Consider the following 288,358-nt stretch of genomic DNA (forward strand, 5'->3'; position numbering starts at 1 on the left):
GTGTACTCCGTTGATGGTTTCTTTTGCTGTGCAGAAGCTCTTTAGTTTAATTATACTCTATTTGTCAATTTTTGCTTTTGTTGTGATTGCTTTTGGCATCTTCATAATGAAATCTTCGCCAGTTCCTATGTCCTGAATGGTATTGCCTAGGTTGCCCTCAATATAATAAGAGCCATCTATGGCAAACCACAGCCAGTATCATACTGAATGGGCAAAAGCTGGAAGCATTCCCCTTGAAAACTGGCACTAGGCAAGGATGCCCTCTCTCACCACTCCTATTCACCATACTATTGAAAGTCCTGGCCAGGGCAATCAGACAAGAGAAAGAAATAAAGGGCATCCTAATAGGAGGAAAGGAAGTCAAATTATCTCTGTTTGCAGACAATATGATTCTATATCTAGAAAATCCCACTGTCTCAAACCAAGAGCTCCTTCAGCTGATAAACAACTTCAGCAAAGTTTCAGTATACAAAACCAATGGACAAAAATCAGTAGCATTTCTGTACACCAACAACAGCCAAGCTCAGAGCCAAATCAGGAAGGCAATACCATTCACAACTGCCACAAAAAGAATAAAATACCTAAGAACACAGCCAACCAGGGAGGTGAAAGATCCCTGCAATAAGAATGCAAAGCACTCTTCAAAGAAACTGGGGAGGACACAGACAAATGGAAAAAATGTCCATACTCATGGATAGGGAGATTCAGAAGCTACTGATTAGGAGTTTCAGTGGAAAAGTGGGGTCTGAAGCCATACCACCCTCTTTCCATGCCCATAGGTCCCATTCAATTGACAGGCATTACACGTTTCACGTGGCTCAAAGATCAGTGATGCCCTTATCGAGGGTCATCTTTCCACTGAAGACTAGCCGTGTTCGTTCCCTCAGTCTAAACTGAACTCTGCAGCATCAGGCATGTCTTTTCTTCTTTCTGATGGAACTCATCATGTTCTAAACCCTGTGGGACTCAAAACTTAGTTCTCACATCAAGAGCATCACTTGGAAACTTGTTAGAATACAGATTTTCTTCCACTCCCCAGACTTTATGAATCAGAAACTCTGGGATGGGGCCCAGAAATTGTGTTTTATTGAGCCCTCCAGCAGATTCTAATGCAATCTAACGTTTGAAGCCCACTGCTCTAAATGAGACCCTAAGGAAGGACTCAGCCATGCTACAAAGGCAAGGTACTGGGTAAGGCGGCAGGCACAAGAACACATAGGAAGGCCAAATCCTCATGCTCATGATCTTGCATTCTAGGGAGGGTATTTGTGGGGACATGTAGGAGATGGGCACATGCTAACTTTCAATAAAAAACTGAGAAAGGTTGACCTCAGATCCTTGGATAATCCATGAATGTTTCAGGCATCAGATGGTTCTAATTTAAGGATCTGGATTGAAAGTATGGAGTCCTTGTAGCTCTGAAAATCCCACAGGACAGTGGCTAAAATTCTAATTGTCAGGGTAAGTTCTGTGGTTCTGAACTGACCTGTGGTTTCACAAGAGAAATACCCACAGCTGTAGAGGAAACCACGAAGATCTGGAAACTGCCTGCAGAGGTCAACAGAGCCACAATATATTCTACAAACCATCCTAAGGAACCACAGAAAATCATCAAAAGAAAAATGCATTTTTTGGCTTGGAACTTATTGAATGTTTAAAATCAGGGAATGCACTGGGTAAGAAAGGAAAGACCTCGTTGGCTTTTTTTCCATAGAGAAATGGCAGTCGGATTCTGCGTATTCACTTCCCACGAACGCTGCTTGATAGCAGAATACCAAAGAGGAGTTTCTTTCAGAATACATCATTATTGCATTTTGCATTTTGATTTCATTTTTTCACCTCAAAAGACTTCAGTAACTCATACGCCTCTGCTAAAGCTTAACAATATTCATCTTTTTTGTTTAACAGATGTGCTTTTACAAAAGAAATGTTCAAGTAAGGAGAAAACGTCAGTTGTCTAACTTTAGCTTTCTGATCATTACCCTCAAATTCGCTGCCTAGGAAATAGCAACAAGTAAGTAATCATTGTTATGAAGCAAAACTGTTGACGTTTGGTTTCAGGCCGGCCTCCTGAGGAAAGGGCTCTGGAGCTTCCTTTGCGCGCCTGGAAAGGCCTTTGTGTGCGCCCCCTAGTGGGTGCTTGGAGCTCATAAGCAGAGGGTCATTTCCAAAGTCTGCAGTGGAAATGGACGCTGATTTTCAAACCCAAACGTCGGTCTATTGCTATTCTCCCCAAAAGGGACATTTTTCTCGATCTGCTATAAATATAGTGAAAGGCTGTTACTTTGTGGTAAATTTTTAGCACCATATCTGAATAGTCATTACATTCATTAAATTATTCTTTAAAATTACAATTATAATGTTAGTACTTGCATTATACCTCATGTTTATATAGTACCATCAAAGTCAAACGGCATTTAATATTCATAGCATAAAAGATAAAAGTATCATACGGTGATATTAGGAGGAAAAATCCTCCCGATATCATTAGGAGAACAATTTCTTCTGATGGAGAAAACCTCCATTCTCCGGCTTTAGCTTTTTCAGCACTATCACGTGTGCTCCGTGCCCCACCTCACCCAGCCATGGGACAGCCCAGCTCTCCTGACAGGCCCCATCTCCTGCACCACCAGTTGGAAGGCTTCGTTCCTGGCAGGAGATAAGCGAGTCTTGCTCTAGTTCAGCATAAATAACTCCTTTTTTCACCCCACATCCCTTGGAACTTCCCTACCCCCACGTCTCTACTCTTCTCCACAAAACTTTCCACCTTCCAGCCTCACCTTCTCTCTTGAACATGCTCTGGTGAAAGCAGTTTTCATCTTCACGGCTCAGCGAAAATGGCGCTTTTCAAAAGCACCAACGACTTGCCCCCAGCCAAAGCCAGTGCTCCATCTGGGCCCTTTTCTTACTTCCTAAGTGGTATCTGTGAACGCACTGGCCGATCTCCCTTTCTGTAACATCTAGTGCTAACATCATGTGACACATAACAGAATTTTAGTCAATGATAGACTGCATCTATGATGGGGGGCCTTAAGATAACAAGATACCATATTTTCACTCTGCCTTTCTATGTCAGGATACACAAATACCATTGTGTCGCAATTGCACATGCTGGGCAGGTCCACAGCCCAGGAGCAATAGGCTGCACTAGAATGTTTGATCTTTCGGCTTCCCTGGGCCACACTGGAAGAATTGTCCTGGGTCCCACATAAAATACATGAACACGAATGATAGCTGGTGAGCTAAAAAAAAAATCGAAAAAATATAATGTATTAAGAAAGTTTACAAATGTGTGTTGGGCTTGCATTCAAAACCATCCTGGGCCACGAGTGGCTGCAGTCAGCAGGCTGGGCAAGCTAGGGCTGCGTCAGGTTTGTGAAAGTTCACTCTGATGTTCACACAACAACAAACCCTGGGCATGATGAATTTCCCGGAGTGTGTCCCCATCATGAGGTAACGCACGACTGTATCTGCAACCCATCCAAGCTAAACTGTAGCTCTAAAACGACACACCCAAACCTGCTTCTCTCAGTTCATGGTACCACTGTCCTTGATACTTAAGGCCCCTCTTTCACTCACAAACATCTTCCACCTAACAGCAAATCCCAGCAGCTTAACTGCCCAAATAAACTCTGCGCCTTCCATCCCCTGCCGATTCCTACCGCTGACACCCCAGTGTAGCAGCCACACCTCCACCCTCAGCAGCCAGGACCACCTTAAAATAGAGATAAAATCTCATCATCTCCCAGTTCACAATTCCCCAGAGGCCACCAGTCTAATTAGGATAAAACGCAACTCCCATGGCCAAGAAGATGCTATATCTAGCGCTTCTTAGTCACTACACCTGAAATCCCTCTGACCCTGCCTGTAGGCTCCATCCATCTTATCCACTTTTGCAGGAGCAGTTTCCTCTACATGGGATGTTATTCCCCTGCATGGCCAGCTCCCCCTCATCTTTCGGGAGAGGAGTCCTCATCTGACAGGACAGGAGTCCTGTCACTTCCTCTGTGCACTTATTTGACCATGCTACCAGAAGCACCCCTTCCCACCATCCCACCGCCCTTTTCAGAATCTTCATAGCACCCCTCTCTATCCTAAATCATCTCATTGACTTGTGCCCGTGTTAAGTGTCTCCGCCCACCAGGATAGAAGCTCAACATAGTCAGAGACATATGTGTGCTTATGCAACATTATTGAGCAAATCAATGAATGAATAAATTCCACTCCCTGTGCCAAATGGCCACTGTGGCTGCCGGGGCTCACTCTTCCCAGCCTGTCTCTGGGTTTACAGCTTGTTTCTGTCTTTCAATACTGCTGTGGTGTTTAAGAACCCGCACCCACAGTGAGCATCCTCTTCCAATTTTCTCCAGTTCTCCAACAGGTGAAGTTCCTTAGAGGGAAGCTCTGACTCCAGTTAATCCTATTCCTGGCTCTGGTCCTAAGACAGACGACTTGGAAAGAGTGTAGGGAGTGGGCTGATTGGGGCAGACATGAAACCAGTATGAAGACTTTTGTCACGGTGCAGGAAGAAGGTAGTGAGCGCCTGAATGAGGGCACTAGCAGTGGGGTTGCTGGAGAGGGAAGAAATTAAAGAGGTGTCATGGAGGTCGCATCATTCAAATAGGTATGTGACGTGAAGTGTATTAGTCAGCTCCAGCTGCTGTGACAAAGTACCAAAGACAGGTTGGCTACGACACGTTTTTCAGTTCCAGAGGCTGCAAGTCAGAGATCGAGATCAAGGTAGGCACGCCTAGTTTCTTCTGAGACCTCTCCTTATCTTGCTGATGGCGCCCCTTGCTGTGTCCTCCCATGGCCCTCATGCCTCTCTCTCTTCTTATAACGACATCAGTCCTGTTGGATCAAGGCCATACCCTTCCAACCTCATTTAACCTGGGTTACCTCTTTATAGGTCCCATCTCCACAAAGACTCACTTCAACATGTGAATGTTGGGGAGACATAATTAAGTCCATAAAGGAAGGGATAGTTTAAGAAGCATTAGTGGGCCGAGCATGGTAGCTCACATCTGTAACCCCAGCACTTTGGGAGGCCGAGGCAGGCAGATCACCTGAGGTCAAGAGTTTGAGACCAGCCTGGCCAACATGGTGAAACCCCATCTCTATTAAAAATACAAAAAGTTAGCTGGACACAGTGGCGGGTGCCTGTAGTCCCAGCTACTCAGGAGGCTGAGACAGGACAATTGCTTGAACCCGGGAGGCGGAAGTTGCAGTGAGCTGAGATCATGCCATTACACTCCAGCCTGGGCAACAAGAGTGAAACTCTGTCTCAAACAAAACAAAACAAAACAAAACAAAACAAAACAAAAAAATAAGAAACATTAGTGAGGAGTTCCAAATTACACGATTTGTCTGATTGCTTTTCATTGCTACTGCAGATGTATTTATTGTGCACGTTCATGTTAAACACATAGGATCATTTTAGAGGCGGGAAAACTTTCTATTACCTGGAGGTCACCATCTGTACATTGGTTTTAGGACACAGAATCTCTCCATTTCCAAATCACATCCACAAATCCGTTTGTGCCAACCGTGCACCATTCAGGTGAGTGTGCCAGTCGGTGTCACTAGTTTTAACCAACAGAACCATCACTGCTGACTCTGATTCCTTCCTGAAAGAACAGGGAGGGAACAAGTAAACCACGGGCCTTACCGCAGTGCCAACATGAAAATGAAGGGTTTGGAAAGCTCACGCTTGCACGCATCCAGGCGGAGGCACCCTGGTGGCTGCCTTTCCAATACACCATCTGCACTTTCTCACCTGCCTGCTCTCCACGCCCACTCCGCAAAGGCTTCTGACCATACACCATCTGCACTTCTCACCTGCCTGCTCCCCACGCCCACTCCGCAAAGGCTTCTGACCTCACACAACACCGAACGCCCTCTTGTACAAGTTGCAGCACCCATGGCCAAGCCTCCAAACTTTACTGGACTTTGTGAGTTGACCTTGCCTCTTTCTTGAAGCACTATTTCTCCTAGAAAATGAACACTTTATTCCCTCCAATATTGTTGGCTCTCTCTGTTAACTCCCTTTGCTGACTCTTCCTACTTTCCCCAAGCTCTCAATGTTCCTCTTTCAGGAGTCATGCTTTAAAGATCACATCTATATTTCCAGTTCCTTTTTCCCTGGGACCTTCAGATTCCTATGTCCAGCTCAACACCTCTGTGTATAAGTCTGATAAACATTGTAAACTGAACACTTCCAAAACAGAATTGCTAAGATTTTCCCCAAAATTCTCTCCTCCTCCAGTCTTCTCCATCTCAGTAAATGTCACCAAATTCACCTAATTGCTTAATTCACCAATAATAATAATTACTAATACATATGTTCTTATTGGAGGCCAGATTCTGTTCTAAACATGTGCGCACGTGTGTGTGTGTGTGTGTGTCCCGTGCACACTCACAATCCCCCGTTGAAGGAGATACTATGATCATCCCCATTTGACAGATGAGCACAGGCAGGTTAAATACCTTGCCCAAATTTACACAGCGAGTAAGAAGCAAAGACAGGACTTGAACAACGTAGGCTCTTATCATCTCCTAACGCTAGGGTTAGGGTTAGTCTTTGCTCGTAAGCACTATGCTATAATAGTTTATCTTTTTTCTCACCCTCCCCACATTCACTCCATCAGCAAGGTCCCCAGTTCTACCTGCAAAGCACAGCTCAAATGCACCTGCTCCTCACATCTGCCTCCACTCCTTTCTGAGCCATCACTGTTGCAGGCCTAGGCTAATGCAAACGCCTGTGAATTCTTCTCCCTGTTTCAGACTCTTGCAACCCTATAGCCGATCTCTATATACACAAATCATCATCTTCTCCCCTGCCCACCACAATCCCAGAATTCCATGCAAACTCCTCATGTGCAGCCTGTGGGATCCGGCCTGACCTGCTTCCTGTATAGCTCATCCACCTCCACCCCATTGCTCTTGCCCTCTGTTCCCGTGATTGCCTGGAGGACCACGTTGCTCTTCCCGATCACATTCATGGATGCCTCGGGGCCTTTGCTCTTGCTGGTCCTTTCCACTTAGAACACTTCCCTCCTTCCCTAAATTCTCACGATTTTCTCACTTCATTAGGTCTCTTCCCAAATGTCATCTCCCTCAGATGTTTCCCACGACCTCCATGTGGAGTAGGCCCCCTGCCCTCCGGTGAGCCTTTGTCTCCTCCCCTTGCTCTCTGCTTTCTCAGTGGAATGCTCCCCCATCGGGCATCATATTAACTATGCGTGTGCTCATTATCGCTCTCTCCCTCCGGAACGCCTGTGCTACCTGGGCAGGGAAGAGTGCCGCCTCGTTTCAGGTGCCTCACTAGAGCCTAGACCTGCGTCAAGCACGTAATTAGAGCTCGATCCACATGTATTGAATGAATGAATCTGCTGTTTTCTGGTTTCACGTTTTCTATGTTGGGCTTCCTTTCTGCCTTCGTTTCTAAGGGAAGCGTCTCGTGGGCAGTGGAGGCGCACACTCAGGTGACATGTGCACCGGCTCTCCCCACCCAGACTCCACTCATTCCAGCGCAGACTGCGAGTGCTGCCTGCCCACCTCCTGGCTTCGTCGGCTCCTAAAAACCTTCCCCGCCAGGCAGATGCCATGCTCCCTTTTCTGTGGTGAGAATTACCTAATGATAATAATTATCACGGCTGTTTTACAACTGGCATAAAAAGAATTCATGCAGACGATGTTGCCTTTGAACATTATAACAGGATAAACTATTAAAAGCACAACCACAAGAAAATACTCGAGCCAGAACTGGAGAGCCACAAGGTAACAATAGGACACACAGTGCTTTCCAATACTTCCAACTACTGCTTTGTGTCACCTCCTTTCAGCCATGAGGAGCATGCTCTGAAAGATGCCAGCCCCGTGAGCAGCTGGGGCCTGTGATAGTGACCGGGAACACGCACTCCCTGCCTCAGCTTTTGGTGGCCATCTCTCATTGAAGGGCTCCAGGGCGTGCGGTTCAGTTTCATAAGCAATCCTGGGTCTGGGTAAACATGCTTGACTGATTAATGATAACAGCTCTTAAAACACCACAGACGTTTCCAGTGCCCAGAAATGTTTATTTTTTATACTAAATTAAATTCATTTTCCTTCTCATTCCCTCTAAGGAAAATGGTGACAAATTTAAATTCAGAGTGGACTGCTATATTGAAGATGGCCATGTGCCACAACCTCTAAACAGGCTATGGTTTCATCAGGAGGATGGTGGGAGGGAGGAGATTCAAGGGCTGGGAAGGAAAGAGGGAAAGCCCTGGGTGAGCATCGTGCCAGCGAACATGAGCACGGAGCCGACTGCGCTGCTCGCCGAAGGAACGGTAACTATTTTGTATTTACCAAATACAGTCATGACCAAGGGCAACTGATTATGTAACAACTTAAAATATCGTCAAAAAACAAATAAAAGCCAAGTCAATAAAAAATAATTAACTCATCGTCATGAAGAATAATTTCTTCTAGCACATAATAAATACTTATTTATGATGGAAAAAGGAAAGGAAACCAATATTTAAGGCACCTGCTTGTGCCATGCACCACGTTGCAGACGAGTAGAAAACATTATCTCCATCAAGCACCTTAAAAACTGAAGCTTAGAGTGGCTAATTTTCCCAAGGCAATAGAGGGCAGAACTAGTAGCTAATCCACAGCCCCGTTTTCCATCTGTTTACGCATGTCTACACTGCCTCCAGTGACGACGTCGACAATAGATACTTTTTATATGCAGTATCTATTTATTTTATTTCTATAAATCATTCTGGCCATTTTGTGCTTATAAATTAATTACCTCTTTTTAAAAGCTATATTAGACTATATTAGTCATAGCATCCTGACCGATGTGGGTTTTTCCACCACCGTGGCTCAGGTAATTCCCACCAGCTGTAAGTGGTCCAGTGTGGAGAGATCCTTCCAGAAAAGCATGCTGTCCACGGACAGCTGCCCCTGGTTTCTGAGGTTTAAAGCTCAGCCGTACGATTCAGAAACATGCACAGACCGTAGAAGGAGCTGGGGCAGGAAGACACATTCACATTATTGTGAATATCATTTTAAAACTGAGCTGAAATAAATAAGGGTTTGCAAATCAATTTCAAAGGATAATTACATGTTGCTGCTTCTCATTTTTTTGTGACTAAATTTTTGTGAATTTAGTCACAAATGGATCTGCAAAGGCACCCACAGTCACAAATAAAACAGGAAGATGCACAGCACAGCTGTGAACCCTCTTCCAAAGGAAAACATTTGACTCGCTGTTCAGGGGAGGCCATTACACATTTTGGGTGAATCATGATGATGATTTTGATTTTTCTACATGTTGAAGACAGGCATATAATTCCTTAATTTCGGAAAACGGGCATATTTTCTACATTTTAAGATTGAGGCAGGCTGGCCATATTTATTGATTTATTCCTCAATAAACATTTGTCGCATTCCGGTTTGTGTCAGGAACTGTGCTCAGCTTCAGGATAACAGTTCAGCAAGACCCTCACCCTGCCTTTGAGTAGCTCAGTGTCCAGGACAGAGAACACAGACGAACGTGGATGAGTTATCCTTACACACGATTAGTGCCAACGTATCAGTAAAATGCTACAAGCCATCGAAGACTAGGTAGACACAGGTGTGGTGACCCAGAGCAACCTCCTCTCCTTCATAAAACAAAAACAGAAAACAAAATACCTGGCCTAACCTAGTAAACATAATTAGATAGTTAGCATTAAATTCTTTGGGTTAAGGCTTTTTCTGCTGTTAAGAGGAACACGTTCCTGTAAGAAGTGATAAAAACTGCACTACCAACTTTCTGAAACATCCCAGGCCTTTCTGTTCTAATGTCTCTGATCACAATGAGCTTTTACCACAAACGGCCGTTTCCCGCTATCTCTGAAAGTCAAACTCTTATTCATTCTTCAAAGTCCAGTAGAAAAGCCGCCTCCCCAGATAAGCTCTGCATGCCCTGGGCCTGCTTTCCCGCTTTCTCATAAGTACGTGCCCTTCTGGCCTATGTCATGGCTACGTTTTCTGATTTTTTCTTTAGGAACACATGGCTCAGGTTGAGGCTATCTGAAGTTACCAAAAATAGAAAGAGAGAAAGCACATCTGCATCCTTTTTTTCTGGAGAGTCTCTCCCACCTGGACAGCTAAGTTGGGGCCCTGAATTTCAAATGAAAGCCCCTCAAGGCCAAGGCGTGGGTACACCCGGCCACGGCAGGACAGCAGGGTCCATGGCTTTCCAGGTGTGCCCTTCTCTGTCCGCACCCGGCCTGGGAAAAGACCAGTCCATCCACGGAGCGCTGGAGCACACGGCACACGGGCGTCTTCCGTCCATGAACCCAAACTAGGATCCCAGCGCACATGAGGGTCCTAAGTAAGGTGAAACTGCACAGAACGGAACAATACCTGCTCTGTTTTGGCGACACGACGACGTATCGGTCTGCTGAGGCTGTGTTAGGCTGCAGTTACAAGCAGCTCTGAAATCCCAGGGGCTTCCTGCAACAGAGGCGGCTCTCACTCCTATTACAGGCATCGTAGCTGTGGCTGAAGAGGCAGTCTTTATTCAGATGAACGTGGATGCCCTGGAAGGAAAAAAAAAGGCAGATAGCTTCTGTCGCACCACGGCACAGGTCACTTCTGCTCTCATTCCACTCTCAAAGCAAGTCAGGGCCAAGGCTGACGTTAGCGGGATGAGGGTGTGTCATTCTCTCAGTGGGAGAAGCCTGTCAGAGGGGCAGTGAATATTTTAACAGCAATTTCATCTACCACAACACGTGAGAAAGATTTGGATATTGACGCAATCCAGAAAGAGCACCAGAAAGACCAGCAGATTTCTATGGAGTTTTAGTGGAAATCTGCTCATGTCATTGGCTGGTTCTAGGCCTTAACGTTCTCATCTATGAAATCAGAGGGTTGGTCTGTGTGGTGTCAAGATCCTTTCCAGTTCTGACACCGAGTCCAAAGCCTTGCAGGGTGGTGATTTATTTTGGTATTTTATCAAGTGCCAGCATCATTTCTATATTTCTCAGAGACCTCAACAAGTAGGGTGCTTGGAAACATCTGCACATTTGCTGAATAAATCAGTTAAACCCCATGAATAACTCACATGGGTATGAATTCATTAGATAATTTTCTGGAAGCCGCTGGATGGATGGAAGGTCCTAACAAACGCCAAGAGCTGCAGGTATGGTGGTGAAAAGACAGAAGACAAGAAGAGAAGCAGAGCGCGGCACCTGAGGGCCAGAGGGGCCAGGCTAGAAGGCCACGGCTGCCCACGCTCCACGGGCTGTTCCTCCCAGAGCTGCCCTGGGATTGGTCACAGTTCTTGATTTCTCTGTGGCTGGAAATTCCTTAACTTACAAAATCTCAAGCCATGTGTATTTTGAAACTACTGCAAATGGAAAGAGTTTTTTTTTTTTTTTCTGTTCCTTGCTTTGTATTTGAAACCTAGACAAAAAACACACTCTCAAATCATTAGAATTCAATGATAGGAAATGCTGTAGTATTGTACAAAAATGAAATTCCTGACTTTACTCTGAAAAGGAAACGACAGCCTTTTTAACCTAACAAAATAGTCGATTTGCCAAGAAAATGTGCTCAACTGGAAGAAGCTGGCTAAGAAGAAATATACAGTCAGCGCTTTTGTTCCCATTCATTCTACCTTTGTGAGGTGATAAGAATTTTTTTTAATCTCTCCCATGATTTCCACAGATACACAGCACTGCTAACTGAAAAATTACAAAGGATAATTTGAATTTCATATTTGCTGTTTGGTTGGAGTGATGGCTCTTCATCTTCTCTTCACCCAGGCCATTCTTCCTGCCCACATAATCACAGCTTGGAGAGCTCGCTTGTGAGTTTCTTTCCTTTGCAACTGTGGTCCACACTCGCTACTCAATTAGTTCATTTCTTGGTTCTAAGAATAAATAGAATGTGTATATTTACTTCTTGTTTACCAATGCAACCTGAAGGTTTTAGAAGTAAAAAAGGTTTAGGCTCACAACAGATAAAATGTATCCCAAATAATCATAGTTGTCTGTTTTGTAAGCTGGGACACCACCGTGCTGCCGAAACACCCAACCTCATTGTCCCCTCGTCTTCAGTTCACCCTGATGAGCTGGAAAGCTGCAGACGCTGTCGTGACCATCTGAGAAGTGAAACAGAAAGCAAGTGAGGGGAAGCAGGAGTCTGTATACACGTTCCCTGAAGAATCCTTTGTTTTCATCTTTCCTTTTTCGGCTTTCAAGTGCTGCCATCACACCAGTGACTTGAAGATTGCAGAGAAACACGATGGAGGGAAGGAGCGTGTACGCCCGGCCTTGTCAGCCCCTCGGAAGACCTGGCTTCTTCCCTGACATTCGCTCTGCGGAGGGGGACATCCCTGCGCCCCTCCCCCTTACGGCCAGCGGCTTCCCCGGTCGGCTGGGGCATGTTAGCCAGGCATGTGCCCACCGAGGAGGAAACAGCGCTTCTTAGGCCTAACGCTTTAAATCAAAAGCGTTTGATCCTTTTCACAACGGACCAGCATACTGCTGTTTCAGGAGGCTGACGCTTCCCATGGCAGGGAGGGGGTTATGGAGAACGTTGGTTAAGCTTATCGTGTAAGATGGGAAGTGCCCCTGGAACTCTCGAGTGTCACTTCACCAGGCAGCACCCTGCCCTGAACGAAGCACAGCTGCACCCTCAGTCAGAACGGACAGCCCGGCCGGGCTGATCCAGGACGCCAGCCCAGCCTATTAGCACGCAGTTTTCCTTGGAGACGGGCCATCTTCACACTGCGCCTGTGTCCCCTCCCAGCCTTCGTCCCTGCTCTCTACCCACGACCCGGCCTAGGGTGCCTTGGACGGATCTCTTGCCATTTCCTGCATTCTGCCGGAGCACTAATTGAAAATTTGGGTGGCCTTGCTTATTTATTTTCCTGGAATGCAGTGGGTTATATTTTCATGGTATTTTCTCAGCAGTGCAGCGTTTCCATTTCAAACTACAACAATAAGAAGAAAAGCCAGTCCCCATCAGCACGCAAACACACAACAGAAAAGAAAGAAGTCCCGGGTCTGACTCGCAGTCCTGCCTTTATGAATTGTAACTAAATATAAACCACCAGAGTCGCCTGCTTTTTTCAGGAAGCTAAAAAGGCAAGTTTACTTCTTCAGGGAAAAGGAGAAAGCACAGTGATGTGCTCAGTTGCTGTGAAAAGCAAACAATAAATAAAAGGTGATATGAAAAGTTAGTTGGTACCATTGAACAATTGACACCGAGTGTCTAAAATTATCATAAAATGGACTGGCTCTAAATTTTGGTTGGGTTAATATAAAAAAACTAAAATTAAAAAGGAGCTTGCTTCATCACTGTAGCACTGGGGTTTCACACTAATTTCAAAATGTGCATGTTGTACCAGCATTTTTTGTTAGGAATATGAAGGTCGACGGTGAAATATTTTATTTTCTCAAGGTGCTACACCATGTTGCTCTAATAATCTACCATCACTATAAATTTCATATTGCCTGACATTCACAGGAGGCTCTAGTTCAGTGGATACATGTAAAAACACAACTTTGGCAAAAATTAAATTTATATACCTGGCTTAGATAATTTACACCTTAAAACTGACTTTTGATTTCATCTTGGACGTAAGCATCTTTAATTTCTAAACTAATACAGAGAGAATAAATTGTTAACATCCGATGCATTTTGCACGATATATATTTTTTAAAAGATTTAGAATGGTTGAAAATATGTACACGTTTAGTAGACTTAATTATCAAAGACGATTACTTTAATTCAATACCCTGAAAGTGTGTCCATGAAAGACAAAGACATTTCCATTTTTCTATCTTTAAAATGAGACTGAACCTAGGTCATTTTCTTAATCTCCAGAGCTACTTTCTCTTGGTTGATACGCATTTCTGTTATTGGCGTAATTGATGAGCTTGGTAATTGTACATCAATTTACCTGGAAATGGAAAATGATAAGAACTTTCTGTGGAGCAAAAGGTGGCCGTGTCTGTGAGCTGAAAGTAAAACCTGGAAAAACACATGTGGGCAACCGATTTAAGAAAGAAAAGAAACTTCATCTGTACATATTAATCAAAAAATTAATGGTATAAACTTGCTATTTTTAGTTACTTTTTATAAATTGGTGATAGCACTAAATTGTCAAACAATCAAATTCTATCTTTACATTTAACAAAACATGTAAAGGTATCTGACTTCTTGGCTGAAATAACTTATTAAGGCCTTACTGTAATTCATAAATAGAATTTTTTCCATGCATATTTTGCCCAAAAATTAAAGGTGTCAAAGAGGGGAAAAAAATCTGCTTGGACTTTGTCAATATTGCCAAGCTGAAGCACTTATTTTGAATGTACCCGTGTGAGCTAAATAAGATAATTAGGGTTTTTCACATGATACTGTTCATGCATTTGAAATGCAGAATTATGAGATATGCTGCACATATAATGGCAATACTTTATGTTTTTATAGCTCTTCATAGACGATGAAAGTATTTTTACATATGCAATTGAGATTCACAATGATTCTCTGAAGCTCACTTGTTTAAAAATATATTAAACTAAATAAGAAAAAGATAAAGGAAAATAAGTTTGTTTATTAAAAATATACACACAGTAATAGAACCGAGGATGAAAAATAGGAAATGTGTTGCAGTTTAAATAAAGAAGAGACTTAACCTTGGATGGCCCTGCAGAATATTTAATCCAGTACAGAGGGGGGCTCCTGCAGCAATTCCACTCTTGTGAGCAGTTTAGAAAACAAGCTAGAAAGCATTCATTCCCTTGGTAGATTAAAATATATTTAGCATTTTTTTCTTTTCATTTAGCCTTTCTAAAATGAAAAGTTAAATGCAAATCACACTATTCGTGGCCGTATTATTTTTTTCCCGGTCGTGAACCTCTGGATGTTTCTGTCCTGTTACATTAAATTACATCTTAAGAAAATAAATGACACCTGGGTTGTTACAGTCCCTTTGGCTGCTTGGGCTTTTGTAGATAAGTCTGAACAGATACGGGGAAAGGCATGTTTTACTATTTGTACAAAGTCTCAAAAAGTAAAAATTATACCTCTTTAATATTTTCCACTATCATTTCCACTTTGCTAGGCTTAACAATAAATTTTAGCAAGGCTGATGGTTTTCCTTCTGGGGTTGAAAAACTAAAATGTTTTCAAAGGAATGTACGTCACAGAATAAACAAGAGCAAAATCACTTTTTGTGACTTACCCTTTCCTGGTATGGCAAGGGGCTGCCATTTCCTTTCAACAGAGACGAACGAGGCCAGAGCACGTTTCACAATCTGTGCACAGACTCATTCACAGCTGAATCTAGGCATTGCCCAAAAGAAATTAATTTCTGAAATTTCAAAACCATGCCTCACAAAAATGCGAAGTCTAGGCGGGAGGATTTATATGACAGAGGGTGGGGCCACCACCTGCAGAGCACACCAAGGAGGGACAAGGTTGCTGAATGGTACACACACAAAAAAACAAAACAAAACAGGAAAGCGTAAGTATGAACTACCCTCCCATCTTTGCTTTCCCTTGAAACTTAACGACTTAGACAGAACGTTGGAGTCTATGTACAATGTGGGATAACAGAGTTATTGGATCTATGTATCAGCTTTCTCTGTTTGACATTCAACTGTAAACAACAGACAACTCACCTGATTTGGATTAGTTTATCTAAAGCATCAGGCACAATACACCAGGTTTCTGATTTCTTTTTCTTGGGAAAATACATTGGTTCTTCTGAACACTTTCTAGCAACAGACGCAGAAAGAGGTACTATAAGAAAGCAAGGTACCTCTCAGACCACCAGGCCTGTGGATCGACCAGCGCAGAGACGGTCAACTTACTGCAAGATGGGAGAGAAGATGCCTCGTGGCCAGGAAGCCCAAACCCTCCCAAACACAATTCTCCAGTTACACAATCCACAGATGATCTTAAGGCCTGTTGAAAGCAAAGGACTAGTGAACAATCCTCCTATGATGAGTGGTTCAGCCACAAAAGAGAAATGTGTTAATCAGAGAGAATTTTTTTAAAAATTCGAATGCCGCTGTCAGCATTCTTTTTACATAAAATTCTGTCGAAGACCTCAATTTACAGAAAAGATCAGAGATGTAGAGAAAACAAATATTTAAATTATGATTGATGAGACAGAGTGATGCAAGGTAGGTTAAAACAAGGCTAAGACCAATGGAATCTAAACATCCTAAAGGCCTGGAGCCCCTGCAGCCTCTTCCCCCTAGTTCCTGACACCCACCGTTATGATTTCCGGTGGGACCTGTCCCCAGTTAGCTCACTGCAACTCTTATTGGTAGCTGCTACCTCCAAATTCAGTTTAAGTTTTTGATTTTTTCTTAATAGTGTGTGTGGGTGTGGACGTGGACGTGGATGTGTGCATGTATGTGGGTATGTGTACGCATCTGTGCGTATGTGCCTGTGAGCGTGGGCATGTGGATGTAGGAGTGTTTGCATGTGTATGTGCAGGCATGGGTGTGCATGTCTGTATCTGTGTGTACCTGAGTGTAGGTGTGTGTTTGTGGGGGGTGATGTGTGCATGTGCACATGTGAGCTTGCATACGTGCATGTGCGTATCCATGCCTGTGAATGTAGGTGTGTATGCAGGGGGTGGGGTGTGCATATGTACATGTGTACATGTATGGTATGGATGTGCTAGAAGACAGTGGTGGGCAGTGACCCACAGCCCTCCCTTGGGCTACCTGCCAGGTGGGCCTTGCCCATAGCTGAGGTGGGAGGCCCTCTGAGCAGGGAAAAGTGACTTGTAGTTGCAGGAGGCCTGCCTTCATCTGCCACTGCCTTGAGCTTCACCAAGAGTGAAAGCTAAAATGGCAAAGTCACGGAAGTTACTTGTTACTGCTTCAGAATAAAAAACTTCCAGTTTTCCCAGGAAAATTTGTTCTGTTAAAAAATAATATAATGGTGGGCTAGAAGGAAGAAAGGAAGAAGGGACAGAGGAACTTATAATCAGTTTATTGCCAGTTTTCTTCTCTTGTCCACTTCCACTCTTTTTTTTTTTTTTTTTGATCAGTTAACTAATAGTTCTCACTTGCCTGCTGTCAGCCATTTTTGGTTTTGTAAAATTCTTTCTTCTTAATATTCAAGTGTGACTTTCAGGAAATAAAAAGGCACAGGAGGAATAATCAACCCTTATAAACTGAAGATGAATTTTTCATGCAAAAGGAATTTTGTAATTGACATCAGTTTCCTAATTGATGTCTGTCGCCACCCTCATGTGCAGACTGAAGTGCTCGCTTCAGCCTTGTGGAATGTTCTGGGGGCCATCATCCACTCAGTGCTTGCGGACACGGGCACTCCTGGACTGGCCATTAGGATCTCTGTGCCGTATGCTTACCACGGCCTGAGGAGAACTCGGGGTGTGTCCGTAACCAAAAATACACGGCAATTTTCACATCTGGGACTCCCATAATTTCTATACATGAAAGAAGGCTTTCATCTCTAAGTGCTCCTCAGCAATTGGAAACTATTTTAAATTATAAATATTATTAGCAATGTATTAATAATATATTATAGATACGCCAAAAGGATGTCAGCATAAGTTCACTGATCAAAACTGCTAAATGTTTTTATATTCAGTTATTTGACATTGAAATAAGCAGATTGCTAAGACTTTGTGGAAGTACTTCACTAAATGCTGTTTTCACATCACAAAAAGCTTCTACAATGGGAAATACTCTAATTTCTACTTTAAAATGTAAAGGAGCTTAGGTTTGTAAAAATTAAATTGATACTCCTATTAGTTTGTAAGCTAAGAAAACATGAAATTTCATTGAATAAACTAGAAAGCCTTGATTCCATTAAAAACTACCTGCATTCTATAATTATGTTTTATAAGGTTAGTATTCCAAATTATTTAGGTTCATTAAACGTTGTGAAACAACATTTCTAATAATTTTAAATTTTAATATGTAGTTATTAGATTCCTAATCAGGAGGTACATACAGATTTCAAGCACTTTTGAATAATTAGCTATAATCGTTTTACAAAAATAGTCATCATGATGTGTATTTAATTGTATACTTATCACCTGAAGATTACAAATGCCTACATAGTATTTCTACGTATTTCCAATAGAAGTCTCAATAATGTGTATGTGAATGTACACATATAATGTGAATTATAATATATATTTTTCCAGTATGAATAAGTTTGCATTAAAAGATGGAAAGATTAACAGACTATGGGGCACAACTAAAGTCGTGAGTTTATTCATCCTTGCCGTGTAAAAAGCTTAGTTGTGACAATAGCTTGTGCCTGGGACAATTTCTGCCCTCAAGTACTGCTTACATAACTGTGTTTACGTAAGCCTGACCAACGGGACAGACCTTTTTTCAGTTTCACTAGAAATTTGCTGATTTAAATATGTTAGAGTAAGCTTGAAAAATAAGCAGGAAAGACAGATTCTTCAGAGTTTCAGTAGCTATTTTCTCCAACAGATTTTCTCAGGTAACTGACTTGTATCGGTCCCAACTGTAAACACTGAGCGAACAAGACCTGGCACAAAAAATAAAAAGACAAACCTGGATTTTCCACTGATTGTCCACATCTCCTGCCATTCAAAATATGCTTTCCTTATTTTGTTTTTCGAAAATTAATATTGCAATAATAATTCGTGTTATCGCGTCTCTACTTTAATAGTGGATTAGCCTAACTTGTAGAAAGCAAGAAAGAATGTGAAGAAAAAAGAACAATGCCTGGAGTGTAACAGGCAAATGTCAATATTTGTTGACTTGAAAAACAGTTGAGCTTAAATTACTCCAATGTCCGTACACAGAAGACCTCTCTGAATTAGTAGCCAGACAATTTGTGTGAACATAAACCTTCGTTGTAAGTGCTGTCCAGAATTGCACCGCCTCTAGGATCAGTGAAACACACATTTCTTAGACAGCTTTAAAGAAAAGAATTATTGAATTGTTGTAAACCAAGAAAAGAAAGTAATGCAAAAATTCTGTAAATACAGAAGATGGACCAAATATGAGAAAGACTCCCCTCTGTTTGATGTGGGAAGCTGACTCGTCTCTTTCTGGAAGAGCATCCTAAATTCTTTGAGAATTAATTTATATTTTATTTCTCTTAAAGTATGCCAAAACCCATTTGAGGGGCAAGGGCTGATACAGCCACGCATTTCATTCCCTTTTTTTTTTTTTTTTTTTCTTGGCTGGGGAGTGGGAGCAATATCTTACTTTACATTGTAGAGTTTCTGGCCTGAAAATATGTTTACTAGCAAAATCACTGCCAAAACTTAAGAGTCAGTAGTTACCAGCATATTTATGTAAAGCAAGAGCTTAGAAAGCTACATGGCGTTGAGGACTTTTTTTCTGGATACTAATCAGCATCGTGCCTCGTCACACAGTGCCTAGTCATCGTTCCACTCGGCAGCGAGAGGACCAGTGCTGTGAAGCAATCCAGCATTGTCACCACGGAAAGCATGGTCTATGAATTCTAGTTCAAAACTGATTTTCCTAAAAACTGAAAATTTCCTTCTCAATGTGTTTTAACAAATACATGCTTGCAAACAGGAGGCCACTGAACAGCAGAAACAATTATATTTGAACATATCCAAAACAAAACAATGGGCAGGAACAACCAGCGGTTACTAGCATTTTCTTTCACAAAACGAAGTCTGCAGAAAGGTTTACCAGCCACTGAGGTGCCTTTCTAGGATTTAATTCTAATTATGTAATTGAAGAGAGATTCTCCATTTGTTCTCAAATAAAGCTCTGTTGAGAATCCTCACTAGTCGACAGTCCTGAAAAGCTATTGTTTATCAGAAGGAAAGCAGACACGTGTGCTTAAATCTATCATTCAAGTCTGTGCATTCATTTGAGTGCTAATGAATGTTAGTGGAATGAATATGCATCCTGTCAAACATATACATAAAGCATAACAATACTGCAAATCAACAAACACACATATCCGGCGTCAGAAAAAATGTGGCCAAGCTCAGGGAGAATTACTTAATGGAAAAATAGGAATGCAATAAAAATGCAAAATTGAAAATGCAACCCACATATTTACCATCATATTGTTTTCCTCTTTATCACTACGCTTCACATCTAACCTATTGTGGTTTGGCTTTCTATGTCCATAACCCAGCCAGAGACTAAAAAGCAACGTTATCAGTTCTCGGAGCCAAGAGGTGTGGAAGTGGAAAGGACAGAGGAGCAAAAAGTGATAGAAACAGACAAGTACCAGCAATCTGCTTTAGGATCAGAGAAAGCAACCAAGTTCCCAGTTTAAAATGGATTGCCCTATAGCTAACACATTTAAAGAATGAAGCATCTGGAAGAAAAAAAATCCCTTTAATTGAATAGCAGAACAATTAGTGTGATCCACGACCACTGCTGGCATACAGAGTTATTTGGAAAAGCGCCACCACCGCCACCCACATGTCCTGTTCACACAGATGGCTAGATAGAGTCGCCAGAAGAGAAGGCCACACGGTTCAGCCAAGACTTGCGGCAGAATCGTTGTTTATTGAAAAGTGCAGCCGGGCGCGGTGGCTCCCGCCTGTAATCCCAGCACTCTGGGAGGCCGAAGTGGGCAGATCACGAGGTCAGCAGATCGAGACCCTCCTGGCTAACATGGTGGAACCCATCTCTACTAAAAATACAAAAAACTAGCCGGGCGTGGTGGCGGCGCCTGTAGTCCCAGCTACTCGGGAGGCTGAGGCGGGAGAATAGTTTGAACCCGGGAGGCGGAACTTGCAGTGAGCCGAGATCGCGCCACTGCACTCCAGCCTGGGTGACAAGAGCCAGACTCTCTCACAAACAAAAACAAAAACAAAAACAAAAACAAAAAAGAAAGAAAGAAAAAGAAAAGTGCAGTGATGGGATTTTTGAGCTTACAGGAACTTTTGAGTTTCTCCTATCCAACCATCTTACTTTGCAAATGAGATAACTGGAATTCTCAAGAGGTGAAACAATCAGGGTCAATATCAGACAGGATCCAGAACGTAAGGTTTGAAATTTTTGATGTAATTTTTTTTTAAACCAACAGTCCTATAGTCAACTCTTGATTTTTCAAGGGCTGTGGATGTCTTTGTTTCTTCATTTTTAGTTTCTCACTGCTAAATATTTTTATTATTTTCTTTACCAGGTGTGAAAACGTAAATTTATACTCAAATTAACTGGCTATATTCTATGTTCTCATCTCTGTTACAAGGGCTCAGTCAGGAAGAACAAAGGTTCAGACTGTTGGCTAAAGTATGTCCTGAAATTATCTTCATCCTGCATGTACGCCTCGTCCTTCAGTACCACAGAGAGTACAAAGAGGAGCTCACAGGAGGCAACTAGCTGCAGGGGGCAGGACAGATATCCGGAGACCTCCACTGCAGAGTGGCCAGGACACAACTGGTGGGCACTTGGAGCTGACGTCCTGCACGCCAGTGCATGCCATCACCTTCAGAAATTATAGCGCCTGCCTGCGAGGAGAACGCAGCTCAGGTAACGTCTTAAGGGAAACCTACCAAACACGGAGGGTGAGAAACCTGCTGTTAAGGAGTGAAAAATATTTTATTGGGTTTGTGTGAAACCAAGGTACTCGCTGAGCAATGAAAAACTCAGATAAAATTCGTGTCATGTTAGATGAAAAGAAATGAGGTGTAATGACAGGCTTTGTACCTCGTTTCATATGCCAGGCAACCCTGATGCTCCTGGGCAGTGGGAAGCCTTCATCAATGAGCTCAGATCCTGCAGCAAAGGCCAGAGGCCGGCACCGCGCCTCCCTCCGATGTGCGGCTGTAGCTGGTGCTTCTGCTCCGGGTGGGGTGCTGTGCCTGGGAGGGGCAAGCCAGCGGCTGCCCTAACACGCAGTCTACACGGCACACCACCCATCAGTGGGTGAAATCGGGAAGATGGTGCTTTTCCCATGTCTTTTCTATGACTGCTGGCATCACTGACAAAATGCAGATTGGCCTTGTTCCCACTGAATAAAGACCTTCAAACGGAGAATTCCAAAAGACAAGACCAAACAAACCACTCCCCCCAAAAAATCAACCACCCACTCCCAGCTAGCAATTTAAGTTAAAATGCTATCATGCGGTCCGTTAGAAATCCTTCGTTTAGAACATAAAGAGATCTAAAGTCTTATTCACAGAGAATCACATAATTAGGTTACTCCTGCCCTCTGCAGCTCAGGGCAGGGCTGGCAGGGCCGGGAGAGAACCCCAGTCCTTGCTAAGCGGAGACATTTTCACATTCGGACCGAGTTGTTCCCTCTCTCCAGGTCCTGGCCTCTCGTATCTCTGGCAGCATGTGCCTCTCCTCAATTTCTCCTTTCCTTCTGGACCACCTACAGACACAACCCACTGCCAGAGACGCCCAGATATAAACACAGGTGCAAAACACATCTGCATTACTGTGCTGGATGGCAGCAGGGCCATATGGCTGGAGTAACACTACTGTAACACCATATCCCTGCTGTAGAACCAGCTTTATTTACAATTTTCTTATTAAAATATGCAAATAGCAAGTAAATAGAAAACCACAGAGCTCTGTTTTGCTGTAAAACTGATTGGAGACATTTGACTATTTTGAGGACTTTTGATATACAGAGCTATGAATATAAAAAGCTCTGAAGCCAACATAAAAGAAGATGGTTAAGTCCACTTAAAGGCATTTGCTAGGAGCACGACCATAGTAAGATGAAGGATAAAACAAAAGGATGTAAGGGGCTTCCTTAACCAATAGGTCCAATCCAGGAACTGCTAAAACAGAGTTGAAACTGTTGCAGTCCTGCAGAATTTCAAATTGTCCTGTGATCCTAAAACACAAAAGGCTCCAGCAAAGCGTGGCAATGCTGGGTGGTATGTGGTGAAACATCTCCATCATTCGTTTATTGTCAAGATGTGTACATACCAAATTTTGCTGATAATTTTGTGTCTTTAAGTGGCCACTCAGCATATCTTGAACTACACAACTGGAAACAGGCATCTCCTCCAACTCTGCTACTATCTTAATGTACTGTATTCTTATTTTATTTTTGTTTTTGAGGCAACTCGTATTTATTGAGCATCTATTATGTGTAAGGCATGGATGAGCATTACCGCATCCCTCCTCATTTATATTCTAGTGAGGGGAGAGAAACACTTTTAGAAAACAAACAGATAATACTGTATTTGCAGGTTGTGGCGAGCGCTGTTCCTGCATGGTCAGCCTGATGTACTGAATAACTGGGCTAGGAAGCTCTGTGGTATCTACAACAGTGAATAAGGCAGGAATCTGCAAGCATGGAATTGAGAGCCTGTGAATAACAGAAGGCCAAATAATCATTAGTCTTTGGTAAAAAGGATCTCTAAGATACAGCAAATTATAGTAGTTTTGAGGGTTAGGTTCTGTACTAATTATGGTTTACCACACGCTGATGTGCCATACAGTACAGAACACAAAAGGTGTTGATTTAACAGAAAAAAAAAAAAAAAAATCTAAGAACAGGGAATTGTGTCTCTCCTAGTACTTCTAAAGACTGTTTCCAAAGGGATTTCATGCTTCAAAGTTATTCTTTCTCTCCAGGTCAAACAAAACCCGAGACAGAATTGAAAACACAATGCTATGCAATGATATTCAATTGCTCCAACAGCTACCACTGCAATTTTAGGTTTAATGATTTTATTTGCTGCCAACTTCTGCATATACTGCACTAATGTTTGCTAGCTGGTTTTGGAATTAGGACCAGAAATGTAAGAAAAAAGAAAGAAAACAACACCAGTACTCTTTACATTAACAAAAGAGTCTCTTTCCTCTTCTGAGTGCTTTTGTTTCTGGAATACAGTGTTATTTGTTATTTTTCTAAACCAGGAAAAATCTGTGTGTTCTCAAGGCCCATACATCCTGGCTTAATGGCAGGATCACCTGACCTGGGAAACGGCATCACTGCGACGGACAGGGTTTGGTTTCACTGCGAAGCGGGTGCGCCGCTGCCAGGGATTTCTCACTTTATTTGTTTTCAAATGCTGCTGCCAAGCCTCGGATTCACATTTCCTAGTTTCCCCCTTGCTCTTTATAATTGATGATGCTGGGGACAGTCAAGTGATTGTGTACGGGGGCCGCACTTCAACACATCCTCTGATACAAAGGAGAGAACAATGGAGTCATGCTAGATTCCACATCACTTTTGTGTTCCAGGATGCATTTCCCTAAAAAGCGTGCAATTCAGCACATAGATATTTGAGGCTGGGTGTGGTGGCTCATGCCATGGGAGGAATGCTTGAGCACAGGAGTTAGGGACTAGCCTGGGCAGCACAGCGAGATCCCGTTTCTACAAAGACAGCAGCAAAAATAACCAGGCATGGTGGCACACATCTGTAGTCCTAGTTACCCTGGAGGCTGAGGAAGAGGATCTCTTAAGCCCAGGAGTTCCAGGCTACAGTGAGCTAGGATCTCACAATTGCAACCTAGCCTGGGTGACAGAGTGAGACCCTGTCTCTAATAACAAATATATATATATATTTGAATTGTAATACGTATAGGTTGTTTTTAGACTGTGATAATAACAGCCTTGACTGGATTCCCCCAGAAGCTGACCCAGGGCTAGCATTTCACTTGGGAGGTGACAGCAGGAAAGAGCAGGAGGGGAGTGGGGAGGCCAATAAAGGTGTGCTGCGGGGCACTTCCCCGAGGGAGACTGAGGCAGCCTCCCTGGGACTCTGCCATGCAATGGAGCATGTGCAACCAGCCAAGCTACCCCCGCCAGGGGCAGCCACAACAGGGCATTTGCCCACCAACTGTTTGCCTGCCATTGGCCGAGGCCTTCCTCTGAATTAACTCTCCAGGGCTTCCGGCTTGCCGTGCTCCAGAAAGAAATCCCTCAAGCACAAACAGAGATGCAGGTGTTCCCAGAAAGCAGGCCTTCAGTTGGGGGAATCTGGATGGGCACTGATGGCCTCTGTTGTCCTGCCTTGCAAGGCAGATCCACTGCTACAGATCTGTGTCCTGGCCCTGATTCCTCATCATGGTGTCCAGTCATACTTTACTGGGGGAGAAAACCCACCTCAGGAGGGTCAGCAGGTCGGGCTATACTGCCCACTGCTGCAGTTAGTTCTCAGGCTATAGTGATTGTCATCATCTTCCTTAATCACCCGGCTCGGTTCTCTTCACCTGCAGCCAGCACTTCTGTGGCCCAGGCTGCTTCCTCGACGAAGTGACCCAGACCTTCTTCCCCGTGAGGTCTGGCCTTTGGTTATCATTCCTCGTCAGGCCAGGGTTGCTGCATTGCCCGTCTACTGGCATCACCAGGCAAGGAAAAGATGTCCAGTGAGTCCCCTGCATTCCAGAAATAATCCTCCCTCCCGTGTCCTACTCATAATCAGAACCAAATTTTGTTGCCTGGGATCCATGAGGATCCCAAATAAGGAGAGGCTTTTAGATTTAGTGAACCTTGTGTCACCCAGGAGAGCATCTTCTGCACATCCCAGGGGCCAGGACTCCAGCTACTGGGGATGCAGCACCATACACGGATATCAGGTTCTGAATATAAACGGCATCCCACAGCACAGCTTCCAACCCCACTGCAGTGTTCGCTGTGCCTTTGTGGGGCCATGCTGATGTCCTATCAGGGTGGCAGTTCGGGGTGTGCGATCTATGGTGGAACCAGTGGAACTTGTGGTCACATCCCCTTTGTCTGCCTCTTTCGCTCTTACAGGGTGCTTGGTCCAAGGTGGTCTTATGGGAAATCCTGTGATGATAAGGCAAGACATTCTGTAAGAAACTGGGTAGTCATGCCTGCCAAGGCTCTACCAGCAAGGAAGACAAACCCAAACCCAAAATATGCATCTAGAAATCAACTTGCCACCAACTGGCTGCTCGGTCTTCTTGAGGGACAGCAGCCACCACATCATGGGCTGCCCATTGGCCTCACGGCGGGAGAGGGCAGAGGCACTGTCTAGATTTGCCTTGTTCAGTGGGTCCCTGTAGCCTCCGACCCTGTGAATGGCCATTCCATTTTCACAGGCCCGCTGTGCAGAGACTGCCTGGCCCGCCCTAGCTGAATCATCCCATTTGCTCCATGCCTTGCTGTGGATGCTCTCTGCCGGGCGGGCATTCGTGTAAGACACATGGATGGGCCAAAGACTAAGTCTGTGTGAGGAGCACGTGTGAGTTCTTGAGCTGAGAAGCTGCAATATCCACAGCATGGTTGCGCAGCTGCTTCCCGGCCACCCTCCTCTCCATCCAGCTGTTATGTTTCTCCAGCAAGTCTCCTACCTTAGGGAATTTCTGCACCAAAAGCAGGCACATACTCTTGGTCACATACAGTCCTGAGGGCAACCCAACTCTGCCAAGAACTCCACACTGATGCTCAGCTCCACTCTGACAGCAGCAAGCACAGGCTCATGGGTGCCTAGGGCCAGCAAGTACTAACCCACATTAGAACAGCCGAGTGAATTCCTCATAAGCTCCAAGAGGTGTCTTACCCAATTGCTTGGGGACTGTCTTTCTGTTCTTTCTTTCCTCCCTTCCTGCCTTCTCCTTCCTTCCCCTCCCCTCCCTTTCCCTGTCTTTCTTTCTGGTTTTTTTTTTTTTTTTTTTTTTTTTTTTTTTTTGAGACAGCGTCTCGCTCTGTAGCCTAGGCTGGAGCACAGTGGCGTGATCTTGGCTCACTTCAACCTCCGCCTCCAGGGTTCAAGCAATTCTCCTGCCTCAGCCTCCCAAGTAGCTGGGACTACAGGCAAGCGCCACCACACCTGGCTAATTTTTTGTATTTTTAGTAGAGACAGGGTTTCACCATGTTAGCCAGGATGGTCTCAACCTCCAGACCTCGTGGTCCACCTACCTTAGCCTCCCAGAGTGCTGGGATTACAGGCATGAGCCACCGTGCCCGGCCTGGGGGCTTTCTTTATAGTGCGGGGAGACTTTAGGGTGACCATATAGTGTCTAAAAGGAACGCTTTTGACAGTAAAAAGGGCACTCAATAATTAAGCCATCATAACAGACACAAATCAGAGTCATCCCAGGCAAAGTGGAACATGTGGTCACCTTAGTTATCTGCCTTCTTTCCCAGTGCAAGTGGCCAATTCCAGGATAACCAGAAAAATCCATCTAAATACTCTGTCATACCAGCTCAAACCCCATGATCCTGTCTAATGTCATTTCTCTGCATAGACCCCAAACTCCTCTGCTCCCGGCTCCTTCTTCTGTGTCAAACTCTAATCTCAGCTACAATTAATTTTCTACTAACTCCCTGCCTGCACTAGAGCAGCCAACACACACACAAGCAGGCTGACTGGTTCCATTTGAGACTTAAGACCACACATCCCAAGTGGGCATTCTGCCCTCCCTGGCAATCTGACTACATATGTTCAGTAATTTGCCTTACAATGTCTAAGACAACAGTCTCCCCCCTTCTCAGTTCTCCCTTGCCCCCATTCCCTCCTCACAGATGATCTTGTTGGTTCCTTTGCTAATAAAACAGAAGCAACAAGAAGAGTATTTTCTCACTTTCTCCTCACCATGTCTACCAACCCACCACAACTGTAGCTTCACATTCTGCTCACTCTCCTACTACACAGCTCAACTCTGTTGGCTCCTTTCTAAGAAAAACGTCTGATCCTCGTGCAATAGGCCGTACCCTCTCTTACCTTTCTCAAAGACTTTGCTCTGCAGTTGCTCCCTCTTTACCCGTTTCGTTAACAGCTCCCATCTTAAAACAGACCTTTTCCTCGATGCCATGCCCCTCTAGCAACCACCCGGTATCTCTGTTTCCTTTATCACAAAACTCCTCAGAGTGGTTGTCAAAGTAGCCAGATGAAAATACAGAACATCCAGTTAAATGTGAATTTCAGATAAATAATGAATAAGTAGTATACCTATGTCACGTGCAATATTTGGGCCGTACTTACACTAACAAATACTAAAACAATGTTTTAGTAGAAGTATATCCCATGCAACATTACTTTAGTGATATATCTATACTAAAAATTACTTGTTGTTTATCTGAAATTCAACTCTACTGGGTATTTGTATTTTTATTGCTAAATCTGCCAACCTAGGTTGTCGAAACTTACTTTTTTCCACTTCACTTAATATTCTTTTCACAGTCCACTCTGAAGAGATGTAGGTTCCCCACACTCCTTTGAAACTGCTTTTGTCAAGGATGTCAATGACTGGCATATGCCAAACTCAGCTTTCTCTGGAGTCTTGGCCTCACAGTGCTTCTGAACATTGTCTAACAATTTCTCCTTCCTGAAACTATTTAGCTTCCAGAATCCACTACCCCCACTTTCCTGGTTGTCCTTCCTCCCTGACCACAGTCCTCTGACCCCGAGCATCCCCCCCACCTGGAGCATCCCCTGACCCTGAGCATCCCCCCGACCCCGAGCATCCCCGCAACCTCGAGAACCCCCCGACCCTGAGAACCCCTCGACCCCGAGCATCCCCCCGACCCCGAGCATCCCCCCGACATCGAGAGCCCCCGACCCCGAGCATCCCCCCGACCCCGACCTTCCCCCCGACCCCGAGCATCCCCCCGACCCCGACCTTCCCCCCGACCCCGAGCATCCCCCCGACCCCGAGCATCCCCCTGACCCCGAGCATCCCCCTGACATCGAGAGCCCCCCGACCCTGAGAACCCCTCGACCCCGAGCATCCCCCCGACCCCGACCTTCCCCCCGACCCAGAGCATCCCCCGACCCCGAGCATCACCCCGATCCTGCGCATCCCCTGACCTGGTGCGGCGCCCTGACCTAGTGCAGCCCTTAAACCCCTGCAGCCCCCTGACCCCATGCATCCTCCTGACCCAGGGCTGCCCCTGACTCAGTGTTGCCCCCTGACCCCAGTGCCTCGTCCTGACCTGTTGCAGCCCCTTGACCTGGTACAGTCCCTTGACTCCAGTGCATCCTTCTGACTCAGTGCTGCCTCCTGACCTGGTGCATCCTTACCCAGTGTGGCCCCCCGGGGATGCACACTCCAGGGCCTCCTCCTGACCTGATGCTTCCTCCGGTCTCGGTGCAGCCCCCTGACCCGGTGCAGCCCTGTGATCCCATGCGTTCTCTGGACCTGGTGCATCCCCCTGTCCCGGAGCGGTCCTCCGACCCGGTGCAGGCCCATCGTGGTGAACTGTGGTCCCACAAACGCACTATCATCCCTCAGTCTCTGAGATGACCCGAGGGCACGCGGACGGATGGCGCACCGGCCCGCCCCCTGAGCTTGTACCCTTCTCCTCCCTCACCGCTCCCCGCTTCCCGCCGCCGCAAAGACGCCAGCAAAACCTCTTACGCGTGTCCATTCCGACAGCTGGGTCCCTCGGAACCCAAGACACGCCGGCGTCCACCGCCCACGGCCCCTGCTGACCTCCCGCTCCCGCGCCGGCCTGCTCCCCTCCTCCCAGCCTCCCCTGCGGGCGCCGCCCATCGAAGACTCGGCGCTCGACTGCCCGGCGGATCGACGCGCTCGGCGCTCGCGGCGGGCGGAAGTGAGGAGCCGGCAGCAGGCGGCCGCGGCGTCTTCGGCGAGACCTATCGGGCCGGGTCCGGGCCGGCCGTGGGCGGCGGCAGGCGGCTGGAGGTACGTGTGGGAGGTGGAGGGCCTGGCCGAAGGCCAGCGGGACACGGACGTCAGCTGCGCGAAGGTGGCCGCCGGCGGCGTCCGTCCAGGCCTCAGTTGTGAAGGGACAGCCGCGCCCACCCGCGCCATCGGTCACCTGCGGGTCCCGCGACCCCCCGCGGTTCCCAGCCCGCCGCCGCCATCCCCGCCGCCAGCCGCCTGCTGGGCTCCGCGTCCACCCCGCAGTGCCCATCCCCGCATTTCCCAGCCCCGCATTTCCCACCCCCGCAGTGCCCAGCCCCGCATTTCCCAGCCCCGCATTTCCCAGCCCCGCGGTCCCCACCCCGCAGTGCCCAGCCCCACAGTGCTCACCCCCGCAGTCCCCACCCCCGCAGTGCCCAGCTCCGCAGTCCCCACCCCCGCAGTGCCCAGCTCCGCGGTCCCCACCCCCGCAGTGCCCAGCTCCGCGGTGCCCAGCCCCGCAGTGCCCACCCCCTTGGTCCCCACCCCCGCGGTCCCCAGCCCCGCGGTGCCCACCCCCGCGGTGCCCACCCCCGCGGTCCCCACCTGCGCCGGTGCTGGGCGTGGGCGCCGAGCGCTGACTCCGGACTCCGGGCCCCGCCCCTCGCCCGTGCGCAGTCGCCGCCCTGTGAGATTGGAGAATGTCTCCGGCAAGTGAAGGCGGGGCCGGTTTGGCCTGTGTCTGCCTGGGAGAGCGTCCCGCTCCGGCGTCCTGGGCTCTGGAGAGGGGCCCGCCGCTGTTGCCGGCGTTGCGTGCACGGACTTGGTCCCCGCGCGGGCGGACGCTGCCGTGTGAGCCCATTTTACAGATGGGGAGCGGCGGCGGCTGCGAGTGCTTGGGCGAAGGGCCTCGGTCCGGTGGTGGCCGCCACTGAGGCCTCGCGCGACGGCCCCGGGTCCGCACACCGGCAGCCTGGACGCCTGGTGATGCCTAACCCTGTATCCCAAGATTGTTAAACAAACATTTTAGTAATTCCAAGAAATAGTTCTTGAAAGAACTCGCCATTGAATGGGAGTAAGTCATTTTTAATCTGCCAAAGGTCAACATACTAGTAAGTCTGGGAAATTTTAAGTTTGATGCCTGTATGAGTCAGCAAGTAAACTTACAAGGAACACTTAAAAATATTTTTTTCTAAGTTAGCCACACTTTAATTAAATCATTTGTGTGCACTATGCGATATTGAAAGGTTAGTTCTGAGCTTATGTGGATCTGTCTTCTAATGCATAATAATGTTTTATGAATGTTAGTATGTACTGGCCCATGCTTTGTGTAACTGACTCCTTTAATGACAAATCAACTGAAAGCCAGAATCTTCCCATAGATGATTTTTTTTGTGCTAAAAGTTGGTGATGCTCAGAGTAGTAATAGAAAGAGGGTGATGTGTGCTTAGTACTTTCATGCTCACTTGTTTGCCTAAGTAGAAACTTAATGAAGTTAAGCAGAGAAGCAGAGTTCCCCCAGTGTGACTTGGAACAGCTCTTGGAAGTTTTAGAAAGTGATCTTTTTTTTCTTGTCAAATATTTAATTTCCTGTACTGAATGGCATTTTGAACTACAGTTGACCCATGAACAACCCTGGGGTTGGGGTGCCCACGCTGTCAAAAATTTCCATGTAACTTTTGACTTTCCCAGGACTGAACTACTAATAGCCTACTGTTGACCAGAAGCCTTACTGATACATAAAGTTGACTTAGATGTATTTTGCATATGTATTATATACTGTATTCTTATAATAAAGTAAACTAGAGAGAGGACAATGTTAAGAAAATCACAAGGAAGAGAAATGGAAGTGGAGCATCATGAAGGTTATTATCCCCATAGTCTTCATGAATAGATTGTGGAGGAGGAAGAAGAGGAGGGATTGTCTCAGGAGTGGCAGAGATGGAAGAGATGGAGGAAGTGAAGGGGAAGTGGGAGATGCAGGCACACTCAGTGCAACTTTTGTTGAAAAAATCCGTGTATAAGTGGACCTGCCTCATTCAAACCTATGTTGCTTAAGGGTCAACTGTATTACTTTTCTAAAAGATTATTACTAACTTGCTAAGTTCTTGGGAGGCCATTATGTAAGAATCATGGGAAATGAAGTTGGTAATGAAACAATTTTGCATGGATAGTCTTCTAGCAAAGAACTTCTAATAATTTCTAGTGTCAAGCAGCAGCTGGATTAGGCTGTACAGGAAATGCTAGTTACAGAGGTGCTCTCTCAGTTACTTTTCCACTCATTCTCCAGTTTACCCATCTGAATCTAGCCGGGGTTCCTAGTCCAGCGTCTGCCTTAAGTGTTTAAGTGTTTATCGAATGGATGAATTTTAGGTCACTGTTGAGAGGACTTTGAAACTGGGAAATAACATTCATTGACCACCCTGCTAAGCAGTGTACTAGGATGTTAATTGTTCTCAGATCCTGGGGAATATGTTCTTGAACACTCTGGACTGCCTGCTGAAATCACATGGTGGTAGTGTTGACTTCTAATCATGTGCTTTAGAGTATGTTTATATTAGTTTAAAATTATTATTGATATGAATACACAAACTTAAAAGTAATTGTAGGGAAATTATTATGAATTTTTTTTTTTTTTTTTTGAGACGGAGTCTCACTCTGTTGCCCAGGCTGAAGTGCAGTGGTGTGATATCCACTCACTGCAAGCTCCACCTCCTGGGTTCACGCCATTCTCCTGCCTCAGTCTTAGTCTTTTACTCCTGCCTTAGTAAAAGACTAAGCTCATTCTGGATCGGGATTTGTTTTAATTATTTTTGTATCTTCCACTCTTACTGTATGCCTGACACATATATTAAAAATCAAATAATATTAGCCTGGATTCATAAGGGATATTTTTACCCTCTCAATTAAAGAATAGCTAAGAACTAAACTCTTTAATATTGAGTGTAAGTCTAGCAGAAGCTGAGAGGTGGGAAGGATCCTTTGGGGCTAGAGTAATTGGGAAGCTTTGATGATAAAGGCCTGATGAAGGAAGGTGTGTGACCACCTGGGCTGCACGCCAGGAGCAAAGGCCCAGAGGCTGGTAAGTGAGTGCATTTTGGATTATGGGTGCCTATTATGCCTTGACTGACAGGCAGAAGAGTTTGGAACTGATTTGTTAGACAGTGTTTCTGTTTTTTTTTTTTCCCCTGGAAAATTATATTAGGCCAGCTCAAAAGCTTCCTGAACATCCATTACCTTAATTCCCTTGGTAGCATTTCAGATTAAAAATACAGCATCCAGTTTGCTTTATTTTTGTTTTGGGTTTATCAGTTTTTCTATGTGACATTTTCCACAGTAAATCTTGGTGCCAGTAATGGAAGGAGCACTGGACACACGACTGGGGAAGACTGGATTTCAGTTTATGAGAAGGTGAGCTGCTCAGGCTGGATCCAGAGAGCTTTGAGACTCGTGCCCGGCACATCTTAAGCGCTCAGAGACAAGCGCAGTGTCAAAGGCCGTTTTTCCCTTTGCTGCTTGCTAACAGTGCCTCTTTCCACAAGGCTGCCCCTTAGTTTCATTTGTAAGCATGGATGAATTTTTAAAGGCCTTTTTTTGTTTTAAAGATTTGTGATTTTGGAGGGTATATGATTTAACTTTCATTGTATTATAATTTTAGCAAAAGACAAAATGAGACAAAAGGCCATGTTTGGCTTTGGTTTAATTTTAATGAAAACCCTATGTGAGTGATGTGATGTATGTCTCAGCAGGAATCAGAAGTCATGCCAGATAGGTCAAATGAAGAAAGGCGCAGAGGGGATTAGGGACTATACAAGGAGTGTTGAGGAACAACAGGAGGCTAACAGGAGCTGGAAAGGACAGAAGGAGAAAGTAGAGCTGTCTGGAGGAGGGTCCGACTATTGCCAGAGAAGTAGTGCTGGGGGCTGGGAGGGTAACACCAAAATGTCTCAAAGTTGGAGCTGGTCCATTTCTGAAATCCAAAGTGCAGGCCTCCCACCGTTTGCTTCTGGTCTCTCCGCTTTCTCAGTCTCACTCACCCCCACTACACCTATCAGGAGCTTCTGTGGTCTTCAGTCACTGTCATGCCAGTGCGCTCGGTTGTGTCGTCGTTCTTCTGTAGCATCCGCCCGGTGGGTTCTCAGCCTTGGGCCGTCTCAACTCTCTGCCTCCTGTAATGCTTGACCCGAGTTGCGGGGGCCAGCTGGGGAAATCAGTGTCCAGATCTGTGCCCCTGTAAATCCATGGTCACCAGCTCAGCGGGGCCATCACGGAATCTTCCAGAGTTTTCCTCGTCAGCACCTGCTTCTGACCTCTGCAGAATGTACTTCCAGCATTTTCACGCTTTTCAAACCTTTCATCCTTTCACATCATTTACACACGCTCTTAGCAAGTGGTCTTGCCACCTACATCATAAATAAAAGAGACGTAAATGGAGAATCCCAGGGGCTTCTGCCAAAAACTGTTCTTCTTCCCCTAGTCACAGTGGAAGAGGCTGTATTTATGCTAAGACCAATCCTCCACCCGGACTGTGGATCCCATCTACCCCTGCCTTTGTGAGGACTTCACTCAGGTGTGCATGTCTTACTGAAGGCTTCCTTCTGTTGGCCTTTAAACATGCTTAGAGACAGACAACAATAAAGCAAAACAGGAAAAGTAGAATCCTCCCTTGATTTCACATTGCCCTTTTAAAATTCCTCTGTTTTTCCCTTTCCGGCCACATTTCTTAAACTAGTTGTTTGTAGCCAAGTTCTCACCCATCCCAGTGCTGTCTGGTTTCAGCTACGATCACTCTACTGAAGGCCAAAGTCATTCTTGAGCTCCTGGTCACAAAATCTTGTTCCTGTCATTTCCTCAGGGTAGTGCCTGGGACATAGCAAGTGTATAGTAGACATTTATTTGACTGAATAAATCCAAGGATGTTTCCTCTTCACAGCCCTAGTGGATCTGTTTTTCTGGGGTATAGGAGTCCAACACTGTCATCTTTTGAGGATCTGGGTGACTAGTCATTGCATCACAAATCTTCTTGATGGACTAGGTAAAGATAGAAATAAATGTTATTTGAGGGTAAGTTCAGTAGCTCAATGCCTGTAATCCCAGCACTTTGAGAAGCCGAGGTGGAAGGATAGCTTGAGCCCAGGAGTTTGAGACCAGCCTGGGCAACATAGTGAGACCCGTTTTCTACAAAAATTACAAAAAATTTAGCCGAGTGTGGTGGCACACGTCTGTGGTCCCAGTTACTCAGGAGGCTGAGGTGGAAGGGTCACTTGAGCCTGGATCACCTGAGGCTGCAGTGAGCCATGATTGCACCACTGCACTCCAGCAGCCTGGGTGACTGAGTGAGACCCTGTCTCAACGACAACAAAACAGAATATTATTTGATAATGATTTCTTCAATCTTGTTCAGGCAGTCTGTCTTTCTGGGAAAACAAAACCCTGACATGATTTTTTCTGAAAAACTATACTTCCTAAAATGCTAAGAATTAATGTTTTTATCTATCCATGTAGATCTAATAGACTAGTAGGACATTGGGTACTACTGGCAATAGATTTGTGAATAAATAATGCTATGCTCTCGTGTGAAACTCTTTTGTTTTCCTGTTAAGCAGTGTATCTTCTTTGAAGTTTCTGTCTTCATGTATTTGTTGGGGGCGGGGGGAGAGGGATGAATTTGCACTGACCTGGTCCAGTTCTGACATGCCATCAGTGTCCGGTGGCATCGGTTGGAAGTCCAGCCACCTTTAGACCTGCAGCCTTTCCCTGTGCAACATGGTGACAGCCCTTGTCCTCTAGGAGGAGACTTGGCATGCGAAGGCAGAGGGCTTTGTGGTTCCTGGGGAATAAAGGAGACCTCTGAGTAACTCTTCCAATTAAGACAGAATCCAGTGCTTGTTTTATGAGAATAGCCGAGTAATCCAGTATTTATGTAGCGTGTCTTTTATACGGGGGCTCTGAGAGCGCAGTGGTCAGGCGGTCGCTGTGTGCTTGTCTGGCTTCCACTATTGCTTCCTGGTCATCTCAAGCACATTCTCGTCCCCTTAATCCGTTATCTCCAAACATTGTAGTGGGAGGGAAGGTCTTGATTCCCATTCCCAAAATAAATAAATACAAAGCAAGTGTCATTTATCAGTTATATGGTTTAAATTGTTGGATTATTTTCCCAAAAGAATTAAAATAAAATCAAATACGCTTTCATTTGAAACCGTAGATAGTAGTTCATTTATTTTTGTTTGCAGAGGTAGAGAAGGGAAAAAAGTATAAAAAGAGGTCCAGGAGGCTGGGCGCGGTGGCCCACACCTGTAATCCCAGCTCTTTGGGAGGCCGAGGAGGGTGGATCTCGAGGTTGGGAGTTTGAGACCATCCTGGCCAACATGATGAAACCCCGTCTCTACTAAAAGTACAAAAAAATCAGCCGGGCATGGTGGCGCATGCCTGTAATCCCAGCTACGTGGGAGGCTGAGGCAGGAGAATCGCTTGAACCAAGGAGTCAGAGGTTGCAGTGAGCCCCTCTGCACTTCAGCCTGGCGACAGAGCAAGACTCCACCTCAGAAAAAGAGGTCCAGGAAAGCAGGACACATGACCTCTTACCTGCTTAGTCCTTCTCTTCTGCAGATGGCCCTTCTGAGGCCCAGCGAGTCTTCTGCCTCTTCTCAGGCCCTAACTCTGTACAGTGTGGACCCCGTGGGTTCTCTCAGATCTGTGCACGGTTGTATTTTTGTTAACCATGATTTGGGGATAGAGCAGGAGGAACAAGATGATTAATTTGGAAAACTGGATTGCAGAGTTCATGACCCTGTCTCTGAGACTTGTCCCAGGGTGTGCTGTTATATGGTAGAATTTGTGGCAGTGCTGATGTAACTTGCTCTTGATCTCACTCAGGAAGAGTGGAGTCTGTGTTTATAGAGAACTGGGGAAGAAAATCACCATTTTCCCAAACCCTTTTCTCAGTATCTCTGGGCCATCCCTTTGGGTCCAGCCCAGTCCAGCCCAGCGGGGACGAGTCTGTCTTAGGGGTAGGTTGAGCCTGATTCTAGAACGATTTGGTGAGTTCTCTACTTTGATTATATTTTAGGGTGCCCTGAGAGTCTGGCTGAGTCTAATTTTACTGTTGAAACTCACTGGGCAACTCTGCAACAGGATTCTTCTGGGGTCCTCTGGGCCCAAGATGGTTCCGGACAGTAAAGCTACTGAGATTCTGCTCGGTTTGTTCCCTGGTGATGCCAGTGCTGCCAGGTGGAGTCATATGTGGGGAAGGGTGGACGTTTGGGAGGGTTTTGTTTTTTTTTTTAATGATTGTGGGGAAAATCACCTTTCTATAGTCTGCTCTGTTAGGGAAATAGTGTTTTAACATCATGAGGCCTTCCGTGGCCTGTTGAGTAGAGGTTATCCTGGTCTTCAGTGAGTCAGAACTTCTGTATTTTTCCGGTTCCTGGCCTTCTCTAGCTGAGAAGAGCATCTGGGAGCATGACAAGGTGAGACCGTGATCACTCATTTTGTTCAGATTTCTTGTCTGCTATTGAAATTAGCGAAACTGTTCTTTTCTAAAATAGTAAAAAGTACTGCTTTTATGATTCTAAAACTACTTTCAGTTGTGGTTTCATTTTCTGATTTTTTTTCTTTATATTATTACTGCTTTTTTTCTATGTATTTTTAGTCTGAAGTTCTGTGAAAAATAACAACTTGCTGTCTTTTGTTCTAGTAGTAAATATTTTGGAAAATTAAAAGTGTGCCACAGTTTTAATTTGAGATATTAAATATGGGAACATTACAGAATTAACGTTTTCTGACTTCTATTGCAGAAAACACTTCAAATCCATCTCTGTGTGCTTCATTAAAGGAAAAGAGGCAGATGGTTTAAAATTAATATAGTGCATCTATAAGGAAAATGTATTTACTTAAGTGTACAGTATAAATTATAAGAAAATGTGGCCTCTTGTCTTGATTTTAGTGAAATGCTTTTGTAATAGTAATTTTCTCTTTTGCCCTGTGATGGATAGGAGGTTAATTGATGTTAAATGGATGCTTTGTTAATCCTTCATCAGCTACTAAATTGGTATGGGGGAGTACGGGTCAAGACTACACAAGGCCATGACCAGCTTGTTTTCTCAGGGAGGTTTATGGATTCCACCCGCCCCCTTCTCCAAACCACACATCACTCTCTCCAGCTGCACACAGGGAAGCTCTCCCGTCTCCCTCCCCCCTTCCTGCGGTGCTGTCCCCCCCCCAGCCTCATCCTTCTCCCTCCCTGGGCTGCTGCAGAGTGACAGCTCGTAGACGTTGCGTGCGAGTGAGTTCAGCTGGCGCTGTGTGGTCTGAGTGTGTGGTCTCCCGCTCAGCCGAGAGGCTGCTAACAGGGTGGATGAGAGCGAGAGCAATACTGTTTACTTTAATTTATTTCGGATGCCGGAATTGTGCCCAGAGTTTCTCCTAAGCTTGATTCCGTAGCGAGCAGCTTCAATCCCTCGCAGCTGTGGTGCGTTCTGAACTCTGGGCTGTCCTTTCCTGACAGGCACTTTCCATAGCATCTGCCTGCTTAATCCCTCGCGGCTCAGAAATGTTAACGGCACTGTTGAGTGCTGTGATTATTTTGCTTTCACTATGTCAAGATTTATGGCCTTCGAGAAGTTTCTTTTGAGATAGAGCTGGAGAAGTAAAGCAGAATTTGTAAGATCAGTGACAAAGTTGATGTATTTTTGGAAATTGGAAAAGCTATTATACAAAATTTGGGTCAAATTAATCCAACTTTGCTCATGTGAAAGAACCTGGGAGTTAGTGACATCCTGTCATGTTTAACAATTTTAATGAAATTAGCCAATTTAAGCTGACGGTTGGTTTCTTGACCTTTTCTGGAACTCTGCATTGATTTTGGCATGCCTGTTTACCATCGTTATTATATTTGTCAGCAGTGATATTGGTTTATTTCATCCTAGAGATTTGACAAGTTGAGACAAATGAAACTTTGTTTTTATGTAATAGTATAAATTTAGGAGAATATTTTTTTATCCAGTCCTTTCATTATGAATAGCTTAGTAATATTTTCTTGATTTTGTTCCTCTCTCATTCCTGAACATTCTTGTTGAGATGGTCAAGTATTTTGTTATTTGAGTAAACATATGTAGACTCTTGATATCACTTGGGATTTTGCATTGTTTAGCTTCTTTATTTTCATGTCTTCCTGGCAGTCTTGTTGGAATGGAGTTGGTGGTGGTGATGTTTGTCAAGGATTAGAAAGTCTAGGCCACTCACATCTTCCCACAAGGTCAACCTATTTAGCTTGGAGTTGTTCTGCTGCTTTTTTTTTGCTACTCTTCACCCTGGGTTTCAATACCTGAGCTCTGTTTTCATCACTATGAGGGTAAAGCTTTCTCCTACCCCCCTTGTACCTTTTCACTCCTGGCCCTGGTTTACTTTAGCCTCAACTGATCTGGAATCAGACTTCAGGAATGGAGTCATGTTGGGTACTTTTTTAAAAATGATATCATCTTGTACTTCCTTTTGTGTTACATTTTTTGGGTTCTGTGTTTATGGTGCTGATGATGTTAAACTAATGTTCGGAGGAGTTCTGAAGCACAGTTATTCACAAAGTTGAACAAACATCACCATTATCTAAGTCCAGAACAGTTTCATCACACCCAAGGAAAAGAAAACCCTGAATCCATTATCAATCCTTTCCCACTTTCTGCCTCCATGGATTTACCTATTCCGAACTTTCATATAAGTGGAATCATATATGTGGCTTTTTATGTCAATTATGGCAAAATACATGCATAGTATTATTAGTCATTACCCTATGACTTTTACCTAGGAAGTGAAAATTCTTTGGGGAGAGAGAGAGGAAAAAATACTGATAAATGATGGTTATAGTCAAGTAATCATGTGTGGAAATGAACTTGTAATTTAGAAACTTGGGGCCGGGTGTGGTGGCTCACACCTGTAATCCCAGCACTTTGGGAGGCCGAGGCGGGGGGATCACGAGGTCAGGGGATCTAGACCATGCTGGCTAACATGGAGAAACCCTGTCTCTACTAAAAATACAAAAAAATTAGCTGGGCATGGTAGCGGGCGCCTGTAGTTCCAGCTATTCAGGAGGCTGAGGCAGGAGAATGGCGTGAACCCGGAAGGCAGAGCTTGCAGTGAGCTGAGATTGCGCCACCGCACTCCAGCCCAGGCGACAGAGCGAGACTCCATCACACCCAAGGAAAAGAAAACCCTGAATCCATTATCAATCCTTTCCCACTTTCTGCCTCCATGGATTTACCTATTCCGAACTTTCATATAAGTTTTTTCTAAAAAAAAAAAAAAAAGAAACTCGGAAATATTTACTAGGAACTGTGGAACGCTCAAGGCTTGTGTTGGAGAGAAGTGCCCTGTGTGTGACTGGCTGTTGGTCATCGGCACTTTCCGCAGTGCTCTGTCGTGTAGGTTCCTGTTCCCACCCCTTCTGAAGCTTCACCAGTGCCAGTGCCAATTGGTTGTTTAAAATTCGATGTGGAACTCTCAATGAATAAATCCTGATGGAACAGATTCCCTCCGTTTCTACCTTAGCTTTTACGGGCAGAATCCTCCAGGAGTTAACAGTGAGCGGGAAAAGGACCAGGGTTTTGCTCTCTGGTAACTGAAGTGGGAGCTGGCCTCAAGAGCAGTTGATTCTCTTGCCAACGCCGAGAAGCAGAGCGTCTGGAGAGCCCCAGTGCCTGGACAGCACTTTAAAAATCGTATTTCCGAATGCGTTTCTGTTGAAAACAGGTTTATCTTTAAGAAAAAGATTGCTACCTTTATTTGGGCTTTTCTTTAGAACTGAAAAGTCAGAATTGTTTTATTTGTTGTCAGTACTATCCCATTCTCTTTTATGGCTGGATTTTTTAAATGGAAAAGTCAAGCTTAAATGAGTTTTGGCCTAGTTTTTGTAGGACTAAAGGATAGTTGAAAAACAAGTTTTTCTGGTAACTTTTGTTATGAATATCTTAGTAATATTTTAAAATTTATTAGGGGCAAAATTCATTTTGGTTTAAACATTTAAAATACTTTTTGGTGAGGGCGGAAAGGAGACACAGCATCAAAGGTCTGCACCTACAAATTAGAATCTCTGGATTTCGTGTAGTTCTGTGTGGAAGCAGTAATAGAATATCACACTTTTCACCTCTTGGGCCTTTCAGTTAAAGGTTGGATTTGAACTGGGCCTCTTGTCACCCAAACGTGGCCCATAGGAAAGGAGTTGTTCTGCTCAGATGTTTAGTTAATTTGGATTTATCTCATTGTTTTCCTTGGCGTGAGTTGTACTGAAGATCAAGAGGAACTGTCACGGGTTGATTGTAACCTTTTAGGATGTAGTTAGGGTGCTCAGTTTTTACAGTGGTTTTGGCAGTTGCTCTTGTGACCAGATTTATTGGTTTAAAAGACAGTGCATGGCACACAGTACAGACTCAAGGAATGGCATCTGCCTGTGAAACAAATCTAACTGACACCCCTCTCAGAAGCCACATCTTATAGCTTCTTATGGCAGGAATTTCACACAACCCTTGAGGGCTCTGCTGCCGTTGTTGAGAAGAAAGAAAAGCCCTTCCAGAGAGCCCATGCATCCCCAGGTCTGGGCAGCCCAGCCACCATTTCACTGAGTGTCTGGCACTGGACTAGACACAAGGAGTGAAGAAAGAATATGACGACAAGCCGAGGCAAGCCCACGGGAGATTAGTGTCAGAGAGCTTGGCACAGTAGTTTTTTTTTCTTCCCTTTTTCTTTAATGTAAAGGATACTGTTATTTGTTATAATCACTTTCTTAAGATAGTTAATTTACAGGAGAAATGGGCAACCCTCCAGCCCAGAAAAATGCATATAACTCAGAGCTGCCAGAGGAAGCCTCATGTGGTCAGCGTTCTTAAGGAGGCCCTCGGCTGCCGGGGTCTCTGGCCAGCAGCTGCCCTGCCGTGCTCTGGAAACGGGCTTCTCTGTGTGGTCTGAGGCCTGCCTACATTTCTCAAACATGGATATCCACGCTCATTGCCACAGGGCAGGCAATATAAAAATATTTAAAACAGTTTCCCCGGCCCCTTCACCCTTCTCCAGTCTCATTCTCAGGATAGTTAACCCCTGGTGTGCATCCTTCTAGCCCTTTCTCTGTATTCCTGTAAGCATAGGCCCTTGTTTGTATAAAGGTAGCTTTTCTTCTTTTTTAAAATAGAAACATTGATTGGGTCCTGATTCTAACACATCAACTCCAAAATAACTTTTAGACCATATGGAAAAGTTGAGCTGGGACTGGGCACGATGTCATTTGTAGAGATACAAACTAAATCATTTATGGGTGAAGCGATACAATGCTTGAAAGAGCTCCCTCAACAAACAACATAAACGTATGTTGAGGAGGAGAGGCAGCTAAAACAAGAGATAGAATGTTGAAGCTGGGTGATGGGAACTTGGAGGTTCCTTATGCTAGTCTCTCTTCTTTTATGTATGTTTAAGATTTCCATAATAAATACTAAAAAAAAAAACAAAAAACAAAAAAAAAACAGTCATCCGGAGAATAGCACAGAGCAAGGGCCTGGTTTTGAATGCCACCTCTTTCACTTAATCGCTGTGATTTTTGACAAGCTGTTTAATCTCTAATAATCCTACCCTTGTCAATAAAACCGTTTGGCCTTTTAGAATACTTCCTTCTAGGAACTTTTTCTGTACATCTGTCTGTTCATACCTATCTGCCTGTTTATTTTGACCTATGTCTGTTTTACTAATTTGTTGTAAGCATTCTCTTGGTCTTGCATGTTTTTCGTAATGTTTCGCTGGCTGCGTAATATTTCCTTGACTGAACCTTCACATTTTACTGGATGTTTTGGTGGATGTTTCCATTTTTTCCCCCTCTTGCTGTAATACATTTTTGCAGTTATGGGAATCTTCGTGCCTAATAACAATCCCCATAGTATGAATTATTTTAGTCGTCGTCCACTTTTCAAGAATACGTTTTGAGTCAAAGTGTGGAAGCACATCGAAGGCTTTGACGCACGTGGTCAAATTATTTTTCGGAGTATTGGAACCATTTGTGCTGCTGCCGGCGATGCGTGCGAGCTGTGTGCAGATTCAGCTGAGAACGATGATCCTTTCAGATCATCTTAAATAGCTTGTGTTGTTAATAGGCCGGCAGTGGAACCTCCGTTTCAGTTGGCGTTTCTCTGAGGTTGGGTTTTGTCCGTAAGTTTGTTGGTTGGTTGCATCTCCTCTGTTGTGAACTGTAAGCTTATACCTTCTCTATTTTTTTTTTTTTTTTGAAGCTCTTGGTGTTTTCTGGATTGATTTTTGTGAGCTGTTTATATAATAAAGTTATTTGTATTTTGACATTTTGAATATTTTTGCAGACTTCCTGTTTGGCTTTTAGAGTTGTTGTCTTTTATTTAGTAACTTATAGAAGACGTATGTTTCTTTATGGCCAAGAACTTAGTGTGTTCACCGTTGTGATTTTTCTGTCAAGTCCAAATGTTGTCCTTCCACCCCCACAGCTGTAATATACACTTACTTTATGTTCTTGTAGTTTTTTTAATATACATATAATTAAAATTATATGTATATTTGGCTTTTTAAATCACCAGGAATTCTTTAACTATATAGATGTTTGAAGTTATGTAAGCAAGAACATTATGCTTTTGGACTGTGACTGAAACATTTCTGGGATTGGAGTTAATATGCTAAAAATTAAGAGGCAAGAAAATAAAGAAGTTGTTTGTTTAGAATAAAATTCAGCTTAATCTTTGGCTGTCCTGACTACGGCCCATCTTCAGTGTTTGGAATTTTCCCACCGTGTTACGTACTGCAGTGCTGTGGCTTTAAAGAAGCGCTTTCCCCACTTGCCCTGGAGCCCTGTGCCCTGCTTCTGGGAGATCATCACGGTTGTGTACTGTTCCTATTTTGTGTCAGGCCTCTCTGCCTGCTGCTTTCATCTTTCTTAAGTTATGCAGCACAGATCTTAAACAGTTTTTCTGTTTTCTCTGACTAAAATACTTTCTATCTTCAAACAATTGAAGGCCGTTCTCCTCCTTGCTCCCCCAGTCTCTGGCAGCACAGCTGATGGCCCCCGGCCCACGAATTCACCTAAAGTTAGTTTTTGAAGCGGGAATGGTAGCAACACTATGTTACTTTTATTTTGGGCTTTAAAGTTTGCAGAGATCTTTGGTACACATGATTCCATTTAATCCTTACAGGATTCCTGTGAATTTAGTTATTATTCCTATTTTAAGATGAGAAAACTGATAGAAATTAAAGGGACCTGAATAAATCATATAGTTAGGATTTGAATTTCTGCCGTCTGACTCTTGGTTAAATGTCTTTTCTACCTCTCCATAGCTGAACAATTTGATTTGTCTGGCAAAAGTGTGGTGTTAATGACACCGGCGTTCTTTACCCCATATTGGTCAGGCCACTGGGCACTGATTAAACACTGTTGGTCACGTCTTTCGTGCCAGGTAGCATCTCTCATTACATGCTCATGGTCACACTGAAGAACTGGTCAGGGAGGCAGGCACTTCAGGGAAAACAGTTCTTTTGGGGGGCCCTTTTCATATGTGAAGGACAACGTGAAGAGTGTGTGTGTGTGTGTGTGTTTGTGAGAGAGAGAGAGAGATTATAAGCACAGCTCCTAAGGCAAACTGCCTGGGTGTGATTCCTGCTGTGATAGTTATTGGTTGTGGAGTATTGGACAAAGTATTTAATGAGCCATCCTCATAGGGGAGTTTTGAGGATTAAAAATTATTGCATGGCAAGAACATAGAAAAGTACCTGGATAAGGCCAGGCACAGTGGCTCACGCCTGTAATTCCAGCACTGTGGGAGGCCAAGGCAGGCAGATCACGAGGTCAGGAATTTGAGACCAGCCCGACCAACATGGTGAAACCCTGTCTCTACTAAAAATACAAAAATTAGTCGGGTGTGGTGGTGCACGCCTGTTATTCCAGCTACTCAGGAGGCTGAGGCAGGAGAATAGTCGGGCATGGTGGCACATGCCTGTTATTCCAGCTGCTCAGGAGGCTGAGGCAGGAGAACTGCTTGAATGCGGGAGGCAGACTCTGTCTCAAAAAAAAAAAAAAAAAAAAGGACCTGGATAAGTCATCAATGTTTGCTTAATATCTAAGTTATATTATCTGTTGATGGATGGCTAGTTGTGTCCTCATGTAATTTGTATTGTTTCTGATTTTATATTGAAAAATATTTTAAATAAAGGCAAGAGCCATGTGTATTCCTACATACACCACCTCAAATGCTAACTGTGCACTAAACACAAAAACTTTAACCCACTAATGAAGGGGTCAGAATCCCCATAAAGTATAATATGGGAAACCACAGAGTCACCAGAGGAACCTGTCCTCTCCATGATGTTGAAGAGGTTTAAGGCAGTGGGTTGACGTGGCACCCATTTCTTTTAGAATGGAGAACACGTCTGTTCAAGCACTCCTGAATGTCTGCGCACCTTCACTGACCTTCCGTGATGATTTGAATAAAGGAACAAAAAGAAAAGCAAAGAACAATGCTATTACGACATGACCAGTTCCCCCTAAAGTACTTAAAGGAGTTGAGAATTTCGAAATGTTTTTTGCTTTGTTTCCTCCACCCCCAGCCTGAGAGTCTCGTTTTTTGGTGAAGAGGGAGAATTAGTATTGAGTCACGGTGGCTCAGAAAGGTTGAAAAGGGAAGACTTTTAAAATGTAGGTTTTATTATCATCTGGGTAGGGTGAGGCCAACAGAGTAGGATAAGATTGTTGTGGAAAACTGTGTTACTCACAGTTCCAGGAGGATGGGCAAGCTGTGTCCCACAGGAAGCACTGGGGGTAGGCCAGGAGACAGAGGGAGCGAGGGGAAAGCATGGGCCGAAGGCTTTGTTGTGGTTTTCACAGGAAGGAATGGCTAGGCAGGGTAGGCAAGCTGAGCGAGTTTAGGATTGGATCATTTGAATAATGTTTTGGAGGGCTCTGGGCTGTAGGAATGGTCCCTAGTTGGCTGGCACCCGGGGTATGTAGGGCTGGGGGCAGTGTCCCTGACTGGAGGAGCCTAATTGAAGATGGGTACTCAGTCCAGGCAAGTAGTTTGTGACCTCGGGGAATTAGTCAGTTCTCAGAGGGGCAGTCCCTTCCCTGGTCCACAGGCTCCAAAATGTCAAAGCATCATAATGCACTGAAAACAAACAAACAAACATGGTTAATACAAGGGCCAGGACTTTTTGTACCACAGCTTCAGGATTTAGTAGCAGAGAGGAGAAGAGATCAGTACGGTAGTTTCTCATTGCCAAGGAGAAGAGGCATGAATTTGATCTGGAAAAGAGTATGAGAGAAAAGCCTTTACAGTAGCTTACTCATTTCTCCCAGCAGTTTTTGAAATTATTGTGTTTTGCACATTTTCTTTTTTTCCACTATAGCTTACCCTCATTATTACTGCAAGGCTTTGATAAGTGTTCACAGTTCATATTTAGTACAAGGTAATTTTTTTTTAACCGAGTACATGAACTTTTTTGAGGAAACATGACCCAAAGGCTAGCTAGCTAAAAGAATAAATAAGTCATTTTCAAGGCTCAGCAAATTCTGTCTTTATTATTTTTTTATAGAATTATTGAGGGAAAGGAAGTAATCATGTCAGCAGTCTTTATCATTCATTTGGAACCACTTGTTCTGTAATTATCATGGCAATAAAAAACTCATTTTGGCCTTATCTATTTTGGTATAATGATTCAAATTTGGCTAATTGCATGTGAATTATGATCAATTTGGTATTTTTGCTTAATTTCTAGCTCAGAGTTTGTGCTGTTGTTCTTTGAACCAAGCATAGTAATATAAAATTTGATTAAATGTGTTGGTAGTTCTCAGTTTCTCATTTTTGGATTATGAGGAGTTTGGAGAGTTTGCAGTCATACCTCGCTTGATTGCAGTTTGCTTTATTGTGCCTTGTGGATACTGCATTTCACAGATAATGCTTGTTTTAAAAAAAACAAAATGAAGTTTGTCGTAACCCGGTATTTAAGCAAGTGTCTCAGCATCATTTTTCCAACAGCGTGTGCCCACTTCATGTCTCTGTGTCACATTTTGGTATTTCTTGCAATATTTCATACTTTTTAATTATCATATTTTCAAGTTCAGTTGTGCTTCATATTGGGAAAGCAAATACAGATGAGAACGATCCCTGCCAACATAGTAAAAATTTATATATGTTTTTTGAGTTTTGAAGTGTAAGTCTGATTTGTTTGGAGATTTCCTCGAGGCAGAACCCCTCGTTACTGATGGTGTCTAGTAAATGAGGCCTTGGTGCATTATGCTGTACTTTTGAAAACATATATCTCAAAATATCTGTACTATTAGAAAAGGTTTTGCTCCTCCTCACCCTAAGGAATCTGTTATTCCAAGAAATAGAGATCTTTTCTATTTCCAGATAGTTTAAAAAGTGCACTTTATATTTCTGAATAAATAAAATATGACTGCTGCAGTTTCACAGCTTAACTTTTGAGCCAAATACTGTTGAGGCTTCAGTGGCACTAATTTAATGGAACACTAACCAGTGCAAATAAAAGACAATTGTATTGTTATCTTTTTTCTTTGATAAATGTGAATTTTTTTTGAGACGGAGTCTCACTTTTGTCACCCAGGCTGGAGTGCAGTGATGCAATCTTGCCTCACTGCATGCACTCTGCCTCCCAGATTCAAGTGATTCTCCTACCTCAGCCTCCTGAGTAGCTGGTATCACAGGCGCCCGCCACCATGCCCGGCTAATTTTTTTTGTATTTTTAGTACAGATGGTTTTCACCATGTTGGCCAGGCTGGTCTTAAACTACTGACCTCAAGTGATCTGCCCGCCTTGGCCTCCCAAAGTGCTGGGATTACAGGGGTGAGCCACTGCGCCCTACGTGAATTTTAAAACAGAGTCTACAAACTTAATGAAATTTACCTTATCATTTAAATCACATACACTAAAGCTCTTAGTGAATTGTAAAATGTACTTTAATTTTATAAGAATGCAACTTACTTATATAAATACTGAAAACAAAACTCTTGCAGTTTCTGGTCTGAGACGTAAGGAGCTTGGAGGTCACCACTCTAATCCTCACAATAAGGAAAAAGCTAAACAAACTGAAAATCAGCCACTTTTCTTATATCTATCAGAAAATTGAGGTCACAGGGTAAACTACTGTCCCCCAAATAAGAGAGACAACAGGCAGATACAGAGCATCCCAACTTCTTAGTTGGGATGAAAATTTCTGTGGGAGACCAGTATTGAGTTGCTTTAACCAATACAGCATATCCAGCTTTGAACAAAAAATGACAAGGCAAAAACTAAAGACAACAACCCCATTTGGAAGAAACAGAGCGAGCATTAGAACCAGATTGAGGTGTGGTGAGGACGTTAGGATGATCGAACCGGTAATTTAAAACAGCTGTGATTACGTGCGGAGGGCCCTGATGGGAAAAGTGGGTAACATGCAACAGATCAGTAATGTGAATAGAGAGATGGAGACTTGAAGAAGGAATAGAAAAGAAATGGTAGAAATAACTCACAGAAGAGAAGGTGCCTTTGATGGGCACATCAGTAGACCGGACATGGCTGAGGAAAGAATCAGTGAACTGGAAGAAATGTCAGTAGAGTCTTCAGAAACTATAATAGAGAAAAAAGGTTGAAGAAAATGGAATGGAACATCCAAGAATTGTGGTGCAGTTACACAAAGTATAACATATGTGTAGTGGGAACCAAGAAGGGGAAGGAAGAAAAGAACAGAAGAAATATTTGCCATAATAATGGCTGAGAGTTTTTCGTAATTAATGATATTCCCAGATCTGGAAAATTCAGAGAACAGTAGGCAGGAAAGTACCAAAAAAAAAAAAAAAAAAGAAAAGAAAAGAAAAGAAAAAATCTACACTTAGCATATTGTATTCAAACTGTAGAAAAATAAAAAACAAAATACTGAAGGATACTGTGGGAAGCTGGGGTTAGGGATGAAATGGACACCTTACATGAAGAGAGACAAGAATGGAAATTACATCAGACTTTTTTTCAGCAACCATGCAAGCAAGTAAGGAAAAGAGACCCACCTACATAGAATTCCTCATCCAGTGAAATTATCCTTCAAACATGAAGGGGAAATAAACATTTTTCCAGACAAAATTGAGAGGATTTATTGCCATTAGATTTGCCTTAACTATTAAAAGAAGTTAAAATGTTAAAAGTTGTTCTTTAGAGAGAAGCAAAATGATATAGGTCAAATACTTGAATCTGAAAAATTCAAGGATGAGTTTTAGAGAAGGAATAAATGAAGTGGCTTCTGGTTCCTTCCCCTCAGGTCCTGGCACCTGGCACCGTGCCTAGCACCTACACCCCCCATTGATGCTGAATGATATGGATGTGGAACGTAATGACTTGGTGTCTTAAAAAACAAATACAGTTTGTTGTTGTTGTTGTTGTTGTTTTGAGACAGTCTCACTCTGTCACCCAGACTCGGCTCACTGCAACCTCCACCTCCCAGGTTCAAGTGATCCTCCTGCCTCAGCCTCCCGAGTAGCTGGGACTACAGGAGTGCATCACCATGCCTGGCTAGTTTTTGCACTTTTAGTAGAGACGGGATTTCGCCATGTTGGCCAGACTGGTCTCTAACTCCTGACCTCAAGTGATCTGCCTGTCTTGGCCTCACAACGTGTTGGGATTACAGGCATGAGCCACCGTGCCCAGGCTTAATTTTTTTTTTTTTTTTTTGAGATGGAGTCTCATGATGTTACCTAGGCTGGTCTTGAACTCCTGGGCTCAGGTGGTCCTTCTGCCTCAGCCTCCTAAGTAGCTGGGACTACAGGTGTGCACCACTGTGCCTGGCTGAAAAAGACTTACTTTCTTGACCTACAGTTGCAACTTCTACATTTAAAGATACCCCAATGGACATAGCAAGTTCCCTGGCTCATGGAAAAGAGGAATTTATTCCAGAGACTTGGCAAAACTCTAAATAAGAAATGAAAATGTGTCTTACCCTCAGCTCTATAGATGTTAATAGTTACCTTATTGTGTCTTATGCAACAGAACATTTTCTTATGTGATGCAAGTTGTGGCATCATTTTGAGACCAATCATTCAGAGATTAAAGATAAAGGAATATTTTCAGTGTGGACACTATGAGTTTTTAAAAGTCAAAATTACAGATTTTCAGACTGGAGGGAAGCATTCTATGGATTTAATTTGCCACATTGAAAAGTATTGATCACTGTCACCTGTGTGAACAGAAAGCCCTTTGAAGTCCTCCTCCCTGCCTTTTTTTTTTTTTTTTAATTAAAAAAAAAGTTCTTCAGACCAAAAATGAGAAAACCACAGTGGATTATCCTCAGCTGTGATTGGTCCATTTCTTGCTATGACCTCAGTAGGAGTCATTATTGTAAAATGCCAAGCACCTGTTTGAGTCCCTGGCTCTGCCTAAGTTTTTGGCCCAAGGCAGAATCCAACAGATAGTACTGCCCCCAGACGGGGATCCTGCACAGGGACATACAGCCAAAGAACCTGCTTGTGTGGACGCTGAACCGAACTTCACGTTTACAGACTTTGGCTTTAGCAACGAGCTCACCTTTGGCAACAGGGTAGATAACTTCTGTGTCAGTGCTTCTTACACTGTCCTGAAACTCTTGTAGGCAACATACGCAGAAGTACGATGGCTCTGCGGTGGATGTGGGTGGCCTGGGAGTCACTCTCTATGCAGTGGTCGGTGGTCATCAGGTTTCTGTCTTACAATGGACAGAACTATTGCAGAGCTTCCAAAGCAGGTATATACCACATTCCCTTTACATGTCTGTGGAATATGAACACCTAAAGAAATTCCTGCTCCCAAACCCCAGTAAGAGAGGCACTTCAGAGGAAATCATGAGGGACCCACAGATAAATGTGGGCTATGAAGAGGAACTGAAACTACGTCCAGCCACTCCCTGACTCCAAGGACCCCTGGCACACTGAGTTAATGCTGTCCTTGGGCTACATGTCAGGGAAATTCTGGACTCGTTAATGGGCTACCGGACACGTCAGCTGGAGGGCCACACCATCACGGTGAAGTCCTTTCCTTAGCCGATCCCGCCAGCTGTTGCAGTCCTTCTCCATCCTTCCGGGTAGAGCCTAGGGTCTCTCCAGCCCAAAGCAGCGAGCCTGCTCTTCCTGTAACAGAAAGTCAGTGGCTTGAGGAGGATCAGGAGTCAGGTTGAAAGACCAGCAGAACAGTCAAAGTGCCTGCCAGTCCTCTGCCTCCCCTTGAGATGAAGACTGGCCCAGCACAGCCTCCAGCATGGCCTTGTGGCCTCCCCCTCCACCCACAGCACTAGCAGCAGTGGTGGAACCCCAGACAGAATCAGCTGTTCCTAGGGTGTGTCCTCCAAAGGAGACTCCCTTCATACTGGGCAGCTTTGGTTAGGACCAGCAGAATTTGCCAGAATGTATAACCTCAGCCATTGCCTCTAGCAACGTTCAGGGCTGGCAGGGGACCACAGGAGGTTCCTTATCTTCCTCCACAGACACCTGTGTTTCAGGTTGGCTGGAAAGATCTGGCATGTAGCTGGAGTGTGGGGAGTTCAAGCTGTGCTTGCTGCATTTCACATGGAGCAGGAAGAATCTGAGCTCCATGGAGTTCAAGGACATGGTGCAGGAGATCAGCCAGGTGCGGGATGCAGACAGGTGCGGGAGATCAGCCAGGTGCGGGATGCAGACAGGTGTGGGAGATCAGCCAGGTGCGGGATGCAGACAGGTGCGGGAGATCAGCCAGGTGCGGGATGCAGACAGGTGCAGGAGATCAGCCAGATGCGGGATGCAGACAGGTGCGGGAGATCAGCCAGGTGCGGGATGCAGACAGTTGTAGGTGGTAACACTTGTCCTTGAGGAGCAGACATACCAGTTAGAGGTTCATTCCTAAGCATTTATTCAGCCCCTTCATGTGCCTCGCACCACGTAGGTAATAAAGAAATACAGTCAGCTCTCCATATCCATGGGTTCTGCATGGACAGATTCAACCAACCACAGATGGAAAATATTCAGGAAAAACAATGCAGCAATAAAAAATAACAAAAACAGTACAGTTTGATAACAGTTTACATTGTATTATGTATTATAAGTAATCTAGAGATGATTAGTAATCTAGAGTATGCTGGTGGATGCGCATGGGTTATATGCAAATACTATGCAATTTTATGTAGGGAACCTGAGAATCCCCAGATTTTGGTAACCACAGAATGTCCCAGGACCGATTACTCGTAGATCCCAAGAGACCACTGTTTCTCTACTTTTACTGGTTGAATGGTAGAGATTAGTATAGAGGGGGTGCGATTAATCCAGCCTGGGGCTGAGGGAGGTTAGGTTGGTGGGGAGTGAGGTGAGGGAAGGTGTAGCTTCCTACAGAAAGTGATGACTGAATGAGTGGATGGTGAAAGTTAGTTGGCTAAGGAGCAGATGGGATAGGTGTTGAGAGACCCGATGCTGAGGATGACAGCAGAATGCAGATTTCAGCAGTGAGCACAGGGCTCTGCAGGCAATGAGAAGAGCACTTCTTTCACCTGAAAAGGTAGGGCAGAGGAATTAAGTTCTGGAATGCTGGAGGCCAACAGAGGGAGAAATCATGCGTCACCCAGAAGAGAGCGTGGGAAACAATGAGGGGACTGTAGGGGAGACATGATGGAAGCACAGCATGGCTGAGTCTCTTCCTGGGAATGATTTAAAGCATTAATGCCTGAAAATTTTCCAAAATTATAATAGACAGCTATCCATAGATCCTGGGAGGTCAGAGAACATGGAGCAAGACAAATACCAAAAATCTACACTCAAGCATATCCTGTTCCAATTGCAGAAAATTAAAAACCAATAGAAACTCTTGAAAGAAGCAACTTACTATAGGGGAGCACAGATAAGAGTCATATGAGATGTCCCTTCAGAAACCATGCAAGGAAGAATAGAGTGAAGTGAAATAAAGTGCTGAAAGAAAAAAACCCAGTGTATTAGGGCTTTCCAGAGAAACAGAATCAACAGGATACGGATGGATGGATGGATGGATGCACGGATGGATGGATGGATGGATGGATGGATGGATGGATGGATGGATGCATGCATGGATGGATGGATGGATGGATGGATGGATGGATGGATGGGAATTTATTAGGGGAACTGTCTTACATGACTGTGGAGGCTGAGAAGTCCCATGACAGGTGTTGGCAAGCCTAAGTTTGAAGGCCTCAGAACCAGGGGAGCCTACAGTGTGTCTGTCAGTGTGAGGTCAAAGGCCTCAGAACCTGAGGGGTGGGGGGTCACTGGTATAAGCCTGGGAATCCAAAGCTCAGAAGACCGTGGCATTCTGGTGATTCAAGAGCAGGAAAAGATGGGTGTCCCAGTTCCAGAAAAGAGAGAATTTGCCTTTTCTCTGCCTTTTCGATCAAGACCCTCAACCGGCTTTGGGGTGCCTGCTCACAATGGGTGAGAACAGAGCTTTCTTACTCAGTCCACTGATTCAAATGCCAGTTACTTCCCCAAACACCCTCACAGACACACTGAGAAATAATGCTTTACCAGCTCAGCTGTCTGGGTACGTCTTCTTCCAGTCGTCACACTTATCACCATCAAATTCTGTATACAAATGAAATTATCCTTCAGAAGCAAATGAGAAATACTTTCTCCGATAAACAAAAGTTGAGGAACTTTGTTACCAGTGAACCGTCCTTGTAAGAAACACTAAAAGATATTCATCAAAAAACAACAAAACGATAATGATGTAGATTAGAAACTCAGATCTACACGAAGAAAGGAGGAGCATTGTAGATGAATGAAGGTAAAATAGTTTTTCTTAATTGATCTGACAGACAACAGTTCTGAAGAATAACAGCAACAAAACGTATGGTGATTATAGCTTATAGATAATTAAAATGAATGACACCAGTGTTGTAAGGGATGAGAAGAAGAAAGTGGGGATACTGTTACAAGGTACTTCCACTATCCATGAATGGGGAAAGTGTTATTTGAGAGTGAACTTGGTGTAGTTATAAATGCATATTGCAAACTCTAAGATAGCCACTGAAAAAATGTTTTTTTTTGTTTTTTTTTTTTAACATAATTGCTATGCTAAGAGAAGAGGGAAAATGGGACTTTTAAGGCAGTGAAAGTATTCGGTATGATACTGTAATATTGGATACATGCAATTATAAGTTATACATTTGTCAAAACTCATAAAATGTACAACACAAAGAGCCCCAGTGTGAACTGTGGAACTTAGTTAATGGTGCATCAGTATTGGCTCATCAGTTATATAACAGCAGCCACACTAATGCAAGATGTTAATAACAGAGGAAACAGGAGGGACTGGTAGCAAGGGGGTAGATGGAAACTCTAATTTCAATTTAATTTTTCTGTAAACTTAATAAAACTGCTCAGAAAAAAAAGTTGTAAAGTGCCAAAACAAAACAGCAAAGCACCAAGTTTCCCAATTCTAAATAATAATTTAATAGACCTAAATTTTCTGGAAGTGATGCTGAACAGTTTTTGAAGTTCCTGTTGTAAACATAAGTAACATTTGAATCATTTGCTCAGTTTTGCATCAGTATGACTCCCATGGTGAAGATGGCTTTACGTATTTTCCAGTGGCTTTGACTTTTCCTCCTAGTTTCTGATATATTCCAGTCAATATGAGGAAAATACCAGTGCTGGAAACAAGAGAAGTGTCTTCTACATCTGAAAATTAAGGAGTTACAGCTGAAAATGTTTCATGTGAGAATGTTATTGGGAGAAAGGATGCTGACTTACCATCACCTAACGAATTGGCACACTCTTTTTGTGAAGGGCAATGTAGTAGTTTTTGGCCATGAGGTCTCAGTTGCTATTGCTCAGGTGTACTCTTTTAGTGAGAAAGCAGCCTTAATGACTTGGAATCAAATGAATGTGGCTGTGTTCTGATAAAACTTTATTCACAAGAATAGGTAGCAGACTAGATTTCTCTTGATGACTATAATTTCTTGACTCTTATTTTTATTTGTATTTTCTGTAAGTTATTGGGATATAGGTAGTATTTGGTTACATGAGTAAGTTCTCTAGTGGTGATTTGTGAGATTTTGGTGCACCCATCACCCAAGCAGTATACACTGCACCATATCCTGTAGTCTTTTATCCCTCACCTCCCTCCCCTTCTTCCCCCCAAGTACCCAAAGTCCATTGTATCATTCTTACGCCTTTGCATCCTCATAGCTTAGATCCCACATATCAGTGAGAACATACAATGTTTGGTTTTCCATCCCTGATTTACTTCTCTTAGAATAATAGTCTCCAATCTCATCCACATCACTGCAAATGCTGTTAATTCATTCCTTTTTATGGCTTCATAGTATTCCATCGTATATACATACCACAGTTTCTTTATCAACTCATTGATTGATGGGCATTTGGGTTTTCCACGATTTTGCAATTGTGAATTGTGCTGCTATAAACGTGTGTGCAGGTATCTTTTTTGAGTATTGAGTTATTTTGCTCTGGGTGGATCCCCAGTAGTGGGATTGCTCAATCAAATGGTAGTTCTACTTTTAGTTCTTTAAGGAATCTCCACACTGTTTTCCAGAGCAGCTGTACTAGTTTGCATTCCCACCGGTAGTGTAGAAGTGTTCCCTGTTCACCGCATCCGGACCAACATCTACTGTGTTTTGATTCTTTGATTTTTTGATTATGGCCATTCTTGTAGGAGTAAGATGGTATCGCATTGTGGTTTTGATTTGCATTTCCCTGATCATTAGTGATGTTGAGCATTTTTTCATATGTGTGTTGGCCATTTGTATATCTTCTTTTGAGAGTTGTTTATTCATGTCCTTAGCCCACTTTTTGATGGGAATGTTTTTTTTTCTTACTGATTTGTTTGAGTTCACTGTAGATTCTGGATATTAGTCCTTTGTCAGATGTATAGATTGTGAAGATGTTCTCCCACTCTGTGGGTTGTCTTTTTACTCTGCTGTTTCTTTTGCCACGCAAAAGCTCTTTAGTTTAATTAGGTCCCAGCTATTTACCTTTGTTTCTACTGTCTTTGCTTTTGGATTTTTGGTCATGAAATCCTTGTCTAAGCCAATGTCTAGAAGGGGTTTTCCAACATTATCTTCTAGAATTTTTATGGTTTCAGGTCTTAGGTGTAAGTCCTTAACCCACCTTGAGTTGACTTTTTTATAAGGTGAGAGATGAGGATCCAGTTTCATTCTCCTACATGTGGCTAGCCAGTTATCCTAGCACCATTTGTTGAAATGGGTGTCCTTTCCCCATTTTATGGTTTTGTTTGCTTTGTCGAGGATCAGTTGGCTGTAAGTATTTGACTTTACTTCTGGGTTCTCTATTCTGTTCCACTGGTCTGTGTGTCAGTACCACGCTGTTTTGGTGACTATGGCCTTATAGGATAGTTTGAAATCAGGTAGTGTGGTACCTCCAGATTTGTTGTTTTTGCTTAGTCTTGCTTTGGCTATGTGGGCTCTCTTTTGGTTCCATATGAATTTTAGAATTGTTTTTTCTAATTCTGTATAGAATGATGGTGGTATTAGGCCGGGCGCGGTGGCTCAAGCCTGTAATCCCAGCACTTTGGGAGGCCGAGATGGGCGGATCATGAGGTCAGGAGATCAAGACCATCCTGGCTAACACGGTGAAACCCCGTCTCTACTAAAAAATACAAAAAATTAGGCGGGCGCGGTGGTGGGCACCTGTAGTCCCAGCTACTCGGGAGGCTGAGGCAGGAGAATGGCGTAAACCCGGGAGGCAGAGCTTGCAGTGAGCTGAGATCCGGCCACTGCACTCCAGCCTGGGCGACAGAGCAAGACTCCGTCTCAAAAAAAAAGAAAAAGAAAGAAAAAAAAAGAATGATGGTGGTATTTTGATGGAGAGCGCATGGAATTTGTAGATTGCTTTTGACAGTATGGCCATTTTCACAATATTGATTCTACTCATCCATGAGCATGGGTTGTGTTTTCATTTTTTTTGTGTCATCTGCAATTTCTTTCAGCAGGGTTTTGTAGTTTTCTCTGTAGAGGTCTTCTGAAAGACATACCTTTTTGGTTTGGCATATTCCTAAGTATTTTATTTATTTTTGCAGCTATTGTAAAAGGGGTTGAGTTCTTGATTTGATTCTCCACTTGGTTGCTGTTGGTGAATAGAAGAGCTACTGATTTGTGTACATTAATTTTGTATCTGGAAACTTTGCTGAATTCTTTTATCAGTTTTAGGAGCTTTCTGGTGGAGTCCTTAGAGTTTTCAAGGTAAATGATAATATCTTCAGCAAACAGTGACAGATAGACTTCCTCTTCACTGATTTGGATGCCTTTATTTCTTTCTCTTGTCTGATTGCTCTGGCTAGGACTGCCAGTACTATGTTGAAGAGGAGTGGTGAGAGTGGGCATCCCTGTCTTGTTCCCATTCTCAGAGGGAATGCTTTCAACTTTTCCCCATTCAGTATTATGTTGGCTGTGGGTTTGTCATACATGTCTTTTATTACATTAAATATGTCGTTTGTATGCCAATTTTGCTGAGAGTTTTAATTATAAAGGGATGTTGAATTTTGTCATACGCTTTTTCTGTCTCTATTGAGATGATCATGTGATTTTTGTTTTTAATTCTCTTTATGTGGTGCGTCATATTTATTGACTTGTGTATGTTAAACTACCCCTGCATCCCTGGTATGAAACCCCCTTGATCATGGTGGATTATCTTTTTGATATGTCGTTGGATTCAGTTAGCTTGTATTTTGTTAAGGATTTTAGCATCTATGTTCATCAGGGATATCGGTCTGTAGTTTTCTTTTTTGGTTATGTCCTTTCCTGGTTTTGATATTAGGGTGATGCTGGTTTCATAGAATGAATTAGGGAGGGTTCCTTCTCTGTCTTGTGGAATGGTGTCAAAAGGATGGGTACCAATTCTTTGAATGTTTGGTAGAATTCTGCTGTGAATCCCTCTGGTCCTGGACTTTTATTTGGTGGTAATTTTTAAATTACCATTTCAATCTTGCTGCTTGTTATTTGTCTGTTCAGGGTATCTATTTCTTCCTGATTTAAGCTAGGAGGGTTGTATTTTCCCAGGAATTTATCCGTCTCTTCTAGGTTTCTAGTTTATGTGTGTAAAGGTGTTCATAGTAGCTTTGAGGGATCTTTCATATTTCAGTGGTGTCAGTTGTAATATCTCCTGTTGCATTTCTTAGTGAGATCATTTGGATTTTCTGCCTTCTTTTGTTGGTTAATCATGCTAATGGTCTGTCAATTTTATTTATCTTTTCAAAGAACCAGCTTTTGTTTTTTTTGAAACAAAGTGTTGCTCTGGTGCCCAGGTTGGAGTGCAGTGGCATGATCTCGGCTCACTGCAGCCTCCACCTCCCGGCTTCAAGCGGTTCTCCTGCCTCAGCGTCCTAGAACTGGCTTTTTGTTCCATTTATCTTTTGTATTTTGTTGTTGTTTTTTCAGTTTCATTTAAGTCTGCTCTGATCATGGTTATTTCCTTTCTTCCGCTGGGTTTGGGTTTGGATTGTTCTTGTTTCTCTAGTTCCTCGAGGTGTGGCCTTAGAGCGTCTGTTTGTGCTTTTTCCGACTTTTGATACAGGTGGTTGGAACTGTGAATTTTCCTCATAGCGCCACCTTTGCTGTATCCCAGAGGTTTTGATAGGTTGTTTCATTATTGTCATTAAGTTCGAAGAATTTTTTAATTCCCATCTTGATTTTGTTTTTGACCCAATGCTCATTCAGGAGCAGGTTATTTAATTTCCATGTATTTGCATGGTTTTGAAGATTCCATTTGGAGTTGATTTCCAGTTTTATTCCACTGTGGTCTGAGAGAGTGCTTGATATAATTTCAATTTTCTTAAATTTATTGAGGCTCATTTTATGGCCTATCATATAGTCTGTCATGGAGAAGGTTCCGTGTGCTGCTGAATAGAATACATATTTTGCAGTTGTTGGATGAAGTGTTTTGTATATATCTGTTAAGTCCATTTGTTCCAAGGTATCATTTAAATCCATTGTTTCTGTTGACTTTCTGTCTTGATGACCAGTCTAGTGCTGTCAGTGGAGTATTGAAGTCCCTACTATTAATTGTGTTTCTGTCTGTCTCATTGCTTAGGTCTATTAGTAATTGTTTTATAAATTTGGGAACTCCAGTTTTAGGTGCATATATGTTTAGGATTGTGATATTTTCCTGTTGAATAAGGCCTTTTACCATTACGTAATTTCCCCTTTCTTTTAACTGCTGTTGCTTTAAAGTTTGTTTTGTCTGATATAAGAATAGCTACCCCTGCTGGCTTTTGGTGTCCATTTGCATGAAATGCCTTTTTCCACCCCTTTACTTTATGTGAGTCCTTATGTGTTAGCTGAGTCTCCTGAAGGCAGCAGATCATTGGTTGGTGAGTTCTTATCCATTCTGTGGTTCTGTATCTTTTAAGTGGAGCATTTAGGCCATTTACACTCAATGTTAGTATTGAAATGTGAGGTACTGTTGCATTGATCATGCTGTTGCCTGTGTACTTTGTTTTTTTGTTGTTTTTTGTTTGTTTGTTTTTGCTTTGTAACGTGCATTTTTGTTATAGGTCCTGTGTGATTTATGCTTTAAAGAGGTTCTGTTTTGTTGTGTTTCCAGAATTTGTTTCAAGAGTTAGAGCTCCTTTTAGCAGTTCTTGTAGTACTAGCTTGGTAATGGCAAATTCTCTCAGCATTTGTTTGTCTGAAAGACTGTATCTTTCCCTCATATATGATGCATAGTTTCAGTGGATACAGAATTCTTGGTTGATAATTGTTCTGTTTGAGGGGGCTGAAGATAGGGCCTCAAACCCTTCTAGCTTGTAGGCTTTCTGCTGAGAAATCTGCTGTTACTCTGATAGGTTTTCCTTTGTAGATTACCTGGTGCTTCTGTCTCACAGCTCTTAGTCTTAGCTCTTTCCTTAGTCAGAACTGGGTATAACCCGATGACAGTGTGCCTAGGTGATGATCTTTTTGCAGTGAATTTCCTGGGTGTTCTTTGTGCTTCTTGTATTTGGATGTCTGAGTCTCTAGCAGGACTGAGGAAGTTTTCCATGATTGTTCCCCCAAAATACATTTTCCAAGCTTTTAGAATTGTCATCTTCTTCAGGAATACTGATTATTAGGTTTGGTCATTTAACATCACCCCAGACTCCTTGGAGACTTTATTCATATTTTCTTCTTTTTTCTTTGTCATTGTTCGATTGGTTAATTTGTAGACCTTCGAGCTCTGCATTTCTTCCTTCTACTTGTTCGATTCTGTTGCTGAGACTTTCCAGAGCATTTTACATTTCTAAAAATGTGTCCAAAGTTTCCTGAATTTTTTATTGTTTTTTCTTTAAGCTATTTCCTTGAATATTTCTCCCTTCACTTTTTGTATTTATTTGATTTCCTTGCGTTCGCTCCGCCTTTCCCTGATCCCTCCTTGATTAGCTTAATAACTAACCTCCTGAATTTTTTTTCAGGTAAATCAGGGATTTCTTCATGGTTTGGATCCATTGCTGGTGAACTAGTGCGATTCTGGGGGGATGCTGAAGAGACTTGTTTTGTCGTATTACCAGGGTTGGTTTTCTGATTCCTTGTCATTTGGGTAGGCTCTGTCAGAGGGAAGGTCTAGGGCTGAAGGCTGTTGTTCTGATTCTTTTGTCCCACAAAGTGTTCCCTTGATGTAGTTCTCTCCCCCTTTTCCTGTGGATGTGGCTTCATGTGAGCCGAACTGCATGATTGTTGTCTCTCTTCCAGGTCTAGCCACCTAGCGAGTCTACCCGGCTCTGCACTGGTACTGGGGGTTGCCTGCACAGAGTCCTGTGATGTGAACCATCTATGGTCTCTCAGCCGTGAATATCAGCGCCTGTTCCAGTGGAGGTGGCAGAAGGTGCAGGAGGGTCCTTAGCTTTGGTGGTTTAATGCTCTATTTTTGTGCTGGTTGGCCTTCTGCCAGGTGGTGCTTTCCAGAAAGCATCAGCTGTAGTAGTGTGGAGAGGGACAGGCGGTGGGTGGGGCCCTAGAACTCCCAAGATTGTGTGTTGTGTGTCCTTTGTCTTCGGCTACCAGGTTGGGTAGGGAAGGACAATCAGGTGGCGGCGGGGGGTGGTGGGGGGTGGGGGTGGGGGGGTGGGAGGTGGGAGGGGTGGGGGATTGGGGAATGGGGATGGGTGAGTCTTGGGGGATGGGGGTGGAGTTGTGTACCTGGCATTATGGCTGTCTCTGCTGAGTCATGCAGTTTGTCAGTGAAGTGGGGGAAAGCCTGCAGTCACAGACCTCACCCAGCTCCCACGCATAACTGAAGGGCTGGTCTCACAACCACCGTGCCCCCCACAACAGCCCTGAGTGGCAAGATAGGCTTAAAAATCTGCCCCAGGCTACCTGCCTCCCAGCTGTGAACTAAAAAGGCTGAGTTCTCTCCCTGCCTGTGGAGTCTGCACACCGGATTTGCGTCCTCTCCCAAGTTCTGGCCAGGAGGCTTCTCACTCCCTTCAAATTGTTACAAAGTTCAGTTAGAGATTTCCTTCTCCCTGTGGAGTTGCACCCCCTGCTCCTCAGGCCACCTTCCAGATGAATCCCTGTGGTGCCAGGCAGGAATGACCTGCAAGGGGACACAGTGAGCTCCCAGGGCCTTTCTGCTGCTTCCTCTACCACTGTATTTCACTCGCCTCTCCACATTGACTCAGCTCCAGGTAAAGTCGGAAACTTCTCCTGCAAACAGACCTTCAGCGTCTTCAGTGGGAGTGTGTGTTTGGGAGAGGAAGTTCCCCCTTTCCCACTTCCACAGCTGGGGCAGTCACAGTATTTGGATTGTCTTCTGGGTCCTGCAAGAGCAGTTTACTTCCTTCAGAGGGTCTGAGATTACTGGTATTGTTCTTGCAGTGAATCTGGGGCTAAAATTCACAATGCAAGCCTTCCCATGCTGCTCTGTCTGGGCCTGCGATCTAGTCCTGCCTCCTGTTGACACAATGATCTGTCCCCCTAAATCCGTTTCCTGACTCTTGATCTAAAATGTGCATCAGGGAAGCTCACTAAATAAGTAAATAAAGAGATTCGACAAAAGAAACTTGAGTGCATTCCTCAAGATTTCCTGCAAGGTCAGATATTACAGGTAAACAGTTTAGATTTTGGTTTGTGATTTGGAAACCTAGCATGAGTGACTCCATTTTGAGTTGCTCTGTTGGGTGTAATGCAGCAACTCAGTTCAAATCAGTGGCTTTTCATAATTTTATTTAATAATGCTATATGATCAAAGCTACAGGTAGGAAAAATAGTGGCTCTAAATGTTATTAAGCAAAGAGAATGAAAACAAATGGACTAAGTGTTCAGTCCAGAAAGGTAGGAAGGAAATAGCAAAATGCAAAAAGGAGTTAATACTGAAGTGGAAAGTGATGAATTTGATCATGGTTCTTCTGAAAAAAGAAAATAGAATTGACAACTTACATCAAAGACTATAAAAATTAGTAAAACAGTCATTGATTGGCACATCTAACTCTGAGAAAATAGATTTTTACATATAAAAGCATATTAAATTTGAAAATCAAAATGACATTTCTGACTTTCTCAAAATACAGTAAAATTGTCTTAAGACATACGGACATAGAAGCATGAAAGAAATTCCCAAATACTCATACCCAGCAAGGCACTAGAAATAGATGGTTTTAGAAGCTACTTATAGGAAACCTACAAGGAACAGATTATTCCTATACTATTTAAGCTACTATAAGGTGACAAGTATGGGAAACTTCACATTCTTTCTGTAAGTGAAACATAGCTGCTGTGGATATAGAACAGCCCAATAATATTGAAATGTTGAATATGTCTGGATACCAAAAGCAAATTAATAGTACAAGAGAAGATAATTCTAGACCAATTACAAGTACAATTAAAGATGTAGAACTCCTAAGTAAAATGTTAGTAAATCAAATCCAGGAGTGTTTAAAGGACTGGAACATGGAACCAAGTACTGTTTATTCCTAGATTATACAGTAATTCAGTAATTGGAAATCTATTACTTTAATTTGCTATATTAGGTGAAAAATTATCTTGAAGGATGATGAAAAACTATTTGATAAAATTTAATATCCATTCCTAATTTTAAAAGTAGAACCCCAAGAAATTAAGACTAAATATTTTGTTTGCATAATAAAGTATTAATAGCAAACATCATGTTAATGGTGAAATGTTAAAGCATGGATTATCAACAGAAGGAATAATTCTTGAGGGGACAAAATAAATCTTGACATAAAGTAAAGATATACATATAGTATATAATACAGATATATATTATATTAATGGTATTATTAATAAAATTTCATGAAGGGCAATTAGGGAAAAAACCTAAAAAGACTCTTGGGGGCACTAATGACAATTTGGGAAACACTGCTCTAGAGGATTCCTCATTAGTTACAAATAAGACAGAGATGCTAGTACCACTGTTATTCACCAGTGTTTTGAAAACTACATCAAACACAATGTCAGTTAAATAAATGACATAAACCTTGAAGAGTAAAAACCATAATTATAGTACATGAAGACAGTAAGATTTTCTACATAAGAAACATAAAAGATCAGTTGAAAAATTATTTCAGGAGAGCTCAGTGACTTGACTGACTTCAAGATACTATATATTATGTGAACTCCCCAAGAACAGAACTGAATAATTCATTGACAGTCAAAAAATGGTTTGAATAAGTGGGAGGATTTAATGTAAATATTTTAAATATCCTGGCTAGGCGCGGTGGCTCACATCTGTAATCCCAGCACTTTGAGAGGCCAAGGCGGGCAGATCACTTGAGATCAGGAGTTGGAGACCAGCCTGGCCAGCATGGTAAAACCTCATCTTTACTAAAAATACAAAAATTAGCTGGGCATGGTGGCAGGCACCTGTAATCCCAGCTACTCAGGAGGCCGAGGCGGGAGGCAGAGGTTGCAGTGAGCTGAGATCGCGTCATTGCACTCTAGCCTGGGTGATGAGAGTCAGACTTTGTCTCAAAAAAAAAAATATATATATATATTTTTTTTTTATATATACAAAATATCCTGAAATTACCTTGCAATTTATACATTTCATACATTCATGTAAAAATTTGTGTTGAATACCAGTTGCATGGCAGATACTGTTCTAAATGCTGGCTGTCCAGTGGTATACGGAACAAATAAGAACTCCTCTAAGTTACATTATTGTGGTTAGAGCTAGACAGCAAACAAAGAAGTGTAAGTATGTACTATGTCAGGGTGGTGATAATTCCCAGCAAAATTCCAGGAAGATTATTTTTAGACTCTGACAAAATATTTTAGAGTTCCTCTGGAGCAATATCTGTGAGAGAATGAGAGAAGTTCTGAAAGATTGTCCTATTCGATATTGAAATATAATATGGAAATTAAATCACTGGTACAGGTGCAAGATAGGGCAGTGGGAGAAAATATAGAGAGGGCCAGGAAACATTGAGACAAAAATGAGAATTTTTTGTCTAAAATAAAATTGACATTTCAGATTAGTGGAGAAGTGGATTGTTTAGTGAATTGTGTGTATCAGCTAGGTATTCGGTACTGCAAGATTTCAACTGAGTCAAACAACTAAGTCATAAAAACAGATAACATTAAAGTACCAGAAACAGGACTTTGAAAGCATGACCCTAGAAGTAGTAGAGAAAAGGTCAATAGGTTTGACATAAAAAAAGATTCAATATTTCCCAAGAGCAAAGAGTACCAAAAACAGTGTGAAAAGTCACATGATAAACTGGGGAAGATATTTACAGTACATGTAATGGACAGAGGGTTAATGTTCTTGCTAGATATCTTGAAATCAAGAAAAATAAACTCAATAAAAAGATGCGAAGGCCATAAAATGGAATTCACACACAGTGCAAGTTGAATTTTTTTTTTTTTTTTTTTTTGCCTGCCAGAGTGCCACAGATGAAACAGATTGCTAATACCCAGTGTTGCTGGTGGGCTAGAGTGTTCACGCAGCTTTCTGCAGACCAGTTTGAAAATATTTATTAGGATTTTAAAAGTGCATTCATTGACCAGCACTTCACTTCGGAATTTAACGCAAGGAAATACTTGAGTAAATGGGCAAAACTATTTTGTACAAAAATATTCATTGTGTTCATAATAGCAAAAAATTGGAAATCATCTCAATGCCACTTGTATTCTAACTCTATACATTGGAAAACTGAGCAGCCATGAAAATGATGTAGATTTGTTTCACCAACATGGAGAGATGCCTGTTACATATTTAATGTGTGAAGATGAGGTTGTAAAATGTGTGCCTAGTATGCTATAATTTCGTACGACCCGTGGAACTATATCTTCATGTACGATTGATGAAGATGGTATCAGTGTGTATGCCATAGAGATTAAAAGTGGTTAATTTATCTGAGTGATGACTTTGTCTTCATAGTGGCGAGAATACTGAGGAGTGTCAGCAGTGGAATGCCTGCTCTTCTCATAACCGGAGCGGAAACGGAAGCGTTTTGTGAGAGGGCTGGCGGGCAGGTGAGAACGGCGTTGGCGCGCCCGCCCGGCGTCGGCTCCAGGCCTGGGGCTGCGGAAGCCAGAACAGAGCCCGGAACCCGAGTGCCTGCCCCGCTGGGGCCCGGAGGGAGGGCGGGGAGGGCAGCGCCGGGGACCCCAGCGGACCGGAAGGACTTGTGGCACGCGGCATTCCCCTCAGAGGCCCCGAGTTGCCTTTGCTGTGGCGTCATGAAGTTTCTCGCCAAGATCACCGGCAAGGGCCGTCTAGAGCTGTTCATCCACGTCAGCGGCACCGTCGCCAGGCTGGCGAAGGTCTGCGTGCTCCGCGTGCGCCCTGACAGCCTGTGCTTCGGCCCCGCGGGCTTCCGCGGCCTCCGTGAGGCCGGGCTGTGGTGCGAGGCCGGGCTGTGGTGCGAGGCCGGGCTGTGGTGCGAGGTGCGGCGGGGAGCCTTCCAGCAGTTTCACATGGAAGGTGTCTCGGAAGAGCTCGATGAGATCCACCTGGAGCTGACGGCGGAGCACCTGTCCAGGGCGGCGAGAAGCGCGGCGGGCGCGTCCTCCCTGAAGCTGCAGCTGACCCACAGGCGCCGCCCCTGCCTCACGGTGGCGGTGGCGCTGGCCTCGCCCCTGGGCCGCGCTCGCAGCGTGGTGCACGATCTGCCCGTGCAGGTGCTTCCCCGGAGAGCGTGGCGAGACTGCCCGCCGCCCAGCCTGCGCGCCGCCGACGCGAGCATCCACCTGCCGCGCTGGAGGACGCTGAGGAGCATCGTGGAGAGGATGGCGAACGTGGGCGATCACGTGCTGGTGGAAGCAAACCTCAGGGGCAGTATGACCCTGAGTATGGAGACGGAGGTGGTGTCCATTAAAAGTTACTTTAAAAATCTTGGAAACCCTCCGGAGTCGGCTGGTGTGCCTCCACACAGAGACCTGGAGAGCATGGTGCAAGTGCGGGTAGATAATCGGAAGCTCCTGCAGTTTTTGGAGGGACAGCAAATAAATCCCACGATGGCCTTATGCAATATTTGGGACAATAGTCTTCTTCAGCTTGTTTTGGTTCAAGGAGATGTCTCTCTCCAGTATTTCATTCCTGCTTTGTAAAAATTCAGCCAGCGTAGATTTGTTTTTTTTAAGCTTATGATCTTTTCAAAACTGAAACAGACCCTGAGTTAATTGGGTTGAAAGTTTGCACCTTCTCTGACTTACACAGGTCGTATATTTTGTGGAGCCCTTCCTCCTTTGCAAAATTTGTATTAAAGCATTGATAAAACAGTTGGGTAGTTTATGTTTTTGTTTGTTGGGTTTGTCAGGTTTTTTTTCCTGCTTAACATTCTAACAAGAAAATTATTCTTCAACTCTTTTTTTCGGGGGGAAAAACAGGGTTGTAATGAAATAAATATTTTTGAATCCTGAAACAATTGCATCAGTATTTTATTATAAAATGCTGCTGTGTAAAGCAGGAAAGTTCTCATTTTAAAATATGCATAAATGTTTTCCGAGGGTATTTCTTATGTAGAGAGCTGAATATATCTGCAAGATGAAAGGTATTTAGCGTGTGTGCGCATTACATATTCTTTGTTAAGCTGTGTTTTGTCATAGGATATATCAAAGAATGTATCAGTATACATGGTTTTGAGATTTATTATCTACATAGTTTGAATTGCTTATTTATTAGATTCATTTTTCACAATTTTTCACATGTATCATACTCACATTAGGAATCAAGGAAATATAGGCATATCTCAGAGATATTCCAAGTTTGGTTCCACACCACTGCAAAAAGCAAATATTGCAATAAAGACAGATGAGTTTTTGGATTTTCAGTACATATAAACCTTATGTTTGCATTACACTGTAGTCTGTTGAGAGTACAATAGTACTATGTCTAAAAAAGTACACATCTTAATTTTAAAATACTTCATTGGTAAAAAATGCTACTCATCATCTGAGCCCTCAGCAAGTCATAATCTTTTTGCTGGTGGGAGGTCTTTATCTCCCTCTTGATAGCTGCTGACCGATTCTAGTGGTGGTTGTTGGAAGGCTCAGGTAGCTGTGGCAGTTTCTTAAAATAAGGTAGTGAACTTGCTGGATCGATTGACTTTTGTGAAAGATTTCTCTTTATCATGGGATGCTTTGGGTATTTTGTCCACAGTAGAACTTCTCTCAAAACAGTCAGTCCTCTCAAACCCTGCTACTGGTTTATCAACCAAGTTTATACACTGTACTAAATCTTTAGTTGTTATTTCAACAGTATTCACAGCATCTTCACCAGGAGTAGATTCCATCTCAAAAAAATCACTTTCTTTGCTTATCTATAAGAAGCAACTCTTCATCTGTTTGTTTTATCTTAAGAGTGTAGCAATTCCTTAAGGCTCTACTTTTTTTTTTTTTTTTTAATCAGGGTCTTACTCTGTCACCCAGGCTGGAATGCAGTGGCACAATCATGGCTCACTACAGCTTCAAACTTCTGAGCTCAAACAATCCTCCTTCCACAGTCTCCCCCATAGCTGGGACTATAGGTGCATGCCACCATGCCCAGCTAACTTTTTAATTGTATTTTGTAGAGAGGGAGTCTCACTATGTTGACCAGGCTGGTTTTGAACTTCTGTCCTCAAGAGATCCTCCCACCTTGGCCTTCCATAGTGCTGGGATTATAGGCATGAGCCACCATGCCCAACCTCCACTTCTAATTCTAGTTCTCCCGCTACTTCCACCACACTTGCAGTGACATCCTCCACCAAAGTCTTGAACTCCTTGAAGTCATTCGTGCTGGTTGGAATCATCTTCTTTTAGATTCCTGTTAATGTTGATATTTTGACCTCCTCCCATGAATCATCAGTGTTCTTAATGCCATCTAGAATGATGAATCCTTTCCAGAAGGTTTTCCGTTTACTTTGCCAAGATCCATTAGAGAATCAGTATCCATGGCAGCTATAAATGTACAAAGTTTATTTCTGAAATAATAAGACTTGCAAGATGAAATTACTCCTTGATCCATGGACTGCGGAATGGATATTGTGTTAGCAGTCATGAAAACATTCATCTCCTTTTGTGTCTCCACCAGAACTCTTGAGTGAGCAGGTGCATTGTCCATGAGCAGTAATGTTCTGAAAGAAATCTTTTTTTCTGAGGATCGGGTTTCAACAGTGGTCTTAAATTATTCACTAAACCATGTGCTGTAAACAGATGTGCTGTCATCTAGGCTCTGTTGTTCTATTGATAGAACACAGGCAGAATAGATTTATCATAATTCTTAAGGGCCCTAGGATTTTCAGAATGGTAAGTGAGCATTGGCTTCCACTGAAAATCACCAGCTACATTAGCTCCTAACAACAGAGTCAGCCTGGCCTTGAAGCTTTGAAGCCAGGTATTGACTTCTCCTCTCTAGCTATGAAAGTCCTAGATGGCATCTTCTTCCCAGCTGTTTGTCTTCATTGAAAATGTGTCATTGAGTGTAGCCACTTTCATCAGTGATCTTATAATAGCTAGATCTTCTGGATAATTTGCGGCAGCTTCTGCATAAGTACTTGCTTCACCTTGCATTTTTATGTTCTGGAAATAGCTTCTTTTGTAAACCTTATGAACCGTCCTCTAACTACAGCCTTTTCTTCTGCAGCTTCCTCGCTTCTCTAAGCCTTCATAGCATTGAAGAGAGTTAGGGCTTTACACTGGGTTAGGTTTTGGCTTAAGGGAATGTTGTGGCTGGTTTGTCTTCAGTTTAGATCACTCATACTTTCTCCGTATCAGCAATAAGGCTGTTTCAGTTTGTTATTATTCATGTGTTCACTGGAGTAACTTGATTTCCATCAAGAATTTTTCCTTTGCATTCATAACTGGGCTAATAGTTTGCCACAAGAAGGCCTGACTTTAGGCTGTCAGGTCGTTAGACATGGCTTCCTTACTAAGCTTATTTCTAGCTTTTGATTGGAAGTGAGAGACTTGAAACTCTTGCTTTCACTTGAGCACTTAGAGGCCATTGTAGGGTTATGAATTGGCCTACTTTCAATATTGTTATATCTCAGGGAATAGGGAGAGAGAATGCTGGTTGGTGGAGCAGTCACACACACATTTATCAATTAAGTTCCCTCTGTCATATGAGCCTGGTTTGTGGTGCCCCAAAACAGTTACAGTACTAACATCAGAGAACACTGATCACAGATCACCATGACAGACAGAATGATAATGAATACGTGTGAGATAATGCAGGAGTTACCAAATGTGACACAGAGACATGGAGTGGCACATGCTTTTAGAAAAATGGCACTGATAGGCTTGCTTGATGCAGGGTTGCCACAAACCTTCAATTTATAAAAAGTGCAGTATCTGAGTAGTACAGTAAAGTGAAGCACAATAAAAGGAGGTAAACTGTAGTCAAGTTCATGTTAACTAAAATGTTGCTTTAAGGGTAATTTTTGGATAAATCAGGTTTCCATTCATCCTCTTCCCTTCCCCATCCCCAGCCCCACCAGTATTCCTGTATTTTACTTATAAAATAATTCTTACTGTTTCATTGTTTTGAGAAAAAGGAAGAGAGGGGTTATAAAAGGATGGTATAGTGATGAACAGTCTCAGGGAGAGGAGTAGCTCATATTCTTTTATACTAAATTTTAGTTTAGTTTTTTTGGTGGCTTATGCAGTAAGATAAGCCGTTAACTTGGCAACCTTTATATATGCATAGTTAGTAAATTCCCATGACTACATTTTATCAGTAATGAAAAGTTTCCTACTACTAGATTTGGTGATAAAACACTTAAACGTGTTAATTTATTTTGTTTTGATGATTTCTAAATTCCACCTGTGGTGGTGTGGAAAGAACACACAAACGTTAGACCCAGGCAAGTCACTTGAACCCTCTGGCTTATTAAGATCTGTTTCCTTTGGACTAGATTCTGATTTAATGCTATTAAAGTTACAACATGGGAAGTTTAAACAGTTGTTTTCAAAAGTATTTCTGAAGTAGTCTTTAAAAATTATTAATAACCACTTTGGAGGTATAGCATATGCTCTTTGAAACTATACCTTCTGAGTTACATATAAAAATGTGTGAATATTTTATTTGGTGAGCATTTTCAGAGCTGTTTGCGAAGTTTTGTTTTTTTTTTTTGTTTTGTTTTTTTTTTTTTTTTTCCTGAGATGGAGTCTCACTCTGTCATCCAGGACCGAGTACAGTGGCATGATCTCAGCTCACTGCAACCTCCGCCTCCCGGGTTCACGCCATTCTCCTGCCTCAGCCTCCCGAGTAGCTGGGACTACAGGCGCCGCCACCGCGCCCGGCTAGTTTTTTGTATTTTTTAGTAGAGACGGGATTTCACCGTGTTAGCCAGGATGGTCTCGATCTCCTGGCCTCGTGATCCGCCCGTCTCGGCCTCCCAAAGTGCTGGGATTACAGGCTTGAGCCACCGCGCCCGGCCGAAGATTTTTAATCAAGCCATTTTTTGGTTCATTTAAAAAATGTTCTGCCCTCATGAGCACTTCTGTAGACTTTATATTATTTTTATTTATTTATTTATTTTTTTGAGACAGAGTCTTGCTCTGTTTCCCAGGCTGGAGTGCAGTGGCCAGATCTCAGCTGACCCTAACCTCAGTCTCCTGGGTTCAAGTGATTCTCATGCTTCAGCTTCCCGAGTAGCTGGGATTACAGGCGCCCGCCATCACGCCTGGATAATTTTTGTGTTTTTATTGGAGATGGGGTTTCACCATGTCGGCCAGGCTGGTCTCAAACTCCTGACCTCAAGTTATGTGCCCAACTCAGCCTCTCAAAAGTGTTGGGATTACAGGCGCGAGCCACTGCGCCTGGCCTTTTGTAGACTTTAAATGCAAGAGAAGAATGCAGCACACATGCCTTACTGCAGTGAGGAAGGTACAAGATCTGCAGGTATTGATTGATGTAATGGAAATTCCTTATCGTGTTTGTTTCAGGCATCACTTCCAAATTTTTTCCCTTTTCAGAGCAATTAAATGAAAATTTTCAAGCTCTAATAAAAAATATTTTTTACTGGTTTCATACTCTCTCTTCTTTTTTCCTCCAGTTGTCTGTCTCTAGTTCTGTTGCTTTGTCTTTATATACTTAATAAAACCAAGAGAAATGAAAAATCTTATGGTTTGTTTTAGAACATAAATAATTTTACAGTTTAATCTTTGATGGATTATTATGGTTTACTTTTAGTAATTCATTAACAAGGAGTATCTATCAAAAGTTTTATAGCCCAGTTTTGTAATGTAGCTTTTGAAAATGGAAAAGATAATTTATTATTCTACTTAGGTTATTTCCTAATCTGCAGAGATATGTTGCCTATAATATTAAAAATCAATAGAACATCTAAATATAATGTTTTAACTAATATTGTATAATTATACAATAAAAACATTTTACAATACAGAAATTTAAAAATGAATAGCATGCTATTATTATCATTTTTAGTTTAATTATGAAAAACTAGAGAGTGCCTGTTTCTATAGTCATGCATTAGTTGCTGAATTTAAAAGCTTTGTAAAGGACTCTCATAGGAACAAGAGCTCAGAAATGCCTTAGAGCTGATCTCATCCAATCATCTTGTTGGTAGATGAGAAAAGTTTCGCAGTGCGTAAAAGTCAACAAGCGTTTTTATTTCCTAATGCAGAACTCAGTTTAGAACCCAGTCTCCAGACTCTTCATAAATGTTTCAAGAGACTTACAGCTTGGATATACTTTTGTTCATTACAATAAATCTAGAGTACCATATGAATGTTTTACTTAATTTATAAAGATAAAATTTAAATTTAAAAAACTCGAACGTTTTGGAAGGGCGTTGTCATTTTGTCCTTGTTTGAAGATGTCCTTTGCTCTTGCAGGCAGGCAGGAATTTATTTGCTGCACAAAATGATATTCAGTGAAAATAAAGTCTTACATTAACAAAAGTCAAAGCCTCAAGTTTACAAATTATTTAAGCATCTTCCATTGTTTCTCATAGGGAGACTACTGAGAAGCAAGAAAACACTATGCCTTTTATGTTTCACTGTATCTGTAGAAAATAAGTGATTGGAAAATGTATTAAAGTGCTTTCTTACACCCAGAATTTATTGTCCCACTAGATACCATTTGCTGAAAGCTAAACTGACTTATTCATATGACAGACTTGTACTTTTTAAAAATTTTGCTGCTGAAAACAAATTACTCTTGAGTGTATATTTATTCAGTGAATATATTGCCATTATCAAAATAAATCAGACAAGTGTCTCTTACCCTGGTTAATTTCTATAAGGACCCTCCTGGTTCCGGTTATCCCCATTTGGGTCCAGGCATTTGAGAAATACTTGGTGAATTAACATGAGTCTGGAAACACATCAGCATTATGATTTTTTGTTTTTAAGCAAACCCGTAACTCTCTTTGGTAGTGGATAGTACATAAGTGTGTATTGTGGTTCTTAGGCTAGGAGTCAGTATGTAATAATTTGTACCCCATCTTATATACCTGTGTATATATGTGAAATTCCCAGTAAGTACTCCCATTCTCCCAACCTTTATTATTTTCCCATTTGCATTATTTAGTATTTTGTATATTGTTAGTTTTCTTGTGCCAGAGTCTGACCTAATAAAAGTTCCTGATTCTTATCTGCATTAACTTTCCTTACATGAGTAATAATAGCTGTTTTACCTCTTTATTCCTCTGCTTTCCAAAGATAAAATTAGTTTGTGGCCAGGCACAGTGGTGCGGGCCTGTAGTTCCAGCTACTCTGGAGGCTGAGGAAGGATGATCACTGGAAGCCAGAAGTTGGAGGTAGTAATGCACCCCTATCGCACCTGTGAATTTCCACGGCACTCCAGCATGGGAAACACAATGAGGCTTCATCTCTTAAAAAGAAAAGAGTTAGGGCCTGGTGCAGTGGCTCATGCCTGTAATCCCAACACGTTGGGAGGCTGAAGCGGGCAGATTGCTTGAGCCTAGGAGTTCAAGACCAGCCTGGGCAACAGAGCAAGACCCTATCTCTGTAACAGAAAATATAAAAATTAGACAGGCATGGTGGTGCATGCCTGTGGTCCCAGCTACTTGTAAGTCTGAGGTGGAAGGCTTGCTTGAGCCCAGGAGTTTGAGGCTGCAGTGAGCCGTGGTCACGCCACTGCACTCCAACCCGGTTGACAGAGCCATACCTTGTCTCAAAAAAACAGAAAAGAAGATTTTTCAAAAGTTTGTGGTAGGTGCTTTTGGAATAAGCTTATTCACTTTATTCCTTAGTGCTTTCTTAATTGTCTTAAATGGCTATGAAGTTAAAAGACTGTATATTGCTTTAGTTAAACAAATGAGGTTTATGACAGGCAAAGTCAGACTTTTGTTGACCTCTGTTTAGCGTATTTATATAAGAAAGACCTTATGACAAATGTTTCATGTCATTGTTTTATGATAATTGGAATATTTGTGAGGAAAATTTGTAGACAATGACAGCTGTAGACTAGAGCGTTCCTTTAAACTCAAAGGAGTCTGGCATGGGTTGTCAGACTGAAAATATTCAGAAACTAATTCTGTTTCCTTAAAGCCTTAGACTCTTTCCTGAAAGTGATAATAAATTGTTTCATTCATTTGTGATTTTAAACATAAGAGCATTACCTATTGATAAGAACGTATCAACAAACATAGCATACTATCACGTAGTACGTCTTTAACTGAAGGCAGGTTGAGAGGAGACATCTCTTCCTATAGTTCGTTCACAAATTACTGAGTGTATATTATGTCGCAAGAACTGTTGTATGTGCTATGCATACTGCAGTGTGAAAGGCAGGGATGTTCTTATATTCGTAAATTAAATGACGGGTCTTCCTGGCATAATGGTCTGTTCTGGTTTGGGTATGTGTAGGTAATTCTTCATGGTAAGGAAATAGGATTGTTGCAAATGAACCAGTGTAATGCATGCTGGCTTTTCAGTTGTCTCTGCTTTGTGCGTCTGGAAGACACCTACATGTACTCTTGAGTCATAAGTAAGAAAATAGATCAGACTTTTTGATTCATGACTATCCATGGTGGCCCAGACCTTACTTTTTATTACCAGACATTACTTTTAGTTGGACAGATTTTGAGGGTAACATAGTTAAGATTAAGAGCCCTGTGTAAATGACCTCAAATTGGATTTGAAATAGTGGGAGTAAACTGGAATTGCCCTGCCCTAGTTTTTTAGTTTTGCTTTCTGTGAGACCAGAGGTATTCTAATTGCAGTTATGTTTCACACCAGAGTGAGCCAGAGCCCCAGTCACTGGGGAAACAATGAAGGTTCTTAGAATGTGAGTGGTCACATTCACAAATGACCTCATAGGACACATGGTGGTTATAGAAGGAAGAGGATACTAGACTCTTACGAATCAGGACACCAAGGATCTGGTCTGTTTGACAGCTCGTCAGTTGTGTGCTCTTGAAAAAGACACTCAACATCTCTAGGTTACAGTGTCTTCAGGTGAAGAGACTAGATGCCAGCTGGGTCAGGTCTCCTTTAGCTCTGATTCTGTGAAATACCAGCCCTACTGATAATCAAAACCACCAAGGATCTCTGACAGTCTGATATTTCTACTTATCATCTTTTCAGTAATATTAATGTCAGTGGTAATTATTTTTATTAGGTTTTCATACTACTGTTTTTCTGGAAACAAGGAGAGCAGTGTATTTCTACTGAAAAATTTGGTTCTTTATGTGATCTAGACCAGAATCTGAAAGTACTCTCTTGTAACCACATGCTTATTTAATTTGTGTTGTAATACTTACGACATAGCTTAATCGTGTCAAGAAGATAATTAAATCACCACCCAGTGGCAGCTTCATGTTCCATGCCAATTGAGGAAAGTTATTTTCCTCTCACAAATTGGTTTGTAAGCATTAATTAATGAGGTGGGTTGATTACCCACGTTTTGCTTAATACTTGCTTTCCCTGCAGTGTTTTGGTATCTTGGGGCAACATGATGTCTGTTTATTGAAGCTGTTGTTAAAGAACTTTGTGTTGAAATATGCCTTTGCTCTCGTATAATTTTTTATTAATATGTTACCATACTAAATCTCATGTTTATCAATTTATAATAGTTTTCTAGCACATTGGCAAAACAAGCTTTCCATACTTTTGTCTGTGTTTAGAAGCAAGTTTAAAGAGGTAGCAATAGTGTATTCCAGTAAAATAATACTTCCAAAACATATAATTTTATATAAACTTAACTATTAAATTACCTAGTATGTTTATGTAATATCAGTTTATTTATTGCTTATTAGTGCATTTTGCTGTTGTCAAATGTGAAAATAAATATTTATCTTTCAACTTTCAGGAACAATGAGCCTAACAGGTTGTTTAGCAGGATAATGTTAATGGGATGTGTTTGTGTTTAATTTCAAAATATTACCAAAGCATTATATTTGATAACTTTTTATTTTACTGTAACTTCAAACTTACAGAAAACTTTCCAGAATAGCAAAAGTACCTCCTATAAACCCCTTCCTTCCTTCCTTTTGGTGAACAGCAGCTCCAGTAAGCCCTTTAACCACACCCACCAGTTGTTTCCTTTTCCCCAATGTCTGTATCATTCTGTCCCTCCGTCTGCATGTTTTTGTGAACCACTTGAAAGTGGGATGTGGCATCATTCTTGACTCCTAAATACTTTAGTATGTAGTTATTAAGAATAAAGACATTCTCGGCCGGGCTCGGTGGCTCACACCTGTAACCCCAGCACTTTGGGAGGCCGAGGTGGGCGGATCACGAGGTCAGGAGATCGAGACCATCCTGGCTAACACGGCGAAACCCCGTCTCTACTAAAAAATACAAAAAACTAGCTGGGCGAGGTGGCGGCGCCTGTGGTCCCAGCTACTCGGGAGGCTGAGGCAGGAGAATGGCGGGAACCCGGGAGGCGGAGCTTGCAGTGAGCTGAGATCCGGCCACTGAACTCCAGCCCGGGCGACAGAGCGAGACTCCGTCTCAAAAAAAAAAAAAAAAAGGAAGAAGAATAAAGACATTCTCTTACATTACAGTACAGTTACCAAAATCAGGAAATAAAATACTGGTACCGTACTGTCTAATCCAAAGTTGAAACAGACAGACATGAGGAGCGTTTCTTGATACGAATCACCGAGCAGGATCTGTGAGGTCCCCGCGAAAAATACAGACCCCAGATCACATCGGCAGGGACCTGCAGACAAAGCCGGATTGATTGACAGGCGCTCCGTAAAATCACCTGCACTCTTTGAAAATGTCAAGGTCAAGAAAAGACTAATTTGTAGTGCTCAGATTGTGTGGTTTGGACAGTGGGCGCCGCTTCAGTCGGCTCTGTGGCCTTTTGACACGGATTTCCTTACTGGCCCAGCAGAATCTTTCAGGCTTGTCTTGTCCTTGCCTTGCAGTCAGCCATTTCTCCAAGGTCACTGGTTCCTTTTATTGAAAAATGGTATTTGGGAGTTAGATATGCTAATTGCTACTGTTGTAGTGTTGCTTCTAGCTTCTCTCAGTGTACAAAGCTAGAAAATACACACTTGCACACACACAGAAATCTACCAGTACACCTCTTTGTCACATACCGTGTTAAAAACTGAGTTCATATATCTGCCTTTGTTAAGTCTCCTCAGATCTTTTGCTCAAAAAACAAACAAAAATGGGTTGCTTCCTTCGTTACCAAATTTCAAAAGTTCTTTATGTATTGTTTGTACAAAGTCCTTTGTCATTTCTATCTATTGTGAATATTTCCTTCCAGGCAGTAGTTGCCTATTTATTTTATCTGGATAAGCAGAAGATTTTAATTTGGATGAAGTGAGAAAATTTAGTATTTTTCATTGTACTTGTGTTTGTCATATTGAACACAAGTCTTTTTTTTTTTTTTTTTTTAATTTTTTTTTTAAATTTTTTTTTTTTGAGGCGGAGTCTCGCTCTGTCGCCCAGGCTGGAGTGCGGTGGCCGGATCTCAGCTCACTGCAAGCTCCGCCTCCCGGGTTCACGCCATTCTCCTGCCTCAGCCTCCTGAGTAGCTGGGACTACAGGCGCCCGCCACCTCGCCCGGCTAGTTTTTTTGTATTGTTTTAGTAGAGACGGGGTTTCACCGTGTTAGCCAGGATGGTCTCGATCTCCTGACCTCGTGATCCGCCCGTCTCGGCCTCCCAAAGTGCTGGGATTACAGGCTTGAGCCACCGCGCCCGGCCGGACACAAGTCTTTAGCTACACCCCGGTAATGGAGATACTCTCCTATGTTACCTTCTTTATAGTTTATAATTTTAGTTTTTATGTGTATGAGCCATTTTGAAATAATTTTGTGTAAGTGATGTGAGGTTGCAGTTAACATTCCTTTTTTTTTTTTTCTATGTAGCTATCCAGTTTTTCCAACACCATTTAAAATATTTTTCTTTCCCATTGAATTACTTTGGTGCCTTGTCAAAACTCATATAGTCATATGTCTTTGTTTCTGGATTCTAGTCTATTTCATTCATCCATTAGTTTATCCTAATGGCAACAACACTGCCTTGATTACTGTAGATTTGTTATAAGTCTCGAAGTCATGTACTGTGTTAAAACTTTTTTCCTCCTCCTAAAACTGGTTTGGCTCTTCTAGGTCCTTTGAATATCTACTGGAATTTTAGAACAACCTTGACAGTATCTCTATATAAGCTTGCGTGAGTTTACAAATCAGTTTGGGGCTAATTGATACTTTAACAACATTGAGGCTTCTGATCCATGGTCATGATATAGATCTTCACTTATTTAGGTCTTTATTTTATTTCTGTAGTATATGTAGTTTTTAATGTAGAAGTCTTGTACATTTCATTTGTTAAGTGTATTTTTAGGTATTTGGTTTTATAGTGATATTTTCAAAATGAATTTTAAAAATTTTATTTTCTAATCAAGTCCTACTAAAATATATAAAAACTGATTTTTATATATTGACCATGAATACTAAGACTTTGCTAAATTCAGCTATTAGTGCTATTAGTTGCTTAGTACATTTCTTAGGATTTTCTATATAAGCAATCATGTTATCTGCAAATAGATATCTCCTTCATCATTTGCCATCTTTCTGCTTTTGATTTCTTTAATTCGCCCTATTGCACCACTAGAACTTCTAGAACAGTGTTGAATAGGCAAGGAAAGAGGGATATCTTTTCTATATTACTGTTCAAAAGGGGGAAGGCATTCTGTATTTCACCATTAAGTGGGATGTTAGGTGATCCTCCCCACTCAAATAGTTCTTTATTAGATTGAGGAGATGCTCTCTACTCCTAGTTTGTTGAGAATTTGCAATCATGAATAGTTTTTAATCATGAACTTTGTCAAAGGCTTCTTTGACATCTATTTAGGGTAATATACGGTTTTTCTTTTACTTTTAATATGGTAATTCACAGTGATTGATGTTTGAAAAACTGGCCTTGCTTGGTTGGAATAAACCCTGCTTGATCATGATGTATTCCTCTTTTGCTTTTTGAAATAATTCATATAGGCTTGATATTTCTGCTTCCTTAAATGTTTTATGGAATCCATCTGTGAAGCCATCTAGGTTTGAGTTTTCTTTGTAGGAAAGTTTTGATAATGAATTTAATTTAATCTTTCTGAAGATATTGAGATTTTCTATTTCATCTTGTTTAGTTTTGGTAACTTGTCTTTCAAGGAATTTAGTTCATCTAAGTTGTAAAATGTATCGGCATAAAGCTGTTCATTATCTTTCTTTATTACTATTTAAATGTCTTTAGTATCTGTGGTTATCCCTTCTTTCATTACTGAAATTGATAATTTTTGTTTCATTTCTAGAGAGTTTTTTTGAGATATCAATTCATTAATTATTGGTGAAGAACTTTCGGCTTTAATTTTTTTCAAATTCTTTTTACTTATGTTATTGCTTTCCATTATTTATTTTTTTTCCTATTTCTGTCTTTCTGCTTCCTTTTCCTGCTCTCCCTCCCCTTTACTTTGAGTTTATTTAGCCCTTATTTTTCTAGTTTTTTTTAAAATGTGGAAACATATATTCTTAATTTTAAATATTTTTTCTCTAATGTAAGATTTTAAGTTACTGCTTTGGTGGCATTCCACAAATTTTGATGTATGTTTCTTATTCATTTCAAAATATTCTGTTTCCCTCTTAATTTCTACTTTGAATGTTGGGTTATTTAGAAGTATATTAATTTCCAAATACTTGGATACTTTTCTGGATATTGTATTGCTATTGCTAACTTAATTCCTTTGTAGTCTTTGGAATTTCGATCTTTGGAATTGCCTGTGACTTATTTTATGGTCCAGCATCTGGTCTACCTTGGTGAACATTCCAGGGACACCTGAAAAGGAGTTTTATAAATGTCAGGTCATGATGACCAACGGTGCTGTTCATATCTTCTATGTTTTTTGTTTGTTTTTTTAATCTAGTTGTTATTCATATTGAAAGGGAATATTAAAACCTCAAACTATGATTGTATATTTATCTCTCCCTATCAATCAGTTTTTGTTTAATGTGTTTTGAAGCTCTTGTATTAGATGCATACAGTTTTGATTGTTATGTCTTTCTGATGAATTTGTCCATTCATAATTATAAACTCTCCTACCAAATTGCTTTGTGGTATCACTTCCCCTTCAGACTGAAGAACTTCTTTCAGCATTTCTTGTCGTACAGATTTGTTTGCAATGAACTTTTTTTTTTTTTAACTTGAAAATACCTTTTACAACTTTAATTTTGGACTTTTTTTCTTTCAGTACTTTAAAGAACTGTATATCTTTAGATAAATTGATTTCTATAACTATATTGATCTATAATCATGTTCACTGATTGTTTCTTCAAATGTCTTCTACCTACTGTGCAGCCTAATCAGTGTAGTTTTCATTTCGGATAGTACACCTTTCAGTTCTAGAATTTGCATTGCATTTCTTTTTAAAAAATAATTTTATAATTTTAATTCTTCTGTTTAGAATAGCCATCTGTTTATTCATTATGATTACATATATTTTAATAACATTTGTTATAGACTCTTTTAAGTTCTTATCTACTAATTCTTCTGTCTGGTTCACCTTGGAGTCCGTTTCGGTTATCTGCTTATTTGCTTATAAAGAGATAGGAAAAAATCCCAGTGTTTTTCCTACTTGCTGCTTTCACACAGCCACTGACTCAGTACACAGTCCTGATACCAGGTGTGTGTGAAGTTTCCCCACACACCAAGCAAGCAGCTCTCCAGCAGACACCAGCTAGGGATCCTCTGACTCAGTTCAGTCCTGACATCATCATGTCAGATCCCTCAGCTTGAGGAGCGGGGATATAAAATTGATCAAACATGTGTTTTCAAAGAAGAAACAAACAAAATATCTAAAATTTAACACAGTGGACGTTAAAATTATGTAGTAGAAGTTTAATAGAAGGAGGGATCAGGGAGACTAAACTAACGTTTGAGCATGACTTGAAATATTGGTACAGATTTAATAAACTTGGAGATTTCTCTTTAGTGCAAAGAGGGTGAATGACATGAATACAGGCACATGGCAGGTTCATAAGAAGTGAATGGGCTCATGTGAGGAATGTCAGAGGAGAGGAATGGTGGAGATGAAGTAGGCAATGTTGACGAGTCTAGCTGTGACAGGCTTTGAACAGGATGTGAAGGAGGTTGTGGGCTGTGCAGACCACAGAGCAGTGGATTTCATAGATGATTATTTTAAAGGTAGGGAGGATATTGATTAGCTCCACATTTTAGAGAACTAGCTCTGGCATTTGCTGAGGGTGGAATGCAGTGGAGAGATAATGGGGCAGAGTTACCAGCTATACGTCTGTTGCAGCATTGAGGGGAGAAGACGAAGGTCGTAAGTGGGAGGGCAATAGGAGGGAACAGTAGGATTGAGAGGAATAGTTGATTTTTGATTCAGACAAAAGATTCTGAGTATGTGATTCAGGTGGTGCCAGAGGCCAGGAGAGGAACTCAAGGTAACTTTGAGTTGTCTCATTGGGTTTATTGGATGAATGATAATGTTTTTCTGGACTTCCTTTTTTGTTGTTTCACCATTTTATTTGTATTAAATAAGTTACGTAGGCATGACTGATTAAATCTTGTTGGATTGAACTTAATCTCCAGCCCTGCCTCTCTACAGGAGGTTGGTTTGCTGGTGCTTTGCTCAAAACCCTAACCCTCTAATCCCATGGTCTTTCTGGAATGGCCAGTCCTGCTGTTGATTCATCTTGTTGGCCTGTACTATGGCGTGGTTTGAGAGGATCATGAATAAGAAAGACAATCCTATTGCCGGGAAAACACCAAGGATTTAAGACTCTCGCTCCCAGAAACCAGGGACAAGAGGTCAAATACTGTATTATATAACATACCCCAGACTCATTCCGCTGTCTCCTGCCATCCACGGCAACATTTCCAGATTCTTCTAATCTGCCATTTCTTGCTGGTCGGTTTTAGACATCAGCTGTCAGCCTCCCATTACGTGAGATAAAAGATGGTCACTCCCTGGTTTACCTGTCTTTCCTGCCCCCAAACACACACCCATCTTTTGTGCCTTATTTCAATTTTGTTTAAACTGATGGTCAGTTACTACATTACTATATAAGTCATGTTTCTTTGGACCTTTTTGAAAATTTGAAGAGCTTTTATTCTTGGATTGATTTATTTTCATGGCATCTAGTTCTTTTAGGGGTAAAAAAAATTCTAGATATTAATTTAAGATCAAACTTTAGAATGATTTTGACGTGTTTTTTTTTTTTTTTTTCTGTGTCTGCTGTTGTTAGTTTGCTAGGGCTGTTATAACAAAGTAAGCTAGACCAAGTGGCTTAAACAACGTACATTTATTTTCTCACCCTTTTGGAAGCTAGAAGTCTGAGATGAGGGAGTCAATGGGGTTGTTTTCCTTTGAGGGCCGTGAGGGAGTGATCTGTGTTAGGCCTCTCTCCTTGGCTTGTATATAGCGTCTTCTCCCGAGTCTTCATGTGTCCTTCCCTCTGTGTGTGTGTCTGTTCAAATTCTTCTCATAAGAACACTTCTAATAAGGACACCAGTCACACTGGATTCGGACCCACCCATGGGACCTCATTTCACCTTGATTGCCTCTTTAAAGACCACCTTTTTAAATACAGCCACATTCTGGGGTACTGGGGCTAGGCTTAAAATATGAAATTTGGCTGTGGCGGAGTGAGGTGGGTGGGCATAATTCAGGCCATACAACACCTGCAATATGTTTGTTCTGTGTTTTTTTCTTGTTTGTCTTTCTTCCATCTTTGTCTTACATATCTTTCTTCATTGCCTTTGGCTGCCCAGTGTTGGGGGTCAGAAAACGATACCCTAAAATACGTTGCTTTGACATTCTGCACGAAGGAAGCAGCCTCAAGCCCTCCCCGCAGCCCTCCTGTCTCTCCCAAAGCAGAGCGTGAGGCTGTGCGTCTGAAGTTCCCTTACCTGCAGAGAAACTAGACTGACCGAAGAAGAGCACATTTGCCTTCAGTTTCCTCCCTGAAATTTCATTAATCAGAGAAGATTAAAACTCACATCATAGAAAAAGAGACTGAAAATCAAACACTGCACCTGGAGCCCAGATGGACTTTGTCAGTTCTCAGGTCCTATTGAATTCTCAGAATTATTTATTAACTACCATCTGAGCATTGAACCCATTTATTCCCCCTAAAAATTATTTACTGCCCCTCCAAATGGCCACATTTCGCCCCTCCTCCCTTTCCCTTTGAAGAAGGGTCTGTAAGCATCTGGGCCTCACCGGTTTGAGAGGTGACCATGCTCCTGCGAGTGCCCTGTGCTGACGCACATTAAAGAAACGTGTCTGCCCTTTGCTCCTGTTACCAGCCTCGTTCATCTCCAGCAGCCCTTGAGAGGGCAGAGGGGAGGCTTTTGCTCACGGCCTCTGTAGCTCCCGTGTTTTAGAGTGAGGCTGTTAACAGCCGATTTGATTGAGTTTGTGTGTGGGCAGTTTACAGCGAGTGGCTTTTCCGTCAGGTGGTAGGAGGACAAGCGGCCCTTCCCTTTTTGCAGGGAGGACACTCAGGTGTCAGGATCTTTGGGTCTTACTTTCCTAGGACTCTTCAGTTTCTGCAGAGAATAATGCTTCAGTTGTGTGGACAGGGTGGGATTGGCAGGAGAGGCTTACACACCTCACAGTGGCGAGGGCAGGAGAAGGGAGGCAGCCCGAGGAGTGCCACGGCTTGCTGCACAGGTTCACCCCAAATCCCTGGTCAGCCTGCCCCCAGTTTCCCACACCTGTGCTGTGCTGGGGGTCTCTAAGTCCTGGTGCTCTTGCTTGGTTTCTTAAAAGACTAAACTTCTGTTCTCCTGACTGTGAAGGAGGGAGGCGGGGGCCCGGGAGTCTCACTGTTTAGTCCATAAAGATACAGGTCACCAGCAAGTCTCACTGTTCTGCTCTGAGTCTCACCCCACCTTCTGGGGCATCTGAAACCCTGAGCACTTGAGTTCTCAGGGGTTTATTAGTAAAATATTATTATTATTATTATTATTATTATTTGAGACGGAGTCTCACTCTGTCACCCAGGCTAGAGTGCAGTGGCGTAATCTCGGCTCACTGCAACTTCCGCCTCCCAGGTTCAAGCAGTTCTCCTGCCTCAGCCTCCTGAGTAGCTGGGATTACAGCCATGCACCACCACGCCCGGTTAATTTTTGTATTTTTAGTAAAGACGGGGTTTCACCGCATTGGTCAGGCTAGTCTCGAACTCCCGACCTCGTGATCCGCCCTCCTTGGCCTCCCAAAGTGCTGGGATTACAGGCGTGAGCCACCGCGCCCGGCAAAATTTCATTATTTATTGCTTGCCTCCTGTATGCCAGGTACTGTGCTTTCCAAGGATTATCCTATATTCTTTACAATAACCTTATGAAATGCTTTCTGTTACTAGCTCCATTTTGCATACAAGAAGAGGGAGATTTAGAACAGATTTAGTAAATGGGAGCAACAGTACTTGAACACAAGTCTACCTGGTCTCAGAAACTACACTTTTCCCTCCTCTGTTATACTCACAACAATTAGCAAATTAATGCTTCTGCCTGTATCTACATTCTAGATTTTGTAGAAATGTCAGTATATTGCATTGATTTGAGCATATTAAAAAAGAGTTGCACACCATATAAATACAAAAGTAAAGTGAAATCCAATACACTTTACTAGGTCAGGAGTTCGAGACCAGCGCGGTGGCTCACGCCTGTAATCCCAGCACTTTGGGAGGCCAAGGAAGGCAGATCACGAGGTCAGGAGTTCAAGACCAGCCTGACCAATGCGGTGAAACCCTGTCTTTACTAAAAATACAAAAATTAACCGGGCGTGGTGGGAATGTAAATGTGTTTTTATTTTTATGAGTATAGTTCTCCTTTAAACAGCCCTGGGGATAGAAGAGTAGAACAGTTCCTAGTATCAATTTAGGATTCAGCAGAGGTAGTCATGGAGCTACACAGTGACATTAGTTTCTCTCTGCCCCTGTGCTGGAAGGTTTTAGAACCCAGGGCTTAGCTTTCTGTTATTCTTACGTCTTTCTTGCAATACTAACCAGAGTGTCCTTAGTAACTTAATGTTCAGTAGATGTTGGCTGATTGGCTAAATGACCCCTAAACACTTCAAAACTCTGTGTTTAAGAATATTTTTTATATTTTGGTACTGACTGTCTAGCATTCTTATATTTTTAGTCAGTGCTTATCTCAGTTGGCTCTAATCCCTTTTTCTTTCTCTTTTAACAGATTACTTCTGTAACAGGATCACCAGTTTGCTCCGCAAGGCACGATGTCTCGATCACGACAACCCCCGCTTGTGACCGGCATCTCTCCAAATGAAGGGATCCCATGGACAAAGGTCACAATCAGGGGAGAAAACCTGGGGACGGGCCCCACTGACCTCATAGGTAAGGGCAGCGGCCCTGCGACGCACCGTGCTACTCGGATTCTTGTGTGGACGACGGAGACAAGGGATGTAATTTTCAAATAGTGAAGGTGATAGGACAAACATCTTTGTAGTCTCCACAGAACGCTCCAAAAAGATGAAAGAAGTATCTGGCTTTCTGATTTTTGTGTGAAAATCATTATTTTGTCAAATCTTGCCTTATATTGTCTTTCACATCCTTCAGAAGGTTTCCCAGGGCTGAGATTTGCCTCCGAATTTTCCGCAGCTTTGATGCCTTGATTGCCGAAAGAGCTGCTTTTATATTTTGCTCTCATTAGTTTTCCTTCCCTTGTCTGCCTTGTCTGTTGCTTCTCAGGGGCTCTGTGAGTTACACCTTTTCTGTTCCTTATTGCTCTTCAGAGCAAGTCTCAGCCCCATCTCCCGGTGGCACAGGCAGCAGTTGGCTCTCTTCACTCCACCTGCGGGCGTGTGTCCTCACTGTGGTCTGTGGATCCTGTCTGCAGTCCTCGCTGTGGTCTGTGGATCCTGTCTGCAGCAAGCCAACGTTTAGTTTTTAGGGTTAGTTTATGTTTTCTATCTTTTCTAGCGGAGTTTAAGCTCAAGGTCATGCATGGTTAGAACACCACACATCCGGTTGGTGTGGTGTGAATATTTTTGGATGTTGGCGTGCGTGGCACCCTTCCCCTTTCCATGATGTGGAGGCCTTTACTGATGGCCTGTTCTTGAAGCACTCAGGTCTGTCAGTGCTTCTCAGCCCTGGCTTTTCTGAATCTCCCTAGAACTTTAAAAGTAAATTATTTGGCCTATTAAGTTTCAGTCTCTAAAGATGGAGCCTAAACATTATTTTTTAAAATATACATGGGTATTAGGGACAGCCAGGGTAGAGAGTTTTAAATACAATTTTACGGCCAGTTATGGTTACCGGCCTGTGAACTGCTCAGGTGGGTATACAGATGCGTTCCGAACGAGGAAGGCCAAGACCTGTCTACGTGCTACGGAATGTATCTTCTGGCTTCCCATATAAATTTCTTCTAGATTCAGACATTCTCTCTAATCTTTTCTGCACTGATGACGGACTTGTTGGTAAGATCCTGAAATCATGAGTTGGAACTTGCTTTTCCTGCGTTATGACTGCTGGTTGATAGATTGGTTTTTGGCCATCCAGAAAGCTCTTTAAAAAGAAAAAGTGAACGAGAGGTCAGCACTGTGTGTAGTGACTGAGTTTTGCACTGCCTAGCCAATTCTTTTTGCTGATGTTATGTCTCATTTGATATTGTTTTCTCTTTTTTTTTTTTTTTTTTTTTTTTTTTGAGACGGAGTCTCGCTCTGCCGCCCAGGCTGGAGTGCAGTGGCCAGATCTCGGCTCACTGCAAGCTCCGCCTCCCGGGTTCACGCCATTCTCCTGCCTCAGCCTCCCGAGTAGCTGGGACTACAGGCGCCGCCACCTCACCCGGCTAGTTTTTTGTATTTTTTTTAGTAGAGACGGGGTTTCACCGTGTTAGCCAGGATGGTCTCGATCTCCTGACCTCGTGATCTGCCCGCCTCGGCCTCCCAAAGTGCTGGGATTACAGGCTTGAGCCACCGCGCCGGGCCTGATATAGTTTTCTCTTAACTGTGACGGACATCTCTCCAAATGAAGGGATACCATGGACAAAGGTCACAATCAGGGGAGAAAACCTGGGTAGTTTTTGATTGTTTAGTAAACATCACTTCAATTTATTCCTGCAAAAGTAGTCTTATCTAATCCTATGCCTTGGTTTTTGATAAAGCTCATTCCAGATGTTTCTTTACCTAAGTGGAAAAATCCCCAAAATATATGGAAATCTACTCATGCGGGTGGGGGTTCTGTCCAGGATTTTTGCTGGCAGTCATTGTGAGCTCCAAACATGACAATGGTCTAGGTAAATTTTAATCTTGTTTTAGCTTCAGGCAATGCTGTTCTTATTTGACTAGGCGTGTATTACTTTTCTTTTTGTTGTTTTTCGTTTTGAGATGGAGTCTCGCTCTGTCACCAGGCTAGAGTGCAGTGGTGTGATCTTGGCTGACTGCAACCTCCACCTCCTGGGTTCAAGCGATTCTCCTGCCTCAGCCTCCCGAGTAGCTGGGACTACAGGCGCCTGCCACCACACCCAGCTAATTTTTGTATTTTTAGTAGAGTTGGGGTTTTACCATGTTGACCAGGATGGTCGCCGTCTCTTGACCTAGTGATCTGCCTGCCTTGGCCTCCCAAAATGCTGGGATTACAGGCATGCCTCACCTTGCCTGACCCATGTATTACTTTTCTAAACCATGCTAGTTCAGCTTTCAACCGGCCTTATATATTGCCAAGAAACCATTTTTTAAAAAAGCAAACTTAACCTGCTAAATAATTTAAGCGTTTTTAGCTCAGATGATATCTATACTAGCCAGGCAAAGCACTATAAAAAGTACTTTACTTGGGATTCTATGAGTTACTTTTTTTTTCCTAAAAGGTGCTATTATATTTCATGAAGCAGATTTCTTGCATAACGTAGGAAAAATGTGCTTAATAAATCAAGAAATAGGTCTTGTGATCTTTTTTCATAACATTTAAAATGATCTACTTGGATCTATGTTTAAATTATTTACTGATTATTCATTTTTTTTGGAGTAAAAATGCATAACAGATATTAAATCAGAGGAATCGTGAAAGCAGCTGAGACCCAAAGAATAAACTATTGTTCTAGGGGCACTTCTGTGCCCACGTGTACCTTCATGCATATCATTCAGGTTTGCTAATGTGAACGTTTTTTAATACTTTATATCTGAAGTTTGCTCTTATTCCTCAGTTTTAATCATAAGGTAGTTCTCTAGCAAGGAAATTTCATTAGGGATGACTTTTTTCTTTTAATGAAGATACTATTTGTATTTTTACATTGCTCCCTGACATTAATTGTTGGGTTATTCTTCATTCTGAAGTGAGTTAATGTTTAAAAATCACAAAAATCTGATATTAAAATACTTAAAAATATTAAGTTTTCTGTTGACCTGGAATGATACCAAAATATCTACTGTCGAGAATTAAGCAGGTTACAAATTAAACATTTGTTTAAAAAACATACAGACTGGTTTTTATATGCACAAAATCACTTGAGCAAGTGAACGTTGACATGTTAGCAGTATATTTCTCTTGCGAGGTGGAGTTTGGAGAGGCTTTTAGTCTCTTAAGTTATTTAAGTTTTTCATAACAAAAATTATTAGAAAAAATATCAAAGACATGCCATCCAATTATTTTGAAAACAATAATTTTGAATAATGAATACATTTAAAAATGTGTTATTATAATTAATATATACCAATAGAAACCATAGTCCCAAAGAAACCATTAAATGCCATTATTGGAAAAACAAAGTTGCAGACATTAGTGAATTACAGGTATTTTAGAGAAACCCCTAAAATTCATTATTTCAAGCAATGTATCTTTAAAGCATAGCTGCTTTTATCCCTTTGTGGTTTAACAGCCTTTACTAAATAGTTCTTTACGTCAGAATGAAAGATGGTTTGACTTTGTCCCTCCATTTTAAAAGTCAGATTTGGCATTACTCGAGGTATTTCTGGTATCTGAAAAAAAGCCAAAAGAAAACGTTGCAATTGCTAAACCTTACTGCTGAGCATTATTGAAAATTAGATAATGAGAAAAGAAAGTGTGAAGTGTCTGCGGGGCACGGTGGCTCACGCCTGTAATCCCGGCACTTTGGGAGGCCAAGGCAGGTGGATCACTTGAGGGCAGGAGTTCGAGACCAGCCTGACCAACATGACGAAACCGTGTCTCAAAAAAAATATAAAAACAAAAACACAACAAAACAAAAAACTAGCCAGTCGTGGTGGTGACGCTTACCTGTAGTCCCAGCTCCTTGGGAGGCTGAGGCTGGACAATGGCTTGAGCGTGGGAGGTGGAGGTTGCAATGAGCCAAGATCACGCCACTGCATTCCAGCCTGGGCAACAGAGCAAGACCCTGTCTCAAAAAAAAAAAGAAAACGTCAAGTGTCTGTGTCTGTGTCTGTGTCTGTGTCTGTGTCTGTGCCACATACATTCTGGTTTCTTCCCTCCATAAATATTAATTCCACTGGTCTCTGCTTTGTGGAAACAGAAAATTTAAAGGAAGTAAGTTGGAAGGCCGGCTGGCCCTGTGGTGCCGTGCTGGTACCTGTCCCGGGGTGTGAGTTGGAAGGCTGGCTGGCCCTGTGGTGCCTGTTCCGGGGTGTGAGTTGGAAGGCCGGCTGGCCCTGTGGTGCCGTGCTGGTACCCCCCGGGGTGTGAGTTGGAAGGCCGGCTGGCCCTGTGGTGCTGTGCTGGTACCCCCCGGGGTGTGAGTTGGAAGGCCGGCTGGCCCTGTGGTGCCTTGCTGGTACCTGTCCCGGGGTATAAGTTGGAAGGCCGGCTGGCCCTGTGGTGCCATGCTGGTACCTGTTCCGGGGTGTGAGTTGGAAGGCCGGCTGGCCCTGTGGTGCCGTGCTGGTACCCCCCGGGGTGTGTGCCTTATTCACTCCGTCTTTCGGTGCCTCTCGGTTCGGTTATTACCTAAATTTTGTTTCACGTGGTATGAGGGAGGTGACATCATGAGTTGACGTTTTGGGAGTGGAGGCTCCGTAAGAGCAGAATGTAGTGTAGCGACAGTTTCATTAGAAAAACACTAGGGCAGGAGGAACTAGCTTGCTAGCAGCTATACACTGACGTAAAAGTGAGATAGTAATCCAGTAGTGCCTGAGCACACTTCACTAGATTACCATACTCTTGGTTATGCTTAAATAAAAAACCTACTTGAGTTCATTCTGTAATACTGTGTGTAAGTGAACACTAGAAAAAGTACGTGAAGTTTTTTCAGGAAGATGGGTGAATATAGAATGTTTTTAGAAAATGATACATAAATTTATTCATATACTTTAAAATTCTACGTTAATAACTGAGACTTCAAATAATAGCAATAGTTTCCCTTTTATTACTTCTGAAAGCATTTTAAGATTCTCGTAATCTAAGTAATCTGGAATGCCTAGAACATAGTTACTGTGATTGTTCATTTTCTAATTCTACTGATGTTTGAAGAAACTTAAATGTAGCCTAAAATAAGTCTTAAATATTAGAGAAAAAAACAGATAAGAGGAAAAGTCAATAGAGATAACAGTATCTCTGCAAATAATATTGGGTATATTCAATAATAAATGTAATTATTGAACAAGAAAATTATTGCTAGATTTTAAAAATGTAATCTACATGATTAAGGTCTTATTGTTCTTGTCTTTGGATTTTTTAATGCACATGTGCTTTTTTCAGGCTTGACAATTTGTGGACATAATTGCCTCCTGACGGCAGAATGGATGTCTGCAAGTAAAATAGTATGTCGAGTGGGACAAGCCAAAAATGACAAAGGAGACATTATTGTCACCACTAAGTCAGGTGGCAGAGGAACCTCAACAGTCTCTTTCAAGCTTCTGAAACCTGAGAAAATAGGTAAAGTCTCTCATGGGTTTATTCTAAAGAAGAAAGTAAACCTGAGTTTGTCTTTTAAGATGTAAAACTGGTGGATTCATGTAAAACTTACCTACTTGCATATCTCAACTTAGATTTAGTTTATGTTTATTTTGACAGGAGTGGAATGTTGGTTAATATTTGTATTACTTTCGGGAAGGCAGTGTGCTGAAATAACAGTTAGTGAAGCCTAAGGATGACGATCATATGAGAACTACTTTTCTAAATTCTCAAAATCTGTTCGTTCATTCGATATACCGGTTTTGGTTCCTTGATCTTGAATATAATGACATTGCTTTGAAACTCTTAAACAAGGTTTGAGGTGGAAAATCCTGATTTGGCCAAATTGGTAATAATATATCTAAACAACATTCCCTTTTCCTTCATTTTATCCATCCTTCAAGGCCCAGATGATACATTTCCTGGCTTGGCTGTTTCTAACCCCACGTGAGTGATACTCACTCTTCTTTGAACCACATAGCACTTGATGTTTTCCTTCTTTATGCACTGACCACTTGCTGCCTTCTGTTAGCAGTGTTAGGAACTTGGTCTGAGAAGTTATGCTCTTCGAATTCTAACCTGGGCTGTCTTACCATGACTAAGTATGTAACTTTAATGCCTTGTTTCTCCATGAGCGAAAGTGGAATAATACTGGCTACCTCATAGGATTAGGTGAGTTAGAACACAAATGTGAAGTGCTTAGCCTAGTCCCTTACCCAACAAATTAATAATTTCTAATCATCTTTCTTGTAGCTATTTCTGTGCATGTCTCTTTCCCTTTTTAGAATAAGAGTAATATCAAATTCATCTTTGTGGTCCTGTAATGTCTTGCACATGGTCAGCATTTGATAAATATTTGTATAATGTAGGAATATCTGAGGCATAATTAAACCCAGCCAGTACTTCTCTTTATGAAGAAAATAAATAATTTTGCAAATTTTTTTTTTTTAATTCTTAGAGCATAGAGGCTTTCTGCAGCATTGTTCTCCACAAATTCCTAGATTATTTTTATAAATAAAAATTCAAGGAATTTCAGGGAAAATTCGGAGTGGACTTTATGTATGTACATGTACGTGCATGTGTACATATATACATATATAACATTTCCATTTTGTTTACTTTCTTTAGTGTCTTCCAAAACCTGTGAAACTAAAGCAGGAACTTGTTACACAGTTTTCTAGAGGAACTTAAACATTTTGATAAAAATCTAGTATCTTATAATCTACATAGCAGATAAAGAAAACTTAGGTAAAAGTGGTAATTTTGTTATTCTAGAACACTCAGCTCAGGACCTGGCACATAGTAGGCTTAGTAAAGGTTTCTTTTTTTGTTTTTCTTTTTGTTTTGTGACAGAGTCTTGCTCTGTTGCCCAGGCTGGAGTGCATTGGCAGGATCTTGTTCTCGGCTCACTGCAACTTCCGCCTCCCAGGTTCAAGTGATTCTCCTGCCTCAGCCTCTGTAGTAGCTGGGAACAGGTGTGCGCCACCACGCCCAGCTAATTTTTGTATTTTTAGTAGAGACAGGGTTTCACCGTGTTGGTCAGGCTGGTCTTGAATTCATGACCTTGTGATTTGCCCACCTCGGCCTGCCAAAGTGCTGGGATTACAGGTGTGAGCCACTGCGCCTGGCCAGTAAAGCTTTCTTGAACTGAGCTCAAGAGTGCCTGGACTCGAGCAGAACCTCTGACAAAGCCCCTGTTGCATGCTGGCAGAACCACGAGTGCTGAGAGAATGAGTGGTGGGTTCATAGCCTTGCCGCTACAGGTTGCCTGGTATTCAGACAGCCTTCCCCCATGAAGCTTTCTGACCCTCGCCTGGGGAGGCGGGCACGCTTTGTCTGTGCTCCCTGGCACTCGGCTCTTTTTCTGTTGCCCCCCAGGGCCCTGGAGGCCTAGCTGGTAAGACCTGTGCGAGGTTGAATGATAAGGAGTTCGGTCCTGTAAAGGAAGATGCTGTTTTTAGAGCTTATGTTGTCTTGTTCACAGGGTCTACACCCAGTCAGTTTTCCCTGAGTAGCCTGGTCATTTCCATTATACAAGCCCTGCCTTCCTTGAAAGGTGTTTGATATTTTATTGAATTCGCCAAATTGATTTCAGCCTAAATGGAAAAGAAGACCTGCTGCTTCTGCCATCTAGGATGTTTCCAGCACTGACAACAGTAGAAAGAATGAGAAATAGCAAGCAGTGTAAGCAGCGTAGTATTTTTGCATAACTATTCTTGAAAACATGCCAGTGTTTGTAGAGGAAAAGAAAATAAAAGATGTTTCTTGAGAGCTTTCAAGAACCATTTCAAAAACATTTGGTTTTCATTTGTAGTGAAATGTCCTTAGGTAGCTTATGGAACCCAGAGGCAGAAACTCACAGTATTAAATATAAAATCATATGTGCATAATGGTTTTTTGGCATTTGTCGTAAACCAGAAGCTTTCCACTGAGCTAACATTGAACTCAAATGTTTTGTGCTTGGGTGTCTCCCAGACGTTTTCCAAGAGTTTACATGATTTCAGAATATTCTCTTGAATAAACAGATATTATAGGTCATATTTCATCTTACTAACTTTCTGAATTTTTGTACAGATTTAATCAGCTACATTTAACAATGTTTAATTGTAGAGTTTATTATTTGTAAAATACGTTTGTTATTGCAAAACTTTTTCTAAGCAGCTTAATTTGTCTTCTCTGTTGAGTAATATACAATGAAGCCATAAGCCAAGAGGTGTTATTTTTGCCTTTTTATAGATTTTTTTAGTGCTTATAATTAAACTAGTAGTCATTTTTTTAAAATTTAGCTGTTATGTCCTCAAATCTCTTAAAAATTATCCAACTGGCATTTTGTATTAGGTCTTTAAGAAGCAAGGCAATAGGCCAGACTTAGAAGGTGCCTGGGGCAGCCTTCACTTTATTAAGCACATACTCCTCATTTCTGTAGGCATTTTGGATCAGTCTGCTGTGTGGGTTGATGAAATGAATTACTACGATATGCGTACTGACAGGAACAAAGGAATCCCACCCTTGTCCTTACGTCCTGCTAACCCGCTTGGCATTGAGATTGAAAAGTGAGTACCATCTTGCTTTCAGTCTTCTTTATTTTTCAGTTCCTGAAAAGTTTTATATACTTACAGGAAAGGGACTCAAACTCCAGAAGCATCCCAGGAAGCACAATTGAAGACATCTCAGTTGTTTGGAGACGGGTGTTATTTATGAGGTCTGTTTAGCTTTGCTGCAAGTAAACTTTGCAATTAGTTAAAACTTCTGGCTAAAACTACTTTTACGTCTTTAGTGTTTTGATTTTGCATTTTGTGAAAAAGAAAAGTCTTTAGTATGTTATCTAGAGATGGTTAAGTTTAAATAGGTAGATGGCACCTGAAGTCAAAATAGAATTCGTAATCTACTGTTTTCTTGATTTTTCTAGAAGTATTTTAGAATAGTCAGGTCTAATCTGGTCTTTAATTTTGTCTATAATGTCTACCTCTCATTCTTGCTTAATCCAGACTTATTTAACTTTAATCATCAGAATTCTGCCAGGTAAATGATATCTTTCAAGATTCCTTATAACTGAATCTAGAGTTTTTTTTCCAAATTCCTAGTACAGTGTTTTAGTAACTTTTCTAAGTAGTGCCTTTCTACTTAAACAATTCACCTGACATATTAATCGCGGCTGATTTATCTTCTGGCCTTAGTGATTCTGCTTATGGAATTGTGTACTGAGTATTGCTCTGTAAACGCTCACCAAAAGTGACAGATTAGCACTGTTAATACTTTAACCATGGTTTTAGTTTAGGGTTTTCTAGGAATAGGGAAAATTCTCCAATTGTCTCTGTCTCTATGGTTGAAGATTGTTAGTAATTCGGACAGCACACTTCATTTCCACCGGCTGTTCTCCAATCGTCTCTCTCTATGGTTGAAGATCATTAGTAATTCAGACAGCACGCTTCATTTCCACCGGCTGGGGTTTGCCCCTGGCCGAGGGGAGGCAGCGTGCTTGTTTTGGGAAAGTTGAAAGAGTTGAGAAAGTCTGGGGCTTAGCAGTTTCGGGTGGACTTGGACTGTTCTAGGTAACGTCTTTGAAACATTTTGGCAGTAGGGGCCATTCTAGAGCTGGTTAAGGATTCCATGCCTCCAAAATTAAGAGTTTAAAGATTGGGAAGGTTTAGAAAAGAATGGTAACAGTTGGGTGTTTATTTGAGCGTAGTTTTAAGCATGAATAGACTTGCAGTTGATAGTAAGCCCCTTTATGGGCTGCTTCAAGGCTCTGGAAAGCCAGTCTCTTTCCAACCTGCCGCAGAAGTGTGGAGCCGGAGGCCCTCTGAGCTGTTCGTCATAACCAAGCGCCAGTTTTATACATGGGCAAAAGGAATATGCAGATATACAGAATACATTTTGTATGAGACTTGGACAAAGTTATCAAAGTTAGGATTCATTCAGATGTTTACTATCATAAACATGATTTCTTCCACTTTCGTTTTGGTGTATGCCCCTCACCCCTGTTCTCTCTGCCTCCTCACACCTTCTCAGCTACCCACAAAGTGGTTTGGCCTGAACTGCCTCTAACAGCAGTGTTCTTAATAAGTTTCAGGTTAATTATTTGATAACATTGGTAATGGCAGTGAAGAATAATGGCACTGAAAGTACTTAGCTTTCTTAAAATTTTCTTCTCTGAGAGGTCATTGGGTTTTGTGTGGGGCAAAACTCTCTCAATTTGAACTTGGGCTCTGCCACTTACTAGCAATATGACATTGAGTAGGTTACTTAGCTTCCTTTTGCCTCAGTTTCCTCAGGTGTACAATGCAGTACCTGTTCCTTAGGGTCGATGTGAGGAATCAGGGAGTGAGGAGGTAAACAGCTTCCGAAGAGCATAGCAAGTGCCTGAGAAGTTCCATCCTTACGGGATTCTTTGCTCTTCTTGGATATATACTATTCATTGTTCTGCCACACGGGAAAAGTTTTTTTAATGACTTAGGATTCCAGGGTACTAAAGTGTTTTAAAATTTTAAAATAACGTTATGTACGTTTATTTAATAAGTACTTCAGTGGGAATAAAATTAACAGATTTCATCTGTTACTGTACAGATGGTTACTTAAGTTTCAGAAATATTTGCTCAGCCATGGGATAAAGTAAAATATTAAAGGATAAGTTTTGAAAAAGGGAAAATCATGATTCTTACACAAATATAAAATGAACAGGTGTCAGAGCTTTTATTTAACTCATAATTAAGGAAAGAACCAGTGAGATTTAATGTTAAATCCAGCCCAAAGGAAAGTCCAGAGGTGAGTCATAACGCAACGAGAAATGCCTAAAGATGCACGACCATCACTCCGTCTTGGACAGGCCAGTGGTATCCTCACCTGACGTGCATTTCTGTGGGCAGGAGTCCCTGGCATCGCCATTAGCCCTCCACAAGCCAGCTCTGTTTTTCTAACAGAGACTCAGAATAGCCAATGAACAGGAAGGCGCAGATCCTGTAGCATCAGGGAACACGGGGAGGGACCTGTAGGCCGTGAACAGACACCCAGTCATCCTTCTGTCCATCTGAAAGTGTTTGGCAAAAGACTTTCAAAAGAAAGAGAAGCTAGATATAGAGATTCCAGGAGGCAAGAAAATGAAAGATGAAAGTAAGAATAGGTGTAGAAACAAAGAGAAGAAAATGCTTTTGACCAGAAAAATGCTTTTCCAGGTTCCTTTTTTTCTTTTTAGATACTGTCAAGAAAGTTGTGTTTGTCTTACTGAATTCTTTGACTTCCGTTAGAGAAATCTTATTTTAGAGAAAGATAAAAGGAAGGAAAGGCAGATTGTAAAATATTAATGTGGGTTTTATTTTGCTGATTTCCTTACTATTTTTCAGATGAAGGCTTTGGTCTTTGTAGAGGATGGTGTTGTACTCAGGTCAGGATCCATACTGTCTTTTAGTTCTGTTTATTAATGTCATTTGCAGTTTTTAAAAAAATAATTAAAAACCTAGAGAGCACCTACTTTTTGAAAATGTCAGTATTGAAGGAATAATAGGGTTTTGGTATTATTTGTTTGTGGAAACATATTTAAAAAGGTTTGAGGCTGGGCGTGGGCGTGGTGGCTCACGCCTGTAATCCCAGTGCTTTGGGAGGCCAAGGCGGGTGGATCACTTGAGGTCAGGAGTTCAAGACCAGCCCGGCCAACGTGGTGAAACCCCATCTCTACTAAAACTACAAAATCAGCTGGGCGTGGTGGCAGGCGCCTGTAATCTCAGCTACTTGGGAAGCTGAGGCACGAGAATCGCTTGAACTCAGGAGGTGGAAGTTGCAGTGAGCCGAGATCGCGCCACTGCACTCCAGCCCGGGCAACAGCGTCTGTCTCAAAAAAAAAAAAAAAAAAAAAAGGGTTTGAAGAATTGTGAGTGCTGGCCATTAAATGCTCCCCTGTGGTTCCAGTGAGTTATCAGATTGCGGTGGGGGGGCGGCCTTCAGGAGATAAGTCCGTTTGTGGTGATAAAGTCTCGACAGCTGACGGTCTAGTGTGCAGACTGGGAACCTGAGGGGCCCTGCAGGGTGGTGGCCGGCTCAGCTGAACGTGGCAAAGCCAGTGTAACTGTAACAGTACAGTTGCCTTGTGGCTCTTTGGGGTGAGTCAGAGTTTAATAAATATTTTACCGGTGGACCCAGCGTGCATACTTTTTTCTTTCAGCCTACAAGTTTAATAACTTGGCATTTATTGGCTGTCTTTGGCTGTTAAGACCCTTCATATTCCTAAATTTGTAATTGATGTTTTTGCACACAGGGTGTCATGATACTTATAAAAATGTTACTAATTGCTCAGAAAAAATAACCACTTTGAATTGAGACTAGGATTTGCTTGTAAAAGGTCTATATTTCTGATTTACAATGGCAATTGTCACAAATATATGTGGTCTTTGCATGACTTCAGTTGTAATGATGACAGACTATTTAAACCAAAAAGGAAGGTAAAAACAGGTTCATGTTAAGTAAAAACCTTTGCTAGGCTTTGTTTCTTGAAATCAATACTCAGTTGCCTAACGAGGATATTTATGGGTGATGTGCAGGAGACAGTCTGTATGTGGGAGTGGGGACAGAAAACAGGGGCTTTCTGCTGTTTTATATGATCTCCAACTGTTTTTGTGAATTATTACCTGGGAATGGCTGTCTAGAATAGTCAGTTGTGGCACCACTAGTATCTGTTTTATTTCTACATGGGTTTCATGGGCAATGCAAACCTGATTTTCTTCTAATCGGCTTAGCTTTCAGACAGAAAAGACCAATTTCAATTTTCCCACCAAATTTAGAAGACTACATTTTAAAACAGGAAAACTGACAGCAAATTAATTCTTAATACGAGTGCAGAAGAAAAGAGCCTTAGGTGACTTTACCTTTGGAACTTGTGTAAAAACAGATGGGCAGTGAGAGTGCCTGCAAGTCCAGAAACTGGGTCAGACAAAAAAAAAAAGAATGGAAACAAACTTATGTTACTTAATACAACAGAGTGTAAACTATATTGCTAAAAAGTTAAAGCTACAAAAAATATGTGTAGCATGCACACAAAGAACTAGCAATGCCCACTTTCATTGTCGCCTCCCCCGCCATCTTCCATCCACCAAATCAAGAAAGCGTGTTCTCTTCGATGCACACGCAGAATAAGACCACTGCAGCCAGGCCTCACTGTGGGGGCGGCGAGGGCAGTCTCGGAGCCTGACTGTGGGGGCAGCGAGGGCGGTCAGAAGGAGCCCCGTTGATTTGCATGCTGCATGGTCATTGCTGCAGACAGTCCTCATACTGGAAAGCGAGTGCTGAGGTGTGAAGAACGTGCCGGTTTGTGTCTCTTCGCTCAGTGCACAGGCCTGGGTCTTCCCCTGACTTGGGGCTAGCTGTTTTTTAGAAGGTTTAAATCTGACCTTACACTGCCATCTAATGGAAAATATATCTGTTCAGGGTGGCGGGAATTGTCCATGACTGAAGCTGTGTGTTTTGATTCCTCGATGAAAACATTTTGTGAGTTTACACGTGGGGTCTATGTCACTTTCAGTCTCTAACTCTGTGCTAGTGGATTTAAAATGCAGGCTTGGTTTGAATTACTCAGAGCATATTTTGCTTTTCCTGATGTGTTTGAGGCAGCACTTCACTTAGAAATTGAGAGTCCAAAATCCAGTTATTCTGAACAAACATACGAGTTTTTACCGTGCTTCATGAGCTGTGTTGACATGCTACTTCTCCCTTTCCTATTGCTGTTATTAAGGACATTAGCACTTCTCTCCATTTGAAAGCAGCTCCCCTTTCACTCTCTCCTGCATTGTCGTCTTTACGGATTTGTAGTTAGGATTGTATTTCCTGTCTAAAACCCTCTGGTTCTCTGTTTGACAATAGAAGTACTAGGTTCAAATCTCGACTGTACATGTAACCTCTCAGAGGCCATTTCCTCATCCGGAATATGGAAATATTTAACTCAGTTATTGTCATGAGAATCAAATAATACTTAGGAAATTAGTCTGTAAGATATAAATAAGTATAAATAATAAAAATAATAGCAAATAACATTGTTGAGCATTTATCATGTGTCAGAAACTGCTACGGCTTCCACAAGCATTATCTACTCTGATCTTCAAAACATTCCTCAGAGGAATGTATTGTGATCCGTTAGTAATGGAATAACTTCTGGAGATTATTCAGGCGGATCGAGCAAACACTGAGACGGAACCCAGAGCCTGTGCCCTCAGCCGCTGCTTACGACTGCTGCCTCCCGTTGGGAGTACTGAGATGAGCTGCCTGCACTTTTGCAGCTGTGTTACCCGTGGAGCTTCATGGACTCTGGCATTGGTATTCATTTTTTGTTTTTTCCAAGTCATCTATTTCACATTTTTGAGGTGTTTGTATAAAAGATCAGTATATTTAGGCTTGTATTTTGCAATAGAACATTGAATCAGAATGCCTTCACCTGCAAGTAAGAGAAAATGAAGACATTTGATTTAAACAAAAATGCAATCTACTTTTTCATAATACACAATATTCACTGATGGTAGACTCCAAAGGTTGGTTGAGTCAGTAACTCAGTCATGTCACTGAGATGTGAGGAGCCTGAGTTTGCTGGCTGTTCTGTTGCCTTTAGCATAAAACACGTTTCCTTAGCAATTCCTGTGGTTGAAGCTGGACATAATGATGTTCTCAGGCAGAAAGATGCTCTCTCTTCTTGGTTTCCCTTCTTGAAAGTACGGAGACCTTTCCCAGACGTGCTCCAGCAGACCGTTCCTCAGGCATCACTGTCCAAGAACAAGGTCGCCCAGTCAGGAGCGGGGAAATACGACAAGTGTGGCTTATGGTGGTCCATCTCCCCCAGTTAAGGGGCAGGTGGGGGCTGTGTTCCAGCAGAGAGGGTCCAGGGTGACTGGTGGGTCACAGCCAACGGTGTCCACTATACACGGGCTCTGGGTGTCCGGGCAAGGTTCGTCCTGGCCTTAATTGTGTGATTCGGGGAAGATTATTTGACATCTCTGTGTTAGAATTTCACCATCTTGAAAAGAATGTCTGTCTTGTTCTTGTAAGTCTGATTTCTGCTGTAAGTCTCAATACATGTCTTCCAATTAAGATCAGCGAAAGAGTTTTAGTGTCTTCAGTAAGAACTCTCAGAATCATCAGCTCCGTCTTAGGGGAGGTGGCATTTTGACCAAGAGATGTAGTGCTTTTCAAATTCTACCTGGCCCGCTTTAGGGGCCTTAAGGACTGATGCGTGCGGGGAGTGGCTGGCGGGCGGGCAGGGCTCGAGTCTCAGCGTCCCGCTCCGGGATCGTGGGCCTCCCTGCTCACTCCAGTGCGGAAGCCGAGTCTCAGGCTCTGCCTCCCGTGTCCTCCCAGCAGCCCGTGGTGCACGGGATGTTCGTGGCTGAAGAGCTGGGAGCGCGGGGCCAGTGGGGACCTCGCCAGACCCACTGCTTTCTCGCCAGGGGCCCCACTGCTAGGGACTGACTAGACCCATCCCTGCTCCTTCTGAGGATGAGGGAGATGGGGACTCCTGGGGGCGGGAGAGTTTCTTAAAATCTTAATCCCTCTCCTGGAGCCCTCCGCTAGACGTCAGGCCTTTATATTATGATATAGCTGAGAGCAGTTTAGATTTGTAAAAATAACAATTGAGTAATGCATTGTAAGTGAGGTGTTACCAGAGTTTAAGTGTCAGGGGAATTTTAAAAACGGAGTACTGAATGGAAAGCTCTGAGCTGCTGGTTCACGTTGTGCAGCACCGTCAGTACCACCGGTGTGAGCTGCTGGTTCACGTTGTGCAGCACCGTCAGTACCACCGGTGTGAGCTGCTGGTTCAGGTTGTGCAGCACCGTCAGTACCACCGGTGTGAGCTGCTGGTTCAGGTTGTGCAGCACCGTCAGTACCACCGGTGTGAGCTGCTGGTTCAGGTTGTGCAGCACCGTCAGTACCACCCGTGTGAGCTGCTGGTTCACGTTGTGCAGCACCGTCAGTACCACCGGTGTGAGCTGCTGGTTCAGGTTGTACAGCACCGTCAGTACCACCAGTGTGAGCGTTGTAACTGTTTAGGACAGAGCCCTTTTCTATGTGTGCTGTGTGCATTCTACTTTTTAAAAAAAATTTATTTTGGCTATACACGTGGAGTATGATTTAGCTGCCAGACCCAAGGGGACTCTGTGTTCTTAACTGTTTCTCCAGGGTGTGCAGCTGCTGTATTTTTGAGTTTTGTGTCTGCATTTTATACTTTCTTGGCCTACTTGCTACCATTGTATCTATCACAGATCCTTTCTTCACATTGTCAGCTCTTAACACTAGCAACCTCCGTTCATTCCCTGTTTGCTTTTGGACAGAGAAACACCAAGGCACGGGGAAGTTCCACAGGTGTGGGGAAGGGGCACAGAAGCTGTCTGACTTCTCAGCCTTCTTTCGTTTCTTTTTTCTCAGCTGTGTCCTTATGTTACTTGGAATTCATTCCTGCTAGATGAGGCTTTCTTGTACTAAAATTATGTGTGAAGACTGTTGTTAGTAGGAATTTAGTTGATATCAGTAGTGCATTTTGATTCTGTTCAGACCATTTAACTCTCTGACCAAGTGAAGCATGAGACACCACGTTGAATGGCCGTGTCTAGAAGGAAGGTTGACAGAAACATGGTCTGCAGCCACCGTGACTTCTCCTGCCCACGATGACACGCCCTACTGATTGGTCATGTCGTTCTTTGTAGCCGAGTGGAGACGAAGCCGTGATCCCGCACGCCGTCTTCCAGGCAGATGCTGCTGCCGGTTAGAGCAGGACTGCAGAAGGAGGCACTTCTGGGTCACCGAGCCGGGGTTCCGCATGTCACAGCTTAGCCTAAGCCTCCACTCAGTCGCTACATTCCCCCAAAGCTCTAACTTGGAGGCATGGGGTACAAATAAATAAAGTGAGAAAAACTTCCAAAGGTGAAAGGATTTTCTTACTAAGTAAAGTATGAGAACCAGCATGAAGAATCCAAACCAAAATAAACTTCTAAAAACTCAAAGTTCTCCACCTCCCTCCCAGAGACTGCTGACTGGTGAAAACGACCAGCAAGCTAATGAATGCCACACGCATGTATCAGGAGGATTCAGGCTGTAAATCTTTTAACTTGTGAAGCTGGTGAGGAAAGATGCAAGGTCCACTCAGTCTAAGTGGAAGTGGTGCCACCTCCTAAAATCTCATCTGTCTTCTCTTCTGTTATCGTAATTCTAAGCAAGGCATCCCCCACCCAATCAAAAAAGGAACATAGTGAAGCAGGGCAGTGTTACAGAATGTGAACGGTTTGTCCTGTCCTGGCTGAGATGCTCGTGCAGTAGGCATTTGACTTTAGAGTGAGGGGCGTCTTGCGGTGTAGGGTTGATAGAGGAACTCCTTGAGATCTGGTTTTGCAGCTCACATCCCCTGTTCTTCTAGGGACCACAGAGGGAGAGGATGTGTAGACAGGCGAGGAGGATTTGTGCAGAGGTACCTATGGGGAGCGCCGGGCTAGGCCGTGAAGTGGGAGGATGCAGAGTGTGTGACCGTCTTCACTTAGGCCTGGTGAGTGGGACCTCCAGGTGCCAGTGTTCCCTGCAGCTGTGAGACACGGAGCCTGCATGGACAGTAGAGGTGGCTGCATTTTAGGGGTGTTCTCCATGCCCAGGTGAGCAAGCAGCGTGCTAGAGAGAGTGGGCTCCAGGCTGTTGGAAGTTGTGCCTGTGGGCACTGGTCACCTGAATGTGGAGGGACTCCAGCAGGGAGTGTCTGCGGTAAGACTGAGAGACCCCTGGAGGCTGCGGGGTGGCAGGAGGAAGCAGATGCATCCGTGAGTCATGGCTGGAGGGGTCCAGAGCCCTTTAGGGAACCTGTGAAAATGCCACAAGACTCAAGTGGGTTTGAATACCTGGCAGGCAGAGAGCACAGGCCCCAAAGGACATTCCATTCTTACTTCTTTATCCATCCCACCCTTAACCTGTACGACAGAGCTGCCATGTTTCCCCCAAACGAGCAAGCAGCCTGTTAACTATTGACTTTGGCCGGGAAGAGGGAAGAAAAACGTGTTACCTTTGGGTGAAGTTGGAGTGTTGACCACGGGCTAAGCTGCCTCATTTCTGAATTGAGGCTGTGTTTGTAATGATGAGACAGCAGGACTCTCCCAGAGAAGAGTAAGTACCACAGTCACCGGACTAATTTCTGAATTGAGGCTGTGTTTGTGATGAGACAGCAGGACTCTCCCAGAGAAGAGTAAGTACCACAGCACCGGACCTACCCACATTAAAAATTCTTTTGGGGCCAGAGTCATTTCTCCGCTGCGTAAGTGTTAAAAGAGATGCTGCCCTATCAAATAATTTGTGTCTGGTTTATACCTTATGAGTTGGGCTTGTCCAGTGTTTCGGGGTGGGGGACAGCAAGTCAGACGAGCAAAGTACATACCCACGTGGTGGAAACCAGCATGCGGACCGTGTAGTCCCTTTGAGGCTGCTGAAGCGTCAGGTTTCAGGCCTCGAGCGGCAGAGATGAGCCCTGAGAGACAAGCGGGTTCGGTTCCTGGACGTGCTTGGATTTCATCCTGCAAACGGGCGGCGGGGGCAGCAAAGGCCGCCAGCTTGTGGGCCTTGGTGGGCACATCTGGCATCCCAGCATGGAACGTGACCTATAGCAGATACTTGATGAGTGTTCGAATGAATATGTAAATGAATTGATCCAGAAGTCAGTCTTAAGCATGTCGGCAAGATGAGGGAGCAGCAGATGATGTGGATACCCTGTTGTTACCACAAGCTTTTCTTCAAGTCATGCTAGACATGGATGCAAATGTGGCTGCTTTGTGATTAGATGTGGTTTTATTAGTACTTTGATGATTTCTTAGGCAGTACGTCTTAAAACAACTTTCATATAGATTTTAACAAAAATCATTTTAACAAAGTGATTTAATATTTTAAAATTACTGTATTCAAATTTTGATTTTTATACATTGAGTGGGGATTGATGTCATATTTCGATAGGTTTAATAAAACCGACAACTCAACCTGATGTCTTAATCCTCTTTAAACCTTATATTCTTTTATTGATGTAATTTCTGTATTTCAACTAGTTTCCTATCTTTTCTATATATAATCAAAGTTTACATGTTAGAAAAATCAGCCATGATGGGGGAAATGTATTTTGTACATATATACAAACATATTCTGGGTAATGTATGATTAATATGTATTGTTGTAATGGTTTGTATTCGTATGTGTTACACTGGATACATAATAACCACTGAAATCTATTTGAAACCTTTTTTCCCCTCAGAAGTAAATTTTCCCAGAAGGACTTAGAAATGCTGTTCCATGGGATGAGTGCCGATTTCACAAGTGAGAATTTTTCAGCTGCCTGGTATCTTATAGAGAATCACTCAAACACCAGGTTAGTGGATATGGGACTGTCAGCTGTAAAGGGTTTCACTCAGGTGCTAAAACTGGAATTACTCGGTAACTTGAGTTTTAGGTCTGGCTCTGCCTACAGTTGCATAGTTTTAGGTCTACGAGCTCTTTGACTTTGGGTTTGCCCGTGAACATCCCAGGGTGTCTGTTTCCTTATTTGTACAATGAGATGATTCTTTAGAGGCCTTTCATTTCCCACTGTCATTTTATGTTCAATATATTTCATTATTGGCACAGGTTATTAAAAATTTATGGAGCCTTAGCTGGGGACTTAAACTGACACGTGTGAGTGTAATGTCTCCCTACTCAATAACATGTAGATTTTAAGTTTTGGTGTGGAACGTGGAACGCGCTGCCCTCTCTGACCACACGTGTGAGTGTGATGTCTCCCTACTCAACAACATACAGATTTTAAGTTCTGGTGTAGAACGTGGAACGCGCTGCCTTCTCTGACCATAGGGCAAAGGAAGATGAGTTGGTTTATCATCATGTAAGGACCTGCCTTAAAATTAGCAAAAAAGTAGACAAAGTCATATATCAAATTTCAAGGTTCCCTTTTGTCTTCTAATTACATTTTACTCTCTGCAAGAGCAGGTTTGTAGCTTATTTGCAAGATTGATTTAAAATAATTATGTTCCACAAAAACGTTTGGATAAATCAATGGTTTATTGCTTAAAACTTAAATTATTGATAAATCAGTGTGCTAAAATATACCTTAATATAAATGTTTCATTCACTTATTAGGATGAAAAGCATTACTAGAAAACATGAAGAAAAGTTGGCATTTTAATACGTAGGGTAAATTTAACCTGATTGCTTTTTAAAGCAAATGTCCAAGGTGAATTTTTTCATTGTAGAAGATGATTCTAATTTTATATTACAGATGTAAAATTTCTATTGTTATAAGTCAAAATTGAGCTCCGTTTCTTGTGTAGGTCTATCAAGAATACATTTAAAGTTTTATAGCCAGATTTTCTTAGCTCAAATGGACATACAACTTCAGAAATACAGAGGCCTGCCTTCACTTTTCTCTGCTTTAGATATTGAGATAAGATACTGTGGTCTTCCTAGTTATTTAAGTTGTGAATTGACCCACAGGATTTACATAATTTTATTATTAAGGACAGAGGACTGAGTATTGATGAGTAGAACATTATGCTCAGTGTTCCACAATGCTTCAGTGAATGTACAAAGCAGTTACACTTTGGAAATATTGTCTATCACTGGATGATCTGTGTCTTCTTATCTGGTACAGGATGTTCAAAACTCTTTATCTGGTAAGTTGTATATATTATATATAGGTTATAAAAACATTACACGTTTACTTCTTAGGGGTCTAATGTATTTGGAATTACCATTGAGGGCCCCAACACCCGTATAGCTGTTGTAATTTAGGCATTCGTAATAAAAGGTTTAGGTCTACGTAACAATTTGAAAGCGTTTAGTTTTCGTCTGGCTTCATGTGATTTTAATCTGTATGCTGCTTAGCATCGGTTTTAGCATGTGAAGTGTTTTCCACCGAAGGAATTCTGTTTTCTTTTTTGCGTGTTTGGAGTGTCAAACGTTTGATTTCTTTATTTCCTTTCAGTTTTGAGCAGCTCAAAATGGCAGTCGCCAACCTCAAGAGACAGGCGAACAAGAAGAGCGAGGGCAGCCTGGCCTACGTGAAAGGCGGTCTCAGTACCTTCTTTGAGGCACAGGATGCCCTCTCAGGTAAGGCGATCCTCAGAGCCATCTGCCGGCGGCTTCCGCCGTGGAAACCTGACACTGCCTGCAGAGTGTTTACAGGGTGTGACATTCGGTCTGTTTTTATCAAAGTAGAGATCTAAAATGTGCTATAAATACTTGTTGCAGAGTAGGCTGGCATCTCTTTGAAGACTTGGTACTTTAAAAATTTATCTCTGAGGCTTTTGTTAACCCATCTTACATGTGTGAAATGGGAGACTACTTTAACTCTCTGTGATGCCCACTCTCCAGGGCTGATAAGAAATTAAATCCCAATGCATAAAATTTGAGGATTTAAAAAAATCCTCTCACAACCATCAATATCTTACAGATGTGACTAATTCTGTCAATGCCACCCACTGTGTGTTCACTTTGGAAAGGCGGATGACAGGATACCAGTCTCCAGCCCTTCCCACCCAGGCCCCTTCCAGCCCAGGCCCCCACACGTGCACGCGGGGCGGATGACAGGATACCAGTCTCTTCAGCCCTTCCCGCCCAGGCCCCTTCCCGCCCAGGCCCCCACACGTGCACGCAGGGCGGATGACAGGATACCAGTCTCTCGCCCAGGCCCCCACACGAGCACGCAGGGCGGATGACAGGATACCAGTCTCCCGCCCAGGCCCCCACACGTGCACGCAGGTAGCTGTCACTGTGCCATCATCTGTGTGTGGGAGGGACGTTGTGTGGAGTACAGATGTCATAGCTTTAGACATGTTAATGCAAGATGTTGGTAGGGTTTTTTTTTTTAAATAAAATTGCCTTTAATTAATAAAAGTTTAATTATTGCTATTTAGTAAAAAGCGATCTTTATTAATAAAAGTTAACTCAGTTCTTTTTAATAGCTAAGATACTTAAACCTAAGTACCTGTATAGCTTAAGCATCCATCACTCTACCCGTACATTGAGGCCACATCTTCAATTCGGAAAGGTAAATTTTAAAAAATTATTTTGTGTTCCTAGACCATAGACATTCTTTTATTGTTTTAAAAGTCCCCCTCCCCCATCTCTACAAAAAATACAAAAAATTAGCCAGGCATAGTGGGCGCCTGTAGTCCTAACTCCTCGGGAGGTTGAAGCCGGAGAATTGCTTGAACGTGGGAGGCGGAGGTTGCAGTGAGCTGAGATCGCGCCACTGCACTCCAGCCTGGGCGACAGAGCGAGACTCCGTCTCTAAATAAATAAATAAATAAGTCCCCCTCTTCCTGTGCCATATGTGCTTAATTGATCTCCGACACATTAAATGTGTATGTGATGCAGCTTCTTCCTTGCAGGAAGGGGTAAAATGTGAATGTCTAGGGGGGAACAGAGAAGGTCAGTGCTCTTCCTTGATAAATACATGTGCCTTATGTTTCTTGATGGTGTGCCATTCTTAATTTGTGCTTATTGCTGTTCTCTCTAAGTCACCAATAGTGAATCTTAGCATGTCAGGAAGAAAACCTGAGCATGTATGAACAGAGTTTGGTATTAATCAGATAAAGTGGTTATTCATATGCTCAGTAGCTGCACAAATGTTTCCCACAAATTACTGTAATTAAAAGGGTTTATCTTAGCAACAAGACAAGTTTGGCGTTTCCACCCTTTTTAAAAAACGTATTTACATCTGCATATATATTTGTATTTATGCTTTTTGCTTCTGTAAATGACTTCACTCTTGGCAGATCTTAAGAAGTTTTATTTGGTACACCAGATTTATGTAGTCACATTTATTAGTCATTCACCCTAGACGTATGTTAGCAACTTTAAGTTTAATAAAGATAATGCTGACCAGCTACTAATGAACACATGAACTTATAGCATATAGGAAGTGATTATAATAGTAAATTTGTACTTTAGACACGTGTATTTAGCTTTTATGTTTTTTGAAATAAAGGAAATGCACATTATAGAAAATACGAAATAGATAATTAGCAAGAGTGTCTATTGTAGATATAATCACATTAACATTTTAATGTATTTCCTTTTATCTTCTTTTCTTAGCTTATATGAGTATCTATTACAAAGTTGGGTTTATATTGTAGAATTGTGTGTGCTAGAAACCTTTTATTCTTTAGGTAAAACCTGTTGCACGCCTCTAAGTGATTATGTTAATTTACTATAGGATTCATACCTTTTTTTTTTTTTTTTGAGAAGGAGTCTTGCTCTGTCGCCAGGCTTGAGTGCAGTGGCGCAACCTCGGCTCACTGCAAACTGTGCCTCCCAGTTTCAAGCAATTCCCCTGCCTCAGCCTCTGGAGTAGCTGGGACTACAGGTGCACACCACCATACCCGGCTGTTTTTTTGTATTTTAGTAGAGACAGAGTTTCACCACATTGGACAGGATGGTTTTGATCTCCTGACCTCGTGATCTGCCCGCCTCGGCCTCCCAAAGTGCTGGGATTACAGGCGACAGCCACTGCACCCGGCCTATTAGCTTTTTATGACTTTTTCTAACTGTAGTCTTAAATGAAATTGATGTGTAGTTTTGTAAAAGGCTTTTTTGGTCAAGTTTGAGTGTTACTGTTACGTGGTAACGTGGGGATCTCCATGTGTTGCTCTGTGTGCTGTCAGTGGCCATGTAGACTAGGAGTTACGTGGTTCAAATTTGACAGAGCTGATATGTAGTTGCTCAGGTAATTTGGTTTTACTTTTCTATTATGAATATTTTCGAACATGTGAAAAGCGGAGATGAAAGTATAATTAACTTCTGTGTACCTGTCACCTAGATTTAACAATTATTGCTCTTTTTTTATACTCACTTTTGAGGTTGGTTTGTTTGCATCTTGCTGATGTATTTTAAAGCAAACCTCAAGCAGCATGGTTTCCTCCTAAATACCTGAATGTCAGTCTCTCAAGTAAGGGTAAGGACATTTATGTGCATAATCACAATGATATTATCATAGTTAACCAAATTAGCAGTAATTTTTAAATATCATCTCATTCCCAGTTCAGATTTCTCAAATTATCCCCAAACTTGTTTTTTTATAGTTGATATGTCCAGATCAAGATTCAAATAAAATTCAGGCATTTCACTTAATTTTTAAATCTCTTAATCCTCTTTTGAACTAAAACCATCCCCTCACCTTTCTTACCCTGTTTCTGGTTTTTCGTTGTTTTTTTGTTTTGTTTTGTTTTGTTTTGTTTTTGTTTGTTTGTTTGTTTTTAAATGGAGTCTCACTCTGTTGCCCAGGCTGGAGTGCAGTGGCGCGATCTCGGCTCACTGCAACCTCTGCCTCCTGGGTTCAAGCGATTCTCCTGCCTCAGCCTCTCGAGTAGCTGGGATTACAGGCGCCGCCACCGCGCCCAGCTGATTTCCACACCCAGCCTGTTTCTGGTTTTTCATGCCACTGATTTGTTGAAGAAACAAGGTCATTTGTCCTGGAAGGTATCCCCCACTCTGAATTTGACCGATGACTTCCTCATGGTATCATTTAACTTATTTTTCTTGCCATTAAATTGCTTGGACTTACCTAATTGGATGTTAGATAGATTCACTTTCAGCATTTTCAGGCACGGATAGTGCTGTGCTTCCTGGTTCATCACACCAGGCAGGAGTGCGTTGGCGTCTGGGGCCCCTCCTGAGGACTGAATCAGTAGCTTCAAGGGGGGATTGGGAGCCAGCAGGTGAGACAGATAAGTGTGTGTACACACACACACGCACACGCACACACACGTATGCTTTTCAACCCTCTACTATCTCTGCTTTATTTTGATTTTGTTTTCCCTGAAATTCTCTATTTTATCAAGATTTTCATGTTTTATTAGCATTGCATTCTAATTTTTAAATTATTTAAAATTCATGTTATAGGCCCTTTCATTATCTGTTTTATTTGTATGTTCTATGTGATTTTTTTTTAACATTGATTTTTTAGGGATATCTTTTTTGTGTTTTTAAAATGTGTAATTTTAATTTTCCTCCTTGACTTAGTAGTTTTTAGTAAATTTTTCTTTTCGTAGTCTGTTCTTACAGTACTGTGAACAGAGAAAATGTTTCTTAATATATATTAAGTTTTTTTAAGTATGCCAAAAATTAAAAAGGATGGACAGACATGTTTTCTTCAGGGTCCACTATCTGATATAATATCAATGCCTGATTAATTATATTATTTAAATCTAGCTTCTTTATATTAAACATGACAGACAAATCTCCGTCTTTAATTTTGATTCTGTCAGCTTTTCTTTGTGTGTAACCCATGTGTTTGCTTCATAACTTCTGGTTCTTAGATTCTCTTGATGAGAACGTATTCTTAAGTAGTCCCCGAGATTTCCCTCGGTTTGATGTTTTGCTAGATGGACTCACAGAACTCAGGGAAAGCCGTTGTACTGAGTTACGGTTCATTACCGGGAAATTACAGATTACAGTCAGCCAGGGAGAGAGATTCATGGAGCAGATCTAGGTGATTTTCATCCATGGAGCTTCCAGTAGTCTCCCAGTGGAACTCCAGGCAGCACTGACTTTCCTGGTAACAGTGCGGACAACGCACGTGGAGTATTTCCATCCAAGGAAGCTACCCGAACCCTGTTGTCCAGATCCAGAGTCTCTAGTAGGGCCCCGTCACACGGACGTGGTCAAGGCTGACTTCAGTCTTCTCCCTCAGATCAGGCGGATATTGAGTGACCCTAAGTCCTCACTGTCAGTTCCACTGTTAGATTATCTAGTGCGGCCGGTGGTCCACAGGCAAACAAAGACACTCTTACCAGGCAGAACATTTCAAGAGTTTAGAGATTACCTCCCAGGACCTGAGGGCAAAGGCCAGACCTTTTGGGGGGCAAGATTAGATTATTTGATGCACAATAACGTAATGTTAGCGTTTTATACCTTTCTTTTTGTATGCGTTTGCTTGGTATATTATTTGTAATATTCTTTGTAACCTTTTAGAGATTTTTCTTTTGACATGTGTCTTGTGTTGCTACATGTGGCAGGATTTTGATTTTTTAAATACTATTCTGAGAGCCTTTGCTTTTAAATAGAAGAATGGAAGCCATTTACATTTATCATAATTGAAATGTTTGTCCTGATATCTTTTTCTTTTGTCTTGTTTTGTTACCTTTTGTGCTTCCTTTTTTCTTCTTGGCAGTGTAGACCATATTATTTGCAGATTTGAGAGAAATGTTTTAAGATTTTATTATAGGTTGTCTCGACTTCTGTTACATTGACAACAGTTTAGCATGTCTTTATTTCCCATACCTTTCCCTTTTTTTTTTTTTTGCCTCAATTTAATTTGAAATTATGGACCCAGCTTATTTTACCTTTTCCAGTTTTACATTTATTTTTTGTCTCTTACATTTAATTTTATATTTACCACAGTTATACAGTAAACATGTATATATTGTGTGTACATATCTATGTGTGTCTGTGTGAATATATGTGTGTGTGTATATATACACAGAAACATATACAGTACATATACACGTAAACTTAATTGGCTTTGATGTTTATTGCCTATGTTTTATATTTCATCTTTCCTATCCTTATCTTTGAAATTTTTTGTCTTGAACAATGTGTTACATCTTTTATGCTATACCTTTTGAATTCTGGTGTGTCTGGAAGTACCTCTTGCCTGTATGCATGAACACACTTGACTGTAAGAGAATTATTTTCTGAAGACATTGATCCAATGACTTTTAGTGTTGCAGAGACAAAATCCTGAGCCAACATAATTCTTCATTACTTGTAAATTGTTTGTTTTTCTCCCTATCTAAATGTTTAAAAGATGTATTTGTTTAGCCTTTGATTTTTTTAGAAACGAAAAAACACCTTTGCAGGATATACTGGAATACAGGTTCTGTTTTCATTCATTTTAGCCAACACTTGATAAGCCTTCTGAACCTAGAGACTCCCATCTTCAATTCTCGGAGCTCTTCTTGTTTTTACATTAGATAGAACTCACGGTTTTCCTCTGAATGTCTTGGATTAACACGTCGCTCTCTCGCTTCTGCCCCTGCGCGCTGCCCAGCAGTGGATGCCGCCTCCCGATTTCCGCCTGTTTTCCTGCCATTCTGGGATGTGGGGAAGTTGTTCTCTAAATGGTTATCAAAGGAAAGGAGCTGTGTGGTTAAGAAAAATGGGGGAACAGAACTGTAGTCCTGAAGATAGGTACGGAAACACTGGAAGATGTTTCTGGTCTGTACCATCCTTGTGTTCCAGAGTTGGGCATAGGGGATAGGTACGAATCAGAGCTTTTCTCTGCTTTTTTTTTTTTTTTTTTTTTCATCATCTGCATGCTTCAGTTCCATCCAGTGAACTATTTCATACCCAGTCCAAGTCTGCTTTTTTTCAGTCCACCCAACCCGGTATACCGTTAATAGCCTTTACTCATCCTTAAGTTTTTATGCCATTGTCAGTTTTGTTTCTTCCTGTGGGTCCCCGCAGGTATTTTAATTAGAACTTGAGAAGAAATGTGTCTGGCATAACACCTGCCAGTAGCAACCTTTGTATCTTTAGTACGGTTTTTTCTTTATTCTGCAAAAATGTTTCTAGCACCAGACTTCATTTTGCCATGGCCTTCCCTCTGTCATTCCCTTGTGTTCCCTTGAAGTGGGAGTGACCTGTGGGTCGTTAGCAGATGCTGCTCACACTGGCCCTCCGGGGTGGGGGCGAGGTTGGTGGAGCTGTTGGTAGAGGGAAAAGGCCTTCCCGAGCTCCTCAGTGCCTCTGAGCACCACCTTTGTTTTGCTAGCGATTTCCCTGAATGCCCCGAGCTTGTGCATTTAATGACCTGTATAATCTCTTGTTTTTAGTGACAAATCCACCATTATCACTTGCTCCTTTCAAGAACACCTGCGGGTCAAAACTATATGAATGAATTTTGGTTACGGTTACTAGTGTGAAAAGCCTGAGCAGAGCAAATGACACATGTTGCTCCCAGCACTATTTGTCTTACTTGTCTTCCTTCCCCTGTTCCTTTTATTGCTGCTGCTTAACTCTGGGTGGCTTGAGACATAATTGATTTTTTGACACGTTCTGTTGTTAGTGTCTGTTGATGTATGAAGATAATTCAGGTAAGTATCATTTTCAAGGACTCAGTTATCTCAGTGAGAATCATTCCTGTTAGTCTTCTAGTTGCAATTATTTTATTATTTATTGATTTTCTTCAGTATAATTTGGGAAGAGAAGGAACCAGAGAATACTTAACCAGTTTAAATATAATTTATATATGATTTGTCTACTCTGATAAAAGTTTGGTAAAATAAGAAATAGAAACTAAATGTTTGAAGGGCTCTTTGTCAATTTAAAATATTAATGCATCTTACACTAACCCTTCCTCTTCTCCTACTTCAGTAAGTATAGTCCTCCTCAGAGGTCAGCGTGTGAGCCAAATTAGGCCGCAGCCTTTGTACAGGCCGGGAGCTAAGCATGGCTGTGTTTTCCCATGCTAAAAACAAAACAAGAAGAATATGTGATAGAGGCCGTATGTGGCCCACGAAGCCTGAAGTGTTTACTGTTTGGTTCTTCATAGCAATAGTTTGCTCATCTGTGATCTGGCTTGAATATTCCTGTCTCACACGGGCTAGCATTAACGTAGAATGCTTAGAGCATGTACATGCTTCTGTGCCCAACCCTGGATCCTTTAGATACTACCCTACACAGACATTATTCCTTAGTGCCTCGTTTAACAACGGCATTTACATAAATGCATGGATGGGTATTATGAATTTTTTATTTCAATTGCAAATTTGACATCTACATCTTATTTGAGCGTTAAAATGATCAAATAATCGTAGTGAACTAATAGTCTTTCTATAACCTTGATTTTTCTTTAAGAAGTGCTGTTATACATACTTTTTTTGTTTTCTCAAGTACAAACTTATAATGTTCAACTGCTTCACATATTTAAGTTTTAATAGATTAGAAACAATAACAAACCTATGATCATGTACCAAGTTGCTTATTGAGTTATTCTACTTAAAACTGTTTTCAGAGAAAATAAAAGGTCAAGTGAACCAGACATTGGGTTATTTGGTTTAATTTTCTGGAAAATAGGATTGCCTTTATCAGATGCCAGTGTCTCTCAGTCCTCATGCTTGGCTGACAGTTTGACAGTGACTCTGCTGTGGGGGAGACGGGTGGAGGAGGTTAGCCTGTCAGCAAAAAGGGCTGTAAACTGAGCCAGGGGTCCGGGGTCACCTCACCTTGACCTGCTCATCAGTGATGGGTTTTGTCAGCATCAGAAAATGTGGCTACATGATTCCCTTTAATGCTGATTTTGACTCAGACAGCAACCCGTGGAGCTGCTGTGGGGTGTGACATCTCAGCACGGCGCCTGCTCAGTGGGTCCTGGTGTCCTTCTCGCCAGGACTGGCAGAGCATCACAGCAGCCTTTAAACCAAGAGGGAGAGCGGATCTGCACACACACAGAGGGAGAGCGGACCCGCACACACACAGGAGGGAGAGCGGATCTGCACACACACAGAGGGAGAGCGGATCCGCACACACACACAGAGGGAGAGCGGATCCGCACACACACAGGAGGGAGAGCGGATCCGCACACACACAGGAGGGAGAGCGGATCCGCACACACACAGAGGGAGAGCGGATCCGCACACACACAGGAGGGAGAGCGGATCCGCACACACACAGGAGGGAGAGCGGATCCGCGCACACACAGGAGGGAGAGTGGATCTGCACACACACAGGAGGGAGAGTGGATCCGCACACACACAGGAGGGAGAGCGGATCCGCACACGCACAGGAGAGCAGATCTGCACACGCACAGGAGGGAGAGCAGATCTGCACACGCACAGGAGGGAGAGCGGATCCGCACACACAGGAGGGAGAGCGGATCTGCACACACACAGGAGGGAGAGCGGATCTGCACACACACAGGAGGGAGAGCGGATCTGCACACACACAGGAGGGAGAGCGGACCCGCACACACAGGAGGGAGAGTGGATCTGCACACACAGGAGGGAGAGCGGATCTGCACACACACAGGAGGGAGAGCGGATCTGCACACACACAGGAGGGAGAGCGGATCTGCACACACACGGGGGAGAGCGGATCTGCACACACACGGGGGAGAGCGGATCTGCACACACACGGGGGAGCGGATCCGCACACACACAGGAGGGAGAGTGGATCCGCACACACACAGGAGGGAGAGCGGATCCGCACACACACAGGAGGGAGAGCGGATCTGCACACACACAGGAGGGAGAGCGGATCTGCACACACACAGGAGGGAGAGCGGATCTGCACACACACACACAGGAGGGAGAGCGGATCTGCACACACAGAAGGGAGAGCGGATCTGCACACACACAGGAGGGAGAGCGGATCTGCACACACACACACAGGAGGGAGAGCGGATCTGCACACACAGGAGGGAGAGCGGATCTGCACACACAGGAGGGAGAGCGGATCTGCACACACACAGGAGGGAGAGCGGATCTGCACACACAGGAGGGAGAGCGGATCTGCACACACACAGGAGGGAGAGCGGATCTGCACACACACAGGAGGGAGAGCGGATCTGCACACACACACACAGGAGGGAGAGCGGATCTGCACACACAGGAGGGAGAGCGGATCTGCACACACAGAAGGGAGAGCGGATCTGCACACACACAGGAGGGAGAGCGGATCTGCACACACACACACAGGAGGGAGAGCGGATCTGCACACACAGGAGGGAGAGCGGATCTGCACACACAGGAGGGAGAGCGGATCTGCACACACACAGGAGGGAGAGCGGATCTGCACACACACACACAGGAGGGAGAGCGGATCTGCACACACAGGAGGGAGAGTGGATCTGCACACACAGGAGGGAGAGCGGATCTGCACACACACAGGAGGGAGAGCGGATCTGCACACACACAGGAGGGAGAGCGGACCCGCACACACAGGAGGGAGAGTGGATCTGCACACACAGGAGGGAGAGCGGATCTGCACACACACAGGAGGGAGAGCGGACCTGCACACACACAGGAGGGAGAGCGGATCTGCACACACACAGGAGGGAGAGCGGATCTGCACACACACGGGGGAGAGCGGATCTGCACACACACGGGGGAGAGCGGATCTGCACACACACGGGGGAGCGGATCCGCACACACACAGGAGGGAGAGTGGATCCGCACACACACAGGAGGGAGAGCGGATCCGCACACACACAGGAGGGAGAGCGGATCTGCACACACACAGGAGGGAGAGCGGATCTGCACACACACAGGAGGGAGAGCGGATCTGCACACACACACACAGGAGGGAGAGCGGATCTGCACACACAGAAGGGAGAGCGGATCTGCACACACACAGGAGGGAGAGCGGATCTGCACACACACACACAGGAGGGAGAGCGGATCTGCACACACAGGAGGGAGAGCGGATCTGCACACACAGGAGGGAGAGCGGATCTGCACACACACAGGAGGGAGAGCGGATCTGCACACACAGGAGGGAGAGCGGATCTGCACACACACAGGAGGGAGAGCGGATCTGCACACACACAGGAGGGAGAGCGGATCTGCACACACACACACAGGAGGGAGAGCGGATCTGCACACACACACACAGGAGGGAGAGCGGATCTGCACACACAGAAGGGAGAGCGGATCTGCACACACACAGGAGGGAGAGCGGATCTGCACACACACACACAGGAGGGAGAGCGGATCTGCACACACAGGAGGGAGAGCGGATCTGCACACACAGGAGGGAGAGCGGATCTGCACACACACAGGAGGGAGAGCGGATCTGCACACACACACACAGGAGGGAGAGCGGATCTGCACACACAGGAGGGAGAGTGGATCTGCACACACAGGAGGGAGAGCGGATCTGCACACACACAGGAGGGAGAGTGGATCTGCACACACAGGAGGGAGAGCGGATCTGCACACACAGGAGGGAGAGCGGATCTGCACACACACGGGGGAGCGGATCCGCACACACACAGGAGGGAGAGTGGATCCGCACACACACAGGAGGGAGAGCGGATCCGCACACACACAGGAGGGAGAGCGGATCTGCACACACACAGGAGGGAGAGCGGATCTGCACACACAGGAGGGAGAGTGGATCTGCACACACAGGAGGGAGAGCGGATCTGCACACACACAGGAGGGAGAGCGGATCTGCGCACACACAGGAGGGAGAGCAGATCCGCACACACACGGGGGAGAGCGGATCTGCACACACACAGCATGGAAGTCTTTCTGGTTTCGCTTTCTAGTACTTAGGCATAGCCTGACTCCTTTCCTTACAGATCGGGAAGGAAGTTCCTTTCCGTTTCACTTAGTGAGTTGAACCCCAGTTTCCGCTTTGGTATGTAGGAACATTTTATGTCACTGTTACCACACAGTTCAAATTCTGAAACATGACAGAAATTACTTTCTCCTCCCTCTGAGTCAGCCCAACTAATTCAACTACAGTAGCTGGGTTTTCCCCAAATGTATTCCTTTTTTCTCTGAATGTGTTTCTTTGATAGAGGAGCAGTCTGTTTATTTTAGAATTTCAAAGAAAACTTGAGGTGGCTTACTGAAAGAAAAAAAAGATGAAAAATAACAGGATCATAATTAAAAACTAATTAAAAGGAGCAGAGAGAGAGATGTTAGCAGACATTGAGTGTGTGTTCGTAGTGCATTTGAGTACTCAGAGTTTTCTGACCAATTATCTGAAATGCCTGGGACTCAGCAGTGTTTCAGATTTTTAAATATTCGCATGACATAGTTATTGGTTGGACATCCCAAATCTGAACATCTGAAATGGGAAGTGCTCCAATGAACATTTCCTTTGACTGTCATGTGAGTGCTTCAAGTTTCAGATTTTGGAGCATTTTGGATTTTCAGATTGGAGATATTCAACCTGTAGTAGTGAGACCCAGGATGCCTCAAGTCTCCCTTTTCTTTTTCAGTTCAGCTGTTTTTACCGCTTGGTCTCGAAGACAGATGATTGTGTTAGGTACTATTTTAATGGTGGTAAACTGTGAATAACGTAGACTGGTGTCTGCTGGGTGCCTTGTACAGGGCAGCATGGTTTTACTCCTTTTCAGCAGTGAAAATACTGTGACCATTTTAAAAAGCTGTTTAAAAATATCATTTTGATTTAATGTATCTCCCCCCATTAAAATGGCCTACATTTTAACTAGATTTTTTTTTTCCTAGCCATCCATCAAAAGCTAGAAGCAGATGGAACGGAAAAAGTAGAAGGATCCATGACGCAGAAACTGGAGAATGTTCTGAACAGTAAGTTTTGTACTACTACCCATAACTATTTACGGACTTTACAACATGCTTTAAAATTAGTTCTTGGACCTGATATCACGGGATAAGGCAGTAAGTTGCATTTTAGTATTTATTTCTAAATGGTAATGATTTAATGAACACAAAGGGGAATAGAAACATTGAAAATGAATGTTCTGTTTCTGCTTGCATTTTATTTATGAGAAATCTTAATTTGAAAACAATCCACTTCTTGAGGAATAAAGTTTCCTACCATAAAACCGACCAGCATATAAACAGCATCTTCAAAGCTAGGAAAGCACTGAAGCAGTAGCCAGGATTGTCACTGACCAGCAACCTGGAGGAGCCGCCATCAGGTGTCTCCCAGCGTTAATGCAAATAACCTCAGCCGTGAGAGTAACAGATTCTTAGGGGCCATTTATTTGTGTATACCTTGCCTTTTTCCAAAAAAGAATTTAAGGCCGCTGGCTATTTAAGAATGTGTCTAAATCTGAGATATTTTGTAAAAATTATAGGCCCAGGGAAAATGGCTATGTGCAAACTTTTGAGTTCTGTCCACCTCCCTGGTCTATCCGTTTTCTGACATCCTAGGTCCCAGCCCAGAAGAAACTGATCAGATGAATTAATCCTTACTATGACATTACTGGCTTAAAAATAAATCACTTAAAATAAATCTTTTCACACCTATAGTTTACATTTGATAGGAATGCCCATAGGAATCTCCTTATTTTTAAATACAACATGTGATTTCATCATGAAGTAGAGTTAAGATTAACTGGAAAAATGAAGAAGACTCACACCAGATCTTTAAAGATTCTATGAATGTAAGGCTGTGATGTGAAGCTAGTTTTGCGCTTCCAGCTTAAGTTAGTCCTATGGGTGAAACGTTGTGAGCCTTTACGTGAATATCTTTTCACAAACCTGAGTGATCCCTAAGAGAAAGCATTTTCTAGAAAGAAGTGTTCTCTTGGTAGTAGCGTTTGAGTACTTGGATATCATTCTAAATTTAGGAATTTAACAGCACTTAATTTTTTTTCCTCTGATTATTATTACTTAATTGCCTTGAGATTTTCCCTTGTTTTTATCTTTGAGAACTAAGTCACCAATTTTGTTAAAATGAAGATATTCTGAATTCAACTCGAAAGCTCATTGAAGCTGTTTCTGTGTTAGCATAATTAGAGATTTTAAGGTCTTGAAAGGATCTTTTCTACTCAAGGATGTTGTTTGCCCTGGAGAAGTTATCACACTACTATATCTGTATAAAAAACACGTTTACTTCAGTAATTTTTAAAAGGTGGCTTATAGGGCCAGTTGACATAGTAAGTATATCATGGTATCAGAGGAGACCCTTGTCAGGTTTGGGAAATTCTAGGGTCTGTTTCATGTGTTAGGCTTAGCGTAGTGTGGTAATGCAATTTTTTTTTTCTTTAAAGGAGTAGTTTGAGAAATCGTCCCTTGGGACTTGGGGTATTAAAAATTACCTTTTTCCATATATTCCTTTATAGCCATGCATTTTTTTTTCCAGAAAAGCGTCATGTTAACTTTCTATTGAAGTTTGCTCTTTTTGGATAAAGTTCAGCTTAATATAAATGGTCACTTCTTTATGAGACCATTCGTCAGGACTTTTTGGTATTAAAATTTCCCTAAAATACCTTTCTTTATAACAATTCCCCCTTTTCCAGAAACATTTTTTAACAACATGATGTTGATGTTTGCTGTCCTAGGATATGTTTTTCCTAGTTGAGGCCAACTTGACAAACGTTTATTTAACTCTGGTTGTGTCAGGTTCCGTGCTAAGCCAGCCTGGGAGCAGAGCCGGAGGGGACGCAGCTCTGGCCCCTAGAGAGTCCTGCCCAGGCGGGTCTGTCGTTATCCGGGACTTCAGTGCTGCAGAACTGGTGAAAACACAGAATTAAAGTCACAAAAATTCAGTCAGTTCTGTTGAACCGAATTTATTTTATTTTAGAAAGGAAGGAAAGAATAAATGAGTACGAGCGTAACTTAGTTCGCTTAAATTATTACTAATGCTTTTCACCTTACGTATAATTATATACTAATGTATATGGATACTACTTTACTTTTTTTAAAAGTTTTTTTTTTTTTTGTAAATTGGGCAATCTTTCTGACTTTTAAGATAAGTTTCTAAAGGATACTGTTGGCTGCAAGAAACTTAGTTCATTTATTCAGAGTTTATCGGTTTTGACACTTTTTTTGAAATTGTTAAAAAAACAGAAATTGTTTTTTGTTTTCATGGTGTGTGTTTCTCATGTTTGTGTTTGAACTTAATAACTTTTTCTTGATTTCAAGCCAGTGAGGACTATCAGTTTATTTACGTCACATTCACATATTCAACTCTGTGTTCTTACCTGTTTCGAGTATATAGAACAGCATATTGTTCAGTAGAATTTCTGCAGTGATGAACATGTGGCTGCTGAGCTTCCAGTGCGACTGGTACAACTGAGGAACTGAATTTTAAATTCTTATTTAATTTTAATTAATTCAGCTTTAAATTGAAATAGTCCCGTGTGGCTGGTAGTTCCTGTGTTAGACAGTGCAGGTGTAGACATGCTGTGTAAGTCTTTGTACTAGTAGCTGTGGCAGTCATGGCTCACACTTGTGGAGGGCTTACTGCAAGGCAGGTGTTGCTCGAAACTATCTACGTATATTTAGTCCTCACAACAACCCTTTGAGGTTTGTGCTATTATCTTCACCTTATTGATGACAAAACTAAAGCCCAGAAGATTAATTGAGCCACGTAAGGTTATATAAATAGGAAGCAGCAGAGCTGCAATTTATAGCCAGAACTCTGGCTCCAGACTTGTGCTTTGAACTGCAGGCAGGCCGTGCTGTGTGTGTGGTTTTGATAGGCACAGGTTTCAGTCATCGCGGTTCAGTTCATAACAGCCATTCCCCAGCAACACCATGCAGAACTGCAGTTCCCACAGGGCAGTCACCATAGCTGCATAAAGTACGGTTCCCTCCAGCTCTTTAATTCACAGGTTGCTGTGTAATGACAGGTGCTGTAGATGATCGGCCACACTGCCTCCTTCCAGGCCACTGGAGATGGCCACTGTACGTCTGTTACCAGTTCTCAGCAGACAGCAAAGTGCGCAGTTGTGCTGCCTCCTTATCTCCCAGTGACAAACCCTACTGACATTTTACAACAAATGGTTGATCGGGAAGGGATTGGTCGATAAAAATGAAAGTGTGTCCAAAACCAGAAAGCTCTAACACTGGAAGTGAAATGCAAATCCAACAAATGGAGAGTGACAGAAGCTGGCTGTGGGGATGTAGGCCCTGCTGCTGTTTGAGACTCAAGAGTAACTTGGTGGAGGGGAGCTTACCAACATAGGTGAGAAAGTGTGAAGAAAAGCAAGAGATGTCTCAAAGAAGTAATGCTCAGAGAACCTCAGAGATGTTTCATGATGTGGACGGTGCAAAGGAAAAAACATCAGACGTTGATTCACAGTTAGAAAGGAGCAGGATAATCTGTCAGAGCACAGAAAAGAGGCTTGATTCATATTGTAAATTTTACAACAAAAAAGAAGGCAAACACTCTTGATCAGTTTTTCTACAAAGAAATATAGCATTTTAATTTTAAATGTTTCTGATGTTTTAAATTGTATATTAAATATTATTTGTACTTTAAAAATTTTTGTTATTCGTTCATAAGCAACAATAGTGAGTTTTTAATGTTTGAACAAAAATTTCTGGATATCACAGAACAAGTGCGATCTTCCCATTGATGATCAGATGCTCTTGCTGTGTTTTAGCTCGCACAGCTGCTGTCACAGTCCTGCACGCTGTGCAACACAAGGCCTGCCCGTGGGGTGTTGTCCCGCCTCTCTGAGTAGTAAGACACTGGTCATCGATTCATGCAGCAACTTTTAGTCCTTCTTCTGTAAGCATTTATCGAGCACGTTTGCTTTATCCTAGGGATATAAAAATAAAACGTGTGCTTTATGTCTGGAGATTATGGCTGAATGGAAGATACACACACATATTCAGGTGATCAGATGATGGTGTGATAATACTGCTCTGGTGGGAGTCCTCAGCTGTGGCTAAAGCCCACAAAAGGGGAAGCCAGCCAAAAAGTTGAGTGCAGAGAATACCAGGGGAGGTTACAGGAACCTTAAGAGAGGAGCAGGAAGTAGCCGGACAAGCAGAGGCTGGCGGTGGGCAGCTGAGTGGAGGGGGGCAGGAATGTCCCAGCAGGGCCAGCGCGTGAGTTCAGAGCGGAGATAGGCCGTAGCCCAGGAAGCAGGGTCCAGTGTGGCTATGTGCAGATAGGAGAGGTGTGGCCTCAGGGTAGACGGGGTCTGCCCCTGACCAACTTGCTGTGCAGTGGTGTGGAATCTGTCTTTATTCTCAAGACAAATAGTGAGCCATCGAAGGAGTTTCAATAACGGAACGATAGGAGATTTTTAAAGAGCAGTCTGCCATCTGTGTAGGGAATGGATGAGAAGGGAGGTACATCAGAGGCAAGAAGGGAGCAGCCAGAAGTGGACGGTAGGCATGTTACGCCGTGTCAGCAGTCATGTGTGTAGTAGTGGAATAAAGTAATGTAAGGGTGACGTGGCTGCTAATGAAGGTAGAGCAAGTGGCAGGTGAGAAAGGGGAAGGGACAGGGAAGGTTTGATATGTTACACAGGGAAAAGGAAGTAGTCGTTGGTGACTTACAGATGTCCGGCCTCAGATGGATGAAGGAGCATGTTTGGGGCATAAGGAGAGGCATGGAGATGAGAACATTCAGTTCAACTTACAGCATGTTGAATTTGAGATTCCTGAGGGGCGTGCCGATGCGTTCTTGCTGGCTCTTCCTGTGTCCCGCTGCGTCACGCTGGGCAAGTTGAAGAACCCCTGTGCCTCGGTTGCCTCCAACATAAAACGGGGGTAAAAACAGTGCCTGTCTTACAGCGACATAGCCATGTGCAGGTCAACTAATACACAGGAGGGCTTTAGAATCGCACCTGGCATAGCATCAGCGCTTCATGTCCTTATCGGCTGTCATTATTGTACGTCTAGTGAAAATATTTTTAAGGATTGCTCTTACGCTCGCAGACACATCTTGAAACACAGATTTGGGAGTCACCAGCATGAAGATGGTCGTTGAACAAACAGGATTGAATGATTTATCCCAAGTACTACGTGCAAAATGAAAGAAGAAAGCTAAGGATTTGGAACACTAGGGAATATCCAGAAGGGCCAGGATGTGGAAAAGAAACTGACATTTACTCAGTGGCTGGCCGGCAAATATTTCACAACGGGCATTCCAAAAAAAAAAAGAAGAAGAAGAGGAAGAGGAGGCGGAAGTGGAGAGAGAGAGAGAGAGATAGAGAGAGACAGAGAGCGCGAGAGAAAGAAAGAAAGGAAAGAAAGGAAGAAAATTAGCCCTAATATTAGCATTTCCCAATTTCTAAGGTGTAAATACTCCCATTGGAGTTGGTTTCAAGCTGCCAACTCAACTTGGAGATGAAGAGATGCTGGCAGCTGCTTTTGAGAAGGGCCCGTGCTGACGTCAGCTCTTCCTCATCGCCCAGGTTCCAGTTCCGGATACTCCACATAGAGGGTCGGGCGTGGTGCTGGGAACAGGCTTTCAGTGCTGTTAATGATCTTGTCCGTGTAGCATCATTATGGTAGAGCCAACAGCCTATCTAGTCATTTTCTAGTCTGTTGAAATTGAGGTGGTTAAGTCTCTTTGTGAATTTGTACATTTTAGAGTTACCCTAATTTTCCAGGCGCCCTGATGTTTCGCTTCCTAATCTCATTCAGCTTGCTTATTCCTGGGATACGTTGTGCTGTCGTGGGTGGGGCAGCAGGTGAGGGGCGTTCCTTCTATCCTGCCTCTGACCTCTCCATTCCCATCAAGCAGAGAGCAGATTAGAAATCACTTCCGTGGTCTGTCTCCAGTGTCAGTACCAAGGAAAGGACCAAATGGTCACTTTGAAATAAGAGAAAGCATAATATTTACTTTAAATAAACATGCTTGAAATTGTAAGACACCATTAGAATTACAGGACTAGGTCTTCTAGACGACAGGAGTTCCTGGCACATGTAAAAATGCTTGTTCCCTTGTTAAGGATGTAAGATCACTGGGCAGGTATGAGTTCCACTGATTGGGGTGTAATGCTGGCTGGACTTGACTTCCCATCTTGCACCGCAGGAAAATTTTTCTGCTCCACAGACCTGACTACACAGGTGGCAGCCACGTTGCGTTCACAACAGCATTGCTGTTAGTTCTTGCAGTTCCTGTGTGACTGAGACAGTGAGAGGCATTGTCCAAATTCACTGGTGTTGGAGACCATCTTTGGGTGAGGAGAAAGGACCAAGTTCCAGACCTTAGTTTGCCCAAGGCTGCCAAATGTAGATCAGGATTTGTTCTGCAGCCTCTGAGGCCAGAGTCATGCCCATCCACTCCAGTTAGACTTATTCTGTGGCTGGACACTGATGTTCAAACCCCTACCAGCTGCCTTAAAATTGGGTGTTCTTGGTGTGAGAATGTGTGTGGATTAGCACACGGGGGTTTTTATGGGATGACCTTTGTTGATGCCTTCCTGGTGGCATTATCTGTGACATCAGCCTCACGTGTGAAGAGCACCCCTTTTCTTTCATAATTTTGTTGTCTTATTAGTAGCCCTAGAGAAGAAAGACGTAAAATGCATTTTGTGAGCTACTGGTGATTTTTCTCTATTTGCACAAATCTTGGTTTCACTGCCCTCATGTATTTTATTACTGAATATATTATCTAAATGTATTTTATTACTGAATATATTATCTAATATCAGAGTTAGGAACTTCAGTTTTATTGTGAATACAATAAAATTTACAACAGAACAATAATTTATAGACAGAAGTTATCTCTAAATTAAATATTATAATCTCATAACTTATAATTTCTCAGTAACTTATTTCTCAGTATAAATTAAAATTCTCAACATATAAGCACATAAATTTTGGCATAAATAAACTTATAATTTTATAGTTTATAATTTTTCACGTATAAATTTTTCTCTCTGTTTTATTTAATTATAAGTGGGTTTTCTTTCTGTACCTGTTTTCATACTTTTTAGAGGAGTTAAAATTATTAGTTGATAATATTTTACAACTTTAAAAATAAGATGAGAAAAATCTAATTTTGAACTCATACTTTTAGCCTCAAATTTCATTATACTAAAAACTAATAAAAAATGTAAAAACACAGTGCTTGGTGATTTAACATCCAAATCTAACATATAAGTAATTAACCTTTTAAAAAGATTCAGGCTCCTGTACATGCCTATTCATTTATGAGCCTCAATTCATGAAATTTGTATTTTTTAAATGATAAATACTTTAAAATAATTTTCTTTGACCGCAGAAAGTTTTAGCCCGACCAGATTTGAAATCCTAATTCAGCCTCCAGTATGTGGTTTGCTGGCAAGAAGGAAATATATTTTTTCTCATCTTATAATAGAAATGTAGTATTCTGCATTAAATAGCATGTGGTGACAACAGTTATCCTGACAAAACAAAGGTTTTATATCAGGCCTTTAAAATTTCAACAGAATTTAAACATTATTTAGATAAAACAATCATGTTACAAAGATGACTTTTAACAGGATGAGGCCACCCACGGTGTGCACTAGAGAATATTGCATGCGAGCCACCCAGTGAGACTGAGGCAAGTTTTTCATCTTTGCTTAAAGTATAGTCACTAGACCAGATAATGCAGAAACTTTTTACAAGCAGCGATCAAACAACCGAAAGCAGTTTATCTTTTTTCTCTCCTTTCGTTGTGGTTAATTAAAACTAATTCACAAGTTGCAAAATTTAAACTATTTTTGTACACAGCAAATTTTGCTTTAGATAAAGCAACTCTTTCATTACAGCAATTCATATAGTTTGAGGTCTTTTAGGTAAAAAGAAAAAAAAAAACCTAGGAAATGTGCAGCTCATGTATACTTTTATAAGAATTACTGATTTAAGAAATATTCATGGTGCTGCCTTCACGTTTGTCATTTGTAAATTACTTATGTAATTTTCTTTGACTGTACGTAGAGATAATTCTGCCAAGAAATAGAATTCGTTTTAAATATTTCTTTTGAGCAACTTTTCTGAAAATGATTTCCTTGTTTTGTTTATTATCCCATGTGTAGATATTGAGTCCACAGAGTTTAGCTAATGTACATGTGTGCGCACACACATGCATATGTATGTGTTTTACCCTATTGTATGAAGTTCTGAAATAACCTCAGGGCCCATAATGGCTACAAAATTTAGAAGAGTAACGAAAATAAATGTAGGTTCACAGTAGAGAATTTATTTGGGCATGGTAAATATGGTTGTTTTTATATTGGATACCATTCTTAACATATGAAAAGACTTAGGCAAAATGGAAATTTTATTTTAGCAAACCATAAAAGAGACCCTAACCTTAAAACAGTCTGTTGAGTTTTCATGTAAAACTACAATAGCAGTCTTCACATTTTGTTTCTAGTGCCCAGTTACACATTTTCTGATGAAAATCAGCTTTCATCTCAGTTTCCTTTCCTCCCTTTAAAACAGGAGCAAGTAATACTGCGGACACATTGTTTCAAGAAGTACTAGGTCGGAAAGACAAGGCAGATTCCACTAGAAATGCACTCAATGTGCTTCAGCGATTTAAGTTTCTTTTCAACCTTCCTCTAAATATTGAAAGGAATATTCAAAAGGTAGAGTACATATTTATTTATGTACATATGGTTATAGATGTCATACATTTTTAAGATTTTTTAAGATGTTTTTTATATTAACAAAATGTCTTCATTTTGCTTTAATGACAGTTTTCAAAATGTTTCTTTATTTTAAAGGGTGATTATGATGTGGTTATTAATGATTATGAAAAGGCCAAGTCACTTTTTGGGAAAACGGAGGTGCAAGTTTTCAAGAAATGTAAGATTCATTTATTACTTTTAGATCTTCTACTTTCCTTTTATAGGAAGAATGTGGAATGTGTTCTGCAAAGAATGTTATATGAGTTTTAGTTTTTGTTTATATGAGGCTCTCTTTAAAATGTAAAACAATTACTTCAAAAATAACAGGATGACTTTTCTTATTTGACACATAGTGAAAATGAGCAACCGTGACTAGGTTGTTAGCCTGAGACATTCTTTGCCATTTGTTAACCGCAATGCTATTAAGGAGTCTTAGTTTACTGGAAAGAATCAATGACAAGTATTTTATAGAGATGGAAACCTACATTTTAATCTTCCCATCTTCAGAGAGACCAATAGACTTATGAATTCTTAACTCATTTAAAGGAAACTCAACATCTTTTGAAATTATTTCCAATGCCAGAGTTACAGAAAAATATAAAAGTTTAAAATGCTTTTTGGTTAAAGCCTTATCCACCAGGAGAAATATCACAGGGCTTTATTAAATTTAAAAATGAAATCTGTAGGGACTCAGAAAACTGAATTTAGTTTTTTATTGTGGTAAAATATGCATGCAGTGAAGTGTGCAGACCTTACATGTTAGAGGTCAGTGAGTTTTGACGAATACAATCACCCTTGTAACCTACACCTGAGGCAGTGTCCTGATGACTGTAGACAGGGCCCTGGTGCCTCTGTGTTAGTCGGCCCTCACCCCACGAAAGCAACTACTATTCTGCTTTCTGAAATTTGATTTTAAATTTTCATTCTGTAAATCTTGTGTATTCTTTTCTTTTTAAATAGATTATGCTGAAGTAGAAACAAGGATTGAAGCTTTAAGAGAGTTACTTCTGGATAAATTGCTTGAGACACCATCAACCTTACATGACCAGAAGCGTTACATAAGGTAAATCTTCTGCAAACATTTTGCTGAATCATGTGTATCTGTTTGGTACTGGATGTATCATGTAACCTTAAGGCTAACTTGAGGGACTTTAGGAGATTATGAAACGGTGAAGGGGAAGACAAATAGCAGAAATTTAGAGGTGTCTGGTGTAGGACATCAGAATTCTTTTGAATACTAATAGATTTGGGAGTAGTTATGGAGTTACTTTTTAAGACAACTCTGCCATTTTTGGGAAAGGAAAAGTAGTCTCAACCTCTTCCTCCTGCTGAGCAAGGGGTGCCTCGCCTGGGGGATGGTGTGGGTGCCCGTATGCTGTGAAGAGGGGCTCCCTGCGTGGCTGAAAGCAGAACACTGCCACACACTGGGTGGGAAGTGCGTTACGCCACAAGATGTGCTGCTGCTTAACAGTAGAGTAAGTTCTGGAAGGTTTTAGCCTGGAATAGCTTTCTGATTTCCAAGCCTTTAGTGGTCAGTGAGAGAGAAATAAAGTCACCAAGTGAGCATACTTTTTAAAAAATTGTAGTAATATTGGGCCAGGCGCGGTGGCTCATGCCTGTAATCCCAGCACAGCACTTTGGGAGGTCGAGGCGGGCGAATCACTAGGTCAGGAGTTCGAGACCAGCCTGACCAACGTGGTGAAACCCCATCTCTACTAAAAATACAAAAACCAGCTGGGCATGGTGCTGTGTGCCTGTAATCCCAGCTACTCAGGGGGCTGAGGCAGGAGAATCCCTTGAACCTGGGAGGCGGAGGTTGCAGTGAGCCGAGATCTCATGCCACTGCACTCCCAGCCTGGGCAACAGAGTGAGACTCCGTCTCAAAAAAAAAATTGCAGTAATATTAAGAGAGGTGAATTTCACAGGATATGAAGAGAAGGCCTTAGAGCGAAACAGTATCACATAATGGGAACTAGCTGTTAACTTTGGGCAACTGACTTGAGTTCTGTTTTTCAGTTTCTTCATCTGTGAAATGGACATGGTAATCAAATCTGCATCTCAGGGTAGTTGCAGAGATAATCAGAAATACATTTAAGGATTTAATACCTCCCCCGGCACATACAAAGTAGTCTGTAAATTTTATATGCATGTAGTTTATGTCAGGATTTGGAGATAAAGCGTATAAATTTTAAGGTTTTTATATCTGTGATTAAAAATACTAACCTCATTTTCTGCTAGGAGTTTTTGAGTTTGGCCTTTGTTCTCAGAATCACTTATTTTCCAAACTTAATGGTTTTTCCCCTTGAATTAGTGACATTGACTGAGTATCCAGTGGCTGTAAAATGACAGTAGACTCTGTATTTATGAATTTAGCTGTGGTCCCGTGTGATTTTTGAAAATAATGTCTCAGGAATAGGCACGGTGGCCCAGACCTGTGATCCCAGCACTTTGGGAGGCCAAAGTAGAAGGATTGCTTGAGTCTAAGAGTTCAAGACTAGCCTGGGCAACATAGCAGCACCTGGTCTCTGCAAAAAATCAACAGTGAGCCAGATGTGGGGATGCGCATCTGTCGTCCCAGCTACTCAGGAGGCTGAGGCAGTAGGATCTCTTGAGGAGCCCAGGAGTTTGATGCTGCAGTGAGATGTAATTGTACCACTGCACTCGAGCCTGGGTGACAGCAAGATCCTGTCTCTGAAAAGAAAAGACTGTCTCGGAAAGAGGGTCTGGCCTGAAAGCTGCTGTGTCTGCAGTTGTGAACTGGGAAAGGATCCGCACCTGGACCTGTGTCCTAGTGACGAGGCGTACGGCGGGTGTATGAGCTGTCGTCCCTGGCAGCATACTAGTATTGCCCAGGAGGAAGCCAGCAGAGGCACTGGCGGTGGGATAGAGAGGGCACTGTGATTGCAGGCTGCCACCCCTGCACGTGTGTGGCGTGCTCAGGCACCGTGTGGGATGTGTTTTACGTGTCCTCTCTAATCCTGATCACCACCACGAAAGGACGCTTGTGTGGTGCCCACTGGACAGGTGAAAACACCGAAGCTTGCCCAGCACACACAGTGACTGGGGGGACGGGATGCCTGTTTGGCTTCAGAGCCCACCCTTGCTTCTCTCTAAGCTGCCTTCATAAGAACGAATGTATGTGGGGTTTTTCCTGGTTTGTGGAATCCTCGAAGTTTAAAGCTGGAAATAAACCACACGTTAGTTATCCCACTGCTCTATTTTCTACCTAGAAAGCTACAGAGTTCCAGGGAGGCTGAGCGTCGCGTCCAGGACACGCAGCTGGGTAGCGTCAGACGCCCTGAGGCTGCTGCTTCCTGCTCTGCTCCTTCGCTGTGTGTGCTTTGTGTATTTCTGGCCTGTTTACACTTGTTATTTTAAACTTGCCTATAGTAATGTGTTAAATCTTACTGAGTGTACAGATTCTTTATGTTGTGAGTTACCATCTGAATGGATAACTCGTGCAGTTCTTATGACTATGTAACTTACTGGATATCCTTTAAAAGGTGGTGGTGCCAAAAAAGATTCTTTTAAGTAGCCTTTTAACTACCATTTTTCCTGTCATCTTAAAGGCAAAAGAGCAAAAATATAAACAAGTCAACAATAATTTATGTATTTTTTAATGATTATTTTATTTATGATGCTTTGAGAAAATACTGAGCAATCGTTACCTTTTTAAATTAAATGTTTAGTCACTAAGAAATAGAAAAATAAGATCAGAACCAGGTCAAATACCTGTTGGACTTTGAAATTTGTGAACATCAAGTAGGAATAGAGATAGCTTTATCGTGAACAACAATGTATTCATTTTCTTACATAGTTCAAATTATGCACAGTAGAAGGGAAAATCAGATTACCGCTATATTGTCTTACTATTGTTCACAATTTTTTCCAATATCGTTCACTATTTTATCTAATTTAAACCTTCCCAGTTCTTCTCCCTCTCCTTATTTCTGCCTTGATGCTGGCAGGAAACAAAGCTCTGCATATCACTTTCCACAGCAGTGTAGCTGTGAGAAGATCACGTCAAATATGACTAAAAACTTTCTTAATTCTTAAATTTTAAAATACTGAGCCTGTGTTCATCATAATTAACATTCTTTACATTGCTTTTTAATCTAAAAAGCCTTTTTAAAAAGTGTTCTTAATATGCAGTTTTAAAAGAAATGGCAGTAACATGTATCGTTCTAAACAAAGAGCTTTGAAATGGAACTTATTTTTAGCTGCATCCTAAAAGTAAACAAGAAACTTATTTGAAGAGCCCAGCACAAGTTGTCATACTTTTGAACTGAGTCTAGAATTTCTAAGAGAACAACTTTATCTTGCTTTGTAAAACTCTTATAAACTCCTTTACCTTAGTGCCCGTTAATAAGATGATAGAAAAAGTCTTTTGTTACTAAGTTTTGCAAGGACACAGTCAACATTTTAAAGAGACGTCTAATGTAAAAAGTTACTAAGCAAAGCTTATTGGTTCCTCTAGCTGTACTCCTGGAAAAGGAACCCTTGTACTGAACTGTCTACATTCCTGTTCAGTAATTTAACATTAAAAGGAACACCGTCCCTAAAAGAATATCTCTGTATTTTACTGCTAATACCGAATCTGAGGGCTACGTGAGTGAAAGTGTTGGGAGAAAGCATTGCAGAGGTGTTTGGAGGCGAAACAAGCCTATTTAGGGAGAACTGAAATGCATTATCCCCAGCAGGAAAGCATAGAATCACTTCTTTGGGGAGAAGAGACACAATGTACTATTTGTTGTATTTACCGTTCAGGTAATAAAAGAAGAAAGCCTGTGTGAGAGAAAGAATCAGATTGGATTTTGGAATCTGAAATGAATCGCCTGTGCCAAGCTAAATGTAGCTGGTTAGATTGTAGTTTTTTCCTCAGAATGCTCTTCTTATTTATGAGGAGCAGCCCTGGTGACTTCTTAATCTGGGCAAAGCTCTTCCTTCTAATTGAGCTGCCACTTTCTCCGCACAGAAACACATCCTGTTTGCAGCTGCCGGTGGTCACAGGGAGGAGATGGCACTTCTTGGCCACCTCTGGGCAGCCTGAGTGCGGCCCCTCTGCAGATGCCTGGATATCCAGCTCCCCACAGCACCCAGGCCCTCCCCGTCAGCTGGGAATGTCAGTGTTCTCAGCATTTTATTTGTTGCTAACATATTACAAAGTGGATTTGTTTCTCCTCTGATTGGCTGCTGATTGAGATACCTGAGTAACACATGCTCACCACTGGAGGAATGGGCTGGAAGCATGGGCACACTCCTGAGGGACTGAGGTCTGGCCCCAGGTCAGCCTGGAGCCATTGATGACATTTGCCACTGAACAGAAACCTCTAGACCAGAGACAAAGGACGGCATATGGCTTAACAACAGTTGTAAGACAATAAATTCATTTGGACATGCTCTTGGAGTTGATTTAATTGGATTTAGCTTGCTATATTTTATATTTTGTGAGGGCTGAGGGCCAAATCTTAAATAATATTTGACAGAAGTTTTTCTGTTGAAATATATTTAAATGGTCTCTATGGGTTTGGGTGTTTTATATACAAAGACTTGAAATATTTTAAGAATATTTAGGAACTAAGAAAAGCATCGAACTATACTGTATTTTCTAGGGAAATATTTTCTCAGTCATGAGTGTGGACTTTAGAGGTGAGTTGACTCCAAATCTCCTCACAGTTGGGTTGGCCCTCATGTCGCTAGAAGCAGTGCCATACTGCCATCTCGTGGCCGTGTTTCGTATCAGAAAGGAATTAAAAAGCTACGATTTAAAAACTATTTGCCCAGTGTCTGCTGGCTCCCACCTGTGTCCAATGTAATGACTCTGAACTCAGTAGAAAAACTCTGTGAGCTAAATGTAAATATAAAGAGAAATGCTCATCGAGTAGATGGATCACTGCAAATCGTCCTTGTCTTTTTACAGAGAGCTGTTCTTAATAGTTTTTTCATTTATGATATGAAAAAAAATTTTAAGCTCTGCTATTTATTTATTTTTTGTTTGTTTGTTTGCTTGTTTGTTTGTTTGTTTGTTTGTTTGTTTTGAGATGGCGTCTCGCTCTGTCGCCCAGGCTGCGGTACAGTGGTGAGATCTCCGCTCACTGCAACCTCTGCCTCTTGGGTTCAAGCGATTCTCCCGCCTCAGCCGCCCGAGTAGCTGGGATTACAGGCGCACACCAACACCCTTTGCTAATTTTTGTATTTTTAGTAGTGACGGGATTTCAGCACATTGGCCAGGCTGGTCTCAAACTCCTGACCTCAGGTGATCACCCACCTCAGCCTCCCAAAGTGCTGGGATTACAAGCAGGAGCCATCTCACTTAGCTAAGAAATTTGAATATATTTCATTGAGAACTAAATATTAAAGACTAATCTTTGACAGGGGACAAGACTAATTGATATAATTGTAGCCTTTAAAAAGTAATGATTTTAAAATATGCCAGCATTTCCCTTTGGCCTCAACCTTGGACTTGCTTTTTCAGGTACCTGTCTGACCTTCATACCCCTGGTGACCCTGCGTGGCAATGCATCGGAGCCCAGCACAAGTGGATCCTTCAGCTCATGCACAGCTGCAAAGAGGGCTACGTGAAAGATCTGAAAGGCAAGGATTTCTCTTCCAGTGTATTATGTGATTCCTTCATGTCATTTAAATACATTTTGGAAATGTTTTAATGATGAAGGCAATGACTACCGATCATCTTTTGTTTCTTTTGTGGGTTTTTTGGCCACTGGTTAGCATTGTACTGATGAAAAGGGACAGCTCTTGTATCGTGTCTGTTTTGTGGTTGATGGGCAGTGTTGGCGTTTCGGGGCAGGCAGTGTGATGCTGAGGAAGTGACATCGGTCTTTGGTAACTGCCAGTCTGTACATCGTTTCGTCACGTGTATGTTGAGTCCTGCTGTGTGCCGTGCACTGCACCCAGTGCTAGCAAGACAGAGCCACTGCCTCCCGGAGTTACTGCTGGAGGAAGGGAAAGCCACGAGGCATGTAACTAACCGAACAAATGCTGGGACAGGTGAGGAAAAGAAAAAAGAAAATCAGGATGTTCCAAAAGGGAGTGACTGAGGAGAATGCTTTAGATGGCTGGTGTGGGACTGTCTCAGAAAAGCCTCCATATTAGAACTGGAAGGATGAAAAGTGCCTACTAGCCACCTCCGCCTGAGAAAGGGGCCACCTGTGTGGCGGCCCCGAGGGAAGCTGGGGGAGAGAAGTCAAAGGCCTGTTTGCATGCAGGTTTATTGGCTTTGTTTGTGTGCTGTCATTTGAAGAATATTGAGTGTACTGAACGCCTGCTATGCTGCAGACGCTGTTGGGTGCTAAAGTCACAGTAGTCAGGACAACAGACAAGGGCCTGGCTCATGCAAGCTCACAAAGTAGTAGGGGAAACAGGGAACTAGCCAGCTGTTAGAATATGATGTGCTGTTTCCTATGACTGGGGAAGTTCCCAGTGACATTGGAGTGCCTAGGAGGAGCCTCTGATCCCGGGTTTTGAGGTCAGGGGAGTGACGTTCTGAGAGCTGAAGGAAGTGACATCTTTTGAGATCGGAAGGCGCTCTGCATTGGCCAGTTGAAATAGAGGAGGAAGGTGTTTAAGACTGTTCCAGGAAGGGAGAATGTACACAGGTTACAAGCACGAAAAGCCCTCTGAATCCTGTGTGCCTGGAGCTTAGAGTGTGGAGGTGGAGTGAGGAGACGAGCTTTCTTGGCCCCGTGACAAGTTCAGACTTCACCCGGAGCGCGTTGGGGAGTCGGTGACGGATTTTAAGCGGCGGCCAGTGGATTGGGGGAAGACCAGCTCAGACTTACTTTTGAAAAGATGACGACTCTGGCCGTCCGTGGTAGGTGGATGAGAGGGAGCAAGTCCAGAGCAGCGAAGCTGGTGAGGAGACAGGCACCCCACCTAGTGTGGAGGTGGTGGGCATGTGAGGAAGAGCACGGACTCTAGGGCCGTTCAGGAATAGAATTGATAGGGCTGGATGATGGACGAGTGAAGAGGAGGAGGGATGAGCAGTGATACCCAGATGGCTGACTGGCAGCCAGTTAGGGTGGTGGTGCCATTGAGTTAGGGAACATGGGGGAGAAAAGCGATTCTGCCCCTTTGTTTGGACAGCTTGACTTGGGGTTATCTGACATGGAAGTAGAGATGAAAGTAGTTGGATTTAGAGCCTGAGAAATTTGAGCATGGTGGGCGTACAGGTGGTGCCTTGGAACTCACGCATTTACCCAGGAAGATGAAAAAAGAAGCAAACCCAGGAAAGAGTCCTGACAAGTAACGTTTAAGGGACTGGTAGAGGAAGAGAAGCCTGTGAGGGGAACGAAGGAGGGTGGTCATGGCAGGAGGGAAACACGGAAGGGAGTGGTCAGCAAAATCCCTGAGACGAAGCAGAAGGTGAAAGAGAAACGTCCTTGTGATTGCTCTTAGGCTGTTGGTGGTGACTCTGGCAAACGCAGGGTCAGTGGCCTGAGCCCCTAACTGGATGACGTAAGAAGGGTAGTGGTCCTCATCAGGTCCCTGGGAGGATTCGGAGCTGTAACAGGAGAGCAGTCTTGGCAGAGAAGGAAGGACAATGGAGAGGTCGCCATTGTTTATTTCTAGCATAGTTTTGTCATGAATTAGTTGGCTTGGGTTTGAGGACTTTCCAGCTCTGATTCCATTTTTTCTAGGCTTGATATTTAAGAAAACCCAAATATCTCTGCTGAAGCCATGTCAACATCCCCATTAATGTTATTAATTATTTTAGATTTTTTAGCAAGTGAAAATGACAGCAAATGTTACACATAGTCTGTAGTCTTTGGGAATATTTAGAGAAGCTTACATATTTATTTCTCTGTTGATTCCACTAATAATTTTTGAGTCTACTCTGTTCGGCAGAGCTCTCAACCTTAAGGACCCGTCAGAGTCCACTGGGGCTTTTTAACAACTAATTCTCAGTTCTTGGCCTTACCCCTTCCCTCCGTGCCAAGCACATTCTAGTCCCTGTGGCTGGAACCCAGGCATAGGCATTTTCAAGCTCCCGGGTGGTTCAGGTGCAGCCAGGGCTGATCACCAGGACGCTGGGTGCCGTGCCTGGAGCAGGAAGTGCAGTGCGAGCTGGCCTCTTGGAGCTTGTCATCTAGTGAGAAACACATCACCTAAAAAATCACGTAGGCATGTATTCGGTCGGGATAGTGAAAAGTGTGAGGAAGTGGGGAGTACAGAATTTATGAAAATGTGTGACAGGAGGGTGCAGTCTGGTTGAGGGGAGTCCAGGGACGTCTCCTAGAGGAGGTGAAATCTCAGTTGAACCTGAACGACGACAGTCACTTTCCTAGATAGGCACTGAGAAGCGTTCCAGACACTTTCAGGTGCCCAACAAATGTCACTGCTCTCCAGCAAAGGCGGTGATGAATGCAGTCACAATATTCACCGGGTACAAGTAGGATGTGTGGTCTGACCGAGGATTTTCCTACTTAATCTGAATACATAATTTGGTATGAAAATATTTGAATTTCTGGAATATGTGTGTAATTTATGAAGACAACATAATTGGAAAAATTCCAGAAAATTTCATCTATCTTGTCATTTCTTTACCTAAATATCCGTCACCAAAGGTCTGAATCTTTCTCAGAGATAGAGGGAAACATGCCTTCATCTTCCCTTCCCTGACATCTTAATGTACTGCTATATGTATTCATTCTAAATTGCTTGAAGTCAGCATTTTGGAAAAAGAAAAGGTGGCAGAAGCTTTTGTGTAACTCACTTACTCTGAGCAAGCTTGTTGTGTACCTTGTTCATCACTTGGGAAATAATCGAAAGAATGTGCATGAAATGGGAGCAGTGCCTCAGGTTACTTGCTTTACTTCATCTTTTCATTAGAAAGTGGAGGGCCAGTGCGGTGGCTCACGCCTGTAATCCCAACACTTTGGTAGGCCGAGGCAGGTGGATCATAAGGTCAGGAGTTTGAGACCAGCCTGGCCAACGTAGGGAAACCCCATCTCTACTGAAAATACAAAAATTAGCCAGGCATGGTGGCACGTGCCTATAGGCCCAGCTACTCAGGAGGCTGAGGCAGGAGAATCACTTGAACCCAGGAGGCAGAGGTTATGGTGAGCCAAGATCATACCACTACACTCCAGCCTGGGCAACAGAGCAAGACTCCCATCTCAAAAAAAAAAAGAAAAGGAGAAACAATTCCTTACTACTCTTTGAACTTTACAATTTTAATGTCAGTACAATATAAATGTCTTAAATTCACATTTTATTTTTTCTTTTGACATTCAGACCATGCTTAACTGTTCCCTCTGTCATTGTCAGTAAACACTGCTAATCTAAATGTAGGTAATTCTAGCACATGAGAGCCTTTTAACTGGAAAATTGGGGTGGTTTTTTGAACTTAGGTCAGAAGTGATTTTCACTATTAAATTTTGGAAAATCCCACATATATTTAAAAGCAGAAAGGATAATGTAACAACACCCCATATACTCACCCTGACTTCAACAGTTACCAACTCATAGCCAGTCTCATTTTACCAACTCATAGCCAGTCTCATTTTATCAACTCATAGCCAGTCTCATTTTACCAACTCATAGCCAGTCTCATTTTATCATCACCTCATAGCCAGTCTCATTTTACCAACTCATAGCCAGTCTCATTTTATCAACTCATAGCCAGTCTCATTTTACCAACTCATAGCCAGTCTCATTTTATCATCAACTCATAGCCAGTCTCATTTTACCAACTCATAGCCAGTCTCATTTTATCATCAACTCATAGCCAGTCTCATTTTATCAACTCATAGCCAGTCTCATTTTACCAACTCATAGCCAGTCTCATTTTACCATCAACTCATAGCCAGTCTCATTTTATCACCAACTCATAGCCAGTCTCATTTTACCAACTCATAGCCAGTCTCATTTTACCAACTCATAGCCAGTCTCATTTTACCAACTCATAGCCAGTCTCATTTTACCATCAACTCATAGCCAGTCTCATTTTATCACCAACTCATAGCCAGTCTCATTTTACCAACTCATAGCCAGTCTCATTTTACCAACTCATAGCCAGTCTCATTTTATCAACTCATAGCCAGTCTCATTTTACCATCAACTCATAGCCAGTCTCATTTTATCACCAACTCATAGCCAGTCTCATTTTACCAACTCATAGCCAGTCTCATTTTACCAACTCATAGCCAGTCTCATTTTACCAACTCATAGCCAGTCTCATTTTACCATCAACTCATAGCCAGTCTCATTTTATCACCAACTCATAGCCAGTCTCATTTTACCAACTCATAGCCAGTCTCATTTTACCAACTCATAGCCAGTCTCATTTTATCAACTCATAGCCAGTCTCATTTTACCAACTCATAGCCAGTCTCATTTTATCAACTCATAGCCAGTCTCATTTTACCAACTCATAGCCAGTCTCATTTTACCAACTCATAGCCAGTCTCATTTTATCAACTCATAGCCAGTCTCATTTTATCAACTCATAGCCAGTCTCATTTTACCAACTCATAGCCAGTCTCATTTTACCACCTCATAGCCAGTCTCATTTTACCACCTCATAGCCAGTCTCATTTTACCAACTCATAGCCAGTCTCATTTTACCAACTCATAGCCAGTCTCATTTTACCAACTCATAGCCAGTCTTATTTCATCAACTCATAGCCAGTCTCATTTTATCATCAACTCATAGCCAGTCTCATTTTACCAACTCATAGCCAGTCTCATTTTATCAACTCATAGCCAGTCTCATTTTATCATCAACTCATAGCCAGTCTCATTTTACCAACTCATAGCCAGTCTCATTTTATCATCAACTCATAGCCAGTCTCATTTTATCAACTCATAGCCAGTCTCATTTTACCAACTCATAGCCAGTCTCATTTTACCAACTCATAGCCAGTCTCATTTTACCAACTCATAGCCAGTCTCATTTTATCAACTCATAGCCAGTCTCATTTTACCAACTCATAGCCAGTCTCATTTTATCAACTCATAGCCAGTCTCATTTTACCAACTCATAGCCAGTCTCATTTTATCATCAACTCATAGCCAGTCTCATTTTACCAACTCATAGCCAGTCTCATTTTACCAACTCATAGCCAGTCTCATTTTATCAACTCATAGCCAGTCTCATTTTACCAACTCATAGCCAGTCTCATTTTATCAACTCATAGCCAGTCTCATTTTATCAACTCATAGCCAGTCTCATTTTACCAACTCATAGCCAGTCTCATTTTATCATCAACTCATAGCCAGTCTCATTTTACCAACTCATAGCCAGTCTCATTTTACCAACTCATAGCCAGTCTCATTTTATCAACTCATAGCCAGTCTCATTTTATCATCAACTCATAGCCAGTCTCATTTTATCACCAACTCATAGCCAGTCTCATTTTACCAACTCATAGCCAGTCTCATTTTACCAACTCATAGCCAGTCTCATTTTATCAACTCATAGCCAGTCTCATTTTATCAACTCATAGCCAGTCTCATTTTACCAACTCATAGCCAGTCTCATTTTACCACCTCATAGCCAGTCTCATTTTACCACCTCATAGCCAGTCTCATTTTACCAACTCATAGCCAGTCTCATTTTACCAACTCATAGCCAGTCTCATTTTACCAACTCATAGCCAGTCTTATTTCATCAACTCATAGCCAGTCTCATTTTATCATCAACTCATAGCCAGTCTCATTTTACCAACTCATAGCCAGTCTCATTTTATCAACTCATAGCCAGTCTCATTTTATCATCAACTCATAGCCAGTCTCATTTTACCAACTCATAGCCAGTCTCATTTTATCATCAACTCATAGCCAGTCTCATTTTATCAACTCATAGCCAGTCTCATTTTACCAACTCATAGCCAGTCTCATTTTACCAACTCATAGCCAGTCTCATTTTACCAACTCATAGCCAGTCTCATTTTATCAACTCATAGCCAGTCTCATTTTACCAACTCATAGCCAGTCTCATTTTATCAACTCATAGCCAGTCTCATTTTACCAACTCATAGCCAGTCTCATTTTATCATCAACTCATAGCCAGTCTCATTTTACCAACTCATAGCCAGTCTCATTTTACCAACTCATAGCCAGTCTCATTTTATCAACTCATAGCCAGTCTCATTTTATCAACTCATAGCCAGTCTCATTTTATCAACTCATAGCCAGTCTCATTTTATCAACTCATAGCCAGTCTCATTTTACCAACTCATAGCCAGTCTCATTTTATCATCAACTCATAGCCAGTCTCATTTTACCAACTCATAGCCAGTCTCATTTTACCAACTCATAGCCAGTCTCATTTTATCAACTCATAGCCAGTCTCATTTTATCAACTCATAGCCAGTCTCATTTTATCAACTCATAGCCAGTCTCATTTTACCAACTCATAGCCAGTCTCATTTTACCAACTCATAGCCAGTCTCATTTTACCAACTCATAGCCAGTCTCATTTTACCAACTCATAGCCAGTCTCATTTTACCAACTCATAGCCAGTCTCATTTTACCAACTCATAGCCAGTCTCATTTTACCAACTCATAGCCAGTCTCATTTTACCAACTCATAGCCAGTCTCATTTTACCAACTCATAGCCAGTCTCATTTTATCAACTCATAGCCAGTCTCATTTTATCAACTCATAGCCAGTCTCATTTTATCAACTCATAGCCAGTCTCATTTTATCAACTCATAGCCAGTCTCATTTTATCAACTCATAGCCAGTCTCATTTTATCAACTCATAGCCAGTCTCATTTTATCATCAACTCATAGCCAGTCTCATTTTATCATCAACTCATAGCCAGTCTCATTTTACCAACTCATAGCCAGTCTCATTTTACCAACTCATAGCCAGTCTCATTTTATCAACTCATAGCCAGTCTCATTTTATCAACTCATAGCCAGTCTCATTTTATCAACTCATAGCCAGTCTCATTTTATCAACTCATAGCCAGTCTCATTTTACCAACTCATAGCCAGTCTCATTTTACCAACTCATAGCCAGTCTCATTTTACCAACTCATAGCCAGTCTCATTTTACCAACTCATAGCCAGTCTCATTTTACCAACTCATAGCCAGTCTCATTTTACCAACTCATAGCCAGTCTCATTTTACCAACTCATAGCCAGTCTCATTTTACCAACTCATAGCCAGTCTCATTTTACCAACTCATAGCCAGTCTCATTTTATCAACTCATAGCCAGTCTCATTTTATCAACTCATAGCCAGTCTCATTTTATCAACTCATAGCCAGTCTCATTTTATCAACTCATAGCCAGTCTCATTTTATCAACTCATAGCCAGTCTCATTTTACCAACTCATAGCCAGTCTTACCTGCTTCTCTCCCCTTCCTCACTCTGGATTATTCTAAAACAGATCACATCATTTTATCCATAATTAATTCAGTATATAATTCTTAGAAATAAGGATTCTTTTGAAAAACTGTAGCCAAAATACCATGACCATTACTTAAAATATGAATACTTTTAAAATATGAAATACTCCAATTTCAAATTCAGAAAGTTTAATTTCTTCAGTATCTTTCTGAGTGCATCGATACCATTGCCTTTGAGCTGATACTCAGTGCATAGGCAAATGGTAAGTGAGATGTGGCATAGATGCAGACAGAACGTTTCCTCGAATGGAAGGAGAATTCGCCATTAGTGAAATAGAGTGTGCTTTGGCCAGTTTGCTCTTCGGTATTTTTCTGTTTGTTATCATTTTTATATGCGTATGTCATTGCACACGTTAACTTTAATATACACATATCTACAGCCGGGCGTGGTGGCTCACGCCTGTAATCCCAGCACTTTGGGAGGCTGAGGCAGGCGGATCACAAGGTGAGGAGATCGAGGCCATCCTGGCTAACACGGTGAAACCCCGTCTCTACTAAAAATAGAAAAAATTAGCCGGGCGTGGTGGTGGCGCCTGTAGTCCCAGCTACTCAGGAGGCTGAGGCAGGAGAATGGCGTGAACCCGGGAGGCAGAGCTTGCAGTGAGCCGAGATCGTGCCGCTGCACTCCAGCCTGGGCAACAGAGCGAGACTCTGTCTCAAAAAAAAAAAAAACATATCTACATTTACATCTACAGGTAATGTCATTGTATCTATGTATGTATATGTGTGCATGTGTTTATATAAAATATTTGCCTGAATTATACATTTGCTGGGAATACACACAAATTTTCTTTTATGTCATCTACAACTGTTGTTGACGAGGGACCCTTGGTGGATATTTTATCATTGTCCTAATTATATGTAACATAAATGTAAGTTAATAGGGGGGAAGGCCTACTAAATATTATTTGGAATTTCTTTTGAGCATCCTCTCATAATTGTGACATTTTAGATGGGGAAGAAATCTGGGAAACTGTCGTTTTGTGGGTGACTTTAGATCTATTTCGCGTGTGACAAAGGTATCTCATAGAAGCCAGGGGACAGACCCTCGTCCTCTGTATCCTGAGTAGGGATGGGACTAGTGAGTGTCCAGATCTCCCCCTCTCACCTGATCACACTCCCTCCAGACCGTTGAGTTTTAGGGAAATAGGTGACTGAACACCTCCCTCTGTTTCGTTGTTGGAGCAAATACTGCCTCGAGCAGGATTTCTCACTGGAGTCAGAGCCGATGAGCATTCCCCTGGTAAGGGAAGGCTGGCTGGTACTTGCGGATTTGTGAAGAGCTGCGCCTGAAACTAGCCAAGCTAAATGAAGTGCTTCTGGTCTTTATTACTTTTATGCTATTTTGCTATACATAGGTGAATTCTATTAAGGAAATTTTACGTAGACCTCATCACTCACTCCTAAAATTATATATGCAGTGTAAATAAATGCTCTGAGAATGAGCAAGTTAAGAAAATGGAGATGAGTAAGAGAGCATCCAGTACCCCAGGAGGGATCCTGGGAAATGCGAGGCTGTCCCGGGAAGGCCCACCGTGCCCCCATTAGAGCCAGAGGAACTCATGGCAAGTAAGTTGGATGTAAAGTTGCAGAGCCAGCAGCCTGCAGCGGATGCCACCTCTCTCTTGATTGGAGTGTGTCTGGTTCTTTTCTGATGCCCAGTGCTTGGTAACAGAGTACTTGTTTGCGTGGCACCTGCTGTTTCCTTGAATTGATTATAGCTGTCCACTGAAGGCTGGAGCATTTGAAAAGGCAATTACTAAAGTAAGAAATAGCTTAGAAATGATTTGCCATAAAAGGACTGCCTACATTTTATCTGGTACTTTGTTGTAAAACTACATTGTTTTTATGCGGGTTTTCTCAGGAGCCAGCTTTTAAAATGAAAGCTTACTACATTCCAATATAAAGAAAGCAAGTTTTAAGTAGTTCCTTTATTATAATGTCAGTACTTAGACTACTAACACTGTAAACTTGTTTAAGTAAATCCACCAGCAGAACAATGGATAAGAACAAGAATAGCTTTGTGAAATGAAATGCAGTTTTAAATGGGTAGACTATAAATATTTTAAACAGAAAAATAATTGTTGATGTCTTTTTAAAGTAAATGTGGTCTTTGTGCATGAATCTAAGAAATCTAACATATAAATTTTTTTTAAGTCTGCTTTTTTAAAGCAAAGACTTTTACTTTTCACTTTGGTGGTTTGGGGAAAAAAAAAAAGTTAATTGTATGTAGCCCTGTGGTATTCGGAGAAAATTTTATGAGCAAAGATGGTGATAGATTTTCAGAGACAGCAGTCCTACATACAAAGCTACCTTTTTCCAAGAAAGATCCTTTTGTAGATGAAGCATTTGGCAGCAGAGTTTGCCGTACGGTTGATATTCCTATGAGTCCTGCATTAGATCGTTCTCTGGACTCGTTTTTGTAGTAATAATATACACTGGTGCTAGCAGACGGTGCCCTTCGGAGCATAGCACGAAGACAGGACGGGAGCTTACCCTTGCACCTTACACACCCCTGGGCCTTGACCTCCAGACGCTCCACATGCCTCTGCCCATCATATCTGGGCAACTCTGTAGCCCAAATATGATCTTTTAGGTTTTTCTAAGGGTGAAAAAAGATGGGAGAAACAAGAGCAAACTAAGGTTAATATGTTAAAAACTCATCTTGAAACCTTTGAAATACTGATGGAAGAGTTTATTGTGTTTTTCCGGGCTGAACAGGTTAATCATGTTGCTTCTCTTCCCCTGTGTTCAAAGCAGCCTTGTGTTCTGAATTGTTGTACATGTTAAACTTTTACTACCTTATAAGAGTGTCACCCGTCTCTTAAAATTCCTGTGAAATATGTCCAAAATTAGACTGAGTCTTCAGAGGTTTCCTGCCAGGAAAAGCCTTTGGTTAACCCCCTACTGACATTCACAAACAGGATTTTTAAAGGTGGTCTTCAAAGGTGTTTTTTTCTTTGTTCTGAATGTGAGTTAAAATATATGCTGGCTATGTCTGATAACTTAAGGGAAAAGGCATCAGGCAACTCAGAGTAAGCATTCCCTTCTTTCAGAGAGGTACTTAATTAGAACTTCTCAAAAGGACATAATTAGAATTAGGGTTCAATAGGCAACATTTAGAATATGAGCCAGAGTGTTAGGTAAGCAGTAAGTTCTCCAGAACAGCCACAGAGCAGAGGAAAAGACATTTGTACCTGGCTCAGGTTCTCTCTGAAAATGTAGACACGATATGTCCCATCTTGAGCGGTTTGAGTTATCACAGTGGTGGGGCTGTGATACTACAGAAAGAAAACTGAAGAATAGGCTGTGCTAAGTATCTACCCTCTTAGTAACTTCTAACACTCACTGGAGTATTAATTACTTGCTGTAAGAAATAAAAGCATTTATGTTACTCCAAGAACCTTAAGGTACACAAAGTCCGTATTTTCAACACAAGCTCATAACATACGTGCATAAATCATATTATTACAATTTATGATTTTGAATTTACATAGTATAATTAAACTTTTCGCATATTCCTGTATGTGACATTAAATTAGAACCTCCGTTAGGAAACCATTAGCAGATTCATTGAATTTTCTATGGAACCATACAAATATGTTCATAGTTAAAAAGTCAGTATAAGTGTATTGTTGTATATATGCTAAATCTTCTAACAAAATTATAATTTTAATTTTAAAGTTACAATGAAGTTATACGTTAGGAAGCTTCTTTTTTTATGGAGTCAGTTTTCTAGAGATCTAAAAAATTGTTTCTCTCCTGAATATTTATCACAGCATGAACCCAGGATGAGAGAGGTTGGTTTAAAAAAAGGAAAGGCACAACTGCAGCAAGTACAGATACGAGATGCTGGTTTATGTCCATCTTCCCTCCCTGCAGCTCAGCGCTTGGGTGGTGTCTTTGTGAGCTGTGTGCAGCTGCCAATGGGCTGACCTCCAGGGGAGACTTCTGCTGTGCACTTGTTCGTTTGCATGCTGCGATGACAGAGTTTTTCAAAATTGTCTTTAGAAGATGAAATGCTTAGTGGGGTTTTATTTACCTGCTTTAAGATGTATAAGCTATACTCTGTCTACCGTGTATATGCACACACTGAGAAAGTAGATTCAGGAGAGGGAAGTGGAAGAAGAGTACCGGTTTATGATTGCAATCAAAATGATCTTCCCTCCAGCAAGCCAGTGCTCTGATTTTCCTTTTCCTTTTGTCACTGTTTCAGAGAAAGAAAAAAACCCAGGTAATGTTTAACATGCCACAACTTAGACTTGAAATGCATATCATTAGAAACTGTTACTGTTATTTGTGAATAGACGCATATCATTAGACACTGTTATTGTTATTTGTGAATAGCATAAGTTTGTGTAAACAGTTGTAATGACCAGAGTGCAGATCAGCAAGTGTTTACATAATCATTTTACATAATGATTTGATTTAAACTCTAATTTGAAAGCAATTTATCTTCCAAATTAAAATTAAGACTAATAATTAATACTTGTAATAATTAAGCAGTTTTTTTTTCAGTCAGTAACCTGGGATTTGAGAATTTGATTTCTTTTGGAATAGCACACCACTCATTTGTAGATCCCCGTGTAGTAAAGTAACAGCTGTTGAATATCACAGGAAAAAGTTGGATTAAGGTCTCTTTTTTCTGTTTCTCCTGTTTTATAATAGATTCTATTCACCTTACAATGAATAATCTATCTTTTTTAGATCAGACAGGCCAAAAAGGCCATGTGAAAAGGCCCTTTTCAATATGTGATTGTAGCAGCTGGTTCTTTTCTACTGCCCTGGCTTACTGTGCATCTGGAAGAAGACTTCTGGTAGCCGGAAGTCATTTCACGTCTAAACTTGTCCCCGTCCTTCACAGAAAAAAATGTTTGATGATGAATGTCAAACACACATTGAATACTAACTTTACTTGGTAATTTAAAAATACTGATTATGATGAGTATTTTTGTTCTGTATTCTGTCAGTTTTGTAATTCCTTTATTTATATATTCTAAGCATTTTTCTGCATGTAAATCTATATGAAACTACTAAAAGACATAGGACTTCAACAAAAGCATACATTTCGTTTTGATTATTCAGTTATCCAGCTTACTTATTACAAATACATGATTCTTGCGTAACTAGCCAATGGTAGCTAATAAATGCTTCTTCAAAGTTTATACCTGTAGTTTTGCTTTTAATTTACATTTCCTTTTTTGAACTCTTGCTTTGAATGATATGGAAATGCACATCCGAAATGCTGCCCTGGAGCCTGTGAAGGACAGTCCTGAGTGAGTGAGTTAACACGGGCTTCTTAACTATGCCTCCCTTTGTTTAATTTGGATTAAATGATACTCTTTAAATTAAGGAAATGCCCCTGTCAGAACTTTAAAAATGTTATATATATACATATATATGTATACATGTATAATCAGAAGATCAAAAAGCATTTTTATCTGTTGACACAGGTCTAATTCGTGAGGAATTTGTAATCTGCCTTGATACGCCCTCCCCACCCCCACCCCCAGCTTTGGCATTGAAATTCCTGTGTGTGGTGTGCTTGAAAGGAATCCCATCCTGCCTGTGTCTGTGGAGGCTCCCGGCCCGTGTTTGGTCAACAAGCAACAGTGGGTGGTCGGGCCGCTGTGCAGGACAAGGGCCCGCTGTGCGCAGGAAAATGTGTTCAAAGGTGTTTAAGGGCCGTGAGGAAGTCAGCCACCCTTCTGAGAGTCTGAGGCTGCAAATCAGTGGTCCCCACACTGTTGTAGACTGTGAGAAAACTTGCTGTAGTATGCATGAAGGATGAGAAAATACAGTAATCTTATTCACCTGGCTCTGCCTCTGCAGGCTTCCCTTAAGAAGGGTCTCTTCTGCCCTTTATGTGGTATAGAGTGTGTTTTTAAAAAATACTATTTAAAATCAGAAAGACTTGCACAGCTTTGAGTGGAAAGGATTTGACTGATAAGGTTTCCTGGAAGTCCTACAGAATTCTAGGTATAATAAGCATTTTCCATAGAGTCCTCTTAAAGTCCTTATCAGGTTTTTGCAGTGTTGTAGGATTTTTAGAGTTTTAATATAAACCTTTAAGTTTCTGAGCTTTCTGGAAGATTTTTTCAGATCTATAGTTTAAGATAAAACTGAAGTCTTACTATGGTAGAAATTTCACAGTTGTTGGAAAAAATAGCAGATGTTTCAACTTGTTTACGGCAAATTGTCAAAGATTGTTTACTTTCTTTTAGAAAAATAATAAATTTTAAATTTTTGATTATTTTTACACTTCTAGTGAAGTGACTAGGATTGTTTCATTAGTGTTCTGAAGAAAATTATTTCTGCAACTTCTGAAAACAAATTTTCCAAGTATTTTTCTCTTGTTAAAATTTCCAGAGGTATTTTTTTCTAATTTTATGTTAGTTTATAATTTGTTAAATGTATCTGCATACTTAAAATTAGAAAAAGAATTTTGAGGATGTCACAAGCATATGTTATAGAAGCATTATTTAACTGGAAAAATAAAATACTAACTTTTGACTTCCAGTAGTTAAAAACTTCGTTGTGTCTTTTTTTAATGTTAAGTGGTTAAAGGATTTTATTTTTTCCTTCCAAGATACTAATTTCAGACATTTGTCATAACGTGTGTATCTTTTCTTTGATATATTGACAAAATAATAACTCAAATACTAGTGTGGGGAAGTTAAAAGATATAGCTAGATCCTAAGAATATTTATTTCCAGAATTTTGTTTTGTATAATTTTTCCTGCAAACATCACATACAATTTTGTAATTAGAAATACTACAGTGATGGTTTCCCATGCTACAGGGTGATGTGCCTGTTTGCAATTTTGTATTCAGAGTAAGCTGTAGTTACTCCTCATTGAGAGATTACAACCACATGTTTTTGATCTTACAAGTACTTACTCATTTGAGTGCGTTTATTACTGTGCTCACTATCTTTAAAATAGCCAGACTGAAGCCTGTAACAAATATTATAAAATTCTGTTACAGTTTTCACTGTTCTTTTTTTTTTTTTTTTTGAGACAGAGTCTCACAGGCTGGAGTGCAGTGAGGTGATCTTGGCACACTGCAGTCTCTGTCTCCCAGGTTCAAGCAATGCTCCTGCCTCAGCCTCCCGAGTAGCTGGGACTACAGGCATGTGCCACCACGCCGGCCAATCTTTTTGTATTTTTAGTAGAGACGGAGTTTCACCATGTTGGTCAGGCTGGTCTCGAACTCCTGACCTCAAGTGATCCGCCCGCCTTGGCCTCCCAAAGTGCTGGGATTATAGGCATGAGTCACCGCGCCCGGCCACACTGTTACTTTTTTATTGCTTTTAGTATTTTTGGGATGTAATTTCCATTTTAAGACATAATTTTCACACTTGCTCTATGTGTAGAGGCAAACTTTTTATACATTTAAAATGACACCACCACTGATCAGGGTCCTAAATTGTACCAATAGTGATCAGAATCATTGTCTTGTCTGTGTTGTTTTCGGTGGCGATTTAAGGTTTCTGATTTAAATGAGTCATAGAGTCAGAATTTTATAGCTAAAAAGACTTTTAAAATTGCATAGTATGAAGCCCTAATCTTTACAGGTATATTTTACAGGATAGGTCAGCGGCTCCGTGAGCTGCTACAGAACCTGATACCAACTGCATGACCATGAAAATTCTCAATACAGTTAGTCCCTGCCTCAATTTCAAACTTGGGGAACAATTTGGTAGTATTGGCCCAAATGAAAACATAGTTATCACCTTTTCAGCAGGGCCAAAGGTAATAATTTCCTACTTGAAAAAAGGCTTTTTAAAATTTTTCATCCAGAAAAAAAAATTCTAGCAACAGTTAATTTCTAGAGAAAATTTACTGCCAAGAAAACAAGTAACCTCTCAAAACTCCTATCAATGCAGCATTAGTTTGAAAAGGGCAGAGTCAAGCGCAATTTTATGTTGTTATGGGATGTTAAAAACTGCACCCGGGGCCAGGCACGGTGGCTCACACCTGTAATCCCAGCACTTGGGGAGGCTGACGTGGGCAGATCACAAGGTCAGGAGTTCAAGACCAGCCTGGCCAACATAGTGAAACCCTGTCTCTACTAAAAATACAAAAATGAGCCGGGCATTGTGGCGCATGCCTGTAATCCCAGCTACTTGGGAGGCTGAGGCAGGAGAATCACTTGTACCTGGGAGTTGGAGGTTGCAGTGAGCCAAGATCATGCCACTACACTCCAGCTTGGGCAACAGAGTGACACTTCATCTCAAAAAAAAAACCAAAAAAAAACTGCACCTGACCACCATATGCTTTAGGTAGTGTGTATAGTTTTTATTAATGAGATATTGCTATCATATTGTAAGGTGAAACAAGACATAATAGACTGATACGTGAAATATTTAAAGCCTTTTGCTGATTTTATATTTTATAGAAACTATGTTTTTTTCTGTTTTTAATAGAAATGCTTACCATGAAACCAGTTCATATTTGTAATAATTTTGTGAGTTAGAAATATTAAGTCATGTAATTTAAGACGAGTGTCAGAATTATCGAGCTGTTTTTTTTGGACACTTGGTCATAAATAATTTGTGACAGCTGATATTTAAAACGTTTGTATTACTTTTCAAAACATAAGCTTTTTAATTCTCTATAAAATAACTCTTTCTGAGATCATTTTTTGACAGTAAGAAAAATGCCAGTGTTAGGGAGAGATATACATTTCTAAGCTGGTACCCACTGTTTAGTTGACAGGGCATATTATGCATTTGTGTGCAGCTGTGAAGCGCTACCTTCTGGACACTCAGCAAAAATACATCTTCCAAATGTATTCCAGATGCTGGTTAGTCCTGAGGGGCATGTGCTGTTCCAGCTGCCTGCTGCTGTATTGTACTTATGGTAGTGCCAGGGCACCAACTGGAAAATTCCTTCTTGGTTACCTTTCTTTTCCTGATACAGAAAACTGATGATGTGCTTTCTAATAGAACAAAAGCATAGTAATACAGTTTCTGTTATTAAAGGAAAAAATATATCAATCTTTTAACCATTGCAAAACTCAAGATGTATTTAAACTATACAAATGGTTTAATATTAAACAATTTAAAGTTACACAAATACCAGTTATGAGGAGAAAACTTTTTCTGAAATAATTGTATTTTTGCAGAAATGGTATATGTGTACTTTTAGGAAACTAGGAAGTGTTTTCCTTCTTAATCACAAATTCATAGTCCTGAAACCTTCAAGAATAAGTGAAATGTAACATTTTAAAGTGTTTTTTATACTTTAAAAATGTACATTTTAATATAAATTATAAGTTTTTATATGTATTTTTAATGTGATGCTAAGTTTGGGCCCCTTTATTTTTCTCTTTAAAGTATGTTAGAAAATTCATATTTTGATATTCATTTCCTGAATCCCACAATTGATAGAAGTGATACCTGTATAAACTTCAAAGGAAAATATCATAAATCACTAAAACGTCCACACACAAATGTATTTCTGTATGAAAAAAGTCAATTAGAAAAATAATACTTTCTTCACTGTATTTTTTTACTCTGTATCACATTTTTTTTTGTAACATAATGGGTTATATAAGTCTTCTTATCTTGGCTGTAATATTTTCCAAAATACAAATGTATGCACAGCATTTATTTAGCACAGTGGCCAAAACATAATAAGTCTTCAAAAAAATTTCTGTTGCACTAAAAAAATTTGTTCAAATGATTTAATTTCTTTTGAAGACCCACCAGCGAGACTCGGTGAGGATCCAGACAGAGGCGATAGCGCCGGGTCCAGCGGCCTCTCAGGGATCGGGCCTTTTCTGTGAGGATCCGGACGAGGCGATAGCGCCGCGTCCAGCGGCCTCTCCGGGATCAGGCCTTTTCTGTGAAGAGCCGGAGAGGCGATAGCGTTTCACGTCCAGCGGCCTCTCCGGGATCGGGCCTTTTCTGTGAGGAGCCGGAGAGAGGCGATAGCGCCGCGTCCAGCGGCCTCTCCGGGATCAGGCCTTTTCTGTGAGGATCCTGAGAGGCGATAGCATTTCACGTCCAGCGGCCTCTCAGGGATCGGGCCTTTTCTGTGAGGATCCGGAGAGGCGATAGCATTTCACGTCCAGCGGCCTCTCAGGGATCGGGCCTTTTCTGTGAGGAGCCGGAGAGAGGCGATAGCGCCGCGTGCAGCGGCCTCTCAGGGATCAGGCCTTTTCTGTGAAGAGCCGGAGAGGCGATAGCGTTTCACGTCCAGCGGCCTCTCAGGGATCAGGCCTTTTCTGTGAGGATCCGGAGAGGCGATAGCGCCGCGTCCAGCGGCCTCTCAGGGATCGGGCCTTTTCTGTGAGGATCCGGAGAGGCGATAGCGTTTCTCGTCCAGCGGCCTCTCCGGGATCGGGCCTTTTCTGTGAAGAGCCGGAGAGGCGATAGCGTTTCACGTCCAGCGGCCTCTCAGGGATCGGGCCTTTTCTGTGAGGAGCCGGAGAGAGGCGATAGCGCCGCGTCCAGCGGCCTCTCAGGGATCGGGCCTTTTCTGTGAGGATCCGGAGAGGCGATAGCGCCGCGTCCAGCGGCCTCTCAGGGATCGGGCCTTTTCTGTGAGGATCCGGAGAGGCGATAGCGTTTCTCGTCCAGCGGCCTCTCCGGGATCGGGCCTTTTCTGTGAGGATCCGGAGAGGCGATAGCGCCGCGTCCAGCGGCCTCTCAGGGATCGGGCCTTTTCTGTGAGGATCCGGAGAGGCGATAGCGTTTCTCGTCCAGCGGCCTCTCAGGGATCGGGCCTTTTCTGTGAGGATCCGGAGAGGCGATAGCGTTTCTCGTCCAGCGGCCTCACCGGGATCAGGCCTTTTCTCACCGCACAGTCACTATTTACCTCCACTGCTCAGCGGTTTTTTGCTATAGTTTTGTTGTTTATTATCTGCTGGTTTATTTTCTGCCTCTACCACCAGAATGTAAACATCTTGAGAGCAGGGCCTTAGATATTATTCATCACTTTATCCCCGGGCCTGCAGTTCCTCGCATGTGGGAGGGTGCTCAGTAAATACCTGTTAAATGTTACTGAATAGTTCGCATTATCAGAGGCACAAAAATACTACTTTAATTTGTAAATATGTTTTATATTAGCACCTGAAAACAAATCCATACGCTTTTAATATTCTATTCAGTTATAAAATAAAAAATATATTTTTTAGTGTCAGTCACTTACTACATGTGGCGGGAGTTATTTGTGGAAGGTCCAGTGACTGTGGGGAACATGGAGATACATTTACTTCTCATCCCTGAGAAAACAGCAGTCTTTGGTGGAGACAGGCAATACGTAGCTGTTAATGAACTGCAGACGGTAGAATGTGAAGTCAATTAAATTATATACATTCTCCCTGCTGTCACAGGGCAGAAAATATAGGTAGCACTTTAGGTAGATGAGTAAGAGGTGACCTTGACCTTGTGTAATAGCTGTATTTCAAGTGGTGTCTTTCAGGATGTGGGTTTAAATGGATGAAGAGGAAAAAAATGAGTGAGGCCCTTCCAATAGAGAGGATAGCAAATAAGGCAGGAAAATGTAAGGTGCATTTTTGTAGGGAGAATATTTAAGTATTTAAGTGTCCTGTGCACACTACTGTAAATACTCTGTGAATGCACATTGAATTCAATTTATTTTAAAGCTCTTTGAATACTCAGCTAAAGAGCTTAGAGTGGTGTTGTAGACTAACAAGGTAAATTTTACCACTTCAAGCCAATGTCCTTACTAACTGGTTTGGCAACATGGAATTCTATTCCTAATGGCTTTTGTGATCCATTTTAGAAAAATTGTTTCCTAATTCTCAGCCTAATTTGGATTGGAAAACATTGGGGTAGACTTTATCCTGCGGTTTTCTGGAAGACCTCTGAGAAGAGAATCAAAAAAGCAGTATTTGAGTGTGAGACAATAAAGACAATTTCTTGATAGCAGTAGAATGTTCTGGCTTCTGGAATACGAAGTGTGAGGTGAAGAGGATCCACACTAGATGACTGGCGTCAAGAATAGCAATAGGGAGTGAAATCACATGTGTCCAAGAAACAAATAGTGGGATTTGGGGATTTAAATGTAAAGTGTGGCATTAAGGGAGAAGTCAGGGGAGATTTATGCTACAAAAATGTGTAAGTCAGCTACATTTAAAGGAACAGAAGAGTCCGAACTCCATTACTTTCTTTCCTAGTGCCAAAAGTTGTTTTGCAAAATATGATTTTTTCCTGCTACTTTTTGTGTTTATAGCTTTATCCTCCCACCACCACCCAGTTTTGCCGAACCGAGAATTATTTTTTAAATCTATTTAGAGAAAATAGTTTTTAATTTTATTTAATAACTGCTTTATTTAAGAGTGGAGCAATTGAGCAAGAAATAGCCTCAGAGAAGCAGTCCATTAAATCAACTAAGCAAGAATACATAGAACCTACAGAAATCTCTGCTTTCTTCCCCAGCTAACCCAGGCCTGCACAGCCCCATGCTGGATCTCGATAATGACACACGTCCCTCAATGTTGGGCCATCTCAGTCAGACAGCGTCCCTGAAGAGAGGCAGCAGCTTTCAGTCTGGTCGAGACGACAGTAAGTATCTCCCTCTACTGCCACTGGGTCCTTTAAATTTGTACTCATGTAATTTCAAACATTCATCTCTTGGAGAATTCCCCAATTTGTGTTGTTACCAGTGCTAAGTATTATCAGCCATCATCTCTTTTGCTTGTTATAGTAACTACCAGTAATTTAATAATTAAAGTATATACTGCATTTAAAGAAATGCTACTTGATTTTTAAGTCATTGGGTGCAGGTCAGTGTTTATTAAACATATTTAGTTCAAGTCTAATTTTACTCTTTCTGTGGTTGAATTTTTTTAAAATGCCACAGAAGAAAATTCTGTGAGAACTGCATTAAGATGGAATTTGCAACAAAAGTAGTATCAGCATACCGTTTTTGATGAAATTTAAACTTTGGTTTGGAAAGAGGGATTGGCTGTTAATTAACCATAAAATAATTGTTAATAATTTTTCCTAAGATGAAGCATCTAGAATTTTAAGTATGTTTCATTTCTGAACTTTCTGGAGTGGATATTTACCGTTTCCCTATTTGAGATACAACATGATTGACTTTCAGGCATTCATGCACCCAATCAGAGCCACTAGTCAGGAGCCGGTTGTGATCTCAATAACAGATACAAGAAACCTAAATACACTAACAGAAATATCTTACATTATATTAAATTCAGATACCTCTAAAGTTGTTTAAAATGTCTTATTCTTACAAGCATTGCAGTAGGGAATTTTTCTAAGGTTTTATTAATATAAATGAATGTTCATCATAAGAGCACCTTAAAGTTGGATGATTTATTTGTACTAAATGAAAGGCTTCCATAACTGTTGGTATTCCTTCTTCTTGTCTGATTCTCGTTCCTCTCCCAGCTCACCGAACGTTAGAATAAACAATGTTAGATCAGAACTGTTTGCTCCTACATTCTGTGGGACAGTGGCTAACGTTACATAATGTTCAATGTAATTGCACAGAGGAGCTGAGATCTTTTGAAACGTTATTCTTGGGAAAGATACCATATAAGAATCCATTTGCTGCAATATTAAGTTGTGTTAGCCTGTTTGTGTTGCTGTAAAGGAACACTGAGGCTGGGTAGGAACACTGAGGCTGGGTAGTTGTAAAGAAAAGAGGGTTATTGGCTCACAGTTCTGCAGGCTGTATAAGAAGCATTGCACCGGCATCTGCTATGGGAGGCCTCAGGAAGCTTCCAGTCATGGCAGAAGGCGAAAGGGGAGCCAGCTTGTCACATGGCAGGAGAGGGAGCGAGGGAGAGGATGGAGACACCAGGCCCTTTTAACCCGTTTCCTATTTAGGGAAAAAGGTGCAGCTCACTGCTGATGCTCACTTAATTTCACATAAACACACTCTGTGAGGCTGAAGCAAATCTCGCTGATTTTCAATGTGAAAACAAAATATAAAAACTGTTCTTGGAATTATTTCTCAACAGAACGCGTCTCTAATCCTGATGTAACAGAAATCTATATGGCATTCCATTAGGATTAGAGACAAGAGTGTTCTCAGGGCACACGGGAAATGGGTGAAACAACTAGATCTCCTGTGAACTAACAGAGCGAGAACTCACTCATTATTGCAAGGATAGCAAGCTATTCATGAGGGACCTGCCCCCATGACCCTCCTCCAACATTGGGGATCACATTTCAACATGAGATTTGGTGGAGACAAACATCCAAATCAGTCAAAGGCAAATCTTTCAGTGCTTCCATTTTTAGATTTTCTTGTCCTATTTTTCACCTTGTCATTGGACCCTTGACACAGCCGGCCATGGCCTCGCCCTGTGTCTTGCCACCTGCCATCTGGAAAACAGGCGTTACCAAGTACTGTTGGGAAGAAGAGACTGTAACTGCTGTCTCCAGATGAAACTCGTTCACCTCAGATTACCATCGTGCTGTATTCAATTGGTTAATTGACTGTTCTGTTGGATCCTGAGCTGTGAAGGCAGAGCCTGCCTAGTTCAGCATTCAGGAGCCTGCCTTGTTCAGAGTGAGTTTTGATCTTGAGTGGAGCCACATGATAAGCACACGGTTCATCCTCAGTAAATATTGTCTGAATAAACAAATAAAAGTTTACAGTGTGCCCTTAAGTAAAGAACCATTACTTTCACACCTGTGAAAATGAATTTAAAACTTTTTCCTGCAACTCTTAGCATAGACAAAGGGCTAATATGCCTAATAAATAAATAAGAGGCTCTAGAGCCTACACAGAGGAAGTGTTATCGGTCCTTACACGTGTGAACAGACACTCCACCTCACAATAGTAAGAAGAAAGGGAGTGTAACACTGCAATGAGATATGAGGTTGGCAAAAACTCTGAGTGCTTATCATTTTGTTTTGGGTTTTCTATGTTGTTTGTTCATTGATGAGGCCCCTACTTGCACACGTCACACTGGTGGAAGTATACATAACCCCTTTAGGGGGCAGTTCAGTAATATCTATCAAAATTACAACTCCAGGTGCTCTTCGTCCCAGCAGTTCTTGTTCTGGAAGTTTTCTACGCTTACACTTGAGCATGTGCTAAATGATGTAGGTATACAGTTATTGGTTGAAACATTAATTTTAATTGCAAAAGACCAAAGACAGTCTTGTCCATTGGAAGGGAACTTGTTAAATTACGATACCTCCAAAATGTGAAAGGCAGTGTAACTGTGGGGAGAAAAAGAGGAAGCCTTTGCCTTATGTTTGAATACAGAAGAACTCCAGGATCCATCTCGCTAAATGGAAAAAGCCAAGCTTCAAAAGAGTGTGTTTGGCATGCTTTCATTTGTGTAAAAACCAAAAACGTGTAAAGAACAGTTGGGAGGGGGAATAACACATTTATACTTGCTTGTGTAGATAAAAAGCATTTCAGAAAGAGTCATAAGTAACTAGTGACAGTGGTTTCTTCTGGCTGGGAACTAGGCATGTGGGAGTGGTGGGGCAGGAGGTAGACTTTTCACTGTGTACCTTTCAAGTGTTATTTTCTAACCATTATTACCTGATCAAATAACTATTTAAATTATTAAATCATTAATAAAATAATTACATAAATTAATAAATATATTAATAATTTATAAGTATATAAAGTAATAAATATACATAAATTTTATTAAGATAGTTTATAAAATTTGCCCCTCCTTCACTGGACTAACAACAGCAAATCCTTTTGCTTGAGGGTATTTGGAAAGGAAGCTAGCAGTTAGCCTGGCCAAGGGAATAAAAGTTCTCGAGGGAGTCCACCTGCCCCTGAAGCTGCTGAGTAGGAGTTAGAGCCAGATCCGCGGCATTGCTGTGCAGTGGACTGGACAGGGTGGACTCTGCAGTGCCCCTGCCGTGGCCACCGAGTAGAGTGCGGGGCAGGAGGCAGCTGGGAGGGAGCAGGGCGAAGGCATGGCCCTGGGGGTAAAAAGAAAGAGGGGAGACAGAGGAGATGGGTAGTGGGTCCTGAATTTCTACACTTGCTTTATTCCCATGAACCTATTCTTCCCAAGAAGTCTAAGCCCTCATTTCCCAGTTACAACAATAGCTGTGTTAAATGATGTGTAGCCAAAGAGGTTTCAACGTTTCTAGTTTTTCTTAAATTTCTTGATTATAGGCGGGGTTATTTAGTGTGTGATTGCACTTGAATGTTTCTTTGTGACGACTGGATGCCTCCCTGCATTCTCACTTCTAGGGTGTATGATGGCATTTCTCACAGGCTGATATTAGCTGGAATTTCACAATTGACTGCAGAGCAGCCCCTGCCTTTGCCGTTGGAAGGCATGACTTTTTGAAGAGACATATACTATCCAGAGGACAAGGCTGACAAGTCAAAGCCACCTCCTCTCGGTAGCCCTCCCAGTCCTGAGGCTATGGCCACCTGGTCCCTCGCCCTGGCCTGCTGGTCAACCGTGATGGGGAGGGGCTCTTCCTTGCCAGAGGGCAAGGAGGAAAGCAGGAGTGTCTGGTGACGAGCGTATCGCTGCCAGTGTCAGCCAAGTGGGCTGCGAGCTTCCACGCAGACTCAGGCTATTCCTAGTGCATGTTTGAGTTTTGGCGGGGGGTGGAGGGGGTGCACCAATATGCTCAAAGATGTTTTCTTGATTCAAAAGTATAATCATAGTATTTTATTCTTTTCCTCCTTAGCGTGGAGATACAAAACTCCCCACAGGGTGGCCTTTGTTGAAAAATTGACCAAACTCGTCTTGAGCCAGCTGCCTAACTTCTGGAAGCTCTGGATCTCCTACGTTAACGGAAGCCTCTTCAGTGAGGTGTGTATACGGACCCGATTAGAGGTGGAGCTGAGTCACTGTGCATTTCTGGTCTTAAAAATGTTAGATTTAAGTGATTTTTTAAAATGTAGAGGCCCAACATCTCTAGCCATCGTCATAGTTTAAGATTAAAGTGTTATAAAGCCCTGTCACTTAGTAGCTATATGACCTTGAACAAGTCACTTTTCCTCATGTGCAAAAAGAGAATAGTCTGGGCATCTGTCTCAAAAGGTGGTTGTAGGGATTAAATGAGATAGGCAATTACAGAAAAAAGAAAGCTTGAACTCTTCAGGGACTCTGAATTGAGATAATGCCAGTCAGGCCCCATTCTGGGTGATGTGCGGTAGACTGTGAACAAATGATGAAACGAGGATAACACCTTGGCAGCCTGCACCCAGAACAAAGTAATCCATAGAATGTGTAATTTCCTTTGGAAAGAATGTGAAGATTCTGCAATCTAGCCCCGCTGTTACCAGCTTACAGAAGTTTTTATAAGCCCGTCCATCTTCTGCAGTCACACATTTATTAATGCTTTAGTATCTTCATATGACTGGTAGCAGAGAAGGACATAAAGGAATGTCTCTGAGTGTTATGTGTGGCACGTGCAAGTCAGTCACTTTCTAACCTCACCTCAAGTGCGCCCTGAAAGGCCTCCAGCTCCTGGACGTAGATTCTAGCGCCCTTTGCCCCAGGCTGCCAAGGGCACCGCACCTGGGGGACTGAGAAGATAGGTGTTTCGTGTCTGTGGGAGAACTCTGCACGCCAGGAGCTCTGGGGGAGATGGGGCTTCTGAGGGTAACGGCTACTTTCTGCTTCTTTTTGACTTGGCAGCACACAAAGTGGACATGGACAAAGGCTAAAACTGTTCTTGTTTTTTTGCATAAAGGCACAGGCTTTGTGGTTTAAGACCTCTCCTCCTTGGCGGAAAGTGGCTAAGTGTTGGAGCACCTCAGGTGTCTCTGGAGTCTCATTTGACCATGAACATAAATTCATGCTGTTAAGAAAATAGAGATGTGCTCTGGAACTTTTTTCTTTGTATATTTGAACTCCAAGTGCCTACTACCCCTGTTGTAAACCCACTGTATTCCTGCCGCCTTCTTTATATGAGTGGTTGGTTTGCCAACCTATAAAATTTACTATGTGCGTAAAAAGAGAAATGTGTAATGCGTGAATACACACTCCTTAGTGCAGAAAAACCAATCTGGTAAGCACAACTTATCAATGCATTTTTTTCTTTAGTTTCAGTAACCGGTTACTTTATAAGTGAACATTCAAATATTAAAGCAGTACACAACTTTCTTTTTTTTGTTAGTTATGCATGAACTCTATTGAAAAGTTAACTATGCAGAGGAAGTTCTTCCATGAAACAAATGTCAGGTTTCACAGGTCTACATACATGAGAGTTGCTTATTGCTGGCTTAGGAAGATAATACTTTAATTTCAGTTTTGTCCTGATACGTTTTTCCAGTACTCTGCTTTTGTGTGTGCCACCATCAGTTTGTGCCTCTGTGAATGTCCGCTGGGTGAGCTGTGGGGCTTACCGTGCCGAGGTCGAGCATCGGGTCCCTTGCCATCTGCACAGTGGCAGTAGTGGCACCGCAGGCACCGGCTTCCTCTCCTTGTCTGCTCTGTTCCTAAACCAAATTGTTCATATGGGCAGGAAAGATTAGATGCTTCCCTGTCATGCCTTTGGACAGATGGCATTCATAGGTTTTCGCATAGAACACTAGGAGCATAATGGAAGCATCCAATGTCTATCACCTTAGGCAAATTACTTCTCTGCACCTACTTCCATAGGGCTGGTTTGAGAATTCAGTGAGTTAGCATAAGTGAAGTGCTTATAATAATGTCTGGCAGATAAGTAAGAGTTTGCTCTTATTATTTGGAATAAAATTTTTTCCAGTATTTCCACTATTTGAGATCTCATTGGCCTGGCACACAATAGGTGTTCAGTGAACAGAATTTTGTAACATTAGAAAATAGTAGACTGATGAACTGCTGGAGTAGAATTGAATAATGTCAAGATGAATCAACTCATCTAAAGAATTAGTCTTTTAGGGCTGGGCGCTGTGACTCACGCCTGTAATCCCAACACTTTGGGAGGCCGAGGTGGGCAGATCACAAGATCAGGAGATTGAAACCATCCTGGCTAACACGGTGAAACCCCGTCTCTACTAAAAATACAAAAAACTAGCCGGGCGAGGTGGCGGGCGCCTGTAGTCCCAGCTACTCGGGAGGCTGAGGCAGGAGAATGGCGTGAACCCGGGAGGTGGAGCTTGCAGTGAGCTGAGATCGCGCCACTGCGCTCCAGCCTGGGCGACAGAGCGAGACTCCGTCTCAAAAAAAAAAAAAAACCAAAAAAAAAGGATCAGTCTTTTAGGACATGGATTTTAAACCCTAGTGTTTATTTCCAGCAGTGTTTTTCCCTCGTTCGCATCAGTTCCTGCAGGTGGCCCACCACACATGGACAGTAGTTGCCTTCCCTGCAGTTTTTTTGAGTCATAAGATTCCTAAGAATTTTTGATCTAGGATATTTTAGTGAAAAGGGAGTATGTTTTGCTTTCTTACAGATGATACCTAATTATATAGCAAACATATGAATGAAATATTTGGTTGTAGATGAAAAATAAATGATCTGCTTCAGAACTCATGCACAACATTAATGTTGACATGAAAAAATGACTCTTGGTTGGTTGTGCTGAATTGGATATGCCTATGATATTTCTACCTATGTTTATAAACGTAAAGCGTATAGCAGTAATTATTAATTACACGTAATGTGCTCTGCAGATGTGGGCATGTCTGAAACCGTGTGCTCTCTTCTGAAGAGCTGGAGGAAAGAGCAGAGGAGCTGGGGACACTTGCTCCCCTTGCCAGTCTACAAGTGAAACCCAGATGCTGGGTTAAATTCTGGGAAGAGTTCTGGGGCTTTTGATAGCTATTTAATCTCACACAAGAAAGCATGATAGTTTTTAAACACAGTTTACTTGAATTTTCTTATTTTTCTTGTGATAAAATTATCGTGTTGTATTAAGAGCCCATCCGTTAAAAATTCAGATGAAGTTTCCAACAGTTTAAAAAATAGTCAGTTCTTCAAGCCAGTGAAGGCCATGTGAAGTAACAAATGTGAATCAAAACAGTGAAATCCATCCGTTGCTCTCACCACAAAGTAGTTTTGGTCTGTGTGTGCAGGAAAGAGTTAAGGTTTCTAGTTAACGAAATGGTTAATAGTAGGTTAAGATCTCACCTTTAGATATATTTTAAATATAGTGTATTTTTAGATAAAAATCTTTAAAAACAGCCAAATAATTGTTAAATATTAAGAGTCAACATTTTAAAAAGTTACATAACTCAATAATATGCAAATTAAAATGCCTACATATTCCAAAATTAGATTTTCTTTTAAAAATAGGGCAAACTTTACATAATCCATTGTGTTGGAGATATTCAACTCTTTATTAAATTAAAACAGTAAGTAACAACTGAAAGGGGTCTGCCACACAACTAGCCCCCCCCCCACTTTTCATATATTTGGAGACAAGTCCTTGAATTTTACAGAATTACTGTCCAGTAGATTTCATCATGAACACTTGTTTGTTGGGCACAATTGTTGTGGCAAAATTTAGCCTTAATTTTTATATATTTTTTAACAACAGATTTTCACTCTTTTCTTTGATTTAAAAGTGTGTAATAGAACAAATGACTATGAAATAATCTTCCCATTGCACAGTCTTACTATATACAAAGTTTGGTATCAGGTGCTGTGGAGGATACAAGCAGAGGAAATGCCCTTTGACAGACACTCGCAGTTTTATACTGGCCTGTGCCTCCCTCCGCAGCACCGTGGAGCCGGTCCGCGTGAGTCAGGGGCCCCAGGGCCACAGAACCAATAGGGTGCGTATGCTGTACCTGCACTCACACACACACATACGCGAAGAGGTCTATTGTAAGGGGTTGGCACATGTCATTACAAAGACTGACAAGCCCCAAGGGTCTGCAGGATGCACTGCCCAGCTGGATGGCCAATGCTGTCAGTTCCAGTTTGAATGCCAGCTGGCTCAAGACCTAAGGAGAGCGCATGTTTCAGTTCAGCTGTGAAGGCACGTAAAGCCCAGTGTCTCAGCTTGAAGGCAGTCAGACAGGAGGAGTGCCTCTGACTCGTGGGAGGATCAGCTCTTTTGTGCTGTTCAGGCCTTCAACTGATTGAGTGAGGCCCACCCACATCCAGGAGAGGTTCTGCTGTGCACAGTGCATTGATGTGCGTGTTAATCTATCCAGAAACAACTCACAGACACACCCAGAGTAATGTGTCACCAAACGTCTAGCACCCTGTGGCCCAGCCAAGATGACACAAAATTAATCTTCACAAGGTCCTTGACAAAGATTTAGCTCCTGACATTCCAGCAGGTGCTGGGCTCCACAGCAGTGTCTGAATTCAACAAGCAAAGCAGTCCTCCTAACCCCCGACCTCCACACAAAGCTCACCAGTCTCTGCTCATCCAATTTCCCAACATCTTCACCTCCGGGAGAAGAACTGGGCGTGTTAGGTTTTTCAGGAGCATGTCATAGGGTCACTCCTGGCACATCTGCCTCCCAGGGCCACTCTCATGTGGAGACCCAGTGTATTCAGGGCATTTACACTTTCTTAAGTGTATTCAAGTAGGTCTTGGAGAACCTTAACCCTAGGCGATCATTTATTCACCAGGGACCAGGTACTGAGACACACATGCATGCATGCATCCACACATTATATACACATGCACACACATGCATGCACACACACAACAGACACAACGCGTCATGTACACATGTTTACATGTATGTAAACGTAATATAACACGTATGTAAACGTAATATAACACGTGTGTAAATGCATGCATGTACACTCAATATGTAGACATACACATACATTTACACACATACGTATCTACAATATGAATAAAACAGTCACCAAAATAAGCATGACCTTTCCTCTTCTAGCGACAGAACCCAAATAATTTTTTTAAATTATTATTTTAAAAATTCTGGTAACAGTTATAAAAGAAACAAATAGGGTTGTAAGACAGAATATCAGCAATGGAATGGAGGTCAGGGAAGGCCCCTCCCTGGAGGTGATATTGAAACTGACATGTGGCACAAGAGAAGGACACAACCACACAGAGGACGGCAGGGCAGCAGGTCCCAGGCAGCGAGAAGGATGCCTGCAGCACCAGGAGGGCAGCTCAGCATATCAGAAAAGGAAGGAAGCCCCGACGGACAGAAGCATCCTGAGCAGCGGGAGGGCTGGCAGGGACGGGCCTAGCTGGCGGCGGCTTCATCCCAGGCCATGGGGCGGAGAACAGACCAGCTTTCCAGTTTTAAAAAACCCACTTTGGTTGTGTGTTCACAGTGAATTGGTGGGGACAAATGTGGGGGAAACCACTGAGGTCATCCGGGCAGGAAACAGTGGTGGTTTTGATGAAGGTTTTGTCAGTGGAGGTGGAGAGGAGTTGGTAGGTTTGGTTGCTTTTGGGAAGTAGTGGTCAGATGAGGGAGAGGAGAGCACAGATTCTGACATTGCTCCCAGTGGGCTTGAGTGAGCAGGAGTGCCGTTTGCCAAGCCAGAAAGACCTAAGGAAGAGCATGCTTGGAGGAAGCTTCAGATTTCCATTGGTAATGTGGTCGACTGAGATTCCTGGGAGTTACTCAGTATTCACATCTGGGTCACACAGGAGATATTTGGGCTGGAGACAGGCGTTTGGAAGGCATTCGGTAGAAATGATATTTGAAGCCATGGGAACAAACTAGACAGTCTAGACAGAAAAGATAAAAAGCACCCACGCCTAAGACCTAAGAAGCTGCAACGTGCAGAAGAGAAGCCAGGTGTCCCCTCAGCGAACAGGGTGTTCATTCGCTCTGTGTCCACACCCTGTACCACCCGCCATGTTCTGACTCCGGTCGTCACACTGGGCATACAGAAACCAGCTGAACAGACGTTCAGAGCCACTGGTGTTAGCCCGGCGGGTGCGCGTTGGGTGGGAGTCCCTCTGGGCATACCTCCTTCCTCACTGCAGCACCCAGGGCAGGAGGTTCTCCCTCAGGCAGCCTGTCTCAGCCACCAGGGCCCACCTGCTGCGCTCTCAGCGTGGCTCTGCTCACCTGGGCCACCGCAACCTCCTGCTGGCTGGTCATGCTCCACACTGGCCCTTCATTCCTTCTTCTTAATGTGGGCCTCACAGCACTCCCCTGCTTAAAACACCTCAGCTCCTTCTGATTTGTCTTAAAAATAAAGAAAAATCAATGTATAAGTTAAGCCCTGGGGTACAAAGAATTGTGTTATTGACCAATGAACTCAGGAGTTAGCTTTTTGAATGATTATTGAGATGAATTGCAGGTTTAGTTTTTATACATACCTTTAATTCTTTCAAGACAAAAATGTATTTCTACAAAGAAAAAAATGATAAAAGCTGCATAGTTTAATATAAAATTTAAAAATGGAAACTAGAGTTTGAAGGATGTTTGCCTGTGTCTGTGCTGCCCAGTTTTTTGTCAGGTGTGTCTGATAGTTCTGTTGAAAACGCCCAACAGTCCTAACCCATATTTTACTTACATCGAGATGTTCATTATATAAACTAACCGTACATGCAGTTTTTATAGAAATAAATATATATACAGAAATAAATATATATACAATGCACATAACATTGCTTGCATTTTAAAATTAAAGTCAATATCATGATAATTTATAAAGCAAGTGTTCTTGACTTCAAAGGTCTCTTGACTCGTTGTGCATTAACCAATAATGGATGAGCGTTTTAACCTTAAAGATTAACTTTTGCATTATGTCAGTGAAGTGTCAGAATTTTATTTTACATTGTGTAATTGTATTAATGCTTCTTTATTTAGAAAGCTTCCTAGGCTTATCCTTCTAGGGTATTTTATATAATAATATTTAGTTAGAAAATTTGTGAATAAAAAGTTCACTGAAATCCAATTGAACAGGTTTCTCTTTTAGTCCATATAAAGTAGTTTTCCATAGATTAAGGAGAAAGAGACATTGGAAAAAAACATGAGTTATATCAGTAAGCCAACAAAAATTAATTCTAGAATGATAGAATGTATTTTATCCTAAAATACACTGAAAATCTCTGAAGGAAGAGCCGTAGTTTATAGTATTTAAAAATAAAATGACAGATTTCAGAGTTTAGGCTTCCTTTGGTTTCTTTACTAGCTAATGAGAAATGATGTTGACAGTGTTATCATGGCTATGATACTTGATGGTTTAACCATACGACATTGTTGATGAAAATGGTAGATGAAATTCACCTATAAAATTGGTAGTTTCAACTTAACTCTTAGATTAATTTATGGGAATTGTACTTAAAGGTTTTAGAAAGATAAATAACTTCTCATTGGGATAAGAAAGGTTTTCTAATTAATCGTTCTTTAATCAGAAACATAGATTATGTCTTAAGCATTTCTTTTAATCAAGTTATAACCATATTTAATGTTCTCTTTATGTACAAGTGCTAAAGCATTTCTTATTCTTATAAATTATTTCTAATGCGTTTTATTTTGTTTTTTAATTTTTAAGACTGCTGAGAAGTCAGGTCAGATTGAAAGATCAAAGAATGTGAGGCAAAGACAAAATGATTTTAAGGTGAGTAAGGGATAATAACTGTGTCAGCTTCTTCAAAGGTTAGGGTTTTTCCTTTCTCACTTTGTATTCAAGACATCCGTTATTGCCCAGGAAGCATCTTTTAGTTAATGTAACCCAATTAATTACATTAGAATGCAGTTATGCTTGTTCCTGGTTTTCTAGAAAATGATTCAGGAAGTCATGCACTCGCTGGTGAAGCTGGCCCGTGGAGCCCTGCTGCCCCTCAGCATCCGGGATGGGGAAGCCAAGCAGTACGGAGGCTGGGAGGTGAAGTGCGAGCTCTCCGGACAGTGGCTCGCTCACGCCATCCAGACCGTAAGGTGAATACGGACACATTCTCAGAGAAAGGGGAACTTTTTCTTTTTTAACTTTTTGGAAAGAAAATACTCAGTATGGAATATTTTTAATACGTTCAGTAAAGAAGAAATTCTTCTTTTCCTTCTCTGTGTCCTTTTGCCTCCACTGTTTCCTGTTCGTCATCTGACAGCTAAGTTCCTCACTGTTCCTGGTTTTTATGTTGGACGAGAATGTTCTTCTGTTTATGCATCTTCTCTGTTGTTTAACTCAGGATTATTCTTATAGTGCAGTCCCTGCTGTGGTCTGTTTCTGTTTTCAGCCTCATGCTGTAGCTTGTAAGCTCCATGAGGCATGATTATACAGTGAACGTGATGCTAGGAATTGCTTTGCAATCCCACTCTGCTCACTTTTGTTTGGATGTGTTTGTTCGCAGACTTACTCATGAATCGTTGACTGCCCTTGAAATTCCTAATGACCTGTTACAAACCATCCAGGATCTCATTTTGGATCTCCGAGTACGTTGTGTCATGGTCACGTTGCAGCACACGGCGGAAGGTGTGTTTAGATAAATTGGTGATGTTTACTGTACAACAGTTACCTGCATGTGCCACCTCCTTTCGGTTTCCAAATCCTTGAAAACTAGGGAAAATTACTCTTCTGGAAATTTGAATATATTAATTCATCTTATTTCTAGCTGCTGAATGGGGTGTTTTTCTTTTTGTGATGTGTTTTCAAATCAGTTTAGTTGAGAATTAAGAGCGTGCAGAAACCAAGATGGATACACTTGAAAACGTTTAAAGATATAACAGCATCCTGATGATAAATGTTAAGTAGAAAACATAGGGTCTAAAATGTACATAAAGTCTGATATAAGTTTTGAAAATATATGGATGTATATTTTAAAATTTTAATTTGTAGAAATCAATGTCCAGTCAAAGGAAACCCTGTTAGTATTGGTTCTCTGGATTCTAGAAATTATAGATGAGTCTTGTTTTCTTTATACTTTTTAAATTTTTCAGGCTTTTCTACCTTAAAATCATAAAAAACATAAAGGTTTTCTTTACAAAGCAACCTTTTGGTTATTAAATATTTTCAAAAATAGTCAAGAATATTGCTAAAATGGCACAGGCCATTACTGTCTACTACCAGGCTTTTTAGGTAGGAAGCTTACACCCCTGCAAAATTGGTGGGTGATACTGTGTAAACGGGAAGGGAATGGAACCCAGGTGAGAAGCTGGATGTTCCCCTCTTAGTTTATTCCCTCCTCCTCACCTAGGAACCTGAGCCTGCCCAACGCTGAAGGTTTGAGCAGGTGGCATTCCCTTAGCCAACTGAGAATCATATTGCCCCTGTCAAGAATGTGTAGGATTCAAAAAACATCCAAATTATTCATCAGAAAGTTTAGGAAAAAAAGTACTGTATGACTTATTTTGTACATGTCTAGTGTTGTGAAGAATCCTGAATAAGTAGTAAATCATTGTCTCAAGTTGTCATTAAATCTAACCTAGAATTCCCCAAATTGGGCTATGCAGTACAAACTTTTATTTACATTAATATCTTATTAGAATAATCCAGTGAACAATAAGTACTTAAATCCTCAAGTCTACCAAAATTATATTCTTTGTCTACTTTCATCAAGTTTTTACAAACCTATTATATAAAACAATTAAAAACCATAACCTGTATAAATTTTTAATCTGTATAAAATGTACTGAGATTATTCTAATAAAACGTATTTGTGTGCTTCTTTTCATATAGAAATAAAGAGATTAGCTGAAAAAGAAGACTGGATTGTTGATAATGAAGGACTGACTTCTCTAGTAAGTTCAAATTCTTTTCAGTTATTAGTCATTAGTGTGTATTTAGAATAAATGGTTTATCATATTAACAGGGAGCATGTGCTCCATATGTTGCAGCTCTAAATAGAAATAAATATAAGCTTCTTAAAGTTTTTCTTCTCAGAGACATTTTTGCTTAACACTAACCGTAAATATTAAAAAGTTAATGAAAACAGTGGGGTTTCTTTTAAAGTTGACCTTTTTCATCCTGTATAACTTACTATTTTTGTTTGAATTACTTTTTTAAAAACAGAGTATGCTTAATTCTGAATTACTTAGCAACTTGAGCTTTTCAGAAAAGCAGGATAGAAGAGATGATGCTGCTGGCTCCAAAGCCAAAACAAACCAAACAAACAAAAACAACCACCACAGACCACTGCAGATACATTCTCAGGCCAGGCAGCCACTGTCACCTGTTTCTAGAATCTTCTTCTTTTCAGCTGGGACTTTTAGGTTTGAAAGTCATCTTCATGATTTCACAGGTTTTCACACTTGTCTCACGGGTGCTCCTCGCGGTCCTGTGGGTACCTGTGCCCTTGACGATGGCCAGGCAGCGGCCGAAACATCCCAGTGGCTTTCACCAGGGAGGGACTTCTGTCCTTCACAGCAGCCTGGCAGCGTGGTCATGCAGTCAGTGTCTGGGGCTGCCTCTGTCCTTCCCCATGACCCTTCACACTGCCTCCTGCTCAGGCTGGCCTCGTGGCCACTCGTGGCCTGGCTGCTGTCAGGAAGGAAGTCCAGTCCCCTCCCAGGAGCCGTAGCTCGCAACGCCTCTCCATTTAATTGGTCGGAACACATTCCATGCCTGTCCCTGTCAGCAGCAGAGGCTGGGAGAGCACGTGGCTGCTCCTGTTTTCTGTCTTACCTTATTAAGAAAAAAGGATAGGTCAGGTGTGGTGGCTCACACCTGTAATTCCAGCACTTTGGGAGGCCGAGGCAGGCAGATCATGAGGTCAAGAGATCGAGACCATCCTGGCCAACATGCTGAAACCCCGTCTCTACTAAAAATAGAAAATTTTGCTGGGCATGGTGGCGCACGCCCACAGTCTTAGCTACTCGGGAGGCTGAGGCAGGAGAATCGCTTGAACCCAGGACGTGGAGGGTACAGTGAGCGGAGATCACGCCACTGCACTCCAGCCTGGTGACAGAGCGAGACTCTGTGTCGAGAAGGAGAAGGAGAAAAGAAGAAAAGAAGAAGAAGAAATAGCAATTCTAGGAGGCAACTAGCAGTTTCTGCCTCAGATAAGGAAACTAGAATGAAATGGTCTTGACTCTTGCCCAGATTTACAAACCAGTGATGAGTCAGGTTGTCAAGAAACAATGATCCTGCATAGTATTTTTAAATTCCCTTGAATTTCTGTATAGTCGTCCCTTGGTATCCTCAGCACAGGCTGGTTCCAGACCCCTTCATGATACCAAGATCTGAGGATTCTTAAGCCCCTAGAAGTTGGCTTTCAATATCCTTGGACTCCCTATCCAGTCAGTTCCACCACTGGTGAAATTCACAGATGCAGAACCTGGGGCATGAAGGGCCGACTGTACTTCTCATGACTGTCTTCTGGGGGCTGGGGAATTTTTGACTTATTCTATTCCTCCAAAGTTCAAGGTCTTATCTTAAGTTAATATGAACATATCATTGTACCTTACTTTATATATGACAAGGTGATTTAGAAAAGCAATGCTTACTAACAATTTTTTGCAAATTAAATCATGCTTAAAATGAGTTAGGGAAGTTTATTATTTCTAATAAGTCAATTATCATTCTATTTTAAATGCTTTATATTTTATAAAAATATTTTAATTAGGCCAGGCTCTGTGGCTCATGCCTAATCCCAGCACTTTGGGAAGCTCAGGCAGGTGGATCACCTGAGGTCAGGAGTTCGAGACCAGCCTGACCAACATGGTGAAACCCTGTCTCTACTAAAAATACAAAAATTAGCCAGGCATGGTGGTACATGCCTGTAGTCCCAGCTACTCGGGAGGCTAAGGCAGGAGAATCACTTGAACCCGGGAGGCGGAGGTTGCAGTGAGCCGAGACTGTACCCTTGTACTCCAGCCTGGGTGACAAGAGCAAAACTTCCATCTCAAAATATAAAAGAAAGAAAATTTTAATCGGTTGGGTTTCTACTTGTCACAATTATTTGTATTTAAAGAGCAACTAGTCTGTAGTTAATTCTCCCTCACACTAAATCTCTAGAGAAAGGTATGGACCTGCACCACCTGCACAAAAAGACAGAATGTAAACCATCTCCACTTTTTATATTGACTACGTGGGAAATAGTAATATTTGGATAGGTTGCATTAAATAGATTATATGAAAATTGACTTTATGAGTTTATTTTTTAAAAGCTTTTAAAAATGTAATTACTGGAAAATCTAAAATTTCTTACATGGCTTATGTTTGTGGCTCACATTCTACACCTATTGGGCAGCACTGGTATGAAGAGGAAATTTATTGCACTTGATTTGGAATCGAACCTAGTTCAATCCTAAAGAAGCCATGTGGTCTGTCTGACCCTAGAGTCTCAGTTTGTAAACAAGGAGCAGAGCCCGTCTTCACAGTGCTGTGGGCTGGGATACGGTGATGTCCTGTGGACCAAAGCACCTGGTAAACTGCAAAGCTCTGGACAAACATAAAGGATTTTTATTTGTTAAATTAATACTTGTGATCACTGGGGCTACTGTGATAATAATACATTCAGTTTACTATTTTCAGAGCTCTTTTATATAAACCTATCCTAATTATCATAGCAAGCTTGAAAACAGGCCAAAAGGGATCATTGGACCACTGTCCACTGAATCACTTGCCCAAGAGGAAACAGGTGCAGGCAGGTTAGACACACCTGCCTCAAGTCAGTTATGCACAAATGGAAAAAGATTGTGTGTTCAGTTTGAGAAAGCAGAGTCTGCTGTCAAGGTCCTATGCCTCATTCTTAAAATCTGCCATAAATTCAGTAACTTTGAGCCATAAAACAGAGATTGGCTTCAGGTCCTTCTTCAGGGCAGTGCATGTGGTCCGCTAGTGTGTGCTTCCCTGGACCTCGGGACCTCGTTTGCCTGGTTGTAGTACATCAGCTTCTGTGAAGATGCTCTGAAATAGTTACTGTAGAAGCTTCTTTGTAGTTGATTTTTAAACTTTATCCTAGTGCAACTGCAACCATAAAATAACTAATTTCACATTTGATCTCTCACACAAGCCATGTAACTATCTGCAGGGACGAAAGAACTGACCCCCAGTGCACCTTGCGAATGAGTGAGCCCTAGGAAATAGCACGTCCAGAGTCAGCCAAGACATGGTCTAGCCAGAGGTCCTTGAAGAAGTGTCCTACCACGACAGACCTGATAACACTGAGTCTGTTTTAGCTATTCTGCATGGACCTCTTAAGAGAAAAGGTGAATCAATGCTTAGAGCACAAGTCTAGATTCCAGCTTGGAGTATTAGTATTTTAACCCGGCTTGTATATAAAATTCTTAGACTTTGAACAGTGACTTAAGTTGTATAACCCTAACCTCTTATCACATACCAATCTAAGAAAATGTATATTTTCTTAAGATTTCCATAGTGCCAGTCCTATTTGTTTGAGACAGGAAAACTTTTTTTCTTTCCTTGTGCCTGGGATAGGAAAATGCTGCTTATCCCATTAAGTACACCAGGGTCAAGCACTGCCTCACTATGACTGTCCCTCGGCTGAGGCACTCTCTGAACAGAGCTTCAGAGCTCTGAAACAGCTCACTCGAAAGCATCCTGTTTTCTTCTCATGTTGAAAATGGTTTCTGCCTTTTTTCAATTTGGATAATTCTGAGATTCTGAGAATTTTCTTCTTTCAGAACAACTGGAATGATTTGTGATAACTTTTGACAGTCATCTAAATTGGATGACTCACTGACAATACACAGAGATAGGACTACCTCTTTCTTTTGAGAAAAAAGAAATAGTGAACGTGTAGGTGATATCACCTACTCCCAGTTCAACCGAAAGCACTCATTGAACTTTCTAGTATTCTGTTTCTACTTATTATATTAGTATGGGTATAAAAATAAAATTAATAAGAAAGTTGAGTCCAAATTATAATAGAAGATATCTAAACAACCACACATGAACATCAACATACTTTTTTTAAAATTTTTAATTTTTTTGAGCCGGAGTCTCGCTCTGTTGCCCAGGCTGGAGTGCAGTGGCATGATCTCGGCTCACTGCAACATCCACCTCCCTGGTTCAAGCAATTCTCCTGCCTCAGCCTCCTGAGTACCTAGGACCACAGGCACGTACCACCACACCCAGCTAATTTTTTGTATTTTTAGTAAGAGGGGGCTTCATCATGTTGGCCAGGCTGGTCTTGAACTTCTGACCTCAAGCAATCCACCCATCTCAGCCTCCCAAAGTGCTGGGATTACAGGTGTGAGCCACCACACCTGGCCAAACATCAACATGTAATGGCCTGTGGTTGAATCTCAGATTTGATTGTCAATATTATAGCAATATTTATCATTATAACATCTTAAGTTACCTTCTGAGGTGGGCAGGTTAGATGAGTAAGGTCAGTAACCTAACAAACATTTTACCTCTTTAAATGCTTTCTGTGCAGTTGGTATTTCATCCTCTACTTCTTATTTTATTACTGTTTTTGTACTTTCACTTTTAAGTATTCTTTATAATGCCCTCTGGTGGTTTCCAAGTGCAGTCATAACATGACATTAAAGCTGAGGCACATTGTTTTAGCTTTCATGAAGTCTGGATTCCTTTCCATAAGAAAATAAACTTGTCTTTTAAAAGATGTATGTAGATGTCATTTCCTTTCTTCTCTTCAGTTTTCTTCCCAAACTCTTTTAAAAATTAATGCATGTGTTGAAGAGAGGTTCTCACTCCCAGTGCTTTGCACACAGCTGCTTGGTTGAGCCTTGTGCCTTCCGTGTCTCGCTCCGGATGAAACCCAGCCCCACCCATCTCTCGAGACCTGTGCTCAGGTTCGGTGGTTGTGACACACAACCTTCCTGCGGTCCTGCTTTGCCGGTGGTTTCTTGCCCACTCTGCAGGCTGTGTACACTGTCCTCCTCTGAGAACTTGCTCCTCTCCTTCCCTGTTCCCCCAAAGGGCTGGTTCCCCTTGCTCTTCCCGTCTCAGCGTCAATGTTTTCACAGTCTTGGGGGCCTTCTATGACCATCCTATTTAAAGCAGATCCCCCATCATGATTGTTCTCTGAGTCTCTGAGTTCTACTTCTTTTCTTTTCTTTTTTTTTTGAGACGGTCTCACTCTGTCACCCAAGCTGGAGTGCAGTGGCGCAATCTCAGTTCACTGCAGCCTCCGCCTCCTGGGTTCAGGCGATTCTCCTGCCTCAGCCTCCTGAGTAGCTGGGACTACAGGCGCCCGCCACCACACCCAGCTAATGTTTGTATTTTTAGTAGAGATGGGGTTTCACCTGTTGGCCAGGATGGTCTCGATCTCTTGACCTCGTGATCCGCCTGCCTCACCTCCCAAAATGCTGGGATTACAGGCGTGAGCCACCACGCCTGGCCAAGTTCTACTTCTTTTATTCATGACACTTATTATTTTAAATTATGTTATTTCTATACTTTTTTAAACCATTTTGTCAACTTTGACTTTCATAGTCGTGTCTCCTGCCTGAAATGTACACATAATGAGAATTCTGTCTTTCTTACTCCTGTATCTTCCTTACCTAGAGTAGTTCCTGGCACAAAGTGAAAACAAACACCCTTAGGATCTAAGATTCATTCTAGCTTATCTTGAGATGCCATTGGTTGGGCATATTTTCAAGTTTCATTTTCTGACTTAATGTAGCTAGAAAATGACTGTTTACAGTCTATCTGATATAAAGATCCTCTATATCCTCTAGGTCATTATTATTAACATTAAATTTTGTTGAACAGTTCCAGAGATGTGGAAGATCTGGGAGACTGAGCTCGTCCCAGAACATACCTCAGAATCCGCATTCAGTATATAAACCCCTGTATCTGCTCCTCATCGTGTACTGCCCTCTTAGAAGGGTAGAATTTTGAAGAAAATTTTTAGTCGAATCAGTTTTATTTTAATTGAATTAGATATACTTTGGAGTCTCAAGATTGATTCATTCTAAAATACGAAGTACAAAACATATGCCATACCTAAAACTCAATGACTAGGAGTTTACTTTTCACATTGTGTTTCTGTTCCATTCCATTAATCTGGAAAATGTGGACCTTGGGGCCATATTCACTTGTGTTAAATATGTTTTCATAGCCAGTGCTTGTTTTTGAATTTTATGATATGCTGTTTTCCCTTCAGCCATGTCAGTTTGAACAGTGCATCGTGTGCTCTCTGCAGTCGCTGAAGGGGGTCCTGGAATGTAAGCCAGGAGAGGCCAGTGTAAGTATTCCAGCTCCGCTTGGACTCCACAGTTTCCCAGGAGCCCTCGGGAATCACAGTTGTAAAGTTCTGACTCATCGTATTGCAAGATCTTTTCTCCCTCTTTGCTCGCTTGTTCCATTTAGTTTAACTACGTAGGTGTGCTGATGTCTGATTCCAAGACAGGCTGATGCAGGTTAAAGTGTGAGTGCAGGTATTGTAGGTAGAGCAGTTACAGTGACAGCACTTTGTGGACAGCGATTGATGGGCCTGGCTCTTGACCATCAGCCCAGGACTGCATTGTCGTCTCCAGCCCGAGTCACTACAGTGAGGAAACCCACCCAGGAGGCCCACTCTGCACGCGTGTCCTTCTTTTAGAGGAAGGACACCACTCCTGAAGCAGTGTTCCACGTTTTAACTGTTTATATCTAACTTCATACACAAAAAGCCTTGTTTTCTTAGCAAAGTCCAGAAAGTTTAATCAAAATTCTTCCTTGCAGGTCTTCCAACAACCTAAAACACAGGAGGAGGTTTGCCAACTGAGCATTAATATAATGCAGGTAATAATTGAAAGCAGTAATGCCCAAAGCCTCAAATAATACTAAGTATCAGTCAACCCTTCTCCTATTCATAATCTGCAGACGATGTTCACTAAATATGTATTCTTTTTTCATCTTGTCTGTGGACATAATAGTTTAGGGTAAGTGGGTAACAAAGTTTAACGTAAGATTAATTCCAACTTGTTTTAGCGATACCCAAATGTTTCATTTATGTTATGCTTCCCTTTTTTTGTCTTCTCTTGGTACCTCACATGTATTCTGTTAGAGCACAATGTAAATTAAGTGATAATTAGTTGCTCATGTCCTGTCTGGGGTGTAAAGTATTGTTCTTGGAGCCAGTGCTTTGCAGGCACAGAAAGTTGAGAATGTGGGTGAGTGAATGAGGGAAAGTCTTTTTCCGAAAATATCTTCACAAGCTTAATAATTGATCAAAACATAGGCACTTCTAATCTTCCATTACTTACGTGATAGATATGGATGGGATATATATTTCATCACTAATGGGGCATATACAGTATATACACATATGCACGCACACAACACCACACCACTAATGGGATCTATAATTCTACTTCATGTAAAGTTGTCTTTAATGTCCAAATAGATTAATATCTAGGAGTTCATTCCTCTGAGAGTTCTGAAACTTATTTTTTCACTTAGGTTTTTATATACTGTCTGGAACAGTTGAGCACCAAGCCTGATGCAGATATAGATACTACACAGTAAGTAAAAATTAAACTAATCTCATTAGTGCATTTAGGAGAATTAAAAATACAGGCTCAAATTTTATACTTGGTCTTATATCCTAAGACTTCTAGTAAGAAAGAAAGATTATTCATATTAAAGTAATTTTTTTTAAATATTTGACCTATATTCTTTCTGTAGTTTATCTTTTCAACTCATCTTTGCCTTATTAGAGATGTATCAAGCAAATTGAAGACATGATTAGCTTATTATCCAATGAACAGGTTTTATAAACAAAGTATTAAATGTAAATATATAACTCCTAGTTGATTATTTTTACGAGTCTGGTGTTAGGGGAAGGCACCATTACTCTTGTTAGAGACTAAGCATGTTGGTAGAATTATGTCTGGGTCAAGCTTAGTTATTGGAGCTCCAGTGGACACGTGTTAACTCTTGATGTTTACAAATCCATGTAGTAATTCTTTCATGATGCTGTTGTATAGGACAGCATTGTAAAGTGCTGTGTGTGTGTGTGTTTTTTTTTAAGAAATCTGTTCTTTCTGAATTATACTTGGCATGTGTAACTTCTGTGTACTTTATGCTCTGACACAGATAATACTGAAATAAATGCCTCTTACATCTTCAGTTGACAATTTGGGAATTTATCCATGTTTGTCTGTTTACTGGTTTTGGCTTTTGCTTCTCAGTATATAAAACTATCACCTCCCTAGAGACCCCATAAGTTTTTAATTCTTCTAGGTTTTCTTTTATTTGATTTCATATTTTTAGCTCATTATTTCACCAGGAATTTGCTGTCAGTCAGATCCCTAATATTATGGATTAAATTTCACGTTGCCCGTGTTCACAGATTATCCATAGTACCTTCTTTGAGCTGTTAACTGTTAAGTCTAAAACACTTATTAAAAGTTTCTGGCCAGACGCGGTGGCTCACGCCTGTAATTCCAGCACTTTGGGAGGCCAAGGCGGGCAGATCACGAGGCCAGGAGTTTGAGACCAGCCTGGCCAACATGGTGAAAACCTGTCTCTACTAGAAATACAAAAATTAGCCAGGCATGCCTGTAATCCCAGCTGCTCAGGAGGCTGAGGCAGAAGAATCGGTTGAACCTGGGAGGAGGAGGTTGCAGTGAGCCGAGAACGCGCCATTGCACTCCAGCCTGGAGGACAAGAGCAAGACTTCATCTCAAAAAAAAAAAAAAAAAAAAAAAAAAAAAAAAAAAAAGTTATGTGACTTTCACCAAATGTTTTCCATATAGTTCACTGCATTTTTAAATTTGCATGTAGTTCATTGCGTTTTTGAATTTGGGTGGTTTATTTGTAACTGTTTCTACTTGCTTCTATGTTCAGTCTCTCTGTGGATGTTTCTTCCCCTGATTTGTTTGGAAGTATCCATGAGGACTTCAGCTTGACCTCTGTAAGTCAGACGACAACTAGAAAGTAACCGTTTTAAACTGTGTGACAACAGTTTCACAAATCTCATTACTTTGTTCCTGCCTCGATGCTGTAGCATGCGGTACAGGACATTGTGCTGTGCTTTGGAGCTCTGTTATGTGAAATGTTCGGGAAAGGGTAATTTACGTGAATTTCACACTTCACATTTTCAGCTGAAGTTGCCATTTCAGGCATTCCACATACTGTCTGCGTCTGTGTGGTTTCCGGGTATTAAATGGGTGCCTTGTAGTTCCTGGTGCTTGAGAGTTGCCATGATGGATTGGGGAGGGGGCAGAGGACATGGGTGCCTCCCCCTCACAGCTCTTGCCTCTTCAGCCAGAGAAGTTCTGCTTTTCTCTGTTTTATTTCTGTAAGTTCCCTCATAGCCTTTAATTTGAGCACAGCCTCAACTCTACACACACACACACTTACATACAAACAGGTATATGCATGCACTGCTTATATACATATGTATATATACACACATACTTTTTAAAATGTATACATGTATTCAAGAAGATTCACAAACATATATTATCACGTGTATAAATTCATCTGTTGAAACTCAAACTCTAGCTGTCATAAATAAAATAACCCTTTCTGGCCAGGCATGGTGGTCACGCCTATAAGCCCAGCACTGTAGGAGGCCAAGGCAGGTGGATCACTTAAGGGCAGGAATTCGAGACCAGCCTGGCCAACATGGCAAAACCTCGTCTCTACTAAAAGTACAAAAATTAGTTTGGTGTGGTGTCAGGCGCCTGTAATCCCAGCTACTCAGGAGGCCGAGGCAGGAGAGTCGCTTCAGCCCAAGAGGAGGAGCTTGCACTGAGCCAAGATGGCTCCACTGTACTACAGCCTGGGTGACAGAGTGAGACGCCATCTCAAAAAAATAATAATAAATAACCCTCCCTGGTTTGTGATGAGTTTGAAGGGTGTGTGTGTGTGTGTGTGTGTGTGTGTGTGTGTGTGTGTGTGTTGTGTGTGTCTGTCTCACGGGAAAACGGTTTGACCCAAATTTTCTGCTATGTATTGAAGTATGAATACCTAAAGAAGGAATTTGGTATATTAGAAGAAATATGGTTTGATCCAAGTAATTTAAAAAATTATTCTAGATTCATTTCCTTGGATGACTAGGTAGAGAATGATACCATTCACTGAGATAGAGAATTCAGGGAAAAAACAGGTTCAAGAGAACCCTTTTTTGTTTTTGTTGTTGAATGGGTGACATACAGGTAGAGATATCCAGTGGGTGATTGAATGTCCTTGTTTAGATCCCAGGAGAAAAAAATATAGATACAGATTTGTGAATCAGCAGTACATAAGCAATATATAAGGCCTGGGAGTAGATAAGAACACTAAGAATTCTGGCTGAACAAAAAAGAAAATGCCGGTTCTTCTGTTGAGCCAGAATTGCAGGTGGAGTCACCCCAGGAGTGGTGGCAGCCATCCCGAGCCGTCCCAAAGCGAGGTCAGCTGGCGTTCCAAAGAAAGAAGTGTGAAGTGCAGGGTGATCGGTGCAGAGCATTAGGGGACGACACGCAGGGGACGGCCCTGAGTCCTCACAAGCAAGAGCAGGGAGAGATGTCCTGCCCCGGTGTGTTGGCAGTGAGGGGCCTGGGTATGGACTTGACAGGAGGGTTTAAAACATTGCCTCAGGGCGGGGCTGGTTTATGCTGTTGAGCGACATGGTTGATCCTTCAGTGTTTTCCAGCTGTAACCTAAAGAGCGTCATCAGTGCCTGGGAGGTCGGGGTCCCCACTTGGGGGAAAGCCTGTAGGGAAAGCAGCCAGCTGGTCCAGTCTGAGCCGCCAAGGCACTCTGTGCTCCTCCAACAGGGCGCCGAGAGAAGGTGAGGGAAGCTGGGGAACCCCACCCTCGTTGGAGGAGAGAAGGGCCAAATATATAAAAATAATGTTGAGGGTGCCAGTATTTATGGGCTCACCAGTAGCAGAGGGCCTCAGTTTGCCCTGAAAAGGGTTCATCAGAGAGATAGAAGGAAATCCGGATAGAGCAGCACAGCACTCCTGAGAGGGATGGAAAATCACATTTAAACCAAGGAATGCTTGGCAGCCTCAAGGGCTGAGGGGCTTGTGGAGGACAGAAATGCAGCGGGCTAGGGGAGTCCTTTGGAGACAGGGCTGCAGGAGAGGGCCTCCCTAATGAACAGAGACTGCTGGAGTCTTCCCCTTGCTGGCACTCTGAATCCTCAGGCACTCCCTCCTGGTGTGCTGTGTCCCTGCACTTGGGGTGGTCCTGCTCTTGTGCCTCTTCCAGTGGGTGGAGCACAGGAGTCACTGCAGCTCTCTGCTGACTCGCACTGAGACTATTCTTAACGACCCCCAGGCCCCTCACGTGTGTCTCTGCAGGTTGCAGGGCCTCCTCTCTCCCGCCTTACTCTCCAGGGTTTTTTTGTGACCAAATTCAATTCCTCTGTATTCTCCATTGAAAGCTATCTCATTAGATTTGGTGCGATCTTCTCAGGGTCTTGTTCTGTTATCCAGAAGGGAAGCAGCTATGGTAAGAAGGATATCTAGATTCGGAGTCAGAAGACACTGGATCACATCCTGTGTGACCTCGGGCACATCGCTGAGCGGGCACAGGCCCCGTGTTCTCCTGAACAAAACTGTGGTGGTGACGCCTGCGTCATAGAGATGCTGTGGGGAATCACTGAAGTAACATGAGACCGTATTCGTCACCTGCACGTGCTGCGTTTGATAGGTGGAGCTGCTGTTTTCAAATACACGTCTCCATCGTAGCTGTTAATAAGCTTCTGATTAGTCATCCAGGGTTGAGAGTCTACGCTGTTCAGTTTTTCTTTCCACTTTTACTGCGTCTGAATGATTAGATTTGAGCAACAGTGTGCTTGTAGGAGTCAGACTTTAAATCACTCAAATAGCTTTTCTGTGTTTCAAGAGCCGTGCAAATTACAATGGGAAAAACAAAGAGAATTAACAGGGCGGAGATGTGGCAGGCTCAGGTCTGCAAGATAAGGAGGCTTGACTCTGGAAGGAAAAAGTAATTAAGGATTGATTTTCAAAACTGAGCAACCAGCTGAGGTTTTTGAGGCAAACAGCGTGTTGAGGGCAGCTGATGAAATGTCACGTTTAGTTATTCCTTGTCCTTGCAGGGACTGTGTCATGGTAATTCCAGGCCCAGGGACTGGAGGGGATGCTGCATCCTCGTCCCTACCTCACCTGGACGGGTTTCCAGTGCTTATTCACTGTTTTCCTTCTGGCCGTTTATTCACGAAATGTGGAGGAGTATTATACATAATACAACCCTATTTACCCTGTCTTATACCCCATTTCCTATCTATAGGGTAATTCAAGGCCATTCACTTGTTTGACAATCCTTTAATAATCCCTAGGCCTTTTATTTACATTTGCTGACCAAAAGCAGGTAGTGAATAGGCTGTACACTCTGCCAGAAATAAAGATGGGAACATTTGAAATAAAAGAATCTAGAAAGTTTTTGGAAACTGTTGAGCTAAATGAAAGTATTGGGAGATATAAAATATGCTTGGCAATTAAATTCAAGGATGTTATCTTTTTTTCACATATCCACATTTACTATATCGAATTATTTTACTATAAGTTGTTCTGGTTATGCACAGAAAGAGCATGCAGAGTATGTGATGGAAAGGGTTTTTTTTGCCAAAGGTTTAGTCAAAGGATCTAAGTCAAGGCTCTAGATTAGTCAAAGTTGTTCCAGAAAAGGCCACCGCCTGCGGGAGCATGGGTCAGGCGCCCTGGTGAACCGCACCAGCAGCATTAGGGCAGTTCCTGGAATTTTATTTACCAAGTGGTTTTGAACTGTGAAAGGATACTGTGTTTATTAGCATTTGTGTCTGGTAATTTTTGTAAGAAATTACTTTAGGTGGACAGAACCCTGGAGAATGTAGAAGTAACTCGCTTGTACCCTTTCCTGTTGGCTACACTGACCACAGCCTAAGCTGGAGTCCTCCACCCTCAGTGACCCTCACTGCCCATTAGAGGGAGATTGTTCCTTGTTTTCTTCCGCAAACACAAACAATTCTTAATGGCCTAAGGTGTTTGAAGGAGCCCATCATACAGATGTATGGCAGTATAATTCTCTTCCAAGTTATAAAAAATTTATGAACTATTTTATAATAGTTTCTACATTTTAAATGTAATTAATTATTTAAAATATTTATTCCCGTAGCCTTTTCTTGTATACAAAGTATTCAGTAAACAATATAGTAGAACACTTTTCATAAGAAACACTGATCCCAGTTCCCAACTGATCCTAGTTAATGGGATTTTATCAATCTGTTTTTCCATACGAGCTGTTAAGTTTTAAAGGAAATACTTGATTCTTTAGTATATTGCATGTAACTCTAAGCAAATAGTGAAGTTGCAGGATTTTATTGTGTTTCTCTTTATGTTATGATATTGGGAAAGAAGCAGCCAAGAAAAGCAAAGCATTGAATATTGACGTTAAAGAGCAGAGATTATAATTAAACTTGGCCAGTGTTAATCAGCTCTTCTCTCTAGCACTATAAATGTGATTTTCTAAAACTGTGTTTGCTTTTAGGAACAGCGCCTTTTGATAGTCCTAAGTAATTGCTGCTTCCTAGAACGTCACACCTTCCTAAATATCGCAGAACACTTTGAAAAGCACAACTTCCAGGGAATAGAAAAAATAACACAGGTAAGCGAGTTCAATGCACACGTCGGTGGTTTTACCAGCTCAGTTTTCAGGTTGTTTCCTCACCTGTGTTCTTCTGCTGTCAGTGCCCATTCGCTCTGCGTGCCGCCCACGCCCACACTGCTTCCCCGCTTCCCCCGCTCCACCTTTGGACGGTTCCCTTCCTTCCCGTGGTTCACCTTGAACGGCTAATATGATACTCTTTTCTTTTCTCTAGAGCAAAACTCCCTCAAGGTTAGAGCTGGTTCACTCCTCACCTGAGCTGTGGAAAAGTGAGGGAAGAAAATGAGGAGGGAAAGGCAGCAAACCCAGATCTTTCAGAATCACCTCATGTTTGACTCGTTTTAGGTGAACGCTTTAGATACAGCCAGAGCAAAAAACTCCCTGAGGCTGCAGAAAACATCTTCCTGCTTCTTCACACCGCTCCTGCCTCTCTCCCTTTCTGTGTGACCTCAGGGATGCTTTTGCTTTGTTGCTCTGCGCATGCGCGCGTGCGCATCCCCCCCCCCGCTGGCTCAGAACGGCTGCGGGACGCTCTGCGTCCTACCTGAAAACTGTGGCCTCCCCACTCTCCAGTCACGGCATACAGAAAGGCTGGGCAAAAGGGACACTGGTAGAAATTAATGGAGTGAGTTTTCTTAGTGTTACACTTTGTTGTTTATATATTTTTCAACTAAGCAGAAAAGGAAAAAATGAAGTAACCTTGTTATTAAGGTTGATTGGTTCCTGGGCAAAGGTTTATCAGATTTCTCAGTAAAACTATGCTAGTACCACTTTTTAATGTCAGTACAGTTTTCTCAATGCAAAGAATGAGAACGATAATGATCTGGTTAATCTTACAATCGACATGCACTCAGGATTACCTACTTTTTATAAATGGTGGTTCCAGTTCATGAACTACATTGGGATTTTTTTGTCAAAGAATGAAAATGTCAAAGTGGGCGGCCCTGTCTTGTTTTCCTGCCTTTTCGTAAAGATTAATCATCCTGATGAGAAATGTTGTGACTTAAGCCTTTGGGGTCAAATGTCTAGTTTATTTCCAGAAATTTTTGTGTTAAGAATTGCAAAGTGCTATCTTGCAGTAAAAAAGTGGCTATTTGTAGAAGGTGGCTGCTTTGTTTTTGTGTAACAACAGTAATGACATGAATGTATTTATTGGAGGAATTTTATTTATTTTAAAATATGTGAGATGATTAGGAATTGCATGTAAAAGAAGCAACAAGTTTGGTTTTCTCTAGGTTTTTTGCAGTACTAAGTAGGAACTGTTGCTTCACTTTATATCATTAAGAAGTATAATTAAATTAATTTTTTAAAATATTTTTTCATATCCTTCCTTGTCTTTGTCCAGATCATTTTGAGACCAAGGTAGTACAGATGGTCTGGAGATGTAGCAGTATAAATGGTAGGCTCTTTCCCACTCAGAATTTGGATTTTTTTTTTAATCGACCATCTTGAATATTTTGAAATTCAGTTGTGTTTAAAATGAATAGATAGTAAACTCGATTTAGAAGATAACGTATGCACTGATTTTATTAATTTGTGAATCTGTTACTTTCATGATTCCAACCAAGTAAAATCTATTTCTGGCATCAAAGGGAAAGGTCTGCTGACTGCCACTGTTTTTTATAGTTTTCCCTCCAAATGACAAATAATTCTAGAGGCATCGATCCCGGAAAAGTCAGAGGTCAGAGGTCACAGTGGATGGCTTGTTCATTCTCTCTCTCTTTCTGCACTTGAAGATGAGGGTCTCTCATAGGGGGACCTCGTGTCACTGGCATCCTCATGTCACTGGGTGTCGGACCTTCTCTCAGACTCCTCTGGTGTGAGCCAGGGTTGGCCAAGTGTGTCTTCTGGGTATATTTCCTCCTGCTTTCTTAAGGTACTTATGCCAGGAGAAGCACGAAACGGCCAGTTTTTCATTCCCTTCACCTGTTCCTCACCTTGGACCATGGAGATAAATTCGCCTTAATATAGGAACAGGAGACAAATGCATGTTTTTAGGGGATTATTAAAATGTAATGGTCAGTGACGCTCGAGGCTAGAATGATTTTATACGTACGCTTTTATTTGGTGCACATAGTCCTGGGACGAAATCGGGGATGGTATCATCAGCTCCATAATCTTCCTAGGGAAACATACCCAGAGAGGCCAAGGACTTGACCTGTCAGCAGCACAGCAAGGCAGGACTCAAAATTACATTTCCTCGTTCTCAATCCGGGATGCTTTCTGGTCCAGCACCACGCATCTTCAAGAACAAAACTGGTCTCTTGAGAATGCAGTTAACCCTTAAATAACTCAGAGGTTGGGGTGCCAACCCCCTGTGCAGTCGAAAATCTGAGTATAACTTCTTGACTACCCCAAAACCTAGCTACTAGTAGCCTCCTGTTGGCTGGAAGCCTTATGAATAAAACAGCGCATCAACATGCATTTTGTGTATCTGTTACATACTGTATTCTTGTAATACAAGCTGGAGAACAGAGAATGTTAAGACAGTTATTAGGAAGAGAAAGTGTAGTAACACTATTCATGAAGTGGAGTGAATCATCTTATGAAGGTCTCCATCCTCCTCATCCTCACGTGGAATGGGCTGAGGAAGAGCAAGAGGAGGGTCGGTCTTGCTGTGTCAGGGTGGCAGAGGTGGAAGAAAATGGGTGTACAAGTGGACCCATGTGGTTCAGACCCGTGTTGGCCAAGGGTCCACTGCACACCAAAGAAATGAAAACAGGACATGAAGCTGGCTGGTTAGTGAGCATTGTTTCCGCCTTTATGAAACCACATTGAATGGTAATTCTTGAGATCAGGGTATCCAAATCATCGTGTTCCACAAGGTTCCTCCTTAAAAATAAGCCCCATTATAAACCTTTGGTGGACTCGGTGCTGTTTTAATCCAGACGGTACGTGCCAACAGGGAGCGTCCTGCCACGTGCATGCATTTTCATTAGTATTGCCCGTACCGTTTAGCTTTTGCTCAAGTCCTGGAGATGTCTTTTTCCAGTCATGCATTTTTTTTTCAACTTATAAAAGTAAGACCCAACTGTTATTTTTAAAAAGAAAAAGTATTGGGAAGTCTAAAAAATAAAATAAAATAAAATAATCTATAATGCACTAACCCGCCTCAGTCAGCAGCCACTGTGAACCACTAAGCCACAACTTGGGAATGCCCCCTTTTTTCTGTTTTGTTTATTCATTTTAATTGACAATAATTGTGCGTATTTGTGGTGCACAATGTGATGTTTGATCTATGTATGCGTTGTAGAAAGAGTCGGTCATCACCTCACCAGCTTACATTTTGTAGAGGACATTAAAAATCTTTTAGCAATTTCGAAATATGCATTATTATTAACTGTGGTTACCATGCCATGCCCTTTGATCAACACCTCCCCTTTCCCGGCCCCACTCTCCCCTCAGCCCCGGTAACTACCATTCTACTCTCTGTTTCTGTGATAATGACTTTTGTAGATTCCACATATAAGTGAGATCACAGTATCTGTCTTTCCATGCCTGGTTTATTTCACTTAGCATAAGGTCCTCCAGCACCATCCATGTTGCAGGTGGCAGAATTTCCTCCTTTAAGGCTGTCTAGTATTCTCTTGTGTATATGTACCACATATTTAAAATCAGTTCATCCATTACTGGGAATTATTCTTGACGTCATTCCTCATGATGGTTTTTGCCAGTCTTTCTTCTCAACTCAACCCCTGAACCATCTTCCAAATCCCTCTCTACCTCTCTAATTTGCTGTTCCCGTCCCGGCTCAGCCCTTCTGCATCATCTGACAGCCGTGAAGTGGTAGGGACCTTCCTCGCGGGTGCTTTGCTTAATGTCTAAATGTTTCCCCTCTCCAACTTACCATCCAGAGTGTCCAGGACGGGCTTTCAAAAACCCAGAGCTGCTCTTGGTGTTCTTCCTCCTCTTGTGTTTCAGGCTCCTTATGCCTGAAGAGCTAAGCTCCGTAGGCTGGCGTTTGTGTAGGATTTTCATCTGGCTCCCTTGCCTCTTTCTCTCATGGCTTTTTGTCCCCTACTCCAACACCTCATCATTTAGCCTGCTCACCTGCTTATCTTTCCTTGAACATTTCATGTAGTTTGTCTGTTGATTCACTCATTCAGTGAATAAACATTCAATGCCAGCTTACTGTGGAGCCCTATTGTGGGAACATTGATCTGTAGCTTGTGTTGTACTCTTTAAGCCCAGCATTTTCTTTATGAGATGACTGTTAATGACTGGTCCAATTTCTTTAATGGTTATATAACCATTCAGCTTTTTTATTGCTTCCTGTTAGTTGTAGTCATCTAGGACTACAACTTTTTCTAGGACTTTGCCCATTTTGCTTAAATTTTCAAATCTGTTGGCGTAAAATTGTTTTATAATAGTTTTATTTTATTACTTCAACCTCAGCTGCTATGTGGCCCTTTTTTGTACTTACTATTGCTTGTTTGTATTTTTATTCTTTTTTTCTTGCCAGAGTCTTTTTCAGAGAATCAACTTTTGACTTTAGTAGTGCTCATTATATCCTTGCTTTCTCTTGCAGTAATTTGGACTCTAAACTTGTTTTATTTACATAGTTCATTGATTCTAAACCTTTCTGTCTTCTAATATGAACACTTAAGGCTGCGAATTTCCCTCTGAGTGTCTTTTTAGCTGTGTTGCCCATATTTTAACAAATGGTATTTTAGTTATTCTTCAGTTTTCTATTTTTGAATTTTAATTCTATTTTAATCTTGGCTAGAAGTATTATTTTAAATTTCCAAGCTAAGGGAGCAGAGCAGCAGTTAGAATTAGTTTTCTCTTTGTTAGAGATTTTTAACATAATTGTTCTGAGGTCAGAGAATATCATGTTTTTAGGTTTGCTGAGACTTACTTTGTAAGCTGATATGTGGACAGTTTTCTGAAACCCTGCCTCAGTTGAAAAGATCGTGTCCTTCCGTTTTGGATACCACATTCCACAGATGTCTGTTAGATCAGGTTTGTGGATTATGTTGTTCAGTCTTATAGTGGGTTGTGTTGTTCAGTCTTGTAGTGGGTTATGTTCAGTCTTGTAGTGGGTTGTATTGTTCAGTCTTGTATATCCATTCCTTTTGTTTGGTTGGTTTGGACTTTGATCTCTTGATTACTGAGAAGAACATAGTAAAGTCTTTCCTTGGCTCCTTTTTATATATTTTATTTGCCTCTTCTATTCTGTATTTTTGTTATGTGTCTTGGTATTATTATGTTTTTTGGCCTTTTTGTTCCTTTGGCTCTAATTGATGTCTTTAATCAATTCTGGAAATTTCTAAGCCATTATCTCTTCAAATATTTTTTCTTCTCTATTCACACTTTTCTGTCCTTCAAGATCTCCTATTGGACGTATGTTAGACCTTCTCACTCTGTTCCTCACATCTCTTAATTTTTTTCTTTTTTTTTTTTTCTCCTCATCTTTAATTCTCTGAACTGATTGGGGTAATTTCCTCAGCTGTCTCTTTTTGTTCCTTGTTTCTTCAGCTGTGTCTAATCTGGCTGAAATTTACTGTGTATCGAAATGTTATTTCAGTTGTGTTTCTTCTCCAGAAACTCTTTGTTTTTTGTTACTAAGTAAGGGGAAATTATTAACTTACTGTGGAATGGTATAATTTCAAAAATCAGGGAAGGAGATAGTAGTAGCAGTAAAGTTCTTTCCAATGTCTCTCTGATAATTCTATGTAGATAGAAAATCAAATACAAGCTATGGTCAAGTATAAGATTATCCTACTGAGAATAGTGGAGCAAACAAGTGAAGCTGAATATACAGGATGTGAGGTGACTAACGTGATTATTAAAAATTCATGGCTGGGTGCGGTGGCTCCTGCCTGTAATTCCTGCACTCTGGGAGGCTGAGGTGAGTGGATCACCTAAGGTCAGGAGTTCGAGATGAGCCTGGCCAACATGGTGAAACCCCATCTTTACTAAAAATAAAAAAAATTAGCCGGGCATGGTGTGCACATGTGTAATCCTAGCTACTTGGGAGGCTGAGGCAGAAGAAAGAATCGCTTGAACCTGGGAAGCAGAGGTTGCAGTGAGCTGAGAACGCACCATTGCACTCCAGCTGGGTGACGGAGTGAGACTCCATCTCAAAAAAAAAAATTCCACAGAAAAAGACACCACTCACATTTTGGATGCACTGAAGATTAGTAAGACACTGGGTGAGAGCAACAGCAGGAGGGTGAAAGAAGTGAGGCTTGGAAGCCCTCACTGACAAGTCCTGGAGACCTGGCTGTCCTTCTGTTTCACATGACAGTATATCCTGTTTCATCTCTAGTTCTCTTTTTTGTGTTAATACCTCTCCTAGGAGTTAAGGGGTTTTTTTTTTTAATTAGTTATTTACTTGGCATTTATTTTGCCCACATTTGACAAATTGTGGTTCAGTAATATAAAGGAATGTCAGTTTGCCACCTGTCCTGCCATCCGTTTGAAAAGAGCTAAAAAAAATTAATTTGTCTGAACCTCGTTATCCAGATTCACTTGGATAGATGTTCTGATGATAGTTTGACAACCTTATTTCTATACAGATGGCGAAGTTAAAGGCAGTCTTTCTGTCATGTTTGGAATGAAAATAATTGTTTGTTGTTTATTTTCTTTCTGGGAAGCACACTTTTTAGAAAGCATTATTACCAAAAATTTTTGAAGTCACAAATTGGAAATTTTAAATTGGAAACATTAAAATACATCAAAATAATGATTTTACCTTTTAAACCATTTTGCCTGTGTTGAAGACAACAGTAAAGAAATTAGAGAAATATGACATCGACTCAGGCGTCTCTTCTCCAGGACTGTCCATTGGGAGCCCTGGGCGGAGTCAGCGCCTGGTGGGTGAGGGGAATATGTTGTTGAATGTACATGATTGCTGCTAAGAAAGGCAGGACAGTGGCTTACCTGGGAGTATCGACTGCTACACCCACATTCTGCCTCCAGCATTGCTGCTAAGAAAGGCAGGACAGTGGCTTACCTGGGAGTATCAACTGCTACACCCACAGTCTGCCTCCAGCATGTGCCTTACCTCTGAAGGTTATTCCCAACAGTTTTTAATGCTTCAAAAGACCCTCCTCAGTGCTCATAAGTACGAATTCAGCGAGTCAGTCTATTTCCAAATATAGAGATTCCTGAACTTACGATGATGAGGCTACCTCCAGATAAACCCTTCCAAAGTTGAAAATATTGTAAGTGCATTTTCTACTTATGATACTTTCTTTCTTTTTTTTTTTTTTTTTTGAGGCAGAGTCTCGCTGTGTCACCCAGGCTAGAGTGCAGTGGTAAGATCTTGGCTCACTGCAGCCTCCGCCTCCCGGGTTCAAGCAGTTCCCTGCCTCAACCTCCTTAGTAGCTGGGATTACAGGCACCCGTCATCACACCTGGCTGATTTTTGTATTTTTAGTAGAGACACGGTTTCACCATCTTGGCCAGGCTGGTCTTGAACTCCTGACCTCGTGATCCACCCGCCTTGGCCTCCCAATGTGCTAGGATTACAGGCGTGAGCCACCGTGCCTGACCAGATATTTTCTACTTACAGGGGGTTTAACCTGATGTAGCACATCATGAGCCAGGGAGCATACTGAATGCGTATTGCTTTCACACCATGGTAAGGTGGGACAATCATGAGTTGAACTATCATAAGTTGGGACTGTCTCTACACAATTAAATTGTTACCATTTTTAAAGAAGGCACCCTGTTTTTGTTAGAGACACCTGCCCTAAAAGGCCACTGTACTCTCGCACCTCCGCTCTGCCCTTTCTCACCCGCCAGTGACCTGTAAGCTTCTCTGTTTAACCACTGCATTCCTTAAACATATTGGTTTATAAATGCTTTCTTTTCTTCCTTTCCTATTAGACTGATTTCCTTAGTGTCAGGATGTTTTTAAATTTAATCTTTCTTCCCCACTCTCGGGTAGTGATGAATGGTAGATGGAGCTCACCCTTGCTTTTTGAGCAGGAATCAAGCAGACCAGTCAACATCTATGTTCAGCAGCCGGTGTGAACAGGGCGTTAGTGAAAATGAAGCCGTTGAGATCATAGAAATAGCTGCTAGCATTTATTGTGTATTCACTTCCAGTGTGCTATGCAAGTTTCCTGAATATCTGTTTAAATCCTCACAACAAAAGTTATGAGCTATGTACTCCTGACATTGGTCCTGCCTTATCACACATTAATACTGCCATTCTACTCTCTTTTTGTAGCATCTGCCTATTAACTATTTGCACATCCATTTATTTTCAACTTGTCTTTTCCCTTCTCTTTTTAAAAAATGAGGTATTTACCTGCAGTAAAAGGTACAAATCTTAAGCTTACGGATTGATGCTTAAGCATCACGTGGTCCAGCATATGCACGCGTTCCAGCATCCACCACCAGATGAAAATACAAAGCCTTACCTTGTGCCCTGTTTCAATAGGCTCCGTTTTCAACAGCGATCCAACTGCCACCGGCAGAGAATCATTTTGCCTGTCCCAGAAATTTATGTGGAGTTCCATGAAGTCTGTAGTCTTTTGTATCTGGCTTCTTTTGCGCCAAATTAATTTTCTGAGATTCATCCAAGTTGTGTGTACCAGTGATTCATTTTCTTTTATTGCTGAGTTTGGATAACCAGATTTTGTTTAATCATTCTCATGGTGATGGACATTGGGTTGTCTCCAGTTTTAGGCCTTTATGGATAAAGTTACGGCGAATATTCTTGTCAGTCTCTTTGTGGGCGTTTGTACTCACTGATCTTCGATACATACCTTGAAGTGCAATTGCTGGTAGTGGCACAAGCCAGTTAGGAACTCTGAGTCGTTTTCCAGAGTGTACACTCCATCGGTGATAAACTCGGTTGTAAACTGCATCCTAGCCAACACTTAATACTACCAGTCTTGTTTATTTTAGCCAGTCTTATTGTGGTTTTAATTGGCTTTCCCTGATACTGATGCCAAGCACCTTCTCTGGTATATTCAGACACTCACATTCAGGCAGCTTCTTTCTTGAAGTGCTTGTTTAGCCCCAGCTCATTTTGTAAATTGGATCAGTCATCTTTCTACTGACGATTTTTAGAAGGTTCTGTATAAGTCCTCTGTCACACGTACATATTTTTTCAGTTCATGGCTTGCTGTTTTGTTTTTATAATATCTTTTGAGCAGAACTGTTTAATTTTGATGAGATCCACTGTATCAAGCTTTTAAAATGTTTAATGCCTTTCATATGTTGTCAGAATCTTTACCTGCTTCAATGTCCTGAATATTTTTTCCCAGAAGTTTTGTAACGTTAACTTTTATGTTTAGGTCTACAATGTCCATCCTTATGCCAATATTGCATTGTGTTATTTATTACAGGTTTATAGTCAGTGTTGATATCATGTAGTGTGAGTCTTCCAACTTTGTTCTTTTTAAATTGTTTGGGCTATTTTGGGTCCTTTCCATTTATATATAAATTTTAGCCTGTGAATTTTTACCAAGAAAAGGCCTTTTAGGAGTTCATCGAATTTGGAGAAAATTACCAATATTGATCATCCTATTTATTTGTTTAGGCCATCTGTAATTTCTTTCAGCAATGTTTCATAGTTTTCAGTAGAGATTTTCCATGTCTTTTGTTAAGTTTATTCCTAGGTATTTTATTTTTTATGGTATTGTATTATAATTCTTGTGTGTCTATTATATAGAAATATAATTGATTTTTGTTATTGACTCTGCTACTTCAGTAAATTTGCTTATTCCATTAGTTTGTCAACCTGCTTATAATTTCTAAATACATGATCATGTCTTCTGTTAATAAAGACAGTTTTGCTTCTTCTTTTTTTGGTATTATTTCTTGCTGGATTTCATGGACTAGGACCTCGGGTATAATCTTGAAATAAGTGGTGAAAGGGGACAACCTTGCATTATTCCTGATCTTCTGGAGAAGGCATTCTCTATTTGTACCGTTTTGCAGATGCCGTTTACACAGCGGATTTTCTTTCTGGTCTTAGTTTACTGAGAATTTTTATCATGAAAGTTTTCTCAAGTGCTTTTTCTTCATCTGTTGAAAAAATATGGCTTCTGCGTGATATATTTTTAAAATTTATTTATTTTATTCGCAAATAGTTTGTTTGGATTTTTATGTCTTTGTTCATGAAGGCTATTGGTGTGAATTTTTTTCTCATAATATCTTGCTCAGTTTGGATATTACGGTTATACTGGCTTCTTTAAACAAAATAGGAAATGCTTTCAGCCTCTATTCTATGAAAATGTTTGTGTGTGCTGTAACTTCTTCCTTACACCCTTGGTAGCATCTCCAGTGAAACCACCTGGACCTGGAGGTTTTCACTGTCAAGCCCTTGCCTATAATGGATTCAATTAGTTTAATAAATATAGGACTAGTTGTGCCAGTTTTTGAAGGTTGTGTTTTTCAGGAGATTAGCAGTTTCCTTTCTGTTGTCAAGACTTGATGGTATAAAACTATAATGTCCTTTTACTATCATTTTAATATCTTCAGGATCTATAGGAATTTTTTTTTTCATTTCTGTTCTTGGCGACATACGAGTTTTTGTCTTTATTTCTTCTTCAGTATTGCCCAGGAGCTTATCATTTTTGTTATTATTCCTTTTTAATTTTAAAAAATTTTCAAAATTTTTAAGAGGCAGGGTCTTTCTGTGTTACCCAGACTGGAGTGCAGTAGTTCAATCATAACACACTGCAGCCTCGATCCCCTGGGCTAGAGTGATTCTCTCCCCAGGTAGCTGGGGCCACAGATGTGCACCACCATGCCTGGCTAATCATTTTGATTTTTATCTTCAAAGAACCTATTTTTAGCATTGGTAGTTTTCTTTAATATTTGCCTTTTAAAAAATTTATTTCTGTTCTTTATCTTTTCCTTCTATTTTCTTTGGGTTTAATTTTCTCTTTTTTTAGATACTTGGGGCAGAAAATTAGAGCAGTGGTTTAAGTTTTTCTCCTTTTAAACCTTTCTTTGAAGACGTTTTCAGCTATAAATGTCTAGCCACGGGTTCCCTCTCACAAATTTCGATATGGTGTCCCTTCGCTGGGTGTTACTAGTCTTTCCCTTTTGGATGCCTCCTCCCTTTGAAGAAATCTTACTTAGCACTTGTATTTCACATGCTTGGGGAGCGTCTAATTGTCTATTTCTGTTTGTGTTTACAGACGCTAGAGAGAGAGATGAAGAAGGGCAGAGTTACAGACGCTAGAGAGAGAGAGAGATGAAGAAGGGCAGAGTTACTGCCGGTCACTGTTTCCTCAGTAGTGCGTCTTCTGCGTTCGGATTTATTTGATTTTAGGTTGGAGCCCTTGCTCATTACATGGGTGAAATACTCTTTGAACCTTTGCATATCCAAAAATATCTTTCTTGGACTCTGTTAAGAGAATGACATGCTGGCTAACAGGATTCTTGGGTTCTGTTCTTTCGTTCCTGTAGATTTTAATCCAGTGATTTCAGCTCTAAGTATTGCATGTGAGAAATCTTATGTCAGACCAGTTCTTTCTTCTTTGTAAGTAAATTATTCTTTTGATCTAGAAGTTTGAAAGTCAGTCTCTCGCACTCTCTCTCTCTCTCTATTTAGAATAAATGTATTAGAAACTAGAAACTTTAACAGCCTAGATGTGTGGGCTGTCTTACCAGTCTAGCCTGGCACTCTGCAAGCCTACTCAAGTTGCAAACTTGGGTCTGTCTTTAGATCCAGTTAAATTTTCTCCTATTGCTTGTTTAATTAATACCTTTTCTCTAGCTGCTTATATTTCTTTACTTAAATTTCTATTTTTTGCATGTTAGAACTCTTGAATTTGAATCTATAAATTACCTTGGGCAGTATGGCCATTTTCACGATATTGATTCTTCCTATCCATGAGCATGGTATGTTCTTCCATTTGTTTGTGTCCTCTTTTATTTCACTGAGCAGTGGTTTGTAGTTCTCCTTGAAGAGGTCCTTTACATCCCTTGTAAGTTGGATTCCTAGGTATTTTATTCTCTTTGAAGCAATTGTGAATGGAAGTTCATTCCTGATTTGGCTCTCTGTTTGTCTGTTACTGGTGTATAAGAATGCTTGTGATTTTTGCACATTAATTTTGTATCCTGAGACTTTGCTGAAGTTGCTTATCAGCTTAAGGAATGCCATCCCCATCAAGCTACCAATGAGTTTCTTCACAGAATTGGAAAAAACTGCTTTAAAGTTCATATGGAACCAAAAAAGAGCCCGCATCTCCAAGACAATCCTAAGTCAAAAGAACAAAGCTGGAGGCATCATGCTACCTGACTTCAAACTATACTACAAGGCTACAGTAACCAAAACAGCATGGTACTGGTACCAAAACAGAGATATAGACCAATGGAACAGAACAGAGTCCTCAGAAATAATACACATCTACAGCCATCTGATCTTTGACAAACCTGAGAGAAACAAGAAATGGGGAAAGGATTCCCTATTTAATAAATGGTGCTGGGAAAATTGGCTAGCCATAAGTAGAAAGCTGAAACTGGATCCTTTCCTTACTCCTTATACGAAAATTAGTTCAAGATGGATTAGAGACTTAAATGTTAGACCTAATACCATAAAAATCCTAGAGGAAAACCTAGGTAGTACCATTCAGGACATAGGCATGGGCAAAGACTTCATGTCTAAAACACCAAAAGCAACAGCAGCAAAAGCCAAAATTGACAAATGGGATCTCATTAAACTAAAGAGCTTCTGCACAGCAAAAGAAACTACCATCAGAGTGAACAGGCAACCTACAGAATGGGAGAAAATTTTTGCAATCTACTCATCTGACAAAGGGCTAATATCCAGAACCTACAAAGAACTCAAACAAATTTACAAGAAAAAAACAAACAACCCCATCAAAAAGTGGGCAAAGGATATGAACAGACATTTCTCAAAAGAAGACATTCATACAGCCAACAGACACATGAAAAAATGCTCATCATCACTGGCCATCAGAGAAATGCAAATCAAAACCACAATGAGATACCATCTCACACCAGTTAGAATGGCGATCATTAAAAAGTCAGGAAACAACAGGTGCTGGAGAGGATGTGGAGAAATAGGAACACTTTTACACTGTTGGTGGGATTGTAAACTAGTTCAACCATTATGGAAAACAGTATGGCGATTCCTCAAGGATCTAGAACTAGATGTACCATATGACCCAGCCATCCCATTACTGGGTATATACCCAAAGGATTATAAATCATGCTGCTATAAAGACACATGCACACGTATGTTTATTGCGGCACTATTCACAATAGCAAAGACTTGGAATCAACCCAAATGTCCATCAGTGACAGATTGGATTAAGAAAATGTGGCACATATACACCATGGAATACTATGCAGCCATTAAAAAAAGGATGAGTTTGTGTCCTTTGTAGGGACATGGATGCAGCTGGAAACCATCATTCTTAGCAAACTATCACAAGAACAGAAAACCAAACACTGCATGTTCTCACTCATAGGTGGGAACTGAACAATGAGATCACTTGGACTCAGGAAGGGGAACATCACACACCGGGGCCTATCATGGGGAGGGGGGAGGGGGGAGGGATTGCATTGGGAGTTCTACCTGATGTAAATGACGAGTTGATGGGTGCGGCACACCAACATGGCACAAGTATACATATGTAACAAACCTGCACGTTATGCACATGTACCCTACAACTTAAAGTATAATAATAATAAATAAATTTAAAAAAAAAAAAAGAACTCCTGAATTTATCTTCTAGTCTTGTTCTTCATAATTTTCATCTCTTTACATTTTTATTCTATGCTTTGAAGTAGTTCTTGTACTTCAGATCAGTCTCAACAGTGACCAGTAGTTCCTTCTGTTAATCTACTCATTTGCTACCTTTGGAAGTCATATGTTTCACCTCTAGAAATCTTGTTTTGTATTATACTTTAATCTCCATAAGGGTTTTCTTTATTTTTTCTGTTCAAGTTGTTGCTTGTCTCTTCTGCCGCTGAATTTCACTGCTCGATGGGTGTTCCTGTGCATAGCAGCTGACTCCTTAGATGTGTGTTTATTTTTCATTGTCAGTTTATTGCAGCTCAGGCCTGGCATTGGAGAGAAGCCTGTCCCTCTTGGGCTAGTGCTGCAGAAGCAGAACAGCCACCAGCCCCCTGCAGAGTGACCTGGGCCCACACATTCTCCACACCCCAGACGTCCCAATCCTCCATGCTTGGGTCTCTGCCTCCCGTGTCTTCCACTCCTGGCCTCCTGGCTGCTGGTGAGACCAGGCACACTCATATAGGGCCGATGCCAGCTCCTTACCCTCTTCTGCTCCCACTCCCATCAGGAGCCCACAGCGCATGCAGCTGAACCGTGCCAAGGACAGGACTTTCTAATGGGGTCCTTCCTGTTTCTTTTTTCCCATGACAGCGAGCCCTGTATCTGGCCTGGAGTTGCCTTAGAATCTAAGGCCTGACCTGCAGGCCACACAGGCAGAGCTGTAACTGGAGGGAGAAGCCAGGGGAGCTGCACTGGGGTTGCTAGAGTGTCAGAGCAGGATTATTTTCTATTGGTAACGCCTTTCAAATAAATTAGTTAATATGAAGAAACGTAGCTTAATTTTAAATGGTTCCTTTTTAATTGTAGTTTACTGGCTATTACAATTTAGTATCTATAATGCCTCTTGCTCTGCTTACAGAAATGAGAGGTTAGTATTTTCAAAAATGACTGATAGGGTTAGGCTTTCTGTCCTACCTAAATCTCATCTTGATCTGTAATCTCCATAATCCCCACGTGTCAAGGGAGAGACCAGCTGGAGGTAATTGAATCATAGTGGCAGTTTCCCGCGTGCTGTTCTCGTGATAGTAAGTTCTAGCGGGATCTCACAGTTTTATAAGGGGCTCTTCCCCTTCCGCTGGGCCCTTCTCCTTCTGGCTGCCTTCTCCTTCCTCTTGGGATGAAGGTGCCTTGCTTCCACTTTGCCTTTCACCAGGACTGTGAGTTTCCTGAGGGCTCCCCGGCCTGGCCATGCATAACATCATTGAGTCAGTTAAACGTCTTTCCTTTATAAATTACCTCGTCTCGGGCAGTTCTTTCTAGCAGTGTGAAAACAAGACTAATACAATGACCTATAGTCCATCTATGGAGATTATTTTTTCTTTTGCAAAATAGCTATGCTAAAAGAGATCTTTGTTACTGAAAATATGTAAAATAAATTCACGATTTTTTGTAGGAAGATTGATAAGTGCTTTTATTATAGTCTGAAGTATTTATTGTTAACATTATTTTACTTTTTCCATCACCCTCAAATAGGCAACTCATACTCGTCATTACGTGTTTCTAGGTTAGCATGGCCTCACTGAAAGAACTAGATCAAAGACTCTTTGAAAATTACATCGAGTTGAAAGCAGATCCCATCGTTGGCTCCTTAGAACCTGGAATTTATGCGGGATATTTTGATTGGAAAGACTGCCTACCTCCAACAGGTAAGTAAACAAAGTTTCTTGCGTAATATGTGGATATGCTTTTATCAATTGATACCTGCTTGAATTCTTTTCATTTTATTCTCATTTTTCTCATATCTACTGAGAGTGAGAGATTAATTTGATTTTAACTTTTTGTTCACTTAAACCCATTTCTTGGATAGTTTGGAAATTAGGACACTTTGTATTATTACTCAGTGGCTTAAAGCTGTTCTGAAATTCTAGAGAATAATTAATTATACTGTATAACAATTGATCGTTTCAGTCATGCATTCCTGCTTCCTACGGTCTTTCACATAGATACAATAGAGTGGTTGTGAGTGACAGTTTCATGCAATGACCTTGTGTACCTCATCAAAAAAACGTATTGAAGAAATCTGGTCACTTCTATGTAAGACTTGATTAGTGAGGCTGTAAAGGCGAAGGATAGGAGAAAAGTGTGTAGGAGTAAGATTATTATAGGAATTTGTCAAAGGGAACGGAGCCCAGAAGGATGAATGACACTTTTCAAGTATCATCTTTGTATCTCAAATGAAAGTCACTTGAATCACTTAAAATATATATTTTTAAAATAACTATTGCTTTCCAAATCAAACTTTTGATTGATCAAGTAGTTGTTTCTTTGTATGAAAAAATGCGGAAAACCTAAAACCAAGATGCCTGTTGGCGCTTTTGTAGAGTAGTTTATGTAGAAGGGGTCGTGCTGGTGTCGGACACGGGTTGGCACTTTTGTAGAGGAGTGGTTTGTGTAGAAGGGATCGTGCTGGTATCAGACACGGGTTGGCACTTTTGTAGATGAGTGGTTTATGTAGAAGGGGTCACATGGTATCGGACACGGGTTGGCACTTTTGTAGAGGAGTGGTTTGTGTAGAAGGGGTCATGCTGGTATCGGACACGGGTTCTTCGTGGATGCACAGATGCAGATGCACCAGTGAGTTGCTAACAGGTTTGGTAACTTCATTGTTTTAACTCATCACTTTAACCTCCTTTTGTTTGTATTGTATAGTGCTTACACTAAACGATGAAAAATTGTTTACTGTTTAAACACCTTTGGTTTTTATTGTATAGTGTTCACATATAGTGATGCCAAAAGTCTAAAAACCGGGATCATTAAATTAGCCACAGTTACTTAATGTGACCACAGTTACTGAATTTGCTGAGCTCACAGTCATGGCAGTCATTCAAGCCTTTATTCCTCCTGTGCTTTTCCGTACACACACTTTTCTGTGCCCAAACCACATTCAGTTCATACCCTCAAAGTACATCCTTTTAAAGTCTAAGGCAGATTCTATCAGTATCTTACTTAAAATGCTTACAGTATCTTCTCATAACAGTAAAACCTGGGAAGCTGTGCTGTGCCAACCTCTGCCCTGGCAGCCTGCCCACTGCCCCAGTGCTCCGCCCCACAGCCCCTCTCCAGCTGGACTCAACCTCTGCCTTTTTGAAAAGCTCATCCTTCTAAAATATAAATTGAACCCTTTCCATCCCCTGCTGAAAACCCTTCAGGGAGGCTCATTCTCCCGGAAGCTAACCCCAGACTTCTCGACAAGGTGGCATCCCCACAGCTACCAGATTCCACAGAAGCTCAAGTTCCTGGTGTGAAATGGTGTCATATTTGCATGTAACCTACGCGCATCTTCCTGTATGCTTTAAATCATTTCTAGATTGCTTCTAACACCTAATGCAATGCCAGTGTGTTGTGAATCGTTGTTATACTGTATTGTTTAGGGAATGATGACAAGGAAAAAAGTTCGTACATGTTCAGTACAGATGCAACCACTGGTTTTTCCCTCGGAATATTTTCTATTCATGGTTGGTTGGCTCCACAGATGCAGAAGCCACCATTGGGGAGGCCACAAATGCAGAGGCCACAGATGCAGAGGCCACAAATGCAGAGGCCACAGATGCAGAGGCCACAGATGCAGAGGGCCAGCAGTACTCCCTGTGCTTGCTCTGAGTTACCTCCCTCTCCACGAGCTCCCCCAGGCAGCCGGCAGGCTGGGTGCTTCGTGCACTGTGAACCCTGTGCCTAGTCCCTCTCACCTCTGCCCCCTCTCCTAACCTCTCCTGCCCTTCCAGGCCCTGTGTCCTCTGGAAGCTCACCCAGCCCATCCCCTGCATGTCTCCAGGTCGTGTTGGCCTACCTCTATCCATGGTGCTCCCAGAGCAGTTCCTACAACTCTCTGTGCCCACAGGACACGTGTTGTCGTTATCTCCCTCCTTGCCGGACAGCCTCAGCCCTCAGCACAGGGCCATCGTTCCCAGAGCAGTTCCTACAACTCCCTGTGCCCACAGGACATGTGTTGTCGTTATCTCCCTCCTTGCCGGACAGCCTCAGCCCTCAGCACAGGCCATCGTTTGGGTCTCTTGCTCTCAGAGATTTTAGCACAGTGCAGTTTCTGGCACTCAGCTGATGCTGTGTGTGTGTTTGTGGAGTGAATGAAGACTGGCAGTTTTCTGTAATAATCTACCATCTTTCTAAATGTGCTGGCTGCTCCTTCTCTTCCAAGTGTTTGCCGTATGCTTTTGCCTGATTTTTCTCAAAATTTTTTTCGGTAGGAAAGTGCGTCATACGGTGTGCTAGTTTCCACTGTTCTTCTGATTCACTTTTTAATAAACAGTCCACAGTGGACATTCATATTTGCCGAATTAAAATGAGTTAGAGTACTCATTTTCTTGTCCTTTGTGAATTCTCATATGGTAGTTGTGTGCACTTTCTAAATTTCAGCAAGTGCGTTTCAATTAAAATGCAACTGTCAGGCACATCTAACACATCATCAGTTCCATCTGTTCAACTCTTCAAACTCTTACTGAACAACATGCATCACCGTGCAAAAAGTAATACATTGTTCGGTAATAGTTCAGATGAATTTGTTAAAGTTCATATCTTCCCCTATGATTAGCGTGTAAGTACATTAACTGTTTACACATCTAACACATCAGCAATTCTATCTGTCTAATTATTTAAACTATTACTGAATTATTGTTGGGTAATAGTTTAAATGAATTTTGTTAAAGTTCATACCTTTTCCTGTGATTCGCATGTAAGGACATTAACTGTTCACTCTGAAATCATTCTTATCTTATTTGGTTGTGTTCAAGGCTATTAAATCATTTGTGGTATTTCTTTGAGAATATTAAATCATTTGTGGTATTTATTTGAGAATATTAAATCATTTGTGGTATTTCTCTGAGAATAGAGAAAAAACGATGGCACAGCCACTCTGAGTTTCCTGCGCTTCAGTGATTACTATAAAAATGGAGAACAGGCCGCCAGTTTCAGTCTCAACAAAGTGGTTCTCCTCTGTCGTCACTGAAATCTTGGAATGTTACTGAGAAAGAGGATTCATTTGCCCCGATGCAGAGGAAGACTTTTCTTTGCCAGCCCTGTCTCAGACCTGCTGCTTTTTAGCGTCTGCCGAACACCGGCCGGGGCCGTCGAGAGTGTCTGCAGGTGGAGGGCAGGCCTTTCCCATCCACCCGCCCCAAGGTGTCTTGGGAAAATAGACATCTCTGAAGGCCCGTTCCCTGAAGGGCGGCGTTAGGTCACAGTACTTCAGTGCAGGGGCTGCTGGCCATCGTCACGTGGCTGTGGATCCTGTGGCACTTCAGCGAGCAGTAACCAGGGCGCGGGGGGGCGGTCAGCGGCAGGCAGTGCCAGACTCCCGGGGATCTTCGGTTTCTGCTGCATCCAGTGAATTTCCAAGTCCTCACTGGATTTATTTAAGGTACCCAGAGTCCTTTCTCTATGACCTTCATGTTTTCCAGCCATTAACATTGAACTAGTGCAAGCCTCTGTTGTGAATTAGGATCAGAGCCTAAATGTAATCCTGAGATTGATCTTAATAAGAGTCTGTAACCTCAGATAATCTTCAATACAAAATTAAGATTCTTCTGGCTGTGTGACATTGAGTGGTGAGGCTTTTTTTTTTTTAAACATAACTTCGTTTTTTGGTTTTGTTTTTTTCTTAAGATAAACTTTCATAAGCAAATGACACATAACACCATACTGTCAGCAATTTATTGACTCTTTCTCAGATGCCAAAAACACGTAGAAGTTGTCGGTGCTCGTTTCACTTTTATAAGCTCTATTTAGTTCTGTTCTTTATGTAGTTTTGACTTCATGATTACTAACTGAACCTCAGCCTTGCATAGTCATATAGTGATTTTTAGTTTGTTTAAAGCTGACTTAAGTTGAGACCTGGTGTAAAGTGAACAACCAAAATAGTTTGACTATTAATCTTCCAAAATAATTTCAATTAACAACTTTAGTATTATCTTCAGAGTTTTCTTCTTCAGAAACTGAATTTTGCAAATCATATGGGTAACTGATTACTTATTGCTATAGTTACCAATAAATTTAGTTCCGATACTGTATGTAGTGATTAAAAAAAAAATCCAGTTGATTAATTTCATGATTCAAGAAGAGATACCGTTAAAGCCATAGCTATGTTTTTTAAAATCTTACCGTTGGATATTTAAATTGGTGTCACCTCTTTATTTGTGTATATGTCAGTAAAGATTATTCTGGTTAGTTCTGAGTCACAGAACTGCTGTTAAGATTTTAATTGTTCTGTTATCCACAATTATTAAGAGTTCTTAGTATTTGAATTTTATAAATGTTAAATAAATTAAGAATACTGTTGGTCTTTATTTACAAATACACATTGAAGTTCATGTCTTTGAAACATTAAATAAGAAAAAAGTATTTCTTTAAGTTTCTCTTAAATACTGGTTTTAACTATTTTTTCTGTCAAATAGTCATAAAAATTTAAATTAATATATATTATTTAAAGGTGTTTACTAAGTGAATTTAAACTTAATCATTTTCTATAGGTAAATAGTGAACTGATTTTTAATTCAAGTGCTCTTATATTAATTATAGTAATTGAAATTGGGAAAGGGAAAACTTTACATAATTTGTGACATGAGTATGTCTAGGACCATTCTAAAACTAACAGCGGAGTTGGTTGCTTGCATGTATGATGCATATAACCTAGAGTAGAGTGACCTCCCACCCCTCAGATGCGCCAGAGCACAGGCTTGGGGCGCACAGTTAGTTCCGTCAGCGAGCGAGGCTTGTGTGTTGTCCGAGCAGTATGCCAAGCAGCACATTCCAGCAAATTGAAGAGAAAGAAAATGTAAATCTAATTATGGAGACAGAGGCGGAAGCACAGCTCTTCTCAAGTCCATGTTTGTTGAATTTTAAGATCTCTGCCTTTTGGAATGTGTCTTGCAGATGTTTTCACTGAATTTTACGAGAGACATTGAGCAATCAGGTTATCTCTTGCATCCTGTAACTTAAATCATTCAAAGCTCAGGTCCAGTGTAGAATTTCTAGAGAATAAGAAAAATGCTACAAGAATGGAGATAAGGAGAAATTGTAATTTTTGTTTGATTTTCAAAAAATGCGGAAACTACAGACAGACCTCAAAGTTTAATGTAGCTCTCTGAGAAAATGGATCATTAAAATGTTTTGGGGTCCCTATAAAATAAGTTGTATGTTACATGTATATGTGAATTTATACATGCATATATGCCTTACACATGCGTTTATACACACACATTACTATGTACATGTTTAGTGACGTAGTCAGCATTTATCGCCCATATACCATGTACATGGCAGAGGGCTTTGCGTAAATCACCTGATTTAATCTGTATAACAACACTTCAAGGAGTAAGCCGTATTTTTTTTCTCATTTTATAGATGAAGTCATTGAGCACAAAGAGCTTAAGTGGCTTGCTCAAGGTCATGTAGCTTGGAAGTGGTGGGGTAGGGGTTCCAAGTTCAAATCCAGGCAGCCCTTAATTTTAGGCATTGTGCTGTGTTGCTAGACAGCAAACAGCCTCTATTAGAAATCCACAAAGAAAAAGGTAGATATGCTGGTAGAATAGATGCAAGTTCATGAAATTCACAAAAAAACTAATACAGCCAATAAAATATAAAAATAGGATAAAATTAATCAATTCTCAAAGAGTGTAATTTAAAATACCGTTAGGGTATCATTTTGTTAAAACCCTCTGGATTGACAAATATTGTAAAGCTTGATAATACCTGCTTTTTGGCAAGGGTACAAAGAAACAAACTATTCCATCATCTTTCTAGGAGTGTAAATTGGCCCAGCTGTACACATACACGTGTGTGTGTGTGTGTGTGTATGCACACATATATATGTATAGAATTTACTTAGAAGTTTTGTTTCTAAGAATTTATCTTAAGGAAAGTTTTACAGAAGTAAGTAAAGAATTATGTGCAGTGATATTTATTGAAGCATTTTTTTAATATATGCAGAATCTGAAAAACTACCTGAATGCCCATTAATAATGAATTGGCTAAATAATGTATTATATATCTAAACAAATACTATGCTTTCTTTATAATGGATGAGACGGATAATGGGGGGACTGTCCATATATTGGTAGAAAATGTTGGTTAAGGAAACATGCATTCATTCTTTCCTCATTTTTATTGAAAAAGACAGTGTGTCAATTTCATATGTACAATTTGACATGCATAAACATATCTTGAAAGGGGGTAGGAAGGAGCATGCTAGAAAACTTTAATTTTCTACTTTAAAATTTTGTTTTTAAAAATATTGGGGAGGAATAGATGTATTTTTATTTTTAAAAAAGAAATTTCTATATTTTAAAGAAATGAAAAACTTCATGGAGACAGCATGCCACAGACAACAGGCACATACAATACTCACTCATTTTCTTCTTGGACACACACTTGATGTGACAGAAAAATGGCATACGTGCTGAATTTAGGTTTCAGCAAGTCATTTGACAGTTCTTCCTGATATTTTCAGGAATCCCAGTTGCTCACTTATAACCATCATGTCTTCATGTCAGTCTAGAGGAAAGCCTTTAGTCATTGCAAGAACACTCATTGAACGATGTTCAACATTATGTTAGACATTTGAAAATGGAATACGTTCCACTTTGGCTAAATTTATGAAGAAAAACCTAATAAAGTTAGCTTAGTAGTAGCACTATCTTACACTTAAAAAGTTTCTACAATGCCTTTATGTAAGCCCGTGATTGAACTATCCTAAAATTAATGACAAAATGTAGCATGTTTTCTTAATCAGAACTGCCACAGAATAAAAAGTACAACCTTCAGAGGAATTTTGGTTTCAGTAATAGAGGAAGAACTTATCAGACTAACCCTTCCACAGTTAAAAATTGAACTCTACACAGAATATAGAAACCAGCTGTGAGAAGCACTGGAGAGCCATCAAAAGCAGACAGACTGGAGGGGGTGCTTGAACCCCTACAGGAGGGGAGCTTGCACCAGCCAGATCTGAGGGCTGTCCACGACTGCTGCGGCAGGTGCCCAGCACTTCTGCAGAAGGCACAGAGGGATGCAGCCGAAGAAACACACTAGATGGAAACTTGAATCTAAAGGAAGGAGAAAAAAGTATCAGAAATGGTTGATATGTGGGAAAAATAGAAAAGACAAACTTTTTGGGTTTTGATTTTTCATTTTTTAAAAGATGATTGAATGTAGAAAAATGTCTATATTTATTAAGTTGAATTCACAATCAAAGACCTTTCTTTGTAGAAAATTCCAAGTCCATATGGTTTTACTGATAAGTTCTATGTAACATTTAAGGAATAAACAATACCAATTTTCTACAGACTTTATCAGAAAATATAATAGGAAGCATATTCAATCTCATTTTATGAAACCTACAAAACCCCAAATCAAAAATATGACAAGAACATTACAACGAAAGAAAATTACAGACTAGTGTTCCTCATGAACATTGGAACAAAAAATTCTAACAATTATTTTTAGCAGATCAAAGCACTATTGTCCATACAGTGGAACACTAATTCATTATGACCAAGTAGGGTTTATTTCTTTTTTTAATGTTTGAAATGTTTGTTTTATTTTATTTCATTTTCCTTTAAGTTCTGGGACACATGTGCAGAGCGTGCAGGTTTGTTCCGTAGATGAAGGTGTGCCATGGTATTTGGTAGTCATGGGACGACCAGAGGCAGGAGCCACGCTGACTTCTTTACAAGATGACACCTCTGCGTAATTACAGTCATTGCCGAGTCTGGTGGTTCTTCCCCGTAATAAATGTCCTAAGGAATGACCAAACAAGGATTCTAAGACATTTTTCTTTCCACTAAACATATATTGCTCTTGCTTTTCTATCAATAAAAAAATAAATCCATAAGCAGAGCTACGCCCTCTGTTTAACATAATTAAACTTCAAGTTCTCCTCCCTTTGCTGCTTTTTTCAGTTTTGGTTGAAGCATTTAGATAAACTTAAATTGTAATGTCTTAGTTCAGCTCTGCACCCCACCCACACCTTCATACTACCACAGACATCACCTTCAAATAATAACATTGTATTCGCATTATCAGTTCAGCACAAAATAGAGGTAGTTTTCCATTCCCCATTGAACATTTTTAAAGGAATTTAGAAAGGTGCATTTTAGTCATATGAGTTGGTGATATCACCAATAAGGTCATCTGAGGCCAGGGCTTCAGCGTTACAGCGAGCTATGACTGCACCACCGCACTCTAGCCTGGGCAACAGGGAGAGACCCTGTCTCAGAAAACAATTTTTTTTAAAGACCTAATTATACTTTGTCACCTGCCAAAATAAGCCATACATTCATTGCCCTGTTTAAACTTAGTCTAACCTGAATTCACAGATATGAAAATATACATGTTTGGAACAGCAAGAGTAGAATAAAGTGAAATTAATCTCCTAATATGTATACTCAGTGTCTATGAAATACTTCATGTACAGATAGAAAGGACATTTGTTTTTCATTCATAAAGTCAGCAAATATTACCACGTCTGTTCTATACAAGGCAGTCTCCACATGCCATGTTCACATGGCAGTTTCTGATTTCCAGGTTTGAGGCATAAACAGAGAAGCCGACAGTGCTGTGTAGGAGGGAAGCACTGCATTCTCACTTGACCAAGTTGGTAAGCACTCGTGTTCTTCAGCGTCCGTGGAGCCAGGGTACTCATCTCAGGAGTGTGCCCTGAGTGTTCTCCATTTGAAAGACACCGAACTGGTAGCACTTGGACACACCCCCTTGGCCGGCAGAGGCTCTAAATATCACTTTCTGGATAGCTCCATCCCATCTCTTACCTGTCAGGTTTCTTTATCTTACCTGTCAGATGTAGATTTTCAGATGTTACCTATCAGAACAGATTTTTTTTTCCCTATCTGATGTCTTCCTCTCCAGTCTCACACCCTCAAATCCTGCTGAAATATTCTTTCAAAATTCATTTTTGTTCAGGTTTCTTCTTTCCTCACAGTCATGTAATGGTCCCTAGCCTTTGGAGGAAAACAGTTTTAGTACTGGTCATGTGCTGACCTGCTTAGCTCTGAAGCCTCATCTCTTCATACGAGCCGTTCCTGGTCGTCTACACTCAGTCCACACTGGGCCATTGCTAGTCCTCAAAGACCTAGCATTCCCTCTCCCAGATGCCCTCAAGCACACCGCTGCCTTCACGTGACCTTCCTTTCATCCCCTCAGACCTGCCTGAGGCCTGGAGACACTTGCTGCACCATCACTTCACCTGAGCCCAGCCCAGCTCAGCACTCCCCACACACTGTTCTCTGGTCCACCTGTCTGGATGTGAACCCTCCTGCTGGTGTCTCCTCTCTGTATCCGTGACTAGCAAGGCACCTGGCTTGGAGTAAGCATCCAGTAATAGATGTATTCAGTTATTAGTTGATTGGTTAATGCCTTGGTAAGGCTTACTCAAGCCATAATGATAGGTGAAAATAACATCAATAAAATACTAAATTTACCCTTGGTAAATTAATAGTTATTTTCAACAGAAAGTCAAATTGAGTCAACTATTTTTTATTCAATAAACGTCAAAAAGAGAACTTTGGTTTATTAATTATTAATTAGGATAAATAACCACAAATAACGTGGACCCCCTCCCGCCCATTTACAGAGAATTCGAGGCCAGGCATGGTGGCTCATATCTGTAATCCCAGCACTTTGGGAAGCTGAGGTAGGTGGATCACTTCACCCCAGGAGTTAGAGACCAGCCTGGGCAACATAGACCCCATCCCGACAAAAAACCACAGAAATTAGCTGGGCATGGTGGCACATACCTGTGGTCCCAGCTACTCAGGAGGCTGAGGTGGGAGGATCATGTGAGCCTGGGAGATGAAGGCATGGTGAGCCAAGATCCCATCACTGCACACCAGTCTGGGTGACAGACTGAGACCATGTCTCAAAAAAAAAAAAAGAATTCAAATATTATAAAATACTTGTAACACCAAAGATCTCCTAAATGTAGTTCTACCTTTCTTCTTTATTCTAAAGACTCTTTGAGCCCCCACAGAATTTTAAGGGTGCCGTCATGAGCATCATATTCCTAGTGCTGTTCGTTGGGACACTTTAGAATCTGTTTTCATCTCCGAGTGTGGACTATGGGTGTTGGTGCCCAGTGGGTGGCGGTTTCCCTGTCACCCACCCATCCCTCACGGCGTTCCTGTGTCCTTGTCATTGAGTACTTGGGCACTTTCCGACTTCTGCCTCGATCAAAATGGATACCAACTGAGTGGACTTCATCTCTGAAGAAAGAAGCCTAAGTCAATAATCTTTTTTTCTTTACTGAACTCTGATGGAAAACTGTCAGTTCCTAGGACTACTCTTAATTACATTTAAAAAGCTTAGAGGTAGATGTCAATAGTCTTGTATTTAATCTATTTAAAGCAAAAAGCGATTTTATATTTTCTAAAGGAGTATAATTTTCATCAGTCATCTTTTAAAAAAAAAAACACAGTTTCATTAAACTTCCTTGTTTTCAGACATTTTCTTCTCATTTATAAGCTGTTTGATATATTAGAGTCAGTGCTATAAAACCATTTGTACAATGCTTTAGACATTTGGTTATAGTTTCTTGGTCTGCCAAGCATTTTCCAATAAAGCTAGATTTTGGCTCAAATGGTCTTAAATGTGAAATTTATTAACTTCAAGATGACCCATGGCCTACATATTTTCTTCATTGCATGTCTTATCTGCTAAAGTATTTATTATGTATTAAATTGATAGCTATAAACTATGCTGTTTGGCATCAGGGTGAACTAACATACTATTGTACAAATAAACAGTCCAAGTCATTTAAAAACTTTCAGTTATGGAAATTTTCAGACATATATCCAAACAGAACAGTCTGACAAATCCAGTTGACCTGTTGGCCAACTTCAGCAGCAATCATCTCATGACCAATCTTGTTTGCTGTGCCCCTGGGCTCCCCACTACCTCTGAGATCTGTTATTTTGAAGTAAATCCCAGATATTAGATCATTTCATCCATACACACATAAGATAAGGACTGTTTTTTTTTTAAAGAAACATAATCATAATACCATTATTACATCTGGAAAAAGTTAACAGTAATTCCTTAATTTTATCAGATATTTAGTCAATGTTCAAATTCTCATAGAAGCGTTTTAGACAGTTTGTTCATATCAGGATTCAGTCAAGGTCTACACATTACTTTTGGTTGATATGTCTCTTAATTAAGAAAAATAAACCTCTTTCGAGTCACTGTTGGTGCTCAGCGAAGTGGTTGTTTCCCTGTTACCCACCCATCTTTAGCTGAATAAATTGGGTTCTTTGTTCTGTAGATTTTCTCACATTCTAGATTTTTCAGATAGCTTCCTCATGGTGTCATTTAACCTGTTCCTCTGTCCCTTGTGTTTCCTATAAATTTGTGGTTAATAAGGAAGCTATCAGTTTGAGGTTTGATTTTGTGTTGTTTACTTCCATCAGGAGATGCCTTATGTTTGGTTGTCTCTGTTTTTGATGATAAGATTGAAAATTGAGTTCAAGTGTTACCAGCTTGGTATACCTTTAAAAGTTCACCATAAACTTTTCATCCAATGGTTATAGCACCACTGGTAATTGTTTTCATAATCTATTTCTTATTAGAAATTGAAAATAATAATTGTTAGCTGGAACACTAAATAAATTTTTTTCATTAAGCTCTGAAGTACACAGGAGGGGCAGGATAGATGCCTGATTAGTTAGCAGTTTTCAGAATGAGTTGGTTTCCTAGTATTTCTCAAAGGTCATTACTAAGGTATTTTTTATTTTTTGATTACCTTTATGAAGTCATGATGTAAACAAAATTTGATAAGCTTCAATTCATTGTAGTAGGTTTTTTTTTTTTTTTTTATTTAGTTGTGCCCCCTTTGGGGGAGTCTCTTCAAGTGGGCCCTGGGTCCTGACAGTACAGCCTTGCCGTGGGGTGCCATGTTCCACACTCATGGTGGTTTTCTTGCCTCAGTAGAATCAGCCGTTGGGAGGAATTGACGGAATATGAAGTATGAACATCTTCCTCTCTTTTATTTCTTTCCACACTGTGTCTCTGTCCACTCCTACCCCCTGGCTTTTTCTAACCCCATAGATCTCGTTCAGTCTCACCCCAAAGTCAGTTCTACAGCTGGATGGGCTGTAGCAGCAACAGTCATGGTACCTAGTGCTTCTCATATTCCAGCAGCACCATCACCTCCATTCAGAAGTCATTGCCAGCTGGACCCGCTCCTGCCAGGCAGGTGAGAAAAGCTGCCTCCCTACCCTCAACCAACCGTGGTCTCTCCATCAGTGAGGCATTGGGGAAGGTGTGAGTGTTTCTTCTGTCATATTCTATATCTGTACTAGGAACTCTGAGAATTTAGACTTCTTCTAAGGTGCTGTGGAAAGCGTTAGGGATTTTTTCTCACTTGACCTGGTTTTGTTTATCTCATTATAGAGGGACTCTTTCCAAAACTCATTTACACGCTTCACAACTGTGCGTCCTGTGGTAAACAGCTAGTGACAGATACTTGCATAGATGCTACTGTCTTGGCATCCTCTTCCCCCATCCCAGCTATTATTTCCTCCTGGTCTTGGCTACATTTGGTGTGAATGTTAGCCCTGAATTTGTTGCTTTTCTTAAACAATTGGGGCGTTGGAAAACCTGCCTTTGTTTTGATCCCTTGGCTTCAGGCCTGCCCTGCAGTGCCAGGGAAGCCTCTGGTGTCTGCACACATGATAACAGAGCTCAGCCAGCTGTGCCCCACGGCTCTGTTGGGCTGGGGCTAGGGGTCCAGCGATGGAACTAGACAAGCTAGCTCTGTGCGCGGGAACATTGAAAGCCGACAGTGAGCGCTGCCGTCTGGATGGTCTTCATATACGCGTAACCTAGCAGCTGTCTTCCCTCCACTCCAGTGCCGCCCCAGGACCAGAGCCTTAGTTCACAGTTAGAAATGTGTATTCTCCTTGCATTAGGAACAAAGATGGCCTGCTGGAACAAAACCACTTGATTAACTTTAATGTATTTGCACGCTGCAGTAAGGTGAGATTTAATGAAACACTTTCAGGATTGTCTCAGTATTTGGATGGGTGGAGTGCACTGGACTAGTGGAGGGTTATAGACGGTTCCAAATTATTCCTTTGAACTGGAAAACTGTGAAAAATGTTGTGCTTTCCCAGTTATTTATAACATGCATCACAGTAGACAGCTGAGGCTCAGATGATTTCCAAATGTTATAGTTGGACTTCCTAACAAACTAAGTCACCATATGCCTTGGTGGTTTAGTCACTAGTTAACAGAATCTGAGGGATTAAATCACAGTGGTGAACCTAAGGACAGGCAAGTTTCCTAAAGGAAACCCCCGGGAGCCACGCTGTGCTCCCTGCAGACACCCACCAGCTGTGTGTATCTCTCCTTTGTTGTTGGAAATCGTATAGTTACAGTCATTCTGGCTCCTTGCTCCCTCCCAGGACCACGATGTGCCCTGGCACCCTGGCACCCTGGAGCCACACGGGCTGCATTCAGCCCTGAACCTGCTGCCTGTGCTCAGGACATCAGGGCATCGGTCCCGGGGTAAGCTTGCCTCCCGCTGTGGTGCCGACATTCTAAGGCCTGTAAAGAGAGCAACAGCGATGACAGGAAGACCAGGGGACAGACAGGGAGGACAGAAGACTGTGTGGACAGGATGGAAAGATGTTAAGACTTGAATTTTTTTTCATATATTTTCATTTACCTTCAATGCCCACGTTTCCTAACCTACCTTCCTGGTTTTGTTTGCCTCTTTGTTTTTTCTTTGTTTCTGGGGTAGGGTGAGGTGGAGTGGGGTGTGAGTGAGTTATAGTTCTTAATTGCCAACCTGGGGCAAGGGAAAAGTAATTCTTAGAGCTCAGCTGAAAAATGTGCCTTCCAAGTGTTCCTGCTGTTATACCATAATAATGTTATAAATTTGTTTCTGGCATGATATTCTATAAAAGCCAAAATCTTTATAGTTTCATCAAGAGCAACACAATTTGAATGCCTTTATTATGGCTAGAACTAAAAGCAGTTTTAAGAACTGTTCGTTCAGAGTGAAGCCACCAGTACCTAACGTTTTCTTTTAAGCTGTTTACATGCATTGATCTGGTCCCTGGCTTCTGGAACTTCGCTGAGAACTCCTCTGCCCTCAGAGGGCCCTGCCTCCCTGGCTCCCTCCTCCCTCCGAGTCCACCCTCCTCCCCTCCTCCTGGGACATCACAGGCCTGACCCAGGGCACCTGCTGGTTCTCTGTCCTTTGGGCTTCTCCCCCACACACCTGCCTGTGGTGTGTGCTCCTCCCCTGGCCTCTGCGTCCCTTGGGCTTCTCTCATAGAGTCTGCCCCAGGTGCGACCCCCTTGGCCTCCCTGGAGCCCCGGAGCAGCTGTGTCTTCACAGCCCTCACCCTGCAGCTCCAAGAAAGCCTCACATGCACACCAGAGGCTCCAAACCACGTGCTCAGGGCATGGGAAGGTGGGAGCAGCACATGGATTTACCCGATAGAATGTGTTAAGAAAGTTAAACCACAGAGCAACTCTCTCTGTTTCCTGTTTTCTGCTCTGAGGTCAGAAATGCCATGTCTGTGACTTTCTCCCAAAACCAGGATAGAACCTTGAAGATAAAAGGTACTTGGTAAATGTTGGGTAATCATCTCCAATTTTCTTAACCACCTTCTCTGAGTAAGCAGCAAAAACGAACCCCAAAATACTTACAGGGCAGCTTAGTAGTAATAAATAGTTACTAGTTATTCTACACCTTCAAGGTGGAAAAATGTTGAGTGTTTATTGAAATCGACTTGAACATTTCCTAAGAGACCACAGTCTTATCAGCCTGAAAGAGGCTGAGACGACCTGTCACACCCCTTTCTTTTACAGTCGGAAACTGAGGTCCAGGTGAAACATTATCTGAGCCGTCAGAGAGCATTTGGTTGACAAAACTGCGACTTCTGCCTCTGCCTCTGCCTCCTAACACTTTTCAAAAATACATCATTTTTCAGCAAGCTCATCAATGTGCTTAAACTCTACATTGTATAAAGAGTCTAAAAATAGTACAGTTAGCGTAAAAAGCTCAGTTTGTGGCTAGATTTTTAAGTGTGTGGAGCAAGAAACATCAACAAAGCAGTTGATGCCTATGGGAGCAAATTAAAGACAATGTTATTAAAATCTTTCTATTGCAGAGGATATTTAATGGGGACTTAGATTCTTTTTGGATCAATTTACTTCCATTTTCTCATAATATCACATAGTGATAATCAAAATGTTTGAGTGACAACCAGAGTAAATTCATAAATATAATATATCTGAAAACCCATTTTTCTTTTTTTGAAATTGCTGTCCTTTCTGGTTGCAAATGGTATGACAGTCTATGATTACAGTAATAAGGACTTGGAGAATTCTACATAGAATGCACATCACTTTTATCTAGTTTGTGTATTGAAGGAATTTAATAAGAGGTTTTATGAATTCACAAAAGCTGCCTTCATGGACTTTAAATATGATGGATATGAAAGAAACGAATATTCTTGTCCTCCACGGTTGGGTTGCATTAATGGAAAGAAAAATTGGTGTGTGCGCTTGGACTTTTTTCCCTTCTCCTTTTCCTCCTTGATTTGTGCTGTGGGTTCCTTTTTCATATTCTGCTATAAGGAAAACAGGTTCGGCAGATCGTTTTGTTTCACTGGAGCTGTGCTGCTTGTGGACACCGGGCCGTGGGCAGCAGCACGGCACGTAAACCGTGGGTGACCGCGCTGTGCCCTTGGTACGGCATGTTTGTGGACACTGGGTGGCCCGGCTCTTCCCCGCGGGGACTGGAGCACGCTGAAGATAACACACATGCAGTGACCCAGCTCCATTCCAGCCTGTACCCAGGAGAGGGAGTGTCTATACCCACCAAAAGACAGCAGCAGCTGTATTCCCAACAGCTCTGCTGGAAATACCTGAAAACGGGAGCTGGACACACAGAGTCGTGGAGCTGGCCTATTTTGTGGGGTTTAAACATCCATTGTTGAAAATAAAATGCCAGATGACATTTTGCTTTGGTTCATATTGCAAACCTGATGGATTGATTCAGGTATTTCATTTGGTCCATTTTCAAATGAAGATATTTTACAGTTTACTTACTGTTTTCACATACATTCTTGTATTTTATCTTCACACCAACCGTGTTGGGGTTCGATACCGTTTTCCCCATGTGGCAAATTTTTAAAATTTGGAGAATCAGGAAAGGCTGTGTAACTTGCTCAAGTAAGAGAGCTAGGCCCAACTTTTCATCTCCAATTCTAACTTTATCACTCTTACCCAGAAACATATGTACAGGGCATGGGTCAGAGCATAGGGCTAACAATACGGTGTCGTTTTGTGTATCTTAATATCTGTAAATACAATAGACCCTTGTACAACAGATGGTTGGGGTGCCAACCTCCCATACAGTCTAAAATCTTATTAACTTTTGACACCCCCATAATGTAACTAGGAGTAGCCTGCTGTTGCCCAGACAACTTACTAATAGCATCAACAGTCTGTTACTTATTTTATGTATATAGTGTATTCTGTATTCTTAAGGTAAGCTAGAGAAAAGAAAATACTACTAAGAAAATCATAAGAAAGGAAAATACATTTGCTACTTATGAAGTGGAAGTGGATCATCATAAAGGTTTTCATCCTCGTCGCCTTCACCTTGAGTAGGCTGAGGAGGAAGAGGAGGATTGGGGTTGGTTTTGCTGTGTCAGGGGCAGCAGAGGCATGAGAAAACCCACATATGGGTGGGCCCACACAGTTCAAACCCATATTGTTCATGGACCAACTGGAAATGAGTTTGCAAAGTACTGTGGGCCTTCCTCGGTCCCAGGTGCTGTGAACAGAGCTGAGAAGGGGTTCAAGGACTATGATCTGGTGGCCCTCCCCTGCTAACAAAAGGACAGTGGCTTCACCCTGAGGAAGAAGACCGTGTGTGTATGTGCACCTTGCCCTTCTGACAAACACTGACCCGTGAGGGAGAGTTTCCAAGTATGGCAAAACTATAATGAACGAGAAAGATCCCAGGAAGAGAAGAGTAAAGGGGTCACACTTATTTTTGGATAAAGGATCTGCACAGCAGTGTAAGAGGCACTAAGCAGCCAATTTGGTGGAGTGAAGCAAGTAAGCATTGATGCTGAAGATGGAAGAACAGATGAGTAATTGCTAATAAAATCTCAAGAGAAATAATAAGCAACGTGGAATTCAGTATTTGAATGAGATTTTCTTAGAAAAAGAAACAAATCTATGAAGTGAGGCACTGTTCCTGCCCTTGCTGCCCTGAGCCTGTGTGCCTTGTTGGTGGCGTCTTTGGAGTGCACTCTAAGCTGGCACTGCAGCTTCAGAAACGCAGGCCCCTGCACCCCTGCAAGTGGGCGGCTTGCCCAGCTTGGGCTGGGTTCAGTGCAGATGCCCCCGTCCGGCCCTTTCTCGGCCTCACACTTCAATGTCATCAGTCCCAACAGGGTGCAAAGCCAGTGCTTTGTTGTTTTAGTCATCTAAACAGATTTGTGGCATGTTCAAAAATTAGTCTTCGAAAAGATATGCATTTCTACCTAGATTTCTTACTCTGTAAATGGGACTTTAAAATCCCAGTTAGCAATTGGCTTTTTAGCAATTGGGTTTTCATAGTTTTGTTTTGTTTTTTTATTTTTTTGCCTTCCATTTTATTGTTACTTAAAATTATTTTGAATTTCAAGGTGTTTTCTTTTTGGAAGGTTTCATGGCTATTTCTTCAATTGCATATGGAACCCTGCATTGAGAATAGGGACTATACCCTGTTACTTCTTTCCTGTGCTCCACGGTAACGACTGCAGTCAAAGGGATGCCGTAGCCACGCAGCAGCAGTCACGGTGCTGCCTGGCATTTTGCACCATCTTGCGTGTCAGGCCATGGCAGGAGCCCTTCCCAGTGTTCACTCATTTGGTCACGGGGACCACGCTGCAAAACAAGGGGCCAGGAGCCCAGCCTGCTTCAGACCTGCCTCTCTCGCAGCATTCATTGGTTTTGATCTCAGGTCATTAAAATCTTTAAAAACGAAGAACAAAACACCTTCTTGAAATTGTGAAAATCGAACAGTTAACCCAAGCCAGTTTATGAAGTAGATGTCCAAAAGTAACACCTCACAGTATGAAACAAGCACATTCATCTGCATATGTAGAATGAATCCCATTTTCTTGTCACTTTCACTTTTCTAACTGAAGTTTCCTTGTAATGAAAAAAAAATTTCTAACAAAAAACTAAATTGAAACAAATGGTTTAATTTGTCAGTTTATATTAAGTTAATTAACTTTCTACCTTTGTGTCTAAAATTCATTATATCAAGTTTGTGAAACGTGTTCTATGCTAAATGTATAATGAGTTCTGTAATATATTAGGATAATTCATGGTCTGTTTTATGCATCAGACTTTAAATTTTGAAATGAGAGGGGAGAGTTTTTTCCACTTGCTTATATTTGAGTCTTGAAAGCTGTTTGTCTATGAAGTTTATGCATCTAAAGTCTTATGAATATAAAGTCTTTCTTACAGATGGGAAAAAAATAAGCCATGTAACCATTTCACTGTTATTTTCACTGTTGGCAACGTTTTCTCTTTTCTCAAGGAAAGAGTTTTCCTATTTAGATTGATCATATTGATCAGTAGGAGATCCTACTGATGAAAGCAATGAAAAAAAAATCCTGGGATAGAAAATAGAAAGCAGAAGGGGGTGAAGGTACCCATCCATGTGCTTCATAGGAGGGGTGTCCTTTCCTCAAATCGTCCTTGAAAAAAATCCACTGGAGGGCAAAAGACATCAGTTTGGGAGTGAGGGCACGAAAACCTGAAGAAGACCTGGAACTTAAAACTCTTTCTTTATTCCAAGAGCTGATTTTGCTGCAGAATAATTAGGACTTTCTCTCTGTTCTACTAATAGTGATACAGTTTCTGGTTATCTTTTTTTTTTTTAAATTAGGCAGTAATTTCAATAATGTGTGTTCAGAGTATAATTGAATAGATAATTTACTTGAAAAAAATACACCAAAGTTTTTTCATGTAGTGTTTCAGTTTGACAATAAAAAAAAGTACATTGTGGGATATTTATAGTATTTTTGAATCTATTTTTACCAGTAGACTGGGAGTGATAACTGAATTGGGGCATAGGGGTTAAAAACAGGAAATGTGGTCTATACAGTAGGTAGTGCCTCCAGAGTTTCCAGGGCTGATTCTTACAGTGTTGTCTGAAGAGTGTTATGCATCAAAACAACGTTAGGCTGAGTACCTTGAAATCCGCCTGTGTTTAAAGGAGCCGTCTTTCCAGTTATGACAGGAAATGCTTCATGGAAAAGGTTGCATTCTTGGTATAGGTTAAGATGGCATAGCCGTTGTTTCTGTAATTACAGCACGTTCTTCCTCTCCAACACTTTTCAGACACTCTATACAGTCAGAGTAAATCTTGTATAACTTTTAGTAAGTTTCCTTCAATTTTTGTATTAAAATTTTATTTTCATGAAAAGTTTTGTCAAATAGCTGTTTAAGAATGTTTTAAAATAGACTGTCATAGCTGAGGAGAAGCGTATATTAGGAATACTATTAATTATAGTAATTAGAGAATCCAAGTTAAGAGAATAAAAAGGCATGAGGAAATAAATTGGAGTATAATTTTGTGTGGCCTTTTGTGTGATAAGTTGGCAGAATCCATGAAAACCGAATAGCTTGAATACCTTTGCACTCAGCAATTCCACCTCTGGGAAGATATCTTATATAAACTGTTGTATTAGAATCCAAGAATCTATGTTCATTGCAGCAGCATTTATGGTGGTAAATTAAAAGGCAACATAAGTGCCCCATAGTAGGCGAATGGTCAAATAGATTATGATACATCCATGCAGGAATACTAAGCAGCCATCAAAAATTATAAGGTAGATACAAACAACCTGTTTGCTCTTCAGTGCATACTGTTTGAGTCAAAGACCTTAACAGACAACTTACCAAAGTAAACATGCAGATGGAAAATAAGCATATGAAAAGATGTTCAACATTCTGTGTCATTAGGGAATTGCAAATTAAAACAACAGGAAGATACCACTGCACACCTATTAGAATGGCCAAAATCCAGACCACTGAGAACACCAAATGCTGGTGAGGATGGGGAGCACCAGGACCTCTCCTTCCTCTCCAACACTTGGAGATGGGACTGGCACTGCCACCATCACTGCTAGTCGGACTGCGGAATCACCCAGCCACTTTGGAAGACAGTTTGGCAGCCTCTTATGAAACTAAACATACTCTTGACCATATAATCCATGAACAACACTATTTGGCATTTAGCCAAGAGAGTGGAAAAGTTACGTCCACACAAAAACCTGCACACCAATGCTTGTAGCAATCTTATTCATAATTGCCAGAACTTGGAAGCAACCAAGTAATCCTTCAGTAGGTGAATAAATGTGTTATGGTCCCTCCAGAAAATGAATATTACTCAGCACTAAGATGAAATGAGCAGGACATGGAAGGAACCTTAAATGCATATTACTAAGTGAAATCAGATAAACTGAAAAGGCTGCATATTGTGTGATCTGACATTCTGGAAGAGGAGAAACTACGGAGAGAGTAAAAAGATCAGTAGTTGTCAGGGGTTATCGGGGAAGGAGGGAGCACAGAGGAATTTTAGGGCAGTGAAACTACTCTGCGTGTGTTCCCGTAATGGTTGGTACCTGTCATTGTATATTTGTCTAGACCAATAGCATGTACACCACCAAGAGTGACTCTAATGTAAACTGTGGAATTTGGGTAATAATGACACGTGTCAGTGTGGGTCTGTCACCTGTAACAAGTGCCCCACTCTGGTGGGATGTCAACAGTTGTGGAGGCCGTGTGTCTGTGCTCGCGGGCGGCGCGGCATATGTGAAATCTCTGCTCCGTCTGCTCAGTTTTGCTCTGAAACTAAAACTGCTCTAAAAAGTATAGTCAGTTAAAAAATTGTTACAGATTACAGAATGAAATTTAGCAAGATTCAAGAAGAGAATATGTAACATCTCGTTTTTTAGGAAAAAAATTATATTCATAGGAAAAGATCTGGAATAACATTCACTAACCTATCAATAGTGGTTATTCCTAAGAAGGATGAAAGAGGAGTTTATTGGGCTTTTATTATTATGTAATAATAATAAACTGTTCTTTACAGTGAGCATTTAACTACTTAATTTTCCAAATAAAAAATTACGGGTAAAGACTTGGTGAATCCAAGGTGTTCAGTATTTTATTCTTTAATGTGGACCTTCTCGATTGAGGTTTCTCCACATTATTAAGAAGAAGAAGAATCCCGTCTGCCTGTAGAACACTTTTTATTTTGCAAAGCATTTTCCCATAAAGAAAATCAGAAGCTCAGATTAACTGAGTTTCCAGCTAAGATTTAAATCTAGGTCATCCCAGTACACAGCTGAACATTATGTAGCATCAGTTACTGCTGGGCGTTATTCCCAGGAGATCAGCACGAAAGGAACGCTGGCATCCACATGCAAAGGGGATCATTTTTTCATGAACGACACTGAGGATTCTCATCAAGCAAAAGCCCTGTGTTTGTCATGTAAGCTTATTGTTTGCCTGAACAATTGTATTTCACGCATTTGCTTTCTTGCACTGTTTAAAGACTGTGTAAAGTTCTTCTCTCCCATGTGCAAAATGGTCATTTGTCTTATTAAACTTGGGTGTGTCCCTACTAGAGTGCAAGCCCTGTGAGTGGAGGAGCACTCTGTGTGTGTGTGTGTGTGTGTGTGTGTGTGTGTAGTCACTGCTGTATCCCCAGCCTCTGGAATAGTGTCCTGCATGTAATGATAATGGACCCTCAATAAATATTGTTAATAGTGTGCCAGGTTGCCTGTTCCAAAATCGAGTGACCTTCCTATATGATTAAAAGAGGAAACTGACAAATATACCAAGAAAGAAGGCTGCTCTACTGTTCTGATGCGTGAAAACAAGATCTTCACTGTTGGAGAACATGCTGGGTTATACCGGCTGGCTTACAGGAAACAGCCTACAAGTTCTTGCTCAGTGGAGATGAGCCTTGTTTTCTCCATGGGGAATTTCCACACTGGGCTACTAGATTAATTGCTAAGTGGTAGTCTAGGTTGACACTGTGTGGGTGGGGACACTTTTTGTCAAATATCATGACACATTCTAATTTCATATTCAGACAGTGGAGGAGATACATGTTGTAAATGCTTAGAAGCTGTTTCTCATTCCCTCACTTAAATAACATGGAAAGTTGTGGGGGTTTATTGAAGGGGAACCTTTTTAAAAACAATACTTATTACTGCACCATAATAATGTAGCCTTTATTTCTAAGGAGCAAATCAGTTTGCCTTATTTTTCTTGGCACACTGTCCACATTGATGATCCCTTCCGTAATATTGTGTGCACCATAAATTTGGCATTTTATGGCCCACTGTTGTTGGAGCACAAACTAAAACTCAGGTTTCCTTGCACGCTTATGTGTTCACTCTGTCCTAATATATCTGGGCATCTTCCTAATATCCAGCACGTGAGGAGCATTCAGTAAATACCTAATGCATTATTTCAGTATATTGCTGGAAAAATAAAGCATATTTTGGAAAGCAGAGAGATTAAGCCTCAGCAATATTCTATACTACTGTACTTTATTCAAATTATATTTTTCAAATGGATCCTGATACTCAAAAGGACTGTCTTTGTTTTCTAAAGTCCTACGAGAAGCGAGAGATTGTATGCTTTCCCAAGGAATACCTTCTTTCCATGTATGCTGAGGCACTTGCTTTTAGTAGATGACTCACATATCTTCTGACTTGAGCACTATAGAATTCTACATATATTGAGGTTTTTCTCTGATGTATTTGTTCCCTCATTCATTCACTTATCAGCTGCATAAGTCTGCAGAACTTAGTAGTGAGCAAGACAGACATGGCCTTTGCCTCCCTTTGTTTGTCACTCATGGATACTTTTGAACACCTTGTGCCATCTATGTGCCAACCTCTGTGGTGGGAGCTGAGGCTGCGATGAGGAGAATGGCAGATGGTCCCCACGCTGTGCAGTGCATGGTCCAATAGGGGAGACAGATGTTAACTGAATGATCGAGTGCACGGTCCAATAGGGGAGACACTTGTTAACTGAGTGATCGGAGTGCACGGTCCAATAGGGGAGACAGATGTTAACTGAGTGATCGAGTGCACAGTCCAATAGGGGAGACAGATGTTAACTGAGTGATCGGAGTGCACGATCCAATAGGGGAGACAGATGTTAACTGAGTGATCGAGTGCACAGTCCAATAGGGGAGACAGTTGTTAACTGAGTGATCGGAGTGCACGATCCAATAGGGGAGACAGATGTTAACTGAGTGATCGCACAGATGGCTGCAGAGCTGCCCCAGAGGGACCGGGGACACAGTGCCCGCGAGGACAGCGGTGGGTCCGGGCAGCACCTGGGGGTGCAGAGTGCGGTGGGGCCGGGCAGCACCTGGGGGAGCAGAGTGCGGTGGGGCCGGGCAGCACCTGGGGGTGCAGAGTGCGGTGGGGCCGGGCAGCACCTGGGGGTGCAGAGTGCGGTGGGGCCGGGCAGCACCTGGGGGGTGCAGAGTGCGGTGGGGCCGGGCCATCCTAACACCTCCCATTTGTTGACTACCTGCTGTCTGGGAGATGCCTCCCTAGCCTCTTAAAAACATTCTTCCACTTAATAAATGGAAAAAGCTACAAGTCAGAGCAGTTCAGAAACTTGCCCCCAGGTGACTCCTCAGTAAGTCACATGAGTGTCTGAGGCCCAGTCTAATTCTGTCTGTGTCCCCTGGTCCTCTTCAATCAAGCCATGGCTCAGATGTCACCACAGAAGCAAAGTCTTCCCCAGCCATCGCTGGCACTGACACATCCTCAACACCAGTGCAAAGTGTGACAAAAGAGTTGAACTGAAATTCTAACTTCCAAGGACTCTGTGAAACCAGCAAAATGAGGAGTCTCGTCAAGGACAGATGTTTCTGGTTCCAGCACATCACAGTCATGTTTCATGTTGTGTCCATTTTTTTTTGTTTTGTTTTGTTTTTACTGTTGTTGTGTTCCTATATGCAAACTCCACTGTTAGCCATTCCTTGTACCACTGAAAAGATTAATGTACAGTTAGGGTCTGCAGCAGCTAAACGACAGTCATACGGAAAACAAGCAATTGGAAGTGGTGCTTTCTGGGAGTAAAAGTCTTACTTGGACTCAAGAGCCCATGAGACAGGCCGGGGAGGAAGGCGAGGGTGCAGGCCTGCTGCTTGGCTGGTCTCTCCCTAGGCCAACACCCAGCTGTGGCCGGAGTGAAGAGAGAAAGGAAGCGAAATTCTGAACGAGGAAGACCACAGAGATCTCACCGGTTTCCCAGACACGGACACTGTCTGGTCTCTAGGCCCCTTGCCCTTTCTCCATTCCTATCCAGTACTATTCTCTAACCATTTAAGGACTTCACAAAATAAAAATAGCAACCAAACATTTAACAAATTATTTTAAATTGGAGTATAAATTTTTTTATGTTTGGTTTTTGTGGGTTCATAGTAGGTGTATACACTTAGGGGTTACAAGAGAGATTTTGATACAGGCTTGTAAATGTGTAATAATCACATCAGGGTAAATGGTGCAAAGATGATTTTTACGACTTAAAATTCTTTCATATGACCAGCCTGCATGTATTGGCAGGTCAAACTTGTAATAACTAAGCACTTTGGGGTCTTACATATATTGGAGATACATACGTGTTCTACTTGGAGCACCTCTGCCATGTGCCTGGTGGCATCCTCCATGTAGTAGGATCTCAATAAATTTATGTTAGTTGAATGAATGAGAACTTGTAGCCTTTCCCTTAGAATTAACAATTTTAGCCCAATCGGTAATAAAAAAAAGTACTTGCTCCTGTATTTAATTCAGTGATTAGCTTTTTGGAGAGAGACAATCAATGATTTATTTTTATATTAAAGTTTTTGTTACCAACAATTATAATACCAGCACAGGCACTGCCTTGGGAGGTTCTGATAGCAGCGCATGGAGCTCCGCCTCACGCCTGCCCTTTCCGACGCATCCAGTCGCTGCCTCGTTGAACCTCACTGGCCTGATGTGTGATTTGACTAGCGGCACCATTTCCTGTCCAGCCCAGGACCACACGTTTTTCCCTTCTCTTTTTCCAACATTACCAGTTATTTATATGAAGCAGTCATTTGGGTTTTTGTGTGCGAGGGGAAAGAAGGCAATTATTTCCCTTTTTTTTTTCATTCAGAAAGATAAAATCTCCTAGAAATACAAAAGTTCTTTCTTGTCCAAGGTTAAGTCTTTGAGCTCCTTATATTATCCATGTGAAACCTGTGGTCAACCCAAGATAGGAAACTTGCTTTTTTCTCTTTTTTTTTCAAAATTTCTGTACACAAAAATATGGTTCTTTTGGTTCAAAGTGTCCTGTGCCTTTATTCTTCCCATTCGTAGCTTTGTCTTCAGCATTGCAATGAGTAATTTACACTTACCTCTTTTACGGGGTGTGTTATTAGCAGTGCTGAGGCTGGTGGGTCCTTGCCAGGAAGTGTTGATGCTGTCGGGTCCGAGTGGGAGTTGAGTTCACAGCAGGCTGTCACTGAGCATGTGACACTGCCTGGCTTCACTCTAAGTATAATTTTCTGCTTTTTAGTCAGCACTCTGGCCCCACTCTTTTCTTTTACATTGAGGAATTTCAGAAGTTAAAACACTGCCCTCGCGTTTCCAGTCATCCTTGCACTGTAGCACCTTAGAGCCCAGATCCCGACGCTTGTTCTTGCAGGAGTGTTGGCAGGACCCCGGTTCTCACTGAGGGCAGAGGCTGTGAGTTTTTTTCTGTTCCTCAGAGCATGGAAAATAGAAGCCTACTATTGTGCTTCGATTTTCAGTAAGTACATATGTTACCTGTGTGTCTACATGAGCTGGTCCTCCATGGCTGTGGCTTAGAGAGCCTAGACCTGAGCACGTTGGTCTCAGCCCCGGGTGGGGCTGCCCAGAGGGTTTGAGCAGCACAGGCCAGGCCCCGGTGCCCCGACAGCAGGACAGCAGCGGGAGCAGTCTGGGCACACCTGGGGGTGTGGTTCTCCTCCTGCGGGAAGAAAGCTTCCTGGTCTCCAGCACGAGTTCATTTATTTCACTTTCACGTACATCAGGCTCCTTCTGTTCTCTCCTGCCTCCCAGATAAGACTTCTTACCTTGCAATTATCCTTTTTCTCAGGAAGAATCTGTTAATTTCTGGATTATATTGAATTACTCTTCACTCATCTGTCTCAGCAAAATAGACTTAATAACACCTGAACCTTCATATACGTGTGTGTGTATATATATATAAATATACATACACAAAATTGGCTTCACAAAAGAAAAACAGTGTGCTTATTTGTATACCATAGTCTGTGAGACAGAATCAAAACCTGATTCTATATTTAGAATAAGCAAATGCCTGTTCAGAAGGTTGGCTGTAGTTCTCGATCTCTATCTCAACTTTCCCAACTAACCGGTAGCGTGGATGAGCCTCTGGGAGAATATTTTCCTTCCTGTTGTTACATCCATGCTCTTCCAGTGCAGCATGTTCCCTGCCCTACAGAGAAGATGTTCTCAGTGTGTGCAGCTCTAGAAGCCATTCTGGAATCTCTCACTCCAAGGGAAAGAAATTGTTTTGGAAACACAATAAAACAGTATTTTGTTTTTATGGGGGTTTTTGCCTGCAAAATGATGATAATGAAATCTCTTAGTGAACCCCGAGAATGCCAGGACCCAGGGTCTGCATCCCCTTTAATCCTCACTGCAGCCCCCCAAGCGTGGGACAATTATTATTCTCATGTGGTAGATGAGAAAACCGAGACTCACAGCCTTCTTGCCGAAAGTCACAGCTAGCAGGTGTCGAAACTGGGGTTTGGTCCCCAGTAGTCAGACTTCAGACCCCACATTCTTAAATTTTGTGTGTGCCTGCTTTTGAGCAAATGGAGGCTCATTCAACCTGCACCTAAAATCTGATATTTTATTTTGTCCAGCCTTTAACTTGCTTTACAGAATCAAATTCAGTGTGGTTTTATAAGAAGTTTTTCCTAAAAGTGATTCCTTAAGATGAAAATGGTCCTTCTGCTCAATAACTTGACTTTTACCTTTGGCAGTAAGATGCTATCATTGATATTTAATGTGCATTTTATAAGCATTGTTAAACACCCTCTTATTTTGTCTGTTACTGCTTATACTGTGTGTGTGTATGTTTTATAGTGTGTGTGTATATACATACACACACATATATATGTTTTACCATACATGTTTTACAGTGTGTGTATATATATGTTTTACAGTATATATAGATACATATCTATATATGTTCTGTATGTGAAGAAATTGAAGAACATTCTTAAGTTTTCATTTTGAGGCCAACTGAGTGCCGGTTATAGAGAGCATCAACAGTGACAGAAATGAAAAACAATGCAAGAAAACTTCTCATTTCTTTTTTTTTTTTTTTTTGGCCTGTATGGAAATACTCCTTTCACCATTTGATTCTCAAAAGGAAATAGATAGTGGTGGTATTACTTTCTGTTTCTCCTCAGAAAACTCTAAGGCATGGGGTACAGCCTGCCAGCAAGGGAAGGGAACTTGTGTTATTATTAATGCCTCTTTCTCTCCTTTATTTCAATTTCAGGTGTCAGAAACTATTTAAAAGAAGCACTGGTGAATATAATTGCCGTGCATGCAGAGGTAAGGTATCATTAGATGTTCCTAAGAGATACGGATAACCAAAAATAAAAAAAAGATGCAAATTTTATAAAATATATGGTGGTCTTTTTTTTCCCTCAGAATGTATCTTGGGTATAAATAAGGTGCAGCTCAGCTCTTACTCGCACTGTCTCTCCCTCTCTCTCTCTCTCTCTCTCTCTCTCTGTCTGTCTCTGTGTGTGTGTGTGTGTGTGTGTGTGTGTGTGTGTGTGTGTGTGTGTATGTTTACCTGTGAGTCTTTTTCTGAAGTATGTTTTCTTTAATAATTACAGCTAAATTCATTAATTTTTGAAAGGTGAAGATAGATTGCAAGAATGTTTATCCTTCAAAGAATAGTAAATCCCTTATCTTGGAAAATGCATTAACTTCTTTTTAGCCAGTATACAAATAAGCACTGGTATCTGATTCCTGTAGCAGTGGCTGGGAGTCCAGAAAGGCAGACACTGCTTAGAAAGAGGCTCGGGGCAGGCCGACACTGGAACAGATGCGTGGTTTCCTGTCCATGGTTGACTTAGGGTCATGCAGACAGTACTGCTGCTTCTGGGCCATGTGAAAACTTGCACTCACTTGACACGCTTTCATCTTAAGCTTTGTGTTAGCATCCTCGATGAACATCCTGGCTAGGAGGACTCTTCTGAGGAACATTGAAAGAAGAGACCAGAGCTACCACCATGATCTATGACTACCTGTTTTCATTCAGTAATTTCAGGATTTGTTACTCACTGCTTTGCCAACACTTTCAGAAAGGCTGTGGCTCACAGACTAATGGGGGACCAGATAAAGTGGGGCAGATCAAAGAGGCTACCATTCAATCGTTTCCACTGTTGCCTGGGTGCCTCTGAGGCGAAAAGTATCCAAGAAGGGTGTTTTTAGGTGTATGCTGCCTGCTGCATCCAAAAGTATGTGAGGCCATCAAGGTAAACTGAAAAAACGTGGTTAATTAAGAGTGAAACCCAAATATGACCAGAGAAAACAAAGATAACACTACCTGGTTCCTAAATTTGGCTAGAAGTTCGAAGCACCAAGAGCAGAAAGAAAATTGTAGAATGTTACAGTTTTCAGTTCTTAGTGAAAGGGAAACATACAAATTCATCTCTCACCATAGAGTTTTTATATGATTTAACTCAGGCAGGAATTTACCACATAGATCTTTTTATAATGAGCAATATTTTTAATTGTGATCTTATAAAAAACGTAAAAATTCTGTTTTTGTTATGTTAGCATCCTATAAAATTTGAGCCCGAAGTGCAAATGTAGGTGCAGTAGTTGCAAGCATTTCTCTGGTGGGTGGGCAGAACTGTGAAATCCGTGGAGATTGCTGTGATGGTGTTGATTCCTAGTGAGACAGCTTTTATTAATGTCCATTATCAACTGCCATGGGATTATAATGACTGAAAGTAGAATTTCATTCATAATATTTACTATTTGCTACATAATCTTAAATTGCCAAAAATTTCCTTGGACACTCAAGTTATGTGTGGGTTAATCCAAGTATTTAATGCTGGTGGCTCAATCTGAAAAAAGGAAAAGCTTAAAAAGAAAATATGATTTACTTTCATTTATAAATCAGGAGAGTCAGATTTCAGTAAATCTCCAAAGACAATAACTCTCAGTTTGAAAATATCAAACTTTAAGGTTTGAAAATAGTGTAAGTCAAATAAAAGGAAATACATATTTAGCACAGTATGTGTAAAATTTTGGGGGGTGCCTGTTGTCCAATACAGAACGGGGTACCCCATATGAAATGGTGTTTGTCAGAGTTTAAGGAGAGTCTGACACAGTATTTGTTTAAATTGTGGTAAAATATTGACCCAGTATGTTTTTATTTCTCTAATTTCTTCTTTAGAGATATTTCTTTCTGGTAAAAGGGGCAAGAGGAAAAAGAAATGTTCAAAACAGTTTTTATTTTGTCAACATCAGTAATGCCTTTCAAATTTATATTTGCCAATATTGTATTTTTAAGAGAATTTTTGTTGTTAATCGGTCAATAGAATTTAAATATAAGTCTGTATCTTCCTTTCATTTATAATTTTGGTCTTTTAAAAATGACTTAGAAGTCCTATTGACTTCCTTTTGTTTTGTTTTGAAAGTTACTTTGTTTTTAACAAATTCAAGTAAGAAAGCCCCACAAAGCACCATGTCTTCCTATTTCAAACCAGGTGTTCACTGTTTCCAAAGAGCTGGTCCCTCGGGTGCTCTCCAAGGTGGTCGAAGCCGTTTCTGAAGAGCTTAGCCGACTGATGCAGTGTGTTTCCTCCTTCAGCAGAAATGGAGCTTTACAGGTAACAGAATCATTCAGTTTCATATTGAACTTCTGCTGTTATTTATACCATATACAATGTCTTTAGTCATCAGTCTTATGATATAAGACAGGCTTCTAATGGATCTATGATTGAAGAAGTTCTTATTCTCTCTTGCATAAGCCATATCCATGAAGCATTGTCTGCAAGTTTCAGAGTTTGTTTCTTTACAGCAGAGCAAGACCTTAAAGACTTCTGCCAAAGTATCTGAATGCAGAATCCTTCAAAAGTTTTGTGATTTTTATTTTTATTTTCCAACTATCTTCATGACATTCAGTTCCGCAGGAAATTTTTAACAACTTGCTTTTAATAAGTCTTTTGAAAGCATTCAGTGCAGTTTGCATAGAAACAACAAATAACTGTCTCTTGTGTTTAAATTACATAATGATAACTGCCATAAACACCAGTTGACTTTGGCATGCATGTAACCAGCTGGTAGCTGCTGAGGCGTGCGTGCAGATGGAAGCATGCGCTTCTGGCCGCGTGATAGTGAGTTTCAAAAAGCAGTGTCGTTCTTCTTCCAGTCATGGCTAAGGAAGCTCCTATCAAGCCAGCCCTCCACAGATAACAACTGTAAACTTGAATATCAAAAAATAAAAATGTTTTTAATTTTGAAAACATCCCTGAAGACACCAAAGAACGACCATTGGTGGGCAGATTCTAGAGGAAATGGCACCTGGGTGAATTTCTTATTTCTTATGGATTTTAACCTAAAGGCAGGTCCAGGAGTGCCTAAAACTCCAATACAAAACGTGCTTTCTGGCTTGAAAAACAGGCTTTGGAGCAGCCACAACTACAGGTAGGTGAGGGGCGTCCCAGAGAGGAGTCTCGCCATGTGCGTGGTCAGACTGCACTCCAGCCAGCCCAGCTGAGGCCGGAAGAACTGAAGGAAGAATTGACTGCTGCCCAAGAGCCAGGAGTTCTTAGTTGGAGTCCAAATAAGTTAATTGCTTTTGCTGAAACAAACAAATAAAAAATCAGCAGTCCTTAGAGATATATTACAGAATCCAGAGTCTCCACAGCGTAACATTGAGTGTCCGGGATCCACATTTAATTGAGTTAAAATTTAATTGAAATGCACAAATAAGCAGGAAAACATGACTCATTCCTAATACAAGAAATGATCACCTGAAGCCAACCTTAAGCTGACCCAGGTATTGGAATTAGCAGGCAAGGATTTTCACACAGCTGCATCAGATGATGTAAAGGAAGCTCTGCTCCTCATGAATCAGTAGGTGGGAAATCTCGGCAGAGAAAAACCCTAAAACAGGAAATAAATGGAATTTCTGGAATGGAAAAACACAGTAGATAAATTTTTTTAAATCTACTAGATGATAATAGTAGAATAATAGAATTTTTAAAAAGTCAGTTAACTTGTAAACCAATAGAAATTATCCAGTGTGGACAATAGAAATAAGGATAATTGGGGAAAAAAATAAGCAGAGCTCCAGGGATCCATGGGACAATTCAAAATATCCAGCATGCATGTAATTAGATTTTCAAAAGCATAAGAATGACCAGTCAGCCACATGGAAGGATGAACAACATCGTTAGTTCGCAGGGAAATGAAAACACAATACAATGCCATGATACGTCCGTCAGGATAAAAATGAAAGACTGACTATACCAAGTGTTGGCGAGAATGTGGTGTTCTGGAGCTCTCACGTCATTGAGAATGTGATCTAGTGCAGCTACTTTGGGGAAAGCTCTTGCACTTTCTTTTCAAGCTAAGCGTACACATACACACCCTGTGACCCAGCTATTCCGATTCCAGTTATTTAAGCAAGAGAACAGAAAACATATTTTCAGTTTCGTGTGTGTTGTATAAATAGGTTACAAAACATATTTATAAGAATGTTCACCATGGGTTCAAGACACAAAACATGTTTATAAGAATGTTCACCATGGATTTGAGACGAGCCTGGGCAACGTAGTAAGACCTTGTCTCTCCAAAAAAAAAAAAATTGTTTTAATTATCCAGGTGTGATGCTGTGTGCCTGTGGTCCCAGTTGCTTGGGAGGCTAAGGTGGGAGGCTTGCTTGACCCTAGGAAGTCGAGGCTGTAGTGAAATGTGATCGTGCTACTGCACTCCAGACTGGGCGACAGAGTGACACCCTTTCTCAAAAAAATAAAATAAGAATGTTCGTAGTCATTTTATCATAATCAAAAACTGAAAACAACCCAGACGTCCATCAGTACAGTAAATAAACTGTAATATATTCATACAATCAAATACTATTCTACATTAAAGAGAACAAATTACTGACACAATGCAGTGAATCCCAGAAGCATTACACCGAATGAAGGAATCCTTACACAGACACGTGCGTATACTGTATAGTTTTCATTTACATGAAGTTCTAGAACAGATAAAACTAACTGTGATGAAGAACTCAGAACAGTGGCTTCCTCTGGGTGGTGGGGGTTCCTAGGGTGGGGCCTTAGGGATTGTCACAGGGTGCTGGTTATTGTGATCTGGGTTTCCATCACACAGGTGTCTACATCAGTCAAAACTCATCAAATGCCACACTTTGAGATTTGTCCATTATGTAGTATGTACATTCTAACTATTAAAAAAAAAAAAAAAAAAACCTGGTGCAAAGAGTCCACTGCAGTTAGTGGCATGCGCCCTGAGGTGGATCAGAGCTGTAGGACTGAGTGGTGGATGGAGGCTGTGTGGTCATGTGAGGCTGTGTTATTGGGAGAGCCTGTGAGTAAACAGGCGTTCACTGTAAAGTTCTTTCCAAGTCTCTATACATTTGAAATTTGTTCAAAATAAAATACATATTTGGGAAAAAAGAAGAGCAGAGAGCACTTGTTAATTTGGTTAGGGGAAAAAATCTGTTACAAAAGCTTCTGCTGTATTTCCATTTGCCGCCAGTTTTCTCTGAAAATTGATTTATCAGATCTTTGATATTATAGTTTAAGTTGAAAGGTCGTGGTTATTATAATAGTTCCCACAGGGGATCAGTAGTGTAAATTGTGTAATACTACAAATGAATTAACAGGCAGCTGCAGTGGCTACCGGGGGCCTTGCAGTCTTGGAATTTTAACAGGCATCTGCCCTCTCTACACATTACCTCTGTTACCCGCTTATCTGATGGCTAAACCACTCTCAAAACCAGCAGGGAGAGGTTGGGAAGTGATCTCAGAATTAGCTGGAAAATTTTTTCACATACACATGTCCAGAAACTGCTGGCCACCAAACTGTTCCAGCCTCCAGTTTTTGAGACCTCCTTGGGCCTGTACAGACGTGTATTTTGAAAAAGGCCGTTAGTCTAAACTCCCCACTTCACTCTCCCACTGCGAATGACTTTGAGAGCTTCCTTCCTTGGGGCCATAACTCTGAGAGGGATAGCAGGTTAACCTTGGATAGGCAATTACCTAAAGCACCAAACTCCAGAACTGTCCTGAGAGCTCGGTGAAGAGGGGAGTGATGGTTGGTGATTTTGGCAGATCTTTTAGCATGATGTTTTCTGAATTACGATTTTGTAGGTATTATGTAGCTAACCACAGTTTTTATAATTGGCATAACTTATAGGTTAATTAAAACACTCTATGACCTTGATTGAATAAAATTTCTACCAGAAGATTGGTTTTGTAGTAATTTAATCTTTCTCCTAAAATAGTCAGCTGAAAGTTCTACCTTTTTTCCTGGTAGGTCTGTTTTTACCTATACTAGAATATAAACAAAATAGAGACAGAAATGTTCATACTTTCTAGCATTTGTAACTTTCTAGTTATATACTGTTTTTCAGGCTCCTAAGGCACTGAAAAAATGAAACCAAACAATTGCCTTCCAAACAGAAAAAGGTCACTGAATATCCTGTGTCATACATGTCTGCTTTGATCTAGATGGCTTACAGAATTTCTAATAAACTGTAAAGAGCTGGCTGTGTCTTTTGTCATTGTTTTCTGTTTCGTCCACTCCTTGAGAATAAGGGATATTTCTTTTAAATGTTCTCCTGTGTGTCCCACTCACTGTGGGCACCTACTTCAGAAAATCAACTTATCATCATCAGTGGGTCTGCGGGAGCTCCCAGGAAACCTGACTTGTCTGTCAGATCACACTTCTTCATGCTCGCATACAAGTGAAATCTTGTTAACTTTTTTCTTGAAATTTTTATGAACTATTTCATAGAGCATACGATCTGTCTGCAATAGAAAAAGAATATACAATTCAGTGATTTTTAGTGTATTCGAAGAGCTGTCCAGTCATCACCATAATCAATTTCAGAATATTTCATCCCAAAAGAAACCCCTGACCCATTAACAGAAAGTCTAATCATTTGCCTCCCACACCCCTTGTCCCTACAGACAGTTGGCTTTCTATCTCTGTGATTTGTCTACTCTGAAAATTTCATCTAAATGGAAGCATACAAATACGACCCTTTGTGACTGGCTTCTTTCATGTAGCATAATGTTTCAAGGTTCATCCATGTTGTAACATGTGCCAGTGCTTCACTCCTTTTTACATATGAGTAATATTCCACTTTAAATATGCCACATTTTATGTATCCATTCATCAGTTCATGGGCGTTTGTTTTTTTCCCACTTTTGATTAATATGCAGAATGCTTCTGTGAACACTCCTGTACAAGTTCTCGTGTGGACATCTGTTTTCATGTCTTGTGGATGCATACCAAGGAGCGGAATTGCTAGGTCATATGGTTACTCTATAATTAATCTTCTGAGGAGCTGCCAGACTGTTCTGCAAAGTGGCAGCACATTCCTACCAGCAATTTTTGAGGGTTCCAATTTCTCTACATCCTCACCAGTATTTGTTATTGTCTCTCTCATTGATTATAGCCATCCTAGTGGGTGTGAAGTGATGCCTCATTCTGTGGGGTTGTCTTTTCACATTCTGGATGGTGTCTTTGTAGCACTGGATTTTTAATTTTGATGAAGTCCACTTTATCTGTTTTTTTGTTGTTCTTTATACTTTTGGCATGATTTCTAAGAAGGGTTTCCTAGCCTAAGGTCACAAAGATTTACGCTGGGTTTCTTCTGATAGTTTCATAATTTTATCTCTTACATTTAGATCTGTGATCCATGTTGAGTTAATGTTTGTGTTAAGGAAAGGATTCAGCTTCATTCTTCTAAGCATGTGGATATCCAGTTGCCCTAGCACCATTTGTTGAAGAGGCTGTTCTTTCCCCACTGAGTGGTCTTGGCACCCCTGTTGAATAGCAGTTGATCATGAATATAAGGGTATACAATATATAAATATATGTTAGCTTTGTAGTATGTTTGAAGTCAGAAAGTGTGAGGCCTCTAAATGTGTTACTCTTTTTTAAGATTGCTTTGGCTGTTCTGAGTGCCTTGCATTTCCTTATGAATTTTAGAATCCGCTTGCCAATTTCCATTAAGGAAAAAAATAAAAGCAGCTGTGATTTTAATAGAGATTGCATTGAATCCGTAGAGCATAGTTTAGTTTTTGAGATGAAGGCAGTGTGCCTGGAAGGGCACAGGTGTCAGGAAGCCAAGCCACATCCTTACCTCTGTGAGGCTCAGGCCCTTTCAGGGCAGTGTTCCTCTTGCAAGACTAAAAGAAAAATTGGTGGTTAGAGGGTAAATACAGATGGCTGGAAAATCACGACACAGTTTGTGCTTTTCATACTGAGATATCTAGTTCCCTGCCCTCATACAGTCATCCTTGACTACAAGTTAATTTTCAGTCAACGAATATTTTGTGGTAGCAGATTTCTTCGGACTGTTTTAGAAACTCTGCTTGTGACTGGCAGTCACCGCGGTGGTATTACGCCAAGCCCTGTCCTGCGACGAGCAGGCCGGAGACCCCTCACCTCAGTACTTGTTTATATTTGATAACATAAATTTTCCTGTTGTCACTTTGTCTTTTTCTCATTTTCAGGCAAGACTTGAAATCTGTGCTTTGAGGGACACTGTGGCTGTTTACCTGACACCCGAAAGCAAGTAAGTTGCAGTGTTCTTTAGTTCTGAGTGCTCTATTAAAAATACAGATTGTCTTACTGGTGAATTCTATTCTCTGTAAAGATGACTGATCAGAGCACATGCTCATCAATTTGTGATGTGATCAAGTTTATGTCAAGGCCACTTCTTTGTAACACAATGTAAAGGAAAGGGGTTTAATATATTTTGTTTTTCATTTACTACTGACAAATAAATCTTAGTCTTAAAAATAATACAGCAGAGTGTGACATACTTCCTAAAGCAAAAGAGGATAAGAACTGAGTCTTAGTCTATTCATAGCAGACTCTGAAGGGCAGCTCGAGTGCTGTAAATATCAGTATGAGGAAGCCTTGTGGTTTCTCTGCAAAATTTTGTAGTGGAAATTTGATGATAATTTTTAGCTGTTTTGAATGAAAGTCAGGATTTCCTACCATTGAAATTTCAGTAGGTGAAGTGAAACAGAACTACTGTTTACCTGTGCAAGGTTGTTTACTACACGGGCAGCATTACCTAGGAAATACTGGGTGATACGTTGATGTCCCCGAGAGGCCGAGTAGTATGCAAATGGAATGTTTGAGGACACTGTAATATGCTTACTCACTCATTTCCAGCATCTGATAACATGGCTTGCTGTCATTCTTACTGTCAGCTTTGCGACTGAAAAGACTTTTTCCATTTTTTCCTAACACATGAAGTTAGCCTTTCATTCCTGTCGTCACAGCTCACCAGAAGCCATTTTTAGCGGGCCTCCATGTTCATTGTTTAGCCACACCTTTTCCCAGCCATCGTTTGTCTGCACAACATGCTAACAGGATGGAAAGCACCCAGCCCGTGTTGGATGTGTCGCACTTCATGTAAATGCCTACTCTTTCTTCCTGCTGACTTAGTTTTACAGAGTATAAGGTACTCATCTGTAGAGGAAGATTAAAATATTCTAGGCAAGCTTTTGAGGGGATTAAATGAGAAAATGTGCCAAGTCACTTTTTAATTTTCAGTACCCTGCCAATACGGATGGTACAGTGTTTTATCATTATTGTCATACTGTCAAAACAATTCCATCACTTTTCTTTCAATTAATCAAAAAGAGGTTCGTAAGAAACAAGCTGATGGTGGAGGTAGAGGCAGTGGTTTCCACACCAGGAAAGAGCCCGCTGAATGTGGGGAGGGACCTGAGTGCACCCAGCCGCCCGTCCCAGCCCCCACCGCGCCCTCCCGGGAGCAGCTGGAGATGCCCAGCACCAGGTTTTATGACTCTGTTGGAACTTTTCAGTCTTCCTCCCTGTTGCTGTGACACTTGCCCCTGATTTGAGGAATACTGCTCAAAAACGCACTTCCTGGTAGATTGAGGAGGATGTTTTTACGATATAGAAGTAATGACTCCCTAAAGTCAAGAATAATTACATTTATTTCTTCACCTTAACCAATCATAAAAGAAGAGGTAAAAGTTAAGAACTGTTCCTTTGTGAATGGTACAAGTTATTCCCAAACAGTCTCCCCTATGATGCTTTTCATTTGGTTTGATAATTTTTCTAATACTTTCTCCTTGTAAAAGCTAAACATCCCAAAGTTGTCTTTTTAAAAATTATTTCCTTTTACCTTCTTCGTGTAAGGAAATCATGTTGAATTTTTAAAGCATCTATATAACTCTCCATTTTTCAACAAGTTTTAAGTAGGCTGTATTTAAGTATTACAAGACATTGGCTGTAGATGAGGCCCCGTGCGTGCCAAATACTGTAAACACCCCGCTGTGTGTCATCTTTCATTTCTTAGTTTCTTTCCTTTCTTACCAGTTACTCCATCTGCAGTTGTTTGTTTTGAAAAGACTCCTTTTAAATTCAAATGTTCACATTAAGCTCTCCTCTGTCACCAGCAGCATCCTCTAAAAGAAGATCTGTTTTTCCTTTAGCTTTTCAAGTTGCGTTTCATTTCCTACTTGAGCTTTTCTGACCCTGCTGCTACAAAGCCTCCACCTGGTAGCTACACCTTCACTTTTACTTTTACTTTTTCTATTGTTTTTCACTTTTACTTTTTCTCGTATTTCCTTGCTTCACTGGCTTTTATTGGCTTCTCAATAATTAAGGGATGCTTAAGAATTTGTCAGCAGTTCTCCTATGCAAGGCTTCAACTTCAGTGTGGCTGTTTGTGTTCCAGGTCAAGTTTTAAGCAGGCCTTGGAAGCCCTGCCCCAGCTCTCCAGTGGAGCAGATAAAAAGTAAGTCCTGTGTGCTGTTCTCAGGAGCCAGTTGCATGTGTTCAGCAAGGTTTTGTTACCTAAAGTACCTTTTAAAAAGGAATAATAATGATTTGGATTCTAGGAAGAGCAGAATCCAAATAAGAATCCGAATAAGAGCCGTTAGTAGGTACATCTCGTCACTGTAACTTGCATGTCTTCCGAGTGACAGAATAAGGTAAGACCTTTCTTCTGGGTTGAGGATAATTTAGAAGTTGGCTCTCGTTTCAAGTGACTGGTACAGAAAATATCTTAAGAAAGCTCACTATGACTTATTCAGTAAATTGTATTAGTAGCATACATCCTTAAGAAGTAATGGAAGAAAGAAGACCGCATAGTAAAATGCAGGAGTCAGTGATTTTTTTATCTTTGAGTAATTCAGTAGTGTTCATTTTGTGTTCTATAAAATATAAAATGTTATGAAAGAGTAGATGTGCACATATGGCATAATAAAGTTTTATATATATGTATATATTTCGTTAGACCACACTGATGATCTCAACCTGACTTCAAACTTTACTACTCATAGAACAGGAAACAGACCTAAGAGAAAAATCTAGGCCAGGTAAATTTCACAAATATCGAGGCTCCCCCGCACTGAGGCAGCAGAAACTCTGCAGTAACACCTTTACCACGCCCTCCGCACGTGGCTGCCGGGTCCATGGACAGGCGTGTGTGGTGCGCTGACTGTGAAATGCTGGCACCGTGAACGCAGAGCAGACTCAGTGCAGGGCAGAGACAGCACATGGGCTGGGCGATGGGGGGAAGCTGTCACATGGCACTGACGCACAGAGCGGGCAGCAGACCAGCCCTTCCACCCTGCAGTCCCCGCATCGCCCCTGCTGTGCGCGTCCCACGTGGGCACATGGCAGCCGTACGGACAGTGCCTGCACAGTCAGCCCTTTCTTCTTTTTTCCTGCTGCTGCTTTCTCTCACTAACTTCCAGCCTCTATTTGAATTGGTTCCAAACCCTGTTCATTTCTTTAAAATAAATATGATAAAAGATTAAAACAATCACTGTTACGTTTCATATGTGGAACAGGGCTCAAAAGGTAGTGTGTTCGAGAGTCAAGAACAATACACACCCTGAAGTAGCCCCAGGTCAGGACTGTATTTTAGGTTTGCTGTGGGAATAGTATTCTAATACCGAGCATTGTTAAACCGTGAAATAGTCTCTTGACCTCAGTACTGTTAAACCCACTTCTTGGTTGCTTCATCCAAACCAGGAAAAGTCTAAGATCCTTTCTAGCTTTAAAATTAGATGACTAGGGCCAGGCTTGGTGGCTCATGCCTGTAATCCCAGCACTTTGGGAGTCCAAGGTGGGCGGATCACAACTTCAGGAAATCAAGACCATTCTGGCCAACATGGTAAAACCCCGTCTCTACTAAAAATAGGAAAATTAGCCAGGCGTGGTGGCGTGCACCTGTAATTTCAGCTACTCAGGAGACTGGGGCGGGAGAATAGCTTGAACCCAGGAGGTGGAGGTTGCAGTGAGCCGAGATCGTGCCACTGCACTCCAGCCTAGGTGACAAGGGCAAAACTCCATCTCAAAAAAAAAGAAAAAGAAAAAGAAATTAGATGACTATATCAGATCAGTTGGGGAAACAGATTGAGATATCAGGTAGCAAAGCGATTTGCCTAGTGGAATTAGCCCTAACCCTGCTTACCCTGGTGATTAACCCACTGCTTTCGCTCCCCACTCACCACTAGCTGTTAAAGACAAAATGCAAAATGAGAGGAAGGGAAAGTCACCAGTGGCTGCTGGGGGATGGGGTTAGGGAAGAGGCTGACTGGAGTGGCAGCAGGGGAGAGGGTGCAGCGGTGCCCCGTGCTGTGGCCTGCTACACTCCGGTATGGGTTTGCCAATGTTCATAGAACCATTTAACAAAAAGTGAATTTGAAGGTGTGTAAATTATTTTAGAGTTGAATTTCTAAAAAGAATAGGCCCAAGCATCAGTCTGTTTTAGGGAGGAATCTAATTAATCTTGGGAGGGGATAGGAAGGAGATGTTTCTATACAAACATAAATACGTATATCAGTATATCCTATTTGACCAACTTCTTTGATTGATGTGTTTCTTTTGCTGAGTTAAGGATCCACAGGTAGAACTTTCCAGCTGCCTTCTCAACACAGCAAGCATAGGCAGAGCCAGGCAGCTGGCTCCCCTGGTGTTTTCTTGTGTTGCTAGGCCACCCCATCTGTCAGGCTGTAAAACAAGTGTCTCCTTCCTCCAGGTTACTGGAAGAGCTCCTGAACAAGTTCAAGAGTAGCATGCACTTGCAGCTCACCTGTTTCCAAGCAGCTTCTTCAACCATGATGAAAACATAAATACCTGCCAAATAAAGGAAGTCCAGGAAAATAACAAGTAATAAGACTGTTCACTTTCTAAGTACCCTAAAGGTATTTGCTGTATTAAATATTGGGTTTGCCATCTCTCTCTTTTTTCCTTCCTCTGATTTCGAAAATTGTTGGTATACATTTCAACTAAAATGACCTCATTTGAAATGCCCAAGAAGTATTTGTTTTGCCATTCTTACTAGATCAGATCCTGTATGACTTTAAAATACGTTTTAAAATATACTTTGCATCTCAGCAGAAGGTTGAGTGCAGCAGGAAGAGCTGCTTCTGGAGGGAATGTTCTGGAATGGCATGGTACATATTGAAGCATTTCTCAGTGTCCCATTCACGAAAGTGCAGGCAGCTCCCGCGACACATGGAGAGACTGATTGATAAGAGGAGATTTGGAAAGTTATATGTAGACATCTTTGGAGCTCTTACTGTCCTAACCTGTGCAGCTGTGCTTAAAACCCTTATTTCATATAAATGGCCTTAAGTTTTCTAATTCAAGCAGATTTTTGGAAAAATTTGTGGTCTCCATTAAAATAAATATTACAACTGGGGTAGATTATTTGTGGTCCAGGTGTCTGTGATTTAACTTGGCATTTCGCTATCTGATTTTTATTTTTCACAGGACTAAGCACTAGCTTTTTTCATTCTCACTCACTTTTTTTTTTTTTTTTTTTTTTTTTTGAGGCGGAGTCTTCACTCTGTCGCCCAGGCTGGAGTGCAGTGGCACCATCTCGGCTCACTGCAAGCTCCGCCTCCCGGGTTCGCGCCATTCTCCTGCCTCAGCCTCCCGAGTAGCTGGGACTACAGGCGCCCGCCACCGCGCCTAGCTAATTTTTTTTTTTTGTATTTTAGTAGAGACGGGGTTTCACCGTGTTAGCCAGTATGGTCTCGATCTCCTGACCTCGTGATCCGCCCATCTCGGCCTCCCAAAGTACAGGGATTACAGGCGTGAGCCACCGCGCCCGGCCCATTCTCACTCACTCTTAATTTGATGTGTGTCACTTCATGTCCACGTGTTGCAGTCCCTGAGGCCCTGCGTATTGTCTGTGATGGGGTGTGAGTGCCGGTCACTGGGTTACACTCACAGGTGCTGGCGGGGCAGCCGCAGACTTCAGGGTCCCCTAAAGGAAAGGCCAGGCTCCCCGTGGACGGCCGACTCCCTGCCCACCGTTGCCCCCTCCTTCAGCAGGTGACTTTCTCTCTGCCATCTCTTACCCGGCAAAGGATCTTGCTCAGTAGCTGGAAGAATGCTGCTCTCACACAGTCTCTTCTCGGAAACTTCAGGATGCTCCTTGGTCACCAGGCAGTGGGAGCTGTAGACCAGCCACGTGCACTTGCCCCACGTTCACTGCTGACTGGTTTTACTAGAACAGGTTCAGGTCACCGTGACTCCTCTCACAGTCAGCCGCCCGCCCAACGTCGTCACACCATTGCATCTGAAAACTGAGGAATTCGCTACTTGTAGTCGGCTTGTCTGGGTTTTCAAAATTGTCTAAGGTTATTTTGAAGTCTCCTTTTTTAAATGCTAAAATTAATGTCCTCATTAATGCAAGTAATTTTAGAGCACAGTGTAGCCATGTACAGTTTCCATTATTTAAAATAAATGAATGTGTTGGTTCATTTGGTGTATGGGGAAATCATAGTAACTGGAAATAAAAGTTCGATCTTTTACAAATGTGCTTGATAAAGCTGTTAAGAAACACACAGAATATTGTCTTTCCTAAGTCTGTTAACTGTTGTATGTAACTCAACTATGAGCTAAATTTAAAAACTGCGACCATGAATGTTTGTGTTGTTTTAAATATCTAGTGCAGCACATTCAGCCAATAAAGAATCTGCCTTTAATCTAAGTTGTAATTTGCTTGACGTTTTTCTCCAAGTGTCTTTACTTCAACATTTTCATTTGCTGTATAACCTTTTATATTTCTACTGGTAACACTCGAAATACTTACGTTCTGGTTAACCCTGTATTGGCAGACACGTTGTCAGAAACCGTTTGTCAGGTCCTGCTAATTCTGTTTGTGGGGACTTACCACGTGTGAGGCACACCATGAAGTGTCTTGTTTAATCCTCACAACAGCCTTGTGACACGTGGGCTAGGTTACTGCCATGTCCGTTTAGCAGAGGAAGGAATCGGGGCTCAGAGAGAGGTTGGTGACTTCTCTAAGACTGCAAGGAGGATAAGTGGCAGGACTCATGTTCACTGTCTGGCTCCATATGTCCTTGACTTCACCGCTGCTCAGCAGTTCCTTCCGGCGGGACATGCTTTCTGACATCCATCCACCTGGGTCACAGCTCAGAGAAAGTTCATCAATTCCAGAGGCTAATAAACATTAGCAACAAGGGAACCAGTAGTGCTTTTATGGCTCCAAGTGGAAGGTAAAGGCATAAAAACCCCATACCCAAATGAGGGAGTTCAAGGACTACTATTCCAACAAGTCAGGGGGGACTTCTTGGAAGAAAGGGGGATTTCAAGAGCTACTTGAGTTACAGAACACTGGTTTAGTGGGTAAGAGGAGATGGATGAATATGAAATAAGTTAGATGAAAACTGAGAGATAAACCAGGCCCTGGAGCAAGTTAACGAGGCAGCTGAGAAAACAAATGAGGGAGTTCAGTGTACTTTAATGCTCCGGTGGCATTTTGTTTTTAGCACATCCGTGTTCTTTGTGGGCCGGCATGGCTTCATGTGAGTTAGCTAAGTTGGCCTCACTTGAAATGGTAAAGAGCTATTAGAAATAATTGGTTTTACTAAGACTTTCTATATCAATGTACCATGAAAGTGGCATGTTCTAGAAATGATTTGGGCATTGCAAAACAAGCATCATTGCCTTAGGCCCAGCACTCTGACTCATTCTCCTGTCTCTGTCATCTTTGCATATAGATTTTTTTAAAGGGAAGAAATAGAAAAGATTATATTTTTATTCTGGATTTGGTACAAGGTGGTGGTGTGTTTTTCTGTTTTGATCACGTGCTATGGGATATTCTGCTATTAGTTGCATAAGAGTGTTGTGTAATATGTTTTCAGAAAAGTTACAAATTTTAACTAGTTTTTACATCAAGATTGTTTCTGAAATAAAGTCAAATATATTTTATGTAATCATAAAATAATTATGCATACACTGAACTTGCATACATTTTTGTCACTAAACATGTATCTGTTCTGTTGTAAAGATTTTCGTATAGATTTGTGAACTGCTCTGAAAGGTATATTTAATGTATCACACCTCAATTAGAGCAGCAGCTGTAATTATTTTAGCTTCGCTGTAAACACAGGCGGATGTCACTGTACACAGGGCCATTGTGTTTTTTGTGTGCTGATCTCATCTCATTTCTGCTTCCCCACAGGAGGATTGATTGCACTGAGATTTAGTCCATCTATGACTGGAAAGCCTTTTGTACCTGCCCAGGTTAGAAATACATAACAATAAACATCTTATGGACAAGACCTGGGTCTTTGGGTAACTTGTTTGCAGTTTGGCTAATGAAAGGCAATGGGATATCAGAGTGTCTTTCTCCTGTCTAGGCACATAAAATCCTAGACAAACTGGGCACTTAAGCTTGTCTTGTGCCTTCAACAGTGTTTTACCATGACTGGAACCCATTGGTTTTATTCTTGTGGTCATTGTTGATATTTTCATGGTTGTTATCATTATTATCTCTTCACATGTTTAAAAAAAGATTCTTGTACCACCTTCCCACAAACCCTCTAGCCAGACACAAATCCCTGAGAACCAAGACCACTGCCTGAATTCTAACCGTCAAAGAAGGCCCCAGAAGAACTCATCACAGAGTAAGAGGAAAACCTGGAAAGAATGGGGTCATGAAGTCACAGAAATCAAGGGAACAGCAAGTATTATAATAAGAATAAAGAGATTTTCAGCAAGGTCAAATAGTGCAGATGTCAAAAGGGTAAGTACTGAGAAATGGTTGCTAAACTTAGCATTTGGAAAACCAGAAATGACCAAGTAGAGAATGATAAGGAAGGAATCAGAGAAACATAATACTGTGAACCCATTCTCTTAACTGACAAGAACTAACCTCCTCCTCGAAGATCACAGAGTATCCTGGCCTCAAGGACAAAAGTGAAACTATTTTTTAAAGATCTCTTCTCTGCTACCTTTCTTATTAAATTCTATTCCTGGCTGGGCACGGTGGCTCATGCCTGTAATCGCAACACTTTGGGAGGCCGAGGTCACAAGGTCAGGAGATGGAGATCATCCTGGCCAACACGGTGAAACCCCGTCTCTACTAAAAAATACAAAAAACTAGCCAGGCGTGGTGGTGGCACCTATGATCCCAGCTACTCGGGAGGCTGAGGCAGGAGAATGGCGCAAACCCGGGAGGCGGAGCTTGCAGTGAGCCGAGATCACGCCACTGCACTTCAGCCTGGGCTACAGAGCAGGACTCCATCTCAAAAAAAAAAAAAAAAAAAAAAATTATCTTCCCTGGGTGCCTGATCAATTCTTGCTGCCCCTGCTTCTTTGCCTATTGGACTGTCTTATAAAATATTTATACCCAGCCCTTTCTTTTCTCCTGCTTACTGTGTTTCTCTACCTAGACAATACAGGCTCCTGAAACCAGGCCTCGCCTGGGTAGATGCACATGTCAGATGAACTTGGAATTGTTTTCTGCTCTGCCATTCTTCCTGTGCCCTGCTCTCAACTGACCTCCAAGCCCTTCCGTGAGCCGCAGCTTCAGCCATCAGGGAGCCTGGGGATGGGACTGCAGTGCTAGCCTAGGAGCTGGTGCCAAATAGCCCCTTAGGAAATACCATTGAGGGCTGTTGATGAAATAACGTTAGCAAATGTGTCAGATTATTTTTTAATCAAATACATAAAAAGTCAAATGGCTCCGCAGAGCTGATTATGAAAATGATCAACCCCTGTGTCTCCTTCCTTTGCTTGCTCCCTAAAGCCATCCACTTCCGTTCTCCTAGCCGCCATCCACTTCCGTTCTCCTAGCCGCCATCCACTACCGTTCTCCTAGCCGCCATCACTTTCCATTCTCCTAGCCCCATCCACTTCCGTTCTCCTAGCTGCCATCCACTTCCGTTCTAGCCGCCATCCGCTTCTGTTCTAGCCGCCATCCACTTCCGTTCTCCTAGCCGCCATCCACTTCCGTTCTAGCCGCCATCCGCTTCTGTTCTAGCTGCCATCCACTTCCGTTTTCCTAGCTGCCATCATTTTCCATTCTCCTAGCCGCCATCCACTTCCCTTCTCCTAGCCGCCATCCACTTCCGTTCTCCTAGCCGCCATCACTTTCCATTCTCCTAGCCGCTCTGAGTCTTTTGGTATTTACCTTGTGGTCCCCACCTTCACAGGTTTGTATTGCCACTTCTTAATTCTGTGGTTTTGAGCTCTATCATCTTCCTACAATAGAATATGAAAATTCAGCTCTCTTCTCTTTCATCCTCTCTACCACACACATACTCCCTTAACCCGTCTTCTCAGTGTGTTCTTTCTGATTAGACCAGCATCCAGTGCTCGCATTATGAGGCCTGTGTAGACGTCATGCAGTTCTCAGCCAGCCATATCCTATATTCTTTTCTTACTGTATTTTTTGTATCTTTTTATGTATTGTAATCATTTTCACACATCTCAAAATATCCTCCATCCAAGTTCAAATGTCCTTGCAATATATTCAAAAGTAGACATTTTACCAAGTTTGTCTTCTTGAACAACTTCCCTACAGATTTCTAGCCTGTCCTAGTCTAGGCTGGATGCCTGCTGGGTGGACATCATACTTGGCATCTCCTTTTGTAATCACCAACGTGGAAGTTCCCTTTGCCTGGATTGGATCAGCTGCTTCTATACCCCATGTCTTCTTTTTTGGTTTGGGCCCTCACGTGATAAAACTCACCCTGTAGTGGCTTCCTGAGAAAATAGTATATTGGAGGTAAATATTTTGAGACTTTGACTATCTGCAGAAAATCTTTACTGATAGCTTCTTGAGTATAGAATTCTAGGTTGGAAATCATTTTTCCTCAGAATTCGGAGGCTTTTGTGCTGTTGTCCTCCAGTGTCTCTTCACCTGCTTCTCTCTATAAATTATCTTTTCTTACTTTTCTGAAAGCTCTTAATGTTCTGGGTGTGATGACCTTTTGTTCCTGGTGATGAGTCTAAAATCTGTCGATTCTGGGAAGTTTTCTTGAATTATTTTTTTGAATCTTCTGTGCCCCTCTGCTCCAAGAAACCAAAAGATTGTATCCAGGAAATTGCAGCTACTGGAGAGAGAAGGAGGATTTTAGAAAAGAAAAAACCAGAAAAAAATCCTTGAATTCTGCCAAAATCGCAGCCTGATGTGGGCCTTTAAAACATGTAACATAAAAATGCCTTCCAAAAGAGCTCTGCTCATCCTGGCTAAAGGAGCAGAGGAGACAGTCATCCCTGTAGATGTCATGAGGTGAGCTGGGATTGAGGTCACCATTGTAGGTCTGGCTGGGAAAGACCCAGTACAGTGTAGCCATGATGTTGTCGTTTCTCCTGATGCCAGTCTTGAAGATGCAAAAAAAGAGGGACCATATGACACGATGGTTCTACCAGGAGGTAATCTGGATTCACAGTATTTATCTGAGTCTGCTGCCATGAAGGAGATACTGAAGGAGCAGGAAAACCGGAAGGGCCTGATAGCCGCCTTCTGTGCAGGTCCCACTGCTCTGTAGGCTCATGACACAGGCTTTTGAAAATAAAGTTACTTTACTTTTGAAGTTACTGCTTGCTGAAGACAAAAATGATGAGTGGAGGTAATTACACCTGCTATGAGAATTATGTAGAAAAGGATGACCTGATTCTTATGAGCCGGGGGCCTGGGACCAGCTTCACGTTTGCACTTGTGATTGTTGAAGCCCTGAGCAGCAAGGAGGTGGTGGCTCAAGTGAAGACTCCACTCGTTCTTAAAGACTAGAGCAGCAAAAAAAAAAAAGACTAGAGCAGCAAACTGTGATGATCACTTAGATACCGCTAGGAACTATTCTCACTGTGTTCGCTTTAAACCAAACAATGGTAGGTTAATGTGTTCAGAAGCTGCTGTCATTACTGCTTTTGTGAAGTATAGTTGTGAAGTCACAACTACACAGATTTCTCAACCTACAAATTCTGTCTATACATTTCTGAGCCTTGTTCACAGAACAAACAGGGCATTTAGTAAACTAAAAAATAAAAATAAAAAAATCACTGGCTGGCCCCTGAACACTTGCATGAGCCAACTTAGGCCGAAGACAAAGATTTTAACTGAGATTAAAGCTACCACTCAAGAAACACTGGAGAAAACAGAGTTTGCAGTTCAAGTCCAAGCCAGATAATTACTTGCTAAATAAAAAAGAAAAGAAAACAAGATCCAGTTTATCCACAATTTGTTCTTCATAATGTCAGGGATAAAATCCAAAATTACCTGAGGTATGAAGAACAAGGAAGATGGAACACATTTTCAAAAGAATAGAAAATCAACTGAGTCCAACCCTGAGATTATCTAAACGTTCGAATTATCAAAGGTTTTAATGCACTTATAACTAATTATCCACAATGAAGTAAAATAAAATGTTAGCAACAATTTAATAGGAGAAAGCAGAGACATAGAAACAATTTTTAAATGAAAAATTTAGAACCAAAACATAATTTCTGAAATAAAAGAAAACTACTGACTGGGCTTAAATAGCACAGTGATGATAACTGAGGAACTTGAAGATAAATCAGTGGATATTATTCAGTATGAAGAATAGAGAGGGAAATGTTTGGGCAAGTTTTGCAGAGACCTGTTCGATATAATCAAATGGTCTTAACACATGGATAATGGTGGTCCTAGAAGGCAAGCAAAGAGAGAATCAGGCAGGAAGAAATATTTGAAGAAATAATGGCTGGCGATTTCCCAAATTTATGGCAGATGCAAATTTACAGATTCATGATGCTCAACAAACAGCAAAAAAGATAAAGACAAAAAATGCCACACTGCCACAAACTGTTAAAGCCAAAGCTAAAAAACAGGTCTAGTTAGCAGCAGTTGAGACCACCTACTACATACAGGAGAACAACACTGGACTCAACTTCTGGCTTGAAATCAGAAATTATGGAGGCCAGAGACAGTGAAATAGGCATCTTTAAAGTGATGGAAGAAAAAAGCTGTCAATCCAGAGTTCTTCCCTTCTAAGTGAAGATATACTTTCAGGTAAATAAAGACATTTTTAGATAAAAGAAAACTAAGAGAGTTTGTTGTCAGCAGACCTGCACTATAAGAAATGCTAAACGAAGTTCTTCAAACGAAAAGGAAATGGTATCTGATGGAAGTGCAGATCCTCAGAAAGCAATGAAGAGCATTAGAGATGGTAAACCGATGGGTAAATACAGAATTCTTTCTTTTTGCTTTTTTTCCTCAAAGGTTTGATAATATATATGACTGCGAGCTCCAGCCACTCAATCAGTTGGCATGAGGTACTTACATATGACTGTTTAAAGTAGTATAGCATCATCCTGTGCGTTCATAGCCTATACAGATGTAAAATAAGGGAAAGGGGGAAATGGACCTATATTGTTGCATGATTTCTACATTTTACATGCAGTGGTAATATATTAAATGTAAAGGGACTGAAAAGTTAAGGATTTATGTTGTTGTCCCCAGGACAATCACTGAAACAATAATGTGGAGGCATAGAGCTAAAAAGCCAATCCGAAAATTATAATTGTTTTTAAAATAGTCGTGTAATTTTAAAAAGACATAAAAGGAAGAACAGAGAACAGATAGAAAACAACAGAATGGTATGTCCAAACACAACCATAGCAATAATTTCATTAAACATTAATGGATTAAGAATTTCAATTAAAAGGCAGAGGTTGTCAGGATGAATAAAGAAGCATGGCCCAACTATATGCTGTATACAAGAGATGAACTTTATATTTTAAAATGGCACAGATAGGTTGAAAGGAACTGGATGGAAAAAAAAAAATACACTATGCAAATAGCATAAAGAAGGCTGGAGTTTCTATATCAATATAAGGTAATGGAGATTTTAAGATAAAACGTCATAACAGATAAGGACTTTTCATAACTATAAAATGGTCACTCAGAAAGATATAACAATCACGTATGTATCTAATAACAAACCATGCAGATCATTAAAATACGTAAGACAAAATTGACAGGATTAAAGGAAAACTAGGCAGTGTCATCATTCTCAGATTGCAAGTTTTGAGCTCCTCTTAGCAGTTGATAGAACTAGATGAAGAAAATCATCAAAGACATAGAAGATCTGAATAATGATTGATATGCTGTGTCATGAAACAAATCTCAAAGAAAATTAAAATTTTCAAATTATGCAGTTAGTTCTCTGACCACAGTGGAATTAAGCTGAAAATCAATAACAATAAAATATCAAGAAAAGCCCTAAATATTTGGAAGTTAAACAGTGCACTTCCAAATACCCCAGGAATCAAAGAGGAAAACAACAGAGAAATTAGAAAATATTTGAACTGAATGAAGTTAAATAAAACATATCAAAATCTGAGGGATGCAGCTATAGGGTACTTAGAGGAAACGATTTGTAATATTTTATGCTATGTTAGAAAATAAAACAGATCTACATTCAGTGATCTAAGGTTCTATCTTAAGATCTTAACAAAGAAGAACAAATTCAACCCCCACCCCAAGTTAGCAGAATGAAAGAAATCATAAAGGAAAGGGCAGAAGTCAAGGAAATAGAAAAATGCATAAGCAATAGAGAAAATGAGATCAAAAGACACTGCGCTGGTTTCTCCTTTCAGTTGTCATCAGCTCTGTGCAGTGCTGGCAAAGTCATGTGGCCTCTGGCTGCATCTGTTTCCTTGTGTGTAATAAGGGTGGTTGGACTTACATGATACACAAAGTGCTCTAAAATGGTACTTGTAGAAGTAGAAGAGGGGTAATCATGGAATTTTTAAAAATAAGCGTGTTCTGGCCATTGCTCAGTAAACATGCTGAGCATATGAGTACATGAAGCCTTAAAGGCTGTGATCACTTCTCCAACTACTTATTTTCACAGTCTGTAACATCGATTACTTTGCATTCTGTTTTAACACTTGAGGAATGGATCCCATGGGCACAGATACAACTCACAGAAACAGGGTTGTTCTGCATCAAGCAAGAGTTTCAGACTCTGCAAACCAGAAGTTACAGGTCCCAAGCTTGTTATCTGTTTTACTGTCTCCTGAGGCCTTTGGATAATCATTGTCCTTGTTCTGTGGGTCTGTTTCCCCACATGAGTTGTCTTTTTTTTTTTGAGACAAAGTCTTGCTCTGTCACCCAGGCTGGAGTGCGGTGGCACAACCTCAGCTCACTGCAACCTTTGCTTCCTGAGTTCAAGCAATTCTCCTGCCTCAGCCTCCCAAGTAGCTGGGATTACAGGCATGCGGCACCACGCCCAGCTAATTTTTGTATTTTTAGTAGAGATGGGGTTTCACCATGTTATCCAGGCTGGTCTCAAACTCCTGACCTCATGATCCACCCACCTCGGCCTCCCAAAGTGCTGGGATTACAGGTATGAGCCACCACACCTGGCCATCTGCATTATTTTTAAGACTTAATCAGGCACTCAGCAAAGCCAAATTGTTTCCTGATGAAAATAAGTTCTAGTAAGACTGCCATTAGGGCCCATCCTTGATTTACCTCTTAGCTGTCTTTAAATCAGCTTTCTTTCTTGAAGTTACTTGGATTCTTAAAGTGACAGTTAAGAAAATGGTTTTAAGGTTCAGGAGGAAGCACGACACTAAAACCCTACACTTCAAAGGGAGTAAAGAAGCCCCTTGTTCCCTGTAGGCAGTGCTGGACATAATGAGATGCTCTCCAGACCAGGTCTGGAAAGGCGGCACACTCTGCTGCACCTGGCAGCTGTCGCAGGTCTGCTCTTGACCTGTGGCCATCACAGTCTAGGACTACCTCTTGAAGCTGTCAGGCCTCCTGGATCTAAGTCTCCTCCTGCCATGAATTAGGAAGTTAGAATAGGAGGACAGGATGTGGTGAGCCTAGTGTCTGGAGGAAAAAGCAGATTGGACCTGAGACATCTCCAATTTGCTGATATTTCACTCTTCTAGAACAAGCAGTGTTAACTTACCTTTTTGGCAAAAATACCAGAGAAGTGATGCTCATAACTTGAATTTAATCCCAAAAAACACTACACAGATTGAGGCACATTCTACAAAATACCCGACCAATATGCTTCAGAATTATCAAGGTCACAGAAGATAGAGACTTGAGGAAATACCCCAGATTGGAGACATGACAATTAAATGCAACGTGTGGTCCTGGATTGGATCTCGAACCAGAAAAAGGACATCAGTGAGCCAACTGGTGAAATTTTGATAAGATCTGTAAATCAGCTTATAATATTATATCAAAGTTAATTTCCTGCTTTCGATCATTGTGTTGCGGCTATTTGAGATATTAATATTTGGAGAAGCCGGGAGAGGAGAAGGAATATGGGAATTCTTCATTCTATTTTTGAAACATTTTTATGTCAAATTATTTTAAAATGAAATACTGTGTTTTAATTTTTAAAAAAGGATAGATGTAGACTAGAAAACTTTCAAAGCAGTGTATATTGGTGAGGAATTAAAATAAAAAATAAATCAGTAGGAGTAACTAACATGGAAGGGGGATTGGTGAAGCACACAAAAAGGACAGTGAATAGAAAATTCAAACTAAGAGGGTAAAAATATTTTCTAATGGATTAGCACAATAACAGCAATGAACTAATCTTTTCAGATAAAATAGATCCTCAGATTAGATCCCACCCCCCAAAAAATTCATCTATATGGTATTTCTAAATACATGCTATTTCTGGATCCTAAATAAAAGGACTCAAAAATTGAAAGCAAAAGAATGCCAGCCCTACCCCACTCCCACCACCAAGAAAAATGTTTGCTAGAGAAATATTCATGAAAAGAAAGTTAATGGTGCTAAGTTGATATCACGCAAAATATACTTATGGCAACATTTTATTTAGGAATATATTAAGGCTATTGTGTAATGATGGAAGTAATAATTTGCCAGGAAGATAAAATGATTCTAAACTTAGGTACATTTAATAATATATTAATAACTTCAGGTCGGGCACGGTGGCTCAAGCCTGTAATCCCAGCACTTTGGGAGGCTGAGGCATTAGGATCACCTGAGATCAGGAGTTCGAGACCAACCTGGCCAACATGCTGAAACCCTGTCTCTATTAAAAACCCAAGAATTAGCCAGGTGTGGTGACAGGCGCTTGTAGTCCCAGCTACTTGGGAGGCTGAGGCAGGAGAATCACTTGAACCCAGCAGGCAGAGGTTGCAGTGAGCTGAGATCATGCCATTGCACTCCAGCTTGGGCAAAAGGAGCAAAACTCCGTCTCCAAAAGAAAAAAAAGTAAATAATAATATATTAATAACTTCAATATATATAATTTTTTAATTATTGGGATTTGCAATCCATAATCATACTAGATTTTTAACACACTTCTCTCAATATTGATGGGTTAAGCAGTCAAAATAATTATCAAATGTATAGAAAATTTGAAAAGCACAGTTAGCAAGATTAATTAATCTGGCAGAAATTTGTAGAACCTTCTGACTTTAGTTGGAAGATTGACCACATTCTAGCCACAAACAAGTCTCAAGAAATAAAAAATTAGTATCGAATTCTCTGACCACAGTAAAATTATATTAAACACTAGTAACAAGAAGATAACTTTTAAAACCCTGCATATGTTTGGAAATTATTTTATTTTTTATTTGTTGTAGAAATGGAGTCTCACTATGTTGCCCAGACTGGTCTTGAACTCTTGGCTTCAAGCAATCCTCCTGCCTCAGCCTCCCAAAGTGGCTGGATTACAGGTGCGAGCCATGCCTGGCTGACATCTGGACGTTTTAAACCAGACTTCTGAAAACCACACAGGTCAAAAAAGAAACTATTACAAACACTAGAGAAACTGATATCTGAACAGTAATGAAAAATTTTATATCAAAATGTGGGATGCAGCTAAAGAAACACATCAAGGTAAATGTAGAGTTTAAGTGCCTGTGTTAAAGAGGAAAAGAGATTGAACATGAGCTATGCATGAAACTCAAAAAAAGAATGAGCTCAAAGAAGGTAGAGGGAAAGAGCTAATAAAAACCAATGAAACAGAACACAAAGATGCAATGGAGATGGTCAAATCAGTAAGGCCAATAGCTGGTTCTTTGAGAACATGCAAACAGAAAATCAAAATCTTGGGACCCCAAACTCATTAAGCCATTGGGAAAAGTTAACCTTGGGTTAACTGCCTCCTGTTTTGTCCCTAAGTAGATAGCTACAAAGATAGAAGGCCACATACCTCCCTAGGAGGCCCCCTCACAATTTTCTCACAAGGTACCTCCCTGTGGGCCCCAAGGTCTTTATCCCAAAACAATGTTCTGTTGAATTTCACCCTGACAACGTGAATTCACCACTTACCTTCACAGGGACGGGACAGAGGCGGACTGGACGTCATTTCTCCCTCACCTGAGACAAACGCGTGCGTGACTGCCCCCTCCACTCTGTCTCATGTCAAAAGCACACTTGCTGACTGTCCCTCTGCCCCCTTCTTTTCACGGGCAGCACATGGATTTATGGAGCCCTAATCAGAGCTTCGCAAGAAGGTGACCATATCCTCCCTTTTTTTTCTTTCCTCTTTCCTCTCCTGCCCATTGTTTCCATCTAACTCTTGAAGCCTTGATGCCCGCTTTAGAGAAAGCGTGGATCACCCATGTTCCTGTGGTTGTTTCTTTTTCCCAGTCACATCCTATCAAAGGAGAAAAAGAGGAGATACAGAAGAAACATTAGGAAGACGGAGGGAAAGAAGTAAGCCTATACCCGCTTTTGAAAATTAAGGCATTTCTATAATAAAACAGTTCCTGAACACAGCAGCCTGGGGACGGGGACCTCAGCTGGAGGATGGGCAGGACGTGCAACATCCAGAGAGAAAGCCTCTGGCGGCATCACCGGTTCTCACTCACTGCCATCCTGACCACACAGGAAACAGCACGGAGCCAGCCCTCCCCCAGCGCCCTGAGTCCTGTCAGTCACTCACACACGCTTACACACATCCTCATCAGAAAAGAACAAAATTATTTTGAGAGTGGGCACACTAAGATACAGAGTTTTTTCAGGTGTATTATCCTAGGTTTGACATACCAAGTCACAATACGAAATCCCATTGTGTGTACAGGCTGATGGATTATATATTATCCACGATGACATTTTGAATGACAAGTAGGTTTTGAAAATGTAGGTTCCTAATCAGACGTTTGGAAAATGCCACCGTTGGAGAATAAAACTGCTGCTGGTTCCCGACACACAAATGATGGTGTCCCCGCTGGGAGCCCAGCGCCCATGCCCTGCCCACACCTGTGCAGAGCCAGCCTCCCCGCAGCTTCTCCACAGGCTCGCCGAGGAAGACGGTGACGGAAGAGTGCCTTGGCGACTTGCGTTTTGCCTTGCTTTGTAGTTGTGTGTGTGTGTGTGTGTGGAGGGGATAATCCTTAATTTTGTCTGAGGAGTGGCTCTGCCGCCTTACAGTGCATTGGAGTGACCTGCTGGACTCACAGTCAAGTAACAGCCAGCCTGGGGTGGGGACCCAGGAGTCTGCACTTACCCCTGACTCTGGGTGGTCCAAGGTGCACCGAGGCTTGCGTGCCACGGTTAACAGCTCCAGCATCTGCGCTTCCCAGGCTGGGTCACGGTGCCCGTGGGCATGTGAGGACACTGAGCACGCACTGTCAGACACTGTCCCTCGTTTACATGGATTAGCAGCTACTCTCACCACAGCTTTTCAGATCTGCATAACCGTCCCCATTTTACACAGGTGGAAACGGCAGTAAACAGGCCAAATAATGCCCAAGGTCACGTAACTAGGTAGAGACAGAGCTCAGATTGGAACGCGGAGTCGTGCTCAGCACCCGTCCCCCTCACACCGTGCCTGGAGGTAGCACTGTTCTGCACAGCAGACACCTGAGTGGGAGCCCACTGTCAAAGCAGCCCTCACAGCAGAAGCACATGCTCAGGTCTACGGCACTCCACAGTGGGAACAGAGCAGCCCCAGGGCGCGGGCGAGTCCCAGGCCTGGAGGCTGGGGAGCTGAAGCGCATGTAGTTCTGCTCTCGGGGGTGTGCAGGCTCGCTGGGGGAACAAGGGGTGCCCCACGCGCTCCACGCCAAGCCGAAGTGCAGGCACCAAGCAGTGAAAAGGCTGTTGTCGGCCCTCAGCTTGCTTGCCATGGGCAAATCTATTATCACAAAAGAGGTGGGAAGCATTTAACCAAAGAAAGCTAGACTGACAAGTATGGAATGAGTTTGATTATTTTCCCCACTCCCTGAGACTTGTTTGGGTGTGAAGAAATTGGACGTGCCGGGTGTGCTACTCAGGGACCCCCATGGCTGTGAGGACAGCAAGAAACCACAGTGGGACTGTAGACGTTAACTGAAGCCAGGAGAGGGTGGATGAAACGAGGTTAGGACAGAACCACGAGGTGGACCAGGGCTGAGGGCAGATCATAGAAGACAGGGCTGTAGGAGGGAGCCGGGAGCACAGAGGCTCTGGCCAAAAGCAAAAGGAAAGAGACACATCACAGTTTGCTATTTAGAAACTGTCTTCAAACTTAGCCATTTAACCAACCCGTGTCCTAGAGGTTTTAGAAGGAAATCCTACACACCAGTTTCTCTACCCGCTGCCCCTGTATCTTCATATGCCGCCTAGTATTGATGAGAGAAATACTGCATTCATGGAGACACCAGGGGTGTGATGTCTATGTGCTGTTATGTAACAAGCTAATTATTCAGCTGTGCCAATAACAAAACAGATATCATCATGCACACTGATGCCCTCAACTCCTGCCCCGCATGTCTGCACAAGTGTGCCTATATTTAACCGTTCCTGCTCACCCTGACATCGCCTTTCACAGGCGTAGAATGCGGTGCTTTTCCAAGAACCTTCGTGTATAAGATTGTTGAGTTCCTGTGAAGTGAGCAGAATTAATATTTTTACATCTGGACTTTACCAAGGAGAAAGCTGAGGTTAGGAGACATTTAGTGCGTTTCTTATCATCACAAACGAGCTCGTGGCAGGAAGGCAAGGAAACCAAGACACACCGAGTCCCAGTGCCAACGCCGCTGGTCATGGGGATGAAGACAGTGTGTGACCTCAGGAAATCTCGCGGCTCCTGCCACTTTTCTCAGGAAAGGTCCTGGGACCAGCTTCTTGCTCGAGTGCTAAGTAAATGCCCACCCATGGGCGGGAAACGCCAGGGCCTTGCCCTAAAGAAAGGGAGTGGATTTTTCTGGAGAGCCTTGTTTTAAACTCACTTCAAAACTTACACATCCAGCCAGACGCGGTGGCTCACGCCTGTAATCCCAGCACTTTGAGAGGCCGAGGCAGGCAGATCATCTGAGGTCAGGAGTTCGAGACCAGCCTGACCAACATAGTGAAACCTGTCTCTACTAAAAATACAAAAATTAGCTGGCTGTGGTGGTACACACCTGTAATCCCAACTACTCAGGAGGCAGGAGAATCGCTTGAGCCTGGGAGGCAGAGGTTGCAGTGAGCTGAGATCGAGCCCTGCACTCAAGCCTGGACAACAGAGTGAGACTCCATCTAAAAAAAACAAAAAAACAAAAAAAAATTTACACATCCAAATGAATTCTACCCTCGATGTAATTTATTTCAATATGCAATAGTTGGTAAACCAACTGTGCAGACATCACCTTGAAGATATTCAGAGGTCTCCTAAATATGGTCCAGGTATTGGATGAGATTTAGAAGTTAGTTTTGGTAGGTGTGGGGATGGTATTGGGCCTGTGAGAGAAAATGACCTTGTTTTTAAAGCTGCCTGGAGATGTACAGGCTCGAAATAAGGTGGCACTCCTGCAACAGGATGGCAGCATTACGTTTATGTCGGTGAATTACACATCCTCAGTAGATGAGAGTTCTGCTGAATTACACATCCTCAGAGTAGATGAGAACTCTGCCACCTGGACATCAGAACACTCCGTCTCAGAGTTTACCTATTTACTGAATTTTCAGCAATGCCCTCAGAACCAGCGTGTGAACCCCAGAGAAGTGGAGTCGCATTGCTTTAGAGAATCCCCCCTGAAGATCTGAGCACCTGCCCGACGTCGGCCCTGAAAAGCTGCGCCATGGCCCATGCTTGTCGCCTCCCAGCACTCCCGCTTCGAGCTGGGACGCAGGAGACGTTGAGTGTGGAGGACCAGCGAATCCTGACACTAGGACCTGGCGGTTTGATTTCTTCCTGTGCACGGATCTTCAATTGTTTTATTAAGTTCCATGGTCAAGTCTTAGACCAAGGCTGCAACCAAGTGTCTCCAACCAGGCTTCAGGTGTAGATTCTACAGAGAGCAGGGCGATTCTCTGCCACCCACCCCACTGCCTGGGCCTTGCTGCATGGGACCGAGGACGGGCTCCCGACGGTGGAAAGATGGCCCCTGGCGGGACAGGGACAGCGCGGCTCACTGAAGAGGAGGACGTGGAGGCAGGTGGGCAGAGGTGAAGCCTGGCTTGTTGAGCACACGGCAGCGAGCGAGGTGCTCAGAGGTGTGCCTGGGAACAATCAGGACAATGAGGTGTTGCAGAGAATGCCGAAGCCGGTGACTGGAAACTACATAACCAAAGCATCTGTCAGGCTAGGCGGACGAAGCATCAGGCAGGGGAGTGTCCCTCCCCCACACCCCACCCTCAGGGATTTCTTTAAGGTGTGGAAGAGATTTTCTAGTGTAAGCTATCAGGGGTTTTTTTTCTCACTATTCAGGAAAATACCATACACTAAAGTTTCCTTTTTATAAGCAGCAACTGCGGAACTGGCAGCCCAGACATCCCCATTGCTGGGGGTGGGGCAGCCTCTGGGAGTGTGCAAGCCCCACCTGCAGCCTCAAGCCCCCCTCCCCCCCAGGGCTCTCCCACCCCTCCCCACTCCCGCTCTCCCACCCCCCAGGGCTCTCCCACCCCCCAGGGCTCTCCCACCAGGGCTAAAATGCGGTTGTTAAAAATCACGGTTCAGTAAGCATCACCTGCCCTGTCTTTGTGTCAGGACTCTGTGCAGTTAAACCCCCAGCAGTGGAAGGCCGCCCTGGCTGTGCACCGCCCTTGAGCTGGCCGCCCCACAGGCACAGGGGGTGGTTTGGCCGCTCCCTCCCCCATCGATGTGGAGGCCACCGCCCAGCCTTGGCACCCGGCGGGGCAGGGGGAGAGGGGTGCTGCTTGACACCCAGAGGAAATGCATCTGCAGCAGCCCCCCTTATCCCTGCTTTCCACGGTTTCAGTGACCCGCGCCCAACCGTGGTCCAAATCTATTAAGTGGAAAATTCTAGAAATACGTAATTCCTGGGTTTTAAATGGTGTACAGCTCTGAGTAGTATTATGAGATCTTGTGCTGAGATGTGATTCATCGCTTTGCCCAGGGGATCCACGAGGGAGGCGCTCCCTGCCCCTCAGCCACTGGGGAGCCCTGTCCCTTATCAGGCCGATTCTCCAGGTGGCCGTGCTTGTGTTCAAGGAACCCGTCTTTTCCGTAATAATGGTGCCAAGGTGCAAGAGTGGTGATGCTGGCAATTCAAATTGCCGGAGAGAAGCCATCAAGTGCTTCCTTCACGTGAAAAGGTGAACGTTCTTGACTAAGAAAATAATCAATAGCTGCCAGGCACAGTGGCTGACGACTGTCATCCCAGCGCTTTGGGAGGCTGAGGTGGGCAGATCACTTGAGCCCAGGGGTTTGAGACCAGTCTGGGCAACGCAGCAAAACCCTGTGTCTACCAGAAACACAAAAAGTAGCCAGGCAGGGCGGAGTGCCTGTAGTCCCAGGTACAGGGGTTGAGGCTGGAGGATGACTGAGGCCCACAGGTCAAGGCTGCAATGGGCCTTATTGCTCCAGTGCACTCCAGCCTGGACGACAGAGCCAGAGCCTGTCTCAAAAGAAAAAAAATGAAAAAATGTGTAAGCTGAAGTTGCTAAGATCTACCGTAAAAACAAATCTATTCATGAAACTGTGATGAAGGAAAAGAAAATTTGTGCTCGTGTTGCTATCTCATCTCAAACTGCAAAAGTTATGGCCACAGTGCCTGGTAAGTGCTCAGTTAAGAAGGAGATGGCATTACATGTGTGGGTGGAAACATGAACAGACACGTGTCCTGATTGACAGCGACTGGATTTAGGACTCTCCATGGTTTCAGGCATCCCCTGGGAAGCACATCCCCTTATTGATAAGGGGAGCCACCATGAAACTGCTCTCCCAGGCCCCAAATTTTCCATGTCCCACTGGCAGATCCTGTGAGAGAAGCCTCTACAGAGGCCATGTTGTGACCTTCGCACGACAGAGAGAGAGAGAGAGGAGGGAGAGAGAAGAAGGAGAGAGACAGAGAGAGACAGAGACAGAGAGAGAGAGAGAGAGACAGAGACAGGGAGAGAGACAGAGAGAGAGAGACAGAGAGAGACAGAGAGAGACAGAGACAGAGAGAGACAGAGAGAGAGAGACAGAGACAGGGAGAGAGAGACAGAGAGAGAGACAGAGAGAGGAGGGATAGAGAGGGAAAGAGAGAGAGAGGAGGGAAAGAGAGAGGAGGCGGGGGGGGGGGGAGAGAGAGAGAGAGAGAGAGAGAGACTCCCTGCAGACTTCACCAAGGCCAGGCCCTAATGAGACCCTGTTACACTTCATTTCAGGAACCCTCAACACCCTTTCATTTGTAAGAAAATCCTATAAATGCTTTCATTCCAAAAAAAAATGTGTTTATTTATAAAAATAGACAATATCTTTGATAACTCACCTTGCAAATGAAACTCAAGTAATTTTGGATGTTTTAAAACATGAAGATACTCATTTAAAGAACACACAAAAAACAAGTGACTGAAAAGTCATTAGGCATTCGGAACTTCCTAAGCATTGCAGAATTTATGAAACACTCCAAGTCAATGTCTCCAAGCACGTGGCCTTAGGTCAATGTAAGAAACTAAAATTCCACATTCTAAAACCAGACCTAAGCCCTCCTTCTTGGCTCAAAACAGAATTTCTCCTTCTCTTTGGACTGGTCTGCTCCAGCTCAGCTGGATGTAAAGCCTCCAATTTCCTTGCCTCCTACCTGATACTCTTTTTTTTTTTTTTTTTCTTGAGATGGAGTCTCGCTCTGTCACCCAGGCTGGAATGCAGTGGTGCGATCTCCGCTCACTGCAAACTCTGCCTCCTGGGTTCAAGTGATTCTCCTGCCTCAGCCTCCCTATTAGCTGGGATTACAGGCGTGCGCTACCATGCCTGCCTAATTTTTGTATTTTTAATAGACAGGGTTTCACCGTGTTGGCCAGGCTGGTCTCGAACTCCTGACCTCAGGTGATCCACCCCCATCGGCCTCCCAAAGTGCTGGGACTACAGCTACCTAATACTCTAATGGAAAGGCACAGTGAAGAGCAGACCATCACATTTCTGTTTATTCAGAAGTGAGTTTTACCAACGAGCAGGGTGCCTTGGAGATTGGAGTTGGAGCATCCACCGGCCGGGTAGGACAAACAGAAGCTGCTGTCCTCCCCTCTGTGGTTGGAGCAGAACCCAGGCATCCCAAGGCTCCTCCCAGCTCTGTCACCAACCTGCGGTTACCAGGCTCGGATTCGGACACCCATTAGTCATTTTGTGAAAAAGTTTGTAAACTGTAAAGTGTCCCACAACCATTATCTCTCTCTGTATCAGGCAGCTGGTCTCTTCCCACAAGAAGCCACAATAGAACTGTGTGCTGGCACTTTCACCCTCGGGGCGGGGACCCGAGCGAGGGGTGGGGACAGAGGTGTCTGGTGGGCACTCCCTGTGCCTGCACTATCCTTCCTGAATGGCTACAGGCTCCATGGCGTGCGGTGGACCAAGCCCCTCCGCTTCTCCCTCCGCCCTGCTTAGCTGCAGCTGGAGTTTCAGGAGCTGAAAGCCGCCGTGGTTCCCAAGGAAGGCTCGGTGCCTGACACACTTGCCGGCCGCTGTGATAATGCCTGGCTCCCTCCCAATAGCGCAAGAATCGCTTCCATTTTAATTTCATTCGGATCTGGATAAGAGTCTGTATTTTAGTAGTGTTGACGTCATCGTTTTCTTAATTGTACTGTTTCTATAAAATGTTAACATTGGGGAAACTAGGTGAAGGGGTATATGGACTCTCTCTGTACTGACTTTGCAACTCTTCTCTAAATCTGAAATTATTTCAAAATAAATAGTTGGGGAGGAACCTGAGGGCCATTTTCTAGACCCGTCAGAAGTTCTGGTAACACCCACACAGCGCTTGCCCTTGCCACAGACGGTGTGGAGCAGGCATGAGAGCAGGGAGGTGGTTGGAGCGGCCGTCAGAGCTGCACATTGGCTGGTCCGGTCTCCAGTGAGCTCTAAGAACCTCGCCAAAAAGAGCGTGCCCCGTTCCCATTCGCCAGTGTCAGTTGTGCGACTAAACCCACGCAGAGCCCTCATCCTTCGCTGTCCCTGGTGTGACAGTCTCCAGTGGGACCAGGATCTCCGGGCTTGAGGACAGGTGATGTGTGTTTCCCACGTACAGACGGCCCTCGTGCCCTAAGTCCGAATTTTACCAGAGGGAATACCTCAAAAAACCTCTGAGGAAACAGATTCTTTGCTATTCCCTTCTTCATCCATTTTTTCCAACAACTAGTACTGCCTGCCTCCCGTATGTGAAGTGCCCTGGTAGTCAGAAACGGAGGGCGGTCCGCAGCCAGCATGTGGCCGCACCGTGTCCAGCGGGTCCCTGACTGCTGGCGCAGGCCCGAGTGTCGTTCTGATTCCTTCCCACCATCTCCTGACCACAGGCATGTCGCTGTGGCTCAGAGAACCGTTTGTGCCTCGCTGAACTCGTTGTCCTCAGGAAGCAGTGAACACAGGTTAGACCAAATTAACCTCCCCGGTCCCATCTGCAAATGCCGCCTGCTACCTCCGTGGCCAGCCAGAACGCGGTGGCCTCAAATGACAAAGTCAAGCTCTTCAGCCCCAGATTCATTTCACTCCTCATTTTCCTGTTGCCATGAATACCATTCTCCTTCAAATATCCCACTCACCCTGAAACCTTGGATTATTTTGCCTCCATCCCGCGCCTCCTCCCTGGCCAGCCTCCTATCCTGCCCATGCCTTCCAACAGGGCTTCTCGGATCCGGCCCTTTCCTCACTGTCCCCTTCACCTGACCCAGGAAGAATGCCATTCTGAAGGAAAGTCCAACTGTTCTATCAGCATGAAAACTGTGGTGACTTTGACACAATACAAGCTTATAACCTGCTCCCACAGAAGGCCAGCGTGGTGTGGTGTTCCTGGTCAGGTCGCTCCTGGGAGGCTCTCCTTTCAGTAGCAGCCCCTTCCTCCCAGGGCCCCACCCCGGGCTGGCCTGTGGCACACTCTCCACCCAGTCCTCAGCTGGAAATGGGAAACCTGAGGCTTGCACGGGAGGACTTCCCTGGGGAGGGCCAGGTCAGGACACGCTCACATTCCTTCAGCCGGGCTCAGCCCCATGCCCCCACACGGAAGACCACACGGAAGTCCAGGGCACATGGAGTCTGGCCATGTGCCCACCACGCACGTGATAGACGTGAGCCCAGCCAACTCCTGCAGTTTGTAATAACACAGAAGCCCTCCTCTCTTCTCCATAAACCGCCAAGCTTGCCTCACTTCCTTCCTTGAGAGGATACGAGACTTAGATTTCCACAGGTTACCGTCACATTTTCTACCCCAGTCCTTGCCATTCGAATGCCTTTGAAGTCCCACCAAGCAATATAAGATCCAAATTCCTGGGTCTCATCAATACCAGATCACCAACCCCGGTTTTCAGTCCCCAATCCTAAACCGGGCTCCGGGAGCTCGGAGCTCTGCCTTGGCAAACCAGCCAACAATGGGTGCTAGGAACCAGCACCCAGCACCCAGCACTCTGGCTCCTGGATGCCTGTGAACGACAGGAACCTGCCAGGAGAAAGGAGAAAGAGGAGGGGGCAGGTGGCGGGAGCAGCCGTGCCCCTGGTTGGAAGGCCACCTGTCCTTTCAGTACCTCTGCACTGGATGGGAGTCTGCCCTTGGTTTTCCTCCTCCAGGCCCTCAGGTGGGAGGGGCTCTGCAGCCTGCAGCCCCCCGTGCTGCGTCTTGTGTTTCCACAGGAACTTCTCTCACCTCTGTGAACAGCCACCTTTTTAAACCACTGCTGAATTCTCCGAGTTTGCAGGTACCATCGGATGGATTCCTGCTGGGATGTTGCCTGGGATTCCCGGATCCCATCAGCTTTCAGCTGGGTGTTTAAGTCCAGGCCAGCCCTGTCCCTGCACTGCCCCCACTGTGTCCACGGCAGCCGTCACCTCTGTCTTCAGGCCACGGCTCAATCTTCATCTTCTTTATTCTCAGACACTGCCCAACCTCCGAACCCAGCTTTAGGGGTGCACAAGCATTAGGGGTAGCTTGACCACCCCAGCCGCTGATGAGTTTAGCCCATTCTCTCCTCAGTTAAGTTTGTTTTTAAAAGGATTAGAGGCCGGGTGTGGTGGCTCATGCCTGTAATCCCAGCACTTTGGGAGGCTGAGGCAGGTGGATTTCCTGAGGTCAGGCGTTCATGAGTAGCCTGGCCAACATGATGAAATCCTGTCTCTACTAAAAATACAAAAATTAGCTGGGCGAGGTGGCGGGTGCCTGTAGTCCCAGCTACTCCAGAGGCTGAGGCAGGAGGATCACTTGAACCCGGGAGGCGGAGGTTGCAGTGAGCCGAGGTCGTGTCACTGCACTCTAGACTGGGCAACAAGAGAGAAACTCTGTCTCAAAAAATAATAATAAACTAAAACATAAAGTAAATAAAAATAAAAAGGATTAGACACCTCCCACACGCAGTCACCACCTACCACTGGTTTCAAAATCCCCCGAATTCCACCCCCTGCTCACTAATGAGTCTCCTCACTAAGATGACCAGTGGCTTCCAGCTGCCGGATCATACCCACCTTTTCAGATCTTATCTAATGAGGCTTTTGGACATTTTGATCGGTCCTTTGAATCATTTTTCATAACCCAAGTAGTTTTGGTAAATGTTGAAGAAAATGCTAAAATAAAGATAAGCCAAAAAAAAAGAAAAAATTCTTATAGTCCTACTACCTAGAGACAACCACTATTAACATTTTACTGTATAGCCTTCCAGACTCTTCTGTGCTTGTATATTAAATGGATTATGTTGAGGAATTAATAATACATAACATGTAGCAACCACCTTTAAAATATGACCATCTTGTCTTATTAACAGTATGAAGACGTTCATTGTAGTGGCTGCACTGGGTTGCAGGGCGTGGCCTTTGCCTACCTTTGGTTCAATGGCTGCACTGGGTTGCAGGGCGTGGCCTTTGCCTACCTTTGGGAATGTCGATTGTTGCCCATTTTCCTTGTTGGAGAACGGCCTTGTGATGAATGGACTCCTTAGTACTTCATATCTATTCACTCTCATTGTTTTCTTGGAAAAAATTGCTAGAAGTGAAAGCCCCCACACATCCCCTTTCTGCATGGCTGTTTCCTAGGAGTGGACCCTTTTCCTAAATGCAGAAAAGGAAGGAGGAAGAGCTGAGATGCGGCTGCAGGCATCAGACTCCCCCATGAAGGAGGGAAATCTGTCTGCCTGCCTGGGCGCTAGGACTGGAAACGTGTGCCAGAGACTGTGGCAGCACTTCTCTGCCTGGAAAGCAAAGTGGAAGCCTGAGTGGGCGTCTCTCCCACGTCCTCCCGCCTCTGGGCCATCACCGCGTCCTCCCGCCTCGGGCCATCACCACATTCTCCTTGCCTCGGGCCATCACCACATTCTCCTTGCCTCGGGCCATCACCACATTCTCCTTGCCTCGGGCATTACGTTCCCTGCAGGCCTTTGCTGCTGGTGCGATGAGACTTTATCTCTGGGTCAGCATTTCAGTAAGAGGTCTGGCAAGCAAGGCTATTGACATCTTCCGCGCGAAGCCCATGGCTTTCCTGCTTCCTGAGATTCCTCTTGCCCCGTGGCTTCAGTGAAACCACACCTTCCTGTTTCCCTTTGAGCGCTTCCTCCTCCTCTTTCCGTCTCCTTCTTAGGCTTCTCTTCCTCCACACAGCCCATAAATTCCAACAATCGCCAGGCTTTCCCCCAGAAATCACTTGTCTGCTTACGCCCCCCACTCGCTGTGCCTGCATGGTGGGGCGGCCACTAAGATGCCTTGACCCCTTCTTCTCTCAGACTTCAAATTCAGCTGCCCAGCTGCCTGCTAAGCACCACCGGTGTCATTTCTGGATCTCAGAGTTGTTGGGCTCAAAGCAGATTTCACCACCTGCCCCTCAGTCAGGGGTCCCCTGCATTGTCTGTGTCGGGGGGTACGCTGCTGTCCACCCAGCACATAATCCACAAACCGGGCCGTTCCCCTGCGTTCTTCTCCCTCACACCTTCCACCTGGCCAACCACCACCCATCACCAACGTCACCCTGGAGCAGTCTGCCCAATGGGCGGCTACTTCATCATCACTGCCCTGGCTAATGCAAGCCCTGGCCATCTCCCACCAGAAAAACCTACCAGCCTCCCTGCTTCCCACCACCCTTTTCCGACCCAGACGCAACCTCCGCGGCACAGTGTGATCTGTATTTCTACATCCGGATACTGGGTCCCACACCCTGTGCTACTCTTCACCAAGACTTTCCAATGCTCTGACTGCACACAGGATACAGCAGACAGAGCCCTGCAGGATGTGCTTCTCGCTACCTGGCCTGCTTTAGTTTTCACCACTGCTTCCTTTACGTACCAGAATCCACACCTGGATTTTTGTGATTTCCATGATGCACACCTCCAACCCTTTGCTAATAATGTTGATTGCCTGGAATGTCCTTCCTCTCTCGTGTATGTGACTAATTTGACCTCTCCGTAAGTTTCAGCTCTCTTAGACAGCCATTGCTAACTTTTTTTTTGTCTCCACAAATAGATGCTTTTCTTCGTGTCCCCAAAATGCTCTTTGAAAATGTATGCCATTACTCTTACCACATTGCATTGCAGTTATGGGCTTTTACAACTAGACTTTGAGATCCAGGAAAGCAAGACTATGCCTTTTCCATCTCTGATTCCCTGGTTTCTGTTCTAGTATCTGGCACACTGACACTCAATAGTTTTTTAAATTAATATATGGGGGAGTAATATTTGTCTTCTAATATTCTAAGAGCTGTCATTAGAACATGTTATAAGCTTACATTTAGCCTAAAGAGATAGGTTTAATGAGTGAAAATTATGAAAGGACCAATTGAAACTTAACATGAGAGAGATCTCCTGGCAATCAGAGCTGCCCAGAGATAAAATAGGCTGCCCTGAATGTTGGAGAATCCCATTATCTCTGGGAGATATGAATACACAGGCCAGACAAATAGAGAATTTGGGTAAATGGTTGGACCTTGGAGTTCTTCTTCAGGAACCTTTGTACGCTGTTGGTGGGAATGAAATTTGCTTTAGCCATTATGGAGAACAGTATAGAGGTTCCTAAAAAAATTAAAAATAGAACCACCATCTGATCTGACAGTCCCACTACTGGGTATCTATCCAAGGAGATAGATTACTATCTCTAAGTGGTGCCTGCACTCTCATATTGACTACAGCACTATCCACAACAGCCAGGATGTGGAAACAGCACAAATGTGCATCAACGGGTGAATGAGGAACGAGACTGTGGTATATCTACACAATGGAATACTATTCAGCCATAGAAAGAAGGAAATTCTACCATTTGCAACAACATGGATTAACCTTGAGGATGTCATGCCAAGTGAAACAAGCCAGGCTCAGGAAGAGAAAGATAAATTCCACATGTTCACTGATATGTGGAATCTTAAAGTCAAACTCAGAAACAGAGGAGAAGGGTGATTATCATGAGTTGAGGTTGGGTGGAGGAAAGGGGTAGATATTGGTCAAAGGATACAAATTGCAGTTATGAGAAATTCTGGAGACCTGAGAATGTACAGCATGGTGACCGTAGTTAACAATAGTGAATTGTATACTCGAAACCCAATGTACAGCATGGTGACTGTAGTTAACAATAGCGAATTGTACACTCGAAGTTCTTTATGAGAGTAGATCTTAAGTATTCTCACCACAAGAGTAACGATGTGAGCTAATGGATGTGTTAACCAACTTGATTGTGGGAATCATTTCACAATATACGTATATCAAAACATCACATTGGACACATTGAATATATACAATTTTTAAATGTCAATTATACCTCAATAAAGCTGAAACTACTATTAAAAACAGCTCTGAGAGTCTGTGATCCTAAGGCCTAACTAAATCCTTAATACAGATGGGTCCTGGAACATCAGCAGAGGCAGTAGTGAGAGAGCAAAGTACACGAAATGGCCCCACTCTCAGGACCCAGGTGCGTCGATCCCGCCTGAGACGAGGCTGGACCTGGAGAACTGAAGAGTCCCCAGCATCACTAATACGAGGCTTGATGTGAGCCTAACATTGAGTAACAACATCAGTCTACTCAGGAGAGCGGAACAAGCATAAATATAGGCCCCTCTGCGCGGCGGAGGGAGGCTCCAGAGACTGCTGAAAGGTGAGCGTGGGACTCTCTACCACCCGGGCTCCCACCAAGCAAAATCGACAGAAGCCCACTTCTAGAGGGTCTTACGGCCACTGAAGGTAACGAAAGCAAAAAACAAACCCAGCTCCACTGCTGACTCAGTTGACTCTACCCTCCATCCTAATGAAGAGCCTGCATATTTCCAAATGTGTATGCTATTTACCTCAGTAAATTCTTTTCTACACATCATATCTGTGCCATTCAAACAAAAATCGAGACACAATGAAGATTTAAGAAAAAAAAAATTTTTTTCAAGAAATCAAGCAATCAACAGACCACACACACAGATGACCAAATGTTAGAAGTGTCAGATAGGACTTTGAAATAACTATGACTAATCTATGAAAGAATCTAGTGGAAAAAGTGAACAACATGTATGGACAGGTAGAAAATTTTAGCAGACAGTTGGAGACAATGAAAAAGAGTTGAAAGGAAATGTTAGAAATAAAAATAGTCGCAAATACAAAGAATTCCTTCAATGAGCTTTTAGCAGAATGGATATAATGTAGTAAAGAAGCCAGTAGAAACTATCCAAAGGAAATCAAAGAGAAGACCAGGGGTTGGCGGGATGGCAGGAAATGAACACAGCATCCTAGAAATGTGGAACAATATCAAATGGTCGAACATATCCTTATTTGGACCTCCAAAAGAAGAGAGACAAAACGAAGTGAAGGTATTTGAAGAGATAGTAGCTGAAAATTTTCCAAAATTAATGAAATACAACAAACCACATATCTGAGAGACTCTAAGAACCATAGGCAATATAAATTCATTTATACACACACACGACAAACACACACACACACACGACACACAGTCCAACTAGTATTTTGCAAAAATATACAAAAAAATCTTAAAAGGCAGCTGTAGAAAAAGAAACATTATATACAGAGTTGCAGATTATTTCTTATCTAAAATTATGCCAAAGACAATAGAGTGAAACTTGTTCAATAGGGGTTTCCCTGTCTGGCAGTCAATCAGAGTCTGAAAATATTACATGGAATATTCCAGAAACAACCTATAAGATTTAAATTGCATGCCATTCTGACTAGTGTGATGAAATCTCTTGCTGTCCCACTCCAGCCTTTGTTCATCACGAGAAGGGTGAGTATAGTACAAAAAGATATTTTGAGAAGAGAGGGTAAAAGAGAAAGGCCTCAATCATGTAATTGTTCTATTTTATTATGAGGTAGTGCTGTTACTCTCTCACTCTGCCAAGGTTAAAAATTAAACTTTATCATAGGTGTGCATGTGTGAAGGGAAAATAAAATCTCAGCCACTACACCAAAGGGAAAAGCTAAGCTTGAGGACTGAGTCATGCAAAAACTGCCTTCCTTTTGTTCCCAGAAATACTGCTGTAATTTCACATGCTTACTTTGTCTTATGAAAAATGTAGATTTACTGCGTGCAAGGCAAGTACCTAATTATTTCCTCTACCCCCTCCTTTTCATGTGTAAAACGTAGACTCACTCAGTCCTAAACAAAGCCTCACAAGAATGGAACCACTTGCTTCATGGCCCTTTTTCCCCTTTCTTCTATTTGCTTTTTGCCCTTAAATACTGAAGTCCTCAAAACTCTCTTTGGAGAAAGCACAGGCCACAGACCCTACTGTAACTTATATTTTCCCCACTAGGTGCAGCCTCAACCTTTGCAAAATAAACCACTAAACTGATTGAGATCTGCCTTGCTCACTTTTTGGTTTACATATATACGTATATGTACATATATACATATGTACATATATACGTATATGTACATATATACATATGTACATATATACATATATATGTGTGGGTATACACGTATATATGTGTACACACATATATATGTAGATACGTATATATGAGATATATATACACACACACACCATTTGACCCAGCAACAATCCCACTTTATATATACATATATACACACACACACACACACACGTGTATATACAAAACTAGTTTATATAGGATTCAGCTATAGTCACATTTGCAGGAATCTACTCGGGGTCTTAGAATGCATCTCCTGTGGATAAAATGGAATAGTATACTGAGAGAAAAACTGCTTACCTAGAATTCTACACCAAATAAATGTATCTTTCAAAGATGAGATAAAATACAGATTTCTTTAGATACATTCAACCCGTGACCATTTATTTTCAGCAAACAGAGGCCGAGAGAATTACAGCAGACCTACATTAGAATGTAATACTACATGGAAGTTATTTTAACAGTATCTACACACACACCAAAGAACACTGTAAATTGTAAAAATGAAAATATATAATCAAAGGAATTTTTCTTATTTTTAGTTGCATTCAGGACATAGGCATGGGAAAGACTTCATGACTAAAACGCCAAAAGCAATTGCAACAAATACCAAAACTGACAAATGGGATCTAATTAAATTAAAGAGCTTCTCCACAGCAGAATAAATTATCATCGGAGTGAAGAGGCAACCTACAGAATGGCAGAAAATTATTGCAATCTACCCGTCTGTCAAAGGTCTAATATCCAGAATCTACAAGGAACTTAAATTTTTAAGAAAAAAAAAAAACCATCAAAATTGGGCAAAGGACATGAACAGACACTTCTCAAAAGATGACATTTATGCAGCCAAAAACATGAAGAAAAGCTCATTATCACAGATCATTAGAGAAATGCAAATCAAAACCACAATGAGATACCATTTCATGCCAGTCAGAATGGTGATTATTAAAAAATCAGGAAACAATAGATGATGGCGAGGCTGTGGAGAAATACAAATGCTTTTACACCATTGGTGGGAGTGTAAATTAGTTCAACCATGGTGGAAGACAGTGTGGTAATTCCTCAAGGATCTAGAACCAGAAATACCGTTTGACCCAGCAATCCCATTACTGGTTATATAACCAAAGGAGTGTACATCATTCTACTATAAAGATACATGCACACATGTGTTTACTGCAGCACTGTTCACAATAGCAAAGACTTGGAACCAACCCAAAAACCCATCAGATAGACACGATAAAGAAAATGTGGCACATATGCACCATGGAATATTATGCAGCCATAAGAAAGAATGAGATCACCTCCTTTGCAGGGAAGTGGATGAAGCTGGAAGCCATCATGCTCAGCAAACACAGGAACAGAAAACCAAACACCGCATGTTCTCACTCATAAGTGGGAGCCGAACAATGAGAACACATGGACACAGGGAGGGGAACATCGCACACTGGGGCCTGTCGGTGGGGGCGGGGTGAGGGGTGAGGGCAGGGAGAGTGTTAGGACAGATACCTAATGAATGTGGGGCTTAAAACCCAGATAACAGGTTGACGGGTGCAGCAAACCACCATGGCACATGTATACCTAAGGAAAAGCCGGCACATTCTGCACATGTATCCCAGAACTTAAAAAAAAAAAAAAAAAAAAAAGACTATCTAAGCAAAAATAGGAATAATGTTCTCTACATAACTTTTACGTAGAAGTAAAAGTGATGACAATAATGGCACCAAGGATGGAAAAGATCCCCCATGTGAGTGTTCTCACCCCCGTGGAAGTGGCGTAGTGCTATAGTCTGGACGTGTTCCCCGCCAGATCTCATGTTGAGTTGAAATCCCCAGTATTGCAGGTGGGGATTGGTGGGAGATGACTGGATCGTGGGGGCAGATCTCTCATGATGGTGCAGTACCATCCACTTGATGCTGTATCTGTGACAGGGAGTGAGTTCTGTGACATGTAGTTGTTTAAAAATGTGTGGCATCTTCTCACTCTTTCTCCGGCTCCTGCTTTTGGCATGGGACACGGCCACTCCCTCTTCACCTTCCGGCATGATTGCAACCTTCCCGAGGCATCCCCAGACGCTGAGCAGATGTCGGCATCATGCTTCCCGTCAGCCTGCAGAACCGTGAGCCAATCAGATCTCTTGTCTTCATAAATTAGCCAGTCACTTCAGAGTGATGACCTAGGGTACCTGGCAGAAGAAATTTCTAAGCAGCAAAGTGTCAAGAAGTGACCTGGGTGCTTCTAACAACTTACACTCAGATGCAGAAGCAAAGAAATAAGTTGGCACTTACATCCGAACGGGAAACAGCATAAAAGTTTGGAAAATCTGCAGCCTGGCTGTGTGATAGAAAAGCAAATGCCAATTTTCAGGGGAGGAATTCCAGTGGGGTGCTGAGCAGCCACCTGCTGGAGAAATTTGCATAATTAAAAGAAAGGCAAGTGCTGATAGCTAAGACAATGGGGAAAAGGCCTGGAAGGCATTTCAGAGACCTTCAAGCATCATAGGCCCTGAGGCCCAGGAGAACTGAAAGGTTTCATGGGCCAGGCTCAAGACCTCACTTCCCTGCAACCTCCAGATCCTGCTCCCTGCATCCCTGCCACTCCCATTCCAGCTATGGCTCAAAGGGGCCCTGGTATAGCTTGGGCCATGCTTCAGAGGGTACATCAAAGCGGTAAACTTTGATGGCTTCCACGTGGTATTAAGCCTGCAGGTGCACAGAGTGCAAGAGTTGAGGCTTAGGAGCCTCCACCTAGATGTCAGACGATGTTTGGAAAAGCCTGGATGTCCAGAGAGAAGCCTGCTGCAGGGGCAAAGCCTTCACAGAGAACCTCTACGAGGGCGGTGCAGAAGGGAAATGTGGGGTTGGAGCCCCCATACAGCGTCCCCAATGGGGGAGTCTTAGTGGAGCTTTGAAAAGAGGGCCACTGTCCTTCAGACCCCAGAACGGTAGATCCACCAACAGCTTGCACCCTGTTCCTGAGAAAAATCCATCAGTTAAAAAAAAGCAATTCCTGTCCACGGTCACTGTGTGGAGGTTGCATGTTCTCCTCATGTCTGCATCGGTTTTCTCCAGATGCTTTGGTTTCCTCCCACATCCCAAAGATGTGCACATTATGTGAACTGGTGTGTCTGTGCCTATCCCCTATGCCACGGTCCCTGTCTGGGTGATTGTGGGTGTGGGCGTGAGTGTGAATGTGCCTGTGGTGGGATGGCATCCTCACCAGGGTTGGCTCCTGCCTAGTGCCCCGAGCTGCTGGGCCACCCACAACCCTTAACTGGAATGAATGCATTAGAAAAGAACGAATGAGGAGGGGCGCGGTGGCTCACACCTGTAATCCCAGCACTTTGGGAGGCTGAGGGGGGTAGATCATGAGGTCAGGAGATCGAGACCACCCTGGCTAACACAGTGAAGCCCCGTCTCTACTAAAAATATAAAAAATTAGCTGGGCGTGGTAGCCCGTGCCTGTAGTCCCAGCTACTCGGGAGGCTGAGGCAGGAGAATCGCTTGAACCAGGGAGGCGGAGGTTGCAGTGAGCGGAGATCATGCCACTGCACTCCAGGCTGGGTGACAGAGTGAGACTCCGTCTCAAAAAAAAAGAATGAATGCAAATTCTTGTAAAATAAAAATTTGTAAAGTGTATGACAAGCATACAAATGCGTGACAATAAAAGCGGGAAGGGAGCGCTCAGCAAGCCCACCGTATATTCGATCTTGTTTGTTTTTGAACTCGTGGCGATGGGGGTGCTTCCTATATTTCTTGCTTTCAGGCATGTATTCCTTGACGTACCCTGTTGCAGTGAGTGCTAAGGGTGCGCCGTGCTCCCCTGAGGTCTGTGGCCACTAAAAAGCAGAAAAAGTGTGACATTTGAAACAAAACTACAAGTGATAAAGAGGTTTGAGGCTGGGCAGGTGAGGGGTGGCTGTCAGACGCTTCACCTTCGCCTGTCACCAGCCGTGAGGACTAAGCCTTCCTCCCTGCACCTCTCACCACTGCAGCTGCCGTCGCTCACTGACTCACCAGAAATCGGGTTAATAGTCATCTTACTTGTTTGTGTTAATCTTTCTTTCTTTCTTTTTTTTTTGAGACTGAGTCTCGCTCTGTCGCCCAGGCTGGAGTGCAGTGGCGCGATCTCGGCTCACTGCAAGCTCCGTCTCCCAGGTTCAAGCCATTCTCCTGCCTCAGCCTCCTGAGTAGCTGGGACTACAGGCGCCGCCACCTCACCTGGCTAATTTTTTGTATTTTTGGTAGAGATGGGGTTTCACCGTGTTAGCCAGGATGGTCTCGATCTCCTGACCTCGTGATCTGCCTGCCTCGGCCTCCCAAAGTGCTGGGATTACAGGAGTGAGCCACTGCGCCTGGCCTAGTCTTTCTTAATGTATATATGGCTCCCATTTACTTCAACGTTTAGTATTAGAAGAGTGCAGGGTCTTTATTTAGAAATTTGGTGGTGTTTTTGTGACCAGGAATATGCCATAGGAACTTAACCCTTGTTTATATCAATTAGCCTGTGATCCAACTGGTTTCATTATATGTTGTTTCATTTACAGTCAGTTTCCGAGAACCTATCAAGGACATTGAGGACTTACTGTATAGAAAAGCTGAGTGATGCTACCAACCAACTTCACTTAATTGACATTTACATGCTCTGCCACATGGCATAATCCACATGATTTTCAAATGCACATGGAACATTCACCAAGATAGATCAGAAAACATTTGCTCATCTATTAAACAAACCTTACCAAATTTAAAAGAACTGAACTCACATAAAGTATGCTCTCTGGCCACAACAGAATTAAAGTAGAAATAACAAACAGAAAGATATCTGGAAAATTCCCAAGCATTTGGAAATTAAACAACACACTTCCAGATATCCCATGGGTCACAGAAGAAATCACAAGGTAACTTGGAAAATATTTCGAAATGAATGAAATAATACAATATATCAAAAATTATGGGGCCCATCTAAGGCAGTGCTGAAAGGAAAATGAACGTCATTAAATGCTTTCACTAGAAAACAAGAAAGGTCTCCAATGAACGCACGAAACTTCCACCTTAAGAAAAGAGGGCAAGGAGAACAAATTAAATCCAGAGCAAGTGCAAGGAAGGAAATAACAGAGAGCAGAAAGGAATCAAATTGAAAACGAGAAAAGCCAAAGGAAAAGAAACTATAAAACCAAAATCAAATTCTTTGAAAAAAATCAATAAAATTGATAAATCCTTAGAGTGACGTAGCAAAAAGACGCAAGTCGCTGGTGTCTGGGCTGAAAGCCTCTACAGACAGTAAAAGCGTGTTATGAACGACACCATGCCAGGAAATTTGATATCATGGATGACACGGACAGACTCGAAAATACAAACTACCAAAGCTCACTCAGGAAGATTCAGATAACCCAAATATTTTTCTGTTAAAGAAACTGACTTGACAGTTTAAAATCCTCTCAAAACAAAAGCTCCAGGCCTAGATGTCTTCACTGGTGAATTCTACTAAATATTTAAAGAACCATTAATTATTTTACAATATAGGACTCTTTTAGCATATGGGAGCAAACACTTCCCAATTCTTTTTCCAATTCCTGCGTTACCCTAATGCCAAAACCAGACACAGACATTACGAGAAAAGCAAACTCCTGACCAGTGACACTGACGAGCGCAGACGGTGAAGGCCTGATGCAACGTCGGCACAATCCGGCGACAGGCAAAGAGGGTAAACGGCATGACCAGGCGTGGTTTGCCCCAGAAGGGAAAGGTTGGTTCAACGTTTGAAAATTAACGAATGTAAAATCCATCTTCTGAAAAGGTTTTTTTCAAAAGAAAAGCTGTGTGATCCTCTCGATCGACGGACAAAAGCACGGCGAAGTGGGGCCGCGGCCTCGCGCCCGAGCCATCGCCGCTGCTCAACCACCCACCTGCGGCCTTTGCTAAAGGACGGGCAGCCCTGGGCGGACTCCCTCACCTGACGGCCGGCAGAGCCGTTCCGTCCTCCCCGTGTTGGAGCGAGAACGAGTGACGGTGACGGGATTGTGGCCTTAAGAGCTTGAGAGGCAGGAATGGGCACTCGTCAGCGGCCTGCCCCGCTGGCCCCTGCAGCGTCACAGGGTGAGTCTGTGCCAGGAACTAGTCAGGCTCACGCGGGGACCGTGGCTCAGGGCTCTGTGTGCAAAGGGCAGCTCGCTGTGCGTCTGATCCTTGCCAGAGTCTGCCGTGTCGCCAGTTTCAAAATCCCATCAAAGGCCGCATGTAGTTCAGCGAGAGCCCCAGGGAGCCCTCGGCGTTTCTCAGCAGAGCAGTGACGACCACAGAAGTGCTGGGAGTTGTTGTTGGAAATCCAGATTGTACACATGTCAGTTGTAACTGACGAGGGACCCGGGAGACGAGGACGCTAGTTCTCCAGGAGCATGGCTTAGGAAAAGGCACCCTTGCTTTGCCAATATTCCCAGGTCCCTGGGACCTGGCCAGGACCCTACGTGGCCTTTCACCGTAGCAGGCTATGGCTTCCTGCTCCGTCTCCTTGAGTGAGCTTGTGTGTCTCTCCTGGGCCAGGGATCCCCGCCAGAGTTGTGCTGAGGAGAGCAGCTCAGGGTTCTCTCCCCAGGTCAACCACACGGACAGACGAGGGGGACACACACGGGTCGACCACACGGACAGACGAGGGGGACACACACGGGTCGACCACACGGACAGACGAGGGGGACACACACGGGTCGACCACACGGACAGACGAGGGGGACACACACGGGTCGACCACACGGACAGACGAGGGGGACACACACGGGTCGACCACACGGACAGACGAGGGGGACACACACGGGTCGACCACACGGACAGACGAGGGGGACACACACGGGTCGACCACACGGACAGACGAGGGGGACACACACGGGTCGACCACACGGACAGACGAGGGGGACACACACGGGTCGACCACACGGACAGACGAGGGGGACACACACGGGTCGACCACACGGACAGACGAGGGGGACACACACGGGTCGACCACACGGACAGACGAGGGGGACACACACGGGTCGACCACATGGACAGACGAGGAGGACACACACGGGTGCACCCGAGGAAGGAGGGCCCGCCATGCTGCAGCAGGCTCCCTGGTTGGTGCCATTGATAGCATTGCCGTCCCTCCCACTAAAGGTTGTGCCTCCTAGCACCGTAGCCCCTGTGTTCTCAGAGTCCTTTGCCCTTGCCCTTCCTATGCCAGGGTGGGAGGCCCACTAGGTGTTTAGCCCTGGCTGCAGCAGTCATCTTCTGGGATGCGGGCTGGCACATCTGGGCATTCCTTGAGGCTGAGCTACGTGACGATGACTTTTGCTGTCTGAGAGATGCTTCGAGTCTCTGCGGAAACTGGCTCAGGACAAAGGCGTTTGGGATAGTTCGAGACTGGTAGGGAGCCCCAGAAAGTGAAGGCCAAGCTGGGTGAATTAGTTAAGCAACATTTATCCAGCATATCGTGTAATGTCCGACCATTCATATGTGTTCAGTACATTTTAGCTATTTTTATCTTTAATTTCTTTCAAGAAAAAAAAAATGGCCACACACCGGTTATAATGTAGCACATCTGACACCCAGCACCATGTAGTTGCCTCACACGTGGAAATTCATCTAATCTATGAGGTGGGCGCGGTTATCTCCATTTTACATTTGCGGAGACAGCCACGGAGGAGCTAAGGACTTTGCCCCAGGTCCTCCCAAAAGGACCTGCAAGCTGCCAAGCACCCCTCCTCACCAAGGACGCCCTCCGGTCCCAGTCAGGGCTGCCGTGTGCCCGCAGTTGGCCATCCCTGAGTGGCATCGTGGCTCCTGGCCTCATCCGCACGCCCTCACGCCTGCTTACCCTGCTGCTACCTGGAACTGACTCCGGAACACGCAGAGGCTTTTCTAGGCTGAACTTAGAACGTCTATGCCTGTGTGCCAAGAGCAAATCAAAACGCCGACGTGATGTGTCGGGGCAGCAGTGGCGTTTCTCATTACTTCAGCCCCAGGCTGACGGCTGGAGGTTGATTACAAGTGACCCAGTGACATCGGGGGCCCAGGACACTGCCGTGCTCAGCTTGTAGGCTTTTCTTCTTAAAATGATCCCCTAGAATCCCAAGACGGCCACCCCAAGCAGAGGGAAATCAGGGGCAGGACGAAGAAGGGAACGCTCCTTCTCTTTTCTCCCTTTATACGTGTGAGGGGTCCCTCCCGGAGCCCAGCGGCAACTGCCTGTGCCCACAGCTGCGTCCTGGCGAAAGGGCTGAGCTCGACCTGACCGGGTTAGGCCTAGCAGTGCTGGCTTCCTGCGGCCCCTGGAACTGCGCGGCCGTCCGGAGGCGGCGAACAGAAGCTGGGTCCGCTGAGCAGTGAAGAAATGGGGCTTGGCTCAGAGAGCAGCCCCGTCACTGTAGAAGAGCCCCGTGCACACCTCCTCTGTCTTCCCAGGAACGGCACTCAGAACGTGTCCCGCGCCCTCTCCTCCGTCCCCATGTCACTCCAGACCTCAGCAGCAAGTAAGCAGCTGAGCCCTCGCCCCTCAGAACGCAGCCGCTCCTGGTTTCCCGGACTGGGTTCCTTTCGCCTCCTAACCCATCCCTTGGGTGTCCCAGGACCCATCCTGGGATCACAGCAGTTCTTGCTTACAGGGTCTCAGGCAGGCCGGGGGGTTGGGGCCGTGTCCGCACTGGCCACGTCCAGGGCCACGCCCAGGCTCCCCGTCTCCAGCCTCAGCTTTCCTGGATTCTTGGGGTCTTGTCTTTCCCTCTCACCCCCACACCGAGTCTACTGACAAGCTTCATTAACTGTACCTTAAAATCCATCCAGAATGTTCTGGCCGCCACCCTCCGTTCTCATCTGAGCCAGCAGCGGCCTCCTGGGGCTCCAGGTCCTGCCTTTTCCTCCAGGTGAGCCAGTGGTCCTTTCCGTGGAAATTCCTCATGCTCCCTTCCGCTCGGCCCCACCTCCCTCCCTGGGGTCCCGGCTGCCACCTCCCTGCCTCTGGGGCTCAGTGAGAACCCCCCACACACCACTGGCTTCCTCTGTGGCACCTGCTGGCGCCTGGAACCGCATCCCCATGCTTAGGGCCCGTGTGACTCCTGAGCCAAACAGCCCGAGAGGACAGGCCTGGCCCCCACCCATCGTGGTGCCCAGCGCCCACCTGTGCCAGGCTCAGGGAACACTGGCTGAGCTGGTGAGCTGTGGGACTCAACACGCGGCACCTCCATCTCCTCAGTTATAAAATCAGGGGGCTCGGTGACTTCCAAGCTTCGATACGAAACCACTCTAGAAGGATGCAGGATCAGTCTGCTCTGGCTGCCTTAACAAGCACCAGGCGCTGGGCATGGACTCGCGGCTTCAGCAACACGCATTTGTTCTCTCACAGTCCACCCTTCACTGGAGGGCAGACAGATGGCTTCAAGCCACATGTGGCAGGGCTGGCTTCTCTGGAGGCCTCTCCTTGGCTTGCAGATGGCGTCCTCTCCCTGTGGCCTCACAGGGGCTTCCCTCTGTGTGTGTCTGTGTCCTCTCCTCTTAGCACCACTCATGTTCATTCAGGGCTCACCCTAAAGCCCTCGTTTTAACCCAGTTCTCTCTCTAAAGGCCCTGTCTCTAAATGCAGCCTCATGGAGGTACAAGGGGCGTCTTCATCCACTCTCTGTCACTTAGAACAGAATATCTGAAACTGGGCAATCTCTAAAGAGAAGGAATTTGTGTCTTGAAGTTATGGAGGCTGGGAAGTCCAAGATCACCGGGCTGCATCTGCTGAGGGCCTTCTTGCTGGCGGGGATTCTGCAGGGTCCCGGCAGCGCAGGGCATCATGTGGTGACGATGCTGAGCGTGCCGGCTCGCGTCTCTCTTCCTCTTCCTGTGAAGCCACCGGTCCCAATAGCATGATAAACCATTAATCCATTAGCCCATTAATGCACGAACCATCTATTAAAGGCCCCGCCTCTCAAGACTTCCACACTGAGGACGACTTTTCAAAATGAGTTTTGTGGGGACGAATCTTCAAATCATAGCATGGGGGTTAGGACTTCAACATACGAATGTGGAGGGGGACACAGGCAGCCCATAACAGATTATAACGTCACAGCCTCCAGTGGAGCCACAGGACCTCCCGGGGGACTTAGTGCCAGGCCTCCATGGCAGTGGCCTGGAGGAAGGAGGCAATTCTGAAAGCAACATTTGAATGATGAGAAGGTGGTTTCGAGATTGCTGTGCTTGTGCTTACGAGCCTGTTTATTAGAAGATTTTCCAGTAAACCTCCCTGTGAAAATGTGGGGATTTTTTCTCCCATTGTTTTGCTGTCCGATGGCAGCCCAGACAGGTGAGTGGAACGTTGGTCTCACCGCTTCCTCTCCACTGCGGCGCTCCGTGCAGCCCTTCCTCCGGCTCGTTCTCCTTCCCTCCCTCAGAAACATGACTTCAAGGGATGCTTCCTCTGTGGGGCGGCCTGCACGGGGAGACTCCTGTGGAGAAGAGAGCGACCAGCCCTGTGGCCCGAGCTGTTTGCATGTGGATCCCTCGCGGCACTTCCTTCCAGGAGGCTGCCCGGCTTTCTCCTTGTGCGGAATCCACATGCAGACCCCTGCTCTCCTGCACTGCAGGGCGGAGCACTCCCCAGCACGGTGCTCGCCTCGCCGGGGAAACTCTGAGTGACCTCAGAAAACAGAATTGCCACCCCAGGAAGAGCCCCACCCCTGCGGTGCCCATGGCCTCGGCTGGGGAGGGGCAGTGCTGCGCGCGGCGGGTCAGCAGGCTGGGGGCCCGAGGCGCACCTGTCCGTCTCCCAGCCCCCAGCCTCTCGCGGGCCTGGACACGCAGAGCGACCCATGAGCGCCTGCTGTTTGCACCCACCCAGCGTCTAGGGAAGGAAGCAGCTCAGGAAGCTCAGGACATGCCCTGGGAAGAGGCAGGCGGGCCGAGGGTGGCCCTAGACTTCCATCCTTAAGATGGGGTGCTGGAGAGCCGGGCGAGGTGTCCAGGCACGTCCTCCCAGCCCAGCGCGCCGACGCCTGGGTTTCCCCAGCCCCTCCCGGCCTCCTCAGCCCCTGCCCGTGTTCCGTGGGGGCTTCTTGTAAAAGACACAGTTAGAGGAACCCCGGAGCTTGATTCCCACCTCACTTCATAAACACAACAGGGAAATGCCGGTGACACGCAAGCGTTCCTCAAACCACCTTGTTTTTGAGCTCTGCGATGGAAACACACCACTTCCTTCCACTTCCTTCCACTGAGTCAGGCCCGGCCCGGGCGCCGCCCCCCAGCCGCCTGTGCCATCCCAGCCACGGCCCAGATCATTCTTTCCACTAAGACGCCCGAGTCTCCTGGTGGAGCCCAACCCTTTCAAAGACTGTGGGTTGCTGTGGGGGTTTTTTGCTGTTGTTGTTTGGTTTTTGGTTTTTCTTAAATTGCATAAGACACTAAATAGGTTAAACGAGGTGAGTGGGGTACGCTCACCTCCAGTCCACATTCCCAGTGCCGCCCCCCAGCACCCTCCACGTGAGAGAATCCTCTGTGTGGCTGTTTGGATCCCATCAGCGACTGCGAAGCATGAGCAGAGGCTGGACAGGGAGGCAGAGGCAGGGGCGCAGGTGCCGGGGGAGGGGCAGACCTGTGCCTTCTGGTCGTGGCCGCTCTGAGCAGCCGCCTTGCACTGCTGCGTTCTGCTGCTCCTGGGCTGCCCAGCACTGCAGCTACAACTTCTCCATGCGGGCCCCCAGCACCCCGTGGAGCCCTCCCTTTTGCGTGTGAATAGATGATCCCTGCCTCAACTTCCCCTCCAGGGGCTGCCCCAGCTTGTGCCTCGTCTCCCCCACCTCTTCTCATCCTTCCAGGGAGCCAGGTTGGGCTGGGGGAGGGACGGGCCCACCAGGTGGGCATGCAGGTAGGTGGGCAGGTCCTGGAATTGGAAGGCTAGGCCCAGGGCCTGAGGAAGCAACGAGAATTAGACTCTGGGACTGAAGTGTGAGGGACAGGCACCTGATATTTCCATGAGAAGCGTGACTCGCACTGAGCCAGGACCCCTGGCAGACAAGCCCAGGGGCTTCCTGCTCGGTCACAGCTGGGCTCAGGAGAAGCAGCCGAGCCCAGAGCAGAGATGGCTGTGCCGGGCTGGGCAGGGTGGCAGCCCTGAGGTCCCCACCAGGCTGGCTGCGCAGTTCCCTCTCCTAGCTTTGTCCCTCAGTCCTCCTGCCTGACCACCCTGTCCCTTCTGTCCACCGCAGCCTCCGGCCCCTCCTAGGCCCTTCCTGAAAGCCCACAGTGACCCCAGCATGTTCACATCACCAGCACATAGGACAAGCATTGTTTCATTTGGAAATCCCGGTGTCCTCTCCTAGAGGAGTGGACACAGTGAGACCACATCTAGCTTTCAGCTGACTCTCAAAGACCCACTCTGACCCCAACTTCCTGTGACGCTGGTGGCCTGGAGTCATGGGCTGCAGCGCGCCACGGAAACAGCCGTCACTGGCCGGAGACAGAGTGACCGCCCCCGGCCCCGCCGCCCACCTCCCGGATTCCCTGGCTGCTCCGGTGCGGGTCCATCTTCTGTGCCCCTGACTGACCACCGCCCCTGCTCTTTCCTACCCGAACCTCTGACTATAACGGGGCTGCTCTTCATTTCGAGAAAGATATTTCTGTTGCAATCAAACCATTTTTCCAGGGGCCTGAGTGCCACTGTGCCTGCATTTCTCTGACAACCGTTTCTTGAACAGTTCCTATGATGGTTTCTGGAAAGGCCCAAACCAGGGCCCTAAACAGAGTCTTCGATCCTGTTACCTGTCTTGGTTCCAGAGACTCCATTGCATGAAGCAACGCTAAAAACCCGGGAAACCAGAAGTGGCAGAGAGCGTGTCGTTGGCGGTGTGCCCCCCCTCCCTCGGCCTGTTTACGGCCATCCTGACGAATCCCCTAAACTATCGCTTCAAACCCCTAAAGGCTGGAGGAAGAAAAAAGCAAATGCCACCACGGTTGCCATCTGAAAAGCAAGAGCAGCTCTGAGAGCCCGTGTTTGTGAGTCCCCGTCGCCTGGCCCAGCCACTCTCCCTCCACACCACGCCCTGCCCTCCCTAGCAGCATCCTCTCGCTTCCTCCCCAGTGTTGTGGTTTGGGCTTTGATTTCAAACTCACTCAACATCCATTCAGTTCATGTCATCAAATTCATTCACCACGCATTTACCTCAAGCCTGCTGCGCGCGTTCTCTGGAGCTCCCCGAGGCCCTGCACCTGCTGCCCCTCCCTACAGGGCCCCCCGGAGCCAGGCTTGCTCCCGGGTCCACACCTTGGTCCCTGAGGAGGGCTTGTCCGGCGGACAAAAGCACGAAAGGCCTGAGGACTGGGCTGCGGCGAGGGGCTCCCTTTAGTAAGCTGGGACCCAGGGCCCACATCGCTGTCCGCGTCCACCTGTGTCATTCACGCGGTGCCCACCCCAGCTTTGCCAGCCGTGTGCTGCTGCCCCCCACTTCATAGACAATGAAAACCGAGGTGCCCCAGGCGCCCGGCCGATCAGTGGCACAACCTGGGACAAAGCCACAAAGACCCACCACGGCCCTCAGGAGACAGGGTGTGCAGGACCCACCACAGCCCTCAGGAGACCAGGGTGTGCAGGACCCACCACGGCCCTCAGGAGACAGGGTGTGCAGGACCCACCACGGCCCTCAGGAGACCAGGGTGTGCAGGACCCACCACGGCCCTCAGGAGACAGGGTGTGCAGGACCCGCCACGGCACTCAGGAGACAGGGTGTGCAGGAGAAGGTGAACCGCGCAGTCCCGCCCCCACCCGTTCTACGCTCCCAGGAAGCTGCTCCAGTGCTAATGGGAAGATGTTCCTTGTTGTTGTTGTTGTTGTTGTTGTTGTTTTCTGAGACGGAGTCTCGCTCTGTTGCCCAGGCTGGAGTGCTGTGGCCAGATCTCTGCTCACTGCAACCTCCGCCTCCCAGGTTCGAGCCATTCTCCTGCCTCAGCCTCCTGAGTTGCTGGGACTGCAGGCGCCGTCCCCACGTCCAGCTAATTTTTGTATTTTTAGTAGAGACGGGGTTTCACCATGCTGGCTTTTGAACAGCATTTTGCAGCTCTTATTCCTTCCCTTGGTTCCTTTTCCCCACTTCTCTGCCTTACTTTGGGCCCCCAGTTAGTGGGTTAGAAACTCTAGGAAAAACAAAAAGCTGTACAAGGAAGGGAAGGCCGCCCGGCGCCCCTTGGCCCTGCGGGGAAGAGTTTCCTGGTGCTTCAGGGACGTGGCCTCCCCGTTGGCTCCCAGCTCAGAGAGCAGACAAAGCGCAGAAGACTCGGTTATGGTCGCCAAGCAAAGCCCACATCATCAGCTGCAATTTGATCACAGACGCCCGTAGGCGTATTGGAGTTTCACCCCAGAAGGTGACCCTGGCGCTGAGCGGAAAGGTGAGGGGGCCTGTGGGAAAGGAAGGGGGATGCCATGGAGGGACAGCCAGCTGGACAGCTGGGGCAGCACTGTCACCATCGGGGCGTGGGAGGTAGACGGCTCTCGAGGGCAAACTCCCACTCACTGAGGATGTCAGTAGGTGAGACAATCAGCAGCCCAGGGCACAGGGCGTGCAGTCTTGGGTGGAATCCGGATGGAGGCAGTCCTGGGTCCGCGGTCCTGGGTCCGCGGTCCTGGGTCCGCGGTCCTGGGTGGAGGCACCTGCAGAGGCACCGGTGGAGGGAGCCGGGTGCTGCTCTGGGGAAGGAGTATCTGGGGCTTTTTCTTCCCATTCTAAGCCTTGCTGTGTTCTTTGACATTTTGCCACAGATGTCATTACCTCGACAATTTTTTACAAGACCAGTGAACACAGGACCAGAGGAGCTGGGTGCGTGTCTTGGTTTCCTGTTTGGGCCACAGCTGCCCACCTGTAGTTAGTTAATGAATATCTTCCCCATGGACCCCCACACAGTTGTTTTGAGGCTCAAGGGAGATATTTAGATAGTTCCAAATCAGCCAGGGCATTTTCAACTGGTAGCAATGTTAGTAGTGATTACTGCATTATTATTATTCTTAGAACAGGGAGGGCAGACGTGAAAACCAGTCCAAAAATAAAAATACATTAAGACACTAATGAGAGCCATTCAACACCATTTCGATGGAGGGAGAATGTTTATAAGGGAACACCTGAGGCCTGCAGAGATGGCACCTGTATCTGAAAAGGTGCTGGTTGCAGTGAGGGTCGCTCTGCCCTCAAGGAGGCAAACCCACAGTATGTAGACAAAATTATTCAAAGGGTCACCCTGGACCCACTCACTCCACTTGTTGAAAACGTATTCCTTGGAAATAATTATTGATATGCATGCACACATCTAAGGGGGCCAACCTAAATTTCAACAGTGCAGAAACTAGTTGTAAAGTGTGGCTCTTGGCCAGGCACGGTGGCTCACACCTGTAATCCCAGAACTTTGGGAGGCCGAGGAGGGCGGATCACCTGAGGTCAGGAGTTCAAGACCAGCCTCACCAACAACGTGAAACCTCCGCTCTACCAAAATACAAAAAAATTAGCCAGGCATGGTGGCGCACACCTGTAGTCCCAGCTACTTGGGAGGCTGAGGCAGGGGAATCCCTTGAACCCGGGGTGTGGAGGTTGCAGTGAGCTGAGAGGGCGCCACTGCACTCCAGCCTGGTGACAGGGCAAGACTCCGTCTCAAAACAAACAAACAAATGTGGCTCTTAGTCCTGCTGAAACATGCTATGAATACCCTGTTTGTTCCACTGTAAGTAGACAATACACCTGCATTTATACGATGACTGTAGCCATGTCAAAAACATGAATACAATTGGAAAGGAATCGCGGAAAGTAAAAGTATCTGTTGTGTTAGTAAGTGTGCAATAAAAGATTATTTTCTAGATTTTCACTCCTTCCTTCATTCAACAGCCATTCCGAGGAGAAGCAGCCCCTCCCTCTGGAGCCGAGGGTTAGTCCCGCGGTCCTTAGGCAGCCATCACTGTGCAGAAGGGACGGTGCCGCGGCATTTTCCCCACCGTAACTGGAGAGGAAGAGTCTGGCCAGGAAACGTGAAGACAAATGGCTCTCCTTGCGATTAGGAGGCCATGGAAGTGGACATGGAGGAGACGAAGGACAGAAGAGGGGGACATTTCACAAAATGTGCAGTTAACTTGTGACCCATGTTTGCCCCGAGAATTTTAAGAAATGAATATACAAACAGGTTCCCAAACTTTTTAGTGCATTGGCTGGGGGAGCTTCTGTGGCTGTCCCCATCGTGAGTGAGTGTCTGGGTGGTGGAGTCAGTGGGGGAGAGCAGAGGGGCCTGCAGAGGGGCAGGGCTGCTGAGGTGCTGGGACACTGAAGTGTATCAACATCATAGAGGTCCCCACCACGGAATACCAGGAAGCCAGGCCTATGTCCTCCACTCGAATGCACCCCAGCCTGAGGGCTGTGGCCAGGGCTCCCTCCAGGCCTCCTCCATGTGGAGGTTAACCTGGGGCTGGGGGAACACAGGCAGGACACACGAGTGGGTCCCTGAGCTTGGACACTGACAATGCAGAGGGTGGGATGTACCAGAAATATCTGCTTTTCTGAGCCTAACACACGTCCCTGGGCCTGGCCCCTCCCGGGAGGGCTGCCGAGTGCACAGGCCATGTCTTCTCCATGGATTCTGAACCTGCATCCCACCTGCACCCCAAACAGGAGGTGACAAAGGAGGCAGCCCTTTCCCAGAGGCCAGTCTGCCACCAGAAGCACGGTGGAGAGAAATGAAGAGGCCACTCTCCTTGAGACTGGAGGCGCAGGAGGGATTTGGGAGGGGACAAAAGGAATAAGTGTCGAGACCGCTTCGTGGGTCCCGGGTGAGCCGGGAAGGTGGGCCACCCTTCACCTGCGAAAGGCCCCTGTGGCTCTTGTGTGGCAATGGAGGGCTGTGGACCGCCCCGACTCCCAGAGCACAAGGGGAGGTGCCTGCCGCAGCCGCCTTCCACTTCCACTCCGCCTGCTCCCCTTTGAAACCCACCTGAGGGTGGGCCCTGAGTGGGGTTCAGACGGGAGGTGTGTTGGCAGCCGGAGCTGCCCTCAGGTTCCACACCAGTGTCCCGTAGAGTGTAGCAAAGACAGGGGAGTGGGTGGGCTGCAGGGGAGAAGCAGGAATGCCCTCGAGCTTCTCTGACAGCGCCTCCATCACCCCTCGGCGTACCCTGTGCCAGTTGGTAAGTGTCCGCCTGGAGGTGATGGGGTCACTTCCTCTCACGTTTCAGCTGTTGAAGTCCGTAATGTGGCTGAGCTTTCCTCAAAGAAGCCAGGGGGGTACAACTCACCAGAAAGTTTGTGAAACCTCATGCTTTCTACAAAGGGAAATCGATTTTGTCTTCAGTGATGGGAGGGGGGTTCCGAAGAGTAAAGACAGTGCCTCGGTGCCATAAATAACGAGTTCACTCCTCCAGGCAGCTGTGGATGGGAAGGGATGGGAGGAGGTGGGATGGATGGGAAGGGATGGGAGGAGGTGGGATGGATGGGAAGGGATGGGAGGAGGTGGGAGGGATGGGAAGGGATGGGAGGAGGTGGGAGGGATGGGAAGGGATGGGAGGAGGTGGGAGGGATGGGAAGGGATGGGAGGAGGTGGGATGGATGGGAAGGGATGGGAGGAGGTGGGAGGGATGGGAAGGGATGGGAGGAGGTGGGAGGGATGGGAAGGGATGGGAGGAGGTGGGATGGATGGGAAGGGATGGGAGGAGGTGGGAGGGATGGGAAGGGATGGGAGGAGGTGGGAGGGATGGGAAGGGATGGGAGGAGGTGGGAGGGATGGGAAGGGATGGGAGGAGGTGGGATGGATGGGAAGGGATGGGAGGAGGTGGGAAGGATGGGAAGGGATGGGTGGAGGTGGGATGGATGGGAAGGGATGGGAGGAGGTGGGAGGGATGGGAAGGGATGGGAGGAGGTGGGATGGATGGGAAGGGATGGGTGGAGGTGGGAGGGATGGGAAGGAATGGGAGGAGGTGGGAGGAATGGAAGGGATGGGTGGAGGTGGGATGGATGGGAAGGGATGGGAGGAGGTGGGATGGATGGGAAGGGATGGGTGGAGGTGGGATGGATGAGAAGGGATGGGAGGAGGTGGGATGGATGGGAAGGGATGGGAGGAGGTGGGATGGATGGGAAGGGATGGGAGGAGGTAGGAGGGATGGGAAGGGATGGGAGGAGGTGGGAGGGATGGGAAGGGATGGGTGGAGGTGGGATGGATGGGAAGGGATGGGAGGAGGTGGGAGGGATGGGAAGCGATGGGTGGAGGTGGGAGGGAAGGGAAGGGATGGGAGGAGGTGGGAGGGATGGGAAGGGATGGGTGGAGGTGGGAGGGATGGGAAGGGATGGGAGGAGGTGGGAGGGATGGGAAGGGATGGGAGGACGTGGGATGGATGGGAAGGGATGGGTGGCGGTAGGAGGGATGGGAAGGGATGGGAGGAGGTGGGATGGATGGGAAGGGATGGGAGGAAGTGGGAGGGATGGGAAGGGATGGGAGGAGGTGGAAGGGATGGGAAGGGATGAGAGGACATGGGATGGATGGGAAGGGATGGGTGGAGGTAGGAGGGATGGGAAGGGATGGGAGGAGGTGGGATGGATGGGAAGGGATGGGTGGAGGTGGGAGGGATGGGAAGGAATGGGAGGAGGTGGGAGGAATGGAAGGGATGGGTGGAGGTGGGATGGATGGGAAGGGATGGGAGGAGGTGGGATGGATGGGAAGGGATGGGTGGAGGTGGGATGGATGAGAAGGGATGGGAGGAGGTGGGATGGATGGGAAGGGATGGGAGGAGGTGGGATGGATGGGAAGGGATGGGAGGAGGTGGGAGGGATGGGAAGGGATGGGAGGAAGTGGGAGGGATGGTAAGGGATGGGAGGAGGTGGGAGGGATGGGAAGGGATGGGTGGAGGTGGGATGGATGGGAAGGGATGGGAGGAGGTTGGAGGGATGGGAAGGGATGGGAGGAGGTGGGAGGGATGGGAAGGGATGGGAGGAGGTGGGAGGGATGGGAAGGGATGGGAGGAGGTGGGATGGATGGGAAGGGATGGGAGGAAGTGGGATGGATGGGAAGGGATGAGAGGAGGTGGGATGGATGGAAAGGGATGGGTGGAGGTGGGATGGATGGGAAGGGATGGGAGGAGGTGGGATGGATGGGAAGGGATGGGAGGAGGTGGGATGGATGGGAAGGGATGGGAGGAGGTGGGATGGATGGGAAGGGATGGGAGGAGGTGGGATGGATGGGAAGGGATGGGAGGAGGTGGGAGGGATGGGAAGGGATGGGTGGAGGTGGAAGGGATGGGAAGGGATGGGAGGAAGTGGGAGGGATAGGAAGGGATGGGAGGAGGTGGGAGGGATGGGAAGGGATGGGAGGAGGTGGGATGGATGGGAGGGGATGAGATGGGATGGGATGGAATAGGGTGGGATTGAAAGGGAAGAGATGGGATGAGATGGGATTGGAAGGTAAGGGATGGGAAGAGAATAGACAGTAAGGGAAGAGATAGGATGGGATGGAAAGGGATGATATAGGACGGGAAGTGATGAGACAGGGTAAGAAGGGATGGGATGGGATGGATAGGTTGGATGCGATGGATGGGTGGGAGAGGATGGAAGGGAAGGAAATGGAAGAGATGGAAAGGATGGGATGGGATGGGATGAGGTGGAAGGGATGGTAAGGAATGAAATGGAATGGGGTAGAATGGGATGGGAATGATGGGGTAGACTGAAAGGGGGAAGATGGAAGAAAATGGTGGGAAGAGACATGAGGGGAGGGGATGGCATGGGATAGGATGGGAATGGAAGGGATGGGAAGGCAAAGGATGGGACAGGTGGAATGGGAAGGGAAGGGTGGGATGAGCTGGGATGGGATGGGATGGGATGAAAGGGACGGGATGGACGGAAGGGATAGGATAGGATCAGAAGGAAAGGGGAAGGGCGAGGAGGGCAGGGGAGGGGAGTGGGGAGGAAGGGATGGGATGCCTGCTCCCCAAACGAGGGCCAGTCCTGTTAACTCCCAGCCTAGGAGTGGCGTCATGGGCTGGACTGTTACCCTCCAAGACCTTGCTGACATGCCCAGTCCCAGCCTCAACCCGAGAAGACAAAGACCACTTTCAGACTGGCCAGAGGTTTGAATAAAGGTAGTCCAGCAGGCAAGTGTGATATGAAAGGACCTCAGCAAAGGGAACAGGATGCTCGCAGGGAAGTTCAATCCCAAACGTGCCTTTGCAGACAGGACCATCGCAATGTTGGTACAAGACTGGTCCTGTGAACCACGGGTGATAGAAATAGAGGTGTACAGCGAGACGACGCAAGCGAACGTAGGGCTTGTGAGAAGGTGCTGGATGAATGCCAGGTACTTCTCTTACCGTCCAAGCCACAGGTGGTAGATTAGAGTGTTAATTACTGTGGAAGACTTGGATCATGTGGCTGCACTGACTCTATCCCATTGGAACTCTCTTTCCACAAGAGCTGCTGCAAAACCCTTTGCTTAGGCTTCCTCCAGTTTTCACAGCAACACTGGCAGAGAGTGATTTTGTTACACCCCTATCAGCAGATCAGTAGGGCTCTCCTGGGAAATCTAAATTTCCGATGTTTTCTAGTATTGCGTGATGCTCTTCTGTTTGGCCATATTTTTGGACAATGAACATCCACGGAAAATTCTGAGTTTCAATGCAAGTAGACTAGTAGAATATATTGGTACATTTATATCAGGAAATACTTAGATTTCTTTCTGGTAAATTCAGACGAATCTAAATAAAGCAAAATGATAGCTATTTAATACAATCCTGAGTTGATGTGTATGATATATTTATGTTAAATATTCTGAGACATATAAAAATTTTCTGAGACATATGTCTTTTAAGATTCATTTGTTTCTTGGCACAATGTCTGGGATTTATTCCAAAAGAATTCTAGGGAGGGGCAAAGGGCAGGTCACGGATGAGACAAGGCTGGGGCTGGTGATGAGTATACGTGGCCATTGTGCTATTCTTTCTGTCGGTGCGTGATTTAAAAGTCATTTCATGTACACTTGGAACAGACAAGTTCCTATAAGGCATTAGAGCAATTCTTGGTCTGCTGCTGACAATGAAAAATGTATGATGAGATCAAATACCTGGTAAGAATAATTTTCACATGTTGTTCACGGCTGAAAAAAAATTCTGTGCAGTGAGCTGGGTTTGACCCACAGTCCATCGTCTGCAGACTCCTGAAGTGATGTCAGAGAGAGACGAGCACGAAGTCAAGAAGGGACGGCGTGAGGCCCAGAGCCAGCCCAGCGACCCCATCCGACAGCCGTCTCGCCAGGGAAATCTCGGCGTCTATAAAGAAAGTCTCATTGGAGCATGCTGACCCCTTCACAGAAAAAGTCTGCCACCCCCTGTGCTACGTGCTGTATGTTTAAGCTCATTTGTTTATTCTTATTTGTATCCCCAGCCACAGAGCAAGCACGACGAGGGCAGGTGTCTGCTTCTTCACCACTCTTCAGCCTGCAGAGATGAGATTAAGCACAGTCAGGCTACCTGGGGCAGAACTCATCCCCCTC

At 42.9% G+C, this 288,358-nt stretch overlaps 3 protein-coding genes, 1 long non-coding RNA gene and 1 pseudogene across 16 annotated transcripts; 3 read left to right on the forward strand and 2 right to left on the reverse strand.

The window, feature by feature from the left end:
* Positions 1–10,400: 10,400 nt before the first annotated feature.
* On the reverse strand, positions 10,401–29,675 carry LOC144329485 (uncharacterized). Its single transcript, XM_078001064.1, has 2 exons — positions 29,259–29,675; positions 10,401–10,577 (listed from the first exon to the last, which is right to left on the reverse strand). The coding sequence occupies exons 1-2, from the start codon at positions 29,673–29,675 to the stop codon at positions 10,461–10,463; spliced, it is 534 nt and encodes a 177-aa protein (XP_077857190.1). The 3' UTR covers positions 10,401–10,460.
* On the reverse strand, positions 25,062–28,563 carry LOC106997753 (uncharacterized). The gene is made up of 2 exons (XR_013416870.1): positions 28,049–28,563; positions 25,062–25,722 (listed from the first exon to the last, which is right to left on the reverse strand). It is a non-coding gene; the product is annotated as an uncharacterized LOC106997753 (long non-coding RNA).
* On the forward strand, positions 29,426–66,308 carry HUS1B (HUS1 checkpoint clamp component B). 4 transcript variants are annotated; one of them, XM_078001022.1, is made up of 3 exons: positions 29,426–29,546; positions 32,824–32,897; positions 64,828–66,308. In XM_078001022.1, exon 3 carries the CDS (start codon positions 64,860–64,862, stop codon positions 65,997–65,999), a length of 1,140 nt encoding a protein of 379 aa, XP_077857148.1. In that variant the 5' UTR covers positions 29,426–29,546; positions 32,824–32,897; positions 64,828–64,859; the 3' UTR covers positions 66,000–66,308. The 4 variants fall into 4 exon arrangements, with proteins under 4 accessions (XP_077857148.1, XP_077857149.1, XP_077857150.1 ...); XM_078001024.1 differs by lacking the exon at positions 29,426–29,546 and adding an exon at positions 30,524–30,561; XM_078001023.1 differs by lacking the exon at positions 32,824–32,897.
* On the forward strand, positions 29,426–239,381 carry EXOC2 (exocyst complex component 2). Of its 10 annotated transcripts, none has more exons than XM_015135401.3 (29): positions 29,426–29,546; positions 84,527–84,687; positions 89,977–90,153; positions 93,098–93,224; positions 103,910–104,023; positions 105,629–105,753; positions 117,849–117,929; positions 126,471–126,616; positions 126,755–126,836; positions 127,619–127,721; positions 133,134–133,252; positions 153,455–153,580; positions 157,676–157,800; positions 165,374–165,439; positions 165,602–165,759; positions 166,170–166,291; positions 167,495–167,556; positions 173,856–173,936; positions 174,416–174,475; positions 175,136–175,197; positions 176,525–176,591; positions 181,163–181,279; positions 196,525–196,666; positions 224,649–224,704; positions 226,882–227,004; positions 232,894–232,955; positions 235,104–235,163; positions 237,417–237,547; positions 238,718–239,381. In XM_015135401.3, the coding sequence occupies exons 2-28, from the start codon at positions 84,570–84,572 to the stop codon at positions 237,508–237,510; spliced, it is 2,775 nt and encodes a 924-aa protein (XP_014990887.1). In that variant the 5' UTR covers positions 29,426–29,546; positions 84,527–84,569; the 3' UTR covers positions 237,511–237,547; positions 238,718–239,381.
* A 4,337-nt stretch (positions 239,382–243,718) lies between these two features.
* On the forward strand, positions 243,719–244,464 carry LOC144340597 (Parkinson disease protein 7 homolog pseudogene; annotated as a pseudogene).
* The last annotated feature ends 43,894 nt before the right edge of the window (positions 244,465–288,358 follow it).

Source organism: Macaca mulatta, chromosome 4 (assembly GCF_049350105.2).
Source record: "Macaca mulatta isolate MMU2019108-1 chromosome 4, T2T-MMU8v2.0, whole genome shotgun sequence".
Taxonomy (NCBI): domain Eukaryota; kingdom Metazoa; phylum Chordata; class Mammalia; order Primates; family Cercopithecidae; genus Macaca; species Macaca mulatta.

Coding starts and splice junctions, on each gene's coding strand:
- LOC144329485 (XM_078001064.1), bottom strand. CDS start 29,675: ATGGCGCGGGTGGGCGCGGCTGTCCCTTCACAACTGAGGCCTGGACGG. Junction 10,578..29,258: donor AGCTGTCGGAATGGACACGC/GTAAGAGGTTTT, acceptor TTTTCCTTCCAG/GGCATCCACGTTCATCTGAA.
- HUS1B (XM_078001022.1), top strand. CDS start 64,860: ATGCCTGCTCTTCTCATAACCGGAGCGGAAACGGAAGCGTTTTGTGAG.
- EXOC2 (XM_015135401.3), top strand. CDS start 84,570: ATGTCTCGATCACGACAACCCCCGCTTGTGACCGGCATCTCTCCAAAT. Junction 126,837..127,618: donor GGTGCAAGTTTTCAAGAAAT/GTAAGATTCATT, acceptor CTTTTTAAATAG/ATTATGCTGAAGTAGAAACA. Junction 175,198..176,524: donor GCAGATATAGATACTACACA/GTAAGTAAAAAT, acceptor TTCTATGTTCAG/TCTCTCTGTGGATGTTTCTT.